The sequence below is a fragment of the Pseudorasbora parva genome, chromosome 22 (genome assembly GCF_024679245.1).
Source record: "Pseudorasbora parva isolate DD20220531a chromosome 22, ASM2467924v1, whole genome shotgun sequence".
Classification (NCBI taxonomy): Eukaryota; Metazoa; Chordata; class Actinopteri; order Cypriniformes; family Gobionidae; genus Pseudorasbora; species Pseudorasbora parva.
Window position 1 is genome coordinate 5,862,250 of NC_090193.1, and position 288,358 is coordinate 6,150,607.

General features: G+C 38.7%; 10 protein-coding genes and 1 long non-coding RNA gene across 19 annotated transcripts; 3 read left to right on the top strand and 8 right to left on the bottom strand.

The window, feature by feature from the left end:
* Positions 1–3,459: 3,459 nt before the first annotated feature.
* On the bottom strand, positions 3,460–7,110 carry b3galt6 (UDP-Gal:betaGal beta 1,3-galactosyltransferase polypeptide 6). Its single transcript, XM_067431032.1, has 2 exons — positions 6,782–7,110; positions 3,460–5,051 (listed from the first exon to the last, which is right to left on the bottom strand). The coding sequence occupies exon 2, from the start codon at positions 5,042–5,044 to the stop codon at positions 4,040–4,042; it is 1,005 nt and encodes a 334-aa protein (XP_067287133.1). The 5' UTR covers positions 5,045–5,051; positions 6,782–7,110; the 3' UTR covers positions 3,460–4,039.
* Positions 7,111–9,331: 2,221 nt separating this feature from the next.
* hipk1b (homeodomain interacting protein kinase 1b) lies at positions 9,332–34,874 on the bottom strand. 5 transcript variants are annotated; one of them, XM_067432421.1, is made up of 16 exons: positions 34,564–34,874; positions 29,742–30,378; positions 27,249–27,622; positions 26,964–27,087; positions 23,999–24,118; positions 21,623–21,709; positions 21,353–21,537; positions 20,923–21,260; positions 19,099–19,217; positions 18,701–18,835; positions 17,184–17,344; positions 16,110–16,262; positions 15,714–15,857; positions 12,944–13,155; positions 12,691–12,818; positions 9,332–10,811 (listed from the first exon to the last, which is right to left on the bottom strand). In XM_067432421.1, the coding sequence occupies exons 2-16, from the start codon at positions 30,354–30,356 to the stop codon at positions 10,410–10,412; spliced, it is 3,297 nt and encodes a 1,098-aa protein (XP_067288522.1). In that variant the 5' UTR covers positions 30,357–30,378; positions 34,564–34,874; the 3' UTR covers positions 9,332–10,409. The 5 variants fall into 5 exon arrangements, with proteins under 5 accessions (XP_067288522.1, XP_067288521.1, XP_067288520.1 ...); XM_067432420.1 differs by having other exon boundaries at positions 17,184–17,341; positions 29,742–30,427; XM_067432419.1 differs by having other exon boundaries at positions 29,742–30,427.
* A 2,946-nt stretch (positions 34,875–37,820) lies between these two features.
* LOC137058764 (uncharacterized) lies at positions 37,821–40,331 on the bottom strand. Its single transcript, XR_010900831.1, has 3 exons — positions 39,981–40,331; positions 38,559–38,667; positions 37,821–38,358 (listed from the first exon to the last, which is right to left on the bottom strand). It is a non-coding gene; the product is annotated as an uncharacterized lncRNA (long non-coding RNA).
* A 4,703-nt stretch (positions 40,332–45,034) lies between these two features.
* acap3b (ArfGAP with coiled-coil, ankyrin repeat and PH domains 3b) lies at positions 45,035–162,032 on the bottom strand. The gene is made up of 24 exons (XM_067432083.1): positions 161,834–162,032; positions 106,124–106,181; positions 98,701–98,820; positions 98,536–98,589; positions 81,040–81,098; positions 80,776–80,959; positions 77,730–77,774; positions 77,551–77,646; positions 76,082–76,156; positions 74,969–74,980; positions 62,619–62,731; positions 62,490–62,541; positions 60,300–60,400; positions 60,118–60,229; positions 58,542–58,750; positions 55,942–56,011; positions 55,393–55,487; positions 55,031–55,245; positions 53,131–53,226; positions 52,860–52,952; positions 52,556–52,776; positions 52,008–52,117; positions 50,053–50,163; positions 45,035–49,213 (listed from the first exon to the last, which is right to left on the bottom strand). Exons 1-24 carry the CDS (start codon positions 161,878–161,880, stop codon positions 49,066–49,068), a joined length of 2,496 nt encoding a protein of 831 aa, XP_067288184.1. The 5' UTR covers positions 161,881–162,032; the 3' UTR covers positions 45,035–49,065.
* A 2,335-nt stretch (positions 162,033–164,367) lies between these two features.
* Positions 164,368–209,301, top strand: pusl1 (pseudouridine synthase like 1). Of its 5 annotated transcripts, none has more exons than XR_010900511.1 (8): positions 164,368–164,631; positions 164,725–164,782; positions 167,514–167,701; positions 175,551–175,700; positions 180,218–180,388; positions 191,959–191,990; positions 192,178–192,340; positions 209,166–209,301. XR_010900511.1 is itself a non-coding variant. In XM_067430878.1 (8 exons), the coding sequence occupies exons 1-8, from the start codon at positions 164,573–164,575 to the stop codon at positions 209,174–209,176; spliced, it is 855 nt and encodes a 284-aa protein (XP_067286979.1). In that variant the 5' UTR covers positions 164,368–164,572; the 3' UTR covers positions 209,177–209,301. The 5 variants fall into 5 exon arrangements, 3 of the variants coding, with proteins under 3 accessions (XP_067286979.1, XP_067286978.1, XP_067286980.1); XR_010900512.1 differs by lacking the exon at positions 209,166–209,301 and adding an exon at positions 194,120–194,181; XM_067430878.1 differs by having other exon boundaries at positions 191,959–192,013.
* Positions 196,630–213,996, bottom strand: ddx19b (DEAD-box helicase 19b). The gene is made up of 12 exons (XM_067430876.1): positions 213,737–213,996; positions 213,367–213,436; positions 213,229–213,276; positions 212,985–213,120; positions 209,330–209,422; positions 209,146–209,248; positions 208,945–209,059; positions 207,301–207,478; positions 203,042–203,279; positions 202,759–202,921; positions 202,460–202,651; positions 196,630–198,096 (listed from the first exon to the last, which is right to left on the bottom strand). Exons 1-12 carry the CDS (start codon positions 213,791–213,793, stop codon positions 198,035–198,037), a joined length of 1,455 nt encoding a protein of 484 aa, XP_067286977.1. The 5' UTR covers positions 213,794–213,996; the 3' UTR covers positions 196,630–198,034.
* Positions 213,997–233,240: 19,244 nt separating this feature from the next.
* camk2n1 (calcium/calmodulin dependent protein kinase II inhibitor 1) lies at positions 233,241–235,234 on the bottom strand. The gene is made up of 2 exons (XM_067431109.1): positions 234,504–235,234; positions 233,241–234,223 (listed from the first exon to the last, which is right to left on the bottom strand). The coding sequence occupies exons 1-2, from the start codon at positions 234,670–234,672 to the stop codon at positions 234,159–234,161; spliced, it is 234 nt and encodes a 77-aa protein (XP_067287210.1). The 5' UTR covers positions 234,673–235,234; the 3' UTR covers positions 233,241–234,158.
* Positions 235,235–244,349: 9,115 nt separating this feature from the next.
* si:dkey-33m11.7 (trypsin) lies at positions 244,350–251,660 on the bottom strand. The gene is made up of 5 exons (XM_067431073.1): positions 251,248–251,660; positions 250,136–250,295; positions 249,592–249,733; positions 244,680–244,946; positions 244,350–244,592 (listed from the first exon to the last, which is right to left on the bottom strand). The coding sequence occupies exons 1-5, from the start codon at positions 251,303–251,305 to the stop codon at positions 244,398–244,400; spliced, it is 822 nt and encodes a 273-aa protein (XP_067287174.1). The 5' UTR covers positions 251,306–251,660; the 3' UTR covers positions 244,350–244,397.
* Positions 251,661–256,283: 4,623 nt separating this feature from the next.
* Positions 256,284–259,214, top strand: si:dkey-33m11.8 (trypsin-3). Its single transcript, XM_067431074.1, has 5 exons — positions 256,284–256,492; positions 256,799–256,949; positions 257,067–257,208; positions 258,346–258,600; positions 258,707–259,214. The coding sequence occupies exons 1-5, from the start codon at positions 256,441–256,443 to the stop codon at positions 258,860–258,862; spliced, it is 756 nt and encodes a 251-aa protein (XP_067287175.1). The 5' UTR covers positions 256,284–256,440; the 3' UTR covers positions 258,863–259,214.
* Positions 259,215–259,465: 251 nt separating this feature from the next.
* cdab (cytidine deaminase b) lies at positions 259,466–263,742 on the top strand. The gene is made up of 4 exons (XM_067430943.1): positions 259,466–259,721; positions 262,799–262,910; positions 263,314–263,371; positions 263,463–263,742. Exons 1-4 carry the CDS (start codon positions 259,481–259,483, stop codon positions 263,595–263,597), a joined length of 546 nt encoding a protein of 181 aa, XP_067287044.1. The 5' UTR covers positions 259,466–259,480; the 3' UTR covers positions 263,598–263,742.
* A 97-nt stretch (positions 263,743–263,839) lies between these two features.
* dnajc16l (DnaJ (Hsp40) homolog, subfamily C, member 16 like) lies at positions 263,840–279,726 on the bottom strand. The gene is made up of 15 exons (XM_067430942.1): positions 279,589–279,726; positions 278,298–278,496; positions 277,993–278,059; positions 274,421–274,742; positions 273,665–273,849; positions 272,300–272,404; positions 272,053–272,211; positions 271,803–271,933; positions 271,543–271,720; positions 271,277–271,459; positions 271,053–271,129; positions 269,262–269,342; positions 269,095–269,184; positions 268,793–268,963; positions 263,840–265,080 (listed from the first exon to the last, which is right to left on the bottom strand). The coding sequence occupies exons 2-15, from the start codon at positions 278,483–278,485 to the stop codon at positions 264,636–264,638; spliced, it is 2,382 nt and encodes a 793-aa protein (XP_067287043.1). The 5' UTR covers positions 278,486–278,496; positions 279,589–279,726; the 3' UTR covers positions 263,840–264,635.
* Between the last annotated feature and the right edge of the window lie 8,632 nt (positions 279,727–288,358).

Below are 288,358 nucleotides of genomic sequence, written 5' to 3' on the forward strand. Positions count from 1 at the left end.
TTTAATGTCATCCCATTCTTAAGGGTTGGGTTTAATATGGAGTCGTCCCACCCTTTGCAGCTATAACAGCTTCAGCTCTTCTGGGAAGGCTTTCCACAAGGTTTAGGAGTGTGTTTATGGGAATTTTTGACCATTCTTCTAGAAGTGCATTTGTGAGGTCAGGCACTGATGTTGGACGAGAAGGCCTGGCTCTCAGTCTGCTCTAATTCATCCCAAAGGTGATCTATCAGGTTGAGCTCAGGACTCTGGGCAGGCCAGTCAAGTTGCATAATGCGGCACTGGCATCTCCAGCGGCCAGGGACTTTCACAAGCAGCACATGCCGCTGGATATATATTTTGATTTAATTAAATTTTTTATTTTATAAACTGCATTTCAACAAAATAACATTAGCAACCACAGCAGACTACTATCATTTGTAAGCAATTTATCATAAATTGTGTTAATAAAGCTATGAGTTCTCCATTACATCGAAAGCTAAAATGTTTCTGTGTGTGTGTGCGTGCATATATATATATATATATATATATATATATATATATATATATATATATATATATATATATATATATATATATATATATATATATATATATATATATATATATATATATATATCCATCAAGAAGTCTCAATATCACTTTAATGTTTCAGGGCTTACAAAATGAATAGCGTTAATTGCAAATGCTTGTGAAACAGATTGAGAATCTGGAATCTGAGGCAAATGCGTCGGAGGAGGACCAAATACAAGCTGTGATGTACCAGTCCTGTCTATGCTATTATTCCAGCAGATGAGTGTTCAGACATTGACAGGGTTTGAAGTTGATGTAGGACATTTGTGAGAGATGCTCATGATTCTGACATTCATCAGTGTTGCGATGAAGCTGCTGGGACTGCTTCCAGCAAACTACATGTGTTTCTGCTGTGGGATCCCTGGACATCACATTAAACACTGCCCAGCCAATGGGGTAACTGGGCTTTCAGAGATCACCGCTGTTGTGAACTTGAGCTCTTTTGCCCATTAGTCTGCAGAGTTTGAATGTCACTGGTGAATTCACAGGACCAGCGTTTTGCTCCTGGTAAACGTTTACAGAAATGCTCAGGGATTCCTCGTAGTTTTCTGGTGGCAGTGACAGAAAGGGAGATAACTGCCTTCAATGACATAAACTAACTGGTGAAAAAATATTTGAAGTGTAATTTTATTGTTTAGTATGTCTCGCGTCCATTAGTAAACACAGAGGGGCGGCTATACTGGGACCGGTCACCGGGGGAAGATCGAGGAGCGAAAGCTTCAGGTTCTGAGAGGGGCACTGCAGGCTTGGTCCATCCCGGTCACCCATTCCAGAATCCTCACCAGAGAGGGGACAGGATGTGAGACGAAAACGGCCCCGCTCCAGATCTCCTCTAGATCGGACTATAAAGTAGAAGAGACCACGGCACTGAGAAAGAGACTTCCAGCCCTGCATTGGAGAAACATCAAGCTCTTTATAAGCTTTTCAACACATCTGGACAGGGCTGGCAGTACTGTGAGAATAATGTTCTTCGACAAAAGGCTGAAGAAGCTAATTAAGAAGGCAGCCTTTGTCATTGGTGTGGATCTGGACAATTTTGTGGTTGTTACAGACAGGAGAATAATATAATTTATCAAGCTGTTGACCATCACAAACAATACCTCACACTCCTTCCATGACATGGTTGCTGGAATGAGAAGTACATTCAGCAACCGACTGATCCAGCCACGGTGCAACAGAGAACCTTACAGAAGGTAATTTACGCCTACGGCTGTGAGACTTTACAATTCGTCTACCCTGTGTCGAGGCATCATTCACTTTTTAGGAATTCGATCACTACATCAATTGTATAACTGTACTTAATGCAGATAATTATCAGACATTAAATGTGCATTACTGCTTTTATTGATTTACCGGTTTTACATATATTCATTTTATTTTTATTTATTTTATTTCTTAACCTTAAACAAGATGTGCAACAATTACAGTTTTCCAGGTTTCTTATTTATTGTATGTGTATAATACGTTTTTGTGTGAACTGTGAGTACTTTACTGTCTTCCAATTGGGATTAATGAAGTACTACTACTACTAGCCTACTACTATTTTTTATAACCAGTCATATTTTTACTGGTCAATTTTTCAATTGCATTTATAATGGATATAACAGACATTTTAAAATAAAATACTGTAGCCTATTCTGTAGACAAGTTTTAAACTTAAAATTCTTAGATTGTACTGCGTTTACATTGTCAGCACACATTACTAGTCTTGTGAACAATTACAATGATAATCTTAAAAGGAGTAGGCCTAGTTCACTTTAAAATGAAAATTAGCCGCAGGTTACCTGACCCTCAGGCCATCGAGGTGTATATGACTTTCTTGTTTCAGACCAATACAATCTGAGTTATATTATCAAATATCATGATGCTTCCCAGCTTTATAATAGCATTCTTCAAATTGAGTTTGAAGCTCAAAAAGTGCATTCATCCAAAATAAATGTTCTCCACACGGCTCCGGGGGGTTAATAAAGGGTTGCGTTGGATTAAATTGGTTCAATGCCATTCACAAATCCTCTCCTGTGGCCTCATGGGACAGTAAAGTGTTCATCGTATGCACACTTCAGAATCTCGCCGGAATTAGTAGGTCATCTGGGAACTTTTTGTGTACAATTTTAGTAATGTGACTTCGGACATACCGGTACATATTTTGTCACATTTGATTTTCCGCCTACTTTATAGTAGGGAAGTATGCGATGTTTTGGATGTAGCCAATGTCAGTTTGAAGCTTTGAGCAGAACCACAGCCCTCCAGTTGTCAGTCTGCTGCGATCGAGAGATGAGGAAATGTGCTAAAATTAAACCTCACCCAGATTCTGATACTGTCCTGTTTTTACTGTTCTAATAAATCTTCACTGTGAAGCAAAACTTAAGCTACTGTTTTTGCACTGAATTGAAAATTATATTTTTCAAAATTACAAAGAATTATAAGGCTCTAGAGAATAGTGTACCTTATGCAGAGGTTGGAATCACATTATTTTAATATAGTCTGTCGTGAACTAAAGTGGGCCGGTCTAAGGCATGAAACGCCAGGGCTGAAAATGAGTCTCAATCCCCACTATTAACAACAATCCTGCACAACTGAAGTCAAGTCATCTGCCACTTCCAGTTTACGTGAACAAAGTAGTTTCATGGAAAAGCGAAATTTTTTGTCCATTTATCAGTTTAGCAATGCATGAAGCAGAGGTCACTTGCAAACTACAATATGCAGTAAATTTGAAGTGAAATATGGGCAAATTTTTCACGTTGCATTTCAGTGCGGATTCTGATAGAGATGAGTGCATTTCATCAGGGGAATTTTGCCATTCAAAGGTGATGTGACAGCATCCTTATGCTTGGCTATGAGATTACTTTACAGTTTTTTTAATATAAAAACTTCATACAAGGCAATAGATGAGGTTTAAAAACAGAACAAACAAACGTTTAATAATATCTGAGGTACATTATTTACAACTCGCATCACATAAAATACAAAAAAATACTGCCAAACCTGGTGACCAAGTCCTCAAGACAGGTTTGTCATCATATGGCAAATGTGTGAGCAAAACAAAGAAAACCATCTCAGGTTCTTTAATCACAAATGGAAAAAATACTGTACGTTCATTTATCATTTATCTTTCTTTCCTGTTAATAAGCTGTTTGTCTGGTTCACATTTCTTATGTCAATTTATTACAACGTATACACTTGAAACTTCTCAGGATTACAAATGGAAAACTTTATCAGTGGACATCAAGTACAGAAGGCGTATGCAGGGAATACAGCAGAAACTTCTGATCGCCAAGATCACTTTTCTTAAAATCCCCCAACTGACTCCATGTTGAATCTCATTTACGGTTTAAATTATATTTCTCACATTCATATTTCTCATTTCAAAAGCCTTTTCAAAAGGTTAAGTAACCTGTTTCAGGTCGACATTGACAATAAATAAATAAATAAATAGCAAGTGGAAAAAAATGCACAAGAATCACAGGTGTCAGGGAATGCCATCCTTCCGTTGGCAACACTGGGAAGGTGGGACGCCCCAGTCGTAAATATAGGACAGCCTCAGTTTGACTTCCTCTTTGCACAGGTGCCCATCTCGCTGAAGTGTCTGATGTTTCTCCAACATGTCCTCTAAACTCTGCTTGTGTGTGACCAGATACTTATTGCTGCAGCCGCGCGACTTGTACTCGGTGTCGAAGCGCGGATCGTGAAGCCGCTTCACGTCCACGGGGGCCAACCACGCACCCAAGGATACGTCCTCGCTCTGCCAGATCTTTAGAAACCCCACATTAAGATGTACGTAGTGCACGAGGTCGGCGGATAACACATAGCCCCCACCCAAAGCATATGGTAAGTAGTAGTCGCACAGATCCCAAGTACTTTCTTTCCATTTCCCGGCCGTTTTCACTCTCCCACGGCCAGAGAAGAAGCCCCAGTAGAGGCGACTGGGCTCCTTGATCTTCAGCTCCTCTTTAAGGAGATCCAAGCGGGCAAAGGTGTCATCATCGGCTTTCAGAACAAATTTAAAGTCCACGTTTTGGTCCAACCACGAGTACATGTGAAGCAGTTTCTGTGTGAGGTTCTCGTACGAATCTCTGAGGTCAGGGAGCAAGAGGAGGTCATGGTGACGGACCTGCTCGGTTCCGAGGTTCTGGAGGTCTTCTGCAGGTAAGCCCTCTGTGCCAATGACAAACCAGTAGAGCACTTCAGGATCCTTCTTGGTCAGCCAGGTGCTCCGGATAATACTGCGACGCTCTGTGTACTTAGGCCCTGTGGTGATGAGAACAACCAGGAATGCCGAGAGCTCTCTGGGACGGGGAGGCCCTGCCGGCTGCCTTTGACGTGACTCGGCCCGCGGCGCCGCCCCTGGGGACTCAGCTGGCTTCAGCGTCTCAGACGTACATTTGGCGAGGAACAAAAGGACGACAGCAAATAGGAAGAGGACACAGAGCGCCAGAGCTGTCTTATGACGACACACAAGGCGGACCAAATTCATGATGTCACTGAGGAACAGAAGGAAATCGTGCCACTTTTGAAAACAAGCCATACCTAAAATGTATGCAACATTAAGGCCCGTTCACACCAAGATGCTCAGTGCGAAAATTTTGTGTGATTAATAATTTAATGTGAATGTAGCTGTAAATTCGGTTTCATTTAGCTGTAAATGTGTCTGTTCAGACCAAGCAGCAACCTTCCCCAGTTTCTGTTGAAGCCAATACGGAAGTGACTTAAACTGCAATTCATCGACTGGCCACTAGGGACAGGGTCCAGAAGGGAGCAAAATCTCATTGAGCTCCATGTTAAAATTCCCAACTTTACAGCAGAAAAAACATGTTTACTGTCTGGTACAAATTGTGGTTTGGTCTATACGGCTAATTTTGCCCTTCTTGAAAACTGTGAGGGGGTGTTAGTCATCGCGTCACCTCAGCTCCGCCCACATCCCTCCTCTTTGCTAATTTTCTGTTATCTGGGCGTGACTCGCGATGACGCGCCACCAAAATGGAAAACGGCCAGCTCATCTCTACTTTACACTTCAAAACTGCTCTGCAGAATCCTATGGGTGACATCATGGACATTACGTCTATATTTTTTTACAGTCTATAGTTTAGACACATGAGCATTTAATGCTTGCCATCAGATTTGTTACCGAGAGGCGCTCATCTCTTTTCTGTTGCATGGCGAATAAAACTGACTAATCAATAAGACTGGTGCATTTGGTCATGTACCCGAAGACAACGATTCTACATAATCTTATATCATGATACGCTACGATTCATTTTATTTCACAAATCTTTATATCACACTTCCCATTTCTGGTAAGTAAAGCAGTGTACTGCTACTTCCGGTGCCAAAGTAATCAACACTAATGGCTAAAACTAATCCTCTCGCCGGTCTTACTGCAGCAATCCAGCTGCTCTCATTCCAAACAACATCAGCCTTTCCTCAGTTTTCACATTTTCCATTTCAAAACAAATGTGTGTTAAAAAATGAATGCTCATTTTACTTCATTGGCCAACAGAGCAAACAACTCCCGTGACATCACATGCTGTGGTATTGCAAGATGGCGATGCCCTTGCTGCAAAAGCTGTAACAAAATATATTTTTTCATTAAAACGGTTACATAAATCGTATTTGTTATATAATTTATCAAAGTGGAAATTAATTTACTAAATAACAAACCTGACAACTTCATTTCCACTTTAAGAGGACGTTTATGTCCAATTTTTAACTAGGAACTAGTTACAATAACTCCAATAGCACAGAATAGCAAGGCAGCAAAATACTCACAAGTACTATTAACCCATAGTATGTCTGCTTTTCTATAGACACTACCTAATGTCATAATGGATCTGCATGTTCATTCAACACTGTCTGCCGTATTTATGTCTAAATAAACAAACCACATGCGAAAATCAGAGCTGAATAATATTCGTGTTGGTGTGAACAGGCCCATGAAAAACACAATTTTAAAACTTTTTGTTGTTGTTGTGTACATTTTCCCATACATTTTTTTTTTGCTTTAGGTCACTAGTTATTTGAACTTGGCCGTGATTTTTATTATTTATTTTTTTTAAGTACAATTATTTCATGCAGTCATGGTAAACTAGATTTTTTCCCCCAAAAAATATCCTCAAATAACAAGGCCTTTAAAACTGTATTGATAATAATCATAAAATCATTACCGTTTAAACCCATGTTGAATTAAGTATAGCATGTCTACAATAACAATTACCTGGTAGATTTTCGCAAAAGTGATCATTTACTGTGTTTATGGCTCATCCTCCTGTGCATCTTTATTAGAGGCTGTTTTGTTTTGCAGTAGCAGCTGATGCTGTATCACAGCTGTCCGTCTTCTGCCCCTCCAGACAACACCTACAGTATTTACACACAGCAAACGCACAAACCTATCGCAACGACTAAAAAGGTCTGACTAAAGAGGAAGAGTTTGAACATTTCATTATTTCTTCATTTGAGCTCATACACTCATACATACACACACACACACACTGCACTTCCCGTTCACAAGCACCGTTTGAAATGCTCATACATCCATTTTGTACAACCGGCGCCACCTACCGGAAGGGATGATTACGTTTTACATCACTGGTGTCACGTCCGCACAATCTTAACATTGTATAAAACATCACTCTCACATTTTTTTAAAGATTTCTTTTAATGTATCACATCAAAATGATGTAAAAAAATAATAGCCGTGAATTTTAAATTATTTAATTTCGTTAAAGAGGATGTTACCATTTGTCCTTAGGTGCCACTCTCCTAGACATGGCAAGCCGTTTTGACTTTTAATAATTCCCTGATCTTAATTATTGATATCAACAATTCGATTCTCACTAGTTAAAATTAGAATCCTTTATATTTTCAGGAATTTACAGAGCCCCGCACATGACTAGTAGGCTAAATAGTGCGCACGTTTTACTATTTTGTTCCCTCAGTTTATAAATAGTGCCCGAGTTTTACTAATTTGTTCCCTCGATTTGCTTAATCATGCACACAATTTAAAAATTGAGGGAACTAAATAAATTGTTTACCTTTTTTTTTCTTCATGTCATGTAGAAATAAGATTTCTACTGGTAACAATGGCAATTCCATGAATTCAATTTTGATTCCATGAATTCCAATTCCAATAGTAAAAATACAAATTCTTGATATCCAGAATTAGATATTTCAAGTAGTAAAAACTTTCTGTATTTTCACAATGTCACCATAGGCTGCCATTCTATGGCATATGGCAAGCTGTTTTAGCATTAAAATATTTATTGATCCGTTTCTAAACTGAAACTATAAAACAAATTAAGGACATAAAATAACATTATGTAACGGTTTTCTTACCAGATATTATATCGGCAGTATATTTGCTGGTCAGGGGCGTGATTTCCGGTTTCATTTAGTAGAAACCATGGAAACGCAAGACTCTTTAATTGTGTTTTATTAGACATGTGAAAAATTGTTGGGACACATTCATTGACAGAAAACGAACCATTGTTATAGCTCAACAATGTTAGTCTTATTGTTTTAATCTGTTTTTCTTGATTTACTGCAAGTACCATATTTTACCATGCCCAAATCAAAGCACCAGCTACACCTTTGTTTTGAATAAGCGACATCTAGCAGTAAAAAATTACATATTGTGGCTTTAACATGTCCCAACTCAAATTTACTCTAAATATTTATGAAAGCATCTTGAAAGCATTTATGAAAGCATCTTGCATCTTGAAAGCAAAAGCTAAAAATTCATGGACTGACTGAGCAACCTTGCTTCCCAAGCGGCAGTACACTGTGAAGCACAGAACACAACTAAAATTTACTGGTCAATTAAAAAAAACTAGTTAGATGCAACAATGTGTTCTTGTAATACTAGAAACTGACAGTGTATTGCAGTACATTTCTGGCAACCACAGCTGCAATTTTTTTTTTTTTTTTTTTTTAACCTTAAAGGGACATTTCATCCAAAAAAATAAATAAATAATAATTCATCCTTTAATTGACTCATCTTCAATCTTCTTTCAGACAAACACAATCAGGTTTATTAAAAAATATCCTGGCTAATCCAAGCTTTATAATGGCAGTGATGGGAGTTTGAAGCTAAAAAAAAAAGCGCATCCTCCCATAAACATACTCCACACTGCTCCGGGGGTTAATAAAGGCCTTCGGAAGCAATATTTATATGTTTGATTAAGAAAAATATCCATATTTAAAATTGTATATAGTATCAAAAAAAAAAAAAAAAAAAAATTGATATATATATATAAAACGGCTCTCGCAGTTCATAACGCTTACACTACATCCAACGTCATTGTTGCGGCAGTTTTCCATAAGTTGAATACGGAAATATTCAATATATATATATATTTACAGATATATTATATAGCCTTTATAATGGTTGAATTAGCTAGGACATTAATAAAACTGAATTTATTCATCTGAAAGAAGAATGTCATGCACACCTAAGATGGCTTGAGGGCGAGTAAATCATTTTCATTTTTACGTGAACGATCACTTTTAGTGGCCGTCTACATTATAGTTTCAACTAAAAAAGGAAAACTTATGAGCTTCAGCCATTCATTTACACAACAGCGTTTTGAGGGCCTGAAAATACTAACTTTTGAAAACAGTTTTTCTAAAAACCATACCGTTATTAAATTTGTGAAATGGCAAGTAGTGTCACTTTGTATAAAACAGACACATTGTCATCTGTTCACAGGAAACGCCAAGGAAAAACTTTTTCGCAAAAGACAAAGCTTAATGGAAGCAGATGCAAAACTGAATTGATGTTGGTTTATTTGATGGCATTACAATGGAGGTGTTTTTTTTCTGTCATTGTTTGACATTACAAAATGTGTACAGTACTTTCTTGGTTGATGCTAAATGTTCTCTGAACTCAAAGACACAGCCAATCATGTTCGAGAGAATGTCAAGGCACGTCATGTTATTGAGACCAGAACAAGCAGGACCGTAGAGGTCAGTCACAGTGTCAGTTTGAGCAGAATTTCAAAGATCGCATTAGCTGTCCGTCACAAAGACCACAAACAGAGGTCAAGGGTCAGCAACATTTTTGGTGTACTCTAGTTTGAAAAGCAGACTACTCATAATTGCTGCAAAAAAACACACATAAATGTCAGAAAACCAGTCGTCTGTGTGTAATTATGGTTTCCAAAGTAGCATCACATTTTCATTTTGCTTCGACATCCCATCTCTTCTGCTAAATATCCTAACCCTTGTTTCTTCAGGGAGAATTCATGAGCACTGACATGATTACAGAATTTTAGCATATAAAAAGAAAAAAACAGGAAGTTGATGTTACTCCTTATCCATTTATATTCCTCACAACATACACTATGATTCTACTAGGACTTTGATTTGAATAACATAAAAAGCTAACAATACGACCAGGGCACATAACATTTTTCCCCCTTTCCATCTACTTGTTGACCTCCCAGTAAAGTGGTTAAGAACCAGTCAGCTTCACAATCAAACATAATTTAAAAACCAAAGAGATCCTACGACAACAAAAACACGACACTTAATCAAAATGGAGTATAAAACAAGTCAAGGATTAGTGTAAGGGTTTTAGTCGAACAGACAATATTACGCCGTCACGATCCCTGTTCCTTTATGTCAGCATTATTCCGCTATTGCTTGCGAATTAAAAACACATCAGCGTTCCTTGAGCTAAGAAAATAAACTTACCAAACCAGACACTGGATTTCTCAATAAACAAATGCAAATAGTATATTTCTAAATATTAACAATGTTCTAAAACATAAATAGGATAGATAAAAACAGTTGCAGCAGTTGACGGCAGGTCTGTGGGTCTTAAGTGAAGATGTGGTCTGTGCGTCTCATATGTAGGGGTACTGAGGGACCCTCCGGGGACTGAGCTGATAGCTGTTGTACGGCCCGCTTCCTCTGGTGGTGCTGGTGCTCGTGGTCACATAAGGGTGAGGGGGGTAATGTTGCTGGTAGTGGGCAGAGAGTCTGTGGACCACGCCCCCAATGGAGTCTTTTGGGATAAGACTGGCTGCATAGTGACTAGTGGGCGGGACATGAATGGAGGGGGAGGAGCCCTGGACGAGCAGGTGCTCGATGTGGGATGCGGGGGTGGGGTAGGCGTACAGGCTGGGGGTGCTGGTGAACGAGGGGGCTTCCTGGAGACAGTAATGAGAGGAGGCCGGAGGGTACGTGTGCTGTCGACGCAGGGACGACGAGCCACCGGATGGTCCTTGGGATGAGGAGACAGTGGTCTGGAAAAAGGAAAAAGAAAACAGGAAACTGAAATACGTTCTTTACCACACATTTGGCGGAGTGCCTAGGTTCAACCGATCTACACCGGCGGTCACAACAGTGAATGCGCGGGCTGATCCAAAATGAGCGGGCGCCTGCAGTCATCCGCAGGTACGAGTCATCCAAAAATATTTGTAATGATACTCGGGTCGCAGCCGGTCGGGTCGTTTGAAAAAGATTACGCAGGACAAAATACCCTATTTCCCAACACGTTAAACTGAGCAATGCCATTGTACCATTTTAATAGGCTATACATTTAAACGCATATGGCTCAGTAATGTCCAACACGATCACATGTTAATGCGTATCAATAGTACGAGTGTGCAATCTTGTGGAATGTATACGCCAAAATGAGTTTTGTGGTGCTTATGCTACTGTTTTCCGCGTGTATAGGATACGCACTTTATGGCGTGTATATGACACCCTCTTGGGCAGGATGGGGGTGGTGGGGTGGGTGGTTCGTGCCTATAATATGCCATAAAGTGCGTATCATATGCACGCAAAAAAACACGTGCATAAAGCTGATTTTGGTGTATTTTCCAGGGCAGGATTTTTGTTGGGAATGTCAGGGGAGACGCACACTTCGATTAGACTGGATGAACACATGTAGCCTCTTAATTGTTAAGAAAACGAAACAAAATAAATGAATAAATCAAGCCTTTATTACACAACACTAGGCTATATAATAGCTTTCAGAAAAACAAAAACTGTTTGCGACTTTGTGCTCCTAAGGGCTTGCAATGTGCAAAGGCATTGAAAATGGCACGCAGCAAATGCCACGCAGCCAGCCTAAGAAGTGCTGCACCGTGAGAATATCCCAACAACGTAAAGAGTGTACGAGAGTGACAGGTAAGAGAAGACATTGCTGAATAAAGTCGTAATTTGTGTTTGTTTTTTTCACACACAAATTCATAACGCTTCATAACATTAAGGTTGAACTACTGGACTCATATGGTCTATTTTAACAATGTCATTACTACATTTCTGGACCTTGAAAGTGTTAATTAAATTGCTGTCTATGGAGGGGACAGAGCTCGCAGATTTCATCAAAAAGATCTCCATTTGTGTTCTATCAATCAATCAATCAACTTTATTTATATAGTGCTTTTACAATCACGATTGTGATAAAGCAGCTGCAGTGTCAAACAATTTCGAACCTAAAAATAAACGAATGTCTTAGAATGAAATGAGGGTGAGGAGTTCATGACAAATTTCATTTTTGGGAGAACATGCCCTTAAAATATAGAAAGACAAGAAAGCAACAGATACCGTTCTAAAAAACGAGAGTAAATATCGGAATGGCTTTTGAGTGGAGTCGACAACTCTTAGATCTGAAGGGATTGAAGACTGACACAGAGATGGCTGAACAGGTTTCATTAGATAGCTAGATCATTTGCAATGTGTGCAAATCTGATCTGACCGAGAAATCATTAGATGTGAACATCAGTGAGATGATTTGTTTTAAAATGTATACACGTTTACATTTGGTCAGAACAAAAGGGGCAGATGTGTTACTTCGGATGACATTTTTTAAGATATACTAGGACGAACTTCATCTTGTCATGTCAACTTACAATGACAGATCTGCTCTGATGTGATCAAAGATTCTTCAATGCAGAGCGGCAATGCAAAGGAGCCGAAAAATAACTCATAAAAAACTAATAATTACTCCACAAGTTACTGAAGAAGCTGTGCAGAATGAGCCAGCCGACTGCTCTTGAATAGCTTTCACGATACTTTGATTGTATATAAATCACAGCGTGATTTATCACAAAGTTGGGCTAAATGTCGAACCGGCATGCACTGCTTGCTGTATTGAGCATTGGCAGACATGATCACCTGACTGAGGTTAAGTGGTTGAGATCTGCTGGGCTCCTGTTGGTCAGTGACGCTCTCCCCTGAGCTGCTCGGCTGCCTTGTGGCGGCAGTGGCTCTCTTAGGCTTCATGTAGTAATTTTGAGTAAGACCTAAAACAAACACAAACAGTGTAGTTTAAAAAAAAAAGATAAAAAGTATTTGTTTAATCAAAACACACCAAATAGCTGTTGACCAACCTACACTGAATAAAAATGCCACCAAAGTTGTTACTCACCAACAGCAGGTGGGATTTTGGCAGATATTGAGCTTTCCACGGGCTGCACTTTCACAGATGGAGCCACGACCGCCAGAGATTTGGACAGTCGTGAGGAATGGACCCCCACATGACTGGTCTGGGGCTTGGGAGTTAGAGGACTGGCGGTGGAGGAGTCCGAATCGTGAACTGTTAGACAGCTGATCACATTAGTCCTGTGGCTGGGGCCACCGCTGCCAAATAAAAAAAAATGCTGATTTAAAAAAAAATCTAATTATTTTCACAAATGAAAGGAAGAATATATGAGGCAACACAATCACTACATTCTTACTGGTAACATATCACATTTGAAATTAATTAAACACTTCAATGTTTTATTTACTGAAGTTAGATAAAGCTACTTTGATTGTGAAAGGAGGTCTCAGACATTATGTCAGAGTGTAACGTATTCTGTAATATTAACGTATTAAATGCAAACACAACCGTTCAAACTTTTGGAGTTGGTAATGTTTTTAAATGAAGCCTATTGTGCTCATCAAGGCTGCAATTATTTGATCAAAAAGTAATATTGTGATTTACGATTTAAAATAACCTTTCTATTATAATATTTATTCCTGTTATGGCAAAGGTGAATTAATCCAGACTTCAGTGTGATGCGATCCTTCAGAAATCGTTCTAATATGCTGATCTGCTGCTCAAGAAAAATTCCCAGAAAAGTCAAAATAGCAGCATTTATTTGAAATAAAATCTTTTGTAGCATTATAAATGTCTTTAGTCAACTTCCCATCAATATAATGTGTCCTTGCTGAATAAAAGTATAATCATAAAACCTGTTGTGTATGTATATTACCAGCAGTGTTGGGAAGGTTACTTTGGAAATGTAATGTTATAGATTACAAATTACCCTGTTTAAAATGTAAAAGTAATGTAACGGATTACATTGGATTACTCATTTCTAAATGTATAAATGAATGTTTTCAATTGCTAATCCTTTTCAAATATTTAAACCAGGCAGGGTTAGTAACATACTCGATACTGATTACTGTCAGTCTCTCAAAATCCTTCATCACCTGAATTAAAATGTAAATTATTATAATCTTAAAGAACAGCACCACAAAATCGTCACCTTTTTACTTTGAGAACTTTCTGACGTTAAATACAGATTTAAATTATATAAATTTATAAAAAATAAACAGCTGATAGCATTTTAATTAAAGTCAAAGGTTATATTTGTACCCTTTTCTGATTTCCGGGTGAAATTATTTTTACATTTCCAGCACTGGAACCACTGATCTATATAGAACTGGATTGCTCATGACGTTATAAAAAGTGAAGCTGCCGCGCCGCAATATTAGTATTCCCTAGAAAGCTCACACATTTTATTGAATCAATAGGAAATATGATTTTCCTGAGAAAACACTCCCTAAGGAGACACTGCTTTTATATCTGAAGTCTCCCTGTACATTATTACAGCACAAACGTTTAAAGTCGGGAATTTCCCGTTTGTTAAAAAGTCACGTTCATATTACAGTAGTGAACATCAGCTTGGCGGGCAGACGAGACACTTCAGCGTATCTATTACAAATGTCAGCCATTTAGAAATCGGAACAAAGATTTATGCCTTGGAACCTGAAATGGCCTTGTACTGTTGTGTTTGTGTTTATGTTGTGCTGTAGTATTGTTTTTATTCATACAGTAGGCTAACTACAAATGTTTTTTAACAATCATTTGGTTATGTATTTAGGATTAAATGATTTAACCAATGATTAACTTAATCAGTTAGAATGGCACACAACACTACTCGTGTAGAAACTGTAAACGCCATATATTTGTGCTGTCTTTAAGAGTCTGCTCAATCAGGAAATGCATCATAACTCATTCAGACAAATAACGCTGACTGCTTTATTTCAGGATGATGCATGGAAAACTTTGAATTGTCATACAATAGAGTACAATATAGTAATAGAGTCTTGTTTTAATATTTATTGTATAAGCTATTCGAATACATTTCTGCAGTTAAACGCAGATATGTTAATGTATAATATTTTTTCCATAATAACATACATAAAGAAATATATTTTGTGTTAGTTCAGTTACGTTAGCTGAGTCGGCAGTGTGCAGCTGACAGAGCCACATTAACGACGTCAATATATGACTCATCCTCTCCGAAAAGAACAAACATAACAGATAAGATCTGAAGTAACTATTAATTTACAAACATTTATTGTAAAACTAATCCTGTGAGACAGATGCTGCAAATCTGGTGATTTTAGGTCAATGTTTTGGCTGCAAGTCAATGACGCCCCCTGTCGGTAGGGAATAGTAAGATGGCCGCTTGAACACTTCTGGAGGCTTAATGTTATGAGCAATCCAGTCATTATATAGATCAGTGACTGGAGCATATTTTTATCACTTGCCATGGTGGCAACTCTCAGACAGGTCATGTGGATCGATGGATTTGGCAGACGTGGTGCTCTGCAAATTCGAACGAATTATGCATTGTGGCATCATGCACATCAAAAACAAGCAAAGCAACAAATTAATATTATTCAACTAGTGCTGCCAATTGATTAAATCGATTTATAATGATTAATCGCACCTAACAATTACATTTTAAATATGTTTATATTGTAATAATTTGACAATTGATCTCCAAATTAATGTAGAAACAAAGACCGTTATTTCTCAGTAACTGTAACGGATTACAGGTACATGTATTTTGTAATTAAATTACTTGGCATTACATGTAACTAGTTACTCCCCAACACTGATAACCAGGTAGTGACCTCACCTAACGGGGTGAAACTTCCTTTCGTCCTCATCGTCAGAGTCACTGTGTATGGTGATGACACTGACAGCAGGACTTGGGGTGTCAGAGATGATGATGGGCTGAGTGAGAATAGCACTGTACGGCTGAGAGCCCACCAGAGCACTGCTGTGAATACAGAAACGGTCAGATGGTAAATTAAAGGACCTCCCCACATACAGTGAACACTTACACTAATGTGAGGATGTACATTAACCATGGTCTATCAAATCATGTTTTTTTTTCTTCTTTTTTTTTCTTAATATAGCTTAACAAGCAACTGAAGTTCAAACTGACAACAAAATTACTGTTAATGTCTCTGTTTAAAATACCAAATATGACAATGAAATATCTGTGTGTGAAAAGTAAATGGCCCAATACCTGCTGCCAGTGTCACAACAGATCCTGCTCCTCTTGTTCTGCGACCGCGTGGCCGCAGAGGTTCCTCGACTGAGGGATTGAGTGGAACTGAGGCCGCCAAGGATGTGTGGGTTCTGCTGGACAACGCCATTGTGCTGACCGCTCTGAGACACCCTGCAGGACACAAACAACCAATCAGTATTATCCCTTTCACATGTATGCTTTATAAAATCTAGCTGAGCCCCCAGTGTGAATTTTAAAAATGTATCGCCTTATTTCCATTGCGACGCGTCATGCTTGTCATGTGACACACCGCAGCCACAATAGCACTTTATGACTGATGTATCGCTTTTATACCCTTTTTCCTTTATTAAAAATATCCACAAATTTGTTAACCATGTCAAGAACTATCCGATATCACCATTCTCAAAAATGTGTGTAAAATAATGTTTTGTCCTTTATAAAAGATCCGCTGCCATGCTAGTTTGTGCCGCAATTCAGAAAATCGGATCTGTTGTATCTACAACACAACATAATTCGCTTCTACCGAAATACATGAAAGTGTCCGTTGAATAAGGAGAAGAATGGAGTAATCGTTCTGAAAATGTCAATTTCTGCAGACTATTGATTTTTTTTAATTTAAATTAAAGTTTGAATGAATGATTAAATCAGTCTAGATTTCACTTATTTGCTTGCTGTATGAATCAGTGTTTTTGAGCAAATCTCTTCAATGAAGGAATCAATGACACATTCACTTGTTCCCACCTACTGGTTTAACACCATAATTGATCAAATATTTCTTAGAAGTGTAATTTTGATCGCTACAGTAGACATCAGGGTCTTTATCCAAACTAAAACCGTCTATGCCCAGTACTTCTGTGATAATTTGAATTATTCTAACAGAAATATGCGGTTGAAAACCCTATACATGACAACAGCTCTCTCTGGCTAATGCAGATTTAAATGTTCGCTGTGAATCATACTTGTCCATAGTTTAATAAACATAGCCGAATCCTTGTCATTTAGGAATAAGATTGCGCGTTTAAAAAAAAAATTGAGATTGCAATTTTTTAACGTTTAATGGTGCAGCTCTACCTCCAGCTTGACGTTTGCTGTGAAGAGTTCTCGGACAGTAGGGCCTCCAGAGGTGATTCGGTCACGACGGTCTGGTGGCTGGAGTTGTGGATGGTCATGCCCGGCACCTGCTGCCACGCAGAGGGTATAAGGATCTGCTGGGTACCCGCTGGCCAGGTCTGCTGGAGGATCACAAAATATCCACTTTAGTAACACTGGCACTTAATATGCTTAAACAGGTCATGGCATACCACTGATTTTCAATTAAATTTGAAAACAAGTTTCACTGGCAAATAAATAAAAAGGGTAAAAACAGCTATGACCAAGCCTACACACAATGAGTGACATTGATGCATATATGGCCATTTAAATCTGAATTTATACATCATTTTGTGCCATGCTAGAATGGTGACGAACCTCATCTATCATGCTGATGAAACACGCAGTGTGACATCACTGCACACAATAACAACCCAATAAATAAAATGCATGAAATAATCCATCAAATTAACAAATATTCTGCAATTCTCTCCCAGAGACAGCTTTAGATGTAGCACAGCCATTTCATAGGATTGTAAAAGCCAAGACAAGCACAGCATGCAACGATCATACACAAGCGTTAAAAATTAAGATGAGGGTGAAAGAGTAGTCCGGCAACCTGTTGGGAAGAATCGTGGCTGTTAAATAGTCAGAAAACAATGTTTCCACAGAACAAAACTGGCCAAAAGATCTGCCATGCTGGTACGGGCAGCACTAGAGTACCTGCGGACAGACATGGCTATGAGAGGGAGAGGAACATGGCTGCAAATGTTTGAGCTGTAGACAAGGTCAGTCTCCTCCCCTGAGAGAAGACGGAGGGCCAAACAGACAGTGGGGTTGGGGAAGGAGGGGTGGGAGGTCAGAGAAGGGATATCAAAATAATAAAAATACATATTTCACACAACAAGAAGCTGCAAGCAAAGCACAAGAAGAGTCAGCACATGCCTCCCATGCCTGTAACAGACCTGCAGTGAAAAAAGAATGATGCAGGAGGGAAAAGGAGAATGATGAGGAATACAGAAAAGAATCTGAGAAATGATTAGAAAGAAATAACAGTTTAGAAATAAATGGAGAACATCAGGGGAAGAAGAAAAAAGTGCAATCGAAAGATCAGAAAAAAAATGGGGGGGAGGGGGGGATAATCAAAGAAAGATCAGAAGAAGAAAAGAAAAAGAAGAGATCAACAAGGGATCACAGAGGGTTCCAGAATGATCAAACAGAGATCAGAAAAAAGATCAAAAAAAGACTGGAAAACAAAGATTGGAAAGAAAATCAAAAAGATCAGTAAAAGATCAACAAGAGACCACAGAGGGTCCACAATGATCAGAGAGAGATCAGAAAAAGAGGAAAGAAAAAAGATATCAGTAACCATGAAAGAAAAAAGGCAAGATCGAGTGTTCGGAAAGTAATACAGAGAGATCAGAAAGAAGGAGGATTTTGGAAAGAGGGGCAATGAGGAGTGATGTTAGTGGTAGAGCGCTGGGTGGGTCTCTCTTTACCAGCACTGTGGCTGTCTGCTCCAGTAGGGCAGGCCTTCCTGCCCCACAGCCCAGTGCCAGGGGCAGCGGGTACTGGGATGCCACTCCCGCTGTGTGGGGGTGCAGTGTGGCCACCATCAGAGGCGTACAGGAGCCCTACGGAGGAGGGGCACCAAGGAGGAAAAGGGGCAAAAAGCATGGAAAGATTAGACAAAAGGTCAGAATCAGGTCAAGGGTACAAGGCTGTGATCTCATGTGCCATTTACCGGCACTTGCCAGTAGGGGAACAGGTGTCCATGCAGACTTTAAGAACGGATGTTTCCTCTCCAGCTCAACTGGATTCATTTGCAGTGATGAGTTAGATATTATGCCAGAGTTAGAGATTACACACAGAGAGACGGATCAGCTGCATGTCTTACCTGTGTCAGCATGCTGGGTTGAAGCTGAAGGGGTTGCGTGGACTGGTTCTGCTGGACAACAGGAACACCGTTCTCCATCCTGACAGGATAGCTAGAGGTTTTATTAGCAGATGGAAGCCCTTAGGGGAAAATAAAAGGAGCATATTAATTTCTGGGAGCATTTCAGCAATTTAAAAAAATGCAATACTCTAATTGTTCGCTATATTTTAATTCCACGATGTGACGTCTCTGAGACAGGATATTAAACGAAAAAATGATGAAATAATGCTTTAGCTAGAACTAATGGACTATGTTCAAAACTGAACAATGCTGTCTTTGCAGGCGGCATACGGAGGAAAGCAACAATGCATGTCCAAATCCAATAATCCTGTCACATCCTGTCTAATGAGATGTTTCATAGACATATCCTTCACTGCCTATGCTATCCGGATTCTGCATGTTCAATTCTGTGATAGTGGAGCTAAATAATAAAGATACCATTGTTTGGTGGTCAGTTTGGGTTGTTTAACTTTTGAATCCATTTCTACTGAGAAAATAGTATTGCAGTATACATTTTAGCTTCATTATCACCAACTCCCATTTCGTTGTCGATCATTTAACCATTATGCTGCCTCAGAAGTCTGTCTGAAATCAGTTTCAGGAGGTACCTTCAAACGCAAACGCTGCCTGTAAAGTCATTGCCTGATTGGGCAGCCAGGCAACAAGCCAGCTGCCTAATGGGGCGTTCACACCGGACGCGAATGAAGCGAACAAATCGCACTATTCACATGTAGTTGAACGCTTGAACATTTTGAGTTTACTCGCTTCATTCGCACGTGACATTCACTACACAACAGAGGCGAATTTGTGTCATGGGAAGGGTAAGTAACTGTCTATCCTTAAATTCTTTTTTTTTTTACAACACCGGCAAAGATCATTTATTCCAGCGTGCGTGCAGACAGGATTGCCAAGTTTTTACAACAAAACCCGCCAACTACTAGCCCAAAACAATAACTTTTTCGGGGGATTCTTTGGAAAAAAAATGGCCTTTGGGGGGTAAAATGTGTGTTATTTTGGCAAGGTTGCCTGTTAAAAGTCACATTCCTGAGTCTAAATATCACATATTTGAGGTTGCTTCAACAAGCGGACATGAAAAACAACCCACGGGAAAAAACGCAGACATGGCAACAGTGCAATTGAGCTTTGTTGACATTTGACAACTACGTTATGCGTCGATTCGTTGCTCTGATTGGTTGTCGGTCTATCCAAATGATGTCTTTCCTAGTTGAAACTAGGTTTCCTAGGTTGAAACACACCCCATAATTACAGCCAAAGGGAGCAGTATCAGACTCATATTCTGACTAGAATTGAGTATGACCATGTCAGGCTAGGTGATTGGGACACTTTTTCCAAATCATCACAATGGCAAAAAGTGTCCCAATCACCCTGAAATCACCTTATGTATAGCTCAAATTGAGTAAAGAGCATTTTTTTACAACTTACCAGACAGATCCTTATTATTCCTCCTTCTAGTAAGTAATATGTATCATACAGCTCCGGGTCTCCACATATGATTTTCTTCACATTGTTGTCACTACTAGAGCAAGCTCCACACGGCGCGAATATCCGCCAAAGTTCAGATTTTTCAACTTGCACGAATCACGTGTTTTGCGCATCAAATGCTCAATTTATGCTGAATCATTTGTGAGATTCGCGTCGCAGAATGTCTATTCACATCTTTGCATTGACTTAACATGTAAATCATTTGCACCTGGTCTGAATGGACCATAAAGCTTTCCATAGATTCTGGCCTAGACATCCATAAAGCACCATGCTCCAGCTCACCTTGAATAGAGGTGGGGGGGCAGACAATGAGGGTTTGCTGGAAAGGTTCAGTCTGAGCACACAGCTGCGTGGGACGCGTCTGCATGGGGATGCTGGGTTGGGTCAGGCCTGGGATGTTTATGGTAGCCTGCTGGTAAAGGGCTGGCTGGTAGTTGAGGAGAGGAACGGCTCCAGCAGCAGACGGAACCTGGCTGTGCTGATTAAGCTGGCTACTGAAGGTCACAGTCAGGTTTCCTGCAGTTCCAGGAACAGCGTTAGCAGCAAACAGGGCTTTTCCACTGTCAAAGCTACTGTTCCTTCTCTTGCAGATATCCATGTTCTGGAAGCACGACTTCACGCTACAAAAACAATCAAATGACAACCATTTTAAAAACACATCTCTCAAAATGAACAAAAGCTAGAATTACATGTCTTCTTCAAAAGGACATACTGAGAGCTGTGTGGGAAGTTCAGCAAGTGGCTCATGGTCACAAACGGATGTGCCAGGGTCTTTGTGGGTGTGATTCTTTTATCGGCGTCCAGCCTCAGCATCCTTTTCAGCAGGTCAATCAACTCCCGCCGGTCCGCCTTCTCCGCCAACAAGTCCGTCCCTTCTAAATGAGTAGGCAGATTGACCTGGAAGCCGATCAATAAAAGAAGAGCTTTAGTATTAGACGTCTAGTATTGATGAATTATATCTTAGACATGTATTTGTGCTTACCTGCATCATGTCATCTAAACAATTAAAGATGTATTTTCTCGCTTCTTTGGACTTGATGCCCATTTCAGCCTCATGTTCAGATGGGGTCTAGAAAAACACACAAGTGTCAAGCCAATGTTCCCTCTAATTTATTTTCTAGCTGAGCAAAACTTCTCTTTTGTGCAGACATTTTGATCACCTGAGCAAAAACATTCTATATATCAGACCTGTACCCGCACATTTTTAAAAACAGTAAATTCAGAAGTCAAATGAAGCACATTTTAATTAAAGACTGTATTTGTATAATGCTGTTAACTGTACAAATCTCCTTTACAAAGAAAAAACTATAAAAAAAAATCTCCCCCAAAACTTTTAAAGGTTTTAAAGGTTTTTTATTGGAGAAAGGCAGCATTAAATCATCAAACTTAAATGTTTGTTTATTATGAATTTCAAATATCTTCTATATCAGGGTTTAAAAAAAACTTTTTAATGGCAAGGATCCCTAAACGGTCCCTTGTGAGATCAATTCTTTAGGCTTACAATATCTAATATAATTATAAAAGCCTATAATTTAATATAAAAACTAACAGAAGCATTTAAGCTGATATAGGCTATTATATCAGTTTAAATGCTTTAATTTGTAATTAAGTAATTAAATGGATCTTACAGCCAAGTATGTTCAAGAGAACATGTGAAATCTTGTATAGTTATCTAAACATCTCTGAAACCCAAACCACACACACGTCTATTTAAACTGACGTGCGTTACTGAGGTGTTTTCACTTGTGGTTGTAGCTAAATGTTCCTGTGCTGTCTGTGCCCATCATCTGTTATTTCCACCACTTAATCAAGCCACAATTCTTTAAAACATGATGACGTTTTATTTCACGTCTTTGGGTTTCATGTTTCCTCTCATATTGAACTATTTGGACCACAAACATGACTCGCTGCCGCACACACACAACATTATTCTATCCATGAAACATGTGAACCGCATTCACCGGTTCTAACACTTTAGCAAAACTAACTCCATAGCGGTTGAACAGAGCACTGCAAATATTTCTCATTTTAAGTACAATCAAATGGATTCCTCCCCTCATTTCGCATCTGTGCTGCATTTTATATTTTCTGCGCGGCTTAGGGCTGGGCGATATGGCCCAAAAAAATGATCACGATATAATTTTCCATATCAGTCGATGTCGATAAATATCACGATAAATGTAAAATCTTTATTTCTTTAAAGTTTAAAGGCATATTTTTGCTCCTGAGTTAAAGATGTAGAAAACAGACAGTTAACTGTGGTTTTAAACTATCCTTTATTGTCAAATCATGACAAACACTTCCCAAACAGGTGAACAAGTTATTAAAACTGAGGTAGATTTATTTATTATAATCTTAACTTCACTGTATATCAATAATATCATTACTTAATTGTGTAGGTAGTAAAACACTAAAAACGCAAACGGGGGAAGAAAAAAACATTTTGAGTCGCCCCTCTCTTGCCTGACAGTGGTTTGGTCCACCGTGCATCTGAGAGAGAGCAAAGTTCAGTATTTGTGGATCTCCAGTAAGGGCTGTCTAGTCTATTTTATTCATTTTTAAACATCGAATTAAATTATTTATCTTTTTATACAGGCGATGCTGAGTCATTAATACATCACCAAAGACAAACAATTATGATAGCGATGTACAAGTCCGACGTTTTAGTGATTATAGTTTGGTAACGTTAGCTTGAAAGTCACCCACTACAACTAACAAGGTGATAATAAGCCTAGGCTGTGTGTGAATGTAGTTAATGTAGATTTACCGCTGTGTTGGACTCAATGTTATATGAAAGAACTTTCGAAGAAGCAGGATAATTTAATAATTAAATTCCGTGTGGTAACGGGAACCTATGATAAGCAGTCCACGTACCTCGCTCTGTTTTATGTCAGATCGGATCGCCAAAATATCTCCAAACCACTGAAGTTGAGCGTACTAACTTGTCAACGATATCCATGTCATCCGAGCTGGTTGTGAGCTCTGAGTTTTCGTCACTATCGCTCATTTTTATCGCTCCACTTCACTTCGATCCTCCAAGCCTGTCAGCCACACTGTAAACAACAGCACGTGCAGCAGCCAGAAGCCCGGTGTGCAATACGCACGGGCAGCATTACGCATAGCGCGTAAGCATTATATCGAGAATTGATCGAACTGTTGTTCTCGTTTTATCAAGGAATATTATATCATGATAATTATCGTTATCGTTTTATTGCCAAGCCCTAGCTCGGCAGCGCATGCGCACAGCTTAGAGGGAATACTGGTGTCAGCCTGGTAAAATATTCTCCAAAGAGTAACTGTTCTGTGATTAAGCCTTAGTTTTGTTAACCCCCCTCCCAAAAAAACAATGAGGACTGACTTTTAATCTCCACAGTGGATAGCTGGAGTCTGGTCCTCTGTTGAAGAAGCGGCTCGTCTTTGTGCCAGCACTCAAGAGATACTCTGGAGGCAATCCCTGAGTCTGAGAAATGTACCGAATCTGGAGAGGAAAAAAGAAAAGGTCACGTCAAAGACTAGGAAAGATTACAACGTAATTGATCAGTAAACCGATAAAAGCAAACCATACTGAAAAAAATCTCAATTTACTAATTGCAAAACGTGGCGCAAATGAAAACCTGACACATGTACTTCACATCTGTCGCAATTATTATAATTTACATTTTACCTCTGCAGTTTTAATAAACCATACATCTAGTTCTTACTAGAACCAGGAAGTATGACCATATTAGCCCAGTTCTGTCAACACCGTACTGGCTCCCTATTAAACATTGCATACATTTTAAAATCTTACAAAACACTTAATGGTTTAGCTCCCCAGTACTTAAGCGAGCTCTTAACACATTAGACTCCATCACGTCTATTGCGATCTCAAAATTAGTTGATAATAGTAGGCCAGTTGATAATACCTAGAACATTAAAGGGGTCATATAATGCCATTTTTGTACAAGTTAATATGATTATTTAGTGTCTAAATTAAAACTTTAAAATACTTTAATTAAATTTTTTATTCAGTATTCAAAGAAATCACTCATTTAACCGGGTGAAAAACAGCTCTGTTTTCAGCAAGCCGTTTCTGTGCATGTGCCTTTTATGCTAATGCGCTTTGCTCACCCCGCCCCTCTGTTCTGTGGGGGCTTTGAGTGTGAAGCGTTGCTTATGCAACAGGAGAAAGTTTGACAACGGGAGTCTCTCAGGACACATCTGTGCAACCGTATCACAAGTTCAACCGTATCAATTCGATATATCAGAGATATCAACATCAAAAAGACTGCTGTGTTCATTATTACACCCAAGAACAGAACACTACAATCGCTTAGACGCCATTCTGCTCCAGCGTATCCACAATGGCGGACAGCTTGTGCTCGGTCAGGGCGGGTCTGAACTGAAATGCTGCTGTCAATCAACAGTCGTGGGAGGGGTGTCCGATCATGTGACTTCAGACAGCTGAAGACATATAAGGAGATTAAAAAAACACTTGATGGATTTTTATTATTATAGGATGATTGTGTACAGTCACTACCAACACACATTGCTGTATAATGAACTTGTAAAAGTGCATGTACCATTATATGACCCCTTTAAAATCAACTGCAGGCGGTAGGCTACCATGGACTGGACATGCTTTCTTGCGACTAGAACTATGATTGATTGCATTGAAACTGTTCCAGCACATGCGTTTCAGATGATCAGTGACATTACTACATTAAACTACTATATTTATTGTTGAATATGATGTATATTAATGCAATGGGGGAATATTTGTGGGTCCTGATACTTTGCACATATACTGTACTTCGCACATTTTAAATTTTAAAAGAATGGAATATAAATTGAGGGACATTTCTCAGGTTTCATGAAGTGACAGTTTAAATTTTTTGTGTGAACTATTACTTATAAATACAATAAGCTGAGTCTTGGATAAAACTAACTCTATATCTTGAATCATATTGTTCATATCACTGATACAAAACTCCAGAGTGTAGAAAAGATGCAGTTGTATAGCAACTTTATATGAAAATTAAGAGAGAATTGATGATAGGGCTGCCCCAACTTAAGTTTTCTATTGGCTCATTTAAGCCATCAGTCGACACATTTATGTTCATTTAATTACTTAAATATATACTTGGGGGGGAATACTAAACCATAATGAGCCTTTAAAATATATTGGAGTAACATACAGACCATTTCGTGCTCAAGCGCACATACTAGTGTTTTCTGAATCAGCGTCGGCTGCAGATATGCAGTTGATGATGCTGACTTGCCATCTCTGCAGTATAGTGCAGGGATTTTCAAACTAGGGAGAGGGTCCTCAAGAATGTTCTAAGGGACCAAAAAATTCCAGAGAATAGAAATTGTATATGCTTGCTTTGTATCCTTTTAGTGAGTTTCTTACTATAGTCCCATTGATCTCGCTCACTGGTGTTGTAAGCCGGTATTCTTAATGCAGAACGCAAGCAGCTTGCATACATTTATTGTGAATGTTCCTCATACAAATAATTTTTAATTAAAAAAATTCTTCAGGTTTATGCATCCAACATTAAGCATAGTCAATTTAAGTTTGGAAACAATATGTTGCATTAAAAAAAAAATATATATATATAGATGGGTTTTAGAAAGGGGTCAGTTTTGGAATATTTGGGGGGGTCTTGAAAAAAAAAAAAACCTGGTATAGTGAACATGCCTATATAGAGAATGCACCTTTCATAAGATTTAACACATAACCAGAGAGTTTGTTTTGAATTGGATCATTTAAAAGTAGACATTTCAAGATTTTTATCCTATACGCTGAGTTTCAGTTCATTTTTGTGAAGTGCTCCAGTTCATGGACACAGAGACGGCAGAAAGCGCATCCTGTTTGTTTTCTTTATTTAACAAAACCACAACATTTTGTTGTTGTTGTGAGTTTACAAAAAATAAAAGGCCCCAGTTTTGATTGATGTATTACTCTTATATGTATGACCAAAAATAACCATTTTTAAAGTTGCTGTTATCAAAAATAAAAAATGCTAGCGATCCTGCCGGTGCCACAATGTCATGCACTAAGCACTTCAAACTTTAGCTGCCACACTCCACACAACCACTTGGAAATCCGCCTAATAACAGCGCACATTTATTGTGTGCATGATTTCCTCCATGACATGCTGTAATTACCACAAAGGCCCGCCGTCAACAATCTGTCCCTGTGTGACTTCGCCACTTCCTGTGGATTTTTTTATTCTGCAACTAACAGACTAATAAAATTTTGGTCGACTATTAGGGGGCAGCCCTAGTTGAAGATAATTTTTTCCACCTAATAATAACAACAGTAATATATTATATGTGACCTGGTCATATTCCGAAGCTCCTGGATACAGCGGCCAGCCCAGAAAAAGCTCTGCAATCACACAGCCCAGCGACCACATGTCAATGGCTTCACAGAAGGGCAGACCCAGAATGATCTCGGGGGCTCTGAGAACAGAAAGTGAAAAAAATACTTGTGAACCATTTCATTATTTAGAAATCTATGCATATAGGCTGTATCTTTTTCATCAATCATTTAGGATTCCAACAGATTATCTCTACTACAGGAATGCGTTGTCGTTAAACATTTACAGATTATCCCTCCTCACCTGTAGTAACGAGACTGGAGGTAAGTCGAACAGACAGCTTTGGAGACGTGACTGGCTGATCCAAAGTCGATCACCTTTACCCTGTAGGGCTGTCTGATGGGGTCCACCAGCATGATGTTCTCAGGCTTCAGATCAGCGTGGATGAGACCCAGGCTCTTCAGCTTCATCAGGGCCGTGGCCACCTGCTGCAGGATGGGGCGGATGTGCCTCAGAGGCAGTGGGCTGAATTTACTGTGCTTCAGGAAGTCGTAAAGGTTCTGCTCCAGCATTTCAAACACCAAGCATGTGTGGCCCTTGTGCTGGAAACACTCGTAGGAGCGCACAAAGTTGAACTCGTCAGCGTTCTCCGCACTGAGACGGTTCAAAATGCTCACCTAGAAGAGGATCGATGATGAATAAGTAACCACAATTAAGAAAAGGGGAAAATGACTTCTTAATTTATTTAAAACATGAGGAGGTTTCTTATAAATGTCATCTCTTAGACACACGGTGAGTGGTGTAAAGCAGGGTTTCTCAACAGGAAAACATCAGCTGAAAGCTGAAAGTAATATTTTTGAAGGGGGCATTGACGTGTTCTTGGTTGCAGCTCTGTAACATCGGTACATCCTTGGGCATTTTAAAGTGAAAGTTTCAAATGCATTTGTCCTGTTGACTTGCACGCCCAGTGCAGTGTAGACAGAATCACAGATTACAATGTGTTCTATGTGCTTTTGATGCAACCTGTTGCACCGTTTGCAAAGGCTAAATAAGTCAGTTAATTTGACACACAAATGCAGTCATCACTGCAAGCCAGCTGTGCACTGCAATAGTGTCAGCTACAGGAGGTTTTTTTTTGGGGGGGGGGGGGGGGGGGGGTGCTAAAGGAGGAGCTAAGATAATGTAAGTGCACTAAAGGGATCGTTCACCCAAAAATGAAAATTAGCCCATGATTTACTCACACAAGCCATCCTAGGTGTATATGACATTCTTCTTTCAGAACAATACAGTCGGAGTTATATAAAAAAATGTACTGGCTCTTTCAAGCTTTAGAATGCCAGTGACCTAAAGTCAATTTGTGTAACAAAAATATCCATATTTTAACCCGGAACTGTGTGGAGCAGCTATATGATGGATAAATGCACTTTTATGGACTTCAAAAACAAACCAACAATTCACTGCCATTATAAAGCTTGGAAGAGCCAGGACTTTATTAATATAACTCCAACTGTATTCATCTAAAAAAAGAATGTCATAAGTGAGAGTAAATCATGGTATAATTTTCACTGAAATCCTAATAAAATTAAATCAACTCTCCCTATTCATAAAATAATTGTATTAATTTTTCAATTTTACCTGAAAACATTTATAACATCACATTGTAAATCATTAATTTTACTAATTTTGCTGAACATCTTTATTAACCTTAGCTCTCAGAATCAACAATTTATTGAAACCTGACGACAAGAGAGTCATATACGCATCTACTATGCGTTTATTATATCTATACAATCCTACCTACCGTCCTGAGCAGATAATGAGGGCTTTAAAACTGCAGTGAGTGAATGCTTTAAAAATCAAAAACAAAACCATAAAGAGAAGTGTGTACCTTGATATACCTTGACTACCTTGATATAAACACACCACAGGAAACTGAAAATGAAAAGCTTTTTTGAAAATATTTTATGATTTTTATGTTTAATTAAAGTGACAAGAAAATGATTAGGAAATCCAATTTGGTTGTGCCGGTGCTATGAAAATCCCCAGCTAGCCTTTTGCTCGCGATTAGAAACAATGAAGCGGCCATAATGTGATATCTAACCTGCCAGCATGCTCATTTATACTACAAGACTGACAAGAAAAGAACACAGCAGCCATAAAACGTGTAAAGCTAAGAGAGGGAGGAAGGACACTTGTTTTGCCCTTCTGAAATCAAGCTGTCTTTCGTTATTGTGTAGGCTATACCATAATAAACTGTTCAGTTTATGTTAATGGCAAATTTATGCATCTTCCTAAATCAACAATACAAATATGATTTAGAACAATTACATTTCATTACTAAAAAAGGGGGGAGCGTATAGTCACCTTTGACCTTTTCATTAGGCTGTTGGTAATGTTCTTTGTAAAACTGCTTAAAAAAATATGTATTGTAAAAATATACATTGAGTGTGCAAACATTTTCATTAAACAACTGTAACTTCTATTAAAAAAAATATTTGAAATACACAAGAGGAAGGGATGAAGGAGATGCATATAAAGACGTGAAATGTACAGACTGGGAACTTTGTCCTATGAGATAAAAACATGTGGGCAAAGTTCTCTTTTGTGAGCATTTGAAGTTGGAAAAAATGTGATCAAAATCGCAGTATTTTTATTGTGATACTCAGCATAATTGCAAAATGTTTTAAAATCAATATTTTACTGTGGCTATCTTATCAAACAGCTTAAGATATCATTGAATCATGGGCCTCTGGTGGTTCTAACCCACTACAGAAACACATATACTCGATAACATACCTCGATCTGTCCTTGACGTGCATATGACGGATGGTTCTTCAGGATTTTGATGGCCACAATCTCATTAGTTCCTCTTTTCCAGCACTTGGCCACCTGCCCGAATGTGCCCCGACCGAGAAATTCAAGAACTTCGTAGCTGTTGGAGACGGAGCAGAGGATCTCGTGTTGGACCAGCTGGTAGTCCCCTTCCCCATTGGAGCTGCTGCTTTTGGTGGTGGGGGCCGAGTGGGGGATGGACTGGGCAGTGGTTCCAGCGCCTCCCGTACGGGCGGAGAAGGCAGGAGCTGAAAGCTCCTCCAGAATCTGAACGCTGCCGCTACCACTTCCGCCTCCACCGGAGCTCTCCACTTCCTCATTCTTCCTCTTCACACCGTACCTGTGCCCGCGAGAAGAGTGGGATTCCGAGTTTTGGGTGTTGTGGGTCCTGCGACTGGACCCACGCGGGAGACTCCCGGTGCTGTCTGCAGCACGCACCACAACCTGGCCTCGGGACGCTGGGGGAAAGACCAGGCCGGAGGTGCCGAAAGGGAGGCCCGCTGCGGGGTTGAAGCTATACTGGCCAACAGAACTATAGGCTTCATTGGAAGCATCCCAAGCACAGCTCTCCACCTTCATTTTTTTCACCCTGCAGAAGGCACTGGAAGACACAGACGGAGGGGAGAAAATCTGCAGCTGTGAAGCCATGCCTGTGAATATTGGATAAATGAGATTTGGCAATGTTGAAAACAGAAAGAACAAAAAAAAAAAAAACACTTAAAATACAACACTGATATCCACACAAGTGAACAGTCACAAACAAAAATTGCATTTAACTCACAAACACACACACAATACGCTCACAGTGTTGCTAAATGATGACATTAACAGAGAAACTTTATCTCCAAAGCCGCTCTGAGAGTCACTTCATGAGCATTTTTCCGAGCATTTTGAGTGTTCTTCAGTGCTGTGACGCATTTCCAAGTGAAAAGGAATATTGAATATTTTCTTCAGTGCTCCTCTCCATCTCAAGCTCATAGCAGACTAAAGGTTGGAGGTGAGCGCTTAAAGATATTCAAACCCCAGCCGTCAAACTGCCGCCACCTGACAACGAATGCCATTCCAGAATTTCCAGATTTTGATTACCGTGACAAAAAATGTTTTTCTGTGTATTAACTTGCACAGATTAAGTGTTCACCCTAAAGGCCCTTTCACACTGGACACGATTTTGACGTGCGAATAATTCACACGATGGTTTTATTTTTTTTTATCAGCTGTTTGTGTAATGAGCACTTCCAAACCGAACGCGAATGTGCTGCGGCGAAAAAACAATTATTTTTTTGTTTCAATGTCTATTTTTTTTACTCTAGCGGCGACAAAAACGGCTTCAACCAATCACATACAAGGAAACAAAGGTGATGAAATGTCCAGTTGACGTCACAAGCTATTCAATCAACATTAACCATTGCCAGGTATGGCATTTCTCATGAGATAACAGCTGTAAGCTGTACAGCTGCAGCCGTGTTTGTATGCTACAGAGAGCAATAACTTAACCTTTTATAAATTGTTGATTTTTTTTCGAAACTGTGTCAGCGATTATGGAAAGGAAACGTGTTGCCATCAGTAGCCTACGTGGCACTGAAATGTTCACATTGTGACTCGACTGGAAACATCTGCTCCTGAAGTGCGCGGTTTGTCTTGTCAGATGCACTGCCGTCTCTGGAGGAGATCCTCAAATTGTCCCACAGACTTTAGAAACTAAGTACAGAACCGGCCATGATAAAATTTTAGCTCCTGTACAAGATTAGCATCCTCCCTTTCAGACTCTGTTCTTTTAAGACTGGCTGCACCCAAAACCTTCTTCTCGGTCCTTTAAATAAAATGAAAAGCTCGTCTTTGATGAATGATGAAGTGTCCGTGTTTTCTCAGCTGTCGCTGTGAATGTTTTGGAATGTTTTAGCTCTGAAATGTTGCAAATTTGTGTCTTGGCTGATGTGAATGGTTTTGACGCAAAATATTCGCTTATTCGTTTCGCTTTTTCGTTATGCGTCCGGTGTGACAGGCCTTAAGACCTGTAATGTGTGCTAACAAAGTAAATAGGGTCAATTTTGATTTCATTTCACTTTAACTTATGACAGAAATATATTACTATCGTACAGTACAATGCACTATTGTAGGTTTTTTTTAACTGGGTTCCAGGGACCCAGGGAAAATTTCAGAGAATAAAAATTTCAGAAAAGCAAAACTTTATAAATTCTTCAGAACATTCTAACAGTTTTACTCCTAAATGTTTCTCCTCTTTCTTGCCGTGTACATATTATCCAGAATTGTATATGTTTGCTTTGTATCTTTCTAGTGAGTTTCTCACTATAGTCCCCTTTGTCTCACGCCTGTTTCACACCGCAAGCGTGAGCAGCGCGTGAGCAGCACTTCAGCGTAACTACACCGTGGCAGCTGCAGATGCGCGAGAGTATTCACACTGGAAGCGTTGGTGCAGCGTCACAGCAGCGGCTCCCACAATGATAGAGCCTATACCTGTCTGAGTATTAAATACTAAACTAAAATAAATTATTATATTTTCTGAGTAGTTTACATTACTTTTTATAATACTTCACCCAAACTGAATAATTAAAACAAGTTTAAATGGGTAATCTTCTACAGATGATTATTATTCTTCGTTTTCTTTAATGACATACTCCAGTTATTGTTAAAACACACCACATGTGCTTCTTGTGTGCATTTTGAGCGCTTTTGTGATATTATATTTATTTTGTCCATCAAAAGTGTGCTTTCGCTTTACAGCGTGACTGCAGCTGCAGACCGAGAGCCTTTACCTGTCTGAGTATTAAATACTAAACTTAACGAAAGTTTGTTATATTTTCTGGCTAGTTTACTTTATTTTTTATAATCATAACCATACTTTCACCCAAACTGAATAATTAAAACAAGTTTAAATAGCTAAAATCTTCCACAGATATTTTTTATTCTTCGTTTTCTTCTCTGACATACTCCAGTTATTGTTCAAATACACTACACGTGCTTCCTGTGTGCATTTTAGGCACTTTTTGTGTGAAATCACATTTATTTTGTCCGTTAAAAGTGTGCTTTCACTTTAATTGAGCAGCAGGAGCGTCAGCAGCGCAGCAAAAATAGGCTCGCAGCCGAAACCCCCGCTTCACTGCTGCTCACGCGACGCTCCTGCTTGACGCTCACGGGCTGCTCCTGCTCCCGGTGTGAATGCACTCATTGATTAACATGGGCGCCGAAAAAAATACGCGCTGCTCACGCGCCGCTCACACTTACGGTGTGAAACGGCCGTCACTCACTGGGGTTGTAAGGGAATTTTCTTAACGCAGTATAAGCTGCATAGTATTCATTTATTGTGAATGTTGCTTATACAAATAATGTATTAACATTAAGTATACCCAATTTAAGTTAAAAAACTATGTTGTATTTTTAATGTCGCACACACTATTTATCTAACAGTTTAAATATTTTTTTGCATTTTTTCCTCAACAAAAATAAAAACATTGACCGCCATCCAGAATCCATTCTGCTTTAAAGGGATATTAAAATCCCTAAAATATAAAAAATATTTACAATGATACTCTAATATAAATTCAAAAAAAAAGGTAAAAAAGATGGTAAAAAAAAAAAAAAGTTTTGCCGTTGTACCGAAATCGGTATATATGGAACAGTGATATTTTACTAGTACCGACACCTGGAATTTTGGCAACTCTGGAAATTATCCAATATTCATATTTATTTATTTGTATTATATACATAATAAATTCAGTAGTCATATTTTGTTTTGCTTTATCTAGTGTTGATTCTAAAAATTGCAAAACAATTTCATTATAATTCATGACAGATGGCATACAAAAAATAATGCACAAATTACTATAAAACCTGTGAGAGTTAGCACCACAGGTAAGAGCCTGTGGTATTAGTCTTTTAGATTTCATAAATATATATGACATGACAACTGGACACATGAAACCTTAAATGTGTAGGATTTCCCTTCTTGGTGAATCTTTCTGTAAAGATAGTAGTAATATATTTCGTTTTTCTCAAGTCTAACATTACCATTTTTATTCAGGGGGCTAAATGAGACAAAATAATAATACATTATTATTATTATTATAAAATTTGTATTATTATTACTTTTTTTAAAAAACAGTCTGGACTGAGGGTCTCTTTCTGTCAAAAATACCCTGATTCACACTGAGCAAAACCTGCAGAGGAGTGTCGTGTCTAAACATTTAAATCAAATAAAAACATCAAAACATAAGCAAACTATTAAAGATTACCCACAACCTACACGGTTGCAAGCTGTACATTGTCTTTTAATCGAGTTTTACAGTGAAACCAACCCGCTGTATGTTTACAACTGCCAAACGACTCCACCCTTTTCGAGAAAACTGCGCTATTGACGACAAGCAAAAAAATTTTAACAAAAATTAAACACAAAATGAAATTAAAAGCACTGAGTTTGTCCCTTGATATGTGAACATTAATATCGCAGTCGTTAAATTTAATGACATTGTTGCCGATATCCCCGAATCTGCTGACGTTAAGTTCATTAACGTTACATTCTATCATAAGTCAGCTGATAAGCAACAAATCGTTACAGTTGGTGATACAATATAACATTAAATGCAAAACTAAAATTAAAGCACCACAATATAAGGGGGGAAAATAATTGGGAAAAATGACCAGAGCTCAGCAAATCCAATCCCCTTGACAAAAGCACGTTCAAACGCATTATATGTCAACATTAGGGTCATTAAAGACACTTTGTGGATAAATAAATATATATTATGAATGCGTATTGCTATATTAATACCTGAACGTGTTGTTGATCCGTGTGTCTGGGACAGAGGAGAGCTTTAAATCCCTCGGATCTGGATTCTAGGCCTTCATTGTTACAGAGCTACCCCGGCCCAACAGTTAACTCGAAAATATACAGCGATCGGTATATAAATACAGCTCCATCAGCCACTGTGAAGCGTGACCGGTGCCACTGCTCATAAAATCGTCGATTTCTGTCCTTGTACTAAAAATAAACCTATTAAAATCCAGGCAGAACGAGGCTGTCGTGCTCCCCGGAACAGCCGAAGCCCGACTATCAGCTGCTTCAGTCAGGCTTCCTGTCCACGGGCGCTTCACTGCGCATGCGCACACGATTTAACACGTTTTGTAATGCACTGAGATTAGCAATTGTGTAACTGTAGATGATGGGAAAATACCGTGCACTGCTCACCATGCTTCCCGTTTCAACTGAAAACACGCCATTGACGTACACGGACTATTTCACGCCAACTGTAATGGAATAGGCTATATTAGACCACCATGTCATTTTAATAACGTACTATCATTAATGATTTATGATACATAATCTTACGATATACACTTGCGATCAAATTATTCAACCCCACAGACACTTTAAATCCCCCTGTGGTGAAAATCAAGTTGCTAGTGTTGTTTATATGTTTGTGTGTGCGTTTTTTAAATGCTTTAAGACAAATCATGTGCAAATTCATAAGTCAACAGTCAACACCATTGCTGAGTAGGCTATTTCCTCTTTAAATGTGAGTGATCCAAAAGTCCCAAAAATCATAATCGATGGTGTTTCTGACGTCACAAACTAAGGAAAAACCAATCATGACAACATGCAGGCAGGATTTAAAGGATTATAGTTCACTTCAAAATAAACAATTTTTTCCTGATATTTTACTCACCCCATCTCATCCAAGATACGTCTTCCTTACATCAGTCGAAAAGAAATCACATTTTTGAGGAAAACATTCCAGGAGTTTTCTCCACACCAGAAGGTCCAAATCAATGTAGTCTAAAAGGGCTTTAAAAGGGTTGAGGGGTCTCTGCACGATGCCAGACGAGGAATAGGGTCTTATCTAGCCAAATGATCCTTAAAAAAGCACAAATGAAAATACTTTTTAACCTAAATTTCTAATTTTGCACTGCTCTGAGATGTGCCACGGATTGCGTAATCACGTCGGAAATGTTTTGCTAGACGTTGGCGGAAGTACCGGCAATAAGGAACGTGCGAAAACTAATACAAACAGCCTTTACAAAAAATGAATAAAAAAAATCACTCCATCCACCATCGCTGATTTACCTTTTTTGGCTAAAGGATGTTTGTATTAGTCTTTGCACAAGCACTATACAAGGGGGCGGTACTTCTGCCTACATCTAGTGTGACCTTTCCAATGGGATTTTAAGTAGCTTAACTTTTCTTAACTTTTTTCTTCAGAAGATTTTTGTGAATCCAGCCCCAGATTATGATGGTATATTTTTCTGTTGATATGAAAATTAGATAATTTAGCAATACAGTGGGTGTGTATTACAATGTCATTTTTAACTATATGCCTTTCTCCACTGACATTCTGAGTTGTTTAAAGCGTTTTTAAGCATACTGATTGTTAGGCAGCTGTCTGACTCTGAAATGGCGAATAGCAACATGGTTTGTGTAACATTAGCAACACATTATTAGCTGTTTGATAACATAGTCAAGCGTAAGGCTAAACATATTAATTACCGTTATGTGTCCGACATTGTAAAGAGCGATACCATTGTGCAGCGTTTACCTCAGTAAAGTTGAACGAGTGGATCTCTGAGCTGGTGTGAGTGAGTGGAGGCGGTGATAATTAGCATATTCATAAATTAAACAAGGGCATTTTTTTCCACAAAAAAAAACAAAACGTTTTAATTTGTTATTTTGTCGATCAATGATGAGTTTTAAGGGATACAATTAATGACTGCAGGGGGACTTTAACAATTAACAAGTGTAAGCTTTTCTAATCCAGATTTTTTTGAAATGTTAAATAAACACTTTCATATTAAAAGTGTTAATGACAACTTTTATGGATAACATTTTATTTGACAGTGTCCTTGTTACATATGTGACATGTACTTAACATAGTAATAATAACAGTAAATTATGGACAAGCATAATAACATATCAAATTACAAATAAATTACATATTAACCCTCAACCACACCTAACCATATAGTAAGAGCATGTTGTTAATTAATATTACTCAGTACTTCATTATATAATAACACTGTAACAAGGGGTTCTTAAAATGAAGTGTAAACCTTTTTTATAAACCATTTGGTTTTATGTTGTAGTTATTAAACACTGCTGCTTTTAAAACACTTAGCCTACTAGTATGATCGGGTACAGAATTGTGTATTAAACCTGAACTCTATGACGACACTTAATTAGCTTTAGACTTGTGACGCATGGATAAATTTAGCTTATGCACGTAGCATATGGCCAAGACAAAAGCTTTCACAAAAGCTAACACATTACCTACATCAAAAAGGCTATGGCTGCAAGAACATTTCCTATACACTAAAAGTTCCTAGAAGCACAGATGCCATCACTGTAAATTTAAAATTCATACAATAGCAAAACAGGGCATGTAAGAAAAAGGCATGTAAGAAAAAGTACAATTACATCAAGGGGGAAAAGATCTGAGATGCTGAGGAAAAACCCTGCATTACTGCCAAAGACTTGCTAGATGAGCTGATTAAAGGAGGAAAAACATTTGAGTGCAGACTATAAGAACACTATAAGCTTCGACAAACGTCACTCTCGAATAAGAGAACATAAAAGGCAGACCATACAGTTACTCACCTTTCCAATAATTTCATCCAAAAATTAAAGTGGTCATCATATACTCACTCATGCTGTACCAAACCTGACTTTCTTAATAAAACTTTTATAAAAAATAAAATAACATAAAATAACATTCTTTTAGAAGAATGTTGGTAACCAAACAGTTTAGGCGCTCATTGACATCCATTGTATTTTGTTGTCCATACAACAGAAGTCAATCAAAACCAAAACTGTGGAAGTTCCACAGATTAAAGATAGTCATACAGGTTTGGAACAACATGAGGATGTTTTTTTTTCTTGTTGTTTGTTTTAATTATTCTCGTTTCTAGAAATAATCAAGAATCAGACAATTCTGAGATTAAAAAAAAAAAACATTATAACATTATTTATTCAAAAACAGTTTAAAGTAGGAATAAGAAAATAATCACACACTTGAATGCATCTGAGAGTACGGCTTTATAAAGGACTTTAACAGATATATAAACAGCTGAGTTCAAATCAAATTCACTGAGGAAAAAAAAACCTTTCCCATTAAAGTTTCCCATTAAAGTTTCCCATTAAAGTGAATATTCTGAAAGCTGCATTAGGCATGGCATGACTGTTAGATGAGTGCAAGGACCTGAGAGGAAAAACAGCTGAAGGATGAGGAGAAACTTACAGCTAATGAGGGGCTAACAGACGACCTGGACACAGTTTATTCTTCCATCCAACTGGTCTGTAGTGGCCTCGACCATGACAGAGTCAAACTAACATGCAAGTTCATCATTATCTTCTTAAAGGGGTACTTCAGCGCTGTGAAGATGAATCTGTATTTAAACTGGGTCATCAATGTAGTAGAAATGTGAAATTATTTTTGAATTTGGTGCCTTCTAGACTGAGAAAAGACAGAAAATGTATTTTTGTCTCATGGGACTACAATTCACAGAATGCTCCGTTCCCCTTTGAGGCCATTCCCAAAGCCACCGCTACTGGATTACTGTGACTGAGTTTAAGACACTACAATAAAAAAAATAAAAAAATACAATATAATGAGTGAGTCACCGCGCAAGTATCAGCAGATAAATGAGCTGATGAGCTGAGGTAATCGCGACTACACTCGCGGCATACATTCACAACGCCAGTTCTGGCGTGTTTCAGTTCATTCCTTTGCAAGCTTAACTTTCATAGAAATTTATTTGAGAAGTAAAAAGACTTACATTGCTCACCATAGCTCCAATTAAATGAGTGCCTGTAGCTGCAAGATGAGCTCTGAGTGTGATCTCCATCCCCCATGCGCAGATTCAAAACATGCGGGAATGTCTCCCTCTGGATATGAGGGGGGAAAGCACAATCATTTGAATATACTCCAGGGTTTCTACTGATACAAAGCCATATGCTAACCGCTGAAGTAACCCTTTAAGTCAACGCGGAAGAAATCGATTGCAACTTCAACACCATTGGACTGAATCAAGACTTTCTCCTGCGACGGTATATCCGGCCGCTCAGGCAAATGCAGGTAACGTACGATATACTAAATCACTGAGTTAAAGCTGAGAACCTCTTAGTTTAAACGAAGGAGCTTGCAGCAGTCATAACTGATGGTTAACCCAGGTGTTAGACTCTTTCCCCATTGCTTCATTCCTCTATTCTGATCCGTTTTTTCCCGTCACTTTCATTTTCCATTATATGTATGTATGCTTGTGTGTATGTATTTTTGTTATTAATTATGTGTTTGTGATTTAGTTAATAAAACTTGCACAATACATATTTGGTTCTGACTCCCTGCCTGCAAATAAACTGTCACTTAAATGATCGATTGTGTTACACGCAAGCGCTGTAAATGCAAAGGAAGAATTATTTTTCTGTGGTCATGAAAAATACCCTTCTCTTAAAATTAATTTAAAGTCAGTGTTTACAGGATGAACTTATTGATTGATTGTAATGTTATAATGTAGCCTATTCAAATATTTATAAATAATCATAATGAATAATCATGAGTTATGACTAATTATTAATATTTCCCCTTTGAGCTAACTCGCTACACCTCCCTGCCCCCTCATTATCTCACCCTTTATTAAGCAGTCACTTTCCGCCTCACACTGTCTCTCGTCGTATCTACATACGCAACCAATGAAGGGAATAAAATATTTGTTTGTGCATTATTGCTATTGCTAGCATGCTTTTAGAGATTTATCATTAACAAGAGTTTATTGAAGATAAGGTTAACTTATGAGATGATTCATGCATTAAGACTATAATGGGTAAAAGAGAAATAGGTACTTTCTGTGTGTGTGTGTGGAGTTTTTGTGTGCAAGGTGAAAAACAGAAACTGAAACGGGGTGAAAAGGGCAAATGAAGATAACATCTGATGACCAAGAGGAGACAGCTTCTTCTTTTTTGTGTATAAATATTGAGGTCAAAGGGAAAGGCCGGTTGTCACGGACTGCCCGCACAAGCCTCGCCTGTAACCTGTTTCAGGGACAGCTGTGACCCAGAGCTCTGGACGCTTTCTTCATCTGCCTTAGTTAGTCATTAAACAGTTAAACTATATTTTGTTTCTGCTCTCCTCATTCAACGAGGACACAGACTAGAATAAATTGATGAGAGTCCAACACCAACTTCCAACCTGTGATACTCACCCAAGCTACTTTTCTGATCTTCATCTTCCCCAGTCCTCTGCCTTCCATCGTCCGTCTTCAGCCGCCATTCTCCTGGGTCCAGTTCACCGGCTTCCTGTTCCTGATCCTGATCTCCATCTGCATATACAAGTACCCTATTAATCATCTGCTAAGTCTTCATCAGATGATCCAACTGCAGATATACTCACCACTGCTTCCCTCCTGCTTCTTCCCCTATTTCTGCTTTAAATAAAGAACTGTTACATGCACTTACCTTGTATGTCATCTTCTTCTTTTGCATGACAACAAGGTTGTGTCAAGTTATTATAGAAAATCAATTTGGTCCAGACCGAGACAGAGAGACAGAAAAAAAAAACCTTGTCCTGGTCTGCTTGGCATTCACATTGACATTTTAACACAGAACCCAAAGATACCAAACCTAAAAGCATAGGGATACGTTTACAAACCTGACATGATATTTTGACCAGCTGAGAACTCGTGAAGAGCTTATAAAATGTGTAAAGGAGTCAAAACGGCGACAGGAATTCAAAACGAATATCTGCTGGGAGGAGACGCGGTTCTGACGCCTGCAGACCTGACACCGGATTACACCCCAGTGATGGTTATGTTTAGGGGTGGATCTTAATAGTTACTTTTTTTGAGTTCATGTGAAAAGTTTGGTGAGCAACCAAGTTTTTAATAAGTAACTAGATAAGAGAGCTTGGGGTGTGAATTTGTGTAATTTACATTGTAGGACATAATGTGAAGCATCTTAAAGTTATGTTTACAACAGGCCTTATTTTTCATTAATTATATATATATATTATATTATATATAATAACCTGATTCAAATCATCAGCTCATTAGTAGAGATTGCAAGAGTTGAATTGGGTGTCTGATGAGGGAGACATGTAAAATGTGCAGTGGTAAAGGAGTCCCCGGGACAGGTTTGAGAACCACTGCTCTATAGGACGGACACCAGTGGTGGAAAAAGCATACTTAAGTAGAAGTACTGTTACTTGTCGAAAAATGTAATTTAAGTAGAGTTAAAGTACCTGTCCTAAACTTTATTTCTGGAAAAATTCCTCCTATGATGGAAATTGACGATATTTGCACCATAGGAGGAATGCTTGGCCAAAGGCTAAAGACTACAGCCAGCAGAGGGAGCCATTCCCGCATGTTTTGAACCCGCGTACGGGGGATGGAGATCACACTCAGAGCTCATCTCGCAGCTACAGGCACTCATTTAAACGAAGCTATGGTGAGCAATGTAAGTCTTTTAAATTCTCAAATTAATTTCTATGAAAGTTAAGCTTGCAAAGGCATGAACTGAAACGCGCCAGAACTCGCGTTGTGAATGTATGCAGCGAGTGTAGTCGCGATTACCTCAGCTCTCATCATGAGAGCTCATCAGCTCATTTATCTGACTCCTGCAGTTAGTGCTCAGTGCTGTGAGACTCGCGCGGTGACTCGCTCATTATATTGAACAGACACGTTCAGTTTTTAATTGTAGTGTCTTCAACTCAGTCACAGTAATCCAGTAGGTGGCTTTGGGAATGGCCTCACAGGGCAGCGAAGCATTCTGGGCATTGTAGTCTTTCATCCCCATTCGACAAAAATACATTTTCTGTCTTTTCTCAGTCTAGAAGGCGCCAAATTCAAAAATAATTTCACATTTCTACTACATTGATGACCCAGTTTAAATACAGATTCATCTTCCCAGTGCTGAAGTACCCCTTTAACTATTGCTAACAAATTCAACTTTTGATTTTAATATTGTATTAGTAAATGTTGAAATGAACATTAAAATAAGCGCTGTAGAAGAATTCTTATTTCTTAGTTCATGTTAACAATAGTTCACTGTTAAATCCTTATTGTAAAGTGTCACCTTACAATTATATTTGAGGTCGTCTCCCGTTCACCGCTATAGAGGTTTACTGACGAGCCGCTGAGAACTGCGGAAATGTGGAAAGGGTCTAATTTAACAAGGAAGGTGAAGTCATAAAAATTAAATGCTACAAATTTCATTGACCATTATTTTGGATGTTTTCATAAAATTATTTTTTATTAAGTTTGATGGTTTAAGTCTCAAAATGTTGCAAAAAGTAAAATTTCTAAAACTAAAATTCTAATCAATGTACATTCCAACCCTTTAAATAAAATATGTTACCCTTAAAGCATTTTCAGTAAACAAAGAACTAAATAAATACTGTTCAATTATTATACTATTTCATACATTCTTCTGTAGTATGTGATCACTCGTTCTAGATATATTACAGAATGGTTACATGTGAATTAGAAATGTTATTTACATCATTAACCACACATAACACAAATATAAGGAACTCGGAATAAATCTCCCTTTAGTTGGGAATGAAAGCTGCTCAAGTCCGCTCAGACCACACAAGGGATGTGATCTTTTAAAATAATACAAACCCCCACAAAATAGAACCATACAATCTTAAAATCCCACACAGAGCCGTAGGAGAGGACCGAATCTAAAAATAATTCGGTTGATCACCCAAGCATTTGTTTTAACATTTTCATATATTATTTTTGAGAGGAGTCCAATCTCGAAGACCCTTCATCACAGGTCCTCGTGTCTCTGACAGCTGGTTAGTGTTTTGGAGGAGTGTAAAGCCAAGTGCGAAAACTCCCGAACGATGACAGTGAACGTGGGGACGTCTGCAAAAGGAAACAAGTTAGCATTCTCCAATCACTGAGTATAGCAACAGTTATTCAGACACACCAGTTGAGTCCCTGCTCTGTTTTTATTCCCCCGCAGGGAACTAACTGTAATATCGTATCGCACCGCATCATATATCATATCATATCCCAACATACTTTGTGAATACTTCCCCATAATTCCACAGCAGGGAACTAACTGTAATATTGTATTGTATACCGTACAGTATCATATCATATATCATACTTTGTGAAAACTTCCCCATAATTGAAAGAAAGAAAAAAGAAAACTAACTGTAATATCATACATCATATTATACCATATCGTAACACATCAATCATTTCAGTAGTATCGTATCATATATCATATGATATCATATCATAACTACATCATATCCCAACATACTTTTTGAAAACTTTCCCATAATTCCCCAGCAGGGAACTAACTGTAATATTATATTGTACCATATGGTATTGTACTCTACTTTATCGTATCATATCTCCTATCCCTAGATACTTTGTGAAAACTTCCCCATAATTCCCCGCATGGACCTGTAATAATCGTACTGTACTGTACCGTACCATATCTCATATCATATCTAATACTATATCATATCATATATCATACCATGCCATATCATATCATATCATATATAATTCCCGACATACTTTGTGAAAACTTTCTCATAATTCCCCCACACAGGCCCTAACTGTAATATCCTATTGCATTGTACCGTATCATATCATATCATATCATATCATATCATATCATATCATATCATATCATATCATATCATATCATATCATATCATATCATATCATATATATAGCATATCATACCATATATCATATCATATATATCATATCATACCATATATATATCATACTCCGACATACTTTGTAAAAACCTCCCCATATTAAATAATTAATAAATGGGTAGTTGATATAAAATGTCAAGCAGTAACGGTAGTTTTGCGATGTGACCATATACTTAATCAATTATTTTTTTAGATATAACAATTATTACTATTATGAGTTAACTATTTAACTCATACTGTTAAAGATGATTAAACATGGTGAAGAATTAAAAGAAATAGTGATATAAATGTATAAACTATATATATATATATATATATATATATATATATATATATATATATATATATATATATATATATATATATATATATATATATATATATATATATATATATATATTTATATATAAATGTACATAAACTACCATTAAAAAGTTACACAAAAATATTAGGCAGCGGCAATTTCTTATAATTCGAAATGAGTCTTGAGCATCAAATCAGCATATTAGAATGATTTCTGAAGGATCATGTGATATGTACAGTCAAACCAACATTATTCAGACACCCTCAACATTTCCCACATTATCCGTTTTATTCGTTATAGTTTTTAAAATGATAATAAATATGACAAGAACTCAGAACAAATTCATTTTGATAATATCAGATAACTTTGATCTTTCGAAAGGGATGAAATGGATTACAATCAACCAATCAGCTGTTAAATTTAACTACACACTTAGATGATACCAATTTAGATCAACCAATGACCAATCAATGCTTCATTGTGTTCAGTCTGTGGAGTCAAAGGTCACATTAACAATTAAAGAAAAAACACTTCAGCAAAACATGCTCAGGTCAAAGTGTCTGAATCATTTTACTGCTAGTCACTGTGTGAAGACTTTTAGTGTATAATATGTCAGTTTACTTTATTTTGCTATCATCACTTAAAGAAATGAACTATAGTGTCCTGCAATCACTAGTAAAATTATATCTGGTGTCTGAATAATGTTTGGTTTGACTGTACATACTGTATAATATACATTTAAAACTAAAATCTTAGTGTTAAATAATAAATTATAAAAAATGTGTCAACTACCCCATGATTTGTTTGAAGCAAAAGTGTGATTTGTAAAGAAAAAACATGAGAAAAAGAGATGTTTCTTCGAGAGGAGAGCTCCGTGACCATACTGATGAGCAGCATTTCCAGATATATTTATGTTCTTGAGTCAGTTCCATATTAGCACACACGTGTAAGCACAGAAGCCTTTAAATGAGGCAAGAGACCCATAAAGTGACCACCATACCAAGTGAAAGACCCAAACCCCGTAGTGAACAGTTTGTAACATCACTCACTCGTGAACTCTTGTGCTTTACCCTCAGAGGACTCACAGGCATACTGGGCTCTAAAGGAGGAACAATACCCAGTAAGACAATGTTACCATCACAATATAAATGACAACAAAAACACAGAATTGCATTATGGGTGTCACCAAGAAAAGAAACCCCCACCCCTACACCTTACTGTCTGCAAAAGGAATCTCGGACGGATGCAGAAAGAGCAGAGCAGAAATATGAGCTCAAGACTTTGCCTGTTTTATTGTTTGTCAGTGTTTCAAAAGACAAGCTTCTTTTTTATAGATTTCTGTCAAACAAACAATAACAAACAATTGTACAAACAATACAAGAATGTCTCCAAACACAGAACGTCATCTAACAGTGTGAAAACAGATTGTACCGAATGTTGCAAGAGAGAACGAAATAAAGGTCTGAACGCAAGAACCACAGCTTGACGAAGAGAGAGAGAAAGAGAGAGCAAGCAGTCGAAAAGAGTTCAAAGGTCAAAGCATATTCACAGCACAGTAGTTACGTACTTTTTCAGCTAAACTTGGTTTAAAACACATCCAGACACAACGACTGAACTGGTCCCTTCTTGGCGAATTTCTATTCTATACACGGTCTCTATTGTCAGATATTAAAAACTTAATTTCAGTTCACTGAATGTTTCTGTAAAACAAAAACTTAAAATGTATAATAACATTTTCCTTTCTTCAAACTATTTCCATTGAGATGTTTCATTTTCCAAATAATATGCCAGTCTTTCGCACTTGCTTTGTAGTCTACCTGTTTAAAGGTGAAGTGTGTAATTTGTCAATGTTAAAATGTGTTTCTAAACTAAGTTAACCATTTGTAGGCCGAGTCCCCTTAATAAAGTGTAACGCCGCATTCACACGGGACGTAGGCGTTAACGGTTGACGGAGGGCGTGGCTGAAGCTGGGTGCTGACGCGATCGTCATAGTGACAACAGCCAATCACATTAACTTGCCGCTTGGACCAAAACACAACACAAAAAAACGCCTTTTTTGGTTGTATGTGCGAGTGCGATTGCCCGTGTAGTTGTTGTCAGCGCACTGCACAGTTACGGAGCAGTAATGAACGCAATTGGCTAGCGTCTGCTGTAGGATATTTGCATACGGCGATCTGATTGGATGACGCCTGCGCTGTCGCTTGAAAAGTTGAGAATTCTTCAACTTCTGCCGCTTGCAACGCGAGTGAAGCGCCGCGACGGAACCCACAATTCAGTTCGGCAACGGATGATGTCACCCATTCAAAGTAAATGGGAAGCGTTAACGCCTACGCCCCGTGTGAATGCGGCGTTAGTATCAAAACTTTGCTCTGTTTGTTTAGAGTCCAACCTGTCGACATAGCAACAGCGGAAAAGCCAAAGGTCTGAATTTGTGGGCAAAACTTTGTGGTTTGTTGACCAATGGCAGAGTGAGAGTATGTTTGTGTTTTTACACACTTCACCTTTTTTTTGTAAAAATCCAGCCATGAATGCCAGTGTCATAGAGCTGCACGATTCCAGATAAATTGAGACTCACAATTTTTTCGTTTCAAATAGAGATCACGATTTGCCCACAGTACTGAACAGACATAAGTCATTTACTAGAACTTTTTTTTTAAATCGGTTTAAATGTATAACTTGATCTTGAATACTTATTTAATTTCTGGATGAATCAGCACAAATCTCTTGAAAGAATGATTCCTTGACAAATACATTTTTAGTATTCACTTGCCGCCACCTAGTGGTGTAACAATGTAATCGATATAATCGTTATGATCCAAGTTATTCAACTAAATATACAAATTAAATTTATTAATTAGGTCATATTTAATTCTATAAACTACCCAAATCAAACTAGCCAAATCAAATTTTGACATGTTTAACACTCAGAAGCTGCTTTGAAACAATCGTCATTGTAAAAGCGCTATATAAATAAAGTTGATTCATTGATTGAAAGTTACTTTGAAAAGTGATGCATTACAAAACTGCATTACTCCTTTAAAAAGTAACTAATTGAGTTACTTAGTTACTTTTTAAGAAAAGTAATGTGTTACGTTAGCGTTACTTTTTCTCATGTGGGTTGGGCTAGTTTGTTTTTTGTTTGTTTTATATGAAAAAAAAGTTATATTTTTGTGTAAATGTAAAGACCTCGTCACTCCAAAATTTAAAAAAAACTCAGGCTGAGGAAAAAATGCAAATTCACGCATGTACAGTAGAGGGCGAAGCTCAAACAAACCTTTCAGCTGCTGCGATTCTGGATAATGGAAGAATAGGACGCAGGAGAAAAAGGCTTAACACTCTTACTTCACTAATAAAAACAGTTTTTTTGCTCATTGTTAAACTGAATCAACGTAGGTTAGCAGCAAGACATTGGTCAAAAAAAGTAGATTAAATGCATAAAAATATTAGTTTTATTTAACATTTAATTATTGAAGGTTTGCATAATAAATAATATTCTGATTTTGCATTTGATGATTTTATTTTGAGGAGTACTGAATCTTTTTTGTGCAAGTGAGATAAATAAATGCTCACATTAAGTCTAGAACTACAATAACATGTTTACACACAACGTGAGCAGTCAAATGAATGTAAAAAAGTCCCATTTTTGTAAAAGTAACTTAGATATTTTGTTATAAATTTGAAGTAATGCATTACTTTACTAGTTACTTAAAAATGGAATCTGATTACATAACTCAAGTAAATGCGACATCAGTATTTATATCTGAAGTGTAAACTTTTATCCCAGTACTTCAGTTTTTTTGTAATAATTATTTGTAACAGAAGAAACCAAACTGTGATGTTGAAAATACAGTTTTTGAAGCAGTTTCATACTTATACTGCACATGATAACAGCTCTCTCCGGTTCAGTGGCATCGCAAACACAGATTTCAATGTTCCAGTGTGATTTTGTCACGTTTAATAGACAAATCGTAGGCGAATCGTGGTCATTTTGGAATCGCGTGGGTGTTTGAATTGAGATCACGATATTTTCCGATTAATCGCACAGCTCTACTTCACACAGAATCCTATCAGACTTACACCCCAAATCAAGACAAATTTTGTATGGGTAAGCTACTTTAATCCCATTTCTTTTATATAAAATCATTCACAGTGTATTTATTAAAATGTTAAAGCTAAAAATGGTCATATTAAACATTACTCTTTCTTTGTGTTTTCTCTTAGCCTTTAGTTAGCAAGCTAACAGCTTAGCATCGTGCTAACCGCTTAAGATAAACATCTATGTTTATCTAAGGGAGATAGATAGGATTCTGACGGCGTATTCTTAGAACTGGGATCATCTGAACCAAACGTGGGCAAAAAATGGACAACACAGAGCAGATTTCATCTGCAGTCATGCATGTTTACATAATGACAGAATCAGGTGGCTAAAATAAGGAACCATGCTTGCTAATGCAGACAGGCACTTTTGCCTTGGTATGCGAGCGAGTAAACGCATGCAAATACTGACTGCTTTCACAGACAGACTGCTCTAGACAAGCATTTCTCATTAAAAATCACATGACAGTCATTTGAGAGCTTGGCAATACAAGTACAAATATATAAAACAGACGGCTGCGATACGTTTTATGAATAATTTCGAATAGCTGACATCTTTTTATAACTTTAAAGGGGTAAAAACACCCGTTTTGTTAGCATATGAGGGGGTCTGATGTGTTTTTGAAACGTGAAAGACAAAAAAAAGTCTAGTTATTCAAATGTAAACACCTCCTTTTCTTTAGCAAATGAGAAAAATGTACATATTTTCCATATTCTAGTTATCATTGCACTAATCCTCAGGATGAAACATAAATAAAAAGCACAACAAACAACATTAACATGAGGCAAAATAACATATAAAAAGAAAAAAACTCGGTTGTAAACCCCAAAACAAAACAAAAATACTGTCGGTAGGAAAAGTGCGCGCGGTCATATTTTTAACATGATGACTCAATAACACTTGGGAATGCTGTTTTGAATTACTAATGAATTCTAATTCAGTGAGAAAAGGCCGTTCAGTTTATTACTACATCACGATGAATGTCATGTTTGAATGACGGCTCTAGCTGTCACGTATACTGTAAATAGCCGTTCCATTTCAATATTTTGTGTTAACCACATACATAACGAACACAACGTGTAAACTACTTGGTCAGGTGAGGAGGAAGCTGAGGATATCACCCTTGCTAAAGCTATTCCTGTTACGGGCTACAAACTTAGTATTCAGTCCTCCTCACAGTCTGTCAGTGCCTAAGAGCGCCCCCTAGCATTCCTCAATCGTGAGGCAGATAAACTCCTGAATACACTTTCTGTACTGCTGCTCTGTGGGACTGCTGCTGGGGTATTGACCTGGCTGTCCGAAGGGCCCGTCAGCTTCCCGCATCTCTTCATTCATCCGCGCCAACCGCAATCTAACCGAGACGGAGAGAACAAAACCATGAGATTCAGGTGCAGGGGCTCTCTGGTACCCCTTTTCCACCAAGGCAGTGCTGGTGCTAAATCGGAGCCAGAGCCTAGTTTCAAATCGGTTCTTTGTGTTTCCACAGCCAAAGCACCAGCTCCGAGCCAGGAAAAGTGGTTCTTGAGTAACACCAAAACATTGCTGGGCTAGAAGTAAGAACCGCTTGCGTCACCGGCTGGGGGCGGCGTTACCGTGATCAACAAGATGAACACAAACCTGTGACCGCCATTTTTTCAATAGCAGCTAATCAAGCTAACAGCTGCTGGATTGTAATCTCCGTCTATACAAATCATGGAGAGCTGCACGAATGCGTTGGATTTGCGGCGTTTTAATGCTGATGTAGGATCATTAAGCCATAAGCCACTGAGGGAAGGCTTGTTCGAGATGCATCGGCGCGTGCTGTGCAGACTGATTGCGTATGACATCAAAGTAGAGCGAGCGCCAACGACTCCTTATGCTTTTGAATCGCTCACGCGGTATTTTAATATCATACACGGATCGGTCTGCGCAGCGCCGATGCATCTCAAACAAGCCTGGTGTGTTTGTATTTCCCACTGCCTCGCTAGCATTGCTAAAACACTAGTGAGAAAGATGAGACGTATACAGTGACGTAAGACCTAGCTCTGCGGTGGCTCTCTTACATGTGGAAAGCCAAACCGGTTCATAAAGGCTCTCAAGTCGAACCAACTTAGAACTCACATTAGCACGGGCTCTGAACTAGCACTCGGTTCATTCTGGTGGAAAAGGGGTATGGGAGGATTTACAAGGGAAGTGAAGTACTCGACTCACAATGTGACGATGTCTGCGTTGGCTGCCTGGACAGCGATACTGAGAGGGTCTTGCCCATCCTCGTCGACCTCCATCTGAGAGGCTCCTCGCTTCAGGAACAAACAAACCTGTCTGTGGACACACACACAAACAACACACAAAGGGTTAAATGTGGAGTCGTTCAGAAGCAGATCTGCATATCAGAACAAATCTAAAAGCTAATAACATGCTACTCAATTAGGCATAAACTACAAAACAAATAAAACACACACCGGGTGAAATAGTCCACTTAAGTCTCTCTCTTTCGACTTCTTCCTGTTAAGTTTTTTTTTCCATCCGGACACAAGCCTTGTCTTTTTCTTTAATAACAATACAATGATTGTCATCATAATAGGAGTCTGTAATCTTGAATATGATATTGTCAGAAGGGTTTAGGATTTGTCTTTTGGTCCAATCGAGGTGTAGATATATATATAAATCAGCTAAATTAACTTTAAAGGTGTTCTATAATGCCCCTTTTTACAAGATGCAAAATAAGAATTTGATGTCCCCAGAGTGTGTATGTGAAGTTTTAGCTCAAAATACCCTACAGATAATTTTTATAGCATGTTAAATTTGTCACTTTTTGAGGGCGAGCAAAAACGATCAGGCATTACATAACAACCACTGAGAGGTGACGTGAATAACACAGATAATCTCTTCATCCGGGCACCTGTCAGTGGGTGAGATATATTAGGCAGCAAGTGAACATTTTGCCCTTAAAGTTGATGTGTTAGAAGCAGGACAAATTGGCAAGCGTAAAGATTTGAACAAGTTTGACAAGGGCCAAATTGTGATCTAGATTACCTATTCTAGATGACTTGGTCAGAGGATCTATCAGGAGTGCTCCAAGGAAGGAACAGTGGAGAACCGGCGACAGGGTCATGGGCGGCCAAGGCTCATTGATGCACGTGAGGAGTGAAGGCTGGCCCGTATGGTCCGGTCAAATAGACGAGATACTGTAGCTCAAATTGCTCAAAAAGTTAATGCTGGTTCTGATAGAAAGGTGTCAGAATACACAGTGAATCGCAATTTGTTGCGTATAGGGCTGCACAGACCCAGACCAGTCAGGGTGCACATGCTGACCCCTGTCCACCAGCAAAAGCGCCAACAGTTGGCATGTGAGCATCAGAACTGGATCTGCTGCCAACATCTTGGTGCCAGTTACCACAACACACCTTCAGGGGTCTAGTCGAGACCATGCCTTGACAGGTCAGGGCTGTTTTGGCAGCAAAAGGGGGATATTATTAGGAAGGTGGTCATAATGTTATGCCTGATCAGTGTATATAGGATGTCTACCCATGGCTGACTGAATAAAAGAAAGTAACTGGATAAGATTTTCATGTCAAAGAAGGCGGAGACCCAGAGATAACCTACCTATTATCTTATCGCCAATGATAATGCGAAGGTGTTTTCCAGCCATATCGAACTTTTTTGGAAAGTTCTCTTTGGCAAGCTATTTCAAATTCCTGAAACCAGCTCAAAATAAACTTTCTTTTGGACTGGTTTTGATAGAAATGATTCATCAGCTGATGTTGACATGTTGTGTTTTGGCCTGAAGCTCCGCCCTCCACCTATCTACCAATCACGAAGTCAGTAGTATTTGGGCATCCGGGTTGCCAGATCTGCTCTAGTTACCACAGCTTCAGCTACAAACATTCCTGCTGATCCTGCAATCAATCTGGCAACCTCGAGTCAGGCGAGGGGGAGAGGGGATACACCTGCAGTACCAGTTTTGGCCACAATCTTACATACACTTCCTTTGACAAATGCAAATCTATGCGCTAGCATACCTCCTACTATCCCCTGGCATTGTAGAGATGAGTTTAGCTTCCGTTTTAACAACTTTGGAGCTGAGCATGTGAATTTTGGTACCAAACTGTCTAGGCAGGCAAAACTTTTATGCACGGTTGTCACAGCCTTGAGTCATCTCTTACCCTGTGTGACCCAGGCACGTGGCGTGGTGGAGAGGTGCCCGTCCGTGTACGTCCCTCTGATTGACATCTGCTCCATTCTGCAGCAGGAACTCACAGGCTATCAGAGAGCCCTATGAGAGGGACGGAGACAGCAAACATTAGTAATATCACACTTGTTTTCCATGGCGTATCCCGATTGTTGAAATAGATATAAATACATATATATAGAGAATATTTTTTATTATAATTATTAATATAGTTTTTATTTCTTTTATACCTAGATGTTGTAAAGCACAATGGTCAACGTGTGTTGTTTGAATGGTGCTATATAAAGAAAGCTGACATTGACAGTAGAATCATTGAATTAAGTAAACACTGTATTTTTTTCACTATTAGCTGTACATCGAGTATACACCAAGATTACTGGATTACGCTTGACAAAAATACTATTTTAGTCTTTCTACTTGAAAATTTCAAAACAGGTTTAATTCAGTGTGTTATTTGTCATATTTGTGAAATTTACTAGCAATTTGGATTCAAATGTTCTTTTTCAGTACAGAACGTCTCACCCCTGTGACAGCTTGTATTAATGGACTCTTGCTTTTGTCCTCCTCGTTGACTGAGTTGACATCTGCACCGTGTGCGAGCGCTTCCGCCATGACCGGGAGGTTCCTGGCCCGTGACGCTTTATGAAGCAGCGCATTTGGGTCAAGCTCCCGTCCGTCTTCTGCATCCGACGCTTCCTGCTCGATATCAACCTCTCCACTGGATTCATCGGAGTCCTCACACTCTGCAATAAAAAAGAAAGACATGGAAGATAAATAAGGAGATGCGCACAACAGAGAGATATGCCAAAGTAGGACGCCGTCTCACCTTCCTCAGTGACACGGTCCACCACTGAGCCGAAAACGAGTATGTCCGTGCTGCCGTCAGTACTGCCGCCCAGCCCGCTGTCACTGCTGAGACCTGCGGGGCCAATGGGTGCCAAGCGAGGGACACGTTACTCACACCATGACCTCATCAAACATTCAGTGCTTAACTTCTCACATAGTAATGCAATATTGTAAGTAACTTTGCCCAACACTGACAGCAGGAGATATATGCGATGGACAGAGTCCAAGGTAGAGTCTCATAAGAAACTTACTGCGAGGCCCTGAGCCCGTGTCAAAGTAAGAGAACAGCGAATCAAGCTCGTCGGGACAAAACAACGATTCTCTCCGATACTTCGCGGCTGCTGCAGCTGAGGGTGACAAAAAGAGAAGGACATCATGTCAACTTGAGATGATTGGAACTGGAGGCCAACTTCTCCAATTCTCACTTTGTACAACTCAGATGAGTAGAAACAAATATGTTCAGTAGGGCTGCATGATTTTGGAAAAAAAATCCGTTTTTCTACAATATACACTCACCTAAAGGATTATTTGGAACACCTGTTCAATTTCTCATTAATATAATTATCTAATCAACCAATCACATGGCAATTGCTTCAATGCATTTAGGGGTGTGGTCCTGGTCAAGACAATCTCCTGAACTCCAAACTGAATGTCAGAATGGGAAAGAAAGGTGATTTAAGCAATTTTGAGCGTGACATGGTTATTGGTGCCAGACGGGCCGGTCGGAGTATTTCACAATCTGCTCAGTTACTGGGATTCTCACGGACAACCATTTCTAGGGTTTACAAAGAATGGTGTGAAAAGGGAAAACATCCAGTATGCGGCAGTCCTGTGGGTGGAAATGCCTTATTGATGCTAGAGGTCAGAGGAGAATGGGCCGACTGATTCAAGCTGATAGAAGAGCAACTTTGACTGAAATAACCACTCGGTATGCCGCAAAGCATTTGTGAAGCCACAAAACGCACAACCTTGAGGCGGATGGGCTACAACAGCAGAAGACCCCACCGGGTACCACTCATCTCCACTACAAATAGGAAAAAGAGGCTACAATTTGCACAAGCTCACCAAAACTGGACGGTTGAAGACTGGAAAAATTTTGCCTGGATGTTTTCTTGGCACACTTTAGGCTCCATAGTGCCAATTGGGCATTGTTTAAATGCCACGGCCTACCTGAGCGTTGTTTCTGACCATGTCCATCCCTTTATGACCACCATGTACCCATCCTCTGATGGCTACTTCCAGCAGGATAATGCACCATGTCACAAAGCTCAAATCATTTCAAATTGGTTTCTTGAACATGACAATGAGTTCACTGAACTAAAATGGCCCCCACAGTCACCAGATCTCAACCCAATAGAGCATCTTTGGGATGTGGTGGAACGGGAGCTTCGTGCCCTGGATGTCCATCCCACAAATCTCCATCAACTGCAAGATGCTATCCTATCAATATGGGTCAACATTTCTAAAGATTGCTTTCAGCACACGTAGAATTAAGGCAGTTCTGAAGGCGAAAGGGGGTCAAACACAGTATTATTGTGGTGTTCCTAATAATCCTTTAGGTGAGTGTTTGTGATATAAACACAATTTCACCAGAGGATTTGAATAGCTCTATTTGAAAAGAACGAATCATTCTTGAATAATTAGGCTGAGTTAGTAGGGGAGCGAATCTGCACAGATAAACACAATAGAAGAAAGATAATATTGAAACAAGCATTGCTTTATGTTTTTCAGGTAAATTTAACAGTATTCAGGTACAGAAATTGAATAATAAAAATTCTTCACTGTATAAATGAAATATACTAATATAATTAATTAATACATTTTATCTTCGTATCTTTTGTTTTTCGTTCACAAACAGCTGCGGGTACATTAGGCTGCTGTCCCTTTAAGATGACTGCACGGACCTAATATAAATGACATGCATCCATTTATTTTTCCTTTTTGACTTTCATTTTGCATGCACGTGTCCATTTAAGCGCAAAAGAAAATTAAGTAAAAGGGCCGTGCGTTGTTTTCTGTGTGCATATTGGATCAACTACTATCCTTACTTGATAGCACTTCCTGCGATGTTACTATCGCAGATACGCACATTTCAATAAATGATATGATATACCATGCAGCCCTAATGTTCATAAACGACCAAGCAATTACCAGCGGAGAGATTGCCTGGCGACATGATCCCGGCGTCGTGCCTGTATTTCCGGCGTGTTTTAGGGGCTCTGATGGAGCTGTTGTGTCTCCTGCACTTCTTCACGTTCCAGTGATGTGGTTTTCTGCTCCCCTCCACCAGGGCCTCGGAGCCACACATCTTCTTCAGAAACTTCCTCTCCACGTATTTCGCTTTGATCCACGCTTCTTTCTCCTGCCTAAATAAAACATCAGAAGCAGAAACGGGAGCTTCTATTAATGAAACATTCAATATATGAAATTATAATGACATCAAAAGGATTATCTAAGTTATAGATTCTGGTCATTTATACAATGCAATGGTAGAGATTTGGCCGCACACTGACCTCGAGCTGTTGGGACTGGGTTTCTTAAGTCCTTGTTCCTCACAGGCACCTTCATAAATCTGGTTGATTGCAGTGTTGCCAAGCTCACACATTAACTAGAGAGAAAACAGTCATTATTCAATCAATAAATGCCCAAAAACATTATAAACAAAATCATGTAAAAAGCATATCTAAAATTAATGTATTGTACTAAATCGAATTATAGTAAACTATAATATAGGAAGTATAGGATTTTAGGAAACTATCCCAGGTGCAGTGTTGGGAAAAAGTTATTTTTAAAAGTGATATGGTTGAAGTAGATCATCGAGGGACAGCAGCAAAGGCATTGGGGTTAATAAAGTGAGATTAAATACATAAAGTATATTCGTATTATTTAACATTTAGGGGTGCTTTCACCTTCCCTAGCCTTCATAAAAATTAAGCTAAAAAAACTTGTATTACTTTATTTTCTTCAAGTAAAAAATAATCTTTTTTTTTATTTATTTTTTATTTGTTTGCTGTGAAATGAGATTCACCCTTTCAGATCTCCATTCTTCACTCAGGTCTTACCTTCATAAGCTCTGGCTCCCATGTGTCGAGTGTTAAAGAGCGAACTTTAGAGCAGTGGACACCCAAACTCCTGCAGAGATAGAACAGAGATCATATCATTTACCCTATTTTCAAGAATCTTCAATATGGCATTATTCTGATTTAGATACACATACATTTTATACAATCAGTTTTATTTAGCTCTGACATTAGCAGAATAAACATATTTCTTTCACTTATACTAGTTAGAGTCAAACAATGGCAGGACCCTTGTGTAAGCCTCCTGCAGATACCCATCAGTATCTGTCAGATCTCCATCTGCAGCCCCTGTTGTGTCTGAGCAAATCAAATCTAATGCCTGTATTATAATAAGGCTTCAATCTTGAGTGCAGTCATGGATGCCCATCTTTGAGGAGGCAGGAGAGATTTAATCTGATTAGCAGGCTGGCGCCGGTAATCTGCAGAGGAACTGATGGAGCAGAAAAGGTGCTTCACCCTGAGGGTATGACGCAGTATGTGCACGAGTGTCATAGGGATGAGTAAAGCCTTCATGTAAAGCCATTCAATCTGTCATGGGTGATGTAGTCGGGATAAACGCACTGACGCAGGTGGCTTTAAGGCCTGTCTACCTTCAGTCAAAACAATATGGAAGCAGATGGCTTCTCAAATTCTAATTGGAAGGGAGCATCCCTATGGCCCTGTAACTCCAAAGGGCCCTTGAGGTGGGGACTTTGGAGGGTGGGCACTTGCGAGACATAATGTAACCGTTTGGAACACACTTGGTTTAGGAAGAAAAATAATTTCCTCATTATCTTCACCTGGAAAGTTCCCAGGACAATGCAGCCTGGTTTCCATCACCCCATTAGCTGCTATTACAACAGGAATGTCTTATTATCGCTGTTAATATAATTGTTGCAAATAAATATATTGTACAAATAAAATGTTAAAATATACTTTATTTTCACATTTACCAAATGTATCTAACACAATTCTTACCTATGAAAATTATTTAACGGGGTCCTATTATCCCTTTTCATTTGTTTTTAACTTTAGTTAGAGTGTAATGTTGCTGTTTGAGCATTAAAACAGATCTGTAGTGTCACAAAGCTCAAAGTTAACTCCAAAGAGAGATCTTTTATTTAACAGAATCCACTTTAACAATTACAACAAATGACTAGTTTGGACTATATCAAGTATTTTACGGCTTCTGCGAAGTCACCATGTTGCTCATTTAAATAATCCCAACCCACGAAATACGCAAAAAGGTACGAGTCGTGGTTGAGCTGCTTTAGAGAACACAGTGTTGTCGCTCTGTCAAAGAGATGCTGTTCTGTCCACCCTGTTTCCAAAACACATTAGTTTGACCTCCCTAAGGCTGATTAACTTGGGGTGGTTTAAGTTTATTTTAAACACTGTTCCTGAACATTAAAACCTAAAAGTTTATCTGATGCTGGACATTTTACAGAGAACAGCTTCCAGAAACTGTACAACGCAGGCTACGCACAAAAGCTTCTCCTGAAACAGAGCAGTTCCCGCTTTATCAGGAAAATCTGTTGTTTGTGGATCACATCTTGTAAGTATGTCTTATAATTGGAACTGCTCATAGAAAACAACTACAAAATAATATGTTTTATGTTGTTGCTATGATGTAAACAAAGGGCAAAGCTTTGCCTCTGCTCATCTGCTAACTAACATTAGTGTTGACATAGTGTTCTGTTTACTGAAGCTTCTGTAAGCTCATGCTTTTGTAAGACGGTTCACTGCCTCTTAGGAAAATGAACCATGGTTTTGTGATTGATTACTGCTCGCATTACCAAGTATCATGATTCAAAGTATCCACTCTGAAACACAAAGTCCACAAATCTGTGCTTCCAAAGTCTGTGCATGAAATCTATTCTGGACGATCCTCTTGTTTGTTAGCATTATTAAGTCTGAATCAGGCTTGAATTGGTTTAAAATTGACACCATCCTTAATATTTACATCTGAGTAGAGCTTGTGGTTATGGTAAGGGACGTGACATTTCCTGAACGCACCAAGCGGTGCCAATCTTAATTTGGAAGGAGGGGCTTCATCGAAACAAACAAGCAACATGTTCAAATAAAAACAAATAAACAACATGTTCAGGCCAGACTGGGGAGACAGGTGCTGTAAAAATGTAAAATAATGTAACAATCAAGCATGAAAGCATATTCTAGTATACATGAAAAACAAAATCAAGACTTTGTAAATGGGCATAATGAGACACCTTTAAACTTCATATGAAATGCATAACAAAAATGTGTGCAATATATTACAAATGTGTGTAATATAACACAAAAAAAGAGAAAAAAGAGCATATATGATAAAATGAGTTCCTCAATGGGACTATCACATGTTCCCTTTGCTAACGGACTTGTGGAAGGGTCCTTCGTGAGGGAACTCAGTAGTTCATGTTCGCTCTGAATGTTCCTACAAATGGTTCCCTTTCCTTTAAAGGGCACGAAAATAACCGTTTGGTATTTGCCCATGAATGTCGGCTGTAAGATGTCTGCAGCATGTACAAGTGAATTAACAATGACCTGTTTTGTTTTGCTTTGAGTTATTACTTCTTATAATTTCCAAAAACGAAGCAAGCTCTCACCTGTGAATGCCAGAGCACTCAATACAGAGCAGAATGCCCAGATTGATGCTGGCCCAGCGTGGGTCGGCCTGGCCACAGTCGCAGCAGATCTCGTTTCCTGGCAGGGACTGGACGCGCTGTAAGATACTCTCTCCTCTAACAACACGTTCCCGCGGCTCGCTGGCAGAGTCTATACTGCTCGTGGAGGGAGACGCTGTCCTGTCTAAACGCTAAAAAAACAGTAGAAAGAGTTATTACTGATAAGTTTCAAACTATGTAAAAAGGCTTTTATAATGGGGTCAATGGCATGGCCCCCATTTTTGTCCAGATCTATGAATTTATGTAAAAAAAAAAAAACGTTTAAACTTTTATTCATACATATAATAAGGAATAAACTTCTTCGTTGATGATAACGTATTATGTTTTTGAATTAATTCATTTATTTAAGGGGGAGTAAGAGCTTCACTGCTTATTAATAATTGCTAAACAGTTGTCCTGTCATGTGTGACCAACATACAGAACATTTCAGGAAATGACATCACAGAGAGGAACAATAAGCCTTTTATAATAATTAGATCTTTTTATGACAAGGCAAGGTTACTTTTAACTCCCCTAAAAGTAATATTGTATGAATAAATAATTTATAGTTCTTATCTGAATATCTTCAAAATATATTTTCAAACTTTTTAGAAAATACTTAAGACGTGTACACTTGCATGCATTTTTATGGGCTTCACTGCTTATTAATATTCGACAAACTTATGTCCTGTCATATGGTACAACCAAATCCTCATAATTGTATGTCAAGGTAAATATACATCTAAACAATTTTTTAGAATTTGATCTTTTTATGACAAGGAACAGTTAGTTCAGATTGGAAAATGTCATGTGGTGTAAATCCCCCCAAAATCTAATAATATCAATCAATTATTAATTTATATATATATATATATATATATATATATATATATATATATATATATATATATATATATATATATATATATAATTATATGTTATATATATATATATAATATATATTATAATATATATAATATATATATTATATGTTTAATTATCGTAATTATGTTGTATGTTTTTGAGATTATATATATATATAATAAAAACAAAAGTATATTTTATGGAAAATAACTAAGACATGTACGCTCATTGGGGGGTATAAGTGCTTCACTGCTTGTTAATGTTTGAAAAAAACGTTTGCCATGTCATGAAATCATACAATCATAAAACAGGAAATTACATTATAGCTGATAATTCGACATTATTATGACAAGGCAAATGAGTTCAGACTTTGAAACATGAATTTGTCATTAAGTCTACACTAAGTCTACACTTTTCTTGAAATGGTATGAAAAAAAAACTAAACTTTGTACATTTTTAAGACCTGTAAATGAGGAATTATAAGATTTTTCTCTTTCTTTAATTCAGACACTTCTATTTATCAATTCTATGAAACCCAATTCCAAACTTTAAAATGACAGCAGTTTTACAGTTCATATTGATGCATAATGCCATGCATAGTGTGACACTGACACATTATATACAGCTTCTCAGAGTAGTCGTTAGTAAGACTGACCTCTATGTAATAGTTTTCAGAAATCTCCCTGTAGGCAGAAGCAATGCTGGCCTGAACTGCCTGAATCCAAGCCTGACGGAGCTTCTCAGATTCAGCCTGCAGCATACAGCTCCTGATGAGGGTTGATTTGTGTATTAGATACTGTACAAACCCACACACACCACATATGACGCAGTACTCACTTTGTAGGTGACACCACTTCAAAACAAAACCTCCTCTCAATGTCCTCACAAGGTTTCACAGAGCAGAGCCGTAGATCCTCCACAACCACAGTCAAAACGTCCTACGACACAGAGTAGATTGCAATGTAAGGTCAATTATTATTTGTAACATTTGAAAGCAGTTGTGAAAGTAACTATCTGAATCCTACACTATATACTTAAGGGGGGTTCAAATTAGAATCTAGAGTTCTTAACTTAACGGGATAGTTTGCCCAAAACATCTATTTATTATGAGTTTCTTTCTTCTGTTGAACACAAAAGATATTTTCAAGGATGTTAGTCACCGTACAGCTGACGGTAGCCATTGACCTCCATAGTGTTTTTCCCTACTATGCCAGTCAGTGGCTACCGTCAACAGTTTCATTACCAACATTCTTCAAAGTATCATCTTTTGTGCTCAACAGAAGAAAGCAACTCATACAGGTTTAGAATAAATCTTCATTTCAGGGTGAACTATTCCTTTAATAGACTTTACACCAAAAAAAGTTCTATAAAAGGATACATTTCTGTGCCAAATACAAAGTTTCAGAACGTTTTCTTGAGTATGGCCCTGTATGATTTCATAAAGGTTGTAATTGCTTGTATGGACACCTCCCCTGGATGAGCACACACACACATCAACCAGAGTGAGAGCAAGAGCAAACCCATCAACGCGATTCGCTCGGTTTTGGAAGCAGCCGGCAGCGCTGTCATTTTGTTTTTAGACCGCAAAATCAACAATGTCACTAAATAAGTGTGTTTCTGGTTGTGAGGGAAAGATAACCTTGCTCAGCTTCCCAAATAAGCCAGCGTTAAGGAAACAGTTTGTGGATGCAGTTTGTTTCTCCGGCACAGCAACAAACTTGTTCTGCGAGTGTGTTTGTTTGTTCCTGGTCATGAGTCATAATCACAGGCGCTGATAAAACTGCATCAAATGTCTGTAGTTTATTGGCAATCGGTATGCAAGTGCATATAATGTCAACAACATGAACGTATAGTGAATTGAAAGTTATCCAGAGGCGGACAGTAGTGGAGTATTTTTACTTTCTACTCAAGTACATATTATACATACACAAGTATATACTTTATCAGTGTTTTTCTTTGGAAAACTTTTACTCTACTACATTCCAAAGCATAATATATAATGTCATACTTTTTACTGCACTACATTTCATAAATATTTTTGTTTTGTTTTTTTACCTTTAACTCTTAATTACATTAAAAATATAGTACATTCTTACTTGTACTCAAGTAAAATTTTAATGACTTTTCCTTGAGTACAGCACTACATTTTAATGTAATTAAGTATTAAATGATGTTCAATATGAAACGCAGTGCAGTAAAAATACTCCACTACTGTCTGCCTCTGAAGTTATCCAGGGATAATGCAATGATGTATTGTGTGTGTGTGTGTGAGTGTGTACTCTTGACTCTTAAGATCCGTCCACTGCAAGCCTCCAGGAGTTCGGTTGATTTCGGAAACAACCGGCACAGGGTTAGCCTGACAAACCAGACCCACATCAAGATGTTTGGTCTGGGAACTCACCATTGGCAGGGCTCAATCCGAGAGGCGGGATAAATGGTTGTCTTTCAAACTGAGTCCTTAGGTTTTCCCAACAGCGGAGCTAGTTGATAGACTGAACTTTTGCCGTATCCGGTCGGCAAAACTCAGAACACATTTTCCTTTTTAAGAATGACTTCAGTGCCGTTCTTTGTCAACTCTGCCGTCATTATGTTAAGCCCGCCCACCGCCTCTATACACAATGTTATTGGCCTAACTAGAGTTTGGTTTTTCCAGCTCGCAAGCCAACGGAGAGTGCTGCAGCTAGGGTGCATCTAGATTTCTAGGCTAGGACAGCATATCTGTCTTTTATACATATGATCAAACTAAAGACTCTTGAAGGATGAAGGACGTGAAGGATGTGAAGGATGCAATGCTACTCTATAGGTACTCAAGATTAACATGAGATTGGCAGAAACTGTGTGTGTTATGATCCCTTTAATCAAATATCAAAAATGTAATTAAAAGTAAATCCATAAAATGAACCCCTACAAGGTTCTAATATTTGAAGCACCTGACAGAACCCTATATAGGGTTCGATAAAGGTTATAGGGTTCGATAAAGGTTATAAGGTTCTATATAGAAGAATGTAGCAAAGTTGAACCACCTACTTTTAGTCTCTTCTGATACACTAGTTGACTGTTCTGTATCGAAAACCATCGCCTGGTACAAGAGGAAAACACAATTAGATTTTCTCCACAAAATGCATGGAAAATCGTACATTTAGAGCCTGCTCTTACCTGTTCCATGTCTTGAAAGCATTGCTCGCCCTCTTGAACAGGTATCCCTCCATCACGACACCATTGGGAGCATCCACATTGAATTCCACTTTGGAGTCATCATAAGCAAAATCCTGTCATGCAAAACAGAGCAGCTCTAAGTGACTCACGCAGGTCAGTAGCACACACAGAAACGGGACCTTGTCAGTCAGTGCCGAGGACCTATTCTGTTAAGTCTTCTGCTAGACAGACAAAAGACAAAACTTAATCCCTATAATTCAAAACATAATCCCCACGACCGCAGCAGCCTTATCTAATTCCTCTCATTTCAATCAATAATGACCGTTAGCCACGTAATGCCTCTTCTGACTTTGAGGTACACCATCTATATACCAACTGTATATAGAGTGATTGAGATGTTAGCAATGTTTTCTAAAATACTCAATGAACGATTCTCCTCCTCCAACATCAAGGGCATGTTTCAAGTTTTGTGCTCTGACCACACACACACACACACACACACACACACACACACCTGGTTCACTATCTTTGTGGGGACTCTCCTTAGACGTAATTGTTTTTATACAGTATAAACTGTACATTCTATCCCCCTACACTGTCCCTGCCCCTAAATCTACACATTACACAAACGCGCCCACACACGCACGCACGCACACACACACACAGCCCCTAAATCTACCCATCACAGCAAACATTCTGCATTTTTACTTTATCAAAAAAACTCATCCTGTATGATTTATAAGCCTTTTGAAAAGTGGGGACCGCTGGCTGGTGATCACAGGTTTTACTATCCTCATGGGGACATTTGGTCCACACAATGTAATATAAACAAGGACACACACACACACACACACACACACACACACACACACACACACACACACACACACACACACACACACACACACACACACACACACACTTTGTTTCACTATTAGTAAGGACATTGCATTGACTTTATTTCCATTGATTTTATATCAGGTTAATGGCCTAATCCAACCCCTAGCCCTAAACCCATGGACCACAGAAACACGTGCAAAACACTAGAATTAAATAACAACGTTTTAGCCAATTTATAAGCGTTTTTAACCAGTAAAATGTCCTCACTAGTTGGTTGTGATATAATATTTCACTATATAAATGAGGACATTTGGCCGTCACAAGTATAGCCAAATCTGTACATACACACACACTTTGTGTTTTCACGTTTTATGGGGACTTTCCATAACTATAATGATTTTTATACTGTACATTCTATCCCCTTACACTAAAAATACTCCTAAACCTAGTCATCACCGACAACCGAAAGCTGTTTTCCTCATGGGGAGCAAAAAAAGACACACAGAAGCAAAAAATACCCAGTGAACCCTATTTCAAAAACATTCATCATCAAAATAATATGAAAGAATAAAAAAAGATGTGAAAAAAAGAATATGAAAACATGTCACCTTATCATATATGGTAAAATAATACATTCTAAAAGACAAAACGACTAAAAAGACACCATTTTATAAGTAAATGTATTCAGTAAAATTAAAATGTACAAGTATATAATTATTTGATTGGCTTAGCAAATACATTCATATTACACACATTAAGCTGACTGTATCATAGTTGATACACACATTTCTAAGGCCTCTATAGCATGGTCAAAACCTGTTTCACACAATCTACATGTTTTCTGTCTTCTAACTGTCTGAGAGTTTATACTTTTTTAGCAAAAGGCCTTTTTAGTATAATTGTAAAACTGTCCCCCTTGCAGGCTTTTGAGGAACGTTTATTATATCTCTCAGGCATCATTATTATGTATTGCATTGCATTATATGTTTGCCCCCTATAGAGACATGTTATTGGCAGTTATAGAGAAACAACTGATATTGATATGCATTTCATGCAAGTAGTCTGTTACAAAGATCTCAGACTGATTTACATTAAAACTTTCTGATTTTCATCTGCATTAACTGCACCGAATTGCACATTGTTGCACAGTTTGTCTCTATTTTTTTGTTGTTGAATATTTTCCCCTTCTTGAGCTCCATATTCTCCTAGTATATGAACCATAAAAACCTGATTATTCAAACAAAGAATAGTTTAATTCTTTTTTTAAAAGGTCCAGTAAACTGTTCCATTTCATAATATCATTATTTCATATCAGGCTTTGTTTACAGGGTTAATATGGTAAGAGTTTTTATAGGTTATATTTCAAATGCAACACACTATAGTAGCCTATATATAGTCCACACTCCGTCTTTATTTACACTAAGACATCCTTGGTCTGAAAAAGGTTGAAGACATATGCACTAAAAAAATAATGTAGGCCTGACAATATTAAAGTAAATACTAAATAAGCACTTACTACATAATACATGAACTATACTGACTACTCAATGAAATAGTCAAATACAGTAATATAGCTCTCTCTCTCTCTCTCTCTCTCTCTCTCTCTCTCTCTCTCTCTCTCTCTCTCTCTCTATATATATATATATATCCATTAAAATAAATATATAAACAACTATGTCTATGAACAAATACAAAATGTACACTTAATATTGATATAAAGCACAAATCATATATTCCAACTCACCAGGGTATACTTCAATCTCCCGAATATCTTCATCTTTAAATAATGTTTATCCAGAAGCATCAGTAATAATGGAGCAACAAGCACTTTCCCCTGAGAGCTCGGTCTTGTTCCTCTAAAGTGAAGTCATCTCGCATCAAAGTCAAAGGCACGCGCTTCATTGATCTCGTGCACACTCCTCACTCAAGCGCGGGCGACACGCGAATGCCACTGGCGAGCCTGCATATCACGCCTCTACCGCTCAATATTCACATGATTAGCATACAGCTGTCGATTTATGTGCCCTGCTCTTCGTTTTGCACTCTGACCTCAGTCAGAGAGCCGTCCGCGAACATAATTTCACTGCCACGTCCAGAAGCACCAGATTTACGAGCGCGAGGAACTCAAGCGCGCTCCCCAATCGCGAGTCTCGTTTTAAAATGCCCCGTCCATCTGTCTGACAGCGCGCACGACCATTGCTGTTTAATCAAGCAAGCGTTATTGCCCCTAAAACCCTCCAGAGAAACCTTTTCTTCCAGCTCTAACACTCTCTAACAAGTGGACCTCATGAGATATTCCACTTGTTAAGGATTGCAATATTTCTATAAAGCAAAAACAGACCACAAATGATAATCAATAAATAGAGTTAATCTAAATTGCAAACAGATTAAGATAAAATGCTATTATTAATTATACCTAGTTACTCCACCTAAACTAGATAAACCTTAATTAGTGCCATACAATCAATTTACATTCATAGCATGACGTCTTCTAGGCAAAATTGTTTTGGCCTTTACATTTTTTCATAACATTAGTAGAGCATTCAATTCAGAAAGAAATGTATTACAAATGTATTGTAAAATGATGTGTAATATATTTGTAATAAATAATACGTTGTGTGTGTGTGTGTGTGTGCACATGTATGAAATAATTACATACACATTTATTAATGTTTTACAAAATATACTAATATTAATAATATTACTAATATTTATAGTTTGTAAAATAAACATGTCCAACAAATTAAATTCAGTTTGGTGTAACCAATATGCAATGTGATTTTGTGTGTGTGTGTGTGTGTGTGTGGGGGGGGGGGGGGGCATGTTTTTGTAAAAAATATCAGGACACAAATGTGTATAATGACATGAGTATGACACAGGTATTACAAGGAGAGGGTGAAAATATAAGGACATTACCCATGTCCCTATTTAAAATAAAATAAAATATATAAATCATGCATCATTTTTCTTTTCTTTTTGAGAAAGTAAAAATGCAGAATGTTTCCTGTGATGGGTTGGTTTAGGGGCAGGGAGAGTGTAGGAAATACGGTCTGTACAAAAACCCTTACACCTGTTGACTGTCCCCACATTTCACAAAAACAAATGTGTGTGTGTGTGTGTGTGTGTGTGTGTGTGTGTGTGTGTGTGTGTGTGTTCCTTGTTTGGCAATACTTGTGAGGACACAAATGTCCTCACTTATATAGTAAAATATGAAAACGACTCACTAGTGAGGACATTTGACTGGTCCTCACAGTTAAAAAGGCTTATAATCGGCCAAAACATGTTTTATTTAAATCTATAGTTTTGCAGATGTTTCTGGGATGGGTAGGTTTAGGGATAGGGATTGGGTTAGGGGACAGAAAGTATCATTAACCTGATATAAAATCAATGGAAGTCTATGTAATGTCCTTGTGTGTGTGTGTGTAAACCATGAAACAGAAAATTTGAAATAGTAAAGTTAAAGTTAAGTTAAAAATAAAATTTTAAAGTTAAAAATAAAATTTTGTTTAAAATAGTATACACTGTTTTTGTATAAATACATGAAACCAGGATTACAAAGATTACATTTCTACTTGGCTCATGTGTTTTCAAGTAGATTTTAAAAAGATTACTCCTCAAACATGGATCATCTTAAACTTGGTTTGAGGTAAAAGTGCCATTTAAGTACAATTATTTGCCAAATCCTTCAATACAAAGACACAAAATTGCTCACGTTTCCCATTTAGCTTGGGAAATAATTGCAAAATAAACAAATGCAATCTGGTTCACAGTCATTCATCATGTTTTGTGTTCTATGCGAGCACCGCATGCTCATACACCACCTAGTGCAGCTGAGTCTGCGAAACACCGTAACTCTGTGAGAGACTGAGAAAGGGAAACCCCAAGGGTGCCACAAGCGGGCTACATGTGAATAAAAGACCAGTGTGAGAGGAGTGAGTTAGTGTGTGTGCATGTGTTAAGAGTGACAGATGCAACACGAAGAGGTAGTAAAACGGTGAGGTGGTGGGACGGCCAAAGATCGTAATTTTGTCAATGGAGGTGCCGAGAAGGAGGAGGAGGAGGGAGAGAGACACTGTTAAGGCATCTCTGTGGATAAATCATTTGATAAATCAACAGGATGCTTCCGCCCATGGCTTCGCTCAGGAATCGCAGCTGGCCGTGATCACTGTCTGCTTTCAGTTTATCATTTATAATAGAACATATTTGGACTTATAGTTATTGGAACTCCAGAAGCATTGGAAGAAAAGCCCACTTATTGTTTATTGTTCAGACACTGAAAAATAAGCAGGTTCGTCAGTTGTTGGGGTCCCCTTGAAACATTTCCATTGCATTGCAGCACGTTTCTGTATTTGGTTGTGTTGTGAGTATTTGTCATGCACATTTGTGAAAGAATTTCACGGTCAACTGTTAATAGTACAACAAAGTGGAAGCAATTGGGAACAGCAGCAACTCAGCCACAAAGTGGAAGGCCATGTAAAATCAGTGCATGCTGAGGCACACAGTACGCAGAAGTCGCCAACTTTCTGCAGAGTCAACAGCTACAGACCTTCAAACTTTATGTGGCCTTCAGATGAGCTCAAGAACAGTGTGAAGAGAGCTTCATGGAATGGGTTTCCATGGCTGAGCAGCTCATCCAAGCCTTACATCACAGCGTGGGATGTAGTGGAGTAAAGCACCCGCCACTGTACTCTAGAGCAGAGGAGACGTGTTCTCTGGAGTGACCAATCACGCTTCTCTGTCTGACAATCCGATGGACAAATCTGGGTTTGGCGGTTGCCAGAAGAATGTTACTTCCCTGACTGCATTGTGATAAGTGTGAAGTTTGGTGGAGGGGTGATTATGGTGTGGGGTTGTTTTTCAAGGGTTGGGCTTGACCCGTTAGTTCCAGTGAAAGAAGCTCTTATTGCTTCAGCATACCAAGATATTTTGGACGATTTCATGCTCCCAATTTTGTGGGAACAGTCTGGGGATGACCCCTTCCTGTTCCAACATGACTGCACACAGCAGGGTCCATAAAAACATGAATGAGTGAGTTTGGTGTGGAGGAACTTCACTGGCCTACTCAGAGTCCTGACCTCGGCATGGCCAAAAATCCCCATAAACACACTCCTTAACCTTGTGGAAAGCCTTCTCAGAAGAGTTGAAGCTGTTATAGCTGCAAAGGGTGGACCAACTCCATATTAAACCCTATGGATTAATAATGAGATGGCATTAAAGTTCTTGTTTAAGTAAAGGCAGGCGTCCCAAAAATTTTGGAAATATAGTGTATATTGGAATAATGAGAATGGCTTGGTGTAGTTGTAAGATGGACTATCTTGTGTTTTGGTATTGTTTTAATTTAGAATTTATGTCTATTTAAGTTATAATGGTTGTTCTTAGTTTGGGGAATTTCTGTTTCTTCGATCATAAAAAAATCATATAAAAATTCTAAAACTTTAACATAAATTAACATTGGAAAAAAAATCTCAATGGCACTAAAATAACTGATTTCTCACGTTTGTGACTGAACTCGGTAGAGATGTTAATCACCTCACGGGGTCAACCGCTCACCGGACGTCATGCTGTTTCGTGTAAGTGTGCAGAACATACGGGACAGGACGTACTGAACGCCATGCTGCACGCTTTAAGCTTATTACTGACTTTACAGCTGTTCTCTTTCTCCCAAATTAGTTTATCACTCTCTTTCATCCGCAGGTCAAATGTTCTCTATTCTTTTCTTTAGCGGTTTGGCAAGCAACTTTTCTTTGTAATTCAAATTCCTTTTTTTGTTACACAGTTATTTTTGTCCCTGCACTCTGGCTGTCTCAAACATCTGCTTTTCCTTTTATCTCATAACTTTGAAGACTATTATTACACATGCACTAATTTATATAGAACTGTAATATACAACTGTGTGTGTGTGTGTGTGTGTGTGTGTGTGTGTGTATACACACACTCACCTAAAGGATTATTAGGAACACCATACTAATACTGTGTTTGACTCCCTTTCGCCTTCAGAACTGCCTTAATTCTACGTGGCATTGATTCAACAAGGTGCTGAAAGCATTCTTTAGAAATGTTGGCCCATATTGATAGGATAGCATCTTACAGTTGATGGAGATTTGTGGGATACACATCCAGGGCACGAAGCTCCCGTTCCACCACATCCCAAAGATGCTCTATTGGGTTGAGATCTGGTGAACTGTGGGGGCCATTTTAGGACAGTGAACTCATTGTCATGTTCAAGAAACCAATTTGAAATGATTTGAGCTTTGTGACATGGTGCATTATCCTGCTGGAAGTAGCTATCAGAGGATGGGTACATGGTGGTCATAAAGGGATGGACATGGTCAGAAACAATGCTCAGGTAGGCCGTGGCATTTAAACAATGCCCAATTGGCACTATGGGGCCCAAAGTGTGCCAAGAAAACATCCAGGCAACATTTTTCCAGTCTTCAACCGTCCAATTTTGGTGAGCTTGTGCAAATTGTAGCCTCTTTTTCCTATTTGTAGTGGAGATGAGTGGTACCCGGTGGGGTCTTCTGCTGTTGTAGCCCATCCACCTCAAGGTTGTGCGTGTTGTGGCTTCACAAATGCTTTGCTACATACCTCGGTTGTAACGAGTGGTTATTTCAGTCAAAGTTGCTCTTCTATCATTGAATATCATTCTATCTCTTGAATTAGTCGGCCCATTCTCCTCTGACCTCTAGCATCAACAAGGCATTTTCACCCTCAAGACTGCTGCATACTGGATGTTTTTCCCTTTTCACACCATTCTTTGTAAACCCTAGAAATGGTTGTGCGTGAAAATCCCAGTAACTGAGCAGATTGTGAAATACTCAGACCGGCCCGTCTGGCACCAACAACCATGCCACGCTCAAAATGACTTAAATCACCTTTCTTTCCCATTCTGACATTCAGTTTGGAGTTCAGGAGATTGTCTTGACCAGGACCACACCCCTAAACGCATTAAAGCAACTGCCATGTGATTGGTTGATTAGATAATTGCATTAATGAGAAATTGAACAGGTGTCCTAATAATCCTTTAGGTGAGTGTATATATATATATATATATATATATATATATATATATATATATATATATATATACACACACACACACAAACACGCTTATGAAAAAAATAAGGACTTTTATTATGCTTATAACATATATATAAATCTATATCAATCTAGTCTTGTTCTTCCACAAAGAAGACCAAATGAGTCTATATTACTAGCAAAAGCAGTAAAATCAAACAGCTCTGCTGAGACTCCTAACAGATTTTGTCATGTAAATGTTTACCTCACGTTGTCCTCTAAAAGCTTGTTGTTGTTGTTGTTACAGAAACAGAAGTTTCAATTCATCTGCAAGTCATGTTCTAACTAACAGTCTTGCCCTACGGACAATCACACTCACACGTGTGTGTACAGCGCTTTTGAATCAAGCTCCGCCTGTTCGGGACAGTTGGTGGCACTAATTTGTCCATGTTTTTGGCGCGCCACCTCTTGCCCTCCCTAAGCATCGGGTCTCTGCCATCTGCTATGTTTAGTGGGGCTGGCCAGGGCAGAAGTGGGCAAAGTGCCCACGGAGACATTTTCAGACCTCGAGTGACTCAAGAGTCTCAACACACACATTCCTAATGCAATGTTAGCAACGCATTATTCTAATATGAATACTTTTAAATACCAATAGAAAATTATGTCAAACTAAAGAGTTTTCTTTTTTTTGTAAAAAAAACCTCATAATGCATTCTGACCCAGAAGGCATACATACATCTTTTTAATATGGGAACCAAACACTGGAAAAGTGTCAATAATCTAAATAAAGATACAAATTTAGAGTGTGAGTGCATTTGCTATTTAAACAACGTGGAGCTGGAAAACGCGAAATTAGCAAAAAAACACTTGTGTCGTTTGACAGAGCCCCATGTCTTCAATCCACAAACCAACTCTTTTAAATTTGTATATGTATGTTAAAAAACTTCTTCCTATTCTAGTTTCAGACTTACTTTTTTCATCATTATCTTTTGCTTATAATAAAATATGAATTTACTGAGATTTTAAGTGGCATAAACATGACTTTGAATCGTAGAGCATTGGTTCCACATAGAAAAGAAGAGGAAATCCATAGAAAAATACATTTTTGGCTTTCATTCGTTTCATAAGCTCCTTAGAGCTCTGCTGAGATGAATTTCCCCAGTGTCCCAGTGACACAAAAGCTCACGGTGAGGAGGAAGGTTCGGCCTCACGTGGCTCAGACAGCCTCAAAACACATGGAAACCAATTTCTGGTGCCTGATTTTTGTCAAAGACAAGACTTATTATTATATAAGTAAAATGTAATCCACAATGCTGCTGAAGAAACACATAAAACACACATCAAATAGACACCAGCTGCCCTGAAAATGTCTCTTCCAGAGAAAACTTCTTGTTTGATTGTCACTGCAACAACTGAAAAAACCTGTGGGACAAACATTGTAATGTCTATGTAATTTTGTGATCTCACCATCTCCTCCTCCTGCTCTCACACACACCGATTACACCAAACGGGACATGTGACTGCCATAAAGCAATTCTTTATAGATCATGAATCAATCCATCCCTAAGGCCGACTGAACTACCTCATAAAAGCACATTTGTTGAGAGACAACAGAAACCGAGAAGGAAAGCATCATGTGTTCCCGTTGAATCCGGTACAGCCTGACACTCGCAAGGTCATGGGATTTGATATCTGGGAAAATGTATACTCTAAATGCACTGTAATAAAATAAATAAAATGCAAAAATGCCGATGTACCATGTTACTTCAACACACAACTAATTTCCTAAATAAGCATATAAATGTTATGGCTTGTATCTACATTAGCAGCTTAGCGACAACAGATACATGACAGATATAAAAATTATACAGTATTTTTGTCTAAAATATCAATCATTTTAAATGCTACAAGTGAATTTATATGTCACAGCATGATTATAAGAATGAAGAATATTCATTTTAAAATTTGATTAAGTGGCCGCTTACACAACACCATTTTCAACTTAAAACGTGAAACTTTTTATGCATTTTAGCCATTCATTCACACGACAACAGCGTTTTGGGGCCTCAAAGTGTGAGTTTTTGAAAACTACAAAAACACGAATTTGTGAAAACGGCGACGTCACGTGTATGCGTATACAGTTTTCAGTCAATAGACAGAGTTTCTTTACAAAGTCACATTGCCAACTACTGGCCTGGTAGCAGAAATCGTTTTCGTGGATCCGTGTGAGCGGGATCGGTTTGACATTTTGTCATCGGTACGTGGGAGAATGCGAAGGAAAAACGTTTCCATTTTCAGTACACCGTTGTCGCGTAAACGTACCCTAAGATCACATTTAAAATATTTCTGTTTATTAGGCATAACAAAATATTTAGTATTGAAAAAGAAATATTGATTTTTAACTGTTAACAAATTATTAGTGATAACTTCTTTAGCATCAAGAGAGAACCAATACAATTTATATTAAACTTGATTCTACTTTTCTTAAAATAAAAAACACAATATTCTAACTTTAAATTAATGAAAATATAACAGTCAAATTTTAAATGAGTAATTTTAAAAACTACAAGTGCATTTAGGCGTCACAAAATTATAATATAGAGTATGGAAAAAAAGATTATACATTTTTGAAATTGTACTAAGAACAATGTTATTAAACTTCTGGTGTTTTTTTTAAGATTACAATTTACAAACTTTGTCATGTGGACATACTTTTATATATACTTATATATACTTTTGTATATATTAAAAGTATATATGTATATATACTTTTGATAAAATAATCCAAAATACAGTTTCATGGACGTTGCCATAAGCAGCAACCTCCCCCAGTTTCTCTTGAAGCGACTTAAACTGCAGTTCCTCGACTGGCCACTAGAGGCAGGCTCCAGAAGGGTCAGAATCTCATTGAGCCCCATGTTAAAATGCCGAACTTTACAGCAGAAAAAAACATGTTTACAGTCTGGTACAAATTGTGGTTTTGGTCTATATATCTAATTGTGCCCTTCATGACAACTGTGAGGGGGGTGAATTTTTAATAACTAATTTGTTTACATTATATAAAGCCTTAAAGGGGGGGTGAAATGCTGTTTCATGCATACTGAGCTTTTTACACCTTTAAAGACTTGGATTCCCATCCTAAACACAGACAAAGTTTCAAAAACTAATGTTGGACGTTTGATGGAGTATTTCTGTGTTAAAAATACTCCTTCCGCTTTCTCACAAGTTTCGGAGAGTTTTTTTCGAGTATGGGTCTACTTGACGTTAAATAGATCGGAAGGTCCTTGTATGGGCTGTACGGGCTCTTCTCCCGGTAGGGTGCGCGCGCACGTCACTAGAGCGAGAGAGGAAATGCACGGTATAAACAGTCTCTCAGGTGCAGATCCACTCGTCCGTGCAACACTTATGACGCGCCGCGCTCCACTTTATTCCTATGGGTGACGTCGAGCGACTTCAACGCTTCAGCACAGCATTCCGGGAAGGCAGCGTCGCGTCGCAAAGTGGATTTCCACGGTCACTGCTGTCACAGGACTTCACCAAATCATACCAAAGAAGTGTGTTTTTGACAGAGCGGTCCCAGCGATAAAGGTTCGGTCCTGCTTTGGAAGCAGCCGGTGAGTAAATCAACTTCAAATGTCTCTGCTATTGGCTAACGTTACCGTCGGATGAGTAAACATCAGTAAACGATACGATCGCGTGCTTCGTCATTCAAATGCGCTAACGGTTACTCCATTGTTGTTCTGTATAACACTAGTCTGACTCTGACGTGCAAAACCGTTTTGCTTGCTACCTCTAAGGTCTAGTCACATACAATAGTCCATAAACCGAATCATGTCCTCATAAACTGCGCGTAAAGACAAACAGAGGCCACTAAATACAGTACATACCACAGAGACGGACGTCCTGATGTTGCCGTTTCTCCTGTTCAATTTATTTCAGCCTCAGATTTGATTGTGGATCATTATCTGTATTAGCTGAGATAGATGGGCTTCTCCACGCTTGAGGACGTCACCGCTTTGTGTGCGCTCGTCATTCTTTAGCTCCGCCCACACGATACGCCTCCAGGCACTCGGTTTTTTCCGGAAAGACTCGGTACAGCCCATATTTCTTTTATAAATATGATAAAACTAAAGACTTTTCGGAGATATGAAGGATGCAATACTACTCTATAGGTACTCAAGATTGACATGAGATTGACTGAAACTGAGTGTTTCACCCCCCCTTTAAAGTTCTGCATAATTAAGGGCGTGGTTACTTTGAGTTACAGGTGGATATCCGTTTGTCTGCTGTCTGTTAGACATCACGTCACCTCAGCTCCACCCACGTCCCACCAGAATAATTTAACTCATCTCTGCTTTACGCTGTTCAGAATCCTATGGGGACGTCACGGACAGTACCTCCCTATTTTTTTACAGTCTATGATTGCCACCATTAATTCATCTGTCTATGCTTAGGATGAGAATCCATCCTGTGAAGTAAGAAAAATTACTCACCTGCATCAAAGTCTGGATGTGGGCGGCACAACGAGATCAGGGGGAAAAGTGAGGAAAAAGAGAAAGAAAATTAGTCTCTTATTGTTCAGATTTGATCCTTTTTTCAATGCACTGCATTCATGCCTTCATAAACAACTGTGCCTCAGTTCTACAGACCACATCCATTATCTAGATAATGGACATTAGATCATTAACAGAGCCAAACTGCCACGTCCAGATCCCAGTGATCAATGCAAACAGTCCCCGCGCTGTCATTATTGTGAGGTGTTTAGATCTATTTTAGAATTGTTTTCTGCCTTCACAAACCCAAATCAGATTCAATTCAATATTTGCTTTTGTCTAGAAATGTGCTCATCTGTTAGCAATACTACTGGAATCTGTACAAAGACAAGCTGAGACAAAGATTGAGGGTCACATGGAAAAGTCAGAGTGTTTCTGGCTCGGATCCGTTGGCAGCGATGCCCTGCTGGCTAGCAATGTGCTAGCAGATGGACGTTAGCGAGCGGGTGCGTGTGTCTTTAGGGCCAAATTCCCAGAGAGATCTGGACAGGGCAGGACATCATCCTTTATTGATATGGTGATGAAGCACTTTGAACAAAGGCACTACAAACAAACAGAGGCCAGCATATGTAGCTGAAGCACAAACACATGAAGGCAGAGTTTTTCTTCTAGAATAATCACCAGCGGCCAAGTTCCTCAGACACGCTGACGTTTATGCGAACTGTCAGATAAGCGCGATCATGACGGCAAAGGGGTTGAGTGATAGGATAATATTATGACAGGAAGTGTGTCACTGCTTCAGAGAAAATAACTCCACCTGACACCTGATTCTCAGCAGAAAACCACTTTCTAACATTTTTTTATAATTCAGAAGTCACCTAGATCTGTCTAGTCAAGTTGAATTAAGGATCTGAGGTAGGAAGATTGTTTAGGATGTGCTTTTCATATATTATTATAGGAAATGGTTGTTTTGTTGTTGGAACTAATGTCTTATCACCCATTAGATGGTCAAAAGAAGAGGAGATTTAGACATAAAGAATAATTAATAGAGAGAGTGAGAAGAAAGATATGGAAAATGAGGAAGGATACAGGAAAGAAAGCAGATGTTCTCACTCTTTGCTGTATGGTGGCGTGCTTGTGCTCCATCTCTCTCTTCTCCATAGCTGAATCTATGACCAGCTGATCCAACTGAAATACAAACACAAAGGATATCGCATTATAACGTTTATTTTTATCATGATATGTAAATATTCATTTATAAAAACATTCTTTTAATGCCGGCGACACATTTTTTTCAGAATTAAGGCAGCATCTTATTTTTCCCTTTGCTACAGTATATGATCACTCATAATATATCTAAGTGCTATTAAACAATTCAAGCACGATTTGAAAAAACTGAGTACTGACAGTTATAACTCATGCACACAGAAAGCCGCTTCAGACAGTGCGCCGCCCGCGTTTAGTTCTCCCTTTCGATTGAATGGACAAAAACACACAAAAATATTTCAAAATGCCCACTTTGTCAAGTATCCTCGTAAGCACATCTTAAATGACAGTTCCTGGGTCATGTGCCTCAGGTCTTAAAGTGATAGCAGCCTAATAAACCGGCTGCTGTGATGTCTGTCATTTATGCAAATCTAAGAACAAAAAAAAGACAAAATCACTCACTGCTCCTGACTGAATAATTTAGGACTAAGGATTAATCTATATTTAAATAATAATTAATGCTGTGAAGGATTTTATAACTTTATTACATTTCTTTATATGTTCTTTGAATATTTAAGATATGCTATATTTATGGTGTTTCTACATTAATTCGGAGATTAAGAATAAGTTACTTCTGAGTGACACAACATAAACATATATTAAAAACCTTAATTGAATGTGATTAATATATATATATATTATATATTCCCATTATTATAGTTTTATAATGTATATGCTTATCACAATTAAATTATGAAAATGTTTATAGGCTTTCCAGTATTTTATGACACTTATACAGTTTTTAAGCTTCCAATAACTAAAAAGCAGAACTTAATGTTTTTTTTGTTATTGCTTTTTGACACAATAAGCAGTGGATGATTTCTTTAAATAAAATTATTATTTTATAATTATTATTTACATTTATTACTGTGATTATTATAATACAATTTTTCATTATAAGTGACATTTATATTATTATCATTGCGGTTGTTGTTGTTATTACTATTATTAATGCTTACAAATGGTTAAAAAAGTCAGATAAAACCATTAAAATAAAAATGTTTTGCTTCAGAATAACATGCACTGATGAATCCTGCACAACAAGACTTTATTTATGAAGTAAACAGGGTGAATTTTAATTTCAGCTTCTCTTTAAGCCCGTCTCAGACAGATGCATTGACCCAGTCACCCTCAAGGATAGACATTATCCCTCATTTCCACTCATTAGGCCTGTGATCATTTGGAGCCTGGGGCTCATCAGCACATGTCCAGCATTAGGCGCAGGTGTCGGGGGACAGCAGGTGAACAGAGGCCCTAATGAGCGGGAGTTAATGAGATGTTGATGCAGGAGGAGCAGATGTGCAGATCTAGCTCACCTCAGCTGCCAGCTTCTTCATGTAGGGGTCGATCTCGTCCAGGAGGTTGAAGCCCTGCTGGAAGAGACTGTACTGAGCCTGCATGAACGACAGCATCTGTGGAGGAGAGAGAAAACGCTGAATACACAAACTATAGAGTACGAGAATGCTGGTTTCATACGGTGTTTTGACCCACTCACCGAATCCAAAATCTCAAATTTCTTTTTGGCCTGAAGAACATTGATCTGAGAAAGATATCAAGACAAGCACATATTAGCAGGTGCAAATCCAATACATCTTGGGATTCAAACCTACAACTTTTGGTTACCAGTCCACAAAGCCATTTTGGTTCAAACTAGACATTTTTGCCAAGGCATAATTATGGTCCCGTTAAGGCAAAACGACCCTAGACCTTTGGGGCCCCTAGCACTGGCACACAATCCATTCTTGGCACTTGTAATCCATAACCCCATTTTTAGCCTTGTTCACTAATTGTATGTGATTACACATGATCCTGCTCCACACAGTGGCCATTAGGGTCACTACAGCCTATTTGTGTCTTGTAGTAGACTTATTAAACATATTTAACATCCTTACAAAACAGAAACATCTTAGATATAATAAAAAAAATTATTGTGACACAATATGGTGGCTGACCATTTCTCTACAGCAGTGTTTCCCAGCCCTGTTCCTGGACGTAGATCCAAGGGGTTAGTTAGTTTAGGTTAGTAGTTAGGTTAGGTTAGTAATTAGTTTACGCGACAAACTTTTTATGAGTTTTGGCCAGCAATGTCATTTTGGGAGCGTGAAATCGCAAACAGGATTTTTGAAAACAGGATTCAGAGTGAAAGTTGTGAAAAAAAAGTTTGCCATTATCGTTTTCCGTGTAAACTATAAAAACACAAATGTTTGTGAAAACGGCGACGTCATGGACATGCGTATTACGTGATCGGTCTGTAGGCGCGTAGTGTTTCTTTACAAAGTGACAACTACTGGCCTGGTAGCAGAATACAGATATTTCTTGTCGTTTTACCCCAACACTACACACTTTCGACTTCCTGATCAAACACACGATTCAACTCATCAGTTCATTAGTAGAAACTTCAAGGCCTTGTCCACCCACACAAACACATTTTTCTCTCCGTTCAGTCCATGCTGAGACATCGTTTTTTCTTTTACAAAAAATCTAAAGTGAAAAAAATGTTTTGTGAAATGTGAACACGAGGTATTTGAAAACTAAGGGTGTGTCTCATCAGCGCTCTAGTTCAGGACACTGATCAGGGAGTCGGCCATTTTAAGGGCTGTCTCAATCGCAGAATCCTTCCAGTACGCAGAAACCTTCGCTCCCTAAAAAGTCCCACAATGCACCGCAAAACCCAGAGTGCATCGATGCTCACTATGTTCCCTTAACGCTAGTTCTGAAGTGCAAAACCTAAATCACGTGAGCCAACTAACATTTACATTTTAAGGCTGAAATGTTTCACATATTTGTAACAAGCTAAATATTTATCATAATGTTCTTCTTTAAATAACATTACAAGTAATGTCAGAAAGACGTCAGCTCTGTTGTTGTTCATAAATACCAGTGATGATGTTGTAATAGAGTCGTCCGTGTCACAATGTGTAGAGCCAGCGTCCTTACCAGTGCCTGAATTCATGTACACGATATACTGATATCGTGGTTCACGAGCTCGGGAGCTAGGGAACACTGAGACGTGATAACTCGTCTGTATTATCTCAGTGAGCTTTTATGAGGATTTATGCATGAGCAGTAAGGTGAATTTAGCCTTTTCCGATGTTTCAGTGTGGATGAGAAACTTTTGGAAAACGCTAGTGTGGACGAAAGTGCCGTTTTCAAATGTACTCGGATTAATGTAGACGTAGCCCAAGACCAGAAATATATGTGTCTGACAAGGGAGACATCCAAAATGTGCACTGTTTGACTCCATCCGAAACCTACAAAATGCTGCCTTCGGAGGACGCATTTCAAGATAGGACGGAATCAAGACGTCCAAATCTAATGTTTACTTCACTTCCTGTCTCTTGAGAGATCTTCATTTTATCGAGTTTTGAAGGCAGCATACATGTATCCTTCGCTGCCTTTGATATCCCACAATTCTGTGCGTTCCATTCTGTGACCGTTGAGCTGGGAAAAAAAGATGGCGTCCGAAAGTTGCATTTGCGGTTCAGTTTGTGTGTAAATGTAAAAATTTTTTAAACTAAACAAACAAATATTTCGGTTTTTTTTTACCAACATTTTCCATTTCCAAGTGGAAAATGTTGGTAAAAAAAACCCGAAATATTTGTTTAGTTCTCACCAAAGACCTCTCTATTTTGCTGTAGATCATTAAACTGTTACACTGCCTCAGAAGTTTGTCTGAAATTGGTTTCGAGAGGTGCCTTCATGCACAAACGCTGCCTTACAAGTCATTGTCTGATAACGCAGCGAGGCAACGAGTCAGCTGCCTTAGTTTTCGGATGCAGTCTTGGTGTGTCTCTTGTAACAGGGTTGGGAAACATTGCTCTATAGTAAATGAAAAACACTCTTACTCGAATCTGCTCTTTTTTGTTTTTTTGCAAAACAGCCTTGGGTTACTTAACCAAAATAGTACCGCCATTTCTGAGTAGAATGTGAAATGTGAAGCAAGAGAACCCAGGATTCCTTTCCCCCGGGGTTTAGCAAGACCCGGCAATCTTAGTCAACCAACAGAGTTCACTAAAAACAGAACATGGATGGTAAATAAAATGAGGGAAACCATAAAATCACAGCCTTCACAGGACAAGGCTTTGAGAGTACAAAGGAGGTCACGTTACGTCATGAAATGAGAGCTAATGACGGCCGAATAAAGACAGAGCTTGTGCAGAAGAAGCGGTCAGGTCCAATCTGTCAGACCGCTGCCCCGAGGACTGGAGGCTGGGCGGCCATTTCAAAGTCAAAATAGGATCCAAGACTGTCCAGAAACTGGCATAGCTTTTATGGAGAAGGAAAATTTAACGTTTGTGGCCTAAAAGCAGTGCTTTTTTGAAAAAATATATTTTTTAGGTCCTTACAATGAAAGTCAATGGGGTCCAAACAACATTGGACCTCATTGACTTTCATTACATGAACAAAAACAGTTAAAGGACATGAGGGTATAAATGATGACAGATTTCCTTTCATTTTTAAGTGAACCATCTCTTTAACATCTTTTCATTTTAGATTTACAGTTTTATAATTTGAATCCAGTTTTATTCATTTTGAAATACCTGAAGCACATAGTCCAGGGCGAGGTGTCGGAAGCACTTCCGGGTCGTGATGAGGGCGCTGGTGGCCTCCTCCACCTCATGAGGTTTGTTGCGCGGCGCCTGTGCGTTCTTCACCTGGGCGATTTCCATATCCTCCCGCACCTTATCAAACTGCTTCTTTGTCTCTTTAAACTTTCGAACATCCCTGCGTGGACACACATTACAGGGTAAGACATCAGAAACGAAAACAAGACACAAGGGCAGGAGAAAGAAGAAAGAACTCACTCCTTCACAAAATTGTGCAACTGTTGCTTTACGGATCGCTGGGCCTGATCGAAGAGAATCTGTGAAAGAATCAAAGGAAAATAAATGTATCGGCATCAAACACAAAAATATACAGTGGGTAGAATGGTACTTTGCATAAAATAGGAGTCAACAGAAAAGGGTGGGGCTTAGTATCCCAGATGTTCTCTAATTGGTTATGTACAATGTAGTGGTGTGTCATTTGAGAACAAATAAGCATATTTGAACAAATCATTCCTCTTCCTTTCGACTCCTTTCACTAAAGCTTCTCTCCCGTTACTAAAGGAGAATTGAAATTTCACTTGTGAACAAACTGAGTCGAATAAGCATTTGTGAATAAATGTGCTTATGCATGTGATTCAGTCATGCATACATTTGAGTCTTGTGAATTCAAGTCACTGGGATGAATCGAAATCACCGCCACAAGTACTGATAGGCTATATATAAACATTACCATTTGGGAACAGGTCAAGGCAAAATTATACAATACAGATTGTTTCAAAGCAACTTTAGAGTAATAAAAGTGGTGAAATTATGCTGTTCGGCTGTTGTTCAGCTGAGGTCAGTTCAGTGTTGATTCAGTTCCATTGTGAAAATGATTGAGTTAATTTGAAATATAAAGCAGTTCTGCCAAAAAACAAACAAACAAACAAACAAACAAACAAAAAACACATTATCGCCCAGCTTAGTTCAGTTCTCATACACTGTAAAAAAATTGTTAGTTTAACTTAAAAAAAGGTAAGTTACCTGATTGCCTTAAAATTTTGAGTTCATTGAAATTAAATTTCAACTAATTAATACAACAAAGGATATTGGTTTAATACAAAAAACTCAAAATATTATGTTATCTGAACCACATTAAATATCTAAGTTGATTTGAAAAAAAAGATAAAAAAGTTGTGATACATCATGAACATTATTTTTTGCAGTGTAATTAATATTTTGTTGAAATCAATACTTTTGACACAATGACACAAGTTGATGATGCTGTTCTTTTGATTTTTTTTTCTTAAATCAAAGAATCATGACACCAAACAAATTAAGCAGCACAGCGGTTTTCAACATTGATAATAAAAATAATAATAATAACACTAATAAATGTTTTTTAAGCAGCGAATTAGCATATTAGAATGATTTGTGAAGGATCATGTGACTGAAGACTGGTATAATGATGCTGAATCCCCAAATGAAGCTTAATCTCAGCTTATAATTTTTTTTATTTTTAATCAACTAATTAAATGTGACGTCAACAAAAAGCATTCTTTAGAGGGAGATTTTGTGCCTTTTATCTAGCAAATAATTAGTCACTAATGGGCTTTAAAACACATTAGAAAGGAAACTCTATAAGGGATCCATCAATATAATTGGCTGTAGCGTATAGGTCTTCAATTCTGACCCACTGTCCAGCAAAATTTATTTCCAACTTGCTTCTCCTGCCTGTGATTTTTCAAATGATCCTGAAGACTTGTGTTTGATTAGGGTTGGAGCTAAACTCTGCAGGACTCTAGGAGCAGGATTGAAGACCTACAGGGGCCAGTAGAATATAAAGTGTGCACTACTTGCATATCACCAGCAGGTGGCAGAGCAGTTGCAGCGCTGTGTCTGCAAACCCAAAACACTGCAGCAGAGCCCCACACCCATCTCACACATTTACTCACGGTCGCTTCATGATGGGTGACTGCAGGTCAGGGGTTAAGTAGGTCAGGGATGCGTCGCACAGGACGGGGAGCTGGGAGGCAGACATTGGCGTCATCCAGTTCATGACAGGCGAACGCGGAGACATGCGCACGAGATTACAATCTGCACATGCTCATGGGATCGAGCCCTGGGGGTCTCTCGGGGAAACCTCTAATGGAAGGACGCAAGAATGAAGGCATGTCAGAGCCGGGGTCTGTCGGTGCGGATCATACGTGATGTCAGCAGAACAGGGCTGGAGGAAAAGCTTTACGCTGCAATCAAGCTCTCGATTCGGTCACAAGCGCAGCAGGTTTACAGCAGCGATAAGCTGCAACGAGAGAACATGTGACAGAGTATGTCACATGGAATAGGAGGGCAACATGTCTTGAGGGTGAAGCTGGCATGTGAGAGAGGAAGAGAGAGTACAGGGGAAAGGGGAAGCAGACAAGCTTCGACATTTGCATTTTGCTGTACAGTTTCTTCAAGTTCCAGGCGTTGCATTTTACAAAGGACTAGATTCAGCATTTTCTATTCATCCGCCTCAAATGTCCTAATTCTCTCATTAGTGATGCTAGCCTAACTCTTACTACTGCTCATAGTTTGGACTCAACTGCAAAATGCTCAAACCATTAAGTATACCCCAGTTTTTATGTGCACTAGGGTATGCGTACAGTGTGCATGACGTAAAATCCATCATCACATGCATATAATGTACATGCTAGGGCTGCACAATTTGGTGAGAAAAATTGGATTTTTCTGATAAAACTTATGATTGTGGATTTAAAATTCAATTTTAAAAAAGGTTTGTTGTGTTATTTCTGTAGGGCTGCCCAATTTGGCCAAAAACTGATTATATTATATCATTATGACTATAGAATAAAAATAATAACAGGAATTAGTATTACTAAATACAAAATATTAAACATTACAAATTTTTTTTTTAAACCTTACCCAATTTAGGTTATTTCATTAACGTGCAGCACTAGTAACTGATATTGATAGTCTTTTTTCCCCTATTGTGATATATCAGAGTAAAATGGCTTCTTGAACAAGAAAAAAATGTAAGGCGGGGCTTGATTTATCCATCAGGAATTGATTGGATGGTTACGGTTGGCTATTGGTCGATCTCATGTGAGTGACAGGTTGTCCTGCCCTCGCACCAGTAAACACATCAGGAGAGGAGAGGAGAGGAGAGGAGAGGGAAGAGAGAGAAGAGAGAAGATGAATTTGAAAATAATCATGTGCAGACATAAACTATTTAAAATAAATACTGCATTATTCCTCGCTCGAAAAGCATCCACACAGCATCACCGTAGCATTATGTCTCTGAGTTTTGCATGAGCAAATGCTGCTGATTTTCTTCAGACGATGTTAGTTAAAGAGTTCAGAGAGCAGCGTCTGGTCTGTTGAACACTGTTCAGCAGGGTAATTAACCAGCATGTTTTACTGAGCCCTTAATGACTCTACATTGCGGTCACATCTCTAGACACTGGCATCGCACCTTCTCTTTCACAATCTCACTTCTCACTGTGAGATCTCTCTTTAATTGCATTTCATCCTTCTGTCCTTGTTTTACCTCAGATCGTCTCTTGCGAGTCTGGAAAACTGGGATCGCATCACCTCGGGTGACTTTTTAATAAAGATTTCAAGAGAACGTCAAGACTCTGAAGATGAGTGACTGTAGGCGGAGAGAGAAACTGGGGAAGAAATGAATGAGCCTGAGCGAGTGTGTGTGAGATGAGGTTTAATCGTGGCCTGCAGCCCGGCTGTACATGTGCTAGCGCCCCTTCAGAAAGCACAGGCCTTTTATGTAGCGCCAGACGCTAGTGCAGAGAGTCAGTGAAGCATCACAGTCACAGAGATGGAGAAGAGACGAGATTCTGCAGCCCTTCAGCAGTGGAACAAAAAAGAAGGATGAGTGAACAAGAGAAAAAAACCAAAGTGATGAATGGGTGGTTCTTCAACTTCAGGCACTTACATGTACCAGGGGTTGATTTTTATTAAGCTGACAGATTAACAACCTTTTTTTGTTTGTTATATGAAGGCCAAATTAAAACATTTCATCATGCCTTGATCATTTATTTTTGCTACTTTCCAAATCATTTTTATGCTTGTTCCAGATTGTCAGTAGTAAAATACAGAAATCCATTATAGGCCTACCTAGGAATATTATATATATATATATATATATATATATATATATATATATATATATATATATATATATATATATATATATATATATATATATATATATAATTATTCTTTTTCTTACACTATATTCATATTTTCATATTCATATCTTTCACGAGTAAAGACTGAAAAAAAAACTATTTATTGGTTAATTTGAAATAGATTATTTTATTTTTTATTATACTACATATAGATATACAACATAAAATCATGACCTAATATTGTGTTGTTCCTGATTTGCTGCCAATACAGCCCTGACCCGTCGAGGCATGGACTCCACTAGACCCCTGAAGGATGTGCTGGGGTATCTGGGACCAAGATGTTAGCAGCATATCCTTTAAGTCCTGTAAGTTTGAGGTGGGGCCTCCATAGATCGGACTTGTTTGTTCAGCACATCCCACAGATGCTTGATTTGATTGAGATCTGGGGAATTTGGAGGTCAGGTCAACACCTCAAACTCACTGTTTTGCTCCTCAAACCATTCCTGAACCATTTTTGCTTTGTGGCAGGAGCATTATTCTGCTGAAAGAGCCACGGCCACCAGAATACCGTTTCCATGAGAGGGTGTTCATGGTATTCAACAATGCTTAGGTAGGTGGTACGTGTCAAAGTAACATCCACATGGATGGAGGACCCAAAGTTTCCCAGCAGAACATTGCCCAAAGCATCACCCTGCCTCCGTCGGCTCGCCTTCTTCCCATAGTGCATCCTGGTGCCATGTGTTCCCCAGGTAAGCAATACACGCAGCCGGCCAGTCACATTATGTAAAAGAAAACGTGATTCATCAGACCAGGCCACATTCTTTCATTGCTCTGTGGTCCAGTTCTGATCCTCATGTGCCACTGTTGGTGTTTTTGGTGGTGGACAGGGGTCAGCATGGGCACCCTGACTGGTCTGTGTCTATGCAGCTCCATACACAACAAACTAAGATGCACTGTCTATTCTGACACCTTTCTATCAGAAGCAGCATTAACTTCTTTAGCAATTTGAGCTTCAGTAGCTCGTCTGTTTGATCTGACCACACGGGCCAGCCTTCACTCTCCACGTGCATCAATGAGCCTTGGCCAACCTTGACCCTGTGGCCGGTTCTCCACTGTTCCTTCCTTGGAGCACTTTTGATAGATCCTGACCACTGCAAAACAGGAACAGCCCACAAGAGCTGCAGTTTTGGAGATGCTCTGACCCAGTCGCCTAGCCATCACAATTTTGCCCTTGTCAAACTCACTCAAATCCTTACGCTTGCCCATTTTTCCTGCTTCTAACACATCAACTTTGAGGACAAAATGTTCACTTGCTGCCTAATATATCCCACCCATTAACAGGTGCCATGGTCATGATGTTATGCCTGTTAATGCTGTAATCATGTGTGAACAGGACCTTTTTAAAAAATACCAGTAAATCTGCCCTGGAAATTTCCCAGTAGAAGTTGGAGCATTACCAGTAAATTACCGGTATAATGCAGTTTGTGAACATATGAGGTCTGAACACATGATTTTTTTTGTTCACAAACCAGTTGAGCGGAAAATCCACCCTGCAGCGGATTCTTAAGATTTTATTGGTCATGTCAATCACAGTACTGATTGCTTACACCAAATTGATACTATTAGTACTACTGAACTAATGAAATAGTTTCAGTGTGGGATTTTTGGTAAAGTGGTTTGGGGGGAGAAATCTGAACTTGTCAAAATGTGCTGAGGGTACAAAATTTGCTTTAGGCCTATCAAAGCTCTGCCAGAACTGTTTACAAATACGTAAGCTATGCGGCTTCTGCAAACAAGCTCTAGACGGATATCTCAGCATTCTGACACGTCTCACACTAAAGGCTGATTTATTCTTGCTACATTCTTAAGTTCTTGGGTGTACACAGCAAAAATGAGCTATCACGGCGTTGGTGAAAGTGTGCATTAGTCTCTTAATCTTATTTAGTTAAAATATTTTTCACATTCCTTTTCTGAACACTGAACTGTATATCTTCTCTGGGTGCCATAAGAGCATAATTTTCATCCAATTTTTGCATTTGGTCCAAATGAAAATGAAACTAAAGTACTTCTCCTCATCCAGTTGAATTAGGCAAATGGCTCAGTTGTTCTGGCAATTTTACAGATTATGTGATTTCAACTCCTAGATTATTGTCGTGTCGTGGACAAGAAACATGTCAGACTAGATGTCTCTTTTCATCTTTCTTTCGTTTCCTGTGCTCCCATTGGTCATGGGCGACCCACAAAAATGAAACAGTCTTTCTGTCAGGTGCACAGGCATGTCCAAATCCACCTTCATGTGAAAACGATAACTGTGTTGAGCTGAAACTATAGCAAAAAACACTTTGTCTGCATTGCGCCGGGTGTATGACAGGGCCCTATACGAGATTAAACCAAAGATTCTTGCGTTTTATAGTGAATCTGTGCTATAATACAAACTGTAATCTTGTAAAATCTAGGGCTGTTTCGAATGCCATTTTTTGAGCTTCGAAGCTTAGGTGGCAATCAATATCGAATATTCGAAGCTTCGGTGGGTGGGCCTAAATATATAATAATATTGTCGGTTTGCATTTGTATCATCTTTCACGACTTCACGTTTCACTCTTCGGCATCGTAAATGTGTTGCGGCAGACCCAGTGGAGTGCAGTGTTGCATTTGGTGCAATATGATCAGGTGGCACACATTCTTTAAATATTAATAAATATTTAATAATCTTTTAAATAGAGCAGTTTCCGGTACGCATTACACGGGCAGGTTTATGCTCCGAAAATGGACAGTGCACAAGTGATACAAAACACAATGTAGTGTAGTCTGGCTCCATTATCTTCATTAATTTTCTGAAGCCTTCACCTTCAACTACATTAACGGGCCTCATATCCATAGCGACAAACTGTACTATGGCATCTGTTATCTCTCTCTTTCTTTTCTCTGTTAACTGTTTTCGGAATTCCAGGATCTGCTGTGAAGGTTTGGGTTTTGTTGAGCATGTTGATGGCTGTGATACCTGTGGATGTACCTATAAACAAATTATTATTAGCCTGTGCTGCTGTATGTTTTTAAATAGTGTCGTATTTGCAATTAGCCTATTTATCATAGCAAATTAAGCGCATAAAAGCAGAATTTTTTTTTTTTGCTACTTACAGAACTCAGGTGATTTTTCAAACTTGTGGTGCTGTTGTGGTAGGCCAGTTTCAAATCGCATATTTGACACACTACCTTTGCCTTGTCATCCTCACTTAATTTAAAGTGCTCCCAAACAGCTGAGGTCTTGGGCATTTTGTACCTATTCAGTATGAGATGAAATAAATCACTACGCTGCCAACGGGTGGTTCAAGCATGAGTGAGAATGAGTCCGCAACGGAAGTCACGTGTTAAAAAAAAAAGAATATTCGAATCTCAAAACTGAAAATCGAATGCCACCTCACCGAACGAATATTCGATTATTCTAGTACAGCCCTAGTAAAATCATGTGAAAATATTTATTGTGCATACAACGGTGGCTTTAAAACTAACCATAGTAAGACAAATTAGTTGTTCCATGTCATTTTCATCAGTCATGTCTACCACATGGTAACAAATAGGCTGAATGCTCATTTATGTACATCTAAATATACTAAAGAAAAAAGTTTGTTTTAAAAACGTATTTTCTAAAAGTCCACAACAAAATGTCCATCACTGTAGAGACACCCAAATACATTAAAGGCAGTGGAGAATAGCTGCCCTTAGAAATGCAAACAGTCACAACCAAATGTTCCAAACTGGCATGAGGAACATCAGATGGTAACCTCCTTTTCTTTGGAGCAGTAATGGAAGTGACGCGCTCTAGAAGCAGACAGCATGTTCAGCACTTGGCGGCAAGCTGTTGGAACGGTCCACATGCGACTCTGAACTGCCTGCTCAGCTTTTGACTTCCTGCATTAAAAAAACTGTTCCATACGAGACCACTTTACAGAGCCCGGCTGCCAAACGACTGGGCTATTCATGAACTGTACAGTTGAATTATTTTAATTCGAAAAATGTGTTGCAGAAAGCATGCTGCAACATCACAGGAAGAGAACGAGATCAATAACGTCGGTCAAAGGATTCTGTGTTGCTTTCAAGTGGAAAGAAAGTAAACAGGGTTTCAAACCTTAAGTTGTGGTAAAGCAAAAATGAAAATCTTGAAACAAATTTAAAAAGAGTATTAGCTGATTGTTACTTCTAGAAATGGGCATGTTACATAATACAGCGGGGGGGGGGGGGGGTGTTAGCAGGACGTAAAATGCTACGTTGATGCTCTCACAAGAAACTAGGAATGGCAGTAAAAGTTGTACGACAGCTAGAACTGGTAACTTTGACTGCTTGCATCTGAACATTGGTCATCCAGATACTTTAAAGAAATGTTCATAACATTTTATATTGAGTTCTAAAATCTTGTGTGGTAACTTTAAGGCCCTGTTTACACCTGGTGTTCACCTCTTTTGTCCACTTTCAACCACTTCTGTCCTGTATTCTTGGAGGGGAGGGCCTATGGCAGGTTTGCATTCAGATATGGTCCTATTATTGGGAGATCCAAGAGTCCATTAGCCTGACAAGCCAGACCCACATCAAGATGTTTGGTCTGGAAACTCACCATAGACAGGGCTCAATCCGAGGGGCGGGATAAACGGTCGTCTTTCAAACTCCCTCTGCACGCGATAGGATAGCGCTACAACCAACCAGAGCAACGAAGGTGAAGCAGAGCTCGTTGATAGATTAAACATTCGCCGTGTCCGGTCGGCAAAACTCAGAACACATCTTTCCTTTTTAAGAATGACTTCAGTGCCGTTCTTTGTTCTTTTCTCAGAGAAAAGCTTAACTCCAAGTCTTCCAGAGTCGCGGTCAAAGCTGATTCGAAAGACCGCCGCCGTTCGCCAGTTTCTGTGTTTACTAGAAGCACGCAAACGCAACTCGGCCGTCGTCATTATGGCCCCGCCCACCGACTCTATACACGATGTGATTGGCCAGGCAAGAGTTAGGCGAATACAGCTCAGAAGGGTATTGAGAGTTGCTAGACGACACTCGCGGGCAGATTAAATTTGCTGCCGCTAGGGTGCGTCTAGATTTCTAGGCTAAGAGTCCATGGCTCCATTGTCAAAAGCGCAATGGCTAAATGGCTTGAATCATGTCTGCCTTGATAATCACATTACACCCTTGACCTCACTGATTTTTGCTCATAGTTGTGCGACAGTCAATCACTTTTTGCGGATACCATAGAAATGAATAAGAAGTGTCTTAAATTGAATCATACCTGTCGCACAGTTGTCTGTGACTACTCTTATAAAACAGCACTTATTTCGATGTAAACTTTAAAAACTGATCAATCCAAAATTAATATTTAAGAGCAAACATTTCGAAGATTAGCCGATGGGCTGTCGATGAATTAAATGATAAGCTATTTCCTCAGTGTTTATTCAGCATAGTGAAGTCTCACCTCTATTAACATCCATTAATGGAATCTCGTCTCCTTCCCTGCATACCACAGAGTTAACAGGCATTATGCTTTTTCGGTTGCAAGCTTGCCTTAAGCATTAGGAACTTAAGGCGCTTCTCAATACCAAGAACTGCAAGTTTGGACTTGTGTCCTTGGTAGTTTGCATTCTGCAAGATAGACTCGGAAGAAAAGTGGACTTCCAAATAAACATTATTTACAGTACAATAATATAGTGCAATGAGCAGGACTCACAAAAGCCAACAAACTTGGTGCAATGAGTGGATGTGCAATTATTCAATAAAGAGTCTGACCCAGAACCCCCAGAAATGAATCTGTTAGACTATCAGTAGAACAGCACAGCTTCTGCAGGCATGTCAACGCTCCTGTTATCACCTCTGAAATCCCAAAATGAAAAACCCATCACATTCAATCAATTACTTCTCTTTCTATGGCCTCTTTTTATAATCTTCCCTGCCAAACAGATAATATCAGTAATTACACTCAGTCGGGAGGTAGTGAGGCATCACTTCGACAAGTTTATAACTGCCAGGATTCCAACAACTCAATAAGCTGTAAAAGAGGGACATATTAACTGATGAAGAGACACAGGCTTTCAGGCAATTACTGTAATTACTATAGATTTACATCTCCGTAAGTGCCCAATGTATCTACTTTGCTTTAAAGTTCTAACTGTGAGATGAATCTCGCCATTCTGCATTGGCACTATGTCAATAAAAGTAGAAACGTGGCAAAAGTAATATACCAATCTTATTGGTTAGCATAGGGCTGTTGGGTTACAAACAAGACAAAAACAACAACAGAAAGGGTCAATGAATCTTGATCTAAAAAAAACAACTACTCTCAACTATCTATAGATACAGTGATTCGCAGCATCCAGGGACTTGGCAGAGATGGGCGTCCTGGATTTATGAGGCAGACAGATTATCTACATCCCAGAGTAAAATGGCCAGGCTTCAGATTTATAGAGTGACAGGTTAACTGCTTTGACCCTGGTAAAACAGGAGAGAGCACGAACAAGAGGAGTGAATAAAAGTAATGTTCTTTTCAGCACACAGGCTTTATCTGTCATTCCTCCCATAGACAGATACCTGTTCTGGCCGGCACAAGGATGAACAGAGGAGAACCACGTCCTGTGTTGGGACATAAACACCTCCAAGAATCAAGCAATAGGGACTATGCCAGACAAACAACATACAAGTATTCAAACTTAAAGCAGACGTCTAAGGCTTTTCATGCACTCAGACTTATTTACACCGTTAAAGAGTTGGATTCTCAAGCTAAACATGGCCAAAGTTTCAAAAAAGGTGTTGAACCTATGATGGACTATTTCTGTGCCAAATACACTTTCGTATAATTTTCTGAATGTTTTTTCCGAGTATGGCTCTGTTTGACTAGCCTGTTCTTACCAGACTCTCGTACATTTCATTTGTACAGAGTCTGGCCACACTCCATTGACAAGGGTTTACTTCCGCGAAGACGGGTACTGTTGAAGTTTAAAACTATCGGATCTGCCCTGAGCCACTCTGGATCTGCCATAACCAATCGCTAACGTTTGGTCGTGACGCATGTCATGCGCCCTTCGCCTGTTTCACACGTGGAAATCCGTCATAATAAATGTGCAGGCATCAGTGATAAAGCCTAAAACTTGTGCATTCAGATTGTGATTTATTCACGCCAGGGTGGACAGGAGAGTTTTGTGATCAGAAATGCAGCGCTCACGTGGTCCGCAATATGATTGTATGCTGTAAATAAAATGTCCTATGCTTGCTTGGTATAAATGCTACTATAAATTTATTATTTTATTATTTATTATTTGTGACAAGTCTCCCGAGCTCTCATCAGCGTCGCCCTGGCAATTGATGGAAAACACCTGCACACGATCAGCACGGGCCGGATCGTCACAGCTGCAGGCCATCAGGCCCGGGCTTAAAAGCCTCGACTCTGGGACACCAGTTTGAGCACGATCTCCATGCAGCACTACGCTAACCTGTCTCTCTCTCTCTCACCCAGACTGCAGCCTGTGACGCTCCGGCCACCTCGCCGCACCCACGTCACCGCTAGCACCAGGGCACCCGGAAGAAGGACATTCACAGCGCACCTGCACCTAAACACATCACGTCTGTCAAGTTTCACACTAATAAATCCACCCTCTGGGGGCTTTGCACCAATTCCATTGTTGCGTGATCCTTCACCCTGCCACACTGGTGGAGAATGCGGGCAAGAGCGTGAAGGATCACCAACCACCCCCTGAACACTGACATTGTTTTTTTTCTCACCCCCGCAGTCAACTGGATCGGAGAAAAAGGCGGCGCTCCTCCCCCATCATGGATGACCTGCTAAAATGCCTTACCGAAGTGAGTCTGCGGCAGCAACAGATCACCGAGCATCTGGCGGCTCGCCAGCAAAAAGTTGAAGAGGAAGTCGCCGCTCTCCGCCTTGCCCCTGCCCAGCACGTTCCGCTGCCTGATCCGCGCGTCCGCGCCACCCAGATACTGCCAAAGTTAACCGGCCATGACGACATCGAGCTGTTCTTGCAGCTATTTGAGACCACGGCGGTTCGGGAGAACTGGGACCGGAGCGAATGGGCGCGGCTGCTGGGACCCCTGTTGACCGGTGAGGCACAACAAGCATACTTTTCGTTACCCACTGAAAGGGCTGATAATTATGATGCATTAAAGAGAGAAATCCTCGGACGCCTCGGGCTGTCGTCCATCTCAGCAGCCCAATTGTTTCACGACTGGGAGTACAAGCCTCGTCGCCCAGCCCGCGCCCAGGCCGCTGAACTCTCCAGACTGTCCCGACACTGGCTGCTCGAAGGAACATCCACCGCGGGTCAGGTAGCGGAGCGTGTCACGATCGACCGTCTGCTCCGAGCTCTCCCACCGCCCACGAGGAGGGCGGTGGGAATGACGAATCCAACCTCCATCAGCGAGCTCGTCGAAGCCATCGAGTTGGCGGAGGCGGCGATGCACCGCGACCCTGGGGAGCGAGCGCCGTCTTTCCCCCGGAGGGTGGTCCAGGAGCGACGCGCGCCGGAAGGTACCCAGCGCGCAGTACACAGGCCTGCGGCTCCCGGCCCAATCGACGAGCCGATGCCCACGGAGGAACCGGTCCCACCGGTACGTACATGGTTGGCTGGCTGTGTCGTCCATCAAGAGCCGCCCCGCGGAGCCCCGCGGTCGGAGGTGAAACTAAATGGGCGGCCAGTTCTGGCCCTTCTCGACTCGGGGAGCTCGGTCAGTCTCGTCCAGGCCGCCATCCTACCGCCCCAGAGGAACTCCAAGACCCAACTTCCGATCACCTGTGTACACGGCGACACTCGTTATGTCCCGGCCCGCCGAGTGACGATCTCCGCTGGCCCGGGCACCTGGCCGCTGGAAGTGGGAATTGTGAAGGACCTTCCCGTGGCCGTACTCCTCGGACGGGACTGGCCGGGCTTCGAAGAACTGCTGCAGACCTCCGCCCAGCCAGCCAGCCAGGCCGGGAGCCGCCCCCGAGAGCGGCGCGGTCGGAGAAGGAGGACGACCCAGGCCGCTCTGTTGGCATCGGACAGCGGGAGAGATGGTGAGTCCCCCTCCCAAACTCCTAATGTCTTCTTTGATGTATTCCAACAGGTCCAGGGAGGGGGCTCCTTCGCGAAGGCCCAGTTGGAGGATGACCGCCTCAAGAACTGCTGGACTCAGGTCCGGGCAGTCGATGGCCAGGACCATCATCCAGCGCCCCATCCTCTCCCGAATTTCATCGTTCGGAACGGCCTGTTGTACTGTGTCGCCCAGCGGAGGGGGGAAGTCAAAGAGCTCCTCGTGGTGCCGAGGACCAAGACGGAAATGATCATGGAACTCGCCCACGGCCATCCAATGGCCGGTCACCTGGGAGTCGCCAACACCATCCAGCGGATCCGGGACCGGTTCCACTGGCCAGGCTTGGATGGGGAAGTGAAGCGTTTCTGTCAGGCCTGTCCCACCTGCCAACGGACCGCACCACGAGCGCCTCCCCCCAGCCCGCTCATTCCGCTTCCCATCATCGGGGTACCTTTCGAGCGAATCGGAATGGACCTGGTGGGGCCGTTGCCTAAGTCTGCCCGGGGACACGAGCACATCCTGGTGATCGTCGACTACGCCACCCGGTATCCAGAGGCAGTTCCCCTGAGGAAGGCCACGGCCAAAAACATCGCCCACGAGCTGTTCCTCCTCTGCACCCGAGTCGGCATCCCAGCGGAGATACTGACGGACCAAGGGACCCCCTTTATGTCCCGGCTGATGGCAGACCTCTGCCGGCTGCTGCAGGTAAAGCAACTCCGCACCACGGTATACCACCCACAGACAGACGGCCTCGTAGAACGGTTTAATCAAACCTTGAAGCAGATGCTCCGGCGTGTGGCAGCGGAAGATAAGAGAGACTGGGACCTGATGCTCCCATACGTCCTGTTTGGCATCAGGGAAGTGCCTCAAGCATCCACGGGATTCACCCCATTCGAGTTGCTCTTTGGCCGTCAGCCGAGGGGTCTTCTGGACGTGGCCCGTGAGGCCTGGGAACAGCAGCAGCCGGCACCTCTCCGCTCCGCCATTGAACACGTGAGAGAGATGCGTGAGCGGATCGAGAAGGTCATGCCATTAGTCCGGGAACACCTCACCAAGGCGCAGCAGTCCCAACAACAAAGGTACGACCGGGCGGCCCAGCCACGAGAGTTTCAACCAGGGGATCGAGTCCTGGTGCTGGTCCCCACCTCCACGTGCAAGTTCCTCGCGACCTGGCAAGGTCCGTACACCGTCGTGGAACGAGTGGGGCCCGTCAACTATCGGCTGCGCCAGCCGGGTCGCCGGCGAGAAGAGCAGCTATATCACGTTAACCTGCTGAAGAGGTGGGTGGGGACCCGAGAACAGCTCGCCGCGTTGGCTTCCGTCGATCCCCTGGTTGTAGACGTCGGGGACCATCTGGCGGCCGCCCAGAAGACGGAGTTGAACCATCTGGTCCGTCAGTTCTCTGATGTGTTCTCCACCCGTCCCGGGCAGACCAACGTCATCCAGCACGACATCCGAACGCCACCAGGGGTCATCGTGAGGCAGCGGCCCTATCGGGTCCCAGAGGCTCGGAGACAGGCCATCGAGGATGAAATTTGTGAGATGCTCAAGTTAGGGGTAATCGAACCATCCCGCAGCGCCTGGTCCAGCCCAATCGTCATGGTACCGAAGCCGGATGGCACCCTCCGGTTCTGTAACGACTTCCGCCGGCTCAACGAGGTCTCGGAGTTCGATGGCTACCCGATGCCCCGTGTCGACGAGCTACTGGAACGTCTGGGGAGGGCCCGGTACATCACGACACTCGACCTCACCAAAGGATACTGGCAAGTCCCCCTCACGAACTCCGCTAAGGAGAAAACGGCGTTCTCTACTCCAAGTGGGCACTGGCAATACCGGACCCTCCCCTTCGGCCTCCACGGGGCACCGGCGACGTTCCAGAGGATGATGGACATCCTCCTGCGTCCTCACCAAGCCTACGCCGCCGCCTACCTCGACGACGTGGTCATCCACTCCGAGACCTGGCAGGACCACCTGGAGCGGCTCCGGAGGGTGCTCCTGGAACTCCGGCGGGCTGGGCTGACCGCCAACCCCCGGAAATGTCATCTGGCCCTCGCCGAGGCTCAGTACCTGGGGTTCCGGGTGGGTAGAGGGCTGATCCAGCCACAACAAAGAAAGGTCGACGCCATCCTGACAGCGCCCCGCCCGGAGACCAAGACCCAGGTACGAGCCTTTTTGGGGTTGGCGGGCTACTATCGCTGTTTTATCCCTAACTTCTCCTCCTTAGCATCTCCCCTGACAGACCTGACCAGGAAGGGGCAGCCGGAGAAGGTGAAGTGGGATGACGCGCTGGATAAGACCTTCCGGGCCATCAAGACCTCGCTGACCACGGAACCGGTCTTGAGGGCGCCCGACTTCAACTGCCCCTTCCTGCTGCAGACGGACGCCTCCGACACGGGCCTCGGAGCGGTCCTCTCCCAAGTCCAGGAGGGTGAGGAGCACCCCGTCACCTACATCAGCCGTAAGCTGACCCCAGCCGAAACCAGGTATGCGGCGGTGGAGAAGGAAGCCCTGGCCATTAAGTGGGCGGTCCTGGAGCTCCGCTACTACCTGCTGGGACGCCGCTTCACTCTGATGACGGATCACGCCCCGCTTCAGTGGATGGCCCGCGCTAAGGACACCAACGCCAGAGTGACGCGGTGGTTCCTGGCGCTCCAGGACTTCCACTTCACAGTGGAACATCGGGCCGGGACGGCCAATTCCAACGCCGACGGACTCTCCAGGCTGTGGTCAGCTTACGCAGGTCTGTCAGGGCGCACTCCCCGCCCACCCCTATGTTCCCCAATGTATGCCACTAACTGTCATTACAGGACCAGCGCGACGCTTAGGGGGGGGGAGTGTGACAAGTCTCCCGAGCTCTCATCAGCGTCGCCCTGGCAATTGATGGAAAACACCTGCACACGATCAGCACGGGCCGGATCGTCACAGCTGCAGGCCATCAGGCCCGGGCTTAAAAGCCTCGACTCTGGGACACCAGTTTGAGCACGATCTCCATGCAGCACTACGCTAACCTGTCTCTCTCTCTCTCACCCAGACTGCAGCCTGTGACGCTCCGGCCACCTCGCCGCACCCACGTCACCGCTAGCACCAGGGCACCCGGAAGAAGGACATTCACAGCGCACCTGCACCTAAACACATCACGTCTGTCAAGTTTCACACTAATAAATCCACCCTCTGGGGGCTTTGCACCAATTCCATTGTTGCGTGATCCTTCACCCTGCCACATATTATTTTAATTTGTTTAAGAGGTGATTAAATATACTGGTCTTGTAAATACCTGCCAGCATTTTAAAGAAATACAAGTTTAGAAATGCATCCAAATAACAGAAAAGTGCAACCGTACAGTACTCTGCAGTGGTCAAAAATGATTATAAACAGTGCATTTCGAAGTGATATATTCTTGAAAACAGCGAGGCTATTACATCACCACATGACATGGTGTTTTTTCAAAAGCAGTAGGTAAGTTAACTCGGCCGGGGATTTTCACGCGTGTGGTGGGAGATGGATGGCAATAAAATAACTGACCAGTCCCTTGTAATTTAAATTATGACAATACCTTCCAATCCCACGAGGAACAATTATCGCCCAAATAGGGCTTCAGCAACTCCTTCACCACTAACGGAGCGAGCTGGAAAATCACATTTTTCCCGAATTCATCCTGTTGGGGAGGAGTGCCACAACATCATGACATATTTTGAGGGTTTGCCTTAGATGTGTTTCTGGTAAAGTCCAGGAATTCAGTGTTCACCACAGTCACGTCTGACAAAAACAGTTTTTCACAAGAATAAACCAGTCTAATTAACCATAAAAGCAGCGCAAACAGAGGAAACATCCGACTGCTCAAATGCTGCTGATGCTACAAGCAGGAATGGATCAGCCGCCTTTGGGCTGACAATTAAAAAGCCGCAAGTCCTTTATACCACAGCCCTGGCATTTCCTCTCTCTTTAAAAGTGAAGGTGGCTGTGGTAACAGGAGACATGTAGGGCTTTGCAAGCTGATTGTCACTCTCTGTTTTCAATTACACGATCCTCAAGAACAGGAAAACACCCAAAAAGTCTTGAGGGATGACGTTCTCTGTCTTACATTAACCAATAAATGTGATTAGTCACCTGCTGGAATGAACGAGAGTGTTTCAAAAATACGAAACCGCCTCCTCGATCATTCATTAAGCCGCAGTGCTCATGCAGCCAATGCAAGTTCAAATCCGGCTCGCAACATTTACAATTCACCTAAAAGGTTCCTCAACATATCCTGTCCTTATTATAAATGATCAAATGTCAAAAGCACAATACAAACCTGTGAAGCAGGAGGCCCTTTATGACTGCAGGTGGCTTATGGGTGGCATGTGGAAAAAATCAGCAACATATGATGTGAAACATCCCGTGTAAAGAGATCCACGTTCTCTGGTTTGAGTTACGCCCCACGGCCCACGTAATATGGTTTCATGATAAAAACACCCATGAGAGATCTGCAGGCCCCGCCAGGTTATGGCAACATATGATGAATCATTATGGCTGAAACATGTATGTGTGTGTGTGTTGTATTATCGGACATGTGGCCTGGGGAAATGGGTCTTACCATGTGATAGTTGACGATTTCCTGAAGGCTCTTTCCACACTTTTCAAGACATTCCTGTAATAAAGCAAATAACCGAAAAATCAACACAGCTCATGAGGGTCTGACTATTGTCTGAGTCATTTGACTCGGATCATTTAGTGATAAATACTTGTCTGGGAAACTTACTGAGATCATCTCCTCCTTTTTGCAGTGGTGAGACAAGTCTCGAATGCCATTGACGAAGAGTTTATTAGCACTGACGTACACACGACCCGCTTCGATCATACCACTGCATAGCTTCACCAACTGAAGGACAGAGAGACAGAAAACACAACATCAAAAAATAGATAAATCACTGCCAAAACTTTGGCCATGACTGTAGTACACACATTTTTAAACTTTGCCTGCTCTGTATGTTCAGCTCACACATGGGAATATTGCACTTATTAGTTCATCCACAAGTGGCAACACTGGACGCCCGCCCAATAACAATAGACACCCATGCTTCACTGAGGGGGTTGAGAGATACACGAAACTCTGGATTAAAAAAGCAAAAACTTCTGGTGAGAAATTGATATTTTTCAATGCTTATTTTTTATTTTATTTTAATAATTTGTTACTCATTGTCATTGATCGTAACATGCTATAAATATATAATATTTTCTGTAAAAAGTGTCTTATATAGCAGAAAATCATAATTTCTTCTTGAAAAATTAGTATTTTTTCCATTATGTATCATTGTGTAATCAAAATATTTCATACTTCACTAGATTTGAAAGACAAATATCGTACTTTTTACTCCACTACATTTCTATCAAGGTCCTCGAAGCCGAAAGTCGTTTCTGTAGCAGCTCTGAAAGTCGGTGGATGATTTTTTCCTTCTTTAAAAGGTTTTTTGTTGTTGTTGTTTCAGACAGTCTGTCAGGAATCACTCTTATAGGGTCATTTACATTTTCCCAACTTTTTCTGAGCACTGATCAGTTCATAGCAAAATGGAAGAAGACGGTTCTTAGGCACAAGTGTGTGCACCCATAGCCATACTTTGAAAGTATGTTTCAGTAAAAAAAAAAATATATATCAAGATTAGTTTAGTTGGCATACACTTGATGCATGTCTTATAAAATATTACAAATATAAACGTCTGGGAGAAAGAGAAGAGTAAAGTTGGGAGAATATCAGATGTGTATCAGTGTATTGGATCCGTGCATTCGGCCTTAAAGTGACAGCAGCTTTGTACATTTTATACAAGTATTTAAATGAGTTTAAGTTAATTATATGCTAGTACGTCAGATGGAGCATCACTGACTGGCTTAAACCATGATGACAATGTGCATTTATACAACAATAATAATATACTATTTTATTATTATATTTATATAGTAAAAATACTTTTACTTTTACTCAAGGAATGAAGTTGTGTACTTTGTCCACTTCTGTTACTGTACCATATGTTACCTTTAAATTGGTGGAATTATCTCCCACTACGATGTAAGATACAGGAAATGATGTCACTTTCCCTCACTGACAAGATCTGAAGCTCTGAAAGGTGTGTGTGCTCTCTCTGAGAAAATATTTCAGGCTAAAAAGTTCTTACACCAAGAGTCGTTTTGGAAAACGTCAAAATTGTTATCACAATATCCAAAGGAAAACATTATCATCAGCCACACAGTGGGTTGTTTAAAAGACTTTCAATTATAATCATTTATGCTAGCAAGTAGAGTTTAGGGATACAAAGTTTGAAACGGCCAATTCTGTTACCATCAAACTCTGTTAGCAAGGCAGGGTAACAATGCTGAAAGTATGTAACAGTATTGACAATAACAGAGTTGACATTTTTTGTAAAAAAACAAACAAAAAAAAAAAAACAAGGAATTAACTTGTATTTGGCAAGCATGGACTTATCCAAATTGAATGTTTTCAATAAGATACTGGAAAGAATTTCTATTAGTGAACGTTTTTTTTTCATTAACTTTTTAAAATGCAAATGTATCTCCAATTATAGAATCACTCATGCGTCGAGCGCCTGTGTTTGCACACATTATTAAATGGAGTATTCTTTGAAAGGCTTATACACATATGCTAAGTGTTTGTGTCAAAAAGGAGAAATACTTTGGGCTTTATTTCTTTAAGGTGACTCTTTCAGAGTGAAAAATTATAAAAAATTGGCGGCCAGGATTTGACCTTATAATTCAGAAATTGGCTGCACATAATCATGTGGGTCTTTTGATGGCAGACCCGTATTGCTTTAGGTATCAAACAAAAACAAACAATGCCGTTCCTCCGTATGGGCAAACTGCATAAGTTGCGTGGTGACCCCGAACCACCAGGGGGCCTCCTTGCTCTCAAGAATGATTAAGGTCTGTGTTTTAGTTTCCTTTATGATTTTGGCTTTCAACGATTGTGAAAACATGATGCTACTTTCCGTTCCTTTCCTTTAAAATGGTACTCCGTCATGATACGTAACATTCAAATGAGTCGAATCATGTAACGCCATGTCTAAAAGCATATTGAGCTGCGAAAGAGATTGGGCTTTGAGCAACATGCCTACACTGCTCCTGAACACACCTGGTTTTCATACCAGCACGCCCATGGGTGAACAGATGGCGCGAGTGCATTTGCTATTTAAAAAACGTGGTTCTGGACGTGAAAATTATATTTGCGGTGGGCTGAAACTAGCAAAAAACACTTTCATGTCTCCTGTCGCATTGCGCCGGGTGTTTGATAGGGCCCATTGTCTTAAAGTAACAGCAGCCCAATAAACCCACTGCTATTGCTGTCATTTAATGTTTATCAAACAACAAACGAAAATGAGAATCACTCACTGCTCTCACTGAATAACATCAGTAAATTTAATAAGAACCAATGGTAACACTTTCATTAGTTAACTACATTGGTTAACATGAACTAGCAATGAACTGCATATCTACAGCAAATACATCAAATACATTTATTAATCTTTGTTAAATGTTAATTTTAACATTTACTAATACGCTATTAAAATCAAAAGTTGTATTTTTAGCATTAGTTAATACACTGTGAACTAACATGAGCAGTCAATGTATTACAGCTGTATTTTCATTAACTAATGTTAACAATTTAACCCTTATTGTAAAGTGTTACTGAATTAATTAAAGGGGGGGGGGGGGGGTGAAATGCTGTTTCATGCATACTGAGCTTTTTACACCTTTAAAGACTTGGATTCCCATCCTAAACATAGACAAAGTTTCAAAAACTAATGTTGGACGTTTGATGGAGTATTTCTGTGTTAAAAATACTCCTTCCGGTTTCTCACAAGTTTCGGCGAGTTTTTTTCGAGTATGGGTCTACTTGACGTTAAATAGATCGGAAGGTCCTTGTATGGGCTGTACGGGCTCTTCTCCCGGTAGGGTGCGCGCGCGTGACTAGAGCGAGAGAGGAAATGCACGCTGTAAACAGTCTCTCAGATGCAGATCCAGTCGTCCGTGAAGACTTATGTCGCGCGCCGCGCTTCTCTTTATTCCTATGGGTGACGTCGAGCGACTTTAACGCTTCAGCACAGCATTCCGGGAAGGCAGCGCTGCATTTGAACCGATTTGAACGCAGAAATGACTGGAAGCTTCACAACATCGCTTCAGTCGCGTCTCAAAGTGGATTTACACGCCACTGCTGTCAGGACTTTACCAAATCATACCAAAGAAGTGTTTTTGACGGAGCAGTCCCAGCGATAAAGGTTCGGTCCTGCTTTGGAAGCAGCCGGTGAGTAAAACTGCTTCAAATGTCTCTGCTATTGGCGTCGCATGAGTAAACATCAGTAAACGACACGATCGCGTGCTTCGTCATTCAAATGCGCTAACGGTTACTCCATTGTTGTTCTCTGTATAACGTTACAGTATTCTGACGTGCAAAACCGTTTTGCTTGCTACTTCTAAGGTCTAGTCGCATACAATAGTCCATAAACCGAATCATGTCCTCAAACACTGCGAGTAAAAACATAGAAATGTGGAGAGGCCACTAAATACAGTAACTCACATACCACAGAGACGGACGTCCTGATGTTGCCGTTTCTCCTGTTCAATTTATTTCTCCCTTAGATTTTATTCCGGATCATTATCTGTATTAGCTGAGATAGCCATGGGTTTCTCCACGCTTGAGGACGTCACCGCTTTGTGCGCTCGTCATTCTTTAGCTCCGCCCACACGATACGCCTCCAGGCGCTCTTTTTTCCGGAAAGACTCGGTACAGCCTATATTTCTTTTATAAATATGATAAAACTAAAGACTTTTCGGAGATGGATGCAATACTACTCTATAGGTACTCAAGATTGACATGAGATTGACTGAAACTGAGTGTTTCACCCCCCCCCCCTTTAATATTTAATTCATACAGTGAATACTATGCAAAGTTTCATTTATTATTAATACATTATTTACAAACCCGATTCCAAAAAAGTGGGACACTACAAATTGTGAATAAAAGCAGACTGCAATGATGAGGAAGTTTCAAATATCATTATTTTATTCAGAATACAACATAGATGACGTATCAAATGTTTAAACTGAGAAAATGTATCATTTTAAGGGGAAAATTAGTTGATTTTAAATTTCATGGCATCAACACATCTCAAAGTTGGGACAAGGCCATGTTTACCCCTCTGTGTGTGTCATCCCCTCTTCTTTTTATAACAGTCTGTAAACGTCTGGGGACTGAAGAGACGAGATGCTCAAGTTTAGGAACAGGAATGTTGTCCCATTCTTGTCTAATACAGGCTTCTAGTCTTAGGTCTTCTTTGTCGCATCTTCCTCTTTATAATGCGCCAAATGTTTTCCTTCTTGGATCCTTCTTCTCTAAAAGAGACGATGTCTGGATGGGAGAATATGTTGTTCTAGAACTTTCAGCATTGATGGTCCATTTCCAGAAGTGTAAGCTGGCTTCAAACTTCAAATTTTGATTCGTCTGACGACAGAACAGTTTTCCACTTTGCCACAGTCCATTTTAAATGAGCCTTGGCCCAGAGAAAATGCCTGCGCTTCTGGATCATGTTTAGATATGGCTTCTTTTTTGACCTATAGAGTTTTAGTCTGCAACGGCGATTGGTGATCCTCTGCCCATCTTGACTTCTGAGAGATGCTGCCAATCTGAGAGGCTCTTTTTGACACAATGTCACCAATTGACCTACTAATTTGCAAATTGGTCCTCCAGCTGTTCCTTATATGCACATTTAACTTTTCCAGCCTTTAATTGCTACCTGTCCCAACTGGAATATGTAGCTCTCATAAAATCCAAAATAATCCAATGTTTGGCATATTATATTGATATTGATATTGATATATGTTATCTATATTCTATTGTGAATAAAATATAAGTTTGAGATTTGTAAATTATTGCATTCCTTTTTTATTCTCAATTTGTACAGTGTCCCAACTTTTTTGGAATCGGGTTTGTATTTTATTTATTTTCTTACATTTGATTACTTAAATAAATTTCTGTAGAGTATGCCGTTATTAAAAGTTGGCTTAATTGTTTATTTCATGAAAATCTTTTTTTCTGTTGAATTTGTTCTATTTTTATTTTATTACTGTATATTACCGAACGTTTCAATTCCCTGTTGTTGCTTGACAGTGAAACTGCTCTGAAAAAATTGGGGTTGGGGGTCTTTTTTTTTTTTTTTTTTTAATGAATGTAATGATAGGGGCCCCAAGGACAAAGTTTCCCCTTTGGAGCAGGTTCTGTTCCAGGGTTAGTTTACTTGAGCGTATCACTTCATCCGTGTGTTGGTTGTAAAACATAGTTTGAAGACCAGACAGACTTGTCTGCGATGCTTCCTATTGAAATGTTGTCTAATATGTGACCCCATCGCAGATCCGCTGAGTAATGTGCACACAGCAGCAACTAAATGGTACCCCAGACAGTCGTGTAGTGTGTCAGAAGAACAGCGGTCTGTGTGTTTCAGACATTAGCATGCTAAAAGTCTCACAATGATTGTAAGCATTCAATAAGCTGCTTTGAGAAGATTCAGCCATCAAAACTTTTGTAATAAATTAAAGGCCTTCAACAATATATTAAAAATAATGCTATTCAAAGAATGCTAAGTTGTCAAAATGTTATTTAGCCTGTTTATTTGCTGAATATCTGTCTGTCATAGGGCAGTGCGATCTTGCATTCAGACGAGCCTCTTTAGTCTAGCTTTTATTTGAGCGTCTTACACTAATTTTTGCTAATTAAAAGTCGGGGACTATTCGTTTTGAAAAAAAACTTGCAATAATAAGCAGACGTTGCCTTTGTTGCCGATTTAGAAGCTTCTAATAATACCCTGAAGCAGCAAAGAGATACAATACTGCAGTTTCCTGATGCAAATGTTCAGCATCCTAATGCTAAATGGGTTTCTCTCTCAATCTCCATTAATCCTGTATGGCGTACGAGCTGGGATTTAGCTCAGCGCACATTTGTTATGCTGTTTTATCCATGCACTAATGCAGCAGTTCATAGTTAGCTCAGCATTCAGAAGGCCTCAAACCAACATCTCAATTAAATGAGGCACTGATCAAATGGAATGGAAGTCGTGTCCCAAATGACAAACTATACGCTTATACTATGCACTTTGATTAATGTACTTAGCCATAAAAACTCATATAGTACTCTAGATGGCTATTTTGTCATCCGGCATCAGAGTCTGATACCCCTTCCCTCTCTGCTATTTAAATGAAAGCTGTTTTTTTTAATGAAGCGTCCAACGTTTTACATTTTGATTTTTGGGTTAAATAAATCAATGTTAATGCACTACATGCTCACACTATTTATAAAATAAAATGGCATAGAATGCATAAGTATGCAAATTGGGACACACCGGAAGTCATTCATTTTTTATCAAGGTCTCTTTAGAGAAAGCGAGAAAGAGTTACATAACTTGCATCAAAATTCTAGATACTAAAATAAAAACACCCTACAAAACAAAGAAAGGGAGAAATATATAACAGCCAGACCATTTAAAAAATCCAACATAAATATATAGTATAGCGAGCGAAAGAGTCTTAGACTTAAAATAAACCTTCCGGCAAGAGGTGAACAACAAGTCATATCATCAGACTTACGTAACACACTCATATCAACATCGCTGGAGCAATACAATGACCAAACACCAAAAAAGTCTTAAAGGCCACTAATTTAACATCTTGGAACATGACGAGAATATTTGGTAGAGAGTCGCTGGAGATAGTTTGCATCAGTCACATGGAGGATCAAGATCACTTCTGATCTCAGCCAATCTATCTCAGACCAATGGAGGCCAATCAATGTGCAGTTTTGAACTGGATAACCGTATGCTAACACAGTGGTTTTCAAACCTGTCCTGGAGGACCGCCAGCCCCGCACATTTTGTATGTCTCCTTCATCACACCTGATTCAACTCATGAGCTCATTAGTTGAGACTGCAAGACCTGAAGTGGCTGTGCCAAATATGGGTGACATATAAAATGTGCAGGGCTGGGGGTCCTCCAGGACAGGTTTGAAAACCACTGTGCTAACAGACTAACAGAGGATGAATATCTTTTTTGGACTGATTCATGCCATGTATCATCTGTTCTTCCATTTGCTTTTTACACCTGAAGTTATTTCAAATAGATTTTATTCATACCTTATCTAGCTTGGCTTCTATTTCCACAACATCCGTCTCAACTTCATCGATATTCGCCCTGCAAAGACACAAGAAAAACACATTATTCATTAGATGACAGATTTATCACAGTCATTTCTGATTGGTGATATCAAAGGACCAACAACGTTTTTGGGGAGGCACGCTAAAATTAGACAACTTGATCTAACCTTGCCTGCTTGTCATAAAAGACCTTATCGTTAAGTTTTTTTTTTTACTGATATTGTTTGTTCAATTGTTTTAATTAATCGTTAAAAGATCGCAATCTCGGTTCAAATACCCAACTGGGATAAAGGTTTATAGTTTGGATATAAACACTGATGTCTACGGAAGTGATCATAACGGAACACATCACCTTTTGAAAGTAACGTGGCACTTCAAATAAGGATTGTATCGATTACATTGTTACAGCAGCAGATGCGACAAGTGACTGTTAAGATCTATTTATCATTGAATCAATAATTCAAGAGATTCGTTCAGAAACGCTGTTTCATCCAGAAATGAAACGAGTGAAGACATTGAAATATTCATTCAAATGAAACATTTTTAAATGGACTGCAACAGTTAATATTTTGTCAGAACCTTTAGCAATTTGCATGCTATTTTTTTGTTGTCTGTTCAGATTTGTAGGAGAATCGTGATCTCTATAACAAAAAACAAAACGTGATTCTCAGTTCGTACAGAATCTAGTTTGGAGTGAATTTAACCCATTTTTCGAACAAAACCTATTTAAAGTCCCACTGAACCGGAAGTAGCGAATGAGTTTTCTTCAGTTCTGTGAGGTGTAATGAAAAGTAATGAAATACGTGTGGCAGGGCACTTTTAGATAAATATTTTTCAGGACCGTTGTACCAACCTGACATTTGACTTTTTGCCACCCAATAAACAGCTAAATAAACTGACGGCATAAACTGGCTGACCGGATGCATCTCTTGTTATGCTTTGACTTCAATGATCTACAGTTGATCGCAGAGCCCATTTGTTCCTGAGTATCGACTGACCATAGAAAGACTTATCAATGCACATCTTCACACTCTTTCTCTCTGTGATTAGGTTACACCTTTATGAACATTTATTTCATAAATGCATGATGACATATCTAATCTCATGCTCTCTAAAAGCCTTCCTAATCCAGTTTAGATTCCAGCTAAAAGCTATTGCTCTTAGTCAGCTCCCCACAGTTGGTGAATATTTAAAGAAACACTGTTGAGGTTTTCATTCGAGTCCCTCCACAGCTCATCCTCCCAACACAGCATGCTGTGACTTAGATTTATCACATTAGCAAACTCAAGCAGGGCCGACAGGAGTCCAAGCATAAAGCATATGTGTGGCTCTGCATGCAGCCTCTGCATCTGACTGTGAACACCTGATAAACTTTCTATACTATGGTATATAATCGCATACGAGTATCATCAGCACTGTACTGCCACAGTACTTTTTTGTAATAAATTTCACCCATTTATTAGGAAAAATATATATTTAACCACTGCAAAAACTCACTCAAAATGATGAGTATAAATATATTAATCTTTAAAAAATTAGGATCTTTGAGGAAGTATTCGATGAAAATGAAAACTAATTTTCAGTAGGGGCGAATTAAGGGTGATTGGGACACATTTTGCCATTGAGATGACTTGGAAAAAGTGTCCCAATCAACCTGAATTCACTATACATTTTGCTTTACCATTTGCATAACAATACAACTCCAAATGTTAATAGCATGAGCCTCATTTGAAGCGGTTCTTTTGGAGTCTACATAAAGCTTATTTCCGTATATAGCCAGCTCTGTAGACTGCCGCAGAAGGTTTGGACTCTTTCATTGATCAAGGATCACGCAGGAGGACTGACTGACATGTAAAGCAACCAATCAATGTTCGTTTTGTTACATGTCATGTGCAAGGGCGGGTAAAATGTCAAATAGATGTCCCTACATTAAAACAATGGCATGCATCTAACAAATTATTAATTCAAGGCAACATGCAACAACATTACAATGAACACCACATCATTTAGAAAATCTAGCGTTTAGTTGATCCTGATAAGTGCTCATTGTCATAAACACAGTTATAAACACAACGGCTTTCCTCTTCCATGAGGGGGTTTGGTTTTGCGTCACGATGGCTTTGTTTCCAGGTGGACGTTAAAGAACGCAACACACATGACTCCCGGAAATTCAACCAATCAGATGACAATTTCGAAACTCCTGAAGGTTACATCTGAGGATGAGACTACACTGAGCACAACAGTCAAGTTCTGGGGTCAAAATCTAAAAAAACAGACCACCTGTGAGCTTAACTTATAAAATAATCTTATTTAACAGCAGAGTTCATGGTAAAAAAACTACATTACCCATGATACCAATCAGAGTCAAAATGCCCCAAAAGATATTGTTAGCTCCACCCACTCTGATTAGGCACTGTGAATGACGTAATCGAGTTGGCCTCCCAACATTCTCAAAATACTTAATATTTATATATATATATATATATATATATATATATATATATATATATATATATATATATATATATATATATATATATATATATATATATATATGCATATTTTGTAATAAACAAATACATATGTATACCCATTGTGATGGCTAGGTCAGAGCATCTCCAAAACTGCAGCTCTTGTGGGCTGTTCCCGGTCTGCAGTGGTCAGGATCTATCAAAAGTGCTCCAAGGAAGGAACAGTGGAGAACCGGCCACAGGGTCATGGGCGGCCAAGGCTCATTGATGCACGTGAGGAGCACAGGCTAGTCTGTGTGGTCCGATCAAACAGACGAGCTACTGAAGCTCAAATTGTTCAAGAAGTTAATGCTGGTTCTGATAGAAAGGTTCTCAATTTAAACGAGCATCTATGAGATGCGCTGAACAAACAAGTCCAATCCATGAAGGTCACACCTCACAATTTACAGGACTTAAATGTTCTGCTGCTAACATCATGGTGGCTGATACATTTCGATTTTTAATCTCGATTTTTAAATGAGTTTTATATTTCTCCATGGTTTTTATTTATTTATGTAATTTGCAATGCTTCATGGGATTGTAGTTCCTTCCATCAAAAGTCCTTTTTGCTTCAATTTGAAGTTTGTAATGTGGTGATTCACATCGTAGCTGGTTGGTTTGAATCATGGTAATATGATTCTTTAGATGAAGACGTTTTAAAAATTATTAGGGAAAAAAATACTTCTAGAACCAAGGCTGCTGAAAAAGTGGGCATGCACTAATGCACTTTATTACAATGAGACATTTCTGAGTCAAAATGGTAGAACATTTAACAAAATATAACTTCATTTACTCGTCAAGGATTCTGAAATCTGCCTTTCCATACCAGAATGGAGTCATACTCCAGAGACGCTGTCAGACAAAACAGGGGAAATATTATTTTGATGCAAAAAAAACTTTTTTTTGGTGTAACATGCACAAGTAAATCAAGCAAAATATGATGAGGAACATGCATAAAGAAAGTAATAATTTGAACATCTGTCACTTATCTGCTGCTTAACACCACTTTCTACAATAAAAATCGTAGTAAAGCATGACATGTCGCAGCTTATTGCTTCACTAGAAAAAAAACAAAACTAGATATGCCACTTCTGGGTCATTTGATTTTCTTCTGCTTTGGAAGATACGGTCACATTATGCTCCTTGGAAAATGTGATGCCAGCCTCTAATTGTTCATGCCATCTCTGGCCACATGAGAGTTTCTGTCCCTAATGCAGCCCGGCCTCCTGAGGCCACACACAACGATTAGCCCAAAACACACCCACACTCTGAACAAACACTTAAAAAAAAGGACCAGAGACGTAAAGGTCAGTTGTCATGGCAACTGCTAAGTGGGGCACAGAGGTCTCAGTGGGGGACTTCTGCTCTGCTTGTGTGGGGGCACTAACGAGACATATTGTTATGGAGTTATGAGCAATCAATAATCCAACACACACGCATACACACACACCTACACACACACACACACCTACACACACACACACACACACACACACACACACACACACACACACACAAACACACACACACATCCCCGGTCATCTCTGATGTGCAGTCATTAGCCTTATGGGACGGACTGTTGACCAGTTTTAAGTTATTTTAAACACGTTAAACAGGAAAGGTCAGCTATAACTGGATTAGACCAGTCCTGGAATGGACTGACAACTGTGATATAATGCAATTTTTTTGTTTCTATTGAGGAGAGAATTGGGATCAATGACATGAAATTTATTTAAAAAAAAAAAAAATGTAATACATAAAAAAAAATCTAATTATCTAATTACCCAGGATTGTTGTAGTTAACTAAAATTAAAACCATAAAAATGAAAAAATATGTGTTACTTGAAATAAAATAAAATGTATTATATAAATGTATATTAACTATAAAGACATTTAAAAAAAAAACTAATACAAATTATACACAACAAAAACTTTCAAATAAAAATAAAAATTAAGTATTTAATTTCAGTTAATGTTTATTTTATTTCAAGAAAATGTTTTAAAAAATAGTTTTAGTTGATAGGAAGTGATTTAAAGGGATACTTCACAGCTTTTCATATTAAACTATGTTATTCCCTTAACTAAAACGAGTTAACATATCTCTCTCGCCTGAGTGCATGCTCTTAATCTCTGGCAACGATCTGATAGCATTTAGCTTAGCCCACTAAGCCAAACCAAACACCTCCACGTCTTCCCTATTTAAATACAGTTACACCTTATAGTTAAACTGATCAAGTATGGTGACACAAAATAAAACGTGGCGCTTTTCTAAGCGGATTAAAAAGGAGAACTGTAATGTATGGCGGAATAGCACTTCTGAGAGTACTTCGACTCGGCGCAGTAAAAAGTCCCGGCTGAAACATCCTCCCTCACAAAATATCCTGGGGCCATGAAAGTTTTGTGAGAATTATCAAAAATGCTGGCAGTGGCTGGCAACATAAAAAATTTGAAGAAGAAGAAGTTGAGCAATTTTCTTAAATGGACGTGTACTACCATTAAAAATGTTCCTAAGAACTTGTTTTTCCTGTTTTCAACCTTTTTTACATACAATTCCTCTTCTTTATCTTGGACAGTATATCATTGGTTAGAGGATCTTATACGAGGCGAGACGCAGACATCTGACACTTCTCTCTGGAGAGAGGGAGAGATCGGGGCTACAGAGCCAAAACAGCTCTTCCAGAAGGTGTGGACCATCACTGACAGCATCTCTTGGACTAATCGCTGCTACATGATTGTGAAATAACTTGTCAAAACAATTCCAGTGTGCATTTGTAATGCAAGAACATCCTTGTTTACACACTAAGGGCGAGAGGTCACACTTTATTGTTCAGCCTTAACTTGTAACCAGACTCATGATCACTGGACAGCATGACAACTGTGATGAGCTGCGAGGACGCCGCATGCCCGTGATCTATTGTTAGCAGGACCCTGAGCATGAACAAAACAGCTGAATGAGCGCTGGAGCCGCTGAAGAGCTGCTGGTCCTTCAGGTCCCCCAGTAGGTGGGCTTTTCCAGTGAGTTTAGGTGCTGAAAAAACCCCATGGCAGCTGTCGCTAACATCAACTATTGGAATAAATGTTCACAGACAGTAATGAATGCCGTTGGAAATTAGATTTTCTTTTAAATTAAAGAGTCACATGTATTATTCTGGCAAAGCCTGCTCCACACAGACCATTCGTATGAAATAAAAGCACACAACGTTTAGACAGTGTCATGTTTATGACGTCACACCCTCAGTCAAATTAATAAGACTGACCAAATGGACAAACCAACTTGATGAACAACAACTGGAACTATACTGAGAAGAGGAAGTTAACCAGTCGCAGCAGAGGTCATTTACATGCAGAACAGAAGACAAAAAATAAAATAAATATTAGCCTGTTAAATTTCAATCATAGAGATGGTGGAAATTGGTAAAACATTTTTTATTTTACTTTTAAAATTATATTAAATAACAACAACAAATACAAATGTATAATACTAGTAATAATACATATTATTATTAATATTTAAAAAAGTAAAATGTAGTTATATTTCTAATTGTTATTATAATTATTTTATTGTTTAATAAAATATAAAATATAATTTACAAATAAAAAATAAATCAATTAAGATTTACATGACCACTGTCCACTATTCAAATGACTTTAAATAGTAATCAAAATACAAATATAAAATAAAATATAATAATAAATAATGTATTAAAAGCATTTTAATCAAATATAAAAACTTGCATTATAAATTGTATTTTTATTTGTAAGTAAAACTTTATAATAATAATAATAACAGCTATGACGACAAATACAATTTTAAATAACTAAACTAAATAGTTTTACAACAATTTAATTAAATCTTTCATTATAATCCCCTCCTTAATAATTGTAAAATGTATCATTTTAATAACTATTATTATTAAAGGGTTAGTTCACCCAAAAATGAAAATGATTTCATTAATTACTCACCCTCATGTCGTTGGACACCTGTAAGACCTTCGTTCATCTTCCGAACACAAATTATATTTTTGATGAAAGCTGAGAAAGGCTTCAGAAAGGCCTCCATTGGCATTCAGTACATCCCCACTCACAAGACCCATAAAAGCACTAAACACATATTTTAGAGAAAAGTTTGTGCGCAAAAAAAAATCTAAATAATGACTTTATTCGCCAAGATATTGTCTTCTGTGTAGGTCTCGGACGTGAACTCAGGCGATAGCGGCTCCTCCTCTTCCGGGTCATATATCTGAACGGCGGATCTGCGTCATATTCTCGCGCATGCGTCGAGTTCACGTCAATAACTTGGCGGATAAAGTCGTTATTTCGATTTTTGTGCGAACAATAACTATTTCCGTCGCATTGTAACATTATTGTACAGCCACTGTATAGTGAGATGGACTTTGTATCGATGTGTTTAGTGCCTTTATGGGTCTTGTGAGTGGGTCAGTGGGAATGTACTGAATGTCAATGGAGGCCTTTCTGAAGCCTTTCTCAGCCATCAGCTTTCAACAAAAATATCTTCATTTGTGTTCTGAATGAAGGTGTTACGGGTGTCCAACGACATGAGGGATGAAATAATTTTCATTTTTGGGTGAACTAACCCTTTAAATTAAATATATTAAATAAAAATGTATTTATTAAATATAATGAATAAATAATCAACTTAAATTAGTTATATTTAAATGTATCATTTTAAATTATATTATTTTATAATAATATATTCTAATAATAATAATAATAATAATAATAATAGATTTTATTTATAATGCACTTTTCATTCCGAAGAATCTCAAAGTGCAACAAAGGGGGAAAAAAATAACAAACAAAAAAATGAATAACAAGTAAAAATATAGAATACTACAAACAATCAACCAACACAGAAAACAGAACAGAAAGAGCTGTTGGTGAACAGAAACAGAGCTGATGGTGAACAGAAACAGAGCTGATGGTGAACAGAAACAGAGCTGATGGTGAACAGAAACAGAGCTGATGGTGAACAGAAACAGAGCTGATGGTGAACAGAAAACAGAGCTGATGGTGAACAGAAACAGAGCTGATGGTGAACAGAAAACAGAGCTGATGGTGAACAGAAACAGAGCTGATGGTGAACAGAAACAGAGCTGATGGTGAACAGAAACAGAGCTGATGGTGAACAGAAACAGAGCTGATGGTGAACAGAAACAGAGCTGATGGTGAACAGAAACAGAGCTGATGGTGAACAGAAACAGAGCTGATGGTGAACAGAAACAGAGCTGATGGTGAACAGAAAACAGAGCTGATGGTGAACAGAAACAGAGCTGATGGTGAACAGAAAACAGAGCTGATGGTGAACAGAAACAGAGCTGATGGTGAACAGAAACAGAGCTGATGGTGAACAGAAACAGAGCTGATGGTGAACAGAAAACAGAGCTGATGGTGAACAGAAAACAGCTGATGGTGAACAGAAACAGAGCTGATGGTGAACAGAAACAGAGCTGATGGTGAACAGAAACAGAGCTGATGGTGAACAGAAAACAGAGCTGATGGTGAACAGAAAACAGAGCTGATGGTGAACAGAAACAGAGCTGATGGTGAACAGAAAACAGCTGATGGTGGAAGTCTCTGTTAGCTCCGCAGCACACTGTGGTCCACTCCATGTTTTAAATTTCTCCCAGCGGCAGTGTGTCCTGATGACATCGCCGAGGCACGACAGCTGAAGACCAGATGATGGGTCTTCATGACGATTCAAACGATGGGGATCGCCGCAGCACCATGCAGGAGGCAGAACATTTTTCCGGGCACTTCTGTGGACACACCGGGGTCGGCGCAGAAGTCCAAGCCGCTCTACGGCCGCAATGCAGGACGGAACAGCGGCGCAGCCGAGAAGCGGAACATCCCAACATCATGCCGGACGCCGATTACGATGGCCCGGATGACGCTAGCCCGGTGCAAACTTCAGCCACCATGCAGCTTAAGCCCAAGGGAGACCACCAGTGAGCAGTCGCGGCGAGAAACATCAAATGTCCTCCAAACCAGAACCAACCGCAGCAATTCAAACATAAACATTAGAGAAGCGGTGGAAAACGGCGAAACGACGAACAATGTCCTCTCAGTGGCTGCCAGCAATCAGCAACAGCCCCAATTGTAGCTCTGACTGTTAGACTAGTCACAAACATAAGAAAATAAAATAAAATCTAAATCTAATAGTACATTAACATGATCATTTGTGGGTGGAGAAGCGGCGAACAGACAACGGCAGCGTCCTCTCCCCCACGTTGCCTAGCAACAAATCAAATATTCTGTATTATTATTATTACTATTATCAAATAAAATACGATTTAAAGCAATTTAATTTTATATTAACAACAACAATAATAATACAAATAATACAAATAATAATAATAGTGAGTTATGTTAATTGCTTTTTAAAAATATTTATCCATATTAATTTAATTTTAAATTGATATGTTTTTGGTTAGGAAACCCTGACTAACATTCATCAGTGGACATCAGAAAATCCCGACTGTGGGTGCTGCAGAAGTACAGATGTACAGAACTAGGCTGGTGCGGTTTAATTCAGCAAAGGGTCTGCAAGGGGTGCAATATATTATGATACTATGATAATATCACAGTTTATGAGACACATTTCTCATTTACAGGGACTGGAGAGCTTCAGACCATCTGCTAGTGCACTGATCCAATGCCTCACCAGTCTGCCCTGTAATATTTCATGCATAACAATATGTGATAATATTATTGTATCATGACTGATATAATTTAAAATGTTCTATAAGTTTTAACGGCCTGTCACGATTATTGATAATTCATCAGATTATGGTTATTTAATCTAATCGCATTTATTTGAGATAACAGCAATAATTGTGCAGTTTACATTTTAATCACATTTGGCCATTCAAATAAGAAAAATTTAAGCATTTAAAGAAATGCAATTAAATGTGATAGTGTCTTGCAGGTTTAAAGGGATAGTTCACTCAAAAATGAAAATCAGCCCCTGATTTACTCATCATCAAGCCATCCTTTGTGTATATGAAATATTCTTTTTCTGAAGAAAACAATAGGAGTTATAAAAAAAAACTTAAAAAAAAAACTGTCCTGGCTAATCCAAGCATCCATCCATTATAAACGTGCTCCACACGGCTCCAGGGGTTAATGAAGGCCTTCTGAAGCAAATCGCATTCTGTATTTAAAGGTGGGCTACGACTTATTTGAAAACCGTTTTAGAAAAAGGACACGAGCCGAGTGGAATAACAAACTTGTAGCCAATCAGCAGGTAAGGGGCGTGTCTACTAATGATGGTGAGAAGAGCGCTCGCTCTCGCTCTGTGGACGTTTTTGTTCAAAACACACGAGTCACACATGACAGACATTAGCCGAGAACTAGCCTAATATATGCTGCTTGACTATGTCGTGTCATGTTCACTTGTTAGTCCATTTGCGATCGTATTGTGTCTCACTTCAGCGATGATAAAGACCCGTTCATTTCCACACCGTATGGAGCATCTAAATCTCCTCACTGTGCTTCAAGCATCAGCTCACACAATGTGTCCAACAAGTAAGATACTATACTGCCAATATATGTTTGTTTCCTCTTTTCATGATCTATATAACCCTTATCCAGTCATAATTGTAATATGTCGTTAGCTGGACTGTCGGCTCGTGTTCTAGCGAGATGTTCATGAGAACAGTTTGATTGCTCTCTCTAATCTTGTCATAATTGTAATATGTCGTTAGTTGGACTGTCGGCTCGTGTACTATCGAGTTGTTCACAAGAACGGTTTGTGTTTTTGTGATAGAAGGGATGACTTGTTCATTGAATATTCGACCTGGATTAGATACACAGAGATTCTGCCATAGCCGTTGATGCCTCTGGGTTTACGTATGTGTGGGGCGGCGCTATCAAAATAGGGGCGAGACCCTTTTGGGGGTAGAGGCGTGTTTGTTTTGGTGATTTGAAATACCAACCACGGTTACCAGATAGCACTTACCCCACCTTTAACTTGCACAGAAAGAGTAACGGACACGATGTTGACGTTGGACTATAGCGTAAGCGTTTTGAACTGTGAGAGGCGTTACACTTTCAAACGACAGGTAAAAACTCATCTCTTCCATGAGCACTTAATCTCATCATAAAAAAAACCTTTAAACTCTTACTCTATTTTTCTTTTCTTCTTCCCTTTTTCTGGTGTTTGCTACTCTGAGTACTAGTATACAAATCTTGGTATTTAGGGCACTTTCTGCGTTTCTTTGCCTCTTCTTGACAGATCGCTTGTCAGTTGTAAGTCGCTTTGGATAAATGCGTCTGCTAAATGCATAAATGTAAATGTAAACCTAAGATGGCTTGAGGGCCATTAAATCATGGGCTACTTTTCATGTGTGTATCTGTTCAGATGAGGCGGGACACTTAACCTTGTGTTCTGACCGCTATCTAGTCTGGCAGATTGGCCCCGCCCTGTTCACAGAGTGAGCGGACACTGAGGCGATATAGGGGTGGTGGGGGAGGGTCTCACGTGCCTTTCATCTTAAGCTCGGCTGCGCAGCCTCCCATCCATCTAGAAGCTATTCTTAGCCCCACGCAAGCACGAGTATGTGCGTCTGCATCACATCGCATGTGCCCAGCATCACATGAATCTGTGCTCATAACTCTCAGCCTGACATTTCAGATCAGCCCTGAGGTGAGACCCACAGGCCTGGAGGTTTCCTCATCAAAAGAGCACTGTGGACAATCTCAACACACAACATATCGCTCAGCCTAAGGGAACGATCATCTAAAGACGATCATCTAACAAACAAGCACTGATAACACTGTCACAATGTTCATGTGCAGATGGGTGCAAACTCGGCACAACATTTTGAACACAACATGAAAGCACCCATGAACTGACCTTTCTGACTGAAGGTTACAAGTTTGGGGTAAGTAAACAAGAAAAAAGAATGAAATGAATCATTTTACTTAGGCACATTAACTTGATAAAAAAAAGACTGTATAAAGACATTTATGAAATTTAAAAACAATTATTCAAAAAAGTTGTATTTATAATCAATGCTTTTCTTTTGAACTTTCTATTCATCAAAGAAACTGTACAAAAATATTAAGCAGCACAACTGTGTTTAACATTAATAATATTTTTTTCTTGAGCAGAAAATCATATTAGAATGATTTCTGAAGGATCATGTGACAATTCAGCTTTGATCACACACAGGAATAACGCACATTTCGAAATATATAACAACAGAAACCAGTTCATTTAAATAGTAATACTATTGCATTCTGTTACTGTTTTTACTGTATTTTTGATCAAATAAATGCTCGCTGAGCATAAGAAAAATCTTAATAATTCCAAACTTTTGACTAGTAGTGAATATATTATACACCCATACAATCATGAATGGGTATAAAAAAAAAAAAATTCTAGCCTGGCCTGAATTTGAGCTTTATTGGTAAGTGTTTTAAATTCATTTTAAATATAAACTGCAGTTATTTATGAATTTATTATTATATTTAATTATTATTTAATTGCTATTATTAATAAAATAATAATAATAATAATGATCAAAATTTAAATATCATGACTCAAATCAAAGCCTGATAAATAAAATCGAATTACCTCAGCTTAATTTGACACGTGAAGTGATAATGGCAACAATCAAAGTCCAGGGTCTCCATATTTCTAGTGAAGTGGATGTCCTGTAGTGTCATTGCTGGAATTTGCAATGAAAATTGCTAGGCTGCAAACATCCTCTATTTCACAGACTGTTAAACTGATGTGCTGGTATTTGCAGGTTTAATGATTTGCTGAGAGAGAAACCGTAAACTTTATTTGCTCCATTTGATGGCCAAGATAAGCAATTTTGGGAAAAAGAAAAAAAAGAAAAGAATGTATGATAAAAAATATGACTGCTGCAAAAGTCTTATTGCTTGTTTGTCTTTCTTTAATTATTTCCAGAAGAACTAACAGACATTAACCATCTTTTACTCTGATCAGATCAGAGATAGTTCTTTGTTTTCCCTCTTGCCGCTCAGTTTGAATGATGGCGATTCTCACTGTGAACAACATCTCTAGGAGAGTGAAACAGCCTAACAGCTGCAATGCAGCCATAGATCATCTATATGAAGGGGAATTATAAAGACACCTGCGAGTCTACTAAAATGCCATTCTGTCTTCGGGATCCTAGCGCAGCTAAGCACATTCCCTGAGCTGTATCCGCTCACAAAGCCTGGACTGTTAGCAAACAAACTCAATAGGCCAACACAGGGGCTGTTTTCATCCGCTGAATGACTGGGGCCTTCAGGGCCCATAGCAAACGGATCACTGAATATCAATCTGTGTCCACATGTGTCCACTATTTACAGGCTTTACTTTATAAGCAACCAAAACAACAAATGTGAGGAGCTTTATCTGGGGAAACTGAAAGAACAGACGAGGCGTTTTTCAAGTCGAAGACAAGTTTGTTTGGTTTCCACAACAAGAGGGAAAACTGTTTTTTTTGGGGGGGTGCACAACGGCTTCAGCAAAATGGAGGACTATGTATGCGTTCACGTTCTTGACTTAATTTCCTCTCTACGTCACAATTAACAAGGATGTAAAATTCAATGAACATGCATGTTCTTTAAAGTAAACAGTTAAATGGAAATACATGCAATGTGCAGTGTTGGGTGTTACTAAGTACTTACTACAATTTAATTAATAATAATTATATATAAGTATACTTTTTGCTTGAAAAACTAAAGTACGGGATTACTCTTTTTTTTGTGTAATTTAAAGTAAAAAATGTATTTCAATTAATTATAAAATGGCCCTGATATGCCACTAGACATTAAGAAATCATGTTAATTTCAAAGACTTAAAGTGTTTGGGAATCCGGGTTGCCAGATCTGCTCTAGTTACCATAGCTCACGCTACAAACGTTCCCGCTGATCCTGCAGCCAATCTGGCAACCTCGAGTCAGGGGGAGGGGGAGGGGGATATACCTGCAGTACCAGTTTTGGCCACAATCTTACATACACTTCCTTTAGAATACTATACAGTTAGTTCACAAGTAATTGAACTAAATACTGTGTATAGACTGTAGAACAATTATATATAATACAACAGTGAAATTAACATTAAAATTTAAAGTCTAACTTTAAAATGCATATTTTTACGTATTCTTCATTTGTAATACTTTGGTCAGTTAATACGAATAATTGATGTAGTTTTATATTATGCATTTGAATTCATTAAAAGAGCCGTTTCATATCTATCCTTGAATCGCTTCACTCGAGGTCGATATAGGATTTGGAAAGTAATTAGTAATTAAATACTTTCTGGAGAGAGTCATTTGTACAGTAATCTAAATACAGATTTAGAGTAGTAATCTATTACTAAATCTGTTTGGAATGAAGCTGTTGTATGCGTACCAGTTGTTATGTTTACTGTGCATGCTGGCTTATTTGAGTTAATGTGCATTGTGTTAGAGTTGTACTCTTAACCCCCATATACTTTTTTTGTTGTTGCTGCAAAAACCCTATGATAAGGCATTTTAAATGTATTACACAGCTCTCTATAATGCTTGATTCTGATTGATTAGTCACGAAATTACAAGGTCAGTTATTCCCTTATAATGATCGCCATCAATATCAATGCTGAATGAGGAGCGCTCATCTGGGTATTTTCAAGAGGGTAATCTAGCACTCGGAAAGCGTACCACCCATAGGGGCGGCCGTTGCTAACCAAGCCATCACCTGCTGTTAGCATCCCATTGACTCCCATTCATTTTTGCATCACTTTGACAGTGAATAACTTTACATCAGAGGCGTTTAAAGACTCCCTTTGTCCATTGCTTATTTCTAAAGAAACACAAATTACCTTATATCTTACACTATCGCCCCGTAGAAGCTGTTTTTGTAAAAATAGGTTAGTGATTGCGTCATAACCAACGCGACTCTGTCGCACAGTTGAGAAATTACCGTTATAGACCTGAGGAGACGCTCGTAGGCAATCTTTTACTGTCTGTGAGACAGTCTGGGGGACGTGGAGACAAAGTCTGATAAAGTCAAGGGGGATGAATGGGGAGAAGCCCATAGTGAGCCAAAAGCAACGGGAGAAAATTTTTAAACAACTTGATTCAGATTTCACTTTCCACAACTTCTAGAAGACCTACAACTGTCAGACAGGTTGCTCACGTCACATCTACGTCGTCAAGCTCAGTCTGTGCCTGCGCAGTTCGCTCAGCCATCAGGAAGTGACTGCTTCTAACTTACTTCACATTTCGCCGTTGAAGTCTATGGGGTCGCTGTTTCCATTTCTTTTACTGTCTATGGGTATTTGAGGCTTCTGTACTTCTCATATCTCATACTCTCATTTCATTCAAATGCAGCGAATGCTATCTTCAGCATCAGTTATCAACTGTATTTAATGTCAGATGAAACTGGAGGACTTCAGTATTAAAATTACGTACTAGTACTATGGTAATATTGTGGAAATGTTCATCTCTTTGCTAGAAGGTTTTTTTTTACAATGATTGATATGAGAAGAAATGATAGCTGTTTATTATCTTATAATCCACTCCAGTGTACCTGTAATGGATTATAAGATAATAAACTGCGATTTCTTCTCAAATCAATATGTCAAGTTCCCCTCATTCTTTATGTGGTGAAAAGCTGTGTAAGTGATACAACTGTACATCATCCCCTAAAATGTTAGTCTTGTTTGAACTTGTTCATTCATGGCTCAAAGCTGCTTTCTATATGAACTGTTTTCTTCACGGAAGCTTTGTGTTAAATGAGCTGATAAAATATTTAATTTCAAATCAATGTTTAGTGTCTAAAAATCTCCTTAAGTGGCAAGCAAGCGGCAACCTGCCGCGATCTCTCTTGAAGCCAACACTAAAGTGACTTAGACTGGCCGCTAGTAATCACCTCAGCTCCGCCCACGCCCCGCCTCTTTGCCCATTTTCGGTTATCTGGAAGTGGAGTGCTGCCAAGATGCCATTGACCAGTTCTGTCCACTTTGGGCTTCAATTTTGTTTTCTTTTTTATAAACCTACGGGTGACGTCACGGACAGTACGCACATAGTTTTATCGTGGCAGGCAAGGTAACGCACATCGCTAAATAAACCCCTTCAGGGTGATACAAGAACCCTCCGCATTGTGTCCTCATATATTTTGGCTGGATGTGCATTATCCCTTGCGTAAATAGGGTTAGTGAGCCACAACGCCACGACTTGATGCGTCACATTGTGCACAAGATCAAGGAATCTGCGGGTGGCCATATAGACTCACTAGCATTAACCTCCACACGTCACTGGAGTTCATTTGATCACCCTGGTATTACACCGCCTTTTAAATCAGAGAGCGGCGTTGAGTGATAATGACAAGGATCTCACCCTCTAAACCCACAGAGAGCGTGAGAACATCCCAGATCATGGTGTCGTACGTCAACATGTTAACTTTAACATTGAGGTACGATCCCGTTTATCACCCCTTTCACTGGTCGCACTGGGAGAAGCACGTTAATGGCGTTATAATGACTTTCAGATGGTGTAGAGGAAGAGTCTTCAGCTGGACTGGATGACAGGATCAGATGCCGCCCATCAGCTGTGCAGCATCTGTTAGTGAGGGTGTGTAGCCATAGTGTTTAATGGAGTGAGCCGTCCCCATTCCCCAGATCCTCGAACATGGGAAAACGGGCCACAGGAGTTGGAGAAAATCCAGAGTTGAGAAGAAACGACAGTTGCCAGATGTTCCCATCTGTCTTGAGCAAAATCTTCTGTAGTACAAAGTTCATGAGACTTTCTCTTGTGAGATGTATCACCCTTGTCCACTTTGTGGAATAAAATCCTGACGTCTAAACAGGAGAAGGACCAGAAGGTGACAGAACCCTAAGGTGTTTTACCAAATAGCTCCCTCAGGAGCAGGACTGCTTGCTTAAGCGACGGTTCAGGGAAAAACCAACCCAAGTGCAAAGACCTCATTTGTGGTGAGAGAAAAACAAGTACTAAAAGTGTTGGCCAGGCTAGGTTTACTTTGGCCTTCAATCTTTCCTCTGCAAACTGCAGGGGAGAAAATGGCACCTTTTCCCTAAGTGAGCTAAAGACCTACGCCAAGTATTAGGCAACACTATGAGACTTTAAACCGTTAAACATCTGTACCGAATACATGATCTGTTCTGAAGTAAAAACACAAGCATCCTTGCTTATACAGCACTACGTTTGTCCTGTTTTATGATCCTCCATTACTGTTCCTGAATGTTCAAACATTACATCACAGCCTATCCTGTGTTCAGAGTGTGTTGAACAAATAATGTTTGGTCTGTCAAAGTTTTTTTTAGCTCATAAAACCATTTTAACTTTAATCTTGTTGTAACATCAAGATACAGTCAGGCACAAATAAGAGTGTCCAAGATAAGGAAAAGGAAAACCTTTCAAAAATTAGTTTACAACATTTAAATTTAATTTTTAATTTTTATTTTAGAAAAGTACCTTCTGCATTCATTTTGGTTTCATAATGTTTCGAAAAACATTCAATTTTAAATGCGATTACTCCAGAAATGTCACGTGGTGTATTCACCTAGCAAAAAGTAATAACATTTTCCTTAATGCATGCGAGTCAAAAGAAAGTTATTTCAGAGTCACACCTAGGGCTGCACGATTTGGGGGAAATATATAATTGCGATTATTCTGGGTAAAATTGCGATTTAAAATGCGAATAACATATTATTATTGTTGTGGTTTTTACAAATGAAAAGTGTGTGTATATAGCATTTTGTGTTTAATATGACTAATAATAATTATTATGATTATTATTATTACTGCTAAAAATATTTTTACAAATAAGAAATATTACCATTACAATAAAAAAAGAGCATGTCACAATAAATATAACAATATAATACTTATACTAATTATTATTATTAATTATTATTTTTGTAATATTTTACAGACAACTTATTTTACAAAAAAAAAAAAAAACTTCTGGGTTACCTATTAATATGCAGATAGCCTATGACTAAAAACATTAGAAAGGTCTAAGCCTAAGGAGTTATTGTAAAAAAAAGATTAAAAAAAAGATATATATATATATATATATATATATATATATATATATATATATATATATATATATATATATATATATATATATATATATATATATATATATATATATATATATATATATATATATATATATATATATATTATTATAAAAATGTGTTGTTTATGTTCTGTGATATCAATTTCTTAAAGTCTGTCTTTAATATGAAATATGAACCTCTTGTGCATCTACTGAGGGGGGAAAAAAACTCCTGTATATTGAAGAAAAACATGGATTGTCCAATTAATGTATCATTTTTTAAGTTTATTAAGTTTTAACATTTATTAAGTATTATTTTCTTATTATTTATTACCCAAACGTTTTAATTCATACTGAAAGCCAGAGGGCGCCCTCGAGCGGAAAAGCCACATCAGCTCACAAACACTCAACTGACGATATGAAGTGAGGTAAAACGTTATTAAACGTTGTCTTTTGTTGAACAGGTTTATGAACGCTTCACTAGTTTGTGAAGATGTTTGACTCGTGTTGCTTTTTCAAACGCACGTTATAAGCGACTCAAACCCGCAGTCTTTCAGACGGAGCAGCGCTTACTCCTGATCACAGAGCCGCTCTTCGCTAACACACTGGGCATTTATTTATTTCATTAAAATCGCAGCCTTTGAGCTTTCATAATCGCACACAAGCCAAATCGCGATTGCGGTTCGATTTCTACTGTATTGGTACTGTATTGATCTGTCCACCTAAAATACATTTTTGTAAATAGGACGAATGGTTAATCTGGTTTATTGATTTTCTTTTTGGCTAGTAGAAGTTCTGAATGGCCAGTAACTTAAATGTTGTGTAGCCAAATTGGCCAGTGAGCGAAAAAGTTCATTTCAAACCCTACATACAAGTATAAATTACTGTTTAATTGGCTATTCAATTCTTGAATAAAAGGTTCAATTAGGAGCTTTCTCTATGATATGATTTCCTGTTCTTTTCTTCTGCAAATCGGTTGCACCGTATGACTTTGATAAGGCAGACAAGCTTTGTCAAATATTAATAACATTAATATAAATACTTATGGTTTCATTGAAAGAACATCATTTGCCTTAACCAACCTGGTACTTAAAACCTGCGGTCATCTAATGAGAAATTACAGAGCAGTGTTGAAGTCTCAACTCATCACATCCTCTACCGCTAATGGAGTCTGTCACGGCCTCATCTGCAGGGTGAATAATCAAACTGCTCCTGAAACGGCTACTGCCTTACATGGGAATCGCTTTTTAAGAGGATGTCAGGAAATGGTGTTTTTACTGGCTTGTTTTTACAGCCATAGTCTGGGACTAAGTGAGATCAAACTAAAAACCAGGCATGTTTTCTACCGCTGAAAACATTAACGTGTCATATCATATCTGATGGAGCCCCAGCTTCAGTAGAAGCTTTCTAGCCACTTTAAACCCAATATGCAATCTTATTTTCAATTGCTTGCTTTAGGTCTGCTGATGTGGAGCACCACAAACCAATAATTACACCTGATCATAAGTCATAAATGTACTTTCGATGCAATTTATGGTGCTTAACAATACGCATGGCAGATCGACATGCCGACAGAATGCACTGACGTCTACGAGTTCTCAGGCCCACCCATGCAGAATATTCACCAGCCAGACGATTCAAACTCCTGCCAGAACGACTGTGGTTTGATTTCTCTCCAGAAACCTCAAATATCTCAGAGAGTGAGACTGCAAATTCTAGAATAAAATACACCCCCTGCTTAAAGCAATCCAGTAGCATACGGTCGTTAACCACAACTTTAAAATGACCATAGGACACATTATTTGTAAAAAAAAAAAAAAAAAAAAAAAAGTGCATCAACATTTCATAAAGCCAGCTGCAGTATGGTTTTAACATTTGGGTGGAGAATTCCTTGGCATCGCCACCTACAGATGATCAGTTCTACAAAAATCCTTTCTCAGGTTAAGCTGTGCAAAACTTTTTCAGAAACAAGTTAACTTAAAGTATGCCTTTTCATTCACGCAAAGCCATTTGTTATGCATGACCAAACTAAAAACATACTGAATAATTGAACATACATACCCTGCGTCCCAATTCGCAAACTATCCATACTAAATAGTAGCCTGGATGCCGGCCGAACTTAGCCCCGCCCACATATTTTTTAGGTCGGGCAGTTCGGTCTGGCCTTGCTCCATAGAGGAGTAATTATCCCCGAACAGAAACTGTTCGGACCAATGAAATCATCAGGGCGGGCTTTAGACGATGACGGACAGATGATCAACAGTAACGTAATCATCACGTCATCAAAGGGGCTTGGATTATATTTGTTCAAATCTTAAACAGAGAGCTTGTTCGTATATGCATTCACCTTCACAATTTCTCTCAAAAATGATGATCATGTTGGGTAAGTACTTTGTTTATCATTAAATTCTTTATTCATTTATTCCAGCGCACGTGCAGACAGGGTTGCCAAGTTTTTACAACAAAACTCGCTAACTACTAGCCCTAAACAATAGCTTCTCGGGGGTTCTCTGGGAAAAAAATTGAGGTTTTTTTTTGGGGGGGGGGGGGGGGGGTTATTTTGGCAAGGTTGCCTGTTAAAAGTCACATTCATGGGTCTATATATCACATAATAGGACTTTGCGGAACAAAACAACCCGCGGGAAAAAAAGACGCGGACTTGGCAACACAGTGCATTTGAGCTCTGTTAACGTCGCTTCGTTGCTCTGATTGGTTGTAGGTCTGTCCAATTGATGTCTTTCCTGGTTCGGTTGAAACACGCCCCATAATCACAGCCCAATGGAGCAGTTTCAGACTAGATATTCTGACTACAATTGACTATGACCGCGTCAGGCTAACTAAATAGTATTCGAAAATAGAATTAGTATTAGTATGTTGAAAAGAGTATTACAAAGATTCCTGGATGCTTTAATATTTCTGGCCCGAATACGAAGTATGAATCGATGGGCACTCTAGCGGCTGATATTGCCCACAACCCACTGCGAGGTGGACGAGGATTCAATTAGAACTACAAATGCGGATAAAAAGAGTTGATAAGACTACAAACATGACGGATATGCGAGACTGACGGTTAAATTGAGAAGTTTAGATAAAGGGGTTTGAGTGATCAACTATTAAGGGGGTCGCACACCGGACGCGGAGCTCGGCGGCGCGCCACGCAGCGTCTCAGGTATCGCACACCGGACGCGCACATTTTAAAAGGCTACGTTTATTATACATTTCCCCAAAATATGTTTAGACTTTATTCAAGCTGTTGAACTCAGAATGTAAAACAAATGTGTCTTGTAGCAAAGGTTGAAATCAGTATACCTTAACGATTATATACTTTTAATATAAAGCCTTGAAATGGCGCTCCGTGGCGCGGCAGGATTTAGAACAACTTCCTGAGTCGCCGCGGACAGGCGCCGAATGCCGCCACCGGTGTGCGTACACTCATTAAAAACAATGTGTTGGAATTTTAAAGACGTGGCGCGCCGCCGAGCGCCGCCGAGCTCCGCGTCCGGTGTGCGACCCCCTTTAGTATTTAATCTGACAAAAATATATTTATATTTTTATTATCCACATTATATTTCACCTGCAGCAGAATTGTGAACTTCTGTAATGACACGTTTGGCCATTAACTTTTAAATGCATCATTATATTCAAACTGCAAACACATGAGGAGAGTCTCTGCATTAAAGACCCACACATGGCAGATCAACGTGCGGCTACATTTCTCTCCGATACGGTATGAGATTAATCTGAATGTGGAGGATTTGAACTGTGACGAATCTGACGATGATTGACAGGGCAGTTAAACGGTGACGGGATGCACGTAACTAAGCGACAGAGTCCGTTAAAGATGGAGAAGCAGTATGTCCCGAAGCTTGCATGCTTTTCTGCTACACACTCAAAGTATATACTTTTTCTTCACAAAAAGAGTACATACTTTTAGGACGTAGTATAATTAGGCGAATTGGGACGCAGCAATAGTGTGTAGTCTAAGATAGCATGCTAACCAGATTACCAGAATTTTTTTTTTTTTTTGTTATATAACACAATTTAAAAATCATTAATGGCCATAATAGAGAAAACACACCACAAAGCATTTTTTGTAGTATTTCAAAATAGGCACTGAACAGGATACCCATTAAAAGATCTTCCACCGAATGGAATCACTTCGGGGTCCTAGGTTGTCCCAATAAGTGTAGTGTTTTTGAAGGCCGGGACATAAGCTGACAGTGGTCCGTCGGGCAACATTGGGTCGAGTGTTGGTTGGCTTGGTTTTTTTCCACTGTTTCGCACCACGGACTCTACTCTACTGTCTCTAGCGGCCAGTCAATGAATGGCAGTTTAAGTCACTTCCATATTGGCTACAAGAGAAACTAGGGGAGGTTGGCACTTGATCGCAAAACAGGTTCACTTAACGAGCAATCCCATTTTAATCTCGCAAGATGGTTGTACGAGATCTCGTCACACCCCTTAATATGTAAACATCGACCATCATATCCCTGGTGCCAGTATCATCAAGATTATATGCTGAGCCCGGGGAAAACACATCTTCCTGAATAGCATGCTATTGAAAATAATTTAAACAGAACTGCTAAGCTTTACCATTCCTAGCCTCATGAATGGGGAACATGCCTTGAACTCCATCCATCTGAGAGCATCTGATGTTTACTGGGATTGGAACACAACCAAGTGTGCCGAGGCTTTAGTCCTCAAATACGCAAACAGACTTATACACATATTTCCTTATAGCTCCTAAAGACAGCTACGCACTGTTGTTCTGTCCCTGCTGCAGAACACGCATACATGTACATCACAATCACGCACATACACACTGTCATATCAGGTTTATGTGTTCTTCCAGAAACGACAGACCACCCTCAGAGTTTATGTAAACCTTCATGAAAAGAGGACGAACACACTGACGTCTTCCCTCATCTCTGGCTCATGAGAACCCAATCCATCTCTTCCTGGCTAACATCCTTATGGCATTTCCATTTCAACTGGAAAACATACCTCTCGACACATCTTATTTTTCTGTGCTCACATTTATTGTGAAGAGTGTCACACTATAATTCCAGTTTTGATTCCAATACGGTAAAAAATAAATAAATAAAGATATCAAAAAAGAGCTGCAAAATTCTGGATAAATTGAATCCAAATTGTTTGGGATTCAAACAGCGATCACGATTCTCTTACAATTCTGAACAGAAAACGAAAAAAAATTATTTACTAGAGGTTCTGACCATTTTTAATTGCTGCAGACCATTTAACATGCTTAACACATCTGAATAAATTAAAAAAAAACATCTTTTGAATGAATGATTCAACTCAACGACTCACTCATAAATACTTCATTGTTTCATTACTGGATGAATCAGCAGTTTTTGAATGATATATATTTTTTTTTATAGTGGCATAACAGTGTAATTGATACTATCCTTATTTGAACACCATCCATGCTACTTTCAAATGGTGATTTGCTTTATTTTGATCGCTTCGTAGACATCAGATTTTTTCTGGAAACTTATGACTTTTACTTCACATTTGAAAGACAAATATTGCACTTTTTACTCCACTACATTTCTATCTATATCGAAAGTCGTTTCTATTGCAGCTCTGAAAGTCGGTGGATGATTTTTTCCTTCTTTAAAAGGTTTTTTGTTGTTGTTGCAGACAGCCTATCAGGAATCTCTCTTATAGTCATATACATTTTCCCAACTTTTTTTGAACACTGATCAGTTCATAGCAAAATGGAAGAAGACGGTTCTTAGGCACAAGTGTGTGCACCAATAGCCATACTTTGAAAGTATGTTTCGGTAAAAAAAAAATCAAGATAAGTTTAGTTGGCATACACTGGTGCATGTCTTGAAAGAGAATGGTAAAGTTGGGAGAATATCAGATGTGTATCAGTGTATTGAATCTGTGCATTCGGCCTTAAAGTGACAGCAGCTTTGTAAAGAGCTTTGTAACTTTTCTACAAGTATTTAAATGAGTTTAAGTTAATCATATGCTAGTATGTCAGATGGAGCATCACTGACTGGCTTAAACCATGATGGCATAATGTGCATTTATACAACAATAATAAAATAATGCATTGGAATAAAAAAGAAAATTTACTTTTATACTTAAGTACTTTTGAAAACAAATACTTCTGTACTTTTACTTGAGTAAAAATCTGTTTTTACAACTTTCACTTGTAACAGAGTAATATTTGACCAGTAGTACTTTTACTTTTACTCAAGTAATAGAGTTGTGTACTTTGTCCACCTCACTAAAACTAATAAATTAACACTTCATTTAAACATGTATTCCCCTTATCTAGTCGAATACAAAACATTCTGGGAACCAGAAATCCACTGCCTATAATTTCCGAAGTTATCAAGACAATAAACCTAGACCTAATAAAATAAAATAAAAAATAAGGCATTTCAAGCAGATATTTGAGTTTAAATTACGGACCATGTTAAGTTGAAGTAATGATCAACATAATCATCAACAGAACTCCACAAAGTAATGTTTTTTTGCAACTTAATTTAGGTTTAATTAAAACATTAAATTAGAATTTTTAACTTGAAACCATGCATACGTTTAATTAAGTTGTAGTAACAGGTTCCCTGAATTACTTTTTAGAGTGAACTCCAACTCAGAAGATGCACTCTTCCTGTAACAACAACGCTGAAGCACAGGCAACTAAAGCATAAAAGATTTACAACAGTCTATTACAATAGTTTATGGCATATTATATATATATATATATATTGCAGATTGGCACTGCCATCTCTCACTTAACTGCATTTTCATGATCAAAGTGATTCCAGGCATCACTGCGCACTTTCAAATGCATAGTTTCACTTTATATCGCCAGGCATGCTGTCCTCACGCTAACTAATCAGACCTCAGGGCTCACTATTCACTCTTTCACTTACACCCTTAAACCGCCCCACTAAACCTGTCCCTCACCTTACCCACCCTTAAACCGCCCCACTAAACCTGTCCCTCACCTTTCCCCTATCTCACCTCAATAGCAGCAAGTGTTATGCAATACAACAACACAATAAGTACATTGTGCCTAACATTTTTTATGTAATTACCTGGTAATTACATGGTAGTTAAAGATCCCTAGTGTAAAATGCAGCAGTTTATTTGAAATGATGTGACGAACAACCACTTGTATAATCTAATCAGCAACACGATTCAAAATAGAACTACTGACTGAGTATAAAATACAATATATTAGAGAATGATTTGTTAGTTGTTTGCAAAGCTTTGTTCAAGTAAGAAGGTATATGAACAGTTTCAGGTCATCAAATGGATTTAAACGTGCTTGAAAGCCCCATATTGGTTTACCATCTATATCACTTCTCTCACTTTCTCTCTTTAGGTCTTTTGGACAGTGCTAAAGATTGCTTCCTCTCGGGGCAGCTCTCCCTGCGAGGAGCAACGTGTCAAGGCTTATCCGTCTGCTCCAGGTCCCCGTGCCAAACACAACACCCCGCTAAGAGAATTAGTCTCTCGCTCCAGAGTTCTGGCACTGTCCAGTCAGAAAAGTTACATGCTGGCCAGTGCTTCTCTCTGAACTTCCTGTGAGTTGTCTGTCTGTCCCCAGAGAGCCATCCAATGCTGTGTCTGTTGCCAATGGGCTGAAACTGATGTTTGGGTTTGTTTGTGAAGGGATTGTTCTTCAGGCTCTTTCCTAATTTTTTTAGACAGCATATGTCTTCCAAAGCTCAGATCAGTCGGTGTTTCTCAGGATTAAGACCCAAAGCTTGATGTGCGCATTCCTTCAGGCATTCTTTACGGCTTGGGTAATGCGCTCATCTCTGCTGCTCGACTGCGCCGCAGGAATGTGTTAATGGAGTGATAATGTGTAAAACTGTATGTTTTCAAAATTAACTAGTTGGTGGGTTGTTTGAATGACTGTCTGTGTAAATAAGGCAGGTTTTAAATTCACCAAACCTGATCAGCTGTGTACCTTTACAGGTACAGAAGATGCATAGATGGTCCGCAATGTACTTCAATAGAATGGAACATAATACAGGAAAGCCACCTATAGGCCATTCACAGGTGGGGTTTAGTTGGTTTCAACATGTTCAGTACACCACACCACAATATGTACCAGGCTGTAAACATGTTTTTTCTGCTGTAAAGTTGGGCATTTTAACATGGGGTTCAATAAGATTCTGCTCACTTTTGAAGCCTGTCCCTAGTGGCCAGTCGATGAACTGCAGTTTAAGTCTCTTGTGTAGTTGCTTCAAGAGAAACTGGGGGAGGTTGCCGCTTGAGCCTGGTGCAAATTGTGGTTTTGGTCTATACGGCTAATTTTGGCCTTCATGACAACTGTGAGGGGGTGATTTTTTTTAGGACTCATTCATTTACATTATATAAAGCCTTAAAGTTCTGCATAATTAAGGGTGTGGCCACTTTGAGTGACAGGTGGATTGCCCTTTGTCTGCTGTCTGTTAGTCACCTCAGCTCCGCCCACATCCAGCCTCTTTGGCAATTTTCTATTATCCGGGATTGATGTGCGGTGATGTGATGCCAATAATGGCAATGGCCGACTTCGAGGCTTAAAAACTCTCTTCAGAAAGTTGAGAAATGAAGCCAGTCAGTTAAGTTTAGGGCAAAACCTTTTACACACTGTAAAATTTTTTGGTTGTTTTTTGTTGGTTTAACTTAAAAAAGTAAGTAACCTGGTTGCCTTAAAATTTTGAGTTCATTGAAATTAAAAATTTGAGTTGATACAATGAAGGAAATTTGTTTAATAAATAGAAACTCAAAATATTTTTGTATCTGAACCACATAAAAAATTTGATAAATCATGAAAATAGCACTATTTGGCATGTTTCACTGCATCATCACAAATAAAACACACACAATTACCCAATATGTTTACAAAATCTTTTAATAATATTTTAATAAAGGTTGTCGAATCTCAAAACATGTTCATTGTATTAACTCAAAATTTCAATTTCAATGAACTCAATTTTATGGCAACCAGGTAACTTTTTTTCTAAATAATTTTTTACAGTGCAGTGCTTGAGTATTGATCTCTTTCAATACTCAGAAAGTAGATCTGAAATGACATTCAAGATGTCAAAAATTTCAAAATGCACCTGTAGACTAGTTTTCCAATCATGAATTTTGTCATTGAGGATTTCCTAAAAACACTGCACAAATCTCATCTCGTCTCGTTGTCGTGAACCCAATCATGTGTCGTCTCATCACACCCCTAATATTAACGTCTGTCAGTATTTAGCAACTTAGCCCATCCCTTGATGAACGATGTCACCATTATGTGAAGATTATCCAAACATAAGAGGACATTTACATATAGAATTATTAAGGGTACAGTAGCAAACGAGCCTGTTCATTAAAGGGTCAACGAAATGACAATGAAAACAAAAATAATATAAAACAAAAAAAGATAATTTAGTTTAAAATGCAGTCTTAGAAATATACCCTTTAGATTCATGTTGGCTTCATCTGGATTGAAAAACTAAACAAAAAGTTTCAATTTAATGAATGTCATTTGGGGAAACCATCGAGTAATATTTTCCTTAGACCTTCAATGCACGTGAGCATACATATCTTACTGTTTTCATTAGTTTCAAGTTTTTTTAAGGTAATTTTTTCATCACTATATGAAAAAATATACACACTTCTACAAAACTTAATGATATTAATAAATAAATAATACATAATATTTGTGTGTGTGTATGTGTGTATATATATATATATATATATATATATATATATATATATATATATATATATATATATATATATATATATACACACACATACACACACACACAAATATTATGTATTATTTATTTATTAATATCATTAAGTTTTGTAGAAGTGGCACCATGTGACATTTTACACCCTGAACTAATCTTGCCTTGTCATAAAAAAGTCAAACGATCTGAAATTTTGAGGCAAGCTCCTTTATCTTATTTACATGTTGGTTGAAATACTTGACATTAATTTGGACATGTAATACATGACACTTTTACATGAAATAAATATAAAGATTATGTCAAGCTAAAACATAAAAACATACTCATCACAGATGTATTGTAGTCGGTTTATGTATGAATTGCATTTTTAAAGCATTTTTGAATAAATTTAGATAATAATAAAAGATAAAAATAAAATAAAAAACATTTCATATCTTTGACCCAAAACTAAACTACAACGTTTTTTGGTACAAAAAAAACACATTAAGTGGTCTTTAGGGAAAACATAAAATGCTATAAAAGTGACTTAAGTACTTCTGAAGCTTTACTGCGAAATTCCAGCTGCCAATTTTCACTTTATTGTCTCATTCCTTCTCTCTCCCTCTCTCTCTGTCTCTCTCTCTGTCTGTCTCTCTCTCTCTCAAGGTCAAAATATAATCAAGCTGTGTCATCCACCGTTACATACCAGGTCCAGTCCGGTCTCTGAGAACACAAGCTGGTTCTGAACTGAGGCTCAGAGCGCACAGATCATGCAGTATATTGAGCGTGACTTCCTTCCCACCTGCGAGACCATCCATTAGAAGGACGACAATGTTTCAGCTGTTCTAATTTTCCACAGTTAGTCCACCAGGACCTGCTCTTAAACCATGTTGTCTAAAACTGACAGCCCTGGAAGCTTTGTAATATGTGCGACTATTGCACAACTTTACATCCTTTAGGTCTCCTCAAATTCCCACAGTAGAGGTTCATACTGTGTTTAACGTTTTGTTGTTGTTGTGAGGCCTGGGTAAGTAATCTGTAGTGTATGCAGCCTAATTACAGTAATCTACCATAGAAATAAATTCAAATGGCATTTAATGTGCATTGTTAGCTGTTTCAAAGTCTATTAAGATATGTCTACTTACACCAAACACAATCACTCTGAAATGTTTCAAAAAGGAACATAATGGATTCATAATGGATTACTTTCCATTCCCTGAACATTATGACAAACTATGTGTACAAGTACAAAATATGGTTGTCAAACATACCAGTAGGCCTACTACCGGTACCAGTCGATAAAAACAACAACATCAGCATCAGCTTTTCTTCAGTACTGGGTATATTCAGTCCCACTGATAAACGCTGCTTTCAGATGCTCTCATTCCTGTTCATTAGAGCGTTCTCTGAGCTTCAAAGGTTTCTATTTACACTCTGTTTTTACAAGCATTGAGCACTGTAGCCAATCACAATCATATCTGTTGAGCACATGAACGCAATGGCCAATCAGAGGTGCTAGTCAATAAGAATCTGCTTAACACAGCAGAACACACACAAGATTTTGTTTTGTTCAACACAAGCCATACTCTCGCGAATCCTTGCATTATAACCAATACAAAAACTAGGCCTATGTAAATAAGAGACTCATTGTACAATTAATTAGGACTGCATGATTATGATAAAATTCATAATTGTTGATTATTCCTTGAAATTTGCATTGCGATTATCACAATTTACATTGAATAACTGTTGAAGCGACTGAATGCCATATTTTTATTTGAAAATAAACCAGCTGAAAACACTATTCCTGAAAAAAACTTGTATTGCTTTTCTATAGCATTAAGCCTCAAATGTCATTGGTTTGGTTTCTTCTTTAAATAATAATATTTTTTTTTTTCAAGCATGGTATTATAATGTAATACTAAAACTAAAATTAAAACCTTGAATGTAGAAAAAAACATCTTTAAGAACACAGAATAATTTAAGCAGACTTTCTTTATGCTAATTTCACTTTTGAATGATTATATATACAGATTATATATACATATACAGAACCTGTTAAGCTCCTGTATGGTTCTTCAGTGGTGGTAAAGGTGCTATAGCACTACTGACATGCAAAAAACCTTTAAAGGTTCTTTACACGCCAAAGAACTACTGTGGGTGCCGTTTAGCATCATTATTGAGGAAGAAATAAAACGCAATAATGCGTTCGATTTATATAGCGCTTTTCTAGACACCCAAAGCGCTTTACATTGAAGGGGGGAATCTCCTCAACCACCACCAATGTGCAGCATCCACCTGGATGATGCGACGGCAGCCATATTGCGCCAGAACGTTCACCACGCACCAGCTGATTGGTGGAGAGACCGAGTGATGAATCCAATCAGGAGAGGGGGATGATTAGGAGGCCATGAAGGACAGAGGCCAATGGAAAAATTTGGCCAGGATGCCGGGGTTACACCCCTACTCTTTTTCCGAAGGACATCCTGGGATTTTTAACGACCACAGAGAGTCGGGACCTCGGTTTAACGTCTCATCCGAAAGACGAGTCTTGCGTTATTGGAATTTTTATTCCAATATGGCACCTTAAATGGGTTCTACTACATAGCACCATTTGACAAAGGTGCTGTAGAGTACCTTTAAAGATACGGTGCTATTTGGCACCAAAAGTGGTTCCCTTATGATTGCAAGCCAAGAACCACTTTTAGTGCCAAATAGCACCTATTTTTGTGAGTGTAAAGTCTGATTAAACAGAATTTTTTTTATAGTAACATTGAAAAAAAAATCACTAAGACATTTTAGAACAAATACATAAATACAGAGATTGAAGAGAATACTAGGGTTGAGAGAGAAACTAGCCTCTAAATCTCTAAAAGCAGAAGGAAACCTTTGGATCATTAATAGAGTTAGCTAACAGACAGCCTGTCAATCACTGCATGCAGCATCGCTGAGAAAAACACATGACGCCTAAATACATGTGTGGGCCAGTAACCACCAACCTCCATCACTTGTTGATATTATTAAATGAGAGGAGCTGCTATTTGAAGATGATGAAACTGATCACTGGGGGAAACAAAGCATTACAAACTTGCATCATGGGATCTCGTAGTCCACTTTTCCTTTATCAAAACATCTAAACACACTCAGGTTGTGAAATAACATCACCAACCGCTTCATTCTCAGCTCTTCTGCTGCATTAGCCCAGTAGAAAATGTAACATTTATACAACAGACTGAATGATTGCTCGGGACTAAAACTGCTTGCGATATTGGCCTGCTCATAACCAAGACATAAGACATAAGACAAACTCTCAATATTGCACCAGTGACCAGACGCGTCTGCATGCCAATGTCACACTCTTCTCCTACATATCTGTGATTCATTTGTGGCCAAAAACAACAGCAATCAATAATGTACAAGCTGCATTTTGGAAAGCTACAAACAGTATGAGTTTGCTTCAAACAGGATCACATGTTTTCATGTGCAACAGTTTCGAAATGCTCAAGAACTGCAGTGGGAACCATGGGATAAACAAAACCAGTTGTTTTGGTTTGAAGCCCTGAAAGTGTATAATCATCTTTCATACGGCTTCCGCAAGCAGGGTGATGTCACAGTAAATAAGGAAGTTTTACTTAAAACCTGACACCTTGCTGGACCGGTCAAGTCACTGTCCTGCGGCAGTGTTATTTTAGTATTATATATGTACTATTATAGTATTTAATAATATTTTTAATAAGCTTTTATTTTTAATTTAGTTTGAGTAATTTTGTTGTGCAGTTTTGTTTCTTTTAAATATTTATATTTAACTTTTATTTCATATGTATTTTTTCATATTTTTTATTTTAAATGAACAATTTTTAAGTTGTATTTTAAAATAGCTGACTTGACAGAACTCAGTGTTTTAATTTAAATTGTAGTTTTAATATTATTCTTTTATTTCAATTAATAAAAACTCATTTTAAAGTGGTAATATGATACTATTTTAAAAGTTCCTTATTTTGTTTATTGGGTGTAACAGAATAGGCTAAACATTTAAAGAACACAATTATATTTCACATTCAGTACATCATTGCAAGTCTATCTAAAATGGAGTGCACTGTGATTGGCCAAACACTTCAAGCCAGTGAATAAAACAGCCCTCATCATAATTGCGAGTTTTAGCTTCCAACAAGGCTTTAAAGGTGCTGTATGTACAAATGACAGATAGTGGTTCTAATGGGTACTGCAGTCCCAATTAAAAATATTGTTTGCCCCTAGGGCTGTGTATTGCCAAGACTCTGGCAATACAATACGTATCACGATACATGGGTTACGATACGATATATTGTAATATATTGCGATATTGTAAGAGAGGCAATATATTGCGATATTTCTTTTTTGTGTGTTTATTTTTTTAATAATTTAAAAGAATAAAGAACACAACCATTTGCCTAAAACACGAGACAAAGTATTTTATTTAATTAATACAGTATAAATTTATATCACTAATCACTATTTTGTGCAATCTAAGTAAAGGGAAATGTAAAGTGACTGCATGATGTGTATATGTTTTAAAGGTTCACAGTATAGCAGTGGTATTTATTTTATTTAGAACCTTTTTTTAAAGCAAGACTGTTGGTAAAGTTAATACCTGCCTAGGGATGTTAACCGATGACCGCTTGACCGATGGTTGACCGTATCAACGTTAACCGATCAAAGTTGTCGGTTAAAATAAATAAAAAAGTGATCTCTAAATTAGGCTATTATTCAGTGGACTAAACGCTACTACAGTTGGCCGTCTCATTCCAAAATCTTTTTGTGTGAAGTGAACATATCCCTCGCACTCAATTTTTCATAACTCGCCTGTTTGTACTTAATAAACCAAAAAAAAAACATTTGGCGCGAGGTCACAGCGTTTGGGTGTGCGCGCTCACAAGGTTTGCAAAAAGTAAACCGGCTAAAACACTCGAGGTTAGAGCCAGGGCAGACGACAGTATGAAGCGTGCATTTCGCTTAAGATGGGCTTACATTTGGAAATATATTACATCTTCATTTCAGTGGTAACACATAAGGTGTTGATCGTCTTTCTTTATTATTGTTAGCACTACCTCAAACTAAAGCGGCGTCTCTTCGGAGCTGTCATTTTCTTAAATGAGCCGCGGCAATGTTTTAAATGAGCTTCTAACGCTGGACAAACGCCTTTATTTTCAACGCGATCACCTTGTACCCAAACCATTTCGAAACTAAGGAGCCATTTGTCCTCTGATTACAAACAAGCTCCTCTGCGACGCGTTTGCGGGACTCGTATTTCGCGCTGTGGGGGATTTAAAAAAAGTGACGTGAGTGGAAGGGAGGCGGCTAAAATATTAGATATTTTAAACTAATCGGTTAACCGGTTTCAACCGGCTAATGAGGCTCGGTGGTCGGTCAAGAAAATGTTTAGTTTTCGCCATCCCTACACCTGCCATTAAAATATTTCAATAAATAGCTATATAGTGTGCCACGCGTACAAGCCCGTTGCAGCGTCTGTGTCTGAAGTTTGTTTTGAGCGCTTATGTCACTATTCTGGCATAATTACTCTGAGAATTACCCTGGTCTGAACCACGTCTACTACCGTCTTCCTCCATGTTTGTTTATGTATTGCAGCGTGCATGGGCATGCCGTTGCGTGAGGTGCATCTTGACGAAAAATTCTCCCATAAACGCCTTATCGTGGCGTAAGCGATAGAGCCTTAGCCCTATAAAACGATAGACATTTTCTATCGTCCAGGCGATATATTTCGTCATATCGCCCAGCCCTAACTGTTTGTTTTATATTTAATACAGTTAAGCTATTTTCTATAAAGCAGTCTATTGTATAAAGTGCTATTTCAAGTAACGTTACTGAACTGCATAGCTGGTCATCATATCCACATCGCTATGATCTTTCATTGTGCTGCCACCGCTGTGAGTTTTGGTGTGTGTTTATTTTGTTACTGAGAGGAAATCGTGCAGTACATTCAATCGAAACGCTTCTCAGCAGCACGGGTGACGCCAGGATGTTAACCGAGCTCTCAGTTTCAATGTGTTTCCCGAGTATAAGATTTTAACTTGGCCCATTTTGCAAACAAAATTTTTCTTGTCGATTTCCTTAGTGGCTTCTTTTTAGCTGAAGCCAAAATGAGTCCACACTTCAGCTCTGTATACTGCAGGAGCGGGATAATGCTATCGTCTTGAGAGCTGGGTTTTTGCTAATGCAAACACTAGCGATGCACACACTCTTACCTTGCGCTTCTCCGGCTCCGCGTCAGTTATACGTTCTGAGATAACACTGCCATCTAGCGGTTGGGTGTTATACAGTCTGTGGTTTAAAACGGACACAAAGCCACGAATCTTGGATGTAAATAAATATAAATCGTTATATAAATAACGATACAATGTTTTTGAGAATCGATACAGTATCGCCAAACATAATATCGCGATATTCACGTGTATCAATATTTTCTTACACCCCTATTTGCCCCGCCCCCTGTTTGTCATTTATGACAACGCTTCCCCACCATCGACGGAACTTCACAGCCATCCATGTTTTCACTGTTATGTGGTAGGGGGCGCTATTAGACATCTTCTGAATCTCTGGATCAAAACACAGGAGAATAAGCAGAAACAAGCGATGAAAGCATTTCTAATGAATGTAAAATAATGCAATCATCAAACATTAAACAGCATAATCAAAATGCTATGCAGTTGCTTGGGTTGCTTCTTGCAGGTCTATGGGATTTTTTAGTTTTTTGTGTCTTTTGAGCAAATACTGCATGAATTGAGGTATCATACATCCCTAATTAAAAGATCCATAATGGTTGACCAATGGAACGGAACAATGTGGCGTATGTAGTATGGGTTAGTTTTACACTCATGTTTAGATCTTTTTTACAAAAATTAACCCCAAGTATAAGCAGAAGTAGTAGTGATGCTTGTCTTGACTATAAAGTTTTTTAAAAAAAGTAAGCAGAAGGATGTGAAGTTAAATTATTCACCAGTATCCTTCACATAGTCTCAGTGATGTCATAGACAGAGCAAAGAGCCCCAGATGCAGGGCTTGATCTGGGAAGTGATCAGAGATTGTGTACACAAACATGTTTGTTTTCATGAAGTGCCCAAAAGGGGCACACAATCAAGTGACCCAGAAATGAATCTGTCACAAACCTAAATACACTCTAAAAAATGCTGGGTTAAAAACAACCCAAGTTGGGTTGAAAATGGACAAACCCAGAAATTGGGTTGTTTGAATGGGTCCATTCACAAACCCAAAAACCCAATTTCTGGGTTTGTCCATTTTCAACCCAACTTGGGTTGTTTTTAACCCAGCATTTTTTTAGAGTGTAAAACAGAGTAGAAGCAACAATCACGTCAGATACAACTGGCAATAGCTGCATAAAAGAGGAAAACCCAGACACAGATGGCTGTCTAATATCACCATAACCTCTTAAAAATGATGCCAAGCAGGAATCCAAATGCCTCCAGTCCACAAATAGGACGCTTAAAAATTAATACTAGCAGGGTTCTTGTGGGACAGATAATTTGTGTGTTCTTTTGTCATTGGTTTTAGGGAAATGAAGTTGAATATGGAAGGCGTTCCGCGGGAAGCTAGATATGAATAAATTTTTGGATATGAATATGGATATTTTTGTTACACAAACCCATCGATTTGCTTCAGAAGGCCTTTATTAATCCTCCAGAGCAGTGTGGAGCACTTTTATAATGGATGGATGCACTTTTTTAAGCTTCAAATTGTGGGCTGTCATACACTGACATTATAAAGCTTGGAAGAGCTAGGGTATTTTTTTAATATAACTCTGATTGTATTCGTCTGAAAGAAGAATGTTATGTATAACTAGGATGTCTTGAGGGCTGAGTAAATCATGGGCTAATTTTCATTTTTGAGTGAGCTATCCCTTTAGTGCAGCTATAACAGCACATACTCAAGCATATGCTTGAACTTGAACTAAATTCTTGTTGTGTTACACATTGCTTACTGACCAATCATCGCTTGCCATCTTTAATGACCTGCGTGATGTCATCGAAGATTAGGAATTAGTGACTGACTTCCGGAAACAAGAGTGTGAACAAACAACCAAAGCATTAGCTTAATGCTAATTTCAACACAATTACACTGGGTTGTTAAAGCACCTCCACTAGTCAGCATTTATCTTTTTTCCTTTGTCATGGTAGCGGAATAACAAGAGATACATGCGGGATGCCCAGGGATTAACCATAGGAATACCGGGCCCGTTCCCTGGGCACTAAACCAGAGGGTAGGCCCAGACAAGCTTCAATGGATGATATTAGTCGCTTTTCCATTACCCTTCAAATTTGGCAAATTGAAATTGGAAATTAGAAATTGAAAGTACAGGAAATGGGAACATCATTCTCGCAAAAAACTTCCATGTATCACAAAAAAGTATTTTACACTCGCATGAGGTGGATTTTCAGGCAATTCGAAAAATAAATATTTTGCAAAACTGCAATGGAAAGTTGATCATTCTTTAAAGAAGACACTTTAAAGATGTTTGGAAAGAAGACAAGACAGCTCTTCATTAAACTCATAAAAGAAAAAAAAATTAGAAATGCATAAAAGAACAACAAAGAAATGGCACAATTTAGAGACCTTGAAGCAAATATGAGGGAGAAACACCCAGAAAAAAACTCATACATGGCCACTCTCAAGTCAGGCTTTCCTTGCCATTAATCCTTGGATAATACACCTTCGTCTCCTTCCATTAAAAATAATGGCTAGTGTGGTGGTTGTGATATATGTAAACCTACCAACATCCGTCACCATGATTTTTGTCATGACTTAACGCAAGAGGGAAAAATAATTACGTTTGAGTCCCATAACACTGGTTAATGGAAACAGCGTCATTTAACAATAGGTTTTCATTAACATTTAAAAAAATGCAGCTAATGTGTAGTCTGAACCCAGCTCTATTTTACTTCAGTAAGGTGATGTAGTCCTTATCGAAAGAGGATATGCAACACCAAAAACGAATGCAGGAGTCGGACTAGTCAGGATTTGATTGGATCTCACAAACTCTAATTTTATAAATCACTCTAGACAGCTAGACAACCATTCTTGTTGTACAGACACTTCAATATGAGCCACAATGAGCCCTTTATAGAAGATATATGGGTACACAACCAAGATTAACAGGGTTCAGACATCACTGTTATGAATCACTAGACTCATATGATGTGCGCCTAGGGGAACATGCCTTTGGCATTGTCTAGGACCGGATAAGGAGTCTCCTGCCGAAACAGCAACAATGTACACCTTCATGGTGTCAATAGATTGAGAAGATACAGGAGATTACTTGACATGCTTCATCTTGATAATAGAACTCACTGTCTTCAGGATCTGACAATTCTGGTTTCTGTCATTTCTTTGGTTGTGCTTTGTTCTTTGGCTGTGTTCTTTTAATCTACGACGAAATACAACAGAAGGATCTTTCAACTGTTTTTGTTCACATGGTGAAAGTCTATGGGGTCCAAAACAACATTGGAACCCATTAACTGCCACTCTAAAGACATTTAGCACAATATGTTCTGTTTATAAAGACATGAGGGTGAGGAAATCATGACCCAATTTATTGTATGTGAGCTAAGGACTACCTGACTCACTGAGCTTGAACTGAAGTCATCAACAGATCAACAGACAGCTATATCTCTAAAGAGATAACAACAACAATCCAAAGTGGTGCAATGAATAAATGCATTCATAGGGCTGCATGTTTCACTGATCTCCAAAATGTGTTCTGCGAGACACAGCATGTAGACAGCTCACAAAATGGGTAATCCATTGGAATGAAGTACAAATTACCCAACATGTTTATTCTGAATGAGGCAGGTATGGACTACGTCAATGGACATTGGCCTTATTGTGGAGATCAATGACCCCTAAACTGCATTTGGAGACATCAATACATGCATAGATGAAGAGAATGTGTTGCACAGTGCAGCAGTTCTGAAAAATACTTCATCAATTCCAGATCATTACACTAATCGTAATTACAAAGCCTGACAAAATTAAATACACACATTCCTTTCGCTAACTACCACTAAATATTTGACACAGCAGACCATGCAGAGTGTGTGATCTCAGTTTCTCATGCTGCTTTGAAGTTTTTCAGTGGCACTCATGATCTTGACATGAAAGAGGACGTCCTGGTCTTCCCAGCATGTGCTTGAAGCGGAGTGGAACTGTGTTCCCAAGAAAAACAGATCCTGGAGTTGTAACTTTATTACAAGTCTTTTTTTCCTCTTAGGAATGATTTTATGGTGAACGCTTGGGACTGATGGGTTAAACCTGAATGTTGGCTTGTCAAATAAATCCAAGAGTACTGACTTTGTAAAACAAAAAAATGCAGGGCCAATACGAGTCAATGAATGATGCTCATGCATTTATTAAAAAACTCAGAACAGACAGAAAATGACTCTTCTGTGATGGGCATTTATATTTTTGTCAGGATGGTACAACTGTCTAGCCTGGTTCTACCAGACTCCTGAACATTTAATTTGTACAGAGATTCTGGCCACTCTCCATTGTTCTGCTGAACAACTTCAACTCTGTTGAAGTTTAAAACTTTTGGATCTGCCCAGAGCCGCTCTGGATCTGCCATACACAATCATTTACATTTGGTTGTGATGTCATCTCAAACTAGCGCAAGACATCAACATCATCATTCTCAGCAACTCCCTCTCTTCACTTGTGGGCGGCAGTGGCTCAGTGGTTCATGTAGGTTGTCTAAACTGAAAGGTTGGTGGTTCAATCCCCGGTTCCACCTGACCAAGTGTTGAAGTGTCGATGAGCAAGACCCCTAACCCCAGCTGCTCCCGACGAGCTGGATGGCGCCTTACATGGCTGACATCGCCATCGGTGTATGAATGGGTGATTTTGATTGTGATCGCAATCCCAGACGGAGAACTGAAGGAAAATTAAAATTGAGCGGAAGAATGTAGGGGGCGGAGCTAGGCTAACAACTGTCCTGATCAGATCATGGAGAAAAGCCTCATTAAATGAATGAAATTCATAAAAAGTAAAAATCAACTGTAGTTTGAAATGATCCAGACTGATCTCATGAAATTGCGTATGTATGACACGCCAATTCGTATGCCATTTTGGTGTGCTATAAAGACACATAATCGCTTTTTGGCGTTTTTATCAATGCCGTTTCATTCTATCCCCCTACACTGTCCCCACCCCTAAACCTACCCATCACACACACACAGCCCCTAAACCTACCCATCACACACACATAGCCCCTAAACCTACCCATCACACACACACACAGCCCCTAAACCTACCCATCACACACACAAAGCCCCTAAACCTACCCATCACACACACACACACACAGCCCCTAAACCTACCCATCACACACACACACACACAGCCCCTAAACCTACCCATCACACACACATAGCCCCTAAACCTACCCATCACACACACACACAGCCCCTAAACCTACCCATCACACACACACACAGCCCCTAAACCTACCCATCACACACACACACAGCCCCTAAACCTACCCATCACACACACACACAGCCCCTAAACCTACCCATCACACACACATAGCCCCTAAACCTACCCATCACACACACAGCCCCTAAACCTACCCATCACACACACACAGCCCCTAAACCTACCCATCACACACACATAGCCCCTAAACCTACCCATCACACACACACAGCCCCTAAACCTACCCATCACACACACACAGCCCCTAAACCTACCCATCACACACACACACACAGCCCCTAAACCTACCCATCACACACACATAGCCCCTAAACCTACCCATCACACACACACACAGCCCCTAAACCTACCCATCACACACACACACAGCCCCTAAACCTACCCATCACACACACACACAGCCCCTAAACCTACCCATCACACACACATAGCCCCTAAACCTACCCATCACACACACACAGCCCCTAAACCTACCCATCACACACACACAGCCCCTAAACCTACCCATCACACACACACAGCCCCTAAACCTACCCATCACACACACACAGCCCCTAAACCTACCCATCACACACACACAGCCCCTAAACCTACCCATCACACACACACACAGCCCCTAATAGCCGTGTTCCATCGTGAATAAAAAAATACAAATGGTTAGTATATATATATATATATATATATATATATATATAATGTGTTTCTCTAGAATTAGTAACAAAGGATTGGACTCAACTGTTAAACTGTGAATCTGTGGCGGAATGAAGTCGATCCACACAAAAGAGGGCCTTAAAGACAGCCACATCGCACAGCTACTTATGTATTCAGCTATATATTATTACTTTTTACTTGATGGTTACATCATGACATTTGAGCAATCAAACATTTTGCAAATGGTAAAAAAGTACTAAAAAAGCATGAAATGTGAATACAATGAGTACATTTCTCTAAGGACCTGCCTCATGTATTTAAAACTAGTTTTTTCCTTTATCATAGACACTGATATTTCACCATATATGTAACTTTATGAATGAGTAGTAGTAAGCATTGTGAAATCAGAAGAACGAGTGCAACTGAATTCCCCACAGTGTTTTTGTTTGTTTACTTTCTATTACCATCAAATCTACATAAATTATTTCCTGTTAATGCTGTCTAAAGCTCTTTTGTATGCCGAGAGAGATGAGATTCAAGGTTTAATCCTGGTCAAACAATTGACCTAATGCAAACATACCTACTCTGAGAACCTGTTTCCACGGGATAAATCTGTTGGGATTAATGGGTTTACGACAAGACAGAGCAAAAAGACCCAGAATGCAATCATAATTCAATTCACTGAGTACTTTTTTCAAACATTAGTGTCAGATTTATGTATCAGGTTAATAGCGATCCATTTTGTCCTGACCTTTCTACAGAAATAGTGTTTGGGATTTAATAAATCAAATCAAAGAGATCGATGTGTGCAAATCACTAAGGTCGCTGGGATATGTAGAGTTCATTTTCATCTATCTTCTGTGGATTATAACTGCACATCAGCGTGTGATGTGGAATAGGTAAAGACCACTCTTGTAGTACACAGAAAAAGGCAGCCATCCGCCTACATCGGAAAAGCCTGTTGCCATGGCGCCCAGTCACAGCCAATGATATCAGCTTGTACTGGTTTACACATAATGAAGCAGAGGAGGCATTTCATTATTCTCAAAAGGTGATGCGCTGAAGACAATGGATTACATCCTGTTGACATTAGTGATAAAATGAGTTTATATGATTATGAAAGCGGGCGTATTAATATTGAAGTCTGTAATGAAGATAATTAACCATCCATAGAAAGAAAACATTTTTACTTGCTAACTGAAATAATAGAATTTGATCAATCAATAACAATACTGTAATATATAATATTACATATATAGGCTTTACATACTGATCAGGCATAACATTATGACCACTGACAGGTGAAGTAAATAACTGATGATCTCTCTCTTCATCACGGTGGATGGGATACATAAGGCCGAAAGTGAACATTTTGTCCTCAAAGTTGATGTATTAGAAGCAGGAAAATATGCAAGCGTAAGGATTTGAGTGAGTTTGACAAGGGCCAAATTGTGACGGCTAGCTGACTGGGTCAGAGCATCTCCAAAACTGCAGCTCTTGTGGGCTGTTCCCGGTCTGCAGTGGTCAGTCTCTATAAAAAGTGCTCCAAGGAAGGAACAGTGGAGAACCGGCCACAGGGTCATGGGCGGCCAAGGCTCATTGATGCACGTGAGGAGCAAAGGCTAGTCTGTGTGGTCCGATCAAACAGACGAGCTACTGAAGCTCAAATTATTGTTTAAGAAGTTAATGCTGGTTCTGACAGAAAGGAGTCAGAATACACAGAGCATCTCACATGTGTTGCCTATTGGGCTGTACAGCCGCATAGAGCACAACAACGAGGTCCGGGCTGATATGGCAGCAAAAAGAGGACCAACATATTAGCAAGGTGGTCATAATGTTATACCTGATTGGTGTATATATATATGGGTGTGTGTGTGTGTGTGTGTGTGTGTGTGTGTGTGACAAATTAACTATACCTGAACAACTTTATTTGATTAATTCATAATGAGATAAAATAATACAAAATAATTATATGATGTATACTGTTATCATGGAATAAAATTTCTCATATCGTGAAATAAGAATTTGGCATATCGCCCACCTCTACATGCACATTTATTAATGTATTTATTTATTGAGATTTACTGAAACTATTGCATATGGATTCTGCAAATTTACAGAAACATGTTGTTGCGTCTTAGCGGTATCTCATGGCTCCCCCCCCCCCCCACGTTATACTGTACATCTCTACAGACGACCATCAATGAAAGTGTTGTCATGATTTACACAGAGCAGTTCTTCTTTGTTTAACTATTCGTGCACTACAGACAGAAGTGTGCTAAAGGACGGTTTGAGCCTCATGGCAAAGCTCATATAATGTGCTCTGGTTCCGTTCCTTGTCATCTTAAACCATACATTCTTCTCATGCATTCCAGCCAGCCGATTAAGGAAGCCCATCCATTAGAAACACATGCTGAGTTCCAGGGTCAAGACCCCATATCTGTCTGTTTCCTTCACTGTAGGATCCTGGAGAAAAGTGGTAGTTTCCTGTAACTATAGTGACCAAACAGAAATACACTGTTGTGCCACTTTTGAGAGACTATAAAAGGCCATCACTTGTTCTGCATGTTTTGACAGCGCTCAATGTACTGTCGGGTGTAACAACAGCGTGAATCAAGTTTGTCAGAACTGTTTACTCAAGTCACCCTTTTGACTTCTTGAGGCAAAACTGATTTAGTTGTTTGACGGCTTTGTCTTAATCCACAGAGGAAGTAATGAGGCTTAATGTAACCGACACGCACATCAGAGTGAAACCTTGACCTTTATGGGCCAATGTAAATGTGCACATTTCTGTGAAAGGGAGGTGTGACAGGAGTTGTCACATGCCAGTTATACTGCATTGTCAAAGTAGAGGCCGCGGGCGGTCATGGGTTAAGAATGAATGAAGGGTATTGTGACAGGTGTGTAAATAACTTTAACTTTGAATTTGTGAAAAGGCTGCGGTGGAAAACTTTTTGCAACATTCACAATGCTTTCTTGAAAACACACAAAAGCAGACTCCACAATAGAGGACCAGTCACTTTTAAACAGTCAAATTTGTAGCGTAAGTTCAAGTTATCGCTACTTTTATAGCTATGCTTTAGCGTGTTTTGGCGGTACCATATTGCTGTACCCAAGGGTACAATTCAGATGTACTTATGATCTAACTTACTCAGCAAAATTATTTTCAAACTGTTGCTCCAGTACGTGGACCTGAAAGAAAAATCTAACAATAGGGAAAGACAATTTAGATTAATCCTTGAGGCAACATTAAGATTTTGTGTTGCAGTACAAATCGCACGGACACAATTAAAGGGACAGTAATTCACCCAAAACATTTACTCACCCTCAAGCCATATAGGTGTGCATTACACTCTTCTTTCAGACAAATACAATTGGAGTTATACAAAAAAAATGTCCAAATTCTTCCAAGCTTTATAATGGCAGTGAATGGCAGCCCTAATTCAGAAAAAAAAAATTGTAAGAAAAATATACATAAAACTTTATAAAGTAAACTATCTAACTTCCAGTGGACCGCCTTCAGTATTCGACTTACAAAGAAAGTGTAACGCCTCTCGCAGTTTAATTTTTGGCTGCCATTCACTGCCATTATAAAGCTTGGATTAACTAGAACATTTTTTATAAAACTCTGATTGTGTTCGTCTGAATGAAGAATGTCATGTACACCTAGGATAATGGTGAACTATCCCTTTAAGAAAGCAATTATGTTGATCTTGTACAAGGTTTCAAGGTTAATTTCTATATAAGAAAACATTAAAATCAAAATGTAGTCCCGCAAGTCCTGCCGACTCTGTAATGGAGCATTACATGAAAATGCGAACTCAGTGTTTTCATATATCACTGTCAAACAACGAATAATCCAAGCTAATGCAAAAAATTTTAACCAAATCATTATGATAATTATCTTCATTATTTATAGGAACGAAAAAATAAAAATAATGAGAAAGAAAAGGGTGTGGTCCGCTAACGGAGAAAAAGAAGGGACATGCGTGAAGGAAAGGGAAGCGAAGACGAGACGCGGAAGTGAGAGCCGGGTGGAAATGGCGGAATGGGGCTGTTGAGCGGTTGCTGAGAATAATTAGTTGTTGTTGGAGTTTACCTACTCTCGATTGAATCGAAAACCTTGTGGGTACACCAGGAAGACCGCTGGAATCTTCGGATGTCCTCTGCAAAGGGAAGAATTGTGGCAATCAGAAAGGAAAAGGCCTCCGTCAACGCCGAACGGGTTTGAGGGATTTTGATTCTCCTCTTATAACTTGACTGTTGGCAGAAGCTAATTATTCTTGAAGAAACTTTTTTCCCCTTGACTCTTAAGATAGGAGAGCGCAAAACAGACTGTTTCCATGCTTTTAAACTTCTTGCGATCTCTCATTCTCTTAAAAAAGTTAGACCCTTGGTAGATTTTTTTCTTTTGGCCATTTCCCCGTTGGAAAAACGAACTCTAACGAATAACGAATATAGAACTTTAAATTGAATATTTTTTGGTTGGAGTAGTTTGTTTTATTTCGAGAGTTTTGGTTATTTACTCTATTTATTTTGTTTGACTTATGGAAAATGTGATTTTGAATATCATGACCATGTAAGTTTTGTATAGAAAATTCTTTGAACGAGTTTATGTCATTGAGATGTTTTGAACTAAAATAATAATACTTAATTTCTGAACTTTGCGAGAGGCATTCGATGTGTAGTTTTTCGACAGTAATATAAACTGTCTGGCGCCCGAACAAAACCTTTCAACTGCCTGGCCCCGCTACAGAGTGGCGCCCGAACAGGGACTTGAACTTTTGAACTTGAACTTAAAATGAAATTTTTTTTCCCCTCAGGACGTGAACTTAAAATGAAACTGGACATGACTTTTGGTTGATGATTTATTTCATAAACACTGGAACTGAAATAACAGGTTAAAAAAAAAAAAAAAAAAAAAAAAAAAAAAAAATGCCTGAACTTATAAGTGTCATATACAAAATGTGTTTTGAGAACAACCCTGTTTTACATGTTTGTATCCTTGCCTACATGCTGATTGACGATAATTGAGTCTATTTTTTGTGTCAGAAATCCCTGTATTGTATTAATTTTTTTTTCTTCCATTGCCATGGCTACTCCTATACTTTACCCAGCTCTCTCTGCCTCCTTAGACTTGGAACATGTTCCCCCTGACATTTCTACCCCTGTATATGTGCCCACCTTGGTTCCATCCCGTACTAGAAGTCAAATGCCCCATACACATGATCAGTCCCAAGCTTCTTCCTTGCCACAGTCTTTGGACATGGATCTGGTGTCCCCTGTATTGGAAAAATCAAGTAAATCAAGTTGGGAAGACCAAAAGGAACCTCTTGAGGGGCTCTCCACACGAGAAGGTGTTTCTATTGATGCTGTTCAGTGTGAACTCCCATTGGTACTTCCTACCCCTGGAAGGGAATTGGGTAGGCTTACTGACCAAGCCCATGACCATCTGGACAAATTTCAACAGAAACAGGATAAAGTTCTAAATGAGTTGGCCAAACAAGTTCAACGTAGTCGATTTCATCTGGAATCAAAATTGAACAAACTCACTGGACAAACCGAGCAAAGTCTTCGGAACCTCCACACATTTGTATCAGCCAGTAAAGAAAAGTTTGACCATGAAATGGACACCATCATGAAAGCCAATAAAACCGTGATTTCAAGTGAAGTGGATCAAGCCAAAGCTACAATTGTGTCTGATCTTGGATTTATGATTAAGCAGATGCAAATTGAATTTCAAGATGAGCTACAAGTTACACAGAAAATGTTTGACAAAAAGAATGTTGAATTGATCAAATGCGTGGGTGACTGTACCTCAATGTTAAAAATCCTGTCTACAAAAGTGGATGATGTAAGTGAGAAAGTAAATTCAATTGCTGCAACTCACAAGAGGGAAATAGAAGGTATACATGACAAAATTAAGCAAATAACTCAGCCAGCATTATCTTTTCAACAAAGCAGTGCAACAGTAATACCCGCTGTTTCTGGTTTTACTCCAGTTTCCAAAACTGATCACATCAGACTAACCTTTCCTACCTATGGTAGGCCAGGAGATGATCCTGATCCATTACTTTATCTATCCAAGTGTGATGATTTCCTTGCATTACATCCCTTATCAGACACAGATATTTTGGCTACTTTCAGAACAGTTTTCCATGGTACGGCACGAGATTGGTGGGAGATAACTCGCACCAAAGTAACATCTTGGGAAGAATTCAAGACCTCTTTCGTGTCAGCATTTCTGGCTGAAGACTATAAGGACGAACTCGCTGAACGTGTTCGAACTAAAAAACAGGGGGAAAATGAATCCATCAGAGATTTTGCATATTCGTATAGAGCTCTCTGTACAAGATGGAACCCTGAACTCACAGAGTTAGACATTGTGAAGCTGATTGTGAAACACATAAAACCGTATCTGGCTAGTCAACTCCGTGGAAGAGTGAATGATGTGGACGAGCTTGTGCGTCTTGGTCATCAATTGGAAAGAGACCATGATCAGCAGCTTGAGTATGAACGTAACTTTCATGGGAGAAAGGTAACGTCAATGCAGAAAGGATTGTATCCTGGAAGTCAGCAAGGAGAAAAAACACCTATGTGTTGGCGCTGCAAAGGTTCACATCCTCCTGGCTCATGTCCGCATTATACTTCTGCCTCTTCTCAGTTTGCCAATCAAAACAAGCAAAAATCTGATAATTCGCAAAGCAGTAGACACTCCGGTAAAACCTCTGTGTCGTCAATGACGACCTCCAAGCCAGATCATAAAGACTTTTCTTCTTTTTCAATGGCTGTTCCACCACAACTTCTTGTACCAATACATATTAAGTCTTGGTATGGAAAGGCTATTCTTGATACAGGAGCCAGCTATACATTACTACATGAAGATCTCTGGGCTGAACTAAATAGTTCAAAAGAAGGTCTTAGGCCTTGGACCCATGGACCTTTGTATTTAGCCAATGGTGAATCAGAGTCACCTCTTGGTTGGACTGCTTTAGAGATTGGGCTACATGGCAATATCATTAACATCTCTGCAGCTGTGCTTCCAGCAAAAGCTCTTGCATATGGAATTGTCCTAGGTCTCGATTTCATCTCGTGTAGCAAACTTCAGATAAATGTAGCAGATCAAGTATATGGGTTCAAAAATACACCCTCTGTTGTCCATCCCTTCCAACCTGGTAATGCATCTGTGGCTGGATGGAAAGGGTTTGGAAAGAAGAACAACAAAAGATGTTACGAACAAAAACATCAGCTCGGCCTCATTAGCTCCATTCCACCACCTATGTGTGCTTTAGAAGAAGTCCAACTCAATATGCAAGATTATATAGAGCAGGCTGTTTCCTCCGCCCAACTACCTGAGGTTGTAAAGCCACATCTACGGGAACTTCTGCAATCAAACCCTGAGGTTTGTACCCACACAACTGGCAAAACAACGGTACTACAGCATCAAATATATTCCACAGTTAATGTTCCCATAAAACAAAAACCCTATCGGATGTCCCCAACAAAACAGGCCATCGTCAAAGAACAGCTTAAGGAGATGTTGTCCTCTGGAATTATTGAACCATCACATTCGGGCTGGTCTTCGCCTGTAGTGTTGGTCCCTAAAAAGGATGGTGGTCATAGATTCTGCGTGGACTATAGGAAACTTAACTCATTTACTGAAAATGATGCTTACCCTCTTCCTTCAATTGCAGAAATTCTAGAGTCCCTTGCTGGTTCAGTAATTTTTACCACCATTGACTTAAACAGTGGATATTGGCAAGTATCAATGGCCCCTGAAAGCAAGTTTAAGACTGCTTTTATAACCCCCTCAGGACTCTATCACTTCAATGTAATGCCTTTTGGGTTAAAAAATGCTCCAGCTACTTTCCAGCGGCTAATGGAGTTGGTCTTGGGAAATTTACGGGGACATTGTTGTCTTGTCTATTTAGATGATATCATCATCTATTCCTCGTCTGTGTCCCAACATTTCTTAGACATTCAAAAGGTGTTTAACCAACTACGTCAAGCAGGTCTCACTATCAACATGAAGAAAAGTAAATTCTGCTTGGAAGAAATCAAGTTTTTGGGACACATTGTGAGTATCAAAGGTGTCACTGCAGACCCTGGAAAAGTGCAGAGCATTCAATCGTATCCAGTCCCAAAAAACCTCAAAGAGGTGCAAAGGTTTCTTGGGTTGTCGGGGTGGTACCATCGTTTTGTTCCAGGGTTCTCTAAGATTGCAGAACCTCTGAATGACTTGAAGAAGAAGGGGCATCCTTTCATCTGGTCTTCTGAATGCCAACAGGCTTTTGATCAACTTAAAGCATGTTTGATTTCACATCCGGTACTTGGCCATCCAAAGCCAAACCTTCCGTTTACTGTCTATACGGATGCGAGCGAGACCGGTCTTGGGGCTGTTCTTGCACAGAAAACAGGCCCAGACACGGAACAAGTAATAGCCTATGCTAGCAGAACATTAAATAAGGCAGAAACAAACTACTCCGCTACAGAAAAAGAGTGCCTGGCGGTTGTGTGGGCCCTTGAAAAGTGGCAACACTATTTAGAGCAAAAATTGTTCACAGTAATTACTGATCATTCTGCCCTGCAATGGGTCCTTACTTCCCAGAAAACCACAAATCGTCTTTTAAGATGGGCTCTGAGGTTACAGAAATTTGATTTCGTAGTGGAATACCGAAAGGGTAAGCTCAATGTAATTCCTGACGCTCTTTCCCGGATTCCTACCACCACTGGATGTGTCCTGTTTTCTTCGGAAAAAGAGAAGGATGACCTTCCTCTCACTGCCGACCTCATTTGGGAAGAACAACACAAGGACCCTGAGATTGAGAAATTGTTTAAGGCAGTAGCAGAGGGAGAAAAAGAAGCTGAGGAGAAATATACGGTCTTGGAGGATAAGTTGTACAGAAAGAAACAAGTAAATGGTACACAAAATCACTACCGCATATACATTCCATCCTCACTTACTTTCCAGATGTTTGAAGCTTACCACAAGAATCCTCTCAGAGGCCACCTGGGAATCTTTAAGACATATAAGAGACTTCATGCTGTTGCGTTCTGGCCAGGGATGTGGTCGGATGTGAAAAAGCTCACCAAAAGTTGTGAAAAGTGCCAGGTCCTGAAATACGACAACAAAAAACCTGCAGGGAAAATGCAGCAAAACATTGTTAACAGTCCTAATGAGATGTTAGGAGTGGACATCATGGGTCCCTTTCCCCGAAGCTCTCAACAGAATGAGTATGTGTTGGTGACTGTGGACTATCATACCCGATGGGTAGAGATCTTTCCCATGCGTGCAGCAATATCTCAAACCATTGCACGTATCCTCAGAGCAGAAATCTTTACACGATGGGGAGTCCCAACATACATCCTTTCGGACCGTGGTTCTCAGTTTATTTCGGCTGTATTTCAAGAACTCTGTAGACAGTGGGCGATCACTCAAAAACTCACCACTGCGTATCACCCACAGACTAATATGACTGAACGGGTGAATCGCACCTTAAAATGCATGATGGCATCTTATGTCGAAGAAAATCACAAAAAGTGGGATCTCTACCTCCCAGAATTCAGGTTTGCATTAAACTCTGCGGTACAAGAAACCATCGGACTAACACCTGCAGAACTGCACATTGGGAGGAAACTTCAGAGCCCTATGGATAAAATTCTTCAGGCAGATATTACTGTTCATCCCGACACTGTTCCCTATGAGACTGTCCATCGACTGAAACGGTTTCAAGAAAATGCGGAAATATGCTCTAAGAAAGCACACCTTCGTCAGCTTAGAAACTATAATAAAAATCGAAGGGAAGTGTCTTACAAATTTCAAGATCGAGTCTGGGTAAGGAACTTTCCGCAGTCAAGTGCATTACATCATTTTACTGCTAAATTAGCCAAGAAGTGGAAAGGACCTTACCGAATCGTACGTAAATTGGGACCTGTGAACTATCAGGTAGTGATCGAAAGCACTGGGGAAGATGTCAGAAATGTTCATGTGTGTAATCTCAAACCTTGCTACCCTACAGCTGAAGATCTGGAAAGAAAAGAAAAACAGAACCTTTTAGATCTCTTTCTGGAATCCTCAGACGAGGATGAGTTCCCTGGATTTGATGCCAACCATGGGTTGACTTCCCAAGGGGGGAAGAGTGTGTAATGGAGCATTACATGAAAATGCGAACTCAGTGTTTTCATATATCACTGTCAAACAACGAATAATCCAAGCTAATGCAAAAAATTTTAACCAAATCATTATGATAATTATCTTCATTATTTATAGGAACGAAAAAATAAAAATAATGAGAAAGAAAAGGGTGTGGTCCGCTAACGGAGAAAAAGAAGGGACATGCGTGAAGGAAAGGGAAGCGAAGACGAGACGCGGAAGTGAGAGCCGGGTGGAAATGGCGGAATGGGGCTGTTGAGCGGTTGCTGAGAATAATTAGTTGTTGTTGGAGTTTACCTACTCTCGATTGAATCGAAAACCTTGTGGGTACACCAGGAAGACCGCTGGAATCTTCGGATGTCCTCTGCAAAGGGAAGAATTGTGGCAATCAGAAAGGAAAAGGCCTCCGTCAACGCCGAACGGGTTTGAGGGATTTTGATTCTCCTCTTATAACTTGACTGTTGGCAGAAGCTAATTATTCTTGAAGAAACTTTTTTCCCCTTGACTCTTAAGATAGGAGAGCGCAAAACAGACTGTTTCCATGCTTTTAAACTTCTTGCGATCTCTCATTCTCTTAAAAAAGTTAGACCCTTGGTAGATTTTTTTCTTTTGGCCATTTCCCCGTTGGAAAAACGAACTCTAACGAATAACGAATATAGAACTTTAAATTGAATATTTTTTGGTTGGAGTAGTTTGTTTTATTTCGAGAGTTTTGGTTATTTACTCTATTTATTTTGTTTGACTTATGGAAAATGTGATTTTGAATATCATGACCATGTAAGTTTTGTATAGAAAATTCTTTGAACGAGTTTATGTCATTGAGATGTTTTGAACTAAAATAATAATACTTAATTTCTGAACTTTGCGAGAGGCATTCGATGTGTAGTTTTTCGACAGTAATATAAACTGTCTGGCGCCCGAACAAAACCTTTCAACTGCCTGGCCCCGCTACAACTCGCTGCAAGACACTCTCTGTGTCCAAATATACGTACTTTACTAATATAGAATATGCAAAAAAAAGTAGTATGTCAAGTAAGTAGGATGTCCAAATACTCTTTTTTTTAAAACATTAATTCTATGGGAATACTTTATGTTCTTTTGTGTTCCCCAGAAAGGATGAGAAAATCATTTACAGAATTTAAGGCGAACTATTGTCACATTATATTTGTCACATTAGCAAAATTAACTGGTGAAAAAGGTTCATTGTCTTCTGAAACTAAAACTTAGCAAAATATGAAGCACATCACAACTTGAGAAGACTGCATGGGAAGTTTTCACCCTTATGCAAAATTGTGGATTCCTTTTGAAATTATTAGATTTTGCCCACAAAAATTTGCACTAACAGTAAAAGACCGTGCTATACAAAGAAAGTTGTTGAATTGTGGTTAAACTGTGAACTTTGTTTTACTATGCCTCAGGTCAAAAACAAAAACATAATAATAACAATGCGAACGTGTCAAATGTATTATAACCGGAAAAGCACCACACACCTGCTCAACATACTTCATCAAATGGTCTAGACAGAAGTGTTTAATTCAGGACATACTATAAAAGCACAGGAATTCAGATGCAACACTGTCCCACCTAGATGCCGTTATTACAATCAACTGATTGTGACTTCTTCAGTGCAGTATGTACAGCAGCCACACCTGATTTCTCCAAATATTCTGCTCTGAAGTTTCCTGGCTGCAGGTTGACACATGTAGAAACCAGCAAGTCTACAGCTCCACCTTTCCTAAAGCTGACAGCCTGCTTGAATTGTCTGGGAAGATCATTCCGGTCCCTGCCTCCTACTCTCCACGTTCCAGTTTTACCGTGTTACACAACAGCAGCGGGCTGTCCGTCAACATGTTCACATGGTGGCCGCCAATTTTGTTCTGTTCATTTTTTGGCTGGAGTGACTCAGTGGAAGATCGTGTTTAGTGTGAAAGAGTAGTCCTCAAGGATTTCTGTAGATGCTCCAGTTACTTTATGACTGGAAATTGTGGAAACAGACAGAAATTCCTTTCTCTGCTTTGTAGTCTATAGGAAGTAATACTTAATTAAGCCATCACAAATATACATTATGTCTTTAAAGGCCGTGACACATCAAGACATCATTGAGCCATCTTTAAGAATGTGTCAGCTCAGTGTTTGCGATCTGTTTCAGAATGTGCCAAAACTAGTCAGATACTGTTGACAGCTTTTAGGATAACTGAACATGTTGAATTGGCAACGGTCAGTTAGTGATACAAATCCCTCTGATTAGCTTCTCGAGAACCAATGAGGTTCATTCTCGTGTTACGCAGCACGTTTGAGCTTTCTCGAGAACCAATGAGGTTCATTCTCGAGTTACGCAGCACGTTAAAGCTTTCTCGAGAACCAATGAGGTTCATTCTCGAGTTACGCAGCACGTTAAAGCTTTCTCGAGAACCAATGAGGTTCATTCTCGAGTTACGCAGCACGTTAAAGCTTTCTCGAGAACCAATGAGGTTCATTCTCGAGTTACGCAGCACGTTTGAGCTTTCTCGAGTTACGCAGCACGTTTGAGCTTTCTCGAGAACCAATGAGGTTCATTCTCGAGTTACGCAGCACGTTAGAGCTTTCTCGAGAACCAATGAGGTTCATTCTCGAGTTACGCAGCACGTTAAAGCTTTCTCGAGAACCAATGAGGTTCAATCCCGAGTTACGCAGCACGTTTGAGCTTTCTCGAGAACCATTGAGGTTCATTCTCGAGTTACGCAGCACGTTAAAGCTTTCTCGAGAACCAATGAGGTTCATTCTCGAGTTACGCAGCACGTTTGAGCTTTCTCGAGAACCATTGAGGTTCATTCTCGAGTTACGCAGCACGTTAAAGCTTTCTCGAGTTACGCAGCACGTTTGAGCTTTCTCAAGAACCAATGAGGTTCATTCTCGTGTTACGCAGCACGTTAGAGCTTTCTCGAGAACCAATGAGGTTCATTCTCGTGTTACGCAGCACGTTTGAGCTTTCTCATGTTACGCAGCTAGTTTGAGCTTCAGCAAGAGGTTTATTCTCACACATCAAGCAGGTTTTGCTGAGCTTCTGTTAGTTCGCTGATTAATCTTTACATGTGAAAAAAGGCTAAAATCGATCTGTTCATCATATAAAGCAATTGTGTCTTCAGAAAATTTGGTATAAAACAATCAAATCATATAGATTCGTTTTATGATAATAAACCTTTTCTGTTTTTTTTACTTTTTGAAGCATCAAAGTGCATGGTTGTTGTGCAGCTGTCAAAAGAGGGACAGAAAGCTCTCATATTTCATCAAAAATATCTTCATTTGTGTTCTGAAAAAGAAACGAAATTCTCACGGATTTGGAACGTCATTAGTGTAAGTAATGACAAAAAATATTTTTTGGGTGAACCAAAATCCACACAAATATCTAACCAAATATCACAAATATGTCTCAACTCATTTGTAGAATATTGCAACTTTTCTGAGCCTCTAAAAGTACTAATAATTTCTTTAAAGATATCAGTGTAAAAAAAGTACTTTCATCGGAACTTTCCCTTCAATAGACTATCCAAAAAAATCAGAAGGTGACATGTTCTAAAATGAGATTAAAAATACAAGCTTGTATAAATGTGCTGATGTAAAGGACACTTTGCTGCAAGATAAACCCATCCATCCATTCTCCAAACCGCTTGTCCTATAGGATCATGGGGATAAACTGTCATTTTTCACCCAAATCTGCAGTCTGGCTCTTCATGTATGGTCCCTAGAGAGTGTTAGAGAGTGAAGCTGGGAATACTGGATGTCTGCCCAGAACATCAAGCCCTTGCAGAGACTCCACAGCTCCATGACCCTGCTGCCTGCCTTTCAAAAGTCCTTGATGCCTCAGAGGCACAAAGAGGGCAGAGCTTGGCGCTTCATCGACAGTTTGCTGGAGAAATGTCTACTTTATGTGCATGGTGGGGTCAATGTGATTTCACCAAAGATGCTGATCCAGGAACGTGTTGCACTGGTGAAATCACATTCACTGCACGGAGTACTTAACATCAGCACTTTAGAACGACGTTTTTAAGATGCCTCGATATCTGACACAGAAGATAACAGATGAACTGAACAGATGGAGAACAAGTTCAGCATCTCCTGTGTCCTTCACGTATGATGACAGATCACAGACCCACATGACTGGCAGAAGCCGTGACTCACCTTATTAGAATTCATCTGAAGTGAATCTGCCCATGCTGAAAGCTGCACGCCTGCTGACTAAACCACTGAAACCAAGACTTTCAGTGCTGAGAACGATGACAGCACTAAAAATATTATATTGCCACAATTCCTGCAAAGTTAGACACCAGGCTTAAGCCCAAGAACCCTTCACTGACAGTATCAAAACTAAACCATAAGATTTGATTTTCTTTGTTGTATATGGAACACAAAAACATAAGATAAAGATAAAAATTATCATTCATAAAAGGTCAAAGGAGTCCAAATCCATGCCTTTTGAAGTTATAAGATGCATAGAATAAAATTCTATCCAACTATCCAACGGCCTCTGATCTGAAATTAATGAGCTGAAATATAAGAAACACATCAGTTGGATTTGTCTCATGGAAAACGCTCAAAACAAACAGATGGGACATTGCTAATTTTTTCATGTACTCAGTCTCATGAATTCTCCAGAAAAGATTTGAATAAGAAATGTAAAAAATTGTGTCATACAAGGCTTACACTCTTAAAACAATGTATGAATCATTTTTATGAAACTTGTGATTTTATGCACTAGCTCCTGTTCATTATAATTAGACAGAAAAGAGCATATATATATAGATAATTTTAAAGGCAATTTTCCATATATATATATATAGATCTCTCCCTCTCCAAATGACAGCATTTCACTAAAATGTATAATTATTTTATATATTTATGATAGGAAATGTATAAAATATCTTCATGAAACATATATTCTAATGATTTTTGGCATAATTTGACCCATATGTATTTTTGGCTATTGCTACAAATATACCCTTAAGAATTATGACTGGTTTTGTGGTCCAGGGTCACATTTATGTTTTTATATTAAACTCATGATTATATTTATATGCATGTCATGCGTTTTCTATTATATTGTGTTGTAATTCACATCGTTCAGCATCACTGTTTTTAATATGCTATATAAATACATTTTACCTACTACCACTTAGTAAATAATGGCAATTTTCATTTTTGGGTGAACTATCCCTTTACGTCAGTGGTTCTCAACCTTTTTGACTCCTACTTAAACATCTGCTAACAATATTTTGCTTGTTTATTTATTGTAGTTGAATCAATGGCCTTTTAAAAAAAGGTCTATTGATGACTATTATAATTGTGATGACTACTAGATGACTGTCCCTGGTAACAAAAAGCCTTAGTATTAATGACTATTTTTCTCATTTGCATCATGGAGGCAAGCTGTGATAATTAATGCTATTGTAACAGATGAGTGTATATTCAAGCAACCTGTGTAGTTGTGCATGTATTGTCTCTGCATTAGTAATCATGATACTTGGCGTGTAGCACAGCAACGCCCCCCTTCATGAATTCATCTGAACATCATCCCTGCATTAGGTTTCATGTGATGCTCATGCATTAGGCTGGACCGGCTAATCTCACTTATTTCAGAAAATGATTCAGCCGAACAACATCTGTAACACAGCTATACAACAAACCAGCGAAACTGGGCTATTGCGGCTAAAGATCCGTGTCCTTAAAAAGCCCTCATTCATTCAACTGGTCCCTCAAGAACAGGGCGAATGTCCTCATAACCTAGTAAGCGAGACAGCATTTTAGGGCGCCTATGAATGAAGCCCAACACTGAAGCACGCGCCTGTGATGCCCTAAAAAGCGTTGAGCTGCAATGTGTACATGTTTAAAACCACATTATTATAAAGAGCATAAAAAAGCCCAAAGACTCATCGTGCTTTAAAATAACCCTACAACGTCAACCAAAAAAATCCCGTCGGACCTTTCGTATTTATTTAACCCTCAACTGACCATAAACACACATAGAAAATCTATCAGAAGAGAATCGCCGACGATGTTATGAACGGTGTGTGTGTTGTTTAAAGAGAATATAAACCTTCACATGCAAACAGGCGTCAGCTGTGGAACATGAGTGTGTTCTTACCTGAAACGGGGTGAATCTTTAATACATTCCTCAAAATCCACCGTCATGTTTGCAGTTATTCCGTCTTTCAGTTAAAAATGTAACACAGCATTGCCGGTGGCTGTAATACGCCTGAATGTAAAACGCAAGTGTATCCCTTTCCCCGGTAAAACAGTGACACTGTGACACACTGTTACAGATCTGTGTGTGTGGATCAGTTTCAGCGCCGTGCGAGCTAAGGGACCGTCGTCAAAGATGCGTCAAAATATGATAAGGGAGCGTCCTTCAAATACCCCGCATTTTTACTGTGTGTGTAGGCTACATGTGAAAATATTTGGTTTGACTGGTAAGTTCACCCCAAAATGAAAATTGTCCCATAATTTACTCCTTCTTATGGTGTATATGACTAGCTTATCTTCTTTCAGACGAACACAATCTGAGTTTCCAAGCTTTATAATGGTAGCGAATGGACAAAAAAAGCACATCCATACACTAAACATAATCCACATGGCTCAAGTGGGTTAAAAGAGGCTTTCAATGGCGACGCAATGGGTTTTTGTAAGAAAAAATATCCATATTTAAAACGTTATAAACTAAAATAGGCTAACTAGCTTTCGGCAGACTGCCAAAAAACTTCTGATGTGATGTGACAGAATTGGTGATGCAAACAAAAAGGGCTGGGCAACAAACTCGTAAATCAAAATCTGTCATTTGTCTTAAAAAAAATATTGTTTTAGACCGATAATTTGTGACCAGTGTTTTGTTTTATTTTATCCTCTGCGCTTCCGCATTCATCAATACGTCACGCGTCAGGCCAGAGTAACTCTTTTAGCATAAGTTGTGTTATAATTTTAATATCCCTTAAAGGAGCAGTTGAAAATAAAAATTACCCCATAATTTACTCACCCTCAGTGTTATGGCATGAATGAAAAGCATCAAATTAAACTAGGCTAGAGAAATAGCTACTTAGATTATGCCAAATAACTGTATCTACAATGCACTGGTTGCTATAGGCAAAAAAATAATCTTGATAAAAATGTTTACTTTCCTTCCTGAAAATCTGTTTTCGGTCAGAATGTACAAAGTGTTGCTCACAATAACATGACACTTCTCATGTGAGCTCAAAAAGGCAATGCGAGTGTATGATATTGATGACATCACCACAGCTCTTTTACAGTGTTACAACACTCCCCCGTCTCCCCTACTGTATTGCCTAGACAAAACGATAATGTTAATAATATAAATTAAAATCATTATTATTCTTAATTTGTTGCGTAGGCCTCAAGCCATCCTATAGGTGTATATACTTATTTCTGATGAACACAATCAGATTTATATCATAAATATCCTGATGCTTCTGGGCTTCTGAAGTAAATCGATGGGTTTTGAAAGAAAAATATCCATATTTAAAACTTTATAAAGTAAAACATCTAGCTTCCAGCACACCGCCTTCTGTATTCAACTTACGAACGCCTCTCGCAGTTCAAAACACTAAAAAAACGTATACTGTGGAAGTGTGTATTAGTTGAGGTTAACTAATGTTAAAGGGTTAGTTCACCCAAAAATAAATTTTTTTTAGTTAATTACTCTTTCTGAAGCCTTTCTCAGCCATCAGCTTTCAACAAAAATATCTTAATTTGTGTTCTGAAGATGAAAGGAGGTGTTACGGGTGTCCAACGACATGAGGGTGAGGAATTTATGAAATAATTTTAATTTTTGGGTGAACTAACCCTTTAAAGCCACAATATGTAATTTTTCATATCCAAACAGTTAATAAAACACACAGTATATTTATCTACAAAATACAACTCGATTTCCCCCTCTCAGAAATCGAGGGGCTAACATGTGAACGATATCATTGATAGGCGACTCACGGACATGGGCCATGTCCTTATTAAAATGTATTATTTTTCTGGATTTAAACATTCTTGGAAACTTTTGGGATAGCCTAATGTAAATACACAAGTCAACAAAATATATAACACTGTTCTACTGGTTTTTGAATATATTTTAATCCAAAAATCTTACGTATTGTGCCTTTAACAGTTAGGCTACCTGTGTCAGTGTGATTAAATAAAATCAAAGATCAAATAATTGTCTTAAGAGCTTCACACAGTGCACGCTTTGGTTCACAATAATACAAAAAAATATTAAATTAATGTTACCTATGATTAATAACCATTTCACCAAAAAAATCATCCATATCATTCCAAAATATTCCACTAGAAATGCAGTAAAAAAATAAAATAGAGGAGTTTTTTGTGAGTTTTAAGTTCGTCCCCCTCTGTCAATCATCATTACGTCAATGCCTACGTCAGACGTGTCCCTTTTCCCGCGGATTTTTTTGAAAGGCTTTTTGTCGTCCTTCGATACAGCCTTTACATTTCCAACACTTAGAAAAGAAATATCGTCAAATCAAGCCAAACATGGTATAACAATAAATACTCTTTAAAAGGCAAACAGGTCTCAAGACTGAAAATATGTGTGTTTTAAGTAATCTGGCAGTTTAACGCCTTTGTTATAAACAGGCACCGCTCCGGGTTCTAAACGTCAGAGAGCAGCTGAGTGTTCCTTTAAGGCTCTCACACATGGCTCTAAATTTTAACATGACCAGAACTAGAATCGTTCGTTTGTCTTATGGCATTATTTTGGGTATACGACGTTTAATGAATGTTTATTTATTGACTTCTGTGTGATACGTGCGCTGCTTGTTTCAATTCTGTTAACGCCTCGTACTGACAAACATATATACTGGGAAACATGCAATACTCCGCCGCCCGTTATTTAATCTTTTTTCAGTACGCAGGGACCAAATACAGGTCTGTCTCCAATCCATGATAAGCACTGCCATGCTTCTTCCTTATTGATCTGTTATAACACCATCACATGTCTGCTTGTCATTCTGTCCTCAGTGGCGTGATGAAAACACCCGCCGATCAAGCTGTAGAGGGGGTTCAGAATCATTTAGAGGTCAGTCTCTGCCTGACAACCAAAAACAGCCGACTGTCTCAAATAGTTTTCCTCATGACTGATGTAGTTATTTTTTTAAATAGTTGTTTGGGTTAGAAAATGTGTTTAAAATGTCAATTGAAACTGGCACAATCCACTTCTCTATTTTACTCATCTGCATTCAAATCCTCCGACTCAAAACATCTGCCATGCTCTTCAAAGCAATATTTCTGCTCATTAAATTGCATTTCTTTTTGAAAATGAAATATAAATATTTGTGGTAAAAATCCCTGTGTGATACATTTCTTTTGGCAACACACACAGACGGCTGCGCTTGCATGGATTGGATTGTCTCTGATTTGATTTATTGCACAAAAAGTAGTGAAATACACTAATTTGTTAGGGATTTAACACAATAAAGTTATGAACTTGTTTCCATGGCGGTTCTTGATGTAAAGCACAAACTTCACTCCTAGCAACAGGTACATTGATATTATATAGTATAAATACAACATTAAAATATATGTCCACATTTACAAAATGTGCACATACAGACCAAATACTAATACAAATTCAGCACTAAAACAACCACGTTTAACTTTCATACTAAAAATAGCCATACTTTTAATATCCATTGTGGCCATTGCCATTGTAAGTCCACAAGCGCACATGAAGTGTCAGTTCAGTGTTAATTCAGTTCAGTTCAATTACTGTAAATTCATCAGTTCAGTTCAGCTATAAGCAACTCTGCTGACTACAATAGTGTTGTTATTAAGCTCAATTCAGTTCAATTACAGCGTCGACGTTGCAAAATTATGAAACAAAGTCAAATTAACTATAAAGCAGCTCTGACACCAACAGTGGTGTCACCATTGTTCACATTTTGATCTCATCCAATAGTCTCAGTGCAGTCACATCAAAAATATTTAATTTTAGATTTAATAACAGCTTGCCCCAGCGCAAACCATCTTTTGTCGTTAAAAAACTACAGTAATGATTTACTAGACACGCAGTGATTAATTAGTGCAAAAAAGGCATGGACAGTAGGGATGGGTGATACCACTTATTTTCTTTTTGATGCGATACTGATATTCCCAAGGCCAGTATCACCGTTATTGATACCGATACGATACTTCAAAACTTAAGTTTTTAATTATTTTAAATTAAAATTTAATTTAATTAAAAATACACTCATAACATTATATTGGAAAGGTATTTTAACATTCAATATTCCTTAATTTTGTTTACACATGGTTAAAATATGTTTAGTAGTGGTAGCTTGTAGTGGTAACCATGGAAATTTACAAATAATAGTGGAACTATGATCACTGTAGTAAAAAAATAAACCATGGTTTATTTTCACAAGGGAGTGCCAGTGACAGGACATTGCACCCATAAAATGCAACATTTTTATTCTTTTTATTAAATCAACTTTTAACATTAAATTTAAAGAATTGTAATTGCACTGTGTAGGCTACAATTTCTATTTGTTTATTGTGAGATAACTCAAACACATGTTTTTTGTCTTCTGATGAGTATTGTTCTGGGCTGTTTCCAAAATCATCAGTGATTTCTTATGATACTTTTGGGAATCGCAGCTCTGTTTAAATAGTGTCATCAGTGAGCCAACGCTCTGCTTTCTCTGTGTGCATTCAGATCTTGGTTCAGATGACCAGGAAAATAGTCCTTTACTACACAACTATTGGTCTTTGTCAAATGATGTCACACTAGTGAGAACAGTTACATAGGTTACAGTGTTGGGTGTAACTAGTTACTAAGTAATTAGTTACTGTAATTTAATTACTTTTCCCTTGAAAAAGTAAAGTAAGGGATTACTCTTATTTTTTATGTAATTTAATTACAGTTACTTCTGATGTAATTGAACTAAATACTATATATAATTATACATAATTCAATAGTGGACTTAACATCAACATTTAAAGTCTAACTTTAAAATGCATGTTTTTATGTATCCTTCTCACATTTGTAATACTTTGGTCAGTTAATAAGAGTAATTTTTTTGTAATTTTATATTATGTATTTGAATGAATTAAGAGCCGTTTCATGTCGAACCTTGAATTGCTTAACTCGAGGGTTGATTTAGAAAGTAATTAAAAAGTAATAAGTAATTAAATACTTTTTGGAGAGAGTAATTTGTACAGTAATCTAATTACACTAATGAAGATGTAATTAGTAACTAGTAATAAATTACTTTTTTAGAGTAACTTACCCAACACTGATAGGTTATTCGTATTGTATTCATTAAATAATCTAAAATTACTGTTAAAAAACACCTTAGTATCGATAATTTTATTTGAGTATTGATACTTTTCAATGCTCACATTAGTATCCATATATCGATACACTTCGTATCGATACGCCTAGTGGACAGTTTTTTTTTCCGGCTGACCTTATTGCATATGCATTTGTAGGAGTTTCCCTTTCAGATGCAAAATTTATTGGAGGAGAGTATTTAAATGAAGCATACAAGGTGATTTACTAAGGTTTGCGCTCATCAATTTACTGGTATTTGTGCCATTATTTACCGCTAAAAAAAAGCATGTCTTAAAGCAGACAATAATTGGCTCTGCTCTTGGTAGATTACGTTGGTCATTATGGAAATGATCCGGCTGCATCTGTGTTCTTTAATTTGCTTTTTGTCAGAATATCTTTTTCGGAATAAAACTAATTTGCCTACTAAGTGTGTAGATACCATGAATGTAATTTCTGCTGTTTGTTTTGTCCTGTGTAGAGTGCAGTGCGTAAGCTAAAGCCGGTCAATGAGGTGTCAGTGTCCATCTCCAGTAGAACAGACACTGGTGTGCATGCCTTGTGTAACTCTGCACATGTGGATATCCAGCGGAGAGCAGACAAACCACCACTGCAGGAGCAAACCCTGGTGGAGGCCTTAAACTTCCACTTGAAAGCAGAACCTATAAGGTGGGAGTCTTTTAAGGGATTTAAAAAGCTGTGTATTTTTGTACCACATTTTATATATACACTATTGTTCAAAAGTTTGGGCTTTGTAATTATTATTATTATTATTTTTATTTTTTTAAAGAAAATAATATTACTTTTAGGAAACAAGAGTGCATTAAATTGATCAAAAGAAACAGTAAAATCTTTTACATTGTTACATAAATATATTATATTCCAAACAAATGCTATTCTTTTGAACATTATATTCATCAAAGAATCCTTGGGAAAATATGTATCATTGTTTCAACTAAAATATTAAAGCTACACTGTGTGATATTTTCCCCCATCTAGCGGTGTAAAGGTATATGACCATCCAGTGAATAATAGTTTCTGTTCCTCTCAATTCTGATTTCGTTTTAACTCCTACAGTGGCCGATTTAGTCCAAGATTAACATGGCAATCCCCCTCTTCACATTCGACACGGTGCCATCGAGTGTTAAAACGCGAAAGGCGAAGCTTGAATTTACGGGTATGTCCCTCTTTGGCTAATGTACTTTCAAGATGGAGGGGCAACATGGCGACCGGCATTCGAACCCCTCACCCGTATGTATTTTCAATGGCATATTATAAACTTACGAGAATACTTGATTACTTGAAAGAAAGAAATATACATTAATGAGCACATATATTTTTGAAAGAACTAAGTGTTTTTAGCTAAGAATGAACTAAAAAAGTTACACAGTGTAGCTTTAAGCAGCACAAATGTTTTAAACAAAACAGTCAAGACAAACATCCAAAACTATGCTGTGTTGGTCTAAATGCGCTTGTTGTATATATACGCACATATGATGGTATTTTTCCAGAGGAGAAGTCAAGAAGAGCTTATGAAATGTGTAGTCAAAACAGCGGCAGAGATCTGCTGCAAGGGGACAGTTTTTCCGACGCCTGTACTGGACTGTGGCAACGTAGCTCCTATGATAAGAATAACCAGGTATGCTTGAGCATTCTGTCTTTTTTTAGGGTCACATCTTGTGCCATCATGCCATGTTTTTGGTTAGTTTACATGTCTGTAATCTAAGTTTTTGTTAATATTTCACTTTCAGTTGAACCCCACTAGAGGCCTTGTCCACACTAATGCATTTTCGTTTGAAAACATTGCCTTGTAATGCGCTACTGTGATAGGTTGACACCTGTGCGAATGGAATAAGTCCATTCGTTAAATTTCCACACTACTAAATATTTCACGGTCAACTGTTAGTGTTATTATAACAAAGTGGAAGCAATTGGGAACAACAGCTACTCAGCCACGTAAAATCACAGAGCGGGGTCAGCACATGCTGAGGGTCATAGTGTGCAGAAGTCGCCAACTTTCTGCAGTCACCAGCTACAGACCTCCAAACTTCATGTGGCCTTCAGATTAGCTCAAGAACAGTGTGAAGAGAGCTTCATGGAATGGGTTTCCATGGCAGAGTAGCTCATCCAAGTGCAATGAAAAGCGTTGAATGCAGTGGAGTAAAGTACCAGGACCTTAGAGCAGTGGAGACGTGGTTTAGAAGAATGGTCAAAAAATCCCATAAACACACTACTTAACCTTGTGGAAATGTAACACAGACCAAAGACTTGTAAACGGATTAAAATGGGGCTTTATGATCAGGACAGAATGCTCACGAATACCTATTTTCCCCCCTGTCATAGTCACAATGATTATCACAGTTTGGTACAAGTCTCCTTGCAGTAGATCTTCATTTGAGTGTGAAGAAGGGATTCCTGTCACTGTTTTGACTCCTTTACACATTTTAGAAGTTCTTCAAGAGTTCTCATCGGGTTAAAATACCATCATACGCGGTGTGTGCGCTGCTGCGGTGCTTGAAACTAACATGAAAACAGACTTAATTCGCCTCAACTGAAAGCATATTTACACTGGATCGTTTCCTATCGCATATATAGTGCACTATGTGCCTTTCCCCATTTAGAAATTAGTGTGAACAACTGACCGATTTCAGCCGCAGCTTCAGCAGTGTAGGGGGCGGGCTTTAGATTCTGGAGAGCATTTTGATTAGACAGAAGATTTGATGAGAAGGTGAAGTCTTTGACGATGTCATCAAAATCTGTAATTCGTTTTAACGGAAGTGAGATACTGTAAGTTTTGAATGCTCATATCTCTTAAATGCAAATTTTGTCATTGTTTTGGAACGCACCAGCTTACGGTAGTCATACTAAAAGCTAAAAAACTTCCAATTTTGATTTCAGTGGGCCTTTAACAGAGCAATCGCACCACAGTTTGTTTCAATCGAACCAGACCTGCCAGGTGCGAACACACCATAAAGCATATAAAACATGACAATACGGCCTTGCATTAATGCTCTAAGGGAGCAATAAAGCATTCATTTCTTAAAGTTTTTCTTTTAAAAATCTTTCAATCAATCTCACATTGTGTAGAGTTAGAGAGGTCAAAAAATAGCTAATTCAGATCTGCTGCAGACTTTGCAGGTTGCTTAGTTGTAAAGGATCAGGGTCAGTTATCTGGAGATACAGAGCCCTGAAGGGGGAATTCACGGGAATTACTAGGATCCCCAGTCGCTGTTGTGCAAGGGATTGAATCCCATGATGCTCCAGGCGGACCCTCTTTGTATTAATTGTTCTGTAAATTGCTTTTACAAAGTCACCTTGACACGTCTTCTTTAGTTTACTGATGTGGTGTTTTGCCATTAGTGACAAAGTAAATCCTTTAAAGAAAATTATTTTGGGCTGATATAAAAGTGGTATGCAACGTGGTAGTTGAGTAGACTGTCAAAGGAGGGACAGAAACATTAGGTTTCAAAGTTGAATGAAAGTCTTATGGGTGTGGAACGACATGAATGTAAATAAATGACAAAATTAAATTATTTGAGTGAACTAACCAATTCAATTTTTATTTTTCTTCTTTTAATATTTTAATCCAAATGTTATACATTTGTGTAGTTGGCAGGTGGGATGATCGGTGATGAATATTTCCGTGGTTATGGGTTGGGAAACCTCAGGTCACATCAACCAGTTCGTAGGGGTGTGCATTGGCACTGCCTTCATGATTCGATTCGATTACGATTCACCAGGTAACGATTCGATTCGATTCAATTCTACGATGCATTGTGATGCATCAAAATTCTACTGCACACAAAGCAAATTTTTCATCAGTCATGAAGCAATACAAGCAGATATTAAACAACAGATTGTATTGGCTGCTATGTGTCTCCTGTATCTTTGACATAAAAGTTATTAAATAAAATTAAATGTAATTAAATAAAATTAAATAAAATGCAATTAACCCTTAAATGCACGACTGTTTCACCAAACATTCTTACATATTCAGGTCGTTAGCGACCCAGATCTATATTTAACATGGATAGACCTCTACCTGTCGTGATAATATATAAAACTCCTGATTTTAGAGTAACAGCTACAGAAGAATAAAATAAAACCTATTTCGTTACCTTTTGGAGCTTGGAAGGATTCAGTTTGAGCAGATGTTTAATACCATCATCATATGACCTCATCAGAGCTCGTTTACCAGTATATTCAGCATCTGCCTCATATTCGCGATCTCCAGCATATTCTCCAAACTCATTTTCAACATCTTCAAAATCAATATTTTGATCACTGACAGCTTCTTGACCACATCCATCATCAAGAGACAGTGACACTAACATATGATTGTGTTTAGTACTTGCTCTCTGAAGTAAATCACTTACCCATTTCAAGTTTTGCAGATTATAATTATTGTTTCGTTTTCTGTCAGAGGTAACTATGAGTGAAACGTCACTTCATCATTGGGTATCAGACATTGCCACCTTGTGGAATAAAGGTGAATTGCGACGTATTTCGTCATTATAGATTAATTTATTATTGTGCAAAAAATATATACGTACAATCCTACACACTTTGGGTCGTTAGCGCGTTAGCGCGTTTTTAATAACCCGTCTATCGCGGTCATCTCCCTCCTCCGCCTCAGCTATCTTCCTTGTTGTTGTTGTTATTCTCCCGGAACCGGAAGTATTTGAAACTTCACAACTTTATCGTCCGCCAGAAAATAAACAGTGACATAATCGGTTATGGCACTTTGCCACATCGATGCTGAATCGTTCATGCCCCGCATCGCGATGCATCGCCGAATCGATTATTGTTGACACCCCTACCAGTTCATATCAAGTACTTCTTTACGTCATATCAAGTACTTCTTATTTAGTAACTGGTTCAGTGCCGTTTTCATTTTACGCTTTCCTTAAGTCACAAAAACTATTTAAAACTGAGGCACACAGTGCTCATGTCTGGTCTATTTGTGTTATTTCATATTCCTGTTAGCAGCGATTAGAGACTGCTGGTAAATCATTAATACCGACTGACAGACTCCTCTGGGAGCCTGAGCATGTCATCATCTGTATTTGGTGTTGTGAGTGGAGGAGAAAACTAGTGGAAATTGCCCCTAAAATGCCCCAGCGACCCTGCAGAGATGCTGTCAGACTGTAATGGTGCTTTTAGCTGGATATGCTGCTGGCAGCTGTGCTCTTTATTCTCTCCCTTCCCTATGCTGAGAACTCACTGGCCATTGAATCTGAATCCACACAGACACATGATTGCTAAGGAAAATAGTATAACTGAAGGAGATTTTAAATGATCATTTTCATGATCTTTAAAAAAAAAAAAAAATTGTTGATAAAAATGCAGTTTAAAAAGTCATATTTGGATTTTTTTTTTTATATACACTAGATTGCCAAACATATAGTGACGCTCCTCCAGATCACTGAATTCAGGTGTTCCAATCACTTCAATGGCCACAGGTGTATAAATCAAGCATCTAGGGATGCAGACGCTTCTACAAACATTTGTGAAAGAATGTGTTGCTCTCAGGAGCTCAGCGAATTCAAGCTTGGTACCGTGATAGGTTGACACCTATGCAAATAGTCCATTCGTGGAATTTGTTCACTACTAAATATTCCATGGTCAACTGTTAGTGGGATTAGAACAAAGTGGAAGCAATTGGGAACAACAGCAACTGAAGTCACATAAGTCGCCAACTTTCTGCAGAGTCAATAGCTACAGACCTCCAAACTTTGTGTGGCCTTCAGATTAGCTCAAGAAAAGTGTGTAGAGAACTGGAATCGGTTTCCATGGCCGAGCAGCTCATCCAAGCCTTTCATCACCAAGTGCAATGCAAAACGTGGGATGCAGTGGAGTAAAGCAGCCACCACTGGAGTCTAGAGCAGTGGAGACGTGTTTTCGGGAGTGACCAATCACGCTTGTCTGTCTGGCAATCTGATGGACTAGTCTGGGTTTGGCAGTTGCCAGGAGAACCGTACTTGCCTGACTGCATTGTGCCAAGTGTAAAGTTAGGTGGAAGGGGATTATTGTATGGGGTTGTTTTTCAAGAGTTGGGCTTTACCCCTTAGTTTCCAGTGAAAGGAACTCTTATACTTCAGCATACCAAGACATTTTGGACAATTTCATGCTCCTAACTTTGTGGGAACAGTTTGGGGATGACCCCTTCTGTTCCAACATGACTGCGCACCAGTGTGCAAAGCGTCGGTCCATAAAGACATGGATGAGTGAGCTTGGGAGGAACTTGATTAGCCTGCACAGAGTCCTGCCTTCAACCCGATAGAACAGCTTTGGTATGAATTAGAGCGGAGACTTCGAGCCAGTCCTTCTCATCCAACATCAGTGCCTGACCTCACAAATGAGCTTCTAGAAGAATGGGCAAAAATTCCCATAAACACACTCCTAAACCTTGTGGAAAGCCTTCCCAGAAGAGTTAAAGCTGTTATAGCTGCAAAGGGTGGGACGATTCCATTTAAACGTTACCCTGCCAGTATATACAAAGATGACATTGTGATGATTTAAAGTGAAATTACGCTTACCAACCATTTAGAAACGTCCTGTTCGAGCCTACATTGTCAAATTTCATTGGGGCTGTCATCTTGTTCCGGGTCCGACTCTAGTTTAAATTGATAAATTTGCACAGATGTGTCCTCAGAGACTCCCATCGCCATTCTTTCGCCTCTACTGTTGTCTAGGCAACGACTCAACGCGTGTTTTGTCAAACTGCCCCACAGAACAGAGTGAGCAAAGTTCATTATTATTTAAAGTCGCATGCCCTGATATGGCTTGCTAAAAACAGAGCTGTTTTTGACCAGGTAAAATGAGTGTTTTCTTAGAATACTAATGGGAAATTTAAACTAAAGTATATTACAAAGTTGTCATTTAGACACTAACGAATTATATTAACTTGTACAAAAATGGCATTATATGACCCCTTTAATATTTGCCTTAACCTTAATAAATATTGCACCTTTTGATATGGATGTCATTATTATTTTTTTTTTTTTCTGCATCTGTAGACGGTTATTTTTAAAGTCCCCTTTCTGTGAACATAACAACATAAGCCTTCATATGACCTCATCACTGTAAGTGTGTTGAATGTCAACAGGTTCTGTGACTTTTGAACTTGATCTTTTTGTCGATTTGTCACGTTATCGTTAAACTCACAAGTATATTCACAGAATATCCATACTGTGATCTCATGAATAGTAATGAAGCCCTCTGTCATGTGCTTTAGGGAGGTCTGATGGTGATAGACTGGTCCTCTCAAAAGGCCTCATGGGACTGTATTGCATGAATGTTTAATGAAGAGTTGAAGCTTTTTGTGAGTCAACATAGAATTCAAGGGGATTCAAGAGCACCATTTTAATCCATTAGGACACTTAGTCAGATGAAGACCACCATCACATTACAGATGTTGTGAATACTGTGGTGTGTTTCACTGTTATTCAGCTAAGTACTATAATTTTATATACAGTACCTGTCAAAGGTTTGGAAACATTACAGTTTTTTAATATTTTGAAAGAAGTCTCTTCTGCTAGCCAAGGATGTAACAGTAATATTGCTAAATATTATGACAAAATATTTTATATAATATCCAAAAACCACTAGAACAGTGTTATATGTTTTGTTGACTTATGTGTGTTCTTACATTCTCCCAAATGTTTCTAAGAAAGTTATTTTTAACCAGGACATGGACTGCCTTTCAGTGACATCACCCTCAATTTCCTCAAACTCCTTTTTTGCTTTTGTTTGCCTTTAATAGTTTTTTTTTTTATCAAATAAATGCAGGCTTGGTGAGGGTAAGAGACTTCATTAAAAAACAACAGGTACTATATAAAATCTGTCCAATTTATTTTCCATCTCGCCCCAAATTACTCGATGGGGTTGAGGTCCGGACTTGGAGGGGGCCAGTCCATCATTTTCAATGTCCCAACAGATCCCTTCTGTCGCAGGTAGTTCCGGCGATAGTTAGAAGAATGTTTCAGGTCATTGTCCTCTTGGAATATAAATCCAGGCCCAATAAGACGACTCCCAGATGCCAAGTGTTCTAATAATTTTGGCCACCATTGTATTTCCACTCCTAGTTAAATAATTTTGAAAATAAGTCGATGTAGCAGAAGTGTCAGAATTATCTTGATGCTTTGATGCTTGAAGTCATAAAAACAGTTTTTGGCAAAGGCCATCAAATGATTTCAGCAGTACATAAAGTTTTGCTTCGCTGAAATACGTTGTGCTGAATAGATAAAGGAACACATTTCCTCTTGTGTTCTGTCTTCAACCGCGAGAATAAATCAGATTTGTTTGTCATCACATCAAAGATGCATCTGAATTTTGAAGGACTGTTGTTTTTCTTTTATGAAAACCAGTGTTATGATATTTCCTCCAGTGTCTTGATTACTCTGGACTAACTTGAACCTTTTTCAGTGGAAATTGGCGGGTGAGTTTACAAAACAAACACAAGCCTGTGCATTACCAGATTTGAATCAGTGTATGCTTTTCTGTGTTTTTTCCCCAGAATCACCAGGGCTTACCGTGTCCACAGTGACTTCCATGCACGCTATCAGGCCATATCACGGACATATGTGTACCGCTTGGCTTTGGGTCTCAGACATCACACAGAAATGCCAGTAACGGAGAGGGATCTATGCTGGGCATTACGAGACACGTGAGTGCCACCCCCGCTCTACTGCACGTGCTCAGAGGACGTCTATATAAAACTGCATCACTACGCCTGTGTCACAGAAGCTAAATCCTCTCAGGGAGGAATAGGAACAAGCAGTGGAAAAAGCTGCACATGAATTATACACACTCACAAACAAGACCCATCATATGGGCAAGCGAATGATTATCTAGGCCAACACTGAAACCAAAGAACGCAGATGAGAAAAGTATGCATTGTTTCGGCAGTGCATGCCTCGGATGTCTTTTTGAAGCCCACGATGGAGCGAGAGACCCGTCTCCAAGGTGACGCGTGAACATTAATGCTATTTTTTCCACTGTCTTCTTTTTTAGCGAGAAAGTAGGGCAAGATAAGCTTCAGGCTCGTAGTGACGCAGAACAACACCCACTGTCGTCTTATGTCTGGTCCATGAACACACACATTCCATCTGGCTTTCCATGTCATTCATAACAACTGCCATTCCCCACACATAAACTGGATTAAGTCCTTTAAAGCGGATGTGTGTTGAGGTTGTGCCTATCTGACCGTTCCTTGACCTGTGTTTCTTTTAATTTATGCCTTCTAACTGTCGGCTAGGGCTAGGTGATATATTGAATATTAATTATTATATTTAAAGGAACTGTATGTAAGAAATATATTTCAATGAATCATTAAATGGCCCAGATATGTCACTGGACATTAAGAAATCATGTTAATTTCAAATACTTCTATCACTGGCAACAGTAGTCCGGCCAGGATATTGTCATTTAAAAGTTGTTGTCGCAGCCCTCAACTGATGTTGATGTTGACATGTTGTGTTTTGGCCTGAAGCTCCGCCCTCCACCTATCGACCAATCACGAAGTCAGTAGTGTTTCTGCATCCGGGTTGCCAGATCTGCTCTAGTTACCACAGCTGCAGATCTACAAACGTTCCCGCTGATCCTGCAGCCAATCTGGCAACCTCGAGTCGGGGGAGAGGGGATACACCTGCAGTACCAGTTTTGGCCACAATCTTACATACACTTTCTTTAAGCTGTTTTTGCTAAATACTAGCATTACACAACATTGTAATAGGCCAATTTTTTTTAGTTTATTAAAAATTAAGTTTCCTAAAGGTTTTTTTTAAATCTTGTTACCGATCAAATACAAGTACATTTAAGGGCTACTTCAGCGTTTTGCCATATGGCTCTGTATCTGTAGAAACCCGGGAGTATATTTGAATGTACTTCCCCCCTCATATCCCCCTGAGACGAGAGATTTATGTATTTCATTTCTGTAAAAAATCCTGGTCATTTTGGGTCTTTAGAGGAAGTTTTGGCCAGAGGCTAAAGACTACAGCCAGCAGAGGGAGCTATTTCCACATGTTTTCAACCCAGGCATGGGGAGTGGGATCGCAGCATCGCACTCACAGCACTCGGCTCCGGCAGCTGCGGGGATTCATGCGGGCAGGGGTGCGGCCGGAGGAGCAAAGTGAGTGTTTCAACTTCTCAAATTAATTTATATGAAAATTAAGCTTCCATACGCATGAAGTGAAAACGCTCCAGACTGAACACGGGCTGTGAACGACTACCGCTACCGCACTTTCCTCAACTCTAGTGATGAATGCAATCTGACTCCTGCTGCATTTGTGCCGTGACTCTCATTCGGCTCACTCACCTTATATTGAACAGACACGTTCAGTTTTTATTTGTGGTGTCTGTTCTCTAACTGAACTGATTTTATGAAAATCAACGTGGTGGGCAATTGATCGAGTAATCCAGTGATCCAGTAGCGGTGGCTTTGTGAGTGGCTTCGTAGGGCAGCAAAGCAAGTGCATTCTGGGAGGTGTTGTCTTTCATCCCTATGAGACAAAAATACATTTTCTGTCTTTTCTCACTCTAGAAGGCACCAAATTAAAAAATAATTGTACATGTCTACTATATTAATGACCCAGTTTAAATACAAAGCTTAATGCTACATCACTGAAGTAACCCTTTAACTCCTTCCCCATTTTTGACGAAACTTTCCGGCTTTCCGTGTTTTCATTGTGATTTCATATGGTAGGGGGTGCTATGACATATTCTAAAACAGAGTACAGAATCTCGGGATCAAAACACGAGCAAAGAGGCAGAAACAAGCAATCTCATATGCAATCATATGCATATGTAAAATAATGCGATCATCAACATTAAGCAGCATACAAATCAAAACTTCGTAATGTTACTGGATGAAATGTTGAGCCAGGACGAAATATAGGGCTGTGAATCTTTGGGGTTTGATGGACTCGATCTAGTCCATTTGTGTTTGATGATCACTCTGAATCCGTTCCAGATGTAGTCTTTGGGACAAACGTGTTTTTCTCAACTTTTTACTCAAAATGTTGCTTTTTTTATGATACTAAATTACTAACCCATATTCAAGTGTTGATAAAACATAATGCATTAAGCTAGAATATATATATATATTTATATATATTTATTTTTTAAGCCAAGTCTCTATTCGTTCATTTGATATATTGCATGTTCAATATTCTAGGAGCCATGAAATTGTAATAGGGCTGTCAGGTGATTAATTTGAATTAATTGCAAATCAAATTTGGCTGATAAATTACCCCCAAAAGATAATTAAAGTGATTATTGTATTGAATATTCAAAGCATCAAATAGACATTACAAAAATTAGCTTTAGAAAGAAATATTTTATTTGATGCAAAATAGAATTTATTTAATTACACATTTTAGGCTACAACGGCCATGTTTTTTTTTTTCAGAAGCTGAATTGGTATTAAGATATCTTTAAGGAACAAAACAGTTTGGTTACCAACATTCTTGAAGTCTTGCATCCTTCATTTGATTCGTTCGAATGGCTGACTCATTAAGGAATAACGTACATGTCTGGTTGCATCAGAAATCGCATGCTTCCCTACTATAAAGTAGGCAAAAGACAGTATGTGAGTATGTCAGAATTCACAGCACTTATAAAAGAGTAGGCAAAAAGTACCTGGATGGCCTGCTACTTCCAGTGAGATTCTGAAGTGTGCATGCAATGGATGCTTTATTATCCCATGAGGCCACAGGAGAGGATTTGTCAATGGCAGTGAAGAGTAACTGACTCTGGGATCACATGACAATGACAACATGGCGAATGTAGTACATCCAGATTACATTCATAACACATATTCATACTACATAGAACAAACTTTTTTAGTGGTTGTGAAGTAATTAGTTTTTCAAATTAAGTACCTACTCAAGAGAGTATGCGATTCCAGACGCAGCCACTCTTTATGAATGTGCCCACTGGTTCACCTGATTGATTCACTCAAAACACTGCTGTGCTCGGAGACGCACAGTTCTGCTTTGGCCTTGTGGATATTTTTGTTGACAAAATTGAGCAAAAACTGACGATTGTGTGACTAAATTAATACAATAATATTAACTTATTTATTGAACTGTGTAAAATCAATATCACATTTGCACTTGTCATGTGACACTGAAGACTGGAGTAATGATGCTGAACATTCAGCCTTGATCCCAGGAATAAATTACAATTTAAAATTTATCAAAATAGAAAAAGTTATTTACATTTTCAGTAATAGCCAAGCCCTGAGAAACAAGGCTCATTTCCACCAAGTGGTGCAGTACGGTTCAGTACAGTACAGTACAATTTGTGACTGTAACCCTGATCTGGCTTGCGTTTCCACCGCCAATAGGTTCGCTTATGATAGGTGTGGTGTAGCAATCGACTAGATTGGGTAAACCCAGCCTGATCTGCCGGCAATTTGATTTCGCCCTGCAACTTAGTCTAGAAACCTGTATTTTAATGTATACTGCTTCTGTTAAACTTTTGCAGGAACCAATCACAGACTGGCTTCTCCACCTGGTGCGCTATGGTCGGGTTTAACACAATGACAGATAGAGAAGCTATGGGCTGTTGGCTGTTGATCACGTCTGATTGGTTGAAGGACTATCCAATTGCATACAATCATTTGAATAAGGCTCGTTTATCACACCTCTTGTGCAGTAGAAAATACAGAGCAGACTCCCTAGACCAATGATCAGTCGTAAATAGAGCTTAGTCTGGTGATAGCAAGACAAGCAATCAATGGTATTGTCTCGCAAAGAAGAAAGTGACACAATAAACAATAATGGACGAAATACAGCAGATCTTGTTCTTGTTTCTCAGCATGTGGCTGTTGTTACGAGAAGACATGCTTTATTTGAGCCACAGCTTCAAGGAAAAAGCACACGCAAGTGACGATTCTCTGTCAACCAATCAACGTTCTGTAGTGAGTCTAGCTCCACCCTTTAGTACCGAACTACTGTGCTAGGTACGTCAACGGAAGCACGCCATAAATATGGTTTGGCACGGTTCAGAATTAGGGTACCATTTACAACGTCTGACGATGGAAACTGTACTGGACCATACCGCTCAGTGGAAAAGACCCATAATTTAATGCAAGTAATTAAATGCAGTATTAAAATACTGTTGATCATAGTCAGTTGATCATAGAGTTTGATGCTGTCCATTACTTCATTCTCCCCACAGGAGGCTAAATATTGATGCAATGCAAGAGGCCACTGCAGTGCTGATAGGAACCCATGACTTCAGCACCTTCCGTGCCTTGAGCTCAGAGACGCCCTTTAAGAACCCAGTGAAGTCCTTAGAGTCGGCCCGGCTGGAGCCTGGGGTCTCATTCAGTCAGAGACACTTTCACAGGTAGGACTCTCTTCTGTCCAGGTAAAAAGCTACAAAGCCAAAGATTGGAGGAGATTGGTTTGATTGGTGCGGTGATGATACCAACAGTATTGGTTGGCTGATTTTAAATAACAATAAATGAAGCAACAAGTCTTTCCAAAGCTGAAGACTTTGTTCCATTGAACACAAATGAGAAGTTTAGCAGAATGTTCATGTTCATGTTTCAAAATAAAACACCCAATTATCCTGTGCACAGTATCCTCTATAGTCTTTGTCCACTGACAATCTTGCCTTTCATCATATTTATTTTACATTAATATTTACCCCAAAAAATATATTATCAGTTCAGTTGGTAAGCCTGTCAATAGATTTGATGTAATTGTCGATATAATGAAATCTTGGCATTTTATTTTAATAGCCACTTTTCAACCGCATGTGTATAGGGTTTAATTGTCATTAAAGTCATTTGGCACATAAGCTTATAAATAGCTTCTGATTTCATCGAAAGATAATATGGCTGAACATCAAGACTAAAGGTCATCTAATCCTTGATTAGTGGATTGGAAATTACAGCATGCTGCCAATAATCGCTAATGCAAATTCATTCTTTAGCCTTAAACCCCCCTGGACCTAATACATTTATGCATTAATAATCCCAATTATGATTTTACATAGTCAGTTCTTCAACCACTGGTCATTATCAGCTTTAGTCTAAAGCAAAGTGTACATTGTTTAATACCGTGTAGAAATGTTAGCAATACACAGTATGAAAAGCAAAGCTGCTTTGTACACCAGAGGATGGCCAGTCTTTGAGGCTGGTCTTTCATCATTCGGCTCTTGAGTTAGGCATGTGCGATGAGACTGTTGCTAGGCAACAGATGTTGGACTAAAGCATGGTGCTGACAAAAGCGGGCTGGCTGCTCACTCTTGCTGTAATGATCTGAGGGACAGACACGGACTGATACAGTGAAGAATGGCTGTTTTCATAATATCTTTACCGTACTCCTTCAGCTCAGATCAGTGTACTGAAGAAAGCGTTTTAGTTACGAAATGATTTTGGTCAAATACAAAAACATGCATTCAGTATTTGATTATTTGGGGTAATTGACTGCATTATAGCCGCTGAGAGGCTAAGTAGCAGGAAAGAATCCATGACACGTTCTCATGCGTTTAAAATCCGTAAACATTTATTGACATGATGATATAGTCCATATTGAGTTAGAAAACAGTGCAAACCCTCTTTTAGTGTTAAAAAAACTACTGTCAGGTCTTACTGAAGACACGAAGGGATAAATTAGCACTGAAAAGACGGGGACAGGGTTATTTTGCAGCTTAGCTTATTGCATATGCATTTGTAGGGGTTTCCATTTAGACACAAAATGTATGTGAGGACAGTATTTAAATGAATCACGCAAGCTGATTGACTATGTTTTGCGCTCATTAATTTACTGCTGTTTGAGCCATTCAGTCAGAGGATCACACACTGAACTTTCCACTCCCATTGCTTTTTTTGAATTGTGCTCCCAGGCTAATTCGCCCTGTTTAGTAAATCTGGCCCTTAAAGATGTTTAACGAACAATTAGAAACGTTAAAAACGGTCAACAGAAAGTAAGTGCTCCTGGCCACTCATCCCCTCGTCTATTACACGGTCTATCACAAACAGAAAACACTACCAGGTAAATACACACCTACACCTGTTTGACTAACTACCTGGAAATTCATACTAAAATACAAAATAAAAGACAAATGACACAAATAAAAACATTAGTAACATTAGGTTTTTAATTGTTTTAAAAAGTAGTCTCTTAATTTCACCATGGTTGTAATTATTTAATCAAAAATATAGTAAAAACATTAATACTGTGAAATATTATAAGATTTTAAATTAACTGGTTTCTGTTATAATTTATTTTCAGATGTAATTTATTAATTTATTCCTGTGATCAAAGCTGAATTTTCAGCATCATTACTCCAGTCTTCAGTGTCACATGATCCTTCAGAAATCATTCTATGATTTGAATTTGGTGCTAAACAAACATTTCTGATTATTATTTATGTTAAACACAGTTGTGCTGCATAATATTTTTATAGAAACTGTTTTATTTTTAGGATTTTGTGATGAATAGAAAGTTCAAAAGAACAGCATTTATTATAACTAGAGATTTTTTGTAATATTTATAAATTTCATAAATGTCTTTACTGTCTTTTTTGATCAATTTAATGTGCCTTTGCTTAAGAAAAGTATTCATTTTAAAAACAGACAACTTTTAAAAACTTTAAATAACCTCACCCTAAATTTTGAATAGTAGTTTGTCGCTATTTAAAGGAATAATCTGGTTTATTTACCACAGAAAATAAGCAAAAACTACATTGAATAAACATCAGCAGTACAGTCGGATTTGGGAAGTGGCAAACAAGTAGCCTCGCCCAAACTCACACCATTGGTAGATTTTTCCTTCATGTTTTTTGATTGGCTGACACCAATTTCCTTTTTGACTTCTTTCTTTAACTTTGAATTTCTTTTTCTCTGATTTCTTTTTTAATTTAACCTGAGATTATTCAGAACTGAAGTGTAATTCAGTTCTGAAAAAAAGTGTTCTTTTTTCATTTTCCTAAACAATTATTTACAACAAATTTAGTTCAAAATAACCTAGAAATTTTGCAGGCTGTTCCCCTGAGAAGCCATTGGGAGGCATATGTTTAAAACCAGCTCACACTGGGATCCCTTCGGCGGGTCATTTTGAGTTTCTCACGTGCAGCTCTCAGCTGGGAGAGAGCAGTCGGGACACACACACCATCTGCTCTGTTTCACACTAATGTCAAGATCTGCAGGGGATCAACTGCTTTTATCATGTACACACACTCACTCATATGTCACTGTGGAACTGAATGTCTGCATCAAAACCAGATCAAGGCATTTTGCCTTACAGCCCAAGAAATGCACACAAGTTTTTTCTCTCGAAAGGTAGAGAAAAAGAGGTCCCATTAAAATGCTGCTTTTAATGGGACAGTTCCTCAAAAAAAGAAAATTTTGTCTTTGAATGCCATCTGTCATTTACAGCAGTGTAAATGTTCTTTAAATAGACAGATCTGTTCTGTCTGTTCGGATCTGTTTGTGCATGTATAAGCTATGCAAAGTTACAAAGTCCTTCCACAAAAGAGATTTTTTTCTAATAGAGTACACTGATCCAGACCTGTCTAAAACCACATGCAGTAATCCACATATTATCTGAAGTCTTTCTAGAACACAAACAAGCTAAAAAAGCATATCCTTGGAACCTTATGTGAATTATTGTAACAAAATAGATTGTGGAATAGATAAAGCTCCTGCCGCAACAGGTGCATTCGAGCTACATTTTGCATCAAGCTACATAACACAATTTAAAAGATTAAAATTACACTTTCTCTTGAAATGTCACTTTAGACAACCATTGAGTGTTGGTATTACATTCCTGTCTCAATCTAATGGGGATTTCATTCATATGATGATCTTAAAAAGTTAAATTTAGGATTTTATATCGATCTAATTGCTACACCTGCTTAGCATTTATAATGTAAAAATTGTGAAGGAGGTCAGTATTGAGTCACATAAGATGATGACAAGTTTAGACATCGAATGAGCGCATGATTACTCATATCTGACGCAAATCAGGAAGAGAAGAGAGAAAGAGAAAGCTGTGGTCGCTCTTTCAGCTCTCGGATCGGATAATTCAGTGGGAAAGGAATAGAAATTGTATTCTGAATTACAAAATATTTTGCAAACGCGATAAATCAATATTTCTCCAAATATGCTTACTTTTGAATTAAGAGCCCTAGCTAACGCTGTTCATTGCTGCTGTGTGGACACAACTGAACTGCAGCAGACGAGATCATTTCAATTCAATTCAAAATATTGTTCATTATAGATTGATTTATTTTATTTATTTTGCACTCTTGACATATTAAGAATGTACGTCACTGTTTTAATCTAAGCTTTAATAGTTATAATTATACAAAGTTTTTCCAGATGAAGTAAGTGTGTAATGTTTTAAAGTGCAGTGAATGTTGAACAACAGTAATCTGGGGCCGTCGGTGATTCTTAAAGGTCCCGTTCGTCTCGATTCCATCTTTCAAACTTTAGTTAGTGTGTAATGTTGCTGTTAGAGCATAAATAATACCTGTAAAATTATAAAGCTCAAAGTTCCAAGCGAGATATTTTATTTAACAGAAGTTCCCTTTCAAAGCCTACAGCGAACGGCCGGTTTGGACTACACCGCTGCACTTCCTGCTGTAATGACGTCACTAGAACCGTTTGTTGACTAACCCTCCGCCCACAAGAACTCGCAAAATAGGGGGCGTGGTCTTGTTACTCTCCCACGTGGAGAAGAGCGCGCATTCAGCGCTTGCATCTCCCCGTTATGGTAAGAGGGGGGACGTTTCTGGGCAAAGTGCGCTAAGCTGCTGTCCAATCACAACACGGGAAGCGCTGGACCAATCAGAACTCGTTACGTATTTCTGAAGGAGGGACTTCATAGAACAAGGAAATCATCAGGCCGTTTTTAGGACAGAGGAAACAGCGCTGTACAGATAAGTCAATTGTGTGAAAAATACTGTGTTTTTTTACACACGAAACAAGAACTCATGTTATATTGCACACTGTAAAGATAATCAAAGCTTCGAAAACACGCGAAGAACGGGACATTTAACACTAATGGGGTTAATAGATCGTCATAAATACTACTCACTGCACCTTTAACTGTTTGTGTTTATTATTTCTTTAGGAAGCTCACAATTATGGTAATTGGTGTTATTTTTCTGACACACTCTTAAGGTGTTTCACAATGCTCTGGGTCAGCTGGCCAATCAGAACACATTATTTGGCCAATTAAAATTGTGAGGAAACGCAATGCTGTTGAACTTGGTCTACACTATCTAAACTGCATTTGAGTGTGTTGAACACTATAATGTAATTTTGTGTGTTAGTTTGTTGGCTGTATCCACATTGGAACATCATACTGATGATATTCTAATATTTCATCATGTTGATACATAACATTGATTCATTTTATATACATTTGCTCACCTGTCTAATAAAGCACATGTAAGAACGTCATCTCTGTCAAGTCGAAGTTTATCGCGAAGCTCACGTCATTTTGAAAACTCCTTTTGTTCCAATGTTTGCTTGCCATGGTGCATAATGTTTGAAAGCAACTACAACAGCATGCCACGAGACGTTAGGTAGTAGTTGTCCACGTCTGTTGCCATGGTTTCTACGGCAGTAAAAGCGGAAACCGAGGGTAACGCAGATATGACGCCATTGACAGGCGACTCCCTCAGACGTCCGGCTCCTTGGTTAAAATAGCAATTTTCTCACGATTGAAAAATTCTTGTAAACATTTGGGATATTGCAAGTACTCAACTGAACAAAATATACAACACTGGCCTAGTGATTTTTGGATGTTTTACTGCAAAAATCTTACATATTGCACCTTTTAGTTAATGATGACAGAATTTTAATTTTTCAATGAACTTTCACTTTAAAAGTTTTTTAAAAGCGCTTATGAATGTCTCTTCATTTATAGCTCCGTGTGTGTGGGTGTGTGTGTGTGTGTGTGTGTGTGTGTGTGCGTGTGTGTGTGTGTGTGTATGAGAGAGAGAGAGAGAGAGAGAGAGAGAGAGAGAGAGAGAGAGAGAGAGAGAGAGAGGGAATGTCTATTAATATTTCAGTTTGATCACAACTACAAGAAACAGTCTGAATCAGGTAGATCTCCTGACAGCTAGAGCTAAATTAAACCCTGCGTTTTGTAAATGAGGACAGAGTAACTTAAAAATGATGCAGCTATACATTTATTATTGACTTGGATTTAAACAAGATATCCAATATACAGACATGGTTTTATACTACAGAAGTTTAGTTAATTTAATGTCATATCCATCTGTATCATAATTAATTGAGATTAAACTTCACCCAGGAGGACATCATGAATATAGAAACATCATGAATATGACTTTATGTGGTCGTCAGATACATCTGTTAAGTCACATGAAGATTAATTAATTACTAAATGGAAAGCTATATGTCCAGTTAATTACAAATAAGCTTATATGTCCAGGTGCACCTTTTTAGAAAATAACACTGAGTTGGTTATGAAATGTTTGTACAGTCACTAAGTTAATGAGATCAGGAGTTATTCACACAATAGGGTCGAATTCACACAATAGGGTCGTATTCATACAATGGCATTAATAAAATCACATAGCCAGTGAAAGTAGATTGATTATAAGGCAAAGACGATAAGCTAATAAGGTACCCTAAATGTTTATTGTGTGAAACAAGATATGTTTATTCTGTATGTTTAATTCAAATCAAGGGGTCAAGGTCTGGCTAGTTCACATGGGCCAGTTCGCTTTACTAACATTAAAGTTGAGCTATTATGCTATTTTAAAAGTTATTTTGTTTAAAAGTCTCAAATTCGCCGAAGGTAAATAAAAAAACACTTTGATTTTCTCATAATATCCATTGCAGCAGCCACTTTTTTCTCACAGTGTATGAAAGAGTTCGATAAAGGATTCGGTTTCTTTAAACTCCTCCTTCCTGACAGCCTGCTCTGCTCTGATTGGTCCGACGGCCCAGTCTGTAGTGATTGGGCAACTGCTTACAGCACATGTCGGAAACCAAACGGCCATTACTAAATCTAAATTTCAGCTTCCTCTGCAGCACAGAAAACAGTCTTCTCGAACAACACAAACCCAACTTCCAGTCTGATCGACAACTACAGTGTTTGAGGGTCAAAGCAGACATTGTTTACCGGCAGCCAATGAAGATTATAGGCTGAAATTGTGCTAATTTGTTACAAACCTATGTAGGTTCGAGCAGCAAGTGAGACTGGAAACCCAAATAAGCTAGCAAAACTGGCAATTGGTTACATACATCCTCTTACAGTGAAACCTAAATGGACAAACTTCTCTACAGAGCACTAGCTACTTTCTGCTGTCTGACAACAACATTTTTGTCCTGTGTCAGCCACCGTAGCTTCTCTACGTGCTGTGAAGGGGAGAGGTGAATGTTGGCCGGTTGCAATTCACAACCTCACCGCTAGATGCCGCTAAAATGTACACAGTGCACCTTTAAATTAAAATGATCAACTTAAATATTTTTAGTAGTGGAAACTTGGCTTAACTAATTCAATAAATACTAACTTGTTAATTGGTAACATTAACTTTGATAGCATTAGCATAGCACTTGCTGAATCAGTACAACAATATAAAACATTTAACATCTGTTCTTAAACTAAGCTCATGCTTGACTCTTCTAGAAACTCTTCTACAGAAACTTTTCTAAACTAGCATAAAACATTGAACACTACTAAATCTCCAATGAACATTAATATTGCATTAAAAATTTTTTTTCAGTTTCACAGTTTCAGTTAAAGTTCATAAAACTGAAAACAATGAAAACTTCAAATGTGTCCGATTTGTGAACTCAGAAGAAAAAGAAAGTTCGAAATACTCATAAAAGTTCATTTGATTGAACTAATTTGCTTAATTTGACTGGCTTGTTTTGAGCTTTAGGGTTTACAGTGTAGAATTACGGATGACTTGTTTCAGGCAGGTCAGAATCACTTCTTTGTTTTGGGAGACAATACCTAATTTATCTGCACTTTGATCTTTCAAAATCTCAGAAAATCTGAAAATATCTTCAAATATAAAATGTGGGATTTCTAGATATATGGAACAGTCAAAGAAAATAATGAAATCTTAAATAAAACTCTACATAGTATATACACTCACCGAAATTATTATTAGGAGCACCATACTAATACTGTGTTTAACCACCTTTCGCCTTCAGAACTGCCTTAATTCTACGTGGCATTGATTCAACAAGGTGCAGAAAGCATTCTTTAGAAATGTTGGCCCATATTGATAGGATAGCATCTTGCAGTTGATGGAGATTTGTGGGATGCACATCCAGGGCACAAAGCTCCCGTTCCACCACATCCCAAAGATGCTCTATTGGGTTGAGATCTGGTGACTGTGGGGGCCATTTTAGTTCAGTGAACTCATTGTCATGTTCCAGAAACCAAATTGAATGATTGAATGATGATTCGAGCTTTATGACATGGTGCATTATCCTGCTGGAAGTAGCTATCAGAGGATGGGTACATGGTGGTCATAAAGGGATGGACATGGTCAGAAACAATGCTCAGGTAGGCCGTGGCATTTAAACAATGCCCAATTGGCACTATGGGGCCTAAAGTGTGCCAAAAAAACATCCACCACACCATTACACCACCACCACCAGCCTGCACAGTGGTAACAAGGCATGATGGATCCATGTTCTCATTCTGTTTACGCCAAATTCTGACTACCATCTGAATGTCTCAACAGAAATCGAGACCAGGCAACATTTTTCCAGTCTTCAACTGTCCAATTTTGGTGTGCTTGTGTAAATTATAGCCTCTTTTTCCTATTTGTAGTGGAGATGAGTGGTACCCGGTGGGGTCTTCCTCTGTTGTAGCCCATCCGCCGCAAGGTTGTGCGTGTTGTGGCTTCAGAAATGCTTTGCTGCATACCTCGGTTGTGAGTAGTGGTTATTTCAGTCAAAGTTGCTCTTCTATCAGCTTGAATTAGTCGGCCCATTCTCCTCTGACCTCTAGCATCAACAAGGCATTTTCGTCCACAGGACTGCCGCATACTGGATGTTTTTCCCTTTTCACACCATTCTTTGTAAACCCTAGAAATGGTTGTGCGTGAAAATCCCAGTAACTGAGCAGATTGTGAAATACTCAGACCGGCCCGTCTGGCACTAACAACCATGTCACGCTCAAAATTACTTAAATCACCTTTCTTTCCCATTCTGACATTCAGTTTGGAGTTCAGGAGATTGTCTTGACCAGGACCACACCCCTAAATGCATTGAAGCAACTGCCATGTGATTGGTTGATTAGATAATTGCATTAATGAGAAATTGAACAGGTGTTCCTAATAATTCTTTAGGTGAGTGTATATATTTGTGTTATTTTCAGTTCTGAAGTTATCCGTCCTGAAGTAATTTTTTTAATCATTCAGTCATCAGACAACTGGAAAAGCCATGGAAATTTTTAAAAAATGTTATGAAATGTTTATCATTGCATACTGTTTCACATTCATATTTTAAGAATGTAGTGCAGTAAGCAGTTAGCTATTCTATTGAGCACAGATTATTCTATTGACATTAGACTCATATGTGCTTCTTTTGAGGTTTTCATTGCATTGGTGTTGTATGCTTATCTGTTCATGTAACGCACACTGCCTGTTTGTTCATTCAAAGCCATGATTAAATGAGAGCCAGACGAGCTCATTCAGCATTTCTATGAAGTCATTCCAAACAAATCTCATCGTGAATTTTCCGCCATCATTTTTTTCCTGTTAAAAAAAGCCGTATGAAACATTTAACCTCGCCAGCAGTAAATATTGGCTGCTCTGCTTGAGATGTTATCTGGCCTGATCGCTCCAGTGCTCCTGCTGCATCTCCAGTTGTTTATATGATGCAGGCCTTCTGGCAAAATAGCAGTAACATTTAGTTTTAATGGGAGAAATACTGTACCAACTAGACGGAATAATATGTTACAGAAGAATAAAATAATGCATATTTCGTTTACATTTGGAGCTTGGAAGGGTTCATTTTGAGCAGATGTTTTATATGATCACTATTCAGCATCTGGCTCATATTCACAATCTCAAACGTTCTCAAAACTATAATTTTCAACAGCTTCAAAATCAAAATGTCAGCTTCTTTACCAGATCCAGCATCAAGTGACAGTGGCACTAATATCTGATTGTGCTCAGTTCTTGTTCTGCTGTAAATCAGAGCCATATCAAGTTTTGCTGATGATACTATGCTAGTTTTTGTTTGCTTTCTGCGGTAATAATGGCTGCGTCGAAACCTGGAAAATGCTGCCTTCGGAGGACACATTTCAAGGCAGTAAGGCATCAAGGCACGTCCAAATCTATTTCTAGCTTCACTTCCTGTCTCCTGAGAGACCTTCATCTAATCGATTTTTGAAGGCTGCATACATGTATCCTTTTGCTGCCTTTGATTTCCCACAATCCTGTGCTTTCCATTCTGTGACAGTTGAGCTGGGAAAAAAGATGGCGTTTAAAAGTTGCATTTGATGGTCAGTTTGTGTGTAAATGTATGTTTTTTTTAACCAATATTTTCCACTTCTAATGTCATTTATTGCAAAATAACTTTTCTAATGTCATTTCTTGCTGTAGATCATTAAACTGTTACACTGCCTCAGAAATCTGTCTGAAATCAGTTTCGTGAGGAGCCTTCGAGCACAAAACACTGCTTTACAAGCCATTGTCTGATAAAGCAGCAAAGCATGAGTCAGCTGCCTTGGTTTTCGGATGCAGCCTTTGAGTAAAACGCCACTTCATTATGTATCATACATAATCTGAATTGCACTTATTCAGTCATTAAACATTAAATTCTTGTTGAGCAGAAAAAAAAGCTTAGAATATTACACACCTCGGGTAACGACCCTATACAATTTTTTGCAAACAATGAACGGACATTCATAATATATATATATATAAAAAGAAACAGACATTCTTTTTATATATATATATATATATATATATATATATATATATATATATATATATATATATATATATATATATATATATATATATATATATATATATATTATTTATAACAACTTGATTGAGGAATACTAAAAAGGTTGATGTCTAACTTTTAAAAAATGAATGAGGAGGAGATTATTGAATGACTTCCCTGGTCACTAAAGGTATACGTTTGAGGGTTAAAAGAGCTTAAAGATATGCTCTTTTACAAAGTCTTGATTTTTGGATCTACTAGCATTGTTTTTTCATGCTTAAAGGTAAAAAAAAAAAAAAAAATTTGATTGTTGCAGCCCCTCTCTTCCAAGTCAGTAACACTGGGCTGTGTTTCCCAAAAGCATCGTAAGCTGAAGTTGATTGTTTTACGATATACTTAGGCTCACAATGCTTTTGTTTAGTTCTGGTTCCTATGAAGCATCTCCTTCAGAAAAGTGCTATGTGCTCTGATTGGTTCGGCTGGATCTGTGTGTTGTGATTGGTCAACCGCTTCAAGCATGTTTCTGAGTTTCAGCACACTACTAATGCGACTCAACCAGGCCTTGCCCCTTTTGTGTATGCCTTTGAATCGGAATTATTTAAATATATGAATATTGTGACATGTTCTTTTCCGTAAGAAAACTCAAGACTATGAGTATTTTTTCAGTGCAAACTAAAAATTGATTAATCCAAAATTAATGTTTGAGCAAACATGTAGCCGATGGGCTGTCGAATCATTAAATGGTAAGCCGTTTTCCCACAAAAGCATTTTATTCAGCATAGTAAAGCCTCTTCTCTATTAACCTCCATTAAAAAAACAGCCTGGTCTCTTTCCCTGGGTACCACAGCGTTAGCATGCTTTTTTCAGCTAAGGTTACAGGCTTGCCTTCAAGATCCATCGCACAACGCTTATGCTCGGATAGCAACATTACACACTTAAGAAAGGTGAAAATGCAAAGCATAGTTGGTCCTCTTTAATTTGTGTATTTTTGTCTGTTTTCTTTCAGAGATATTCAGTTCTGGGAGCTCGCCTTTAAAAGTAGGTCTTTTTTATACAGACAAGTAAGTACATGCTTTGTTTCCTTATAAAAATGATGGTTATGTTGCATTATGGGATGTCTGCCTCCTAGTGTTAAATGTGTGACTCTGCACTAGTTTGAAAGAATGTGTCTGGTGATGCAAAACGGCTGATGTCATAACAGCAGTGTTTGACGTTTCCCTCACAGGTGCGGAGGATGACTGGGGCGCTGGTTGCCGTTGGTCAGGGTAGACTGTCTGTAAGTCAGATTCAGGAGCTACTAGAGGCACGTGATTCATTGGCATTCCCAAATAACCTGACCGCCCCGGCCCACGGCCTCTTTCTGACCAATGTACAGTACAGAGATGCAGGTGAGAACTGGAAGCTTAGGTCAGGATGTTTGAAAAAACCACACTGCTCATTATTAATGCAGTATCTATATAAATTGAGCATATTATGCACATTTTAGATTGCCCAGAACTATTAAAAAAGAACACACTGCACAGAACAACATATCCCACAAAGCAATGCTCTTGAATTGACTTGGGTTCTGGAAAACTCCATACATTTTCTCCGTAGGAAAAGTAATTTCTTAAAGATAACTTATAAACAATTGAAGACAGACTTACTACTATGAGCTACAATGTTGTTAGTCAATGATATTCAGCCCACATTATTTCAACTTAGTTTTTTTAATAATCATGTTTAGTATTGGAATTCTTGGTGAAAAACTACATTACCCATAATGCTGTACAGAAAATTCCACCAGTCAGAGAGACAAGTAAATAGTGGCAAAAGAGCTTGCAGAGAACGGCCACTCCTAAAATCGAGTCAATCTCCCAACACTCTCAAAATACTTAAATATTTGTATATACTGTATATATGCATATTTTGCAGTAAACCGAAAATATGTGACCCGTGCTGGCAAAAGGAGTCGGAAAGCACACAAGATAATTTTGAGCTACAGGCAAAACTAGTGAAAAATGTTGATTTTGAGGTTTTCACCAAAAAGGAGTTCATTAAGCCCTCATCTAGGGGTCCCAATGCTCCGAATAGCAATTGAACATCTAAAAGTATCTATATTTGTACGTTTTCTGAGAGGAATACCTTTCCTTTGTCCATGAAAATGAGCTCACTCTCGCTGACTGACAGATCCGAAGCGTGCGCACAAAAACGCCTCAGACAGCACGCGATCCTGATAAACACATATACACAGAATTATAGTATTTCAGAATATATGTATTCACGCAAACCTTATCTGTTATGTCTTATGAGAATGTTTGGTGAACTCTTGGAGAAAAACATCTGATGTGTAACATTATATTAGATTTGTGCGGTAAAGTAGGTCTTAATATATAGGCTGTATAGTTTGGTGTTATTACCAGTGATGTTAAGGTATGGTTGTTAGGTGATTTTGTTTTTGAACCTTTGGAAAACTTAGATTTTTCTCAAAATTAACTGCTGACTAGAAACACTTTTTTGTGTGTGAAAATTTGCTCGAGACTGCTTTTGCCAGCACGGGTCACATATATTGTTAATATAGATATAATCAACTTTAAATTAATAGTTTTATTTTTCTCTGTCCGTTTTTGTTGTTGTTGTTGTTGTCTATTTTTTGAATACTTTGTAATGTCATGGTCCCCCTCATAGCTAATTCATTGCTTATTAACAAAGACTTTTTAAAAAGAAAAAATCTTTATGGGAAAAATAAACGGAATAAAGGCTTCTGGAAAAAGTGCTGCCAAAAAGGTGTACACTTTTTGGTGGACACAAAAAGGGGGGCACTCTTAAACAAATATTTTTTGATATCTTTCGTGACACGACTTGATCAAACTGATTGCAATTAAGACAATTTTTACACAAAAATTGCTTTAAAAAATGTATGTTTAATATGTTAACTTTAAATATAAAGTTTTTTATTTAATTCTGAGAAGATAAGTGTCCATCACTCACTAAATGCTGTTTTATATACTATATTTAAATCTATATTTAAACAGTGTATAGTGTGCATAGTGTATAGTGTAAACAGCCTTTCTTTACAAGTATCCATTTCCTCCACAAGATCCTGCATTGCACCCTGGGTAATATGTTGTCCTGCTAAGGACAGTTAAGAACATCAGTATTAAATGTGTATCCTTGTTTTCTTACAGATCTTGCCTGGCTGAACCGTGATATTATTTAAATGATTATTAAAAAAAAATTAAAACTGAAATTTCTGTGTTGTTTTACACATACATAGTTATGCGTTCCTGGATATTTCACTAAATGGAATGACGTGAAACCACACACACACACACACACACGTTTGTTTTTGTGACATATGGGGACATTTCATAGGCGTAATGGTTTATTTTCTATCCCCCTACACTGCCCCTGCCCCTAAACCTACCCATCACAGGAAACATTCTGCATTTTTACTTTCTAAAAAAAAAACCTCATCCTGTATGATTTATAAGCATTTTGAAATGTGAGGACATGGGTAATGTCCTCATATTACACCCTCTCCTTGTAATACCTGTGTCATACCCATGTCTTTATACACATTTGTGTCCTCATATGTCACAAAAACATACACACGCACGCACGCACGCACACACACACACACACAGGCTATATATAAGGGCTGTCAAGCAATTCATTTTTTTAAATCTAATTAATAACATCACATTTGGCAGAGAAAATGACCCCCCAAAAGATAAATTATAGTCAATATTGTGTTAAATAAGAAATGCATCAATACGTTATTGTGTTAAATAAGACGTCATAAAAAGTAGTTTTGGAAATATCTTATTTGATTCAACAGAATTTATTATACAAACTTGTAGGCTACAATGGCTTGTCATTTTTTTTTCTTCTCCAGAAACTGCATCTGAATTGGTATTTACATATTTTTGGAGATATTTTGTAAATTTGTTTTTTTAAACAAATATTATCCTTTAAAATATATATAATCCTTTATATAATCCTTTAAATTATATATATATATATATATATATAGAGAGAGAGAGAGAGAGAGAGAGAGAGAAAGAGAGAGAGCATCCAGAAAGTATTCTCAGTGCTTCACTTTTTCAAAAACATTTTGTTACAGCCTTATTCCAAAATTGATTAAATTCATGTTTTATTCTCAGTTCTACAAACAATACCCCATAATGACAATGTGAAAGAAGTTTGTTTGCAAATGTATTAAAAATAAAAAAATAAAAAAATCATATGTACATAAGTATTCACAGCCTTTCCCATGATACCTAAAATTGAGCGCAGGTGCTCCTGTTTCCACTGATCCTCCTTGAGATATTTCTACAACTTGATTGGAGTCCACCTGTGGTAAATTCAGTTGATTGGACATGATTTGGAAAGGCACACACCTGTCTATATAAGGTCCCACAGTTAACAGTGCACGTCAAAGCACAAACCAAGCCATGAAGTCCAAGGAATTGTCTGTACACCTCCGAGACAGGATTGTATTGTTGCAGAGATCTGGGGAAGAGTACAGAAACATTTCTGCACCATTGAAGGTCCCAATGAGCACAGTGGCCTCCATCATCTGTAAATGGAAGAAGTTAGGAACCACCAGGACTCTTCCTAAAGCTGGCCACCCAGCCAATCTAAGTGATTGGGAGAGAATCGCCTTAGTCAGAGCGGTGACCAGAAACCCGTTGGTCACTCTGACAAAGCTCCAGCATTTTTCTGTAGAGAGGAGAGAACCTTCCAGAAGAACAACCTCTCTGCAGCACTCCAACAATCAGGCCAGTATGGTAGACGGCACTTAAATTAAACAATTTTGTGTTAAGTTACAGTGAAGCATGGTAGTGGCAGCATCATGCTGTGGAGATGTTTTTCAGCGGCAGGAACTGGGAGACGAGTCAGAATCGAGAGAAAGATAAATGCAGCAATGTAGAGACATCCTTGATGAAAACCACTGACGCTCACCAATGCTCCCCATCCAATCTGATGGAGGTCCTGATAACAGTGTGAGAAACTGCCCAAAAAAAGGTGTGCCGCAAGACTTGAGGCTGTAATTGGTGCCAAAGGTGCTTCAACAAAGTATTATGCAAAGGCTGTGAATACTTAAGTACGTTGGTTACGTATGGTTTAAAAAAAAAAAATCAATTTTTGAATAAGGCTGTTACAATAAAATGTGGAAAGAGTGACTTTCCGGATGCACTATATACTGTATTTCCATATTCATAGTAAAATATATACATTAGAAAAAATAAACATTACAAAAAGTCAAAGATAAGCAGTTTTATTCTACCACACATCAATATCAGCACAAATGCAGCAAACCTGAGGTGCTGGATTTGTTAGATTTATCAAGATCCGCGGCAAACATTCCTCATCCTGTAACATCCAGACAGTCACTGATCAGCTCCAAACACACACAGTCATAACACATAACTTCCAAAGCGATACATACTTTTGTGTCATCAACATTTAAGTTGAGGTGAAATACGGAAATTATTTCAAATGGCTGTTTAAAAACCAAAAAATATCTTAGAAACATTTTTTATGTGAAAACAGACGGAAATGATACATGAACAAATCACTATAACCAGCCTCGTGGTGCTAAGTGGAAACAAACATCAATGAATTGTCATGATTATTTCTACACATTTTTACATAATTTAAAAAAAGTACCAATGCAATGATTATGCAGGAATGTGTTTGATAACAGACAAATCCATTTATTACCTGACGCAACATCAGATCAATTGTTTCTAGACAGACCTTTTAATCAAAGACCTAACATCAATGTTTTTTGCAAGGAAAAAAATGTCAAAAAAATAAACCCCTCTGTTTAATATCATGGTAACAGGTCATGTATGATTGACAGCTTGAACCAAACTGAGACAAATGAACAAGGCATCGGATATATTGATCAATCCAGTATTTCATCATCAAAAAGTCTTCCCTTCAAAGATGCGACTGACACACTTTACCCCAACCTCATGCCAATGAATAAAATATACGTATATAATGCATATATAATGGAGCTGAGTGCAGTGTCGGTTGAGTTTCAAGTGGTTAAATTAAAATGCTCTATAATATAAAATCATTTGCTATGGCTACCCTGAATAATACAGTAAGATTGTAGATGCGTTCACATCTGCCTTTTACATTTTAAGGCGGCTGCAAATGGGAATGTGGCACAGCCTTCTGCGGTTACAAATTCTGTTGCATTTGTGTACTTAAACCTGATCGCTTATAATTCAATGCAGTCTGTTTCTGGGAACACAAATAATGCTTCTTCCATGACTTCTTACATTACTCTACATCTGTTGAATATACCATTTCACTCTTTGTACTTGTTAAATATACATGACATTATTTAAATACAATTAATAGACCAGTTTGCATTATTCCACATTAAATTGAGTACTGACGAATCCAATGGAGGCACAAATCTTTGGCTTTTACATGATTTTAGACTAATAAAAGGACTTTGGCAACTATTTCTTTTAATTCAAAGCCAATAACAGCCAACATCCTTTCAGTATAAATGTTTTACTTCGTGAGGTATTGAGTATTGATGAACAACACAACAGCAATCTCTCATATTAAATAAACCCTGCATTTTGACTCCTAGTTTGGAGTGTCACAAAATCAAATGTAGCTGCACCCAGTTTCATACACCACAAATACAGTTTCATTACATATAGAACCATGCATCCTTGAATTAAAAGAAAATTCCATCAGCGAAATGAGTCCTTGGTTTGGAGTCCCACATTAAAAATCAATATAACAGTCAATGTAATTTCTTCCACACTTAGTGTGAAGGCAGGCTGTTTAAAAGTCAATTTAAAAGATGAATGATGCAATCGTTAATATTGAAAGGCATATTCCTTGTGTCAGTATCCCAGACCGCAGCTGTAGCATTCTCCAACACGTGACGTTAAGACTACACATTCAAAATTTATTAAGTACAAAGAGTGAAACAATTAAAAACAGCATCTGAGATAAAACTGCTGCACATGTAAACATCCTCTCTGGCACAGCTCTGCTTCCAGCCTCCGAATTAAAATGTAGCGTGAGTGCAGTCCTATTAGAAGAACAAAGACGGCCGCTCAGTTAGCGATTTTCTCAATTTCATCCAAATCATCTGTGTCCAGCTTCTCAATTTTCTTATCTGTAAAAGACAGAAAATTGAATTACCCCACATTCAGAATCATGAGAACATGGTAATATATAACAGTACAGATAGAAATTCAGGAATGGAACTACATTATCAGCATGCAAATAAATGCAAACTTTTCAAACCACCATTTTTAAAAGTCTGTTGCAGTGGGTGCAATAAGAATTGATTGCCATTTCAATTATCAATGGAGTTTAAAAATCCAACCGATGATAAGGTTCAGGCTTTATTAAGCTTAAACGTGGAAGATCAAATCCAGTGGGCTCTGGAAAGTCACGTGCAGCCTGTGTCACGGACTAATCTGCACAGTACTTTAGACCACGATGGAAACGTAGACAGCAGCAGGTCAGGGGGAAAAAGTTCCTGGGACAAATTGTTCGGGGTAATTTGGGTTGAAACGGGGAATGTATGCCATGAAAATATGCCAAGTTAAAGAAGAAAAAAAAAAGAAAAGTGATATTTGGTTTAAAAGAACGGCTTTTATTTGAAATAAAAATCTTTTATAATACTATAAATTGTCACTTTTGATCAATGTGTCCTTACTAGCATCTTTAAAACTTTCTTAAAAAAGGTTAAGCTGACCTTTGCAGCTTTTGTTAAATGCTACAATTATATGATTAATATTAAACACTTTTTTTTTTTATAAAGAAAATATTTACAAAAACTTTGTATATATCGTGGGTTAGTAAGGAACTTTGATGGTGCTTTTGGACAGAGTGCCGCCGTAAACATTTCTCAATTACTCTGAATGGGTGATGTCGTGTTACTAAACTGAATTGCTATTGGCTTCTAGTGTTGTCAAAAGTACCGACTTCGGTTCCAAGTTGGTACAGACATTTTTAAATGTGCCCTAGAATGAAAAATTGAATTAGCCTTGTTATAGTGAAATAAGAGTTCAGTACATGGACATCACATGCTGTGAGTCTCAAACACCATTGCCTACTACTTCATTTGCAAATCTCATGAATCAAAAACACCATGGAAAAATAAGTGCTTCTCAACATAAACCCAACAGTGACAAGCGTTGGGGATCATTTATATGCACGCCCCCAACATTTGCATCTGTTCAAACATGTGCGTTGTCAGGCAGAACTGAAGGAGCCGAATCATTGAGACTGCAGATAAAACAAACTACACTTGAGGAAAGCGAAAACGGCTCTCATGAGACACGTCATGTTCAGGCTGTGCAGGGGACGTGAGGACTTTTCATATGTCAACAGTCATGGTTGAGGTTTATTATAATCGGATACCACAACAAAATTCAAAATCGTTCGTTTATTCGGCCCATTTCAAGCAAGCTTCGCTCAACTGCTTTCTTTGACTCAAATGCTTTCTCAACTGCAGACAAGTTAAAACGACGAATTTGACAAGGCTATTCGTTTTGTAAAAATATAAGTTATATATTTATATTTTTGAGAACTGAAGTAGGCCTATGATGTTTTCGCATGCTTGTATTTCAGAGTGCATCAGTCACTGCGTAGCCTACATTGTAACTAACGTTATATAAACATGCAATATTAACGAAAAAAGACAAGTCTAAAATTTAGACTGAATGACACTTAAAGCAGAACATTTCAAATGGAGATTGCTGAAATGCAGCTTACTAGTTTATTGGTGTTTTCAGATCATCCACCCGCAACAGAGACAGCTTGCATGTATATGGTGTCCAGATTGGACGTGTTTAGGTAAAACACTGGATAGTATACGTGTTTATTTCACAGAAAAGCTCTGTTTGGGGATTTCAATTACTGAAATCTGGCAACCGCAAACATGCAAGCTCTCTCGCGTGTAAACATGTTAAACATGTAAGTGAATGTCAGGTAACAGACTGCAAATCCCATTAGTTAACAAGGATTATTAGATTATTTAGCTATCTTAAATGATATGCAATATACATTTTACACCGTGTAATAATAGTTGAGCAATACAATTGTATCTTAATCATTCATGTTAGTTCACAGTGCATAAAAAAGGTTAACAGACAAAACTAACAATGAATAATACTTCTACACCTCACTTAATGTTACAAACGGAATATTGGATATAATGTATTATAATGGATTATTGCATTATATTAAGTGTTATTTCATATAAATCCATCCTTTTTTAGAACACTTGACTGTTTTCTGATCAAAATAAAATGTATTGAAATCAAATGCTTTATTTATTTTAATCATTTATTTTAATGCCTTACACAATTGGACTAACCATATATAATATAAACAATTTATTATAAATTAGTGTTGTGACAATACCAAAATTATGACTTTGATACGATACCAGACTAAAATATCGATATATCGATACTAAAGCAATACCACAGTAAAAAAAATAAAAAATAAAAAATAAGATAAGATGGTTAATATGACAACAGAACTTGTTATTATTCATTGTTATTTTTTACTAAAAATTCATGTGGCCAGCATGTTCCTTAGGGTTGGGCATCATTTTGATTTGAACAATTATTGATCAATTACTATTAAAATTCTCTCACAAATTTTTGCTATCTCAATGTATTTTTTTACAATGGGGTAATTGTGTTGCAATAGCTTACACACAGCACAAGAAAGCTTGATTTAAATGGTAAATTGAATTTAAAAAGACGAGTAAGCAGTAATTAAATAAGAACAAATAAACAGATTAGGCCTACAAACAATAGCACAAATAAATGCAATAGAATAGAAGATACAAATTAAACAGACTGCTTTATTTTTTCAGGTAAGTCTAACATTCAGATAAGAAACTGAATAAAAAAAATGCATAGTAATTACATTTAAAACAACATTGGATAATGTTCTTTGTAAAAAAATCAATAGCGTACAGATGAAACTATTAAAGTTACACAAGTTGATCAGTCAAGAGCAGTTGATCGTTTGTCTTTTTGTAGTTTGAATAGCAAATGACTGCGGTCCCTTTAAGATAACGGACGCATGGATCCTAAACACTGTTCCTGTTACTCGTTCTTCCTGAACTGTTTGCGACTGTGTTTACGTTAATACTCTTCCAGATGTGCACTGATAATTCTTTGAGTGTATTTGACCAATAATAAGCTGGAAAAAGAAGCAAATGTTTGCACTTGTATCATGTCAGAGGCAGCTTTATTACGGTAGGCTATGTGTGCGCTTCAGATGTGAGCACGAAATCTGCGGGGATTAGTAGAATTAATTTATGTGCAATCCCGCGTGAAATTTAGACCGATCACACACTAACACTAACGCACTGTCATGAGGAAAAAGTCCAGCAGAACGCTCGTTCGCCGTGCTCAGAGGTTAACCGGGCTGAGTGAGAATATGCCTGTTGTAAAGGCTCCTCTAAGAGAGGGCTTTTATTTTGACATCGCATTGCCTTTTCAGAACGTGCACTCAAGTGAGAGAGTCTGCCGTTGCCTGCTGAACCTTTTGTCGGTTACCTGATCGCTGAAAGGACATTTTCTTCCTGTTTCGTTGTTCTTTGATACAGCAGTTCCCTCAAGGTGTTAGTAATTGACCCACAAGTAAGCCTGTTTGTCTTATTTCAGTGGTTATTGAGATCGGTATTGAGTTATTTATAGCTGCGTCATTCTCTCATGTGTAAACATGCCCGCAGCCCATGTTTCTGTTAGTTTAGCTTAAAGATGTTGTTCCATATGTGATTATTTCTTCTTAATTGAGATGTATATCTGCAATATTTACTGCCTTTGTTTCTATGATACCTTTTGGGACGCGATTACATTCTGATGTGCTGCGATATACATATATGGAGTGTGTATCATGTTGGATGCTAGTGTACAGCTTATGTACAGTTATCTTTTAATTTCCTTATTTGGATTGTATATCTCATGGAGATTTATATGCATATAAATATATGTATATGTATAGGTAAATACTTGTCCTGTAAAGTTATTCACTATATGTCTTGTATTTCTTGTGTTGCAGACTAATGCCTCTACTGCATGTAATATCTGTACCTCTGTGACCTATAATTCATCAATACATCACCTAAACCTGCTTTCCTGTCTCCTCATCATTTATAAAATTGTGCTCTGACCGGCACCCAGAGGGGTTCACTCATTTAATTACAAATCAGATCCTGACAGTTCAAGTCTCTATAACAATGCCGGTGTGTCAACTCGCTTTCGGTCAGAGGAGAGCACAGCCGTAAAAACTGTATATACTGTAAAAACTGAGAATTGTATAGTTTCAGATATTCCAGTATCGATACATATCGAAATATCAATATTTTTGACAACACTTTTATAAATATGATTTTTGCATTTTAAAAATTGAGGGACATTAACAAAATGCTCTAGACTAGCCAATAACGCTTAATCCTGGACATCTCTAATTTGTTACTTGTGGAAAATCAAGGTTAAACTTACTGAAATGCTCCTGGATGCGGTTGAGGATGTTCATGCTAAACCTGCTGTCCACCATGTTGATCGCCAACCCCCTCTTGCCGAATCTCCCAGTACGCCCGATTCTGTGCAAATATGTCTCATTGTCAGGGTTACCATCCTTGTCCACTGGCAGATCGAAGTTGATGACCACTGAAACTTGCTCCACATCGATACCTAATAGAAAAAATGTTTGGAAAAATGTTTAAGGAAGATCTGCTAAACTTGAACTAAAGATGAGGTGGACACCTTAGGCGTTGTATAATGGATAAAACGACATTCACCTCTAGCACAGACATTAGTGGTAACAAGGACTTTCTCCTTGCCATCACGGAAACGTTCAATGACTGCTGCCCTTTGCTCCACCTGCATCTCTCCGCTGAGCAGCGCCACCTGGTGGCCTTCTCTGGACAGCTCTCCCGCCAGCCACCCGGCCGTTTTCCTGGTCTAGGATTGCAGATTATGAGTAAACTCAAAAACACGTATATATTAATTTAGGCCAATTTTTTCTGTGCTTTAAAAGGAAATTAAATAACACCTCAATATCTGCAAATATAATGTACTTACATGGCAGAAGATCATGGCCTGTGCGATAGTAATTGCTCCGTAGATGTTGCACAAAGCCTGGAATTTCTCCTCCTTGCTGTTGCAGATGACATAGTACTGCTTGATGGTGTCCAGAGTCTCCTCTTCACGCTTAAGTTTAATGATATTAGGGTCGGGAACGATCCTCTTCGCAAAGTTCCACACGGTTTCTTCAAACGTGGCAGAGAACAGGAGCATCTGACAAGTTTTAGGAAGCATCCTAGAAAAATACAAATACAACAGGTTGTAATACTTAATGCAATTTAAAACACACATTTCTTACCTAATGCCTTAAACCATTTGAAGATAAAGTACAAAATTAAATGTGTAAGAAAATACTATCAAACCGGCATCCTTAGTTAATAGAAATTCAGTCTTAAAGTCATACACCTAATGAAATGCGAGAGTCTAGTATCGCCACCTGCAGCATTCTTGACACTTGCCTTGTGCAGATGCAGTGTGGGGATGTTTAGCACACTTTCAGAAAGATCAAGTGACTGATTTTTTGTATTTACTTATACAACCCACATGCTCAAGTGAATAAATGTTTGCAGGAATTTCCAGCATAAGCGCGAGACCTGCGGAAATGATTACAATTATGCGCAATACCCACAATCCTGCAGCCAGGGGCGTAGCACCAAATTTTGGGCCCTGGGTACAAACCATCTTGCTGGGCCCCCGTACCATGTATGTGTATGTATAGAAAACGGACTTCCCTGCCTTGGGCCCTGGTTACTCAGTACCCTTTATCCCCCCAGTCCCACGCCCCTGCCTGCAGCTAAATTTGTGTAAGCAACAAGAGCAGTCCACTCAGATTTGCCAGTCTTCAGCTCAACCAATAGCGAGAGTTTGGGGCCGTGGCTACTGTAGCAGGCAGAGCCAATGGGTGTTTAGCTGCTGTGGGAACATGACTGACACATTACATGTGAAGAGACATTCAGCTTTGGGTTTACTGAAGTGCAAGGCAAATTGCACCACATTTTGACCTTTAAAGTGTAAACATGAACGACTGATTGACTGAAAAAATACATAAGCTTAGTGCATAATGCAATAGCATAATATGGTTCCTTTGAAATTATTCATGGTTTCAGACTTTTACATTTTGATTCCAGCAAATTAATTTGATTTTACAAGCCAATGGCGATCGTATAGCCCGGTGGTTTTCATACTGATCTTATGCTGCATTTAAACCAAACGCGAATTGAGTGGCAAATTTGCATCTATTGCATCTAGTTGGACGCTCAAAGATTTTGAATCCATTCGCACGAATAAAACAAAATACGACCCAGTCTCTTTTTGTTAAAGGTCAGTTAATGTGTGATCAATAGCAAATAAAAGAAGCTATACAAGAAATAAAGCAAACAATTCAGTCAAACAGGCTAAAGTCAACACTAGTGGGCTACAATGGTAAAGTTAAAAAGCCTAAAAAATTAAGTAATGAAACTTTCCTCTCAGTCAAAACAATTTGGCAGGCAACAAATTATAAATTCATAAGACCAACGATCGGCTGGTAGATCAACGCAACAAATTGTCGGAGACAGGGCCAGCGGCAAACGTCAGAAGGACTAGCCGAGGAAAGGCCGCTCTCACTGGGGTTAACGAGCGCCCGCTGATCGACTGGATCTCCGTAAACACCACATAAAATGTTCAAATATGCTCTCGTTATAAATAAACCATAGAGTTGAGATTTAAACAACTACATTCACACCTGAAAAACTATTTCGTGACAATATAGTAGTATTTTTAAATTACTCTAGGTTTCTCATCATACACTTCACCACGTGACAGCAGCAAGCAGGCTCCGGATTGGTTAGCGCGGCTGAACAGATGCCAAAGTTCAGATTTCTCATCTCGGGCATCAGACGCAAATTCGCTTCAAACGCATTAGGCCTAAAAAGCACCACTTGCGCATAACGAGAGCGTGAATTTGGTGAAGTCGCATCCTTTCACACCGCAGGACATCCAGATCCACGTAAACACGCCTTTACATTTACTTAACATGGAAATCATTCGCTCCAAATGCTATATTCACGTTCGGTATGAACGCGTCATTAGAGCACCCCCAGCACTGCACATTTTGGCTGCATACAAAAAACCAAGGCAGCTGACTCTTGCGTTATCAGACAATGACTTGTAAGGCAGCGTTTGTATATGAAGGCACCTCTCGAAACTGATTTCAGACAGACTTCTTAGGCAGTGTAACAGTTTAATGATCTACATCAAAATAGAGAGAGCTTTGGTGAGAAATAATCACATTTAACTACTACATTAGTAATTTTTCACTAGAAATTACATCAGAAGTGGAAAATGTTGGTTTAAAAAAACATTTACACACAAACAGACCCTCAAACGCAACTTTCGTTCGCCATCTTTTTTCCCAGCTCAACCGTCACAGAATGGAAATCACAGGATTGTGGGAAATCAAAGGCAGCGAAAGATACACATATGCTGCCTTCAAAACTCGATTAGATGAAGGTCTCTCAGGAGACAGGAAGTGAAGCTAACAATAGATTCGGACGTGCCTTGATGCCTTCCTGCCTTGAAATGTGTCCTCCGAAGGCAGCATTTTCAAGGTTTTAGACAAAGCCTTTGTTTTTTAATCTTACAAACCCATTTCAGGTCTTGCTGTCTCTACTAATGAGCTGATGAGTTGAATCAGGTGTGTAGGATGAGGGAGACAAAATGTGCAGTGCTGGGGGTGCTCTAAGGCAGTTGCTGCGGCCCAATTGGCCTACTTATCCTACGTCCTAAAAGTAAGTACTCTTTTTGTGAAGAAAAAGTATACACTTTTGAGTGTGTAGCAGAAAAGCATGCAAGCTTCGGGACATACTACTTCACCATCTTTAACGGACTCTGTCGTTTAGTTACGTGCATCCCGTCACCGTTTAACTGCCCTGTCAATCATCGTCAGATTCATCACAGTTCAGATTAATCTCCTACCGTATCAGAGAGAAATGTAGCCGCACGTTGATCTGCCATTTGTGGGTCTTTAATGCAGAGACTCTCCTCATGTGTTTGCAGTTTAACCCTCTGGTGCTCTTCGGTCATTTCTGATCGAAAAATTTCGTTTTAAATTTTTAAAAATCACATCTTCATCGGAATGATATGAAACTTGGTGATTTTTTTCGCATTAGGTATGTAAACACAGAAAAATTGGGGTCATGATTCAAGTATGCTAATTGGTTGTAAAAAAAAAAAAGCAGCGTTCATTGTCTATTGAAATAAATGGGAAATCAGCAAGAACACAAATTCTGATTCTGCCACAATGGTGAAATCCTGCCACAATGCAGAAAAAAAGTACACAGCAGTAAAGGGGTGACACAAACATCAAGAGTGTGATACTGACACGTCCACTCACACTTATACACGCACACACCTATGAAAAATTTAACCTATGAACCACACAGGATATGAAAATCACAGCTTCATCTGAAAATTATAAAACGTTTCTAGCATTAGGTATGTAAACACACAAAAAATTAGGGCATGATTTGGACATGCTAAGTGGTCGTCGTAAAAAGTTACTTCCACTTGTGTTCTTCAGTCCAAAAAAAGGACAGGTTAGGGAACCACTGTTCTAAGGCCCCGTCCACACGAACCCAGAGCTTTCCCAATCGGATCTTTTTTCCCGCCTCGTTTTAAGAAATATTTGTGTGTTCACGAGATCCCTGAAACTGACTCAAAACGATGTAGTATACAAGCCAGATCAGAGTGTAGCGCTGTAATTCTGCCACAGAAATGCACTAAAAATGGAGAAGATTCGTGGCTAGAAGGGTTATAGCAATGGATGGTACGGTAAAAAAAAAAAAAAAAAAAGCACAAAATAAATACATTTGCTACTTTAAAGATGCGTTTTATTAACGTCTAAACCTACCCTTACAAAAATGCAAATATGGTAATTAAATGACGTGATATTGATGTGCGCATGCCCAGTGCCCGTAGCCGTATCCCTTCTAGTCTTTCACCGTGCTTTGACGTAGTGTGATGACATCACTTTCACAAAATATACGGATTGGCTGTACACACGAAAACGCAAGATTGTCATTTTTAGATTCATCCATTCTGGGACCCAGCTTCAGAAAATATTGTTTTCATGCTCCCCAAAATGCCAGATTTGTGTGGACGAAATGCTGATACGGTACCAAATGTATACGTATACAGATAAACCAGTCAGTCGATGTGGTCTTACACTTTTAGACCCTACTGTAGACATTTAATAAACTATGGCAGAAATCACATACCTCTGGATACGAATGCTCTGGTCTTGATGGCCCTGTGTAGCGATCATGACATCAGCCTCATCCAGGACAAACACATTGATCCTCTTGGGGTCGATAAATTTAAGCTTTTGGCACCAATCCAAAACAGTACCAGGAGTGCCAATCACGATCTGTTCCTGTAGTTTTGTTCCCCGCTCCACTGTTTCAAACAAAACACACAGCTCAATAACATGCACAATTATACAGTCACACCTGACAATATCAATTATTACACACTCATCCAAAGTAATAAATACCTAATTATTCTTTGACAGTGACAACGTGAGATCTCAGAAAATCAAAATATCACAGACTTTTCAGCAGCTGACTTCACTAAATGGGATGCATGGGGTGTGATTTTTTTTTTTAAAGAAAAACATCTGCATATATTATATTAAAAAAAACTGAAATATTTTAAAAGAAATTTATAGGACTGGATCATTTGAGAAAAACCCGACATTTTAAGTTCATGTGTTTGCTTATTCCAAGAACTAACTTAAACCATATAAAGAGAATGTTTTATCAGGATCAGGATCACTCTGAAGGGGTTTATTCTGCGATAAAAACCGGCTGGGTGTACATTATCCCGCTTATTACACGGCTACTAATTTCAAATAAATAATCATTAGACACAAAATTGTCTTGAGATTAAATATTTTATTAGCTCTTACGCAAAGCTTCCGCGAAGAAAAACAGTTCCAACCTGCTTTAAGCCTTTATCTGTTGCTGAAGATTTGCCATATGCTAAATGTTGAAAATGACTGCTGAAAGGGTTAGTTCACCCAAAAATGAAACCAAGTCTATGATTTACTCACCCTCAAGTTTTCGTAGGTGTATATGACATTCTTCTTTCAGACAAATACAATCAGAGTTATATTTAAAAGTCCAGGCTAACGTTAATCCCAGCAGTAGTTGTAGTTGTGTTTGAAGTCCATAAAAAAATGCAGCTGTCCGTCAAATAACGTGCTCCACACGACTCCGATGGGTTAATAGAGTCTTCTGATTCGAATCGATGCGTTTGTGTAAGAAAAATATCCATATTTAAAACTTAATAAAGGAAACCTGCCTTGAAGTCTTCCATTGTAACCCACGGCTGTTTAAGCCACAAGATGGCGCCAGCGTTAAGCATAGAAGTAGTACCGGTCAAGATAACTCGTAGTACCCGTATGAGCGGGTGTTATCTGGAAATAACGTACCGCTGGAATGCGCGATTGACCAATCAGAATCAAGTATTTCACAGAGCCGTGTAATAATCCTTGTTAACAAATGGGATTTGCAGTCCGTTACCTGACATTCACTTACATGTTTCTAGGTTATAGCTAATGAAACATTTATTTGTAATATTTGAATATTTTAGTTATTTTCTGTAGATTTTTTTTCTGTTAGAATGCGTCATTTTAATATATTCATATTTACAGATGCAATTTAGAACATTTTCATGGTTCAGTACTGTTTTTTATTTCTTGTAATAAAGTTCAGCACTGTTTGTGTGTTTATTTATTATTACTACTATTATTACGATTATTTTAATCTAGTATCTTTTTAAATATCGGTAAAATCCACTATCGGGCGGCCTCTAAATAACATGTTGCTATTAACTTTAATTCTGAAAATAAAAGCACTTACATTTGTTTCCTCTGATGGCATACACTAGTTGGACTTCAGGGTAAAATTTCCCCATCTGCTCAATGACCTTGCCTGTCTGCAGGGCCAGCTCATATGTAGGGGACACACACAGACACTGGACAAAGAGAGACAGAGTGAAAATTATGCAATTATTTGAATGCATTTATGCATTTCATCCACTGATTCTGCTGCATTTCATACCTGAGGCCATTTGTTTTCAGGGTCCACGTGACTTAACATGGCCAGCACAAAGGCAGCCGTTTTACCCGTGCCTGACTGAGACTGAGCGATGAGATTCTGTGGACTGGAGGGAAGAATGGGGTGTGCTCAAACTCTGCTCTCATGAGGATGGATTTAACGAAAGGAAAAAAAAAGATTAACTTACGGTTCTGCAAGCATCATGGGCAATGCTGTCTCCTGGATTTTGGAGGGCCTGTTGAAACCCATGGCATACACTCCTTGCAGAAGCTGAGGTTTTCTGGGAAGGAAAGAAAGAAAGGGGAAAAAAAAGCTTTTATGTGTTGATTGCTTGTATTATTCTTTATTTTTACTTTTTATTCATTTTTGTAATTTTTTCTCTTTTTCCATTGTTGCACTTTGAGATTCTTCGAAATGAAAAGGGCATTATAAATTAAATCTATTATTTTTATTATTATCATTTGCATGGGTGTGCAAAAGACAACAAACAGAACACCCATAGATCTTAGGGTGTGTTCACACTTGGCAGGATTGGTTTGGTTAAAATGAACTCTGGTGCGATTGCTCTGTTAGTGCAGTTCATTTGAACACATGTGAACGCTGCCATCGGAACCCCTGATGTAATTATAAATCGTGAATTTATTTGGTTTCATGTTTTGACCGTCCCTTCCCCATGCCTCAGTTGAGACCGGACTAATGCATCCACATGATTAAAAACATGCACTCCGGTTAACTCTTATAACTCACAACTCCTGTTTTCTTCTCTTGAGCTCCCTCTGAAAGCATAACAGTATAGTGTGGATCCCCCAAACCTCCTCAAGATTGCATAGTTTTCATGGAAAATAGAAATGCTCATTTTTGCTAAAGAAATGTGTCGCAAACATATTTTATTCATATTTTTTTATACACGAGTAAGCCTTTGGACTTAAAAGCCTTAATGGAGTTTGTTTTGTGCCGTCCTGTGACCGCGAATAAATGGAAGCAGGTGCAACCGAATAGAGCTCTGGAGGTCACGTGACCCATTACGTTTACCAGGCCATTTTGGCAAGCAGGAACAGCCGGTGCCAGCATGAGTTAAGGCAAGGGAGTTCACTGCGCACTTTAATTCAAAAGACAGACATGTAGATAGCAAAACTTAATAGATTAAACATAACAGATCCCTATAATATCTCCGGGGTGCTTTTCACATGTCGATAAAGTAACGGATAGCTTTCCTGTCAGGACACCTGATGCACCAGCTGTGCGCAAGTCATACTAGCCTAGTTTTAAAGTAAATGGGCACTAACTAACAACTTAAGCACTCCTAAATATTTTTGCGTTGCACCATTAAACTTAGTCGAAGCCTAAATCTACACAAACTAAATATTTACGCAAGCCTCCGATCAGGAGTAACATTTAACTGATAGAATAGCAGGAAGGCTGAACTGCATCAATACGCTCGTTTCACATGGCAGACTTTATGCGCGCCTCAATCAGCTCCCTAGTTCAGTAGTCAGGACACTGATCAGGAAGTCAGCCCATTGACTAATGTCCTGACTACTGAACTAGGGAGCTGATTGAGACACACCCTTCAATTCTTTACAAGTATATGATAATTGCTGACATTTTGAGAAAGAAAACGTGAATAGATTAACATTACGTTAGCGGTTAACACAAACCTGTCCAAAACAGCACGCCACTGTGTGTATCTGTTCCATAGGTCCGTGTTGTGCATGTTAAATAAAATCAAGTCATAATCAAATAAATGTAATTTCTTATTTTTTTGTTTCAATATTTATTTATTGACCCTTGATTAAGTTTTAAATAGCCTTTCTTGATGTTATTTGTGTGTGTGTGTATATTATATATATATATAAAGCATTTATGTTATTCACGATTAAGTATCGTATTTAAAGGGAACTTATTTTTATCATTAGTTACGCGAGACAAAAGTAGTTAAAAATGAAGAATAAACCAAAATCGAAATGTGAAATGGTACATAATGTCAGTTTAAATCAGCATGATTGATGTACACTCCTGACATAAATTAATAAATTACTGTCAATGTGAAGTTTATATTGTAAAACATTGGTCAGATATTGATGCTGGGATCTTGAGTCTTTAAAGACCAAATGTTAGCTTCTGTCATGCTAAATTTGCGATCTAGCTAGTTGTCAGTCGGCTGGTCAAAATGGTGGGGTTGTGTGATGTCAATTATAGAGGCATGTTATGGCGGTTTTAGGGTAATAGTGCGGGGCTGCTGGCCCAACAGTACAAAACATTTTGACCTCTGTTCTTGACGCCACGCTGTTAACCTTAGCCTAGTCTCCTGGAGATTACTTTTCCTTTTCATTGGCCAAGGACCTCCCAAGAGGATGTTTGACGGACATGTAACAACCAATCACAGTTTGCTTAGTTCTGCGTCATGCTTAGTAGCATGAAAACCTAAAGTCGATGTCCCTAAAGTCGATGTCCCTGCACGTCGGTCTTTCATTGCATCTATAAATTACTCATTCAAGAACGTTGGACCTGCAAACTTCTGATCATTTAAAAAAAATCCAGCCTTTAGTCGATCCCGGCAAGCGCTCATTGTCACAGTTGCAAACACAATGGCATTCTTCTTCCATGAGGGAGTCGCGGCATTTGTTTCCAGACGGACCGTTAAAGAACGCAACACACGTCTCACAGACTTCGAAAATGTGTGCCATATGCATCAGACGTTCATCCAATGGTCCATGGCTGTGACATTGAGGCTGAGACTAGCCGTAGTCTGACAGTGGAAAAGTCAAGTGGCTATTTTATTTTTTTGGTCCAGGCCAAAAGAACCAAGAGAAGTGAACTACTGTATACTAGGGATGCCACAATACTCAATAAAATATTGAATCGTTCAGTACGGCATTCACGCTTCAATACACGTTGGTGAATTGCGTTTTTTTGGTTTTGCATTTAATTAAATATTTCCATTTGAAATATGTCTCTCAGTTTATTTCGGCTCTTTTTGAGTGTGCCTGTGAGTCTACGTGCTAATATGAGCAATTATCCAATCATATGCACTACAGTTAAGAGGTGTTTACCCACGTTTAAAGCATTGCCGGTTAAACATTTGCCTTGTTTTGCATTGAGCGTGCACACTAAACGTCTGTCAAACACACGATTACTGAACAGTCTTACTGCACGAATACTGTCAAAAATACACACAAGGTTAACATATAAACACAGTCGGTTATGTCTAAAGTGAAAGTAAAATCGCGTGTACATCAGATGTGACCAGGTCTTCAATTGACAGCAGTGCAGCCTAGTGCTTAAAAGGGACAGTTCACCTCTAAAATTATGTTAATATTTTTTTTTAAAAGACCTTTAATAAAGTAGCTTTTAATCAATGTTGTATATTGAAGACTATGTAGTTTTAATTTTAGCCTAAATTTATTCATTTAATTTCATACTTAATTGCTACTGTACATCTCTGAGTTGCCAATATTAATCTTTATATATTTATTTTATAGTATACAATACACTAGGAATATGTATAAGGGTTTTTAAGTAAAGTTTTAAGTTTAAGAAAGAGTTTTCAAGTCTTAAGAAAAATAAAGAAAGAGTATTGTAATAAAAACACTCTTCTTAACCTTTTTCTGATCCTGTCGCATAAGAATAGAATATCAAAAAAAAAAACGTGGTTAAAAACCGAGGTATGTATTGAAACGTGGACTAACTGTATTGTTGTATCCCTACTGTATACACACCCTTAGAGTATTGTTTTTCCTAATCTTATTTGCTCAATAAACATTACATATAATTGTTACATTATTCTAACACTCATTGAAACTGTAATACAATTAAGGTGGTGTAAAAACAGTCCAACTTACAGTCGTAGCTCTTCAAATGACTTGACCGAGTACAGCGGAGAGTTCGGATCCCTCTGAAGGACTTCAACTTGATTGGTGGTGTTGACTAGATTACTACGGATCAGTTTATTTAACAGTGACTGCGCTGCCTTATCATCTGTAATTCAGATCAGTTTTAATCAACTCATGCAGAGCATATATACTCAAACCAGACTTAATACAGACAAGAGAAGGGAAAAAAACGGTCTGTATCATAAATCCTCACCTTTATCCTCGTCCTCTGTCTTATTTCCATTTCCTTCTGTCTTTGCCCCTTATTAATAAATGGAAAGGAAGACAAAAGCTCATTCAACATCTAATCTCACCTTGCAATACATACAAGTATTGAGGAACAAGTACTCACCATTTGCTTCAGCTTTCACCGGGTCTTCTTTCGGCTTGTCATCTTTTTCATTTATTTGCAAGTTGCTTATCTGTAAATTAAATGCATGTATGACTTTAAAAAGTAGTTTTTTTTAAACAGTTTGTCGGCGTATGAAATTCATGTTACAGAAAAGCACATATTACTAGTACAACAATACTTATACTATACAGTCTGAAGCAGGTTGTGGCGTTATTTGTTTAAATTGCACAAAGTTAGCAAGCTTTACTGCGACACAACAGCTTTAAGTTGAATGATAACAAATCTAACGGCACTGTTAAACAACCACGTGAATTATTGCGTTTCGTAAAATCTGAGATTAAATCGTTCAATTTCTTAAACCTAAACCCACCGACTCCGCTGCGGCTTCTTGTTCATCGACAGCCTGGGCCCACGAATCTGTTGCCATGTCCTTACTTGTAAATAAAATGTTTTTCCTTAAAAGCGGGACTTGACGATTTAACAGTGGACTGTTAAATACAGCTATACATAAATTCTTAATAAAATAAACAAATAAGACTAAAATGCAACAAATTCATACAATAGCGTGCGGCGGTCCTTGCTTCTTATAGGGTGCGACACTCACACCTCCGGGCGGAAACAGGCTAGTTTGTAATTGGTTCCTATTAAACGTTCCGCTGTAAGTTTAAAGTCACCGTGAAATCAAAATGGACCATTCTTTTCTTATACAATTTTTTTTTAAATTATTTTATTTAAAGGGTTAGTTAAAACAAGAATGTGTTCATCTGACCTTTGTTCATCTTCGGAATACAAATTAAGATATTTTTAATGAAATTCAAGAGCTCTCTGACCCTTCCATAGACAGCAATTTAATTAACGCTTTCAAGGCCCAGAAAGGTAGTAAAAACATTGTTAAAATAGTCAATGTGACTCCAATGGTTCAACCTTAATTTTATAAGTGACGGGAATACTTTTTGTGCACAAAAACAAACAAAAATAATGACTTTATTCAACAATTTCTTCACATATGTTTCAGTCTCCTCCACAGTTTACATTGGTCGGCTCCATAGACCGTCGGCTCCTGTGTCAGCCACGAGTCGTGGTGCTCACGTGACCAGCATCGGCCAATGGTAAGCCGGTGTTCTGGCATCTCTGAAGTGCTGCACTGCGCAGGAAACTGACACAGACGTGAAGAAATTGTTGAATAAAGTTTTTTTTTTTGCTCACAAAAATATTCTCGTCGCTTCATAACAGTAAGGTTAAACCACTGGAGTCATGGACTATTTTAACAATGTGTTTACTGTCTCTCTGGACCTTAAAAGTATTAAATAAATAGCATATGGAGGGATCAGAGAGCTCGGATTTCATCAAAAATATCTTAATTTGTGTTCTGAAGATGAACGAAGGTCTTTTGGGTTTGGAACAACATGAGGGTGAGGAATTAATGACAGACTTAAAAAAAAATGACAGAACGTTTTTTTGGGCGGTGAACTATTTCTTACTATATTTTTATTTAAGTGCCCTTATAAAGTTTAATCAGAAAAACTTCCTTTTTGCATCATCATCTCTTCTCTGATGTGTTTACTGGCACGAGGACAGGACAACCTGTCACTCACATAAGATCCACCTATAGCAAACCGCAGCCATTCAATGAATGCCTGTTGGACAAAATCAAGTCCAACCCTACATTTTTCCTTGTTAGAGAAGCCGTTTCACTCAGCTATAACAATCAAAAAACTATAGCCGTGTTTCAACCGAAATTACCCGGAACAATTTGTCCCAGGAACTTTTTCCTCCAGAGCTAGTGGTCTCTGCGTTTCCATCGTGGTCTAAAGTACCAATCAACCAATTTGTTCAGTGCCCAAGTCTTTGAAAACGTGCTACCTGGCAAGCAGAGACTTTTTGAGGGGGACAGACCCTGGTACCTGAGGTCAAAGCACAACGAGTCCCACCCCAATGTCCCTATAGTTCCTTTGGGAAAGTTCATGTAGTGGAAACGTAGTTTAATAATGCTGACTTTAATCAAAAGTTTAGTTTTAAAAAAAGAAAGAAAAAGAAGTGTTGCTCTGTAGGGGTCATTTGTCATTAACAAAACTTTTGGTTTGTGTGGGTAGCCACACCATATATCAATATTTTTGATTTGCCCCATCTTTTAGGCCACGCTCCTGCTCTCAATTGGAAAAGGAAAGGTAAGTTTTAACATTGAGATTGACCAAACTGTTGTTTGCTTGTAATGTGTTTGTGTTTTTCAATCGAATGCAGACTATTGTGGAGGAAAACCCTGTAGAGTCTATAAAAATCGTTTGAAACAGGTTTAGGTCTACTTGGTTAAATCTTCTGCTGTAATGTTGTTACAAGACACACATTGTCAACCATTTCTGGTCTGAAACCATTTATATTAAGAATATAAAAAGAGTGTACTAATCAAAATAGTCCTTTCTCCGCACAGTCTCTGGAGCATATCCACTGAATGCAATACAACATTCGTGTAAAATTTAATTTCATAATTGTACATGCTAGAGCTATCTGAGAGCAATATGAAAATTCCCTATTTTTATATTTTAAATGTTTTTATTTTATAAAAAGGCCTATCTGCAAAAACTCTTAACTCATTTTTATTCACACATACCTGTATGTAACAGAAATCTGTAAATGTATTATTTGTGTTTGTATTTTTCATGTTTGTCTCATTCTAAATTTCAAAATGTTTGTCAAAACTATCACATTATGTTCTTTAGACCAGTCTCTCAAATGTTGCAATACAAGAGCAAGTTTTGATATCAGTAATTCTCTGTGTTGCCTGTAGATGCTGCCCCACACTTCTGGAAGATTCTCACAGACAGGCAGATCTCAACGAATTGGCTGGAATGAGATATTATATATTTAAAAAGGGGGGAAACTGTCTATTGATCTGCTCTGTTGGATTTTAGACGTTCTTCTGTAGAGCACACAAGAAGAAGAGTTACTAGAATATAAATATAAGTCATGAGACTATAATTACATGTTCAAACATTTAATTAAAAACAAGCCAAAGTTAGACACAATTTATCTGTTTAGATATTTTTAAAATGCCATTTTATTTATATATTTAGATCTATAACTTATTATAAGCTCTTTTGTTTGCATATTGATGATTGGGTATTTCACTGTTTCATGATTGTGACAGCCTTCTTGTAATTGTGCTCTGGCTCTCTTGTTAATTTAATGAGTAATTGATTGTGGTTTGTCCTCTTGTTGAAAAGGCTGACTGAGGGTCGCCCTGCTTGTGTCTGAAGATTACATCAGTTTATGTCGAGAGGCATCTTTTCCTTCCCAAAAGTATTTGTAACATTGGGGAAAGAGGGAAAACCTTGTCTTTTCATCTTTGCTATTTATAATGACTCTGCAAGTGTCCATGGCAACTAAAGATTGCGAAATGCACCTTCACTACAGGCACAGTATTCAGTCTACCAAAAAAATACAGTGAATCCAGAAAGTATTAACAGCGCTTCACTTTTTCCTCATTTTGTTATGTTACAGCCTTATTTCAAAATGGATTCAATTTAAACCTGTCTATAAACACACACCTGTCTATATAAGGTCCCACAGTTACCAGTGCATGTCAGAGCACAAACCAAGCCATGAAGTCCAAGGAATTGTCGGTAGACCTCCGAGACAGGATTGTATCGAGGCACAGATCTGTGGAAAGGTACAGAAACATTTCTGTACAAATGAGCTCCATCATTCATAAATGGAAGAAGTTTGGAACCGCCAGGACTCTTCCTAGAGCTGACTGCCCAGCCAAACTGGGGTGCGTTTCCCAAAAGCATCATTCCAAAGAACATTCACAAACAGCATCGCAAACTGGTGCAACGACAGCTCTCGGCCTGTGGTTAGAAATTTCTGTTTGCATGACATGTGGACTTAATAAATCCATATCTTGAGCAGTAATCAATTTGACATATAGTACAATCTATATATTTTATTTTGAATAGGCCTACATAGGCCTACAAATGTCATTGTCTTGGTCCTGCACACTGTGCGATTTTTCAAAATCCTTTGCGATTGTCCCTTGTCAGACTGTACGAACATGACCCCCGATGTAAGCCATGTCACACTGTAAGATATCAGTTAACATTAATGTCAGACTGTACGATAGTGAAGGCGCGCTAAAAATGGACGCGCGCAAGAAAACTCTTCCGGAGTTTTATATCATCAATGAATGACGCGTTCGTTGACAGTGAGCTGCATTACACGCGGGACTGAAATGCTGGCTACAAAGAAATCTCTAGCTCTCGTTTTGGTCATAGTTTGTCTTGAAAAACGGAGATATTTGACTCTCATCGTAGGAGAAGTCACACTGCAGGATTGTGTGCCAAATCTTCTGACACTGCTAGAATTTCGTCTGAGGTAAAATTTGATCGCAGCGCTCATGAATCGGCTGCCGGTGAACATGTCAAACTAACGACCAAAGACGTCAGATTTTAGCCTAGGATCAGAGGAATCTTTTAGGATTTGCTAAATTTGTCTCAGACGGCCAAATCGTGGCCAAAATCGCACAGTGTGCACCCGGTCAAGAGTGTGCACCCGGCTTTTGTCTTTGCATGTGCAGATGTGCTCTATACATAAGAACGAGCCCATTTGAATCTGGAAATAAATCAAAATAACATGAGACAAATAAGAATTAGTCCTCTGGTGCCATGTCCATAATTTATAGCAAAAAAAATAGCATGAATTTGATCTCAAAATAATTAGTTAAAAGCAGTTATTACTCCACCACCTGCATGACATCATTAACCAACGTGGCTGAACGACAGATTTGCGACAATACGGTTTCGGAAAACAGTCATGACTAGCTTGATTTCTTCAACGATGCATCATACTATGGTAGTTCAGCAGTTAGTTATGTCGTTGTATGGGAAACGCACCACTGAGCGATTGGGGAGAAGGGCCTTAGTCAGGGAGGTGACCAAGAACCCAATGGGTACTCTGACAGAGCTCCAGCGTTTTCCTGTAGAGAGAGGAGAACCTTCCAGAAGAAAAACCTCTCTGCAGCACTCCAGCAATCAGGCCTGTACAGTAGACTGGGCAGACGGAAGCCATTCCTCAGGAAAAGGCACATGATCGTTGTTTGTCATGAGAAACCATCCCTACAGTGAAGCATGGTGGTGGCAGCATCATGCTGTGGGGATGTTTTTCAGTGGCAAAAATATGCGCACAATCTTCAAGTCGCCCTGTAGTCAATAATCTTTGATAACCAAAATGACATTTAAATGTTTTTTCTTGTGAAAAAAAGTATGCATGCCTTAAAATATTAAAGGAAATGTGCCCCGCCTCCACTCAGTGTAGAGAGCCACTCGATCATCTTACTCAAATTACTGTTGTTAACACTGCATAAAAGTATCGCTCTTCACAATGTCAAACACATACATTAGCCTTTTGCTTGACTATGTTATCAAACAGCTAATAATGTGTTGCTAATGTAACACAAACCATGTTCTCGTTCTATCAGAGTCTGCCTGCTAAAAACAGCATCATTAGAAACACTTTGAACATCATAGGAGTGGAGAAAGGCATATAGTTCATCATCATACCATCGTAATATACATCATATGCATAATTCATAAACCTGTTTCCTCTTGAGAGTCCCCATCTTCACAGTATAGTAATGAAATGCTAAAGCCCGCCCACATGTTGATGTCATTACAAGGTGGTTTGTGACGTCAGAAACACAGGAGATTTTAAACCAATGTGGTTTACTGCAGTTTAAGGAAAAAATACCTAACAATGGTGTTGGGTGATGACTTTGAACATGGTGTGTCTTAAAACATAAACAACACATAGTCATGTAAACCACATTAAAAACTTGATTTTCATCACGGGGGGGGGGGGGGGGGGGGTCTTTAAAATGCTAGCAATGCATTTGTGTAAGAAAATATCCATATTAATATCATTATAAACTATAATCATTAGCTTCCAGTAACGACTGTATGAAAGTCTAATTCTGGCGGAAGAGTGACATCTGACCCGATCCGCAATTGTCAATACGTCATGTGTCAGGTCAGAGGTCATTCTTCCACCAGAATTAGACTTGTGTACCGGGAGCCAGTGATTATAGTTTATATATAAAGTTATAAACATTGTTGGATTACGTAAGATTACATAATTTAATTACAAAATAAATGTAACTGTAATCAGTTACACAGTTTTTTAAAAAATATGATTGCTGTTACTTTTGAAAATGTTAATGATTACAAAGGGGATTACATCTGAATATTTTCTTTAAAAAGCTAGGATATGTTAAATAATGTATTATGCTGCTTTGCCTGTTATTGATGTGCACAGTGTCTCCTTATATTTAAAGGGCATTTAGTAAAGCGATGTTATTCTGATGCTTTTGATCCTGTCTGAGAGTTGCCACTAGCCTGACAAGCCAGACCCACATCAAGATGTTTTTGGTCTGGGAACTCACCATTGACAGCTCAATCTGAGGGGCGGGATAAACGGTTGTCTTTCAAACTCCCTCTGCACGCGATAGGATAGCACTACAACCAACCAGAGCAACGAAGGTGAAACGGAGCTAGTTGATAGATTAAACGTTGGCCGTATACAGCAAAACTCTGAACACATCTTCCCTTCTTAAGAATGATTTTGTTCTTTGTTCTTTTCTCAAAGGAAAGCCTAACTCCAAGTCTTCCAGAGTCGCAGCCAAAGTCGAATCGAAACACTGCCGTTCGCCAGCTTCTGTGTTTACAAGCAGCACGCAGAACCTCCACAACTCGGCTGTCATTAAGTGAAGCCCGCCCACCGACTCTATACACGATGTGATAGGCCCGACCAAAGTTTGGTTTTTCCAGCTGGCAAATCTATGGAGAGTTGCTAGACTACCCTGGCTGCAAATAAGATTTTCTGCCACTATACGTAGGGTGCATCTAGATTTCTAGGCTAAGTTGTCACCATGGTGTGTGATAAAAATGTGTTCCAGTGCTGAAAAATGGAAAAGTAAATCAAAAGTAATCAAATGTAATCAGTTATATTACTTTAATAAAATCATTGAAATAGTTACACTACTTATCACATTTTGATTAGGGTAACTTGTAATCTTCAATCTATTACATTTCCAAAGTAACCTTCCCAACACTGATTTTAAATATGGATATTTTTTGTAAACACATGCATCGCTTCACTTCAGAAGGCCTTTATTAACCACCTGGAGCCATGTGGAGCACTTTTATGATGGATAGATGTGTTTTTTTTGGGCTTCAAAATCTATTCACTCCCATTATGAAGCATGTGAGTGCCAGAATATTTTTTAAATATAAACCCAATTGTATTCGTCTGAAAGAAAGTCATATACACCTTATTTTTGGGTGAACTGTCCATCTCCATTATGCATTATAAGTTTGCTTTTGCGCCCCCTTGCAAAATGTTTGGGTTCTACCAAGAAACGCTGCGTTTGCTCGCAAAAGTTTTGTGTTCACTCGAGAAAATTTGCGTTCTTTCGCGAAGAACACAGAAGTTTTTTGAGGGAAGGCAAAGCAAAGTTTCTCAGGGGAGCGCAAACTGTCTTTGAGCATTAAAATACATTATCCTCCCATCTCATTTTCTCCATCACGATGTCCCTCCCATAAAAACATGTCTTGTCATGCTAGTTGAATAAAACTGCAAAAAGAACATTGATATGCATATATTGACTCATTTTGCCATCATGTACAGAGCTCTGGATTGAGCAGAGTCGAGTACTTTATTGTGTTTGTAGACAGGCAATCATTCTCCAATAACATGTTCCCAGTACTGCCTTATTACGTTCTTAATAATACATTAGTTTCTTTATACTAGCCCTACTGATACTCAATAGCTATTTGGTGCGCTTTCATCTGGAAAGAATGATGTATGGGAATGATTGGCTTTTAGAATTCTGATCTAATCTACAGTATAAATACGACAATCTGAAACGTTGGTTATTTGAAGGACTCGGTATGAGAGGAAGTAATACAATAGAAGGGGCTTTGTGCTCAGTTCATCACCCTAAATTAAGTTTTAATGTCAGGTGCTTTATTTCAAATCCTGCCATCAGGACGTGAATGAGTCAATGTCCTAACAGTTTGTCTTTTAGACTAGTTGGTCTAATCCAGTGACCAATGGTGGATTTCAATCTGGGCCAACATATTTTATTCAAGAGCTTGACTTACACAGTTACCAGCCATGTTGCCCAGGGCTATAACACAGTTGCCACTGAGAGACAAAGCGCCCACACTGTTCCATCCTGGAAACGATCTCTATGTAATAGCTTGTGAAGTGACCTCTATAGTATTGAGAGGCTTTGCTTCTGCTTCTGTTTGTAAGTGGTGTGCGTTTAGCTGTGGACGGCTTGTGCATTTGAAATAGTTTTCCTCAGAACCTCCGAACTACACAATAGGGTTACATCATCCTCCAAGGAAAGCCAATCAGAGGAACACAGTATGATTTTTGATATTTTAATTAGCAGCTGTAGCTCCGTTACATCATATTTGCCATCATATTTTCATTTCCAGAGACTGTCAGTCGGCAAGACCGAAAGATTTCCACAGAGGGCTTGAGGCGTTTATTCACATTGAAAAAAAAAGCGTAATTTTTATCTGAATGCTTTCTTTTGAAGCCTCTGCACCAAAAATCACTCTCTGAAACATTCTCGTACACTTCCCACTGACGACTTTGCAGTAGCAAAGAGAGCAAAAACCTGTAATGGTAACCATGGAAACAGTCCAGTCAGCCAACAGTGTATGTAGCCTTCTGGTGTTCATGGTGTACATACTGAGTGAGCCTCTCTGACTCAGACTCCCTACCAAATAACAAGCAGCCTCAAAACAAATCCACTGCAACTTCTGTATGACTGATATACAATTAAAACCAGCAGACTGCGTACTTCTAATGACGTTAATCATTTAACATGTATAACAATTTAACAAGTATATATATAAACTTATGTTCGGTGTGATTAATCATGATTAATCAATTTGACAGCTCTAATACATGTACATACATACATACTGTACATACACCCACATACATACATATACAGTCATTTGAAAAAAAGGACACCCTATTGAATTCTATGGTTTTCCGTATCAGGACATAATAAAAAATCTGGTGGGTCTTAATGTGGAAAATAAAACCTCATACAAACAACAACGTGTCATTATGTATTTAACAGCCAAATGGAAAATCCATGGGTGACAAATTAAGTACACCTTTACTGTTAACAGGAATTTAGAGGGTTAGTGACGTTCAGGCCCTGCTAATGAAATGTCTGATTATTTGATCATCAGTGAGTGTGATCACCTATAACTCTGTAAAAGCAGAAGTTCTGTCAGTTTGCTGGTCTGGAGCATTCAGGTGTGTGTTAACACAATGCCAAGGAGGAAAGACTTCAGCAATGATCTTAGAGAAGCAAATGTTGCTGCCATCAATCTGAGAAGAGTTATACGGCCATTTCAAAACAATTTGAACAGTGAGGAAGATTATTCTCAATCGGAAAACATTCAAGACAGCCGCCCAATCTTCCCAGGAGTGGACGTCCCAGCAAATCCACACATCAGCAAACACCCAAGAGCTACACCGCAGACTCTACAGGCCTCAGTTAACATGCTAAACGTTAAAGTTCATGACACCATTAGAAAAAGACGGGATGAGTATGGCATGTTTGAATGGATTATCAGGAGAAAGCTTCTTCTCATTAAAAAGAACATGGCAGCACGACTTAGTTTTGCAAAGTTGCATCTGAACAAACTTCTGGAACAATGTCCTTTGGACAGACGGGACCAAAGTTTTTGGCCATCATAAACAGCGTCAAGGTGAAAACGAAGCAGCATATCAGCACAAACACCTCAAGCATGCTGGTGGAGGGTTGATGATTTTGGCTTGTTTTACAGCCACAGGACATGTGCTCCTCACAGTCTTTGAATTTGGCCATGATTTTGAATTTTGTGAGAGACGGATAAAGTCATAGAGAAGAAATGGCTCTACACACGTGATGATTAGTGATGATTGTCGCTGTATTGCTCAAATGAACGTCTACCATTTGTCTTACAGTTCATGAGTAAAATACCACTGGAGGAACTGGATACAGGACTTGAGGATGCGGAGATGAGGGAACATACTCAGGTAGGTAACTTCAGGTAAGTAACCCATGCAATGTTTGACAGAGTCAAACCAGATGGTGATGATTGTCTGGAGCAGGCGGGAGCCAAGAGGGATTGTGGGAAATGTAGTGCAAAGGTGACAAGTGATGGTGAAGTGAATGGAGATTGTGACAATATACACTGCCCAGCCAAATAATAAAAAATATATACTTTTTTAAATCGCTGTTATTGCTGTGATTATTATGTTACTAGCATGTTATATGTTTGGCATCAGTTCTTCAAACCCTAATTGATGGAGTGTGTAGCTTTTTATTTCTTAAAGGGGGGGTGAAATGCTGTTTCATGCATACTAAGCTTTTTACACTGTTAAAGACTTGGATTCCCATCCTAGACATAGACAAAGTTTCAAAACCTAATGTTGGACGTTTGATAGAGTATTTCTGTGTCAAAAATACTCCTTCCGGTTTCTCACAAGTTTCGGAGAGTTTTTTTCGAGTATGGGTCTAATTGACGTTAATAGAACGGAAGGTCCTTGTATGGGCCGTACGGGCTCTTCTCCCGGTAGGGTGCGCGCGCGCGTGACTAGAGCGAGAGAGGAAATGCACGGCGTAAACAGTCTCTCAGGTGCAGATCCAGTCGTCCGTGAAGACTTATGTCGCGCGCCGCGCTCCACTTTATTCCTATGGGTGACGTCGAGCGACTTCAACGCTTCAGCACAGCATTCCGGGAAGGCAGCGCTGCATTTGAACCGGTTTGAACGCAGAAATGACGGGAAGCTTCACAACATCGTTTCAGTCGCGTCTCAAAGTGGATTTACACGCCACTGCTGTCACAGGACTTCACCAAATCATACCAAAGAAGTGTGTTTTTGACGGAGCGGTCCCAGCGATAAAGATTCGGTCCTGCTTTGGAAGCAGCCGGTGAGTAAAACTGCTTCAAATGTCTCTGCTATTGGCGTCGCATGAGTAAACATCAGTAAACGTCACGATCGCGTGCTTCGTCATTCAAATGCGCTAACGGTTACTCCATTGCTGTTCTCTGTTGTATAACGTTACACTAGTCTGACGTGCAAAACCGTTTTGCTTGCTACCTCTAAGGTCTAGTCGCATACAATCCGGTTGTTAAGGCTGACGTCACGCGGCAGCGCTTCCGGGTCCAAACGTCCAATCTTATACCACAAGAAAAACTACAAACGGTGCTAATATACACACACAATGTGGTGTGATACTACAAAAAAAGCTATAATCATAACCTTTTTCTCCATACCAAAATTCCAGATGGCCAGACAGTGATTCATCTTTTTTAAATCGTTAAAATATTAATGTATGTGACGCTGTAAGCAGAGAGACTGTTGTGTAGTAGACTGTAAGTATTTAAAATGTTAAACTTTTTTAAACATTTGATATTTAATATGAATAAATAGCGCTCATAAACGGGCGTCAATGGCATTCTCAAGTGAAACGAGTTGAGGCTTGGACCCAGAAACGGCGTTCCTTACGTCACGACTTAACAAGCGGATAGTCCATAAACCGAATCATGTCCTCATAAAACGCGAGTAAAGACACACAAAGGCCACTAAATACAGTACATACCACAGAGACGGACGTCCTGATGTTGCCGTTTCTCCTGTTCAATTTATTTCTGCCTCAGATTTTATTCCGGATCATTATCTGTATTAGCTGAGATAGCGATGGGTTTCTCCACGCTTGAGGACGTCACCGCTTTGTGCGCGACCGTCATTCTTTAGCTCCGCCCACACGATACACCTCCAGGCGCTCGTTTTTTCCGGAAAGACTCGGTACAGCCCATATTTCTTTTATAAATATAATAAAACTAAAGACTTTTCGGAGATATGAAGGATGCAATACTACTCCATAGGTACTCAAGATTGACATGAGATTGACTGAAACTGAGTGTTTCACCCCCCCCCCCCCCTTTAATCATGTAGGAAAACACATCATGGCTCTGTTCCAGGAGGACAATGTTAAGATTCATCAGCTCAGACTGTGAAAGAACGGTTGAAGGAATCATGAAGAATCATTTTCTCCTCTGAGTCCAGACCTTAAAGTGTTTGGGATGTGCTGGAGGAGAAAAAAATAAATAAAAATGATGCACCTCTTGATGGAAATAACAGAGTCCAGCACTCTGTAAAGTCTCCTCCAGCACATCCCAAAGACTTAAACTGAATTCAAGGTGTGGACTGGTGGAGCCTGATGAATCTTGACATTGTCCTACAGGAATATGGCCATGATGTGCCTTCCTACATGGTTGTTTAAAAATAAACAGTGACTTTTTTTTGGCAGTGTACATAAAATATATAATACACTGTAAAAAATTATTTAGAAAAAAAGTTACCTGGTTGCCTTAAAATTTTGAGTTCATTGAAATTAACATTTTGAGTTAATACAATGAACATTTTTTGAGATTCGACAACCTTTATTAAAATATTATTAAAAGATTTTGTAAACATATTGGGTAATTGTGTGTGTTTTATTTGTGATGACGCAGTGAAACATGCCAAAGTGTTATTTTCATGATTTATAATTTTTTTTAGTGTTATAATTTATTAATAAATTGTATAATTATAATAAATTGTATAATTTATTAAACAAATTTCTTTCATTGTATCAACTCAATTTTTTTATTTCAATAAGCTCAAAATTTTAAGGCAACCAGGTTACTTACTTTTTTAAGTTAAACCAACAAAAACCAACATTTTGTTTTTACAGTGTATAAATGTAAATTGAAGTGTAATTATTCCCTTATATAATTATTTGTTTGTGTACTTGTTTCCAAATTGGTTGGTTTATTAAATAATTGTTTTATTAAATATAAATATTAATATTAATAAATTAATATTAATATATAAATATTTTGGTGGTTAGACACTGACTGATTCGCACTGGTCAGCCCCACGGCAACAGATAACAAACAAGGTAAAATAATGTACTTCCATTAAACAAATGACAAGGTCGGTTTCAGCCTCCGAACAATCTACGTCAGCAAAACAATCATTCCAAAGAGTTATTTTCAAGTCTCGGAATTCCAGAAACCTTCCGTAGTTCATTTTCAGTTCCACCACACTTCTGATCATGTGGCCCTCTACAGGCATCTGTTTGAAAATGTTCGAGTAATATTGTCTTCAGTCATGGCTCCCAGTGAAACAAAAGCAAAACATAGAAGCCAAATGCAAATTACAACAGGCGCCAGATTATTTGCATGTCTCTACCAAACACAGCACCAGGCAGACTGTGCCACCACACAGTGCCGGCCTCCCTTGTGCATTACATAATGCCTCCTGACGTGAGCTAACATTATTCGGCTGAGACGGTGTTCCCTGCGTGACTTTTTTTTAAACGCATGATCATGTCACAATCTGAACACACCAATTCATATACAATCTCAGACTGCTCTTTGCTTTTTAGGAAATGTCTCTATCTCCAACTGGTGTCCTCGAATGCCTTCTTAGGGTGGTTTATAATTTTGGCATAGTGCTGTATAGATAAAATGCACTTGTATCAGCCAAGCATACAGTTGCATTAGGCTAAGGTTACACTTAATTGTAAGGTGCCTGTGTTACAGTGTAAATATGCATTTAAGTAAATAATGTAAGTTATATATGTGTGATAATAACTAACTACATGTAAGGTTAAGGTTAGGATTGGGGTTTTGTTTAGAGTTAGTTTGCATGTAATTATGTGTAATTATTGTTATTATGGTTGCACTTTATTTTACAGTATTTGTACTTACAGTGTACTAAGTATTGGTTATTAATGAGGTAACTACATGTTAGGTTTAGTGGTAGGTTCAGGGTTACCTAGTTATTACACAGTTATGCTGTTGTAATTTGCTGTTCACTTTATTTAAACAATCTTTTTTGATTCAACACCATTGTATCAGGTTTTTGGTTCAAATGTGATTGATTCGTGTTAAATTGACTTGAAACGTTTTAATGATCTAAGCGCATGGTGCAGGTGCACTTAAGGCGAGTCCTAATCCACTTTTGCTAGTTTAATAAAGGGAAAAAATGTCTAAAAGGGTTGTCCCTAGTCTCTTAATGAGTCATGGGTGTGTTTTGGGCGTAATGTGCAATAAACCAATCAGAGTCTAATCTCCCATTCCCTTTAAAAGTCGGTTGTGCTTACACCATGGTGGATTCACAATTTACACGGCGGAATATGCAAGTGGAAAAACTGAACACTTCTCTAGCGAGAAACGGATGTGCTCGTCATTACTGCAAATAGGCTAATTCTGATACATGCAATGACTATCCATTATGACATGTAGGCATTGATATATTTATGTACACAATAATAATCTTTTAAATTTTATTCCTTTAATTGATCATCTTTAAAAAATTTTGTGTGCTGCTGCATGTCCCTGTGTGTGTAATAGGCAGAGTGCACACGTGTTGTGCACCGCCTGTAGGCACATATTACTAACACACCCTTTTAATAACACAAAAATACAGCGCTGTTGACTTTAGAGCAGGTTTGTGTTGGTCAATGGCGCAGTCGTTTTCAGTTCCTCAAAATAGAAACACACCAATAATGCTCCTGAACACACCAGGGGCCTGTACTATGATGGTAGTTTAACAAACTCAGGGTTACAGGATTAGTTTCGAATTGACAAAACCAAACCAATCTATTCAGGCTGTGTTGGTCCCATGATGCTGATCATCAGCTTTCTCTGTCAGCTTTCAGCCTGAGTTCAGGAGTTCAGCTGTGACATCAGCTAGGGCTGTAACGATATGCGATATGAAATCGAAATCGCAATATGCAGGTCCACGAACCTGTATCGCGATGTGTGAATGCAGAATCGCGACACACCCCTTCCAACTCCCAGAATTATCCTTCCTGTCCAGGTCCAACTTTTAAGTCAGCAGTATGGCAACATTTCGCCGGTGGAGAACAAGGATGGCAATCGTGTAGTTGACAAGACCCACACAATTTGCCGTAAGTGTTTCGAGAAGCTTCCCCAACCGGATTTTATTAATATGCATTCATGTCAAAATGACATGTAAACATCTTTTCCTATTCTATTTTGCCCTTGAAACGCTTCCAACACGCTCGCGTGTCGAGTTAAAAATAGGCGTTCTCTTCTATTTGAAGCATGCATGCGTTTTCCGTGCGTGTCACGCAGGCATTATGCAAACTCTAACCGGTTAACATGAGAGCCGAAATAAAAACGGACGCCACGCAGCCGAGACGCTCACGACACGCTTGCAGTGTGTCCCCACAACCCAACAGCAGCAGCCTACACTGCCTAGTTTATTCCAAGTAAAGTTTCCAGCCAATTCAGATCGAGCACAAAAAATTACAGATGCAATTGGAATCATGTCACTGGATATGCGCCCTTTTTCGGTTGTTGAAAACGAGGGATTCACGTAGCCTATTTACTTAGTGTGCTCGAGCCCCGTTATGCATGACTGAGCCGGGCGCATTTCTCTCAAAATGTGCTACCAAAACTTCTGGAGAAAACGAAGGCTAAGGTGGAGGAAGGGTTGAGTACTGCTGAATCCATCACAATCACCACCGATGGATGGACGTCCCATGCCACAGACAGCTATATGACCATAACCGCACACTATATCACGGCCAATTGGCAAATAGCAAACCCCGCCCAAACACGCGCTAGAGAGCCACAGAGAGTAAGCCTCAGTTACCTCAGTGCGGACTTTAGTTCTGTTTGTTTTTTAACAGTATTTTATTACAAAGAAAACAGAAGTGTTATAGCTTTGGTCATATAGTTTAATTTACTTAGGTATTTTGTTAATAATTTGCATAGTTAATATTGTTATTTGGTGTTCAGTTTATACAGGTTCTTCAAATGTTATTTAATAAATTAAAATTTTTTTTCCTCAAAATATCTTTTGAACTGTTTTGTTTCCCCCCATATCGAGGTTTGTATCGTACCGTGGGTCAAAAAGCGTAATACGAACCGAATCGTGGGTTTGGTGTATCGTTACAGCCCTAACATCAGCAGTGAACATCCAATCACACGCTGGGGATCAACTGAGATTAATTTCTCTCTTCTGAGAATTATTACATGATTGAAAAATATTAAGAATTTAAACAAATGTACACAGCAAGAAGAAAAGAGCTGCCTATGAAAGAGGACAACTTAAAGAAACAATATTATATGTCAATGCAAGTAAAAGTTATGAAGTTAGTTTAGTTGATAAATCGAGAAAATTGAACATTTAGGCCCTATTTTAACGATCTGAAACGCAAGTGTCAAAGCGCGACGCGCAAGTCACTTTGTGGGCGGGTCTCGGCGCTGTTGCTATTTTCCTGGCGGGATAAATGACTCTTGCGCCCGGCGCAAATCTAAAATGGGTTAGTCTGAAGTAGCTTCATTAGGTGTGGTTTGGGCGTAACGTGAATAAACCAATCAGAGCGGCATCCAACATTCCCTTTAAAAGCAGGTGCGCAAGTTCCATTATGGATTGCTATTATTATGGCGTATTTACCAGGCGCACGCCAGGAGCGGTTCACAGCCTGAATAATTTGTAAGCTAGATTTATGCCTATTTTTTCACATCTTCGTGGCACACCACAATGATTTCCGTCATCTCATGTGTTAATATTTTTTTTAGTGTAACAATTTATGATTTGCAAAAATAACTGTTGCATCTGTGTAGATTACATGAGCAAAGTGTATGCACGTTGTACACGCTATACATTATGGTCAAGCATGCGCCCTTAAAATAGCATAATGAACAACGCGCAATGCGCCACTGACTTTAGACCAGGTTTTTTCTGGTCAGTGGCGCAACTGTTTAATGGAACAGTAAAATAGCACCAGTGATTGTTTGCGCCGGAACACGCCTCCTTTTTTTGCGCTGAACCACCCAGGGAGCGCAAGTTCATTCACTAGTTTAGCGACGTGCTTCTGTGGAGGGAAAAGCGCGCTTTGCGAGGGTGCAAAATAGGAATGACACATGCGTCGGCGTACAAAGTCAATTGCGCTGGGAGCAAGATAGGGTCCTTAAGCTCAGTAAACTTCTTTTTTTAAATTCTTTTATTTATTGATTTCAAACTTATTTGTATGACTTTATGTAGGCTATGCCATTTATATTCATTTTAACACAGTGCCTATTAATGATTGATTAACTAAAATGATAACTGTGTAATTGATTATGGGTATAATATTTACATAAATTGTATCTAAATCATTAGAAATTATTATTATTATAAATAAGCATTGTTAAAAGCCAGAGGCTTTAGTCTTTAAAAACTAATTTCTATGCAGAGACCTTTAATTTGGAGCAGAAACAGGGCGAGTGGCTTCATTGCATCAGAGGTGTGTCACTTTACTCACAGATGATTGGTCCGATTTCAGTTTGAGCTCTCTAATCCAGAACATAACCTGGCCTGGAGCTATGAGGCGCAAGTTACTATGGCGATGAACACAGCTAAAAGCCAAACCACTTTAATTGTACCTAAAACCTAGGATTGGCACAAACTAAGCTTAAACTTATCTGGCTAACCTGCTAAACCGGCTTCATGGTACAGGCCCCTGGTTTTCAATCTATGCAAAATATATGTGTTCAAGAGTGATTCTATAATAGCATTTCAAAAAGTTAAGGAAAAATACTATTCACTAACATAAATGCTTTCCATTATATTATTTGCTGGGATAAATTCTGTGCTTGCCAAACAGGTTACTTCCTTTTTTTAACTTTTAACGAAAATAATACTATTTCTTTATAGTATTGTTTGTCAACCCTGTTACAGACAAATTGGACAATGTGTAGAAATCACATTGATAACAGAGTTTGACCTTCACAGGATTGACAATTTTGAACTTTTTAGCCACTTGCTAACATAAATGCTAAGAGCACATGGCACTAATGAATTCATCTTGATAAAGTCTTTTACAATGTGTGATCAGTGATAAAGTTTTCCTTTGGATATTGTGGTTGAATGAGCACTGTGCCACTGTACATCTGACTGATTCACCTTATCTTATCCATGCTTATCTTATCCATTTATAACTGTCTTAGTTAACCTTTGTTCTTCTCTTTGGTTATCATCATTTTATTATTTTTAATTCTCTTTAAAACGGTATATTTCTATTTCTTATGCATCTGTTGATTAATACTTTTGGTGAGGGCTGTCTGACTGGAAGAGATTGGAAAAGGAGAGCAGTGTGCTTCGCTTCATTCTGCTTGTGTAGCAGACAGTGAAGCGGACTCAAGAAAGGGGAGGCCCTGCGGGGCAAAAGTCACGTCCCCTACAGGAGCCCGTCTTGGAACGACTTGTAAGGTCCAGGAGACATCGCAAACCTGCCCCATCTCTTCCATCTCAGATAGCAGTACCCGAATTTAGAATCAGGCAGATATAGAGATCTATTTATCACCATTTTATCTTTCTTTCTTTCTTTCTTTCTTTCTTTCTTTCTTTCTTTCTTTCTTTCTTTCTTAATTATTATTTTAAATCTCTTTTTAGAGAGATAGTTTATATTTTTATTTTTTACACGTTATTCTTTTTCTTATGCATATGTTATCCCTATTGTAATTAATAAGCACTTTAAATTGCCATTGTGTATGAAATGTGCTATATAAATAAACTTGCCTTGCCTTTTCTTAACAATTTTCTTATTTTACAGAGTAAATCTTGGTTTAAGAACTTAAAATAAATTAAAATATTTTCTCAGAGAGAGCACACACACCTTTCAGTGCTTCATCGGGGTGATCATTCCACCAATTTAAAGGAAACGTATGGAACGGTAACAGAATTGAGACAAGATTTAAGCACTGTAAAAAAAAAAAATCTGTTTTTTAATTGAAAATATTCTAGTGACTTTTTCAGCTGGCCAAATTGAATTTCTTTGAATTGATGCAATTTAATTAACTGGAATTCAATTTGGCCAACTAAAATTTTTAGATGTGATCAGTCACTTTTTTATAGTGAGGACACGATAAAAGTAATTTTTGTTGTAGGAAAATTACTATTTAGGGATTTTATAAATAAAATAAATGAAATATTATTTTGATTACACAATGATTCTGGAAAAATACACTGACTAATTCGAACAAGAAATCATGATTTTCAGCTATAAAACTTGATTTAAAAGAAAATATTTTATTGTTATGGCCTTTAACATTTTGTGATCCAATGAGTAATAAATTATTATAATAATTAAAAATATAACATTTATTTGAATAAAGCTGAAAACATTTATGACTTTGGACTCTAAATGTACCTGCAATTGTAGAATCACTCAACTGAGAAAGAATCCAACCAACTCAATTCAATCACTTCACTATAATTTCAACTGGTCTTTTGGTCTAGTAAAAACATGTACATGGGGAACAGAACCGTGAGATAAAGTGCTGCCGCTACTAAATCTGACACATGCCACAGCATAGGGTATTACTTATGAATGCAGCCAAACAATACGTGTGGATTGATGTATTCATCCACATTGTCAGAGCCTCTGCTGTGGTTTCCCTAGTGGACACAATGGAAATTTCATGGGAGGTGAATCTGTTGCCATGGCAGCCCATCCAGCCAGTGTTTTTAACAACGTTACCTCGAGACTGGCAGGAGAAGCTCTGGGAAACTCACTCGTACAGTTTGCAGATAATATTTGCTCTGACACGCCACGTGATTCCTCCTGATCTCGGCGGACTGGATTTTTAGATGGTATGCTTTGACAATGCTAATCCCAAACCATGAATCATTGAAAGCTTGTGGCAGAGGCGGAAATGTCACGTCCCATGGATTTGTGCACACGCACAGATTTCAGCGGAGCATTAGAGATGTGTCAGGGAAAAAAACGGCGTCTCTTTGAATGTTTCTCAAAATCTTTATTATAACAGATATTCTGTAGAAATGTTCTGTGAGATAAATACGTTATATTCAAGAAGACGTTCTTAAGGTCTTGAGGTTCGTCATGCATGACTAGAATACATCACAAGTATGAAAGAGCCCTGTAAACATGACCACCGAATATTAATATACCCGTGAAGAAAGCACAGAAATATATGTTTCTCTCAGGATAATTTGGCACATCTACAGTAAATATACTTTTTACGATTATAAGGTTAGGCTACTGTCTTTAAACTGACATTCCAGATTGAACCCGGACATCAAATGAATGAAATGAAACGAAGCAGATCACGAGAATCACAGTTAAGCTACATACAAAACATTTATCCAAAGCAAAAGTCACTTCTCGTCATCGGTCTACTATATAAAACGTTTGCTCAACCTTCAACACTGCAAAATATGTATCCAAAGATTTAATAAATAGCTTTTTTTTACATACATAGTGAAACCTCTTTGGAGGATCCACTGTGGAAGAAAAGGATGACATTGCTAGTATACCATTAACACCACCAGTAGGCTACTGGGTTAAGCGGGAAGATACTGGTTTGGTGTTAATGGTACCGTCTGCTCAGTCTATCAAATTGCTTCATTGGAATTAAAAAAAGAAAAGAAAAGTAGAGGCCAGTCTCTTTAATGAGACCGAACCCTGTCATTGCACATATCTCGGAGTATAGTTTGGAAAACACAGTATTCCTTCGAGCCCCCCTGGGCCATTCTTCCGGACCGCCGGTTCAGCCCGTCGCACTGTAAACCCTGGACAATGGAGTTAGGGAGAGGAGAATGTGTGGAGTGCTTGTTGTCAGATGGGAGAGAGAGCCTCTTCACAATGTCTTTGGATATACACATCAGAGAGGTTTAGGAGTCTTTGGGTCGGTTCACGCAGACGAGGATTTCTCTGTGCTCTTGTCCAGTGCTTCCCCGTCGTTTTCTTCCTCAATGACTGTTAAATGAACAGAGACATATGGGTTGATGATGAGAGACCAACTCACACATCAGCTATTGTCTCACGCCATGCAGTGTCACAAAGATGGAGATTCCATGTTGCCATGAATTTTAAAACAACAGAAATGGCGCAATACATCATTGTGTCAGAATCGCTGTCTATCCCCAAAAAAAAAAAAAAAAAAAATCATCCCTTGACACATAATTTCGTGGGTTACGGCATAATGGGAAGCGCAACATGGAATTAACATGTAATAAACAAAGGCTTTGTCCATTACCTCTTTTGCTTCTCCCGATCTGCCCGAGCTTTGGTGGTCGTTTATTCTGGTTGCTACCGAAAAAGTTGTTGGTGTCTTGGAGGCGGCAGGTGAAGGAAAGGTGTTCCTCGTCCCCGTCGTTGCCATAATGAGTCATTTTGTCCTCGTTATACGGTAATACATCCGACATGCTGTATGAACTAACCGCGGCTACTGTATGTTCTGTTGAATGGATCGCGCGAGGTGAATTTTGTCGAGCGAATCTTTCGCCTGTTTACCTCTATCGCACGTGTCTCCGCGAGTGGATGTCTGGGACGCGGGGCGAATACATGTAATTTCCTTCTTTCAGCTCGCGCCCGCTTCAACTATTCCAAATTTCCCAACGTAGGAATTGTCGAAACGTGAGTGGACGCGCGCGGAGGAATGCGCCTTTGCGCGCTCGGGGCTTTTCGGCGGCTGGAGCGTCGTATGGAAAACCTGAGAAACAAATGCAAATTGGGAAGCGATGCAAAACAAAGATCCCTGATGGAGAATGAACGTCACTGAGGCGCGGGCTTCCTCTCCAGTTCTTTCATTGCAGCTATCGCCAATATTAATCTTGGGAAATTTCCAAGCTATTTTGTCCATGGAACAAGATGCTCACAAATAAAGATATCCGAGATGGTATTTTAATATTTAACTCTAGTTTAACCTATTAAACATGCAACTTGATGTCATACGTTTTGAGACGACGTTTATATAACATTCTTTACAAAATTGCTGATGTAATGACTCTAGAACGTCATCACCATCACATAACTCTCACCTTGAATAATAATAATAAAAATCATTATAAAGTTTTCAAACATATGCTTCTTAAGTAAAAAAAAAATCTAAACGTGTGATATATTATCCTTGACACAAGTGGCATCATGCATGGTGGTTAAGCCATCCTGACATTAATTTGGTAGATATTTTATTTCTATGTTGAATTGTGTAGAACAGAACATTTCTGAAACAAAAACTCAATATATCCAGGACAAAAAACTACCTCAAAATAAAGCCATGAACCACCAAGATTGGTATCTATCTATCTATCTATCTATCTATCTATCTATCTATCTATCTATCTATCTATCTATCTATCTATCTATCTATCTATCTATCTATCTATCTATCTATCTATCTATCTATCTATCTATCTGTCCGTCCGTCCGTCCGTCCGTCCGTCCGTCCGTCCGTCCGTCCGTCCGTCCGTCCGTCCGTCCGTCCGTCCGTCTGTCTGTCTGTCTGTCTGTCCATATCTAGCTTCAATATGAAATTATTATACAGACCTCCTAGTGAAACTGAGGGTTTATCTTGAGTCAGACAAAGAGCAAATCAGAGCTAGGCCTGATTCACAGTGTTTCACACTTTTAATCTGCTACCAAAATGCCATCTACATTTTGTAAGACCTTATATCTTAGTTGTAAAAAAAAGAGCCTAAATCTTCTGAGCCTGTTCTTCACTTGGTTATTTCATCCTTATTACATGCGTTTCAGTCGAGCCCCAGCAAACAGAATATGATATTAAAGCATGCCTGCAAATAGCAAGAGAAGGCAATATGGGATATTTCCCCCCTCTGTGCATAGGTTTTCATTTTATAATATCAGAAGCTGGAATGATGCTGAAGTCATACTGGCACAATCTGGATATGAGCTGAGGGGGTTTGTTCCTCTTTCCAAGATTTTGAGAGTATAATCTTCTGCACTGGGCACAGTCTTAACCTTTCCAGGATTGAGCAGCAGACATTGTCACTCCACTGCAGAAATGTCCGACCAGCAGGATGGAAGCGAGATGCGTGGCTTCCTCCCATCTGTGAATGAGAGGCCATTTTGTTCTGTTCTGAATAGCTGAAATGGTGAACAGTTCAGTTCAGTTCAGTTCAGTTCGTCTTGGTTTGCTAAAAAACAGACCAGAGAGGTTATTTCATGCTGAGGCTTCAGACAGTGAGAGGAAAGATGAAGAACACGAGCGTAGTGTGCTTGGAAATGATGTGTTGACAGACTACAGCTGTGATTCTCAACTGATTCTTAGAGTGTGACAGGAATCGCAGTCTCTGACGTCAATATCAAAAGATACAGGATGCATTTTATATTCCCTTTTAAAGTCAGCATAAATCAGAAGTTGCAATAGTCTTTTTATCCCTATTGTGATGAGTGAAACAGCTTCTGGAACAAAAACTAAAGTAGGACGGGAATTGATTTTGTCCTTGGGGAACTGATTGGATGGTTGTGGTTTGCTATTGGTCGATCTCACATGAGTGACAGGTTGCCCCGCCCTCGCGCCAGTAAACACATCATCAGAGAAAAGAGATGTTGTTGCAAAAGGGAGGGGAAGTTGTTTTGATTAAAAAAAATATGAGGGCACATGAATAATAATAATTTTTAAAAAATTCTAATGATTTATAAAAAAAATGTCTAATAAATACTGCAATATTTCATAACTACAGTGAGGAAAATAAATATTTGAACACCCTGCTATTTTGCAAGTTCTCCCACTTGGAAATCATGGAGGGGTCTGAAATTGTCATCGTAGGTGCATGTCCACTGTGAGAGACATAACATAAAAAAAGGAAATCCGGAAATCACAATATATGCTTTTTAAAAAAAAACTATTTATTTGTATGATACAGCTGCAAATAAGCATTTGAACACCTGTCTATCCTCTAGAATTCTGACCCTCAAATGTCCACCTCCACTCCATTTATTATCCTAAATTAGATGCACCTGTTTGAGGTCGTTAGCTGCATTAAGACTCCTGTCCACCCCATACAATCAGTAAGAATCCAACTACTAACATGGCCAAGACCAAAAAGCTGTCCAAAGACACTAGAGACAAAGCTGTACACCTCCACAAGGCTGGAAAGGGCTACGGGGAAATTGCCAAGCAGTTTGGTGAAAAAAGGTCCACTGCTGGAGCAATCATTAGAAAATGGAAGAAGCTAAACATGACTGTCAGTCTCCCTCGGACTGGGGCTCCATGCAAGATCTCACCTCGTGGGGTCTCAATGATCCTAAGAAAGGTGAGAAATCAGCCCAGAACTACACAGGAGGAGCTGGTCAATGACAAGTTTCCCCTGCTTAAACCAGCACATGTCCAGGCCCGTCTTAAAGGGTTAGTTCACCCAAAAATGAAATTTCTTTCATTAATGACTCACCCCAATGTCGTTCCACACCCGTAAGACCTCCGTTCATCCTCGGAACACAGTTTAAGATATTTTAGATTTCGTCTGAGGGCTTTCTGTCGTGAAATTGTATGCCCACTTGCTGTCCATGCCCAGAAGGTAATAAAAACATCATCAAAGTAGTCCATATGTGACATCAGTTGGTTATTTAGACTCTTTTGGACCTTATTTCGGTCCAAAAATAACATAAACTACGACTTTATTCAGCATTGTCTTCTCTTCCGCGTTTGTTTTCAAACCTCAAATAAAGATTCAAACGGTCGTGAATCAGCAGATTGATTCGTGATTCGTATCGCCAATGTCACGTGATTTCAGCAGTTTGACACTTTATTTGAGGAACACTTTTACATTTTTTTTAGGTCGTATTTTTTGTTATTTGTTTTTTGGACCAAAATGTATTGTTGACGCTTCAAAAGAGTCTAACTAACCAACTGATGTCACATATGGACGACTTTGATGATGTTTCCATTCCCTTCTAGACGTGGACAGCAAGTGGGCATACACTTACATTCAAAGGACAGAAAGCCCTCAGACTAAATCTAAAATATCTTAAACTGTGTTCCGAGGATGAACAGAGGTCTTACGGGTGTGGAACAACATTGGGGTGAGTCATTAATGAAAGAAATTTCATTTTTGGGTGAACTAACCTTTTAAGTTTGCCAATGACCATTTGGATGATCCAGAGGAGTCATGGGAGAAAGGCATGTGGTCAGATGAGACCAAAATATAACTTTTTGGTCATAATTCCACTAAACTGGTGGTGGTTGAGGAGATTCCCCCTTATATATAAAGAGCTTTGAGTGCCTAGGAAAGCGCTATATAAATGTAACAAATTAAAATTAAATTAAACGTGTTTGGAGGAAGAAGAATGATGAGAACCATCCCAAGAGCAACATCCCTACTGTGAAGCATGGGGGAGCATGTGAAGCATATGTCTCTCACAGTGGACATGCACCTACGATGACAATTGCAGACCCCTCCATGATTTCTAAGTGGAAGAACCTGAAAAATAGCAGGGTGTTCAAATACTTATTTTCTTCACTGTAAAAGTAACTTTGTGTACTTGACATGTCAATTAACTAGACTGTTAACAGAAATGTAGACTGTTAGGTTCGGGTTTGTAGAATAAGTTGACATAGTTGCCTGTAAAATATCTGTTGTATCAAAATAAGTGTCACTTAATATTTTAGCAAATGGAGACTGGCATGTGAAATTATTCTTTAGTATTTGTTCATTTTTTTATGGCATTTTCATTCACAATGCTTGCCCTGTAGGAACGGGTTGTTCTGCACTTTATTTTCCATGAAACACTATTCAGAGATCCATCAGATTTTTCCAAACGTGTGTGGCCCCCTCAAAAACGTCATTCCTCCCATGTGACCTTATTGTTGGTTGGTTTAACCTTTATACTCCATGTTACCTATTGTTTTTAATTATGTAAGTAATGAATGATGCCCCAGATACATACAAGTTTTTATTATGAAATGGAGCATTTGGATGCTTTCATATGATACACACATAAACTGCAGTGAATGATAGTGTGTAGTTCACATGGGGCCTGTCATGCGGCGATCATCTTACATGTGGTGTCATGTGCAGGCAGTGAAACCAAAAGCTCCTGGAACTAACACAACCTCCAGAAAAGAGTAATTGTGGACACACCCAGTCCTATTAAATGTGCAAACATCCTTTGTTGCGCGTACAATTCAACGTCAAATGCTTTTATACAGGGTATATGCAGGAATCCTGAAGTTAATTTCAAGACCTTTTTAAGACTTTTTAAAGACCTTCTCAAAATATTTTAAGACCTCATCGCACTTCAAGTTCTAATCGTCAACAAACCTTTAATAAACAGTTGTAGTCGAATGTAGACTTAAAATCTCTATCGTAGGCCAATTTTGTATTTCTTATATTGCATATCTGTTTCGCAACGAATGGAGGGCGACTGGCGACACATTACCTAACTGCGCATTTCACAAAATACATGACGTCACCCGTAGACAGCGCTCGCCAGGGCGCTTTTTTCAAAGTCTACCACTCAATGTTTTTACCAGCCACTTTTTTGTTTTTAACTGACAATGTGTAACTGCATGTGAAAATTAATTCTACAAGCTCTACAATACTTAAGCAGTTTATTTAATCTCAAGTCTCAATGAAATACTGACATTTTCACGATGATTTGTGGTCTTTTATGGCTTTCAGTTTTATGGTTTTTAGTCCCAACAATGAAACTATTCGTTCTGGCATCTTTGAAGCGTGTTGACAACATACTGAGCAGAACATTGTCAGTAGGGACGCACCGAAATCACTTCTTGGCCGAAACCAAAAAAGAAGAAACAAAAGCCGAAAACCGAAAAATAAAATTCAAACTAAAATGTTTAACTCGACCTCACTCATGTGTTCATTAAATAATAATGCACATGCCTACTGGCCTGCAGAAAGGTACAGAAATTGAATAAAGTAATCAAATGTAAAATAACTGCATATTTAACTGTTTAAATGAAAGATTAATCCTTATTAAACTTACAAAAGCTATTCAATCAAGAGCATTGTTTAATGTCAAACTAAATATAAGGACATCACTCAGGCAGCAGTAAAGGCTACTGCGCCTTTAAGACCTGATGTAGGGATAATATGCTCGTCTTTCTCGACTGTGCATACTATACAGTTCACTCTTAAGGCATATTCAGACTGTCTGCTAGGATACTCATCAAGATGGACATGTTGACATACTTCTTGTGTGAGTTTGTCCGTTTAAGCCCAAAACTGGAAAGATAACTCAATATTTGTGCGCTGTGAGACTCGCGCGCGCTCTCGGATGATGCACAGCGTCAGATCTTCTCTCAGCGCGCGTGCGAGTCTCACAGCGCATCTTCACGCGAGTGATGACGGAGAAAACGACTGGTCATATGCGCACATACGGCAGCACTCGCATGCATTGAACAAAGTTTACAAAGAGGTGAAACAGCTCGGTAGGTGAAGCGAGTTTACCCGCCACAACTCAAAATCAGCCGCATTTGGCTGGTGGCGGTGCTAATTTCCACCCTTGGCGCGCGCGCGCTCCGAGCCGATCTCAGACTGAGCGCCCCGTCGTTTTTTAATACTTATGGGGATGAAAAGAAATATATTCATAAATACTTTTTGGAGTCAAACTCTTTTGACAAAGCTTGAACAAAATACTTTCAAAATTTAAGACTTTATAAAGCCGTGATAAGACTTTTTAATACTTTATAAGGGTCTTAATTTTCCCAAAATTGATTTATCACCTTTTAAGACTTTTCAAGACCCCGCGGATACCCTGTTATAACTTCCCGTTCACATCATTTGAGCTAAACAAAATAAATTTTAATGCATTTAATATCCTTTGATGAAACGTTTTGGGATAATGTACAAGCAAATAAGCATTTTCAAGAGGGACTAATTGATACAAAAATGTTCTTATCAGTCTTCACAACATTTGCAACATATTTTTTTGCAACTATCCCACATAACGATAGGAAGGACCAACCAATCGTCTCATGATCGTCGACGGCTTATGATTAGCGGGTGAAGGTTTCTGCACGTTCGGTCTTTTCAGCGGGGCAAAGTAATTTAATTCCAATTTACTTTTATCTGACTCCATTTTATCATGACCTCGAATTTAGGTTAGAATGCTGATTGGTTATTTGGTCATTTGCATAATAGTTTAACTACACATTTGATTATTAGACCAGCAACCATATCACCCTGTAGCCCAAGACTGGTTTCCCACTGAAGCTAAGCGGGGCTGAGCCTGGTCAGTACCTGGATGGGAGACCATTTGGGAAAACCAGGTAGCTGCTGGTAGAGGTGTTAGTGAGGCCAGCAGGGGGCACTCACCCTGTGGTCTGTGTGGGTCCAAACACCCCAGTATAGTGATGGGGACACTATACTGAAAAAGAGCACCGTCTTTCGGATGAGATGTTAAACCTGTCCTGACTCTCTGTGGTCATTAAAAATCCCAGGATGTCTTTCGGAAAAAGAGTAGGGGTGTAACCCCGGTGTCCTGGCCAAATTTGCCCCTGTCCGTCATGGCCTCCTAATAATCCCCATATCCTGATTGGCTTCATCACTCGGTCTCCTCTCCACCAATCAGCTGGTGTGTGGTGAGCGTTCTGGCGCAATATGGCTGCCGTCGCATCATCCAGGTGGATGCTGCACATTGGTGGTGGTTGAGGAGATTCCCCCCTTCAATGTAAAGCGCTTTGAGTGCCTTGAAAAGCGCTATATAAATCGAATGCATTATTATTATTATTATTATTATTATTATTATTATTCTGTTTAACCCTTTATTGGAATTATACTGTTCATACATATTCCCATAACACTTTAAGTGGCTGGATTATGATCATGATCTCTTTATCACAAATTCGTCAGCCTGGTCACTAAACAGAGGCGATTAACTGATATCCCAGTATCCTATTTTTTCTTCAGTCCCTTAGATCTGAACCCACTGAATTAATGAAAGCTATCTAATCAGAGGCCATGAGCATTACCATAGGACCAAGCAACGAACTTAAAGCTACACTGTGATATTTTCCCCCATCTAGCGGTGTAAAGGTATATGACCATCCAGTGAATAATAGTTTCTGTTCCTCTCAATTCTGATTTCGTTTTAACTCCTACGGTGGCCGATTTAGTCCAAGATTAACATGGCAATCCCCCTCTTCACATTCGACACGGTGCCATCGAGTGTTAAAACGCGAAAGGCGAAGCTTGAATTTATGGGTATGTCCCTCTTTGGCTACTGTACTTTCAAGATGGAGGGGCAACATGGCGACCAGCATTTGAACCCCTCACCCGTATGTATTATAAACTCACGAGAATACTTTATTACTTGAAATAAGTAAATATACATTAATGAGCACATAAGAATAAACGAATAAAGTTACACGGTGTAGCTTTAACACAATAGTTCACCCAAAAATGAAATTTTGATGTTCATCTGCTTACACCCAGGACATCCAAGATGTAGGTGTGTTTGTTTCTTCAGTAGAACACAAATGAAGATTTTTAACTCTAACTGTTTCTCGTATAATGTCAATGGGGTGTATTTCTATGAGCATCACTATGGGAGTAAAAAACACAGACATACGAATCTATATTATACTCGTGGCGACACATTTATCTCTTAACCCTTGTGCATCAATTAAAAAAAAAAGTTACATAGGTTCATAGAGGACAAAAATGTCCATGTCGAAAAACTTTAATAAAAAAATTAATCTTGGCAGCACAGACTTCAGTTCGGTCTCATTTTAAAGAAGATCCATGGCAGATTATTGTTGAAGTCAAAAAATGTAAAAAGTGAAACCAAAAAAAGTTATAAAAGTTTAAGTTTATGAAAATGATTTATGAATAATATTTTATAAAACAACAATATATATATATATATATAATTTGAGGTTGTTATTAATTTGAGGTTGATATCTCCAAAAATGAGCTCTTTGCAAATCTTTGTGATTTGCAGTGTAGTTTTTCTCTCTCATATATTACAAGCACACACACAATGTTTTTTATAACATACATACACACCACACTCTGACATCCATACCAACACACCCACACAGTTATAGCTGCATAATTTATCAAATTGGCTTTATAATATGCATAAACAAAAACAAAAAAGGAATAAAGTGAGTATTCGCTTTATACGCCAAACCTGAAAAAAATAGCACCATCTAGTAAAAAATAGTAAAAATTTATGTTGAAGCCTTGGCAACAGCATAAAAGGCTATTAACAAAGATGTCATCATTTTAAACTTAAATGGCAACGGGATTAAAAATAGCAGTTTTAATGGGTTTTAATGTGGACATTTTTGTCCAAAAGGGCCTGAGTGTGAGTATTTTGTTAAAAAGTTAAAAATAGTTTTTTTTTAAAGGAAATGGTGGTTAAATATTAAAATTCGAATAAAAATACACACATGTCAAATTTTAGGCAGTTAGCATTACCACAGGCAAAGTTATAAAACGAAAACAACTGAAAAGGACAAAAATGTTCATAAGGACGCAAGGGTTAAGACACGAAACGATCGATTCCTGCAAGAAACACAACAGTATTTACGGTATTTCTTTCAGCATCTGTACTCCAGTCTTCAGTGTCACATGATCCTTCAGAAATCATTCTAATATGATTTGATGCTCTAGAAACATTTCTGGTTATTATTAATGTTTAAAACAGTCGTGCTGCTTCATAGTTTTGCAGAAACCGTGATACTTTTTACTCAGGATTCTTTGATGAACAGAAAGTTAAAAAACAGAATTTATTTGAAATATAAATATTTTCTAACATGTTTGATTTTAATTTTTTCTTGCTGATTAAAGGTATTTATTTTTGTTGCCCAAATGTAGTTTTAGCAAGACAAAAAACACACACACACACACACACACACACACACACACACACACACACACACACACACACACACACACACACACACACACACACACACACACACACACACACACACACACACACACACAAAAAAAACACACCACAGAATGCTGTTACATAATTTAGAGATGACGTGGAAATGTTCTTTTTTTTTTTTTTTGATTTGGATAAATTAAATAACCCATGGGAATGTAAAATGCATGTTTTAGGAGACTTTATTTTCAAAAAGTCCACAGGGATAAAGGTGCTCATATTTAAAGAATATTTTTTGCATGTTGTTTGAATACAAACATAGAGAAGTTTACTCTTCCCTGCCGAAAAAACCCGCAGACTTAAGGCATCGTGAATATGGGCTGTATATGGTCTGGTCAATCCATCTGCGGAACCGGGACACGGCCGTGTACACTCCTGGAAACCTTGGATCTCCACATCCATTTCCCCAAGAGACCAGGCCGTAGACCCGTCCATCACACACCAGCGGCCCGCCGGAGTCCCCCTGGAACAGCAGAATGCCATTATCCCTGTAAAGCGTTGAATCATGGATAACAGAGGATGTCGGCTGGTCGTTATCTTTCCACAGTACCTTACATGCATCTTTTCCTCCCGTTCTGGAGCCCGCGCAGATCATGCTTGTTGTGATGTTTCCGCTGAAGGAGTCGCTGCTGTTGCACTTGGAGGTGGAGACGATGGGGAGCTTGACCGTACGCAGGGTGAGAGGGTTCAGACCTCCGCTGTGGCTGGTGGAGCCCCATCCTGACACCCGACACATGCGGCCCGCCAGCAGCCCGGTGTTCTGTTTGGGGAGCGGGGCGAGCGACACATACCTGTTCAGCTCTATAGGAGCACTAAGCTGAAAGAACCAACATCCATAGACAGACACAGATCAGGGTTTGTATGAAAGATATATTATATTATATATATTATACATAGTTCTAATATATATATATATATACAGTACAGGCCAAAAGTTTGGACACATTACCATTTGTAATGTTTTTGAAAGAAGTTTCTTCTGCTCATCAAGCCTGCATTTATTTGATCGAAAATTAAGATTTTTTTAAATATTGTGATATATTATTACAATTTAAAATAATTGGTTTTCAATTTATTAGACTTTAAATGATCATTTATTTATGTGATGCAAAGCTGAATATATTATACAATATACACTATATTACAAAGCATATGAAAGATGACAAGCTTGTTATGTTAAAGGGGTCATGAACTGCTTTGTTTTATGATGTTTCCTGGGGTGCACTTACACTCAAAAAATGCTGGGTTAAAAACAACCCAAGTTGGGTTGAAAATAGACAAACCCAGAAATTGGGTTGTTTGAACCCAGTGAATGGACGGATTCAAAAATTCCAATTTCTGGGTTTGTCAATTTTCCACCCAACTTGGGTTGTTTTTAACCCAGCATTTTTTGTATATAATGTTAGAATGCTTTTCACACCAAACATTTTCATGATTTATAAATAAAAGGCATTTTTACTACCTTGATTTTAGCCTCTGCACTCTACTACTCTACACACTAGCTCTGTTTAAAGGGGCGTGTCCTCTGGGAGACTTCAGTGTTAACGCCCACTGCTGTGATTGGCTATCGTCTTTCTATTTGAAATAATATTACTCTCTCTTTTAGCGCATTCTTACTATTACAGCTCTCATGGTCAACTAATCGTGAAAAGAGCATTACATTTAGATCTATATTCAGATCGTGGCATTATATTAAGATTATGGCATAAAAGGTTGTAGTGATGATCGATGTAGCCATTCACACACATGTTGAGCGCATTAAAGCAGGATCTCATCATTACAACTCAGTTTCTGTACAACAATGAATGCTTTTATCTTCGCTAACAGTGCAAACGTAATTAAGAGATTTGTTGAATAAAACAGAAGTCACTAATAAACACATCACTGATAAACTCTCCGTATGAATTGCTGCTGCTCCAACGATTGCAAAGGGACCTTTCTTTAATCGCTTTCTTTATAGAATTTAATCACTGTTATATAACAGATTATTTTCATCCTACTAAGAGAATCAACGCAAGTTGACATTCAGTCACTGGTTTGATTTACTGACACACTGACAAAGAACATCTGACTGTACATGAATCATTACTTTTCAGATCACGCTTTAGAATGAACTCAGAATATATGTTGCATTACTGTCGAGTCCAGGCAGTATCCTCAACCGTATGTTTATTGCTTGGTAGCTCGATCTGGTTTAACATCAGGTAGGCCTATGTTATAGGCTACCTATTGTATTGCATGTCATGCGTAAATTGGTGGGCGGGGCTAAATAGTTGAAATGTATACATCACGGGAATAAATAAGCTTTCCATTAATGTTTGGTTTGTTAGAATAGGACAATATTTGGCCGAGATAAAACTATTTGAAAATCTAGAATCTAAGGGTGCAAAAAACAACAACAAAAAAACCTGTAAAGCATGCTGGGAAATATAATTCAGAGCCCAGTTTAATTAAATTAAAGTTTTTCTTAATTAAAAGAAACAAGTTCATGAAACTCAAAACAATGAAGCAATTCAGATTACTTCACATGTGTCCGTTTTGTGAACTCAAAAGAAAAAGAAAGTTCTAAATACTAAAGTTCTAAAAGTTCATTAGTTTGAACTATTTTTTTTATTTAAGTTGGCTTTACTCAAGCCAATTCACTGTTTTGCGCATTAGGGTTTACAGTCCCTCACCTCTGTCCTATGACAGATTTGCAGCATCACTTCTCCACCCCAATGCCTCTCTTTGGCTGGCTCCTATCCCAGTCACGGATGGCGGAGTACTCTCGAGCCAAATTCAAATTATGGAGCCCTCCCCTCAGACAGCAAACCAAATATGCTTACTTTATAATATCTAATCTGACTACATGTAAGCGTGAACTTGTGAAGTAGCATTTTAGACATAATATTGCCAGTTGTTTATCTTTTTTTTGTGATCTTTCATAAAAATATCTTTCTACAAAACATTAAAGCAGAATATAGAGCATTTATGAGCTCTATGCGTTTTGAGCGACGCAACAGATGCTGGTAGGTCACATGACAACAGGACGTCCAAACCTAATTCATACAACACACACATAGACTGTAAAAAAATATGGACGTAGTGTCCGTGACGTCACCCATAGGATTCCGATAAGCCGTTCTAAAGCTTAAAGTATGGTCGAGCTGGGCGCTGCCATCTTTCAATGTCACTCCCGGATTACAGAAAATGGGCAAAAAGGTGGGATTTGCGCGGAGCTTTGGTGACGCAATGACTATAGACGGCAGATAAATGGCTATCCACTTGTAACCACGGCCTTAATTATGCAAAACTTTAAGGCTTTATATTACGTAAACGAATGAGTTATAAAAAAATTCACCAGAATTTTCATGAAGATCAAAATTAGCCTTATAAGCCAAAACCACAATTTGTACCAGGCTGTAAACATGTTTTTTTCTGCTTTAAATTTGAGAATTTTAACATGGGGCTCAATGAGATTCTGCTCCCTTCTGGAGCCTGTCCCTAGAGGCCAGTTGAGGAATTTCAGTTTACATTACTTCCGTATTGGCTTCAAGAGAGATCGCGGGAGGTTGCCGCTTGGACACACATAGCCTACATAAGTATATAATAATCACTTTTTTAATGGTCACAAAGTAATAACTTATTTAAAGGAAGCACCTACTCAGAGAGTCTGCGATTTCACAGTCAGCCGATCAGGCAGTAACTCAATGACGTCACTTTAGGCCACCTGCTAGAGTGAACAACTGAAACTCATATGAGCACTTGCGGAGAGCCACTCAGACTAATTTAAAGACCAGAACTAATAAAAACCAAATAAAAACCAAAACTACTTTAAACTTTTAGTTAATATAGTGTTGTTGAACACTTCATTTTGACTGATTAATCAACAGGTTTAAGGACTGATAAAGTTAGGGATAATGTATAGCCAGTAAGGTAAAATTAATTCGGCCACTGTTTTGACCCTATTGAACATTTTATAAGCTTTTCATGAGTTCTCAGCTGGTCAAAATACCATCACATGTAGGTTGCACACATACACCGATCAGTCATAACATGATGACTACTGACAGGTAAAGTGAGTAACACTGATTATCTCCTCATCCCGGCACCTGCTAGTGGGTAGGATATTTTAGACAGCAAGTGAAACATTTTGTCCTCAAAGGTGTGTTAAGCAGGAAAAACGGGAAAGTGTAAGGATTTGTTTGAGTTTGACATGCTCTTGTGGGCTGTTCCCAGTCTGCAGTGGTCAGGATCTATCAAAAGTGGTCCAAGAAAGGAACAGTGGAGAACCGGCCACAGGGTCATGGGCGGCCAAGGCTCATTGATGCCATGGGGAGCGAAGGCTGGCCTGTGTGGTCCAATCAAACAGACGAGATACTGGAGCTCAAATTGCTCAAGAAGTAAATGCTGGTTCAGATAGAAAGGTGTCAGAATACACAGTGCATTGCAGTTTGTTGCGTATGGGGCTGCATAGACACAGACCAGTCAGAGTGACCTCTGACCCCTGACCCCACCGAAAGCACCAATAGTGGGCACGTGAGCATCAGAACTGGACCACGGAGCAATGGAAGAAGGTGACCTGGTCTGATGAATCACGTTTTCTTTTACATCACGTTACTGGCCAGGTGTGTGTATGTCGCTTACCTGGGGAACACATGGCACCAGGATGCACTATGGGAAGAAGGCAAGCCGGCGGAGGCAGTGTGATGCTTTGGGCAATGTTCTGCTGGGAAACCTTGGGTCCTCCATCCATGTGAATGTTACTTTGACACGTACCACCTACCTAAGCATTGTTGAATACCATGTACAACCTTTCATGGAAACGGTATTCTGGTGGCTGTGGCTCTTTCAGCAGGATAATGCTCCTGCCACAAAGCAAAAATGGTTCAGGAATGGTTTGAGGAGCACAATAAAGAGCTTGAGGTGTTGACTTGGCCTCCAAATTCCCCACATCTCAATCCAATCAAGCATCTGTGGGATGTGCTGAACAAGTTAGTCTGATCCATGGAGGCCCCACCTTGCAACTTACAGGGCTTAAAGGATCTGCTGCTAAAATCTTGGTGCCAGATACCACAGCACATTATCAGGGGTCTAGTGGAGTCCATGGATCAGGGCAGTTTTGGCAACAAAGGTGGGACCAACACAATATTAGGAAGGTGTTCATAATGTTACCCCTGATCGGTGTACAACAAGCGCATTCAGCCCAGCACACAGCATTGTTTTGGATGTTAAGTAAGTTCTGTCGCAAAATATGCGTTATAAAAGCCGACCAATAAGGTTATAAACATATTCTTTTTTGTCTTTAGGTTAATAGGTTTAGGAGTTAAAATGTCAATGTGAACACTAAGCGGACCAGGACTAAATGTTTTTTTTTTGGTCCGGACCAAACATACCAAGTGAACCGAACTCCAAGTGTGACACCCTTATAATTATACTCTCACTTAAGAGTGATATATATTTAATACACAAAGAACATGTACCTTTATGAGCATAATATCTGCATTATTGGTGCTCCTGTTGTACAAAGGGTGTGGGGTGAGCGACAGAGGCTTGGAGTACTGCTCTGTCCCCTCATAAACACCCAGAGTATAGTCTCCAGCCACCACCGTCATCCGATCCATCCTTAAAGACAAGCAAAAATACAGCCGCCACCCTCTGAGAAACATTATGGGATGATATTCTCACACCAACGCGATGTAAATACTGTATATAAAGAAAGAGCTGTCCAGATACCACACATATGCTTGATAACTGATTTCTTGACATGACTTGTTATACACAGGGACTCTTTGTAGAGGACATGAGTTGAATGACAGTATTTCTCCCTGTTAGCAGGCTCAGCCATGCCAAGCAGCAGATAAGCCAGCATTCATTAAGTACCACACAGTGATGACGGGTCAAGGTTACCGCACGTCCTGTGTGCTTCACTCTGCCTTTCGACTCACCCACGGATTTGGCCATCAGCTCATAAACAGCATGTTTAGGCAGAGAATCTGTTTAAAGAAAAGGAGAAAAATCACACACCCAATATTGCAATGGGCGGCTGTAAGCACCCAGTACTTATGGACCAGAGATCCGCCGCAGAAGTGCTGCCCTTTTGAGCTCTGTAACGACACTATGTATCTGATTGAATTTGGCGAGGGGGTATATCCGCCAACAATGCGCCCCTGAACAAAGTCCAGACCTGGAAAACAATATAACAAAGATTTATTATATAGCTCAAAACTCAAGGTGACTGTGAAAGGACAATGAAATAAAACTCTAATCTCATTTACATTGAGTTCAAATTGACAGCTGACAAACTCAAGCTTGACACCATGAGTATCCCTGTTAAATAAAGGTCAAGGTCCTTTCCATGAAAGGATATAAGGCCTGATATTCTATAAAGTCTAAAAATCCTATTGGTTAAGAAGTTGTCTGTTGTTGTTTTATGATTTAAGATATTTGATTGATGAATACAGTCAGTATTTAATAAGGTGCATGATTGCGTATCAAATGGGTAATTGGAAAATAAGAAAATAAGAATGTCCATGATAAAGGAAAGGGGAAAAAAGTATGATTTTGAAAAACTTTTATTCCTTTAAATTATATATATATATTGACACTAATGATGTCATGGTGTAAATATATAGTAACATTTTCCCAAAAACTTGAAATATAAGATGTTTGATATAAAAAGTTATTGATCTTGCCAGTCAGTCCTATATATGATGTTTTTGAAATAAGTCTGATCACCAAGGCTACATTTATTGAAATACAGTAAAACCAGGAATATTGTGAAAATATTATTACCATTTAAAATAGCGATTTTCTATTTTGATATATTTGAAATATATACTAAATATATTGTAATGTATTCCTTTCATGCAAAGCTTAGTTTTCAGCATCATTATCATTACTATATTCAACAAAAGTATATCAAATATTAATAAGCAATGAAACCCATTGCCCCCTGTATCAAAGTGAAATCTAATTAAGAAAGTAAAAACATGCTTATCAAAGGTGTATTCCATTAGAAACCAACATGAGCATCACGTCATGTCAAAAGTTAAGCTTAAATACTGTAAGAGTCATGATATTGCCCTGTTAGAAAGCTAAAAAGAGAAGGTCAGCTTCTGATAGTGCTCTGTGCTTACCGTTGGCTGCGACGAGTTTCAGCATCACCAGAAAGAGCAGCATGGCTAATGTGAGCATGTGAAGCCGGACTGACTGTCGGGTGCACTATATCTACCAAACCCCTCCACATCACATCAACACTGTTCCTCGGGTTTCCCAAGTTCTGATTTCATGGAATAAAACATTGTTTGATTCAAGTTGGGCTTTCAGCAGCGTCGCCCTCTCTGACCTTCTCATAACACACACTGGGCCTCTGGAGTGTAATGGACACGTATTAAAGGAAGTGTATGTAAGATTGTGGCCAAAACTGGTACTGCAATCACTTTCAAATGACTGTCGAGAGGTGTATCCCCTCTCCCCCTCCCCCTGACTCGAGGTTGCCAGATAGGCTGCAGGATCAGCAGGAACGTTTTCTATCTGCAGCTGTGGTAACTAGAGCAGATCTGGCAACTCAGTTGCCATTGGGTATAAAATGTGCTATACAAATAAACTTGCCTTGCCTAAGACCAGATCACACATGTCTGGTAAATATCCCCAACTCTGCATGATAATTAGTCAGACCGTTGTTAAAAATGCTAATGTATTGCTAATGTAATTTCTATTATAGTATGGAACTAATCTTATAGGCCCGGAAAATTATGATGATAACTAACAACTAAATCAGCAACCACACTGATGGAAAATAACATTCTTATTTGTCCTTCTGGGAAGTTATAATCACGGCATTAGGAGTGTTTAAAGGGGGGGTGAAATGCTGTTTCATGCATACTGAGCTTTTTACACTGTTAAAGACTTGGATTCCCATCCTAAACATAGACAAAGTTTAAAAAACTAATGTTGGATGTTTGATAGAGTATTTCCATGTCAAAAATACTCCTTCCGGTTTCTCACAAGTTTCTGAGAGTTTTTTTTGAGTATGGGTCCGCTTGACGTCGATAGAGCGGAAGGTCCTTGTATGGGCCGTACGGGCTCTTCTCCCGGTAGGGTGCGCGCGCGCGTGACTAGAGCGAGAGAGGAAATGCACGGCCGTAAACAGTCTCTCAGGTGCAGATCCAGTCGATCCAGGCGCCGCGCTTCACTTTATTCCTATGGGTGATGTCGAGCAACGTCAACGCTTCAGCACAGCATTCCGGGAAGGCAGCGCTGCATTTGAACCGGTTTGAACGCAGAAATGACGGGAAGCTTCACAACATCGCTTCAGTCGCATCGCAAAGTGGATCTCCACGGTCACTGCTGTCAGGATTTCACCAAATCATACCAAAGAAGTGTGTTTTTGATGGAACGGTCCCAGCGATAAAGGTTCAGTCCTGCTTTGGAAGCAGCCGGTGAGTTAAACTGCTTCAAATGTCTCTGCTATTGGCTATCGTCGCGTCAGTAAACGACACGATCGCGTGCTTCGTCATTCAAATGCGCTAATGGTTACTCCATTGTTGTTCTATGTATAACGTTACACTAGTCTGACGTGCAAAACCATTTTGCTTGCTACTGCTAAGGTTTAGTCACATACAATTGTCCATAAACCGAATCATGTCCTCATGAACTGCGAGTAAACACACACAAATGTTGACAGGCCCCTAAATACAGTACATACCACAGAGACGGACGTCCTGCTGATGCTGTTTCTCCTGTTCAATTTATTTCAGCCTCCGGATCTGATTCTGGATCATATATCTATTAGCTGAATCTGATCAATAGCGATGGGTTTCTCCACGCTTGAGGACGTCACCGCTTTGTGTGCGCTCGTCATTCTTTAGCTCCGCCCACACGATACGCCTCCAGACGCTCGTTTTTTGCGGAAAGTCCCGGTTCAGCCTATATTTCTTTTAAAAATATAATAAAACTAAAGACTTTTCGGAGATATGAAGGATGCAATACTACTCTATAGGTACTCAAGATTGACATGAGATTGACTGAAACTGAGTGTTTCTGTTTCACCCCCCCTCCCTCCCCCAAACAAAACAAAAAAAACAAGATATGGTGATCATTTTGTTTTAGAGTCGCCTACAATAGGTATACATGCATCCAAGGTCAAAAACACTTTAACTTTCTCATACATTGTACATCGCCACATTTCTCAAAGGGTCTAAAAAATATTCGGTCTCTCTAAACCCCACTTCTAAACCCCTCCCTCTGATTGGTCAGATGGCCCAGTCTGTTCTTGAGTCTGTTGTGATTGGTCTACTCTAATCTGATTAAACTTTTGGAAAGAAGAAAGAGAAACGGGTACAGGAAAGGAACTGTATTTCAAATTATGATAGAGCTCCAGTTAGGTTTAATTAGTTAAATGTGTCATGAACTGGCTTTCTATTTTTTATACTGTTGTCTGAGGTCAACTAATGACGTTTGTGTGGTTTTTACATTCAAAAACATCATAACTAATAAGTAATAGGCTATTTTCTACACTGGTTGTGAGGCTCTCTCCTGAACGCTGGGTTTTGATGGGCGTGCTGCACTAGAGACTTAAGAGTAAACGCCCACGGCTAGGATTGGATAAGATTTGCATATTTAATAAGCTTCAGCTCCTGTTCAAGTTCAGTTCATATGAGGGAGGGGTTGATTTGAAAGCGGCAACCGGGATTCTCTCACAGGGCTCATAAACATCTTTATCTAACAAACACAATGATTTATTTCTCATCCACCTGCGATTCATTGGACTATTATTTCTGTATTACATGGCTGCACAATCTGTGGATATAAGTGTGAACACACACACACACACACACACACACACACGTTTGGGTAGTCTGTCTAGAAAACACACAGCCCCGGGACTACTATTAGCCTACATATAAAAAAGATGTTTTACTCACATAAGTGTGTTGCACCATTCCTGTTGGATCGAATATAGAAGCACAACATTGTGTCTGCAAATCCAATACCTGAGACTTGTTTACAACGATTCCGCAGTGAAGTTTGTGAAGCAAACACACAAACGGTCTTCCCCACGTAAGCTGGAACATCATTAAATGAAGTATCACACATTCCTAATATTAGGATCCAAAGGAAGCTTATGCAGCGACAGTGTTCTTCCACAATATCTTCTTCGATGCGTTTATTGCTGCTGGCTAGTGTGATCCCATGAGTCACGAGCTTATTATTCAGTAGAGGCGGTGTTTCACCACTAGATGACATCAAGATGCGCACACAATCGTTTTCTGGGCCTGGTGTCTATAAAAGCTTTTCTTTGACTAACAATGAAGTTTTCAGCTCTGAAATTTATTTACTGGATAATCTTATATTACCATGACCTTATATATCTTAAGCTCAAGAGAAAGTTGATTTCTCAGTTCATCACCCATTTAACATTAGTTCATTTATTAACTTATATTAAATAACAATTAGCAAATACATTTGTTACAGTATCTATTAATATTTGTTAATGTTAATTAATAAAAAGACAGTCGTTCATTGTTAGTTCATGCTACTTCACAATGCAACTTGTTAACAAATACAACTTTTCATTTGTATTAGTAAATCTTGAAATTAAAATGAACAAAATTAAGAAATTAGTCAAGGTGTTTTCATATTTATCTTTGTTCTCAAATTTTCTGTTAATATACAGTCATTTCAATAGGAATTTAGCTTGATGCCGGAAAAAACAACAACATGCTTTCTTAAAAATGTAAGTCAACTTGTCATTTCATTTTAAATTACATTAAACTGACCTAAAAATATAGTTGAATCTCTATTGACAACAGACAGTGGACCTTTTTTACCTGCAAAAATTTGCTAACGTGACCGCACCTTAATGTAAACCTCCTCGTGCTCTCTGCCAGCAACTCGCAAACATGTTGTCCATCAGATGCAGTAAACATTTGCCTATACCCTATGTCCCCAACAAGAGCATTTTGGTTCAGAAATACACACCATGTTTCTGTAACTACCCATCTCAAGGGAAAGAGAATAACAATAACATGCTCTGGCTGAACAGATTATGAGTTACGTAAAAGAAAAAGTAGCACGGTAGCAACAATAATAATTATTTCATATTTGATATCTCATTTGATTTTCAGACAATAAGAGGAGAGAAATCAACATTTATTTTTCTGATCAGATCTCCTGAGGCACTATCAGAATACATATTCATTACATCCAAGGAGGGATAAATGGCAAACTCATCCTCCTAGGTGGAGCTTCTCCCCTGAGGATACAGACGTTCATTTCTACAGTCAAAGGATATTGGAAAGAACTTATACGCAGAGATGCTTTGTTTAACACCACCCTATTGCTTTTTCCACACAATCTTGCCACCACCTGATATCCTATTCTCTGACAAACCGTTTTGTTAAATGAGAGAGACTATAGATATTTGATTTCTCCTTAGAGAGCAGCACAATGTGCATGAATCAAAGGCAAGGTCTTAGACACGATAGCATCAAATAAGAGGAGGCGATCGCAGATACTGAGAGCTTTTGGGTCAGCTCAAGTCCTGGTGTGTTATCGTTTTTGTTCTTGAGAATAGTTAGTGTGCAAACAAGACCATAAAACCTAAGGGACAGATGTGGTTACACTATAAAAGCAAAGATAATATTCACATTAGGTAGTGCGGAAGGAAGTTAGTGGGATTTAGCTGCTCAGGATTAAGCTTTTGGTGCTTGGGTGAGTTTTTATTTTTATTTAGTTAAAAATACAGTAGAAACACTAATGCTGTGAAATATAATTTCAATTTAAACTTACTTCTATTTTAATATCTTCTCAATTGTAATTTATTCCCGCCAATTTTCAGCATTATTACCCCAATCTTCAGTGTAATGATCCATCAGAAATAATTGATAATAATATGATAATTTCTGATTAATAGCAATTTTGAAAACAGTTTTTCTGCTTCATATTTTTGTGAAGACCATTATACATTTTCTCACATTATTTGTCTTTATTTTTGAGCAGTTTAATGCATCCTTTACATCAGACATTGTCATATTAATGGTTTCTAGACATTTTTTTTTTTTAAATGATGACGATTTATTGTTGACAATGTAAAAAAAAAAAAAAAAAAGTTAGTTAAAACCAACCAACTAAACTGAACATTGGTCCGGGTGAGGGACCAGGTAAACTAAACCTTTTACTTTTAGTATTATCTTAAACCTGTTGACAATTGCTTTGACATTCGTTCAATGTTTGACCAAAACGTGATGCTGACACGTCTGCATCGTGCTCCATTTGTTTTCCACTGACCTCTAAACGTCCTCTGTGTTTTTTTAGACCCCTTAAACATGAAGAAATGCCTTGAATACGCCTTGCTCCTCACCATCTCGACGCTTCACGGTAAAGCACTGCATTACCTGAGCAACTCAAAACGGTCTCATTTAAATATATGCATATGTAACAGGATGTTGCTTTCTGCGCATACATTATTAAGAGACGTTGGTGTGCACAGGGACATTGTATACTTCATTAATATGATATTTCCTGAGTTTGGTGTGTTTTTAACACTGTCTTAGTACATTAAGCCACGTTAAGCGTTTTTCACGTTAAGCGTTTTAGAATGTCCCGTGTGCACAGGCCGCTGGCATTTAGTGTTTATCTAGCACATATGAGGTCTCACTCGATCATTATTCTCCTCATTCACAGCCTCGCTGCAGCAGAGGATCATCGGAGGACAGGAGGTTGAGCCCTATTCCATAAAGTCCCAGGCCTCTGTCCAGTTCAACAACTATCATTACTGCGGAGGAACACTCATACACCCGCAGTGGGTGGTTACTGCTGCCCACTGCTGGAGGCCGTGAGTATTTCAATCACAATTCACTTTTATCGACAAGTCAGACAAGGAACTAAACACACTGAACATGCTACAGTATCTACAACTCATGCACTAACTTTACTCATGATCTGTTCGCAGGAGCTATTTAATCAAAGTGGTTTTGAGTGAACATGACCTCTCCAAAAAAGAAGGCTTTGAGCAGGTGTTCAATGTGTCCAGAGTCCTGGTGTATTACATGTACAATTACAGGACATTTGATAGTGACATTATGCTCCTCAAAGTAAGTTCATTAAGCATCATATAAAAAAATATAGCATTCTTGAAGCCGGAAAAAAAAAACAAATCTATCCATCTATCTATCTATCTATCTATCTATCTATCTATCTATCTATCTATCTATCTATCTATCTATCTATCTATCTATCTATCTATCTATCTATCTATCTATCTATCTATCTATCTATCTATCTGTCTATCTGTCTGTCTATCTGTCTATCTGTCTGTCATCTATCTATCTATCTATCAATCAATCTATCTATCTATCTATCTATCTATCTATCTATCTATCTATCTATCTATCTATCTATCTATCTATCTATCTATCTATCTATCTATCTATCTATCTATCTGTCTGTCTATCTGTCTATCTATCTATCTATCTATCTATCTATCTATCTATCTATCTATCTATCTATCTATCTATCTATCTATCTATCTATCTATCTATCTATCTATCTGTCTAGCTATCTGTCTATCTGTCTATCTGTCTGTCTGTCTGTCTGTCTGTCTGTCTGTCATCTATCTATCTATCTATCTATCTATCTATCTATCTATCTATCTATCTATCTATCTATCTATCTATCTATCTATCTATCTATCTATCTATCTATCTATCTGTCTGTCTGGCTACCTGTCTATCTATCTATCTATCTATCTATCTATCTATCTATCTATCTATCTATCTATCTATCTGTCTGTCTGTCTGTCTGTCTGTCTGTCTGTCTATCTGTCTATCTGTCTATCTATCTATCTATCTATCTATCTATCTATCTATCTATCTATCTATCTATCTATCTATCTATCTATCTATCTATCTATAGGATATATAAGTAAATAATTAAAAAAATGTTTGGAAGTTTCATTCTGCCTTTAATTTATGCTGATTTAAAGTTTAAACAAATGATTGTCATGCACACACACTCACACACTCACGTGCACACACGGACACGTGCACACACATCAACACGCACATACACACAGAGAGAGCTTATATATTTGAAAAAAATGACTGCTTTCTATTTTATTCAAAACTGAATTTTCAGCATTCTGTTGAAAACAGTGACATGTTTATAGGTTTAAATATGCAATTTATAGTATTTTAATTTTCATTATTTAAATGTTTGGAACTGTACATCAGTTAGAGAAGCCTGCAGAGCTCAATGCCAACGTTCAGCCAGCCGTGCTGCCACCTTCAGTCGCTCCTTTGCCAGGAGGCACAATATGCACAGTGAGCGGCTGGGGCGTCACTCAGGTCTACAGTTATTACCTGTCCCCCGTCCTGCGTGCTGTGGATGTCCAGATCATCCCTCAGTGTCAATACTACTACTACTTCAGAATCACGGACAACATGGTGTGCGCCGGCTCCCCGCTGGGCGGCAAAGACTCCTGCCAGGTGAATCTGAGAGAGAGGACAATGTGCATAAAAAATACATTTTCAGTGTTGTATCATGCTTAACACTGTGTGATCTGTGTTGACATCGTGCTGTGTTCGGCTGCAGGGCGACTCTGGCGGGCCTCTCATCTGTAATGGTTATTTTGAGGGGATCGTGTCCTGGGGCATCAGCTGTGCCAACCCTTATTTCCCAGGAGTCTACACTAAAGTCCGCAACTACAACACCTGGATCAACTGGATAATCGAAAATGACAACAGCTAGAATGTTCTTTTTCCAATGGTTGTTGAACTGCCACACCATCAAAAAGACCCAGTATACCGAGTATGCCGGTCAATGTCTATTAGATAAGATGAATACCAGCATTATGATTTGTTTTATTCTTTTACGCTGTCAAACGAAGGGTTAACAATTTATGAATGAAAAAATGAGAAACATTTGAACAAGAAGGCTTTGACTAAGAGAGACTTTCATTTGTGGTTAAATTCATGATTGTATTGGCGCAAAAATCAAATTTCTACAAACATCAATGGTCATTTGGATTTAAACTCTTTTCATTCGACATATTTTTAATGTTATTTCAAGGAAGGAGACCATAAAATAAATAAATCGAGTATTTTCCCAGCGTACTATCACTGTTGGCCTATTTATCTCAAGCAGTCTGTTGTGAAAAGTGAATGCTTTTTCATCGTTATTCCACTGGGAATGTCAGTGTATTATTGCGCAGTGACCTTTATACCTCATCTTCACTGTTTCGGTGTGGCTAAGGGAAAGGTCGCTGTCGACTCTGACTGGAAATTGCATAACCTTTCAGCATGACAGCATCACACACATCAAACACAGAACATCAGGGAGGTGGGAAATCTGAGAAAAGGGGATTGGATGTTGGATCTGGAAAAACAAGCCAAGCCTGTTGAGCCTCAGAATGACTATACATACACAGACAGAAACATGGGAGACCAAACGATGAGACATGAGCTAGTTAATGGGTTGAATGGGGAATTGTTGGGAATAAAAGAGTTGATTCGGAAGTCCCTAGAAGCCAAGAAGTTTGCCTACTGCCCCTACAGCAAGTTCCGAGTTGGGGCGGCACTCCTGACACATGACGGGACGGTTTTCACAGGTGAGGGAATACCTGAAATGTAAAAGTCATTAAGTTGTACAGATATCAGATGATTTAGCACTGCTGGTTGTTTTTTTTTTACACTTCTTGGCAACAGAAGGAAGACCAACCCTCATGACATTCCAAACCTGTAAGACCTTTGTTCATCTTTGGAACAAAAGTTAAGATATTTTTGATTAAATCTGAGCGCTGTCTGTTTCTCCATTGCAAGCTACACTACTTTAACGTTTCAAAAAGTTAATGAAGATCATAAAACTAATCCATATCAATTGAGCGGTTTAGTCAAATTTTTCTGAAGACATGATCACTTTATATGAGGATTATTAAATTGAAAATAATAATAAAAGTACAATTTTAAGCATTATTGTCAAAGACTACGTCCGCAATGGATTAAGAACGATGATCAAATCACAGATGGAGTAGATCGAGTCCATCAACACACCCAAAGCTTCAAATTTCATTCGTAACGTTAGACAGTTTTGAACTTATATATGCTTTTTAATGTTTGATGATCAGATTGTTTTACATTTGCATACCTGTGTTTTTATCGCTTATTTCTGCCTCTTCTTCATCTGTTTTGGTCTGGAGATTCTGTACATGCATAATAGCGCCCTCTACTGAATAATATTGAAAACATGAATAATCACTCAATGGCAGGGAAAGAGTTAAAATGGATTTGAAGTAAATAGAAGTTCTTGATTAATCAATATTTTTAAACAATGTAAGTTTATAAGACTAAACTGTGTAAAACTTTGGGAAAAAAATATTTAATAGGCTCCTCAATCAAAAGAGTACACAACTACAAGCCATACTTAGAATTATACTTTTAAGTAGGCCTGTATCTCGATCAAAAGATTACAGGCCAAATGTACTTTTCTGTCTGTGTTATTCACTGCAGAAACATGACTGTGTGTTTTTATCATCACAGAAAGTAAATAAAAACCTTGGCCCCTGACCCAACAGGCCCTCTTTTGACCAGCCAATACAAATAAAACTGTACCAAACACAAGTTCGAGATGTACCTCATAAGTGTTTACAGTGTAATGTGGCATATTTAGACACTTATGCCCGGTTTCACCAATATTATCTGCCTGCTATACCGGTGGCTGCACTTTTAGGACAGCTGCAGTTTCAGGAATGCATTTCTAGGACCCTTGCTTTCCTTTTATGACAGTGCCAGCAAGCCAACTGTACACCAACAGAGACCTGATTCAAAACAGCAGGCACGGCCCTTTTAAACTTAATTATTACTTAAATAAGTTATTTCATCAGGGTTACCAATGGGTAGGTTTAGGACAATATATCAATGAAACTTTACCAATTAAACAACTAAATCATTGCTATAGGGTCCTGGAACTGCAGTTCTAGAAATGTGGTTTCACAGATGAGGCTTAAAGGGATAGTTTAAAAATGACCAAAAAATACCAAAAAATTATAATTATGTAATTTATTACTCACCCTCATGTTGTTTCAAACCAAACAATGTCTTTGTTCTGATGAACACAAAAGATGATATTTTGAAGAATGACTGTAACCAAACATTGATGGACCCCATTGACATCCATAGTATTTTTTCCCCCTACTATGGAAGTCAATGGTTTAGTCATCAACTGTTTAGTTCACCATATTCTTCAAAATATCTTGTTTTGTGTTCAACAGGACAAAGAAATTCATACAGGGTTGAAACAACTTGAGGGTGAGTAAATGAGCTCTCCCTTTAAAACAGCTACAACACATTATATTTCTGTCATTAATTACTCACCCTCACATCATTCCAAATTTGACCTTGAAAGTGGTCGTTGCGCTGCTGTCTATGTGGGGACAGAGGGCTCTCGGATTTCATCAAAAATGTATTAACCGCTTAATCTCCAGGACCATTTTTGGGGATTTCCGCCTGGATTTGGCCTATACCCAAATTGAAAAGTTAAAAATGTTGGTGTCATTTTACAGGAAACCCTTTAAAGTTACATAAATTACTGCTAAAAGTGATAAACATGTAAGTATAGGTTGTCTAAGCTGTAATAACCCCCCCCCCCCCCCCCCCCCAAAAAAAAGTAGGTGCTTTTTAATTTATTTTTTATAAATTCATTTTTGAAAGTGTGTAACTGAGGCCCTGTGTGCTCTAGCACCCTTCAGACAGTTTGGGCTGTTTTCACTAAATTCCAGAAAATAGTGGAAAAAAGAAGTTTGTCTGTGTCATGTTTATTCAAATGGATCTGAAGGGATGACCTCCTCCCCCCTCCCCGGACCCTGCTACCCCCTCCAACCACCATATACAGTGATATAAATGGAATATCCCAGTGTCATTAAATTAATTATACATGCTGGAAACAGCCCAAACTGTCTGCAGGGTGCTAGAGCACACAGGGCCGGAGTTACACACTTTCAAAAATGAATTTATAAAAAAAAAAATCAAAAAACGCCTAATTTTTGGGGGGTTATAACAGCTTAGACAACCTATACTTACATGTTTATCCCTTTTAGCAGTGTTTTATGTAACTCTAAAGGGTTTCCTGTAAAATGACACCAACATTTTGAACCTAGACCCCTGTATGTGTGTATGGGAGGCTTTTCAATTTGGGTAGGCCAAATCCAGGCGGAAATGGTACCAGAGTAATTTAGTGTAAATACATTACTTTGTGTAAAACAAATGCCAAAGTGATCCATATCTCCAGAAAGAAGAGACTCTAAGCTTTCAAACAGTACCACATATGACATCAATGTCATTCCGGACACTCTACAGGGTCCTGAAGGTCTTACGGGTTTGGAACGACACAAGGGTAAGAAATTCATGATAGAATTATCCTTATCGTTACCAGTTATCAAAAAGAAAATTCTGTCATCACTTTTAAGATATATGTCAGTGCTTTCAGTTCACATCTTAACATTTTTCAGTCATTGTTTTGTCTCCAGATGCACATTAGTAATGTTTTTTCTTCTTCATTTTTTCTAAGGCACATTTAAAAAATGTCCTAATTTAACTAAGGCCCATTGCTGGCTTAATCTAAACCCAGCTCTTTGAGTTCTACAATTATAAACAGGGGCCTATGCTAATTCTGAATATTGCTTGACATCAGGCTGTAATGTGGAAAACGCATGCTTAAACTTGGGAATCTGTGCTGAGAGAACTGCCATCTCAAAAGCTGTATCAGAAGGCTACCGGGATTTCAAAGCCATTGCTATTGCGAGGTAAACTTCTACTGTATTCAACAGGCCATCTAGTGGCTAAATATAAGCGCTAAACAGTTGTAACCATTTGAACTAGTTCCACGTTTGGAAGATGACCCTTTTAGTAGAATACAAGGGTAACACGTTATAATAAGGTTTCATTAGTTAATGTATTAACTAACATGAGGAATACATTTGTTACTGTACTTGTTAATCTTTGCTAACATTAATTAATAAAAATACAACTGATCATGGGTTGTTCATAGTTCACAGTGCACTGACTAATGTAAACAATATTATAATTAAGTAATAGTAAATGTTGAAATTAATGTTAACAAAGATAACTGCTTTATACGTGTAGTTCATTATTAATCCATGTTAACTAATGTAGTTAACTAATGAACCTTTTGTTCTGCTCTTTCAGCGATGTGTGTGAGAACTTCATATCCCCCTGTGGAGGCTGCAGGCAGTTCATGAGGGAGGCAAGTGTCATTTACCACAGTATTTCACATCAACTTATAAAGCTGCATACTCCGGTTTCATTATGTATGCTATTTTTGTTTACACCTACAGTTTGGTGCAAACTGGGACGTGTATTTGTCCAAACCTGACGGTTCTTATGTGGAGATGACCGTTGAGGAACTGCTGCCTGTGTCTTTTGGTCCAGAGGACTTAATGAAGAAAATTAATATTCAGCACAAGGTTTAAAGAGCTGACTCTAGACAAGAAAGTCTTTGTACTTGAGAGTTTTACTGTGTGGTTAGTGGAGTAATGGTGCTTAATAGGAAATGCTGAATGTACATTTTAAATTTATATGCTTACAAGTTTCAATAAATTTACAAAAATTAGTATACACATGTTGCTACAGTACAAACTTTATTATTATTTTTAAACAATGCACATGATATGCAAATAAACCACAAAATAGTGCAACATAAAAAAGTCATTTAAAATAAAACGCCAAATGATGATCTAGACATTCTTAACCGTAATCAGATGCAGTTAGAACCTCTCTTTAAATATTATTAAGTTTATGAGTTAAAGAATCCTAAGCAAGTCAAAGTGCAAAACATGAAACAAATGACATTAAAGAAGGTTTGGTGTATGAAAAGCAGCACATGCACAAATGGCAGCAAAACCTAAGTATATTCTCAAGCTTTCAAAATGTAACAGTGACCTTTTCATGCACCACAGTTTAGTACATTTTTAGTGAAAGATTTTGCATAAGGAGAATGGGTTGACTAAACCATTCCCCCACACACACAAATTTTTTCTTATTTCTATAATCAAAATAGTGACTGGAGAAAAGGCAGAAAGGTTACCTTACTACGAACTGCTTCTGAAGCCAGAGCCATCGCTTGAATTCACAGGGCCCAGGACAAAATCATAAAGGTGGGCCTTAGCCGCCATATATCCAGCTGTGTTGAGACACATTTAGCCCTGCTGGAAGCTACACAGAGTGGCTTTATCTGGATATTGGCATTCGTACAGTAATGAAACAACCATACTAATAAAAAGACAAGTGTATGTTGCAGATGGACAGGATTTTTGCCCCTAAAGCAGCAGACGAGCACATGGTGCTCTAAATGAAGAAAACCTCTACTCATAACCAGTGCGTTTTACAGAATAACTTAATATCACATAACAAGTAATTTGGATTGAAAAGATGTTGAAAGCTAGAATTTCAACATCTTTCACGTCACTACAGCATGCCTCCTGCAACAGGCCTGAGGACAAACGGGAGTCTTATTTCTGTGGCGTTATGGTGTCCAGACCGGGCCAGGCCGGAACATAGTGTCTTGGTAGAGTTCCCTCCATGAGCCTCTCCATCCACAGACCCAGTCGGTCCAGTTTGTGGTGGATCTCCAGAGTGGTGGCCTTCTGGCGGGAACTTGACCGGGACCTCGAGGCTTTGCTTGGCCCGGCCGTCGACGCATCCTCGTCGGACCACCTGCTACATTCGGCTTCCTCCCCCGTAAACACAGGCCTGAATAGGCAGAAGTACTTCTTGTGGCCGTTGAGCGCCAGGACGTGGCCAGTGTAGTCTGATTTGATGGAGGTGGTGTCCTCCTCCTCTTCCTCTTCGTCCAAGCAGTCTGAAGGCCTGGCATCAGGAGCCGACTCCATGAGGGAGTCCATCCATTGGCTGTGCTTGTCCACGTTTAAAAAGGAGTAGTGAAGAGTCTGAGACCTGCAAGAGGAAGAAGATTTGAATGGATCTGTTTGTAGTAAAAAGTAGGGTGATTAATACAGTTCCTGTACAGCTACTTTCCAAACTCAGAAATAGGTATTCTCCAACTTTTTAATTTAAAGGGACAAATTTAATGTCCAAACTTGAGTAGTGTTCCAGTGGTTGTTTTTTAAACCCAAAAATGTGAAATCTGTCATCATTTACTCACCCTCAAATTGTTCCAAAACTGTTTCTTTGTTCTGCTGAACACAAAAGAAGATATTTTGAAGAATGTTTGTAACAAGGCAGATAGAGCAACCATTGACCACCATAGTATTTGACTACCATACAACTACTATGGTAGTCAATGGTTGCTCTATCTGCTTGGTTACAAACATTCTTCAAAACATTTTATTTGAAACAACTGGAGGGTAAGTAAATGATGACAGAATTTTCATTTCTGGGTGAACTTTCCCTTTAAAAAACAACCACTGGAACAGTACTCAAGTTTGGACATTGAATTTGTAAAATGGGAAGCACCATTTCACATCATATCCAAATGACATTCCATTGGTTTTTCCAAGTGGAGGCAACAGAACCCCAGTTTAAGTTGTCTGAAATACAGCATGACTAAAAATTGTAATTCTCCTTTTTTACTAGAAAATGACCACACTTAAGGTCGGACATTCAACTTGTAAAGTAAGAAGTGTCATTTGACATCACATCACAATGACATTTCATTGGTTATTCAAAGTGGAGATGGGAGAATTCTGGATTGAGTTGTTCGGATTGCAGCATAACTGGAACATTATAAGGGCCAGATTTACTATGTACAGGGCAAATAAGCATTAAAGAGCCATTCAAAAAAAAAAAAAAACAGTCGACGGGAGTGGAAAAACGTGCAAATTAAAGATCGCAGATGCAAAATAACCAACACAATCTACCAAGAGCAGGGCAAAGGTGGCGCAATATATATTTGCGCAAATACCGGTTACCAGCACAAACCTTAATAAAACACATTGAATGATTAATTTAAATACACTCTTCCCATACATTTTGCATCTAAAACGGAAATCTGAAACGCCTACAAATACATATGCAATAAGCTCAGCCGCACTGTCTTTAGTAAATCCTGACAGTAGTTTTTTAACACTAAAACAGCGTTTGCGGTGGCGCACGCTGTTAGTACAGGGTATATGCAGGAATCCTGAAGTTAATTTCAAGACCTTTTTAAGACTTTTTAAAGACCTTCTCAAAATATTTTAAGACCTCATCGCACCAAGTTCTAATCGGCAACAAACCTTTAATAAACAGCTGTAGTCGAATGTAGACTTAAAATCTCTATCGTAGGCTAATTTTGTATTGTTTATATTGCATATCTGTTTCACAACGGATGGAGGGCGACACATCCCCTAACTGTGCATTTCGCAAAATACATGACGTCACCCGTAGAAGGCGCTCACCAGGGATGGAGATTAACTTTTTTCAAAGTCTACCACTCAATGTTTTTACCAGCCACTTTTTGTTTTTAACTGACAATGTGTAACTGCATATGAAAATTAATACTACAAGCTCTACAATACTTAAGCGGTTTATTTAATCTCAAGTCTCAATGAAATACTGACATTTTCACGATGATTTGTGGTCTTTTATGGCTTCCAGTTTTATGGTTTTTAGTCCCAACAATGAAACTATTCATTCTGGCATCTTTGAAGCGTGTTGACAACATACAGAGCAGAACATTGTCAGTAGGGATGCACCGAAATCAAAATTCTTGGCTGAAACCAAAAAAGAAGAAACCAAAGCCGAAAACCGAAAGAAAATAAAATTCAAACTAAAATGTTTAACTCGACCTCACTCATGTGTACATTAAATAATAATGTTTATGCCAACTGGCCTGCAAAAAGGATTGAATAAAGTAATCAAATGTAAAACAACTGCATATTTAACTGTTTGAATGAAAGATTAATCCTTATTAAACTTACAAAAGCTATTCAATCAAGAGCATTGATTAATGTCAAACTAAATATAAGGACATCACTCAGGCAGCAGTAAAGGCTACTGCGCCTTTAAGACCTGAGGCAGGGATATGCTCGTCTTTCTCTTAAGGCATATTCAGACTATGTCTGCTTGGATACTCATCAAGATGGACATGTTGACATACTTCTTGTGTGAGTTTGTCCGTTTAAGAGCAAGACTTGAAAGAGAACTCAATATTTGCGCGCTGTGAGACGAGCGCGCGCTCTCGGATGATGCACAACGTCAGATCTTCTATCAGCGCGCGCGAGTCTCACAGCGCGTCTTCACAAGAGTGATGACGGAGAAAACGACTGGTCATATGCACACATACGGCAGCACTCGCATGCATTGAACAAAGTTTACGAAGAGGTGAAACAGCTCGGTAGGTGAAGCGAGTTTACCCGCCACAACTCAAAATCATCCGCATTTGGCTGGTGGCGGCGCTAATTTCCATCCCTGGCGCGCGCGCTCCGAGCCGATCTCAGACTGAGCGCCCCGTTGTTTTTTAATACTTTTGGGGATGAAAATAAATATATTCATAAAAACTTTTTGGAGTCAAACTCTTTTGACAAAGCTTGAACAAAATACTTTCAAAATTTAAGACTTTATAAAGCCGTGATAAGACTTTTTAATAATTTATAAGGGTCTTAATTTTCCCAAAATTGATTTATCACCTTTTAAGACTTTTCAAGACCCCGCGGATACCCTGTAGTAAATCTCGCCTTTAATGTCAGAAGTAGGTAATTTAAACTTCAAAATGTCTGGGATGCATAACTACATAGTGTTCATGGTTGATGTCTGCCATCCCGCAGGACGATCACATGATCCGTTGGACACGATGCAACAGAGTGCAAGTTGAAATGCTGAGTACAAGAGGGAAGATACTGATGTGTGTGTGGGAAACGGGAGAAAGAAATGACTCAAAAAGCCAGCAAAAGATAAATATCTAAAAAATACAATGTACAGCATGTTGTTTGCGTTATTCATCTGTTCAGCAACAACAACAAAAAAAATCAGTTTATAGGTGCAAGGTTGGATATTCTTAATGTTTTAGATTTTACAAAGCAGCAAGGGAAGGCATCTTTCTTTTGCCTGGTGTGACCCTTTTGCCAAGGTGGTGTAAACCTCACCTTGAAGGCTGGAAGTGGTACGAAGTGTGAAAGATGTAGACGGGAGTGAGACAAAATATAAAACTTTTTGTGGGAGCAAGATACGAATCTTGCAAGGCGCATGACTCGGCGCAGACCTCGAGTTTATGATACTAATATAAACTAAAACTAAATAAAATACTAATTTTGATGGTGACTGTTCATTACAAAGATGGAAAGACACAAATTGAATGCACTTTTTGATTGGGCATTTGTTGACCAAATAGAATAGGTCCAGTTGTGCCTTTTCAAAATCCAAATGATTTCAAAATGACCTGGGCTATATTTCCTAACAGCATCACAATTAGATTGAAGAAACCATTGGCCCTAATGTTCTTCAAGATCTAACCAAGGCTTACAATGCTTTTGTAAAACACAGCCCTGGCTATTTCCACTCCTTCAGCTCAGCTGTGTAAAGCTCGATAAAAGATGATTAATGCAAGAATTTGTTTTACAGATGTGCCATGTTAGTGTTGAATGGATCACGACCTAAACTCTGCAAGAAGGTTGATCTCCAGAAGCAGGTTTTTAGCATTCTCTCAAACACACACGCACACAGGCCTCACCCAGAAAATGAATATACTTCTTTGGCAAACTTCCTGAGCAGCACTTGCTTAGAAGCATCAGTGAGGATCAGCACTACATTGATGTGACCAGGCTTTAACCGGACTAGGTTACTCATGTAGGTGATGTCTGTCAGCTCCGTCACCTCCACAAAATTCTTCTTAGGGGGACGACTGTAACAGGAAAACCAACTTTTAGCAATTTGTCTAATGAACAGCTAAACACATCTGTGATCTCAAAATCTATATTTAACATGCTGTTGTGTTATGTCACAGTAAAATTTTGCCATCAAGCAGTGTTTCACCTTGAAGTGCTCTCAGGTCCTGAAGAGCTCTCCGCTGTCTTTGGTGAATCAGTGGCCTTTTGTTTGGCTGGTTTGTCTTCCCCAGAGTCACTGTTAAAAAAAAAAAAAGTTCTTATAATATACAACTCTCCATAGAAAGGCACTGAGACATAACTAACCAGTCCTACCTGAAAGCCTGAATGATTACAGTTCCAAACAGGATGAAAAGTGCGGAGAAGATCAGAGACAGTACGGGCATCATCTCGCGCCTGGTGGAAGCAGAAGAAGATGTAAGCTAAGGTTAAAAAAATAGCAGGGCTGCAACAATAAATAAATACATTTAATGGAAAAAAACCTAATGACAACAGTAGTACTGCCTCCTAATAGTTGACCAAATGGTAGTTGATGAGAAGAGGCTTGGTCAACCAAATTTTAATTGGTCAGTTGATTGCAGAAGAAAAACACAGGAATTGGTAAAGGATGGCAGTCAGATCGTATACACGGCTGGCCCATGCGGTAATTATGTTGGACAGAAAAATCCAAAGTGTGGGATCATCTTGAGATAGTAAATGAGGACACCAAAAAGGTGATATACAAAAACCGCAGGCAAATGTTTGACTCTTAATCAACTCTCTCAAACATGGCTTATCATTTTAAACATGTATGTAGTAGTCTAACTTTAGCCACTTTACATGGTTGCTTGCTCTAACGTTGACCTAGATAAATGTGCACACTACTATTATGTGCAAATCCAAGCGTTTGTGCAGTGTGGAAGCTATATTAGTACTGCGCTTACGCATGACGTTTGGTGCATTTCTCTCAATAGGCAATGACAACATCTTCACACACCCGCACCTACCAGTCAACTAGAAAAATGTCATCATCAGTGGAGTCTGTTCTTATTTGTTTTAACATTTGTATTTAAAAAATGTTTTTATGTTAAGTCTCTTCAATTTGCAGACTGTTTTTAGGATAGCTTTGTTGTGGAATATTATGAATTTCAACTAAATGCTGGAATCTTCTAACAACAAATTAACCACAAATTTACTCTTTGGAGATCGTAAATCGAATCCATATGAATTGAGCGGTTTAGTCCAAAAGAGACACGATCGCGTTTTATTATGAACACATTGAATTTAGGCTTTTATTCGCATATGATCATTCATCAACTCAAACATCAGTTATGGTAAACAGAAGCTCAAGCATGTTGACGTGCAAGAACCAATGAGGTTCATTCTCGTGTTACGCAGCACGCTCGTGTTTCTGCAAGAACCAATGAGGTTCATTCTCATGTGTTAAGACCGTTACATACTCCACAAGAACAGAGGAAAAAAAAAGTTCTCGCTCACAGGGCTGCGAGACAAAATATCGTCATTTTGTTCTTTCAGCTCTAGTTTGGGAGTTCCCGCAGCTTGTTCTTGTCTGAGCTGAATGTTTTTTCTTGTGGGTGTCCAGAAACTATTGTGTGATTGGTCAGAAATTTAAAAGTGCTGTATTTTCTACTGCATAAGAAGCATGATAAACGAGCATTATTCAAATGACTCTGTACGCAACTGGATAGCCCTTCAACCAATTCCACCACAAGAGGCGTGATCAACAGGCAACAACCCATCGCTTATCTATCCGTTATTGTGTTAAACCTACCGATAGCATGACAGGTGGATATGCCAGTCTGTGATTGGTTCCCACAAAAGAGTAACAGAAGCAGTAGAAATGAATGTATAAGTTTCCAGACTGAGTTGCAGGCAAAGTCCAATCGCCAGCAGATCAGACTGGGTTTACCAAGTCTAGGAAACTACTACAAGTGCATATGCAATACTATCAGCTGCAAAAATAACCATCCAAGCCTTTTCAGCACTAATTTTTCACTCAAAGTCTGAGGAAAGACATGGCAAGTTCAAGACTAGGTTTAAATTTGGCTGGAAAACAGGTAAGAAACTGCATTTAAACAGGGCTGTGAATTATTCGGTTGTGCTCACCAGTTAGAGTAGAGAAGATCAAAGTAAAATTGAGCGAGGTAATCATATGCAGTGTTAATCCACTGAATCAGAAACATCTGGAATTAAAAAAAGAGAAAAAGACATAATATTGCATTGATATCTCTCATTATAATTTCTAGTGATTAGATCTTTGAGGTTCAATAATAGTGTCATCAGACTCATCTTTGTGACTCTTATCCCCCTCATTACTCTGTTTGACTTACGGATGCAAGCTCATTGTTTAGTTCAGGCAGCATGGCATCGTTGGTAAGATAGGACGGGTCTCTTTGCAGGAGCTCAAGCAGCTCATGGAGGCGGTGCTTATCATCATCACTCCCATTCCATCCACCCGTCACCGTCCGATACAACACCCTTCCAGTAGTGCTGCGTCTCTCCAGCAGAATCACCTGAAGTCAGAAGCCCAAAAGGTTTAAATTCATATGGCATCAAACAAAGTGACTCAACAGACCTACTGTGTGTGTATAAGCACCTGTGGAGGGGTTGTGTCGTCCTTTTTTAGCAGGGTGTCACAGAGAAGCTGCTGTTTTCTCTGATAAACATATGCAAACCTGAGGACTTCTTTAGTGTTGGAGGAAGCAAAGTCAAAGAACGCCTCATTCACTGACACAAACTGCTCTCCTTCACCAGTAACGAGAAGAACACAGTACCTGTCAACCAGAAAGACAGGGAGATGAAGTTTTCTCAGAGACATAAGTCACCAACACTACAATCAGAGGTCAGATTTCATACTTCCTGCGACGGTGGAACTGTTTAACTGGACACAGCTCATCAAAGAGTTTTTGATTCACCAGGCGTGGCACCAGCAGAAAACGATTATTGGAGACAAACTCGTCAATTATCTGCTTTTTCATCCCTCTTGCCTAGTGAGTAAAACAGAAAATGACGTGTCTGGCAAAAACCAACAACAACTGGTACACACAGTCTGTGAGAAAACTTGCAATTGGCTGTTAACAAATGGAGATCAAGGATCAGGATTCACCTGTATAACATCAGCGGGTTTCTCTGTGTTCTCTTTGAACAGGAGCATGGTGGGAGCGTATGTGTTGATGTTGAAACTCTGCACAACTTGGGAGGTCTCGGTCAGGCCCATATCCACATAGCCAAACCTCACGTAGTCTTTATAGGCAAACGCGGTGAGCTGTGAACAAGAGAATATAACAATTTAAAGCCAAGACAATAGATTTAGAATACAGACTATTTGAACAGTTGATATAATAAACACTCACCTTATATAAAAGAGGGATATTAGATGCTACATCAAACATTATCACTCTTGGTTTATTCTCCTCATGCCAGCTGTTTAAAAACTCGAGGTAGCTGTTATCAGTCACCTAAAACAAAAGACAGAATAAGATGAATAGATAGAAGGTAAGGAGAAGAAATAAAAAAAGAGAAAGAGAAAAGTAGAGATAAAAAGGAAGGATAATTGAAAAGTGGATAAAAAAGGGATAAACAGAAGTAAAAGGAAATGTAAAGGGACAAAGGAAAAAAAGGAAGGTGGAAGGAAAAATTTGGAAAGGCAATGAAAAAGAACATAAAAAAAAGAGAAGGAAAATGGGAAAGATAGAGGAAAAGGAATAGGAAATAGGAAAAGGAGAAGGAAGGGGAAAGGCAAATTAAATAGAAAGGAAACAAAAGGGTCAAATGAAAAGAGAGAAAGGGGGAAATAAAGTAAAAATTCATTACACCTTAAAGGGGTACTTCAGCGCTGGGAAGATGAATCTGTATTTAAACTGGGTCATTAATGTAGTAGAAATGTGAAATTAATTTTTAATTTGGTGCTTTCTAGACTGAGAAAAGACAGAAAATGTATTTTTGTCTCATGGGGATGAAAGACTACAATTCCCAGAATGCTTCGCTGCCCTGTGAGGCCATTCCCAAAGCCACCGCTACTGAATTACAGCGACTGAGTTCCTACAATTAAATACTGAACGTGTGTGTTCAATATAACGATCGAGTTGCCGCGTGAATCTCACAGCAGACTCAGATTACATTTAACGTCATAAATGAGCTGATGAGCTCTCGTGATGAGAACTGAGGTAATCGCGACCACATTTGCGGCATACATTCACAACGCGTGTTCAGTTCATGCCTTTGGAAGCTTAACTTTCATAGAAATTAATTTGAGAAGTTAAAACACTTACATTGCTCAGCATCCGTTTAAATTAATGCCTGTAGCTGAGCTGTGCTGTAAGTGTGATCTCCATTCCCCATGCACGAGTTGAAAACATGCGGAAATGGCTCCCTCTGCTGGCTGTAGTCTTTAGCCTCTGGGCAATCATTCCTCTCGTGACGCAAATATCGTCAATTTGCGTCACGAGAGGAATTTTTCCAGAAATAAAATGCATAAATTTCTCGTCTCAGGGGGATATAAGAGGGGGGAGCACGATCATTTGAATATACTACAGGGTTTCTACTGATACAAAGCCATATGTTATTCGCTGAAGTAACCCTTTAACTTATTAAGTCTTTTTAGTTGTATTCATCTGAATGTATATTTACAGTCTATATGTGTAGCAACAAAAGCCATTGCTTGTATTCAACAGTTGAAACGGACAACCTTAAAAATTAAATATAGATCAAAGTCCTACCTTCTCCACCAGCTTCTGGGGCAGAAGGCTTTCCACAAACTGTTTTAAGTGTTCCCTGACCACAGAGTAGTGGAAGAAAGTGATTTTGCCATTGATTAAACCCAGTATGGAAGGTGTGCGGTGGGCACCAAGATGGTTAGCCAGCTGCCTCTCATATCCAATGTCCACCACACCAATACCAACCCCTTCAAATCAAAACAAGAGGTTACAGTCAGAGTATATGTGGTGTTGTTTAATTGAAAATATTACCATCTACAATGGACTATTGGACCACTTTACCCAACTTCACCTATATGATATGCATCCTTAAAGGGATAGTTCAGTGAAAATTCTGTCATCATTTATTCACACCCAAGTTGTTCCAAACCTGTATGAGGAGTTTCTTTCTTCTGTTGAACACAAAAGAAGAATGCTGGTAACCAGACAGTTGATGGTAGCCACAGTAGGAAAAAAAAATACTATGAAAGTCAATGGCTACCAGCAATTGTTTCAATACCAAAATTCTTTAAAATATCTTTTGTGTTCAACAGAAGAAAGAAACTCATACAGGTTTGGAACAACTTAAGGGTGAGAAGCAATTTCTCTGCTGTCTGCATCTGTCAGCCCATGTATTCACGGCCCATAGAATGTCTAAAAAGTGAAGTGCTGTAATCTGGTGACTGGCTGTTGGTTGGGGTCCATCAGTACAGTGTGTATTAGAATATCACTCAGCTCTACAGGAATCAACTGTGAGAGAGATGATCCTGAAGAACATACCTAATGGCTCCAGCTCCAGCACAGTGTCCTTCCATACAGGCTCAATGTGAATGCAGGTGAAGCACCACTCTGACGTGATCTTGATCAGGTAGGGCCTCTTGAAACTATCCGGCAGCACCTCGTTCATGTATTGGTTGTAGTGAAGGAGATGCTTGCTCTCTGTGAAATCTCGACTCGTCCGAGGAAAGTGAAAGAAAGATTCATCGAAGTAGAAACTGTCATGAAAGTGTCTGAAGCCCTGCGGTGCTCGTGCAAAGTTTTGATTCTCGTCCATTTGGCCGAAACGGTCATAGTTTGCCCTTCGCTCCTCATTGGACAGAATCTATGTGAAGTAAATCATATGCAATTCAATATGCATGATTTTACTGAAGACTTATTTCAATTGTTTGCATGAATCTTACACCAGTTGTTACTTTAACCTGAAAATATTTTTAAAAATGTTTAAATCTACATCTGGTCAAGTCTGTCTACATGTTAGAAAAAAAAAGGAAGAAACCTCACAATAATTACTATTAGATGTGCTGTTAGTGGACAAGTCTTTATAATACACATACATAAAACTTTATAATGAGCAGATTTTATGTGGTGTGCCAAATAAAAAATAGCTATACATTTCAGATTTAAATAACTGGTATAAATAATTACTTGCCATACAAAAAATGTATGTATAAATTAATGTTTTGAATTTATTTCAAAGAAATTAATACTTTTATTCAGCAAGTGCGTGCAAAAGTACATTAAATTGGTCAAAAAAAGTAAAGACCTTTAAAATGTCACAGAAAAGATATTTACAAATAAAAACTGTTCTTTTGAAATTTTAGTTCATCAAGGAATCCTGAAATCCCATGTCACTGTTCCACAAACTGTATCCACAAAATATTAGGCAGCAAAACTGTTTTCAGTATTGATAATAATGAGTATTGATAATACCAATCAGCATATTAGAATGATTTCTAAAAGATCATGTGAAACTGAAAGCTGAAATAATGTTGTCAAAAATTCAGGTTTGATCAGAGAAAAATGGATTTGAAAATATATTCAAATAGAAAACAAAAATTGTAATAATTTTTCACAATATTACTGTTTGTATCTGTGGTTTTAATAAAAATGAAATAAGCCATGGCGAGCATAAGACACTTCTTTTAGGAATATTACAGTTTCTTATGGACCACACAAACTTTTGAACGCATACATACACTATATTGCCAAACGGTTTCTGGACGTCTGCTTTTACATGCAAATTAAATTTAATAACATCCCATTCTTAATCCGTAGGGTTTAATATGGAGTTGGCCCACCCTTTGCAGCTATAACAGCTTTAACTCTTCTGGGAAGGCTTTCCACAAGGTTTAGGAGTGTGTTTATGGGAATTTTTGAAAAATGTGTGTATGCTAGAAACAGAACTGACTCCTATTTTTCACGTGACATCCAAGCGTGTTGGAAGCGTTTCCAGGCAAAATAGAGTAGGAAAAGATGTTTATATTTGTGTTTAATTTTGACACGAATACATATTAAAGGGTTAGTTCACCCAAAAATGAAATTTATGTCATTAATGACTCACCCTAATGTCGTTCCACACCTGTAAGACCTCCGTTCATCATCGGAACACAGTTTAAGATATTTTATATTTTATTCCCAGAGCATATGCAGTCAATGCCCACTTTACTATCCATGTCCAGAAAGGGAATAAAAACATTATCACAGTAGTCCATAGAATCTCTTGAAGCATCGAAAATACATTTTGGTCCAAAAATATCAAAAACTATTAATTTATTCAGCATGGTCTTCTCTTCAGTGTTTCTCCAAAAAGATTTTGGAGGAAAAAGTTGTTAAGTTAATATTTCAGTTAACAGTTTTTCAGTTAATTTTTGCAGGGGTGGGCCACAGGAGCAGCATAGAGTGCCCTCTCACGGCTGTAGACATAAATATTTTCTCTTGTCAGTCAGTATGAATTCATTTTGATATATAAGTCGTAGGACCAGCATGGCCATGGAAGCCCATTCCATGAAGCTCTCTTCACACTGTTCTTGAGCTAATCTGAAGACCAAACAAAGTTTGGAGGTCTGTAGCAATTGACTCCGCAGAAAGTTGCTGACCTCTGTGCACTGTGCACCTCAGCATGCGCTGACCCTGCTTTGTGATTTTACGTGGCCTTAAAACTTAGTGGCTGCGGCATTGCTGTTGTTCCAAATTGCTTCCACTTTGTTAATACCACTAACCGGGGAATATTTAGTAGTGAGGAAATTTCACAAATGCACAGGTGTCAACCTATCACGGTACCACGCTTGAATTCACTGAGCTCCTGAGAGCCACCCATTCTTTAACAAATGTTCGTAGAAGCGTCTGCATGTGTGGCCATGGAAGTGAGTGGAACACCTGAATTCAATGATTTGGAGGGGCGACCTAATACTTTTGGCAATATAGTGTGTATAATATATATATATATATTATACACACTATATTGCCAAAAGTATTAGGTATATATATATATATATATATATATATATATATATATATATATATATATATATATATATATATATATACTCAATATAACATTGAACCGTTCGGTACGGCATTCACGATTCAATACGCGCTGGTGAATTGCGTTTTTTCCGGTTTTGCATTTAATTAATTTCTCTCCATTTGAAATATTTCTCTCAGTTTATTTCAGCTGTGTTTGAGTGTGCCTGTGAGTCTACGCGCTGATATGAGCAAATATCCAATCATATGCACTAAAGTTAAGGGGTGTTTACCACCATTTTAAAGCCTTGCCGGTTAAACATTTCATTTGCGTGCTTATGCACTGTTTTGCATTGAGCGCGCGCACTAAACGTCTGTCAAACACACGATTACTGGACAGTCTTACTGCACTAATACTGTCAAATACACACAAGTTTCACATGTATAAACACAGCCAGTTGTCTAAAGTGAAAGTAAAACTGCGCGTCTGTATATGAGATGTGAGCAGGTCTTCATTTGACAGCAGCCGCAGACTAGTGAACACGCTGTCCTTAAAGGGACAGTTCACTTCTAAAATGATTTTAATAAAAAAAAAGACCTTTAATACAGTAACTTTTAATCAGTGTTGTATATTGAAGGATATAGGTTTAATTTTAGCCTACATTTATTTGTTCAAATTCATACTTAAATGCTACTGTACATTTCTGAGCTGCCACTGTAAATCTTTATATATATTTATTTTATATTATACAATACACTAGGAATGTGTACAAGGGTTTTTTTAAAGTAAAGTTTTAAGTTTAAGTAAGGGTTTTCATGTCTTTTAAGTAAAATAAAGAAAGAGTATTGCAATAAAAACATTTTCTCCATAACCTTTTTTCTGTTCCTGTTGCCCAAGAATAAAATAGCAAATAAACCGTACCGAAATGAAAAAACGTGGTTAAAAGCCGAGGTATGCATATATATATATATATATATATATATATATATATATATATATATATATATATATATATATATATATATATATATATATATATAAGGGTCAAATGCCAAAAATAATAAAATCCTGAATGTTTTATTTATTATACATAATGACACCATCGTACCTCGTAAGATTTAGTGATCTTGATAAACATGTCCTCTGCCCCTGGACTTTTGTTCTTGTCAGGATGCCTATGGGCAAGAAATGTGAACGAAAGAAATGAAACAAATGTGGCTGTTTTCATTCAGACATCATCATAAGAGCTACATAAATATTACACAATATGTCTTTACAGCAGCACACTTTATGAGTCAAAGAATGCTAATCAAGGCAAATAAAACAGCCTTTTTCTCATAGTCTTATTTAGAGAGCTAGCTCTTATTTATTCTGTGCTCGGCCTCCACAATGATCTCTGCACTGAATACTCACCATTCCCTTGCGAGTCTTTTGTACACTTTCTTGATTTCGGCCTGGCTGGCATGTCTGGACACTCCAAGAACTTTGTAGGGATCAAACTCGGGCGCAGATGCTAGTGAATCTCCAAACAGAGCCAGTAGAAGAATTGCCCAAACGCAGCCGGTCACAAACACACTCCAGCCTCCCATCTTCTGCTTCATCAACGGACAGGCTAAACAAATAGAGGAGAATGGGGCTAGTCGTCACACATTATACTCTAGGAAATATTACTCAGAAAAAGTATATTACTCAGAAAAATATTACTCAGACAAAAAATGTCTATTCTTTATTGACACAAATCTTAAAATCTAGGCTACAGATAAAAGCCACTGAACATTTCAACAGTTATTGACCAGGAAAAAACAACAACACACTTTTCTGAAACCAATAGCGAGCGTGTTGTCTCACCGGTAACTTGTTCCAAACCTGTAAAATTTTTCTTTCTTTTGCTGAACACAAAAGAAGATTGTTAGTACCCAAATAGTTGATTGTTCCATTGACTTCCATAGTATTTTTTTTTTCCTGCTATGAAAAAATGTACTGTTTGGTTACTGACTTTCTTTAAAATATCTTCTTTTGTGTTCAGCAGAAGAAGAAAAAAATTCATAGAGGGGCAGAGGACATGTTTATCAAGATCACTAAATCTTAGTAGGTAACTTATGGGTGATCAAATGATGACATTTTAATTTGAGGGTGAAAATGTTCCTTTAAATAGCCGATACAGCCTTTTAGACTAAATGTAAACAGTAAACCAATTAGAAACATAAATAACGTTAAACGGTAAAACATGTCAGACCAATGTTTTGGCCAACACTATATTTTTCATCGGGAGAGAGGAAACATGATTAACGTTAGTCTGTCACAATAAAACCCGTCTATCAAAGCACAGTACACGCATATCTCTAATCATTTCGATGCTATTACCACATATATGTATACGTATACATATCTATGATTATTACAATAGATTGAATTGTTTCTATGGGAACCAGCACACTAAAACGATCACTGGAAATCAGATCAGCTGATCATATGACCAGTGCCGTTCAAATGCACAAGACAGTGACTATTTACAGCAGACACACACACTGTCAGCGTCTGATAACACATATACTGACAGGAAAAAATAGTTCCCCTTGTGTTGTACGTTAACGTTATACAGTGAACAGAAAGCGCAAAATGCACGCCCTACAGAGTAATGACGCTATCACGTCAGTAATGCAAATACTTCATTAAACATACGAATCCAGAATAATGGTAATACCGAGGTCCGACTCTTAGTCTAATCGTATTTATCCACAATTTAGCAGCAATCCATAGTCTCCTGATGGTAATGGGTGGATCGTTTCCAAAGCCTTCACCTGCACGGTACTTCCGGTAGTGAAGGATTCTGGGTAAACACTTTCTATGATAAAAGTCCGACCGACTTAATCACAATTAAATCTCCTTTTTAAATCACTTTTATCGCTAACATCTCTTTTCTGACATTAATGGACCATTGGCAAATAAGCTTCAACAAAGGTGTTTTTTTTAAACTAATGTAATGCATATTTCTGAGTCATGACGAACTGTGTTTAAAAAGGTTAATTTATTGAATAATAATTTCAAAGTATTTCAATTCTGTAGTTGTACCCCCCGACATGGAAAGTGACTAGCCTACCCATACTTGACATTGGTGGTTTTTATAAGTATTTAAAGGCAATCACCCAAAAATGAAAATGTTATGTTTATCTGCTTACCCCTAGGGCATCCAAGATGTATGTGTTTCTTTATTCAGTAGAACACAAATTAAGATTTTTAACTCCAACTGATGCTCGTATAATGCATGTCAATGGGGTCTATTAGATTTTTGGGTGAACTATCCCTTTAAGAGTGATCTACAAACCTTTTCACAAGGATCAGTTAGGGATAATGCATCATCATGTTTACTGTTATTGCCTGGTTAATTTATAATAAAAGAGTAATGTTTGCAGTTGTGCCACAATGACTTAGGGGAAAATTGCTAGAAATTTCATTAAAAGCTTTAAAACTACTGTTATTTATAAAATGTGTTTATATGAAAGGTTTCAATCCCTAAATAATGGAGGCCATGGTCAATGATGGTCATGGACCATGGCCTTAATGGTCAATGAAGGCCTTTCTGAGCCATCGGATTTCAACACAAATACCTTCATTTGAGTCTGAAGATGAACGGAGGTCTTACGGGTGTCCGATGACATGAGGGAGAGGAATTAATGACAGAATTTACATTTTTGTGTGAACTAACCCTTTAAGATAACAAAACTTAAAACAAATTATTATTTAAATGTACTAAAAAGGATTTCAAACTAAATAGGTTTTATAGAATAAAGTGATATTTGTTATGCATTTTTTTATTATTTAAAAAGAAAATAATGCACTCAGACACAAAAATATCCACATCATGTCATTAACCCCAATCAGACCATATTTAATAAATTAATGCATTTTTTTTATTTATTTAAGAGCTAAAGATGGTTTATGAGCAGTGATTTTCATATGTCCTTCATACATTTTAAGCAATATACAGTCGTGGTCAAAATTGTTGGTACCCCTGGTAAATATGATCAAATATGGCTGTAAAAAATAAATCTGCAGTGTTTATCCTTTTGATCTTTTATTTAAAAATTCACAAAAATATAACCCTTTCATTAAAGTAAAATAATTGAAAATGAGGGGTAAATCACATTATGAAATAAATGCTTTTCTCCAAAACACGTTGGCCACAATTGTCTGAAGCCTTTTATTAAAAACTTTTTGCAACCTCCTTTTTCCAAGATAACAGCTCTGAGTCTTCTTCTATAATGCCTGATGAGTTTGGAGAACACCTGACCAGAGATCCGAGACCATTCCTCCATACTGAACCTCTCCAGATCCTTCAGATTCACAGCTCCATGCTGGAGCTTCTTCTCTTCAGTTCAGCCACACACCTTCTACAGGGTTCAGGTCAGGAAACTGGGATGGTCATGGCAGAAGCTTCATTTTGTGCTCAGTGACACATGTGTGTGTTGATTTTGATGTCCTGATTGGAGATCCAACCACGGCCCATTATAAGATTTCTATCAGAATCCATCAGGTTTAGATTTTTTATCTTTTGGTATTTGCTAAAATCCATGATACAATGTATCTGAACAAGATACCTTCACATACCCAAGGACCTCCAGCAAAAAAATAGGCCCGCAACATTAAAGATCCAGTGGTATTTTTAGCCGTGGGCATGGGGTACTTTTTTATCCCTGTTTGCACCAAACCCATCTGGTAGATTTGCTGCCCAAAAGCTTTTTTTATAGTTTCATCTGACCACAGAACCAGGTCCCTTTTGACTTTCAGTCGTGTCTGGATGAGCGAGGAGGATTTTTCTTGAATGCCGCCCAACAGGGGCGTGGGACTGGGGGGATAAAGGGTACTGAGTAACCAGGGCCCAAGGCAGGGAAGTCCGTTTTCTATACATACACATACATGGTACGGGGGCCCAGCAAGATGGTTTGTACCCAGGGCCCAAAATTTGGTGCTACGCCCCTGCCGCCCAAACAACATGTGGTGATGTAGGGGTTGTTTAAATTTTCTTGAACTAATCTCTGCGATTTTCCATCTGTGATCCTTGGAGAGTCTTTGTCCACTCAAACATTCCTCCTCACCGTGCATTAGGGCGATTTACACACACACGTCCTCTTTCAGGCAGATTTGTAACATCTTTAGTTAAATGGAGCTTCTTAATTATTGCCATGATGGTGGAAATGGGGATTTTCAATGCTTTAGCTATTTCAGCCTCTTTCTATTTTGTGAAGCTCAACAATCTTTTGCTGCACATCAGAACTATATATTTTTTTGCTTCACTCATTGTGATAAATGATTAAGGGAATTTGGCTTTTATGCCTCCTTATATTTATACTCCTGTGAAACAAGACATCATAGCTGGACAATTTCATGTTCCTTGTCACCCTGCTGTGCTAAAAAAATGTAAATATACTTCAGAGATATTTTACTGATTTAAAATTCTAGGGGTACCAACAATTGTGGCCAATGTGTTTTAGAGAAAAGCATTTATTTCATAATGTGATTTACCCCCCATTGTAAATTATTTTGCTTAAATGAAAGGTTAGATTTTTGTGAATTTTTAAAATAAAAGATCAAAAGGATAAACAATGCAGATTATTTTTTACAGCGATATTTGATCATATTTACCAGGGGTACCAACAATTTGACCACGACTGTAAGTACTACATTGTATATATTATATTTTTCCGACATGCAAATCAACCAAAGCACGCACGTGTGGTATGACTTTTGTAGGCTGCTGTTGACACCTGCTGTTCAAAACAGTGTGATCGCAACGAGAACATGAAAAAAGAAAGTTGAGAAAACGAAATCATGTCAAGCAACCATGCATGCAAATCGATCGATCAAATGCATATAAATGTAAACAACTTAAAAGTAGGCCTATACCCCACCATCAAAATCAGTTATTAATTTTTATTTTATAAATAGGCATACAACACTTTAGTGTTTTGTATAAATTTTAACGTTATCTTAAAACACGTTAGCAGTTAATAAGCATAATAGCCTATATTAATACGATATTAGATAGCACTTTTTTTTTTAAATTAAACTCTGGCACTTTTTTATTTTACTTTTTATTGTGTGCATAATTTAAGTTAACATTTAATTTTATTCAACAGTTATGTGTATTGACAATAAACATTTATTTTTATGTTGTTGCGTCTGTAACGGGTAGCACACACACACACACACACGCACACATACACAAACACACACGTCCTATCTGTGCTTCTGTTCTTAAAGATACTTATTTGGGAACTATTGTTGGCGATATTGAGCAAAATGGCAGAATGTCAAAAAAGTAGAATTTGAGCCTAATAATAACGTCTTCTTTTTTATTTGTAGACTATAAAAGCAATAGCCTATTGGTGTTTGGGAAAGCACGTTCCTCTGATATGTTGCTAATATTGTTATAGATAAATAGAAAATATATATTTTTGAGAATTATATTGTTTGAGAAATGTGCTTTTATTGTAATATTTGTTGACTGAGTTTGGTATTCTGCTTAATAATAAACATATGCCCACCCGCAGTTCTCCCGTTTATGCACCAGCTGCAAATGCTAAACATACTAATAAACAGCACAAGTATTTGTATGGACAATCATGAATTTAAAAAATGCGTACTCTTTGTATTTGTATCGCATGTTCAGTTTAAATCTAAATAACCGGCCTCGCTGATAAACTATGGAGTTCGACTGTAACGTCACAGGTCGCCGCATCAGTCCTCTTAGAACGTTCGGTGAGTATAATGTTGAGTGCAACGGCTTTTGCTTTTTGTAGCGAGTCGGCGAGTGTGTGAGTATGCTATGCTTTTTATTTTAACTGGTTTTAATTTACCTCCGAGAACAATCTGCTTAAAGTTGGAGGTTATTGTCTCGATTTACTGTACATTTAGATAAATAAATGCTACACAGTGGCGGTTTGTGTGAAAATGGGAGGCTGATATGCAAACCAATAATGATTAAACCAGTTTTCTGTAAATATTGATAATTTATATTTCATTGACCAACTGATATCAGATACTGTATACTGTGTGTTTACTCAACTCATCGCTTCCTTTTCTCTTTCTTTCATAGTTTTTCACAGTTATAGAAAGTATTTTTCATGTCTAGATCATTTTTCTCCAACATCATGAACATGTCAACTATGCCCACAATTTTTGAGACAGAGCAGACACCTGAATACTCAGATGAGCTCACGGCGGCCCTTGCTGCAGGGCGTTGGTGGGCAATTATGGAGGTTTCAGATCCCATACCTGAGTATCCTGAGAAGAATGGGAACCTCATTTCAGGCAAGTGTTGGGGAACACAGGGAGCACCTGTGCCCGCCAGGGCCACACAGGGAGGATCTATGGCTGCCAGGTCCACACAGGGAGCACCTGTGCCCGGCAGGTCCACACAGGGAGGATCTATGGCTGCCAGGTCCACACAGGGAGCACCTGTGCCCGGCAGGTCCACACAGGGAGGATCTATGGCTGCCAGGTCCACACAGGGAGCACCTGTGCCCGGCAGGTCCACACAGGGAGGATCTATGGCTGCCAGGTCCACACAGGGAGCACCTGTGCCCGGCAGGTCCACACAGGGAGGATCTATGGCTGCCAGGTCCACACAGGGAGGATCTATGGCTGCCAGGTCCACACAGGGAGCACCTGTGCCCACCAGGGCCACACAGGAAGGATCTATGGCTGCCAGGTCCACACAGGGAGCACCTGTGCCCACCAGGGCCACACAGGAAGGATCTATGGCTGCCAGGTCCACACAGGGAGCACCTGTGCCCGCCAGGTCCACACAGGAAGGATCTATGGCCGCCAGGTCCACACAGGGGAAAGTCCAGTACTCAGGTTACAGTACCACAGATCAGAGGAGAAAGTGGACTTCGAAAAAACCACAGGGAGCACCAGTGCCTGCTGGGTCCCACCAAGAGCCACAAGTGCCCATGAGGTCCCAACAAAGAGGGAAACTCAGGATCCCTGAGTACCTAATTAAACATTTGAAAGAGGCCTCTTTAGAGCCTGCCAAGTCTCTGCAGAGGCCACCTGTCTCAAAGGTGCTTGCCGGGATCTCTGAGCATATAACCGAGGATCTAAAAAAGACCTCTTTTAAAACGCCTATGCCCAACAAGCCTCTAAGGGCACCTTTGGCTCCCATGCCAGGCAAGTTTTTAGACAGATCTAAACAGGAGCTGCTGCAACAGAAGCCTCTAGCCCCTTCCCTGAAGCTAGACCCTGTCTGTTGTACATCGGGTATTAACACGAGCTCTGAGTGGATAAATGTCACAAACCCTGAGCTGCGGAGCAAAGAGCTGCTAAGGCAGCGTTTACGAAATGCCCCAGTACTTGTGGCTGTCTCAAGCCTCAGAATCCCGAGGCAGCTGAGGGAGAAGTGGAGGGTAATATTGGAGCAGGATCAAAAGAAACAGACTATCCAAAATGAAGTGTCTGTTCCTGCCAAGACCCCACAGACAACACTTGTTTCACCGTGTTCCCCACAGCGATCACCTAGGTCTCTCCAGGGAGCGCCCATTTGTAACTCAGGAGCTCCTGTGGTAAGTTCCTTCTGTCTCTTGTATTTACTTATTTTAAGATTTATTTAAAGAAGTAACTTTAACTATGCTACTGTGTTGTCCTCTATATAAAATCCTTAAATTTTTACAAGAAGATACAGCTTTAGATTTAAAAGAACAAACCTGTCCAGTATCGGACAATTATACATGCATCTGCTCCCTCAACAGGCAACTCAACAAACATCATGTGTGGAATTTCACGACTATCAAGCTCCACAGATAAAGAAAAAGAGGACTCTGAAAAAGAGGACTCTGAGCAGCATTCAACCCAGGACCCAGCTGACCCTGAAAAGAGCATTGGTTAGACTCTCATATCTCTCAGTTTTACTTAGGTTTAGAAATTAAACACTTTAATCACATAATTTAAATAATAGACCCCTCATATTGAAATGATAGAAGCAAGTGGTCCTTAAAATAAGAATCACTCATAAAATCTGGATTATGTCTGTTCCTTCAACAGGACAATGCAGATGGGGACCAGTCAACCCCTCCAAAAAAGCAGCGCATGGGAACTGAAGTAAAGGACAAGCAGTCGAATCCAGGCAGCACAGACCAAATCGATTATTTATGTCAGATATTCACAAAATGTTGTGTCATTTCAAGTACATGCCTTATATAAATGCATGTATAATAAAAAAACAAAACAAAACAAATATAAACTGTTTTTATTTATTTGTCAATGACAACACACATTAGGCCTTATGCTGTTATATAACAGATGATTTTGATTTGCTGTCACTGCTGTCACTGTCACCATGTTGCCCCTCCATCTTAAAAGTACGTTAGCCAAAGAGGGACATACCCGTAAATTCAAGCTTCGCCTTTCGCGTTTTAACACTCGATGGCACCGTGTCGAATGTGAAGAGGGGGATTACCATGTTAATCTTGGACTAAATCGGCCACCGTAGGAGTTAAAATGAAATCAAAATTGAGAGGAATAGAAACTATTATTCCCAGTATAGACGCCCCTCTGTGTTTTCTAATGGACGCGAGGCAAACTAAATAATAAAATTACACTTCAGATATTTTTTCCCCAAAGTTAGTTTATGCCATTGAAGGCAGTTATCATCACGATGATTTCATTTCAAGTGTTCGTTTTTAAAATAAGTTTACTTTGAGTTAGTTATTTGATGCTATAAAAATGGGGGGTGTGACGTCATGATTGACAGCTGAGACTGACATCTTCTCTGAGTGAAGTCGTCACTGAGGCACTGACAGACTTTTTTCTGGATTTTTGGGGGCAGATTGGAGCTTTAGCTTTAATTTCTACATTTCCATAACTGCTTATTTCACACCAACATAATTAATTGTTCTGCATCTGTGAGAGTGTGAGCGGGCTTTTGATATCGCAGCTGTACTTCCTGCTCTCTACTGCGCAACTCCAGTCCCAAAATCGCTACTGCGCAGACTCGGTCCCAAGATGTCTGCGCCGTGTAGGCCGCCTAAAAGCTTCAAATCTGCCAAGCGGAAACGGATGATGTCGAGTCGTCCATATTTTTTTACGGTCTATGCTTTAAGCCAATGGCGTTGTAACAACTGTAATTCCTGTTTTCCATCATTTATAGCTGAAGACAATGGGTATATATTATAACTGATTCACCATTTCAGTAGGCCTACTCAAAGACCAGCCCCCTTTAGTTACTGTTGCCATGTCCGACAAGCCGTGCTCTCACACCACACACACGCAGTGGTGGACAAAGTACACAACTTCATTACTCGAGTTAAAGTAAAAGTACTACTGGTCAAATATGACTCTGTTACAAGTGAAAGTTTTAAAAACAGATTTTTACTCAAGTAAAAGTACAGAAGTATTCGTTTTCAAAAGTACTTAAGTATAAAAGTAAATTTCCTTTTTTATGCCAATGCATTATTTTATTATTGTTGTATAAATGCACATTATGCCATCATGGTTTAAGCCAGTCAGTGATGCTCCATCTGACATACTAGCATACGACTAACTTAAACTCATTTAAATACTTGTAGAAAAGTTACAAAGCTCTTTACAAAGCTGCTGTCACTTTAAGGCCGAATGCACGGATCCAATACACTGATACACATCTGATATTCTCCCAACTTCACTCTTCTCTTTCTCCCAGATGTTTATATATTTAATATTTTATAAGACATGCACCAAGTGTATGCCAACTAAACTAATCTTGATTTTTTTTTAACTGAAACATACTTTCAAAGTATGGCTATGGGTGCACACACTTGTGCCTAAGAACCGTCTTCTTCCATTTTGCTATGAACTGATCAGCGTTCATAAAAAGTTGGGAAAATGTATATGACCATATAAGAGTGATTCCCGACAGACTGTCTGAAACGACAACAACAAAAAAACTTTTAAAGATGGAAAAAAATCATCCTCCGACTTTTAGAGCTGCTGCAGAAACGACTTTCGGCCTAGATTGAAATGTAGTGGAGTAAAAAGTACGATATTTGTCTTTCAAATGTAGTGAAGTAAAAGTATCCAGAAAAAATTATACTCCAATAAAGTACAGATACTCAAAAAGTGTACTTAAGTACAGTACTCAAGTAAATGTACTTAGTTACTGTCCACCTCTGCACACACATTCTCATGCAGTGAAAAATACATTGCAGAGCAAAGATAATAGTGACAAGGCACTGACAGATATGGGACAGAATAGGTTACTTTTAACATGAAACCTGTCTCAACCCCAAAATTGTAATTGTGAACCGATTGACTCTTCCTTCTAGTTTATTTATAGTATCAAATAACAACAAATTAAATTTAGAAGGAATGTTGTTTCATACACGGAAAGACGTCAGTACACACTGTTTATCAAGTTCAAGTCCACTGACGTTACTCTATGAACTCTCTTGACTGCTTTGTCGGACAAAATGGCGGATTCTGCAGATTATGATTGTAGA

What these genes read in the sequence shown, in the direction of transcription:
- b3galt6 (XM_067431032.1), bottom strand. Translation starts at nt 5,044, where the DNA reads ATGAATTTGGTCCGCCTTGTGTGTCGTCATAAGACAGCTCTGGCGCTC.
- hipk1b (XM_067432419.1), bottom strand. Translation starts at nt 30,425, where the DNA reads ATGGCTTCACAGCTGCAGATTTTCTCCCCTCCGTCTGTGTCTTCCAGT. An exon ending in CCCCCCCACCTCTATTCAAG is followed by an intron (nt 19,218 to 20,922) that starts GTGAGCTGGAGC and finishes TTTTCCCCTAAG; the next exon opens with GGCTTCCATCTGCTAATAAA. An exon ending in AACCACTTAACCTCAGTCAG is followed by an intron (nt 10,812 to 12,690) that starts GTGATCATGTCT and finishes TCCTTTTTCCAG; the next exon opens with ACCACTGTCTCCTCATCCCA.
- acap3b (XM_067432083.1), bottom strand. Translation starts at nt 161,880, where the DNA reads ATGACGGTGGATTTTGAGGAATGTATTAAAGATTCACCCCGTTTCAG. An exon ending in CCCTGGACTATGTGCTTCAG is followed by an intron (nt 77,775 to 80,775) that starts GTATTTCAAAAT and finishes TATCTTTCTCAG; the next exon opens with ATCAATGTTCTTCAGGCCAA. An exon ending in GGGAGCCAGAGCTTATGAAG is followed by an intron (nt 55,488 to 55,941) that starts GTAAGACCTGAG and finishes TTTTCTCTCTAG; the next exon opens with TTAATGTGTGAGCTTGGCAA.
- pusl1 (XM_067430877.1), top strand. Translation starts at nt 164,573, where the DNA reads ATGCAATACTCCGCCGCCCGTTATTTAATCTTTTTTCAGTACGCAGGG. An exon ending in TTGAAAGCAGAACCTATAAG is followed by an intron (nt 167,702 to 175,550) that starts GTGGGAGTCTTT and finishes TTTTTTCCCCAG; the next exon opens with AATCACCAGGGCTTACCGTG. An exon ending in TGTACAGTACAGAGATGCAG is followed by an intron (nt 192,341 to 194,119) that starts GTGAGAACTGGA and finishes GTTTTCTTACAG; the next exon opens with ATCTTGCCTGGCTGAACCGT.
- ddx19b (XM_067430876.1), bottom strand. Translation starts at nt 213,793, where the DNA reads ATGGCAACAGATTCGTGGGCCCAGGCTGTCGATGAACAAGAAGCCGCA. An exon ending in AAGAAGCCGCAGCGGAGTCG is followed by an intron (nt 213,437 to 213,736) that starts GTGGGTTTAGGT and finishes TTTAATTTACAG; the next exon opens with ATAAGCAACTTGCAAATAAA. An exon ending in CCCATGATGCTTGCAGAACC is followed by an intron (nt 209,249 to 209,329) that starts GTAAGTTAATCT and finishes TCTTCCCTCCAG; the next exon opens with TCCACAGAATCTCATCGCTC.
- camk2n1 (XM_067431109.1), bottom strand. Translation starts at nt 234,672, where the DNA reads ATGTCGGATGTATTACCGTATAACGAGGACAAAATGACTCATTATGGC. An exon ending in GATCGGGAGAAGCAAAAGAG is followed by an intron (nt 234,224 to 234,503) that starts GTAATGGACAAA and finishes TTCATTTAACAG; the next exon opens with TCATTGAGGAAGAAAACGAC.
- si:dkey-33m11.7 (XM_067431073.1), bottom strand. Translation starts at nt 251,305, where the DNA reads ATGCTCACATTAGCCATGCTGCTCTTTCTGGTGATGCTGAAACTCGTC. An exon ending in CAGATATTATGCTCATAAAG is followed by an intron (nt 244,947 to 249,591) that starts GTACATGTTCTT and finishes TGGTTCTTTCAG; the next exon opens with CTTAGTGCTCCTATAGAGCT. An exon ending in GAGGAAAAGATGCATGTAAG is followed by an intron (nt 244,593 to 244,679) that starts GTACTGTGGAAA and finishes CTGCTGTTCCAG; the next exon opens with GGGGACTCCGGCGGGCCGCT.
- si:dkey-33m11.8 (XM_067431074.1), top strand. Translation starts at nt 256,441, where the DNA reads ATGAAGAAATGCCTTGAATACGCCTTGCTCCTCACCATCTCGACGCTT. An exon ending in GCTGCCCACTGCTGGAGGCC is followed by an intron (nt 256,950 to 257,066) that starts GTGAGTATTTCA and finishes ATCTGTTCGCAG; the next exon opens with GAGCTATTTAATCAAAGTGG. An exon ending in GTGACATTATGCTCCTCAAA is followed by an intron (nt 257,209 to 258,345) that starts GTAAGTTCATTA and finishes ACTGTACATCAG; the next exon opens with TTAGAGAAGCCTGCAGAGCT.
- cdab (XM_067430943.1), top strand. Translation starts at nt 259,481, where the DNA reads ATGTTGGATCTGGAAAAACAAGCCAAGCCTGTTGAGCCTCAGAATGAC. An exon ending in TGACGGGACGGTTTTCACAG is followed by an intron (nt 259,722 to 262,798) that starts GTGAGGGAATAC and finishes GCTTGACATCAG; the next exon opens with GCTGTAATGTGGAAAACGCA. An exon ending in AAAGCCATTGCTATTGCGAG is followed by an intron (nt 262,911 to 263,313) that starts GTAAACTTCTAC and finishes CTGCTCTTTCAG; the next exon opens with CGATGTGTGTGAGAACTTCA.
- dnajc16l (XM_067430942.1), bottom strand. Translation starts at nt 278,485, where the DNA reads ATGAAGCAGAAGATGGGAGGCTGGAGTGTGTTTGTGACCGGCTGCGTT. An exon ending in GCTGGAGCTGGAGCCATTAG is followed by an intron (nt 273,850 to 274,420) that starts GTATGTTCTTCA and finishes TTTGATTTGAAG; the next exon opens with GGGTTGGTATTGGTGTGGTG. An exon ending in GAAGTATATTCATTTTCTGG is followed by an intron (nt 265,081 to 268,792) that starts GTGAGGCCTGTG and finishes TTCCTCTTGCAG; the next exon opens with GTCTCAGACTCTTCACTACT.